Below are 275558 nucleotides of genomic sequence, written 5' to 3' on the forward strand. Positions count from 1 at the left end.
GGTTTTGTGGGGAAGGATCTGGGGTGCACGGTTTAAGCGTTCAGGATCTGGAGGTGCAGAGTTTTGGGGTGCAGGGTCCTGGTGTTCAGGGTTTGGGGGTGCAGGGTGTTGGGGAGAAGGATTTGGGGGTGCAGTGTTAAGGGCGTGGAGGATTAGGGGGTGCAGGGTGGGGGTGCAGCGTGTCCAGGAAGGATTTGGGGTACAGGGCTGGGGGTGCAGGATTTAGGGGGGCAGGCTTTTGGGGGGCAGGGTTTGGGGGGGCAGGGTTGGAAAGGATGATTTGGGGGTACAGGGGTTTAGGGCAGCAGGATCTTGGGGTGAAAGGGTTTGGGGTGAAGGGTTTGAGGAGGCAGAATTGGGGTTCAGGGTGTTGGGAGAAGGATCTGGGGGTGCAGGGTAGTGGGGAAGGATCTGGGGGTGAGATCTTTGTGGTGCCGGGTTTGGGGGTGCAGGGTTTGGGGACAAGGATCAGGGGGTTCAGGGTTGGGGGGTTCAGTTTGTGGGGGAGAGAATTTCCATATGCACCATTTGGGTGGGCGGGATTTGGGGGGTACAAGGTTTGGGGGGCAGGATCTGGGGGTGCAGGATTTCAGGGTGCAGGGTTTGGGGTGCAGGATTTGGGGGGCAGGGCTGGGTGGGATATGGGGCTGCAGGGTTCAGGGTGCAGGATTTTGGGGTGTAGGGGTTTGGGTTGCAGGGTTTCAGTAGCAGCATCTTGGGGTGCAGGGTTTGGGGGTGCAGGGTTTGGGAAGGAAGGATTTGGGGGGCGGGGTTTGGGGGGGGCAGGAGTTTGGTTTTCAGTGTTTGGGGGTGCAGGGTTTTGGGGTGCAGGATCTGGAGGTGCAGCGTTTGAGGTTGCAGGGTTTTGGGGTGCAGCGTGTCCAGGAAGGATTTGGGGTACAGGGCTGGGGGTGCAGGATTTAGGGGGGCAGGCTTTTGGGGGGCAGGGTTTGGGGGGGCAGGGTTGGGGGGGATGATTTGGGGGTACAGGGGTTTAGGGCAGCAGGATCTTGGGGTGAAAGGGTTTGGGGTGAAGGGTTTGAGGAGGCAGAATTGGGGTTCGGGGTGTTGGGAGAAGGATCTGGGGGTGCACGATTCGGGGGTGCAGGGTTTGAATGTCCAGGGTTTGGGGTGCGGGGTTTAGGGGGGTTCGAGACGTGGGGCTGGAAGATTTGGGGGTGCAGGGCTGAGGGGTTTAGAATTTGGGGTGCAGGGTTCTGGGGTGCAGAGTTTGGGGGGACAGGGTTTTGGGAGGCAGGGGCTGAAGCGTTTGGGGGTGCAGGGGGTTAAGGTGCAGGGTCTGGGGGTGCAGAGTTTGTGGGTGCAGCGCTCTAGGGTGCAGGGTTTGTGGGTGCAGTGCTCTGGGGTGCAGGGTATTGGGGTGCAGGGTCTGGGGTGCAGGGTGTTGGGGTGCAGGGTTTAGGGCTGTAGGAGGCAGGATCTGGGGCGCAGCTTTTGAAGTTGCAGGTTTTGGGGGTGCAGGATCTGGAGAGTCAGGATTTGGGGGTGCAGGGTTTGGGGGGGCAGGTGGCCCATGGTTCTGGGGTGCCGGGTTTTGGAGTGAAGGATTTGGAAGTGCAGGATTTGGGGTGCAGGATTTTGGGGTGCAGGAATTGGGGGTGCAGGAATTGGGGGTGTAGGGTCCATGGGTGCAGGATCTGGGGATGCAGGATTTGGGGGTGCAGCATATTGAATGCAATTTTGGGGGGCACTTGATTTTGGGGAGGGGAAGCATTTGGGGTGCAGTGTTATCAGGGTGCAGGATTTGGGGTGCAGGGTTTTGGGTGCATTGGTTTTGTGGGGAAGGATCTGGGGGTGCAGGGTTTAAGCGTTCAGGATCTGGAGGTGCAGAGTTTTGGGGTGCAGGGTCCTGGTGTTCAGGTTGTCGGGGTGCAGGGGTTTGGGGGGAAGGATCTGGGGTGCACTGGTTTGGGTGCAGGATTTGGGGGTGCAGGCTTTGGGGGGCAAGATTTAGGGGTTCAGGGTTTGGGCGTGCAGGGTGCTGGGGAGAAGTATTTGGGGGTGCAGTGTTAAGGGGGTGGAGGATCAGGAGGTGGAGGATTAGGGGGTGCAGGGTTGGGGGTGCAGGGTTGGGGGTGCAGGGTTTTGGGGGGCCTGATTTGGGGGTGCAGGGTTGGGGTGCAAGATCCTGGAGTTCAGGATTTGGTGATGGAGGGTTTGGGGGGGAAGGATTTGGAGAGTCAGGATTTGGGGTGCAGTGCTTGGGGGTGAATGGTTTGGGGGTGCACGGTTCTTGGGGGTGCAAGATTTGAGAGTGGGGGGTTTTGGGGTGAGGGACTTTGGGGTGCCAATGTGGGGGCACAGGGTCTGGGGGTGCACAGTTTGGGGGTGCAGGGCTTAGGGCAGCAGGATCTTGGGGTGAAGGGGTTGGGGTGAAGGGCTGGGTGGGACAGGGTTTGGGGGTGCATGGGTTTGGGGTGCAGGGTTTTGGGATGCCTGATTTGTGGAGGAAGGGACTTAGGGTGCAGGATTTGGGGGTGCAGTGTTCGTGTGTTTGGGACCTCAGGGTGCAGGACTTGGGGGTGCAGAGTTTGGGGGTGCAGGGCTAGTCGGGATTTGGGGGTGCAGGGTTTAGGGTAGCGTGATCTTGGGGTGAAGGGATTTGGGGTGAAGGGTTGAGTATGGCAGTATTTGGGGGTTCAGGGCTTTGGGCTGAGGGTTTGGGGTGCAGCATTTGCATGTTCAGGAACTGGGGGTGCAGGGGTTTGGGGTGCAGAGTTTGTGGGACAGAATTTGGGTGTGCAATATTTGGGGGTGCATGGGTTTGGGGTGCAGGGTTTTGAGGTGCCTGATTTGTGGGGGAAGGGATTTAGGTTGCAGGATTTGGTGGTGCAGAGTTGGGGGAAGTTTTGGGGTACAGGATTTGGGTTCAGGGTTTGGGGGTGCAGTGGTTTGAAGTGCAGGGTTTGGAGGGGGGGAGCTTTGGGGGTGCAAGATTTGGTGGTGCAGGTTTTGGGGGTGCAGTGATAAGGGGCTGGAGGATTAGGTGGTGCAAGGCTGGGGGTGCAGGGTTTTGGGGGTGCAGGATTTGGGGCTCCAGGGTCTGGGGGTTCAGGATTTGGGGGTTTGGGGATTAGGGCAGTAGGATCGTTGGGTGCAGGAGTTTGGGGTGCAGGGTTTGGGGTGCAGGGTTCTGGGGTGCAGGGTGTGGGGCTGCAGGGTGTGGGGCTGCAGGGTGTGGGGCAGCAGGATCTGGGGGTGCAGCCTTGGGGGGTGCATTGTGTTTTGGGGGAGGATTTGGGGCTGGGAGGGAAGGATCTGGGGGTACCATATTTGGGGTGCAGGGTTTGGGGTGCAGGGTTTGGGGGGCCAAGGTTAGACAGATTTGGGGCTGCAGGGATTTAGGGTGCAGGGTTTAGGGGTGCAGCGTTTTGGGGGCAGGATTTGGGTACAGGGGTTTGGGGGTGCAGGGTTTGGGAAGGAAGGATTTGGGGGGCGGGGTTTGGGGGGGGTAGGAGTTTGGTTTTCAGTGTTTGGGGGTGCAGGGTTTTGGGGTGCAGGATCTGGAGGTGCAGCGTTTGGGGTTGCAGGGTTTTGGGGTGCAACGTGTCCAGGAAGGATTTGGGGTACAGGACTGGGGGTGCAGGATTTAGGGGGGCAGGCTTTTGGGGGGCAGGGTTTGGGAGGGCAGGGTTGGGGGGGATGATTTGGGGGTACAGGGGTTTAGGGCAGCAGGATCTTGGGGTGAAGGGGTTTGGGGTGAAGGGTTTGAGGAGGCAGAATTGGGGTTCGGGGTGTTGGGAGAAGGATCTGGGGGTGCACGATTCGGGGGTGCAGGGTTTGAATGTGCAAGGTTTGGGGGGGCAGGATTTGGGGTGCTGGGTTTAGGGGGGTTCGAGACGTGGGGCTGGAGGATTTGGGGGCGCAGGGTTAAGGGGTTTAGAATTTGGGGTGCAGGGTTCTGGGGTGCAGAGTTTGGGGGGACAGGGTTTTGGGAGGCAGGGGCTGAAGCGTTTGGGGGTGCAGGGTGTTAAGGTGCAGGGTCTGGGGTGCAGGGTATTGGGGTGCAGGGTATTGGGGTGCAGGGTATTGGGGTGCACGGTTTGGGGCTGTAGGAGGCAGGATCTGGGGCGCAGCTTTTGAAGTTGCAGGTTTTGGGGGTGCAGGATCTGGAGAGTCAGGATTTGGGGGTGCAGGGTTTGGGGGGGCAGGTGGCCCATGGTTCTGGGGTGCCGGGTTTTGGAGTGAAGGATTTGGAAGTGCAGGATATGGGGTGCAGGATTTTGGGGTGCAGGAATTGGGGTGCAGGGTTTGGGGTGTAGGGTCCATGGGTGCAGGATCTGAGGATGCAGGATTTGGGGGTGCAGCATATTGAGTGCAATTTTGGGGGGCACTTGATTTTGGGGAGGGGAAGCATTTGGGGTGCAGTGTTATCAGGGTGCAGGATTTGGGGTGCAGGGTTTTGGGTGCATTGGTTTTGTGGGGAAGGATCTGGGGGTGCAGGGTTTAAGGGTTCAGGGTCTGCAGGTGTAGAGTTTTGGGGTGCAGGGTCCTGGTGTTCAGGTTTTGGGGTTGCAGGGTGTTGGGGAGAAGGATTTGGGGGTGCAATGTTAAGGGGGTGTAGGATCAGGAGGTGGAGGATTAGGGGGTGCAGGGTTGGGGGTGCAGGGTTGGGGGTGCAGGGTTTTGAGGGGCCTGATTTGGGGGTGCAGGGTTGGGGTGCAAGATCCTGGAGTTCAGGATTTGGTGATGGAGGGTTTGGGGGGGAAGGATTTGGAGAGTCAGGATTTGGGGTGCAGTGCTTGGGGGTGAATGGTTTGGGGGTGCACGGTTCTTGGGGGTGCAAGATTTGAGAGTGGGGGGTTTTGGGGTGAGGGACTTTGGGGTGCCAATGTGGGGGCACAGGGTCTGGGGGTGCACGGTTTGGGGGTGTAGGGGTCAGGGCAGCAGGATCTTGGGGTGAAGGGGTTTGGGGTGAAGGGCTGGGTGGGACAGGATTTGGGGTGCAGGTTTGGGGGTTCAGGGTTGAATGCAGCAGGATCTTGAAGTGCAGGGTTTGGGGTGAAGGGTTTGAGAGGGAAGGATCTGGGGTTCAGGGATTGGGGTGCAGGGTTTGGGGTGAGGGTTTGGGGGTGCAGGTTCAAGTCTTTAGGAACTGGGGGTGCAGGGTTACAGGGAGCAGGGTTATGGGGGGCAAGGCTCTGGGGTGCTGGGTTTCGGGGGCAGGGTTTTGGGGGTTCCAGGGTTTTGGGGTGCAGTGTCAGGGGATGGAGTATTAGTGGGTGCAGAGTTTAGGGGTACAGGGTCTGGGGGTGCAGGATTTGGGTGTTCATGACGTGGGGGTGCAGGATTTAGGGGTGCAGGTTTGGTGGGGGGCAGGTTTTGGGGTGAGGGATCCTGGGGTTCAGGATTTGGGGGTGCAGGGTTTTGGGGCAGAAGGGTTTGGGGAGCAGGATTTGGGGGTTTAGAGGTGCAGGATCTAGGAGGGCAGGACCTGGGGGTGCAGGGTTTGGGGTGCAGTGTTCGGGGGGCAGGATCTGGGGGGGCGGGATTTAGGGGTGCAGGGTTGGGGGGTGAAGGGTTCAGGGGACAGAATTTCACAGTATCGCAGTGAGGTGAAGGGTTTGGGGTGCAGGGTTTGCGGTGAATGTTTTGGGGTGCAGGACCTGGGGGTGCAGGATTTGGACGTTCAAGATTTAGGGTAGCAAGATCTTGGGGTGCAGGGTTTGGGGGTGCAGGGTTGAGGGGTCAAGATTTGGGGTGCAGGGCTGGGGGTGAAGGGGCTTGGGGTTCAGGGTTGGGTAGGGCAGGATTTGGGGGTGCAGGGTTTGGGGGTGCAGGTTTGGGAGGGCAGGACTTGGGGTGCAATATCTTGGGGGGTATGAACTTTGGGTGTGGGATTGGATGGAAAATGATTTGGGGTGCAGGATTTGGATGCAGGTTTTGGGGTGCAGGGTTTGGGTGAGGGATTTGGGGTGCAGGGTTAGGCGGGATTTGGGAGTGCAGGGTTTGAAGGTGCAGGGTTTATGGGACAAGGTTCTGGGGGGCAGGATTTGGGGTGCAGGGTTTAAGGGTGCAGGGTTGGTGGGTTCAGGACATGGAGAAGGAGATTTGTGGTGCAGGGTTATGGGGTGCAGGCTTTTGGGGGACAGAGTTTGCAGGTGCAGGATCTGGGGGTGCAGGGTCCTGGGGTGAGGGGGTTTGGGGTGAAGGGTTGGGTAGGGCAGGATTTGGGGGTGCAGGGTTGGGGGTCCAAGGTTTTGGGGTGCAGGGTTTGGTGGGGCAGGATTTGGGGGTGCAGGGTTGGGGGTCCAAGGTTTTGGGGTGCAGGGTTTGGTGGGGCAGGATTTGGGGGTGCAGGGGTTGGGGGTCCAAGGTTTTGGGGTGCAGGGTTTGGTGGGGCAGGATTTGGGGGTGCAGGGTTGGGGGATGGATTTGCTGGTGCAGGTTTTTGGGTGCAGGTTTTGGGGTGCAGGGTTTCCGGGTGCAGGATTTGGGGGCAGAGGGTTGGGGTGCAGTGTTCGGGGGGCAGGATGTGGGGTGCGGGATTTCGGGGCGCAGGGCTGGGGGTGCAGGTTTGCGGGCAGAAGGTGGCGGTGAAGGGCTCGGGGTGCGGGTTCGGGAGTGTTTGCGGGGCCGTTCGGCGCCGGCCCGGGGCGGGTCCGGGCGCTGCTGCTGCTCCGCACCCCCCGCTCTCTCTCCAGCCCCTTCGCTCCGGCCGCTCCCGCTCCCCCCGTTCTCCGCTCTCCTCGTTCCATCCGCTCCCGGCACAGCCCCGGCGCTGAGAATGTTCCAGAACACGCTGCTGCAGAGCCCGGGGCGCCCCTGGGGCTCCGTGACAGCGCCCGGACCCCCCGAGCCCGTTGGGCGGCGAAGCGCTCGGAGCCGAGCGAGTCCCCGCACCCCCGCCCCGCGTCCCCGGGAGCGGCTGCGGAAACCCCCCCGGGGCGGCGGCTCCAGCGCTGCCCCGGGCAGCCCGCTCGGCGCCCTCAGCCCCTGCGGGAGGAAGCGCTTCCCGCAGCAGGCGGAGCCTCCCCCGGGCGCGGCGGGGCCGCTCCCTCCGCTCCCGGCCCGTGGCTGCGGGCGCTGTGCGGCGGCTCCGCTCCGGCCGCTCCCGCTCCCGCTCCGGCCCCGCCCGCGGGCTCCGGCGGGAACGGCCGCTGCGTCTCCACGGCGACCGGGCGGCCAATCGCAGCTCGCCGCCTCCGCCCCGCGCGCCGCCGCTCCCCCCAGAATAGACGGAGCAGCTCCGCACATTCGCTCATCAGACCCGGAGCAGCCGGGAGTTGGTGACTGACCGGCCTGGGTGGGTGTTGAACGGCAGCGTTCTGCCGCCAGGGCTCGCTGCGCCTGCTGGGCGCCTTTCGGGGGAGAGAAAGATGTTGCACACCCTGCTCTGCGCGTTTTGGCGGGAAAGAAAGATGTTGCACACCCTGCTCTGCACGTTTTGGGGGGAAAGAAAGATGTTGCACCCCCTACTTTGTATTTTTGGCGGGAAAGAAAGATGTTGCACACCCTGTTTTGCACATTTTGGCGGGAAAGAAAGATATTGCACACCCTGCTTTGCATTTTTGGCGGGAAAGAAAGATGTTGCACAGCCTGCTTTGCATTTTTGGCGGGAAAGAAAGATGTTGCACACCCTGCCGTGCACGTTTTGGCGGGAAAGACCTCATGTGCTTATAGAGGGGGGGGGGATGTCGCCGCGGTGCGGGGCAGACTGGCTGACAGCATAGCAACCCGTCTGACCAATCAGGAAGAAGATGGGGGGCGGGCACTCCCAGACGGTGCATGAGCACTGGATAACAAAAGGTTTTATATAGTAATATATAAGAACATTTATATAATATTTAATGTTTCTGTAATAAGGATATAAACTTTCTCCCCACACATTTTTGGTCTGGAGTTCATAAATGTTCCTGTTTGATCTTCATATGAGGTTTGAGCTTTGGATAATAGTCAATATTTCCATAACAAGTACATACACTTTTTTCCGCTAATTTTCATTTGCAGTTAATATATTTTAATAATGGATCTTTAAATAATATTTGATTAATATTTGAGATTTATAGAATATTTAGTATTATATAATATTAATATAATAATTTAATATTAATATTAATATATACTCTTAATATAACATTAAATATTTCTATATCAATTATATATACTTTTTACAACAAATTTAGTGTGGAGCGAATATGTTTTAACATTAGATCATAATATCATCTTTGATTAGTATTTGATGTTAATATCGTATTTGAGCTTTCTATAATATTTAATATGTATACAGTAAGAATAGAAAATTTTCCAACCATCTTTTTTTTTTCTGGATTTAATGTGTTTTCTCATTTGACTTTATACCCTGTTTAGTCTTTAGATAATATTTATTATTTCTATCAAAGTATATGAACTTTTGCACTAATCTTCGTCTGGAGTTAATAGATTTTCATATTAGATCTTTATATCCCCTTTAATCTTTATATTTGATATTTCTATAGAAGTACATTAACCTTGCCTCTAATTTTTGTCTGGATCAATATATTTTAATTGTTGATCTTTATGTCATGTTTGATTAGTATTTGAGCTTTATATAATATTTATATAATAATATAGAAACTTTACCCAATGGTTTTTGTCTGGAGTTCAAATGATGTGATCTTTGTATCCGATTTAATCTGTATATAACATTTGCTATTTATACAATAAGCACATACATTTCTCCCATGATGTTTTGCCTGCAGTGACTGTGTTTTGGTAGCTGATCTCTGTATCGTATTTGATGATTTGGACGAGGGAACAGAGTGACTGTCACAAGTTTGCTGGTGACACCGAGCTGGAGCAGCGGTGACACTGGAGGCTGCGCTGCCATCAGAGACCTGGACAGGCTGAGAGCTGGGCAGGGAAATGGAATGAAATAGAACAAGGGCAAGTGTAGAGTCTTGAACCTGGGCAGGAACAACCCCAGGTTCAGTGTAAGTTGGGGAATGAGCTATTAGAGAGCAGCGTAGGGGAAAGGGACCTGGGGGTCCTGGGGACAGCAGGGTGAGCATGAGCCAGCACTGGGCCCTTGTGGCCAGGAAGCCAATGGGACCTGGGGTGGGTTAGAAGGGGGTGGTCAGTAGGTCAGAGAGGTTCTCCTGCCCCTCTGCTCTGCCCTGGGGAGACCACACCTGGAATCTTGTGTCCAGCTGTGGCCCCTCAGTTCCAGCAGGACAGGGAACTGCTGCAGAGAGTCCAGCGCAGGGCAACAAAGATGCTGCAGGGAGTGGAGCATCTCCCGTGTGAGGAAAGGCTGAGGGAGCTGGGGCTCTGGAGCTGGACAAGAGGACACTGAGGGGGGACTCATTCATGTTCACAGATATCTAAAGGGGCAGTGTCAGGAGGATGGAGCCAGGCTCTTCTGGTGACAACCAGTGACAGGACAAGGGGCAATGGGTGCAAACTGGAACACAGGAGGTTCCACTTAAAGATGAGAAGCAACTTGTTGGGGTGAGGGTGGCAGAGCCTGGCCCAGGCTGCCCAGGGGGTTGTGGAGTCTCCTTCTGTACAGACATTCCAACCCGCCTGGACACCTTCCTGTGTAACCTCATCTGGGTGTTCCTGCTCCATGGGGGTTGCACTGGATGAGCTTTCCAGGTCCTTCAGCCCCTCACATCCTGGGATTCTGTGTCCTCAGGGGCTGGAAGGGCTGTTGGCTCCATCTCTCCAACGCGACCCATGGCCCCTGCAGGGCCAGCAGCTCATCCCCAGCCGTCCAGGCCGTCACAGCTGCAGGAGCTCGGGCAGAGCTGCAGGCAAAGGGCGCTGAGGCAGAACCGCCCCAGCGCCCCAGTCGCGCACATCGAGCTGCTGGTGCTGTGGAGCAGGTTCTGCTCTGCTTCACTCTTCCCGTGTCAGGATTTCTCTTGTACCTGCGCCACTCAGACACAGACTTTACAGCTGCTTCTTCGCGCCGTCCTTCTCTCCTGGGCCACTGATTTCTGCAGCAAGTCGCTGCCAAAGAAAACAGCTGCGAGCGTTTCCATCGTTTTGCCATTGTCTGTCTCTCGGCATTTTCCCTCCTGGCCTCCCAAGCGGTACCTGGTTGGGCTCTGAGCACCCTGCGCTGGTGCCGCTGTCCCTGCTCACGGCAGGGGTGACGCTGCGCTGGGGTGACGCGCAGGAACAACTTTACAACCTGGAAAGTCATAGAACGTGACAACTCGCACGGTTATAAAGCAGGAATGTTTATTTGACGTCGGGCGCAAGGGGGATCGTTCCACCATTCATGCGCAACTTCTAACAGTGTGAGGTGTGTTTAAACACAGACAGGTGTTACACATCCATAGTGACCCCAGGAACACCTGTACATGTTCATACCCTTTCCCGCTTCTTATTTCCCTCCTCTGCCCTTGAGGAGGGGTCTTTGGGGTCTGTGGATGAAGCTCCTTCAGCTTCGGCACAGGGACATTTTACCTTTGGCTCATTACGTTGAATTGACTGGAGCCCAAGCTGCAAGTCGATTGAAACCACTGGCGCCCCCTTTGCTGTAAATCTCCGTCATCTCGTCTGCTCAAGTTCACAGCTGGTGCTGTTAAACTTCTTATCTCGGCATTCGATGAGGTTCTGTTTCTCTCGGCATCGTTGGTTCCATACAGCTCTAAACTGGGCACCCTCAGTGTTATTAGTGAGCTCCCTCTATCAGAAGGGGCTGGAAACAATTCACTGAGCGGAGCCGATGGCAGCAGGAGCAGCGCCCGTGGCTCGTGGGATCCATGGGCTCCAGTTCCCCAGCAGCGCGTCCCCAGCTCCCTGGCGGCAGGGCCGTGTGTGCCAGAGCAGCCCTGGTGCGCAGGAAGAGCTCAGCAGCAGCTGCAGCGCGGGCTGGACCAGCTGGGCTGCCAGGAGAACATGAGCTGCGTCCCAGCCACGAGCAGCAGAGACGGCGCTGGAGGGTCCTGCCCCCACAGACCCGCAGTCCCGCGTCTGCCACCTGCCCCACACAGCAGAGCCCGAACCCAACGCCCCAACACGCTGGGAGCAGCAGCGACACGCGGGAGCAGGGCCAGACGGGATCTCTGCAGAAGGGCTGGCGAGAAAGGGGATGAGTGTTTCCCGGCTCCAGAGGGGACACGTCTGTGCCCAGCTGCGCCGTCTCCTGCTGCTGTCACAATGCAGCCTGCAATGACGCGGGCTGGTGTCACAAGGGACCCCACGTCACAGGGAGGTCTCCCCAGCGCTGCGGCGGTGCGGGCACTTGGCAGCGAGCTCTGGGTGCTGCTGGGCGCTGCTCAGGGGCTGCACTGCTGCCTTCGGAGCTGCTGCACGGCCAGGAGCGGGGTCGGGGCAGCGGGGCTGCGCTGGGGACTCTTGTGACGGGCAGGAGCCTTCCCGAGTGACAGGACCCTTGTTGAGTGACAGGACCTTCCTGACTGACAGACAGGACCTTCCTGACAGACAGACAGGGCTCTGTCTGACAGACAGGACCTTCCTGACAGACAGACAGGGCTCTTGCTGGCAGGCAGAGCAGCAGGGGCACATTGCAGAGCGGTTTGGCGCGCGGGGCGGCACAGAGCATCCCTTGCACTGAGCGGAGGGCGAGCGGCAGGCGCCATGGAGGGCTGCTGCCCCGTGGCCGTCAGCCTGGAGCTGAGATGCTTGTTCCCCAGGCTGCTGCAGCTCTCTCCCACGGGTGAGGGTTTTGGGAGCTCCTTCCCAGAGGGACACAGCAGCACGGGCACTGGCAGAAGCTGCGGCTGCTGGGCTGTGGGGCGGCTGAACAGGGCATTGGGGATCTGGCTCTGGGGTGAAAAGGGTCCTGCGTGTGTCCCCCGGGTGAGCAGCACGCTGAGAGGCGCTGAGCTGGCTGGCCTGGAGCCTGACGCCTCCTGCCCTCGCCTTGCAGAGGTTGTGGCCATCTGGGATGCTGTGTCTGCGTACATCCTGGGACAGCTGAAGCTGGACAAGGTGGGCAGCGCCTTGGTCCCGTTACCCCGCAGAGCCTTTGGGAGGGCAAGAGAAGAGATGGGGAACACGAGCTTTGCCCAAGCTTTGCCTTTCCCCAGCTCTGCAGTCCCCGTCAGCCTTTCTGTCTTGTTCCTGGACAGGGTGTCCTGCTCCCGGGACTCGGCACCTTCGCCATGGTCCACGAGCAGTTCCACGGCGCAGACGAGGTGTATGTGGTTCGCAGACCCGTCTTCCGCCTGGAGATGGACAACTCGCTGCTGCCGGAGCTCGTGTTCCCCACAGTGGTTCTCCCTGGTGAGACGGCAGCGGCTCCCTCCCCTCTCCCCTCCCTGTCGGGGCTGGTGCCGCTCTCTGCTCTTTGGGAAGCGCTGCCAGGAGCAGAGTTGCCTCCAAAGGCCGGAGGTGGCTGGAGCTGCCCAGACAACGCGCTCCCCAAAAGCTCTTTGTGCGAGCGCCCTTTGCTCCGGCCTTTGGTTCCGAACGTCACGGGAAACGCGGCTGCTGTGGCACCGCCCGTGTTCCTCCTCCTTGCAGGCGACGCCAAGGTCCATCCGCTCAACTACAAGTGGCTGTCGCGAGCCACCTCCTTCCCCCCACACGTGCTGGAGGACTGTGTGCAAGAGACCATCCTGCTGTACAGCTTCCAGCTGAGGAACAGGCAGCGCCTCGCCTTCTCCTTCAAGGACATCGGCGTTCTGTGCTGCAAAGACGACGTCCTGTGCATGCGCTTCTATTACGAGTGCGTGGCAGGGCTGGCGAGCGCGGCCAGCCGCATGGCGCTGCTGCACACGGTGAGCCGCTGGGGTCTGAGGGCTGTTCAGCGGCCGGGCAGCCCAGGGAAGGCTGAGCAGCCCCGGCGCGCTGCCAAACGCCTTTCGCCGCGCTCGCCCCGGCCTCATCGGCACAGAAAGTTCCTGCCGCTCTCTGTCCCTGCCCCGCACACAGCCCGTCAGCGGCACTGCGCAGCGTCAGTGCTGCTGCTGCTGCCGCAGAGCAGAGCGAGGGCTGATGCGCACGGGGCAGCTCGGGGAGGCAGGTTTGCAGCAGTGGCCTCTGTTGGAGCGGGAGGCGGGTGCGCGGCCTTTGGGAGCCGGAGCCAACGGTCCCGGGCCCCCTCCCAGAGCTCCGTGTCCCTTTGCAGAGGCTCTGGACGCCGGCGGCAGCTGTTGGTGCGGGAGCGGCCGCTGCTCAGGGGACGCAGGCTGCTCCTGCCCACGCGTTCCCCAGGTGGGTGCGTTTCCTCTGCAGCCCCGGGCAGAGCGGGCGGCGGCTCCGCAGACGGAGAGGACTCGGGGCTGGGTTTTCCCCCTTCTTCACGCGCGTGTCCCCTGTGCTCGGCAGGTTTCAGCTCACGGTGCAGAGCAGAAGAGCGGTGGCCAGGGCTTTCTCCGCCTGGCACAGCAAGGCTGCAGAGCGGCAGGCGCTGGGAGGAGGTCGGGGAGCGCGTTCCTGCTGTCCCGCGGGCCCTGCCCCGCGCTGCGCGAGCACAGCCGGGCCCAGCGCTGCGCACGGGCTGCTCTGAAGAGCTTCCTCCCGTCCCAGGTGCAGAGGGCTGTCCTGGCGAGCTGCTGCAGCGCCGGGGAAAGCGTTCCCTGCCCGCGCTGCCAGCCCAGGGGCCAGGAGCCGGGCAGCAGGACACGGGGAAGGAGCCTTCTGCCCAGTGAGACCTGCTGGGAAGGGCTGGGAGGGAACCTCGCGCCCCTGGAGCGGAGACATCCCCAGCCGCGGGGCTGCGGCAGCTCCTGGCGCACGCCGGGTGCCGACGGGAGAGCGCAGCGCCCGTGCTGGCGCTGACGCCTCCTGCCGTGTCTGCGCAGGGCGCTCCCGCCACGGCCAGGCAGTTCCAGCGGGACGGAGGAGGCGGGCGGGCAGGAGCCAGCTCCTCCAGCCAGGCCGGCCGCTGCGCTGCCCTCCTCTGCAGCCTGCGAGAGAGCGCTGCGGGTACGTGCTCTGCCGCTGCAGCCGCCGCCTCCCGGACGCTCGGCATCGCTGCTCTGCGCACGCTGGGCTGTGGGCAGGGGCTGTTGAATGGCCGAGTCCCTCCCAGGGCTCTGCAGGGAGGTCTTTGGGCACTCGCCGTGCCTGTCGGGAGCCGAGGAGCCCGGCGGGACCCCACGGCCCCCGATCCGCCGGGGCCGAGCGCCGCGACTGAGCGGCTGAGGCGCGGGGCAGCAGCGCGGGGCAGAGCCCGTGAAGCCCCTCCAGGAGCCCGGCCTGATCCTGCCCGCCGCTGCGCTCGCGTCCCCTGCAGGAGGTGCGGCAGCTGTCTGCAGAGTGGGAGCGAGGGAAGACGCGGTGCCGAGAGCAGCTGCAGCAAGCCAAGGCGGAACGGGCGGCGTGGGAAGCCTGGTCTGCAGGGGAGGAGCGGCAGCTGCCCCAGGTGCGGGCGCTGATGGGCAGCGCAGAGCGCGGCAGCGCCGCTCCCTGTGGGGCACCGGGGCGGCAGCTCTGCAGGGCTGCGAGCAGCACGGACACCCGGCTGCAGGCCGGGGCTTCGCCTGCTCATCCTGCGCAGGAGAGAGCGGCAGCGGCGTCCCGGGGGAAAGAGCGACCGCCAGGGTGCCGGAGAGCGCGCGGTGCTGAGTGCGCCAGCTCCCGGCCCTGCCGCCGGCTCCTGCCCAGAGCTCCTCGGGAAACGGCGCCTGTTTGCCGCCTGGGTGCCGAGCGCGTCTCCTCCTTGCAGGCGCTGGGCGCTGGAGGCCCTTGGACTCCCCACCCTCCAGCGCAGCCCAGGAGAAAGGAGCTCAGCCAGAGGCGCAGGGCGGCGGAGAAGCCTCTGCCCGCAGAGCCCGTGGCAGCAGCAGCCCCGCTGCAGAGCCTGCAGCCTGAGTAAGTGTGCCCGCCCTGCACACAGCCGGGGCCTTGGAGCAGCCGGGACCCGGCAGAGACGGCCGGGACCCCCAGCCCCGTCCTGGGCTGGCTCAGGACCCCTCTGTGTCTGTGCCGTGGCCGTGACACGGTCACCCCGGAGCTGAGCCCCAGAGCAGCCCCGGCTGGAAGGGCGGGTGCGGGGCTGCCGCGGGCAGAGCAGACGGGGTCTCTGCACAGGCTGAGGGGTGACGTGTCCCTGTTGTTCAGCCGCCCTTCCCCACGAGCCGTCCAGGTCCTCAAAGCGCTGGAGCCGCATCGGGCACGGGGGTTCGTGTTCCAGCACGTGGCCGAGAACAACAGACGGCGCCGAGAGCAGCAGAGGCAGCTCCCCTGGTACCTCCCTGCGCTCCCGCCGCACCGGCCCCGCGAGGCTCTGTCCCAGCGCGGCCCTGCACAGCAGGCTGAGCTCGGCCGGCAGCATTGCTCTGCCTTCTCCCTGCCGCACGGTCACACTCTGCTCTCTCTCCCTCCCCAGCACTCGATGCTGGTCCCGCAGCAGAGGGGAAGGCGCCGGCAGCAGCAGCTGCAGCAGCGGCCGTGGGCAAAGGGGCCGGGAGGCTCCTGAGCTGCCACGAGCCGCCCCAGAGTAGAAAATAAAGAGCTCTGGGCTGTTCCCAGACGCACGGACGGGTCTGTGCCTGCTGATGGAGCGTCTGAGGGATCACACGCCCCATGGGGATCTCAGAGGTGCCTGTGGGGCGGGAGGGAACCAAGTCCCGGGGCTGACGCAGGAGCGGCTGGTGGGAGAGCAACGTGGAGCCGTGACAGCCGGTATCTGCCGGAGCTCCGGTGCAGGAGGGAGATGGAGACGAGGCCTTTGCAAATAGCGGGAGAAGCCTCTCGTTCACCCGCCCGGTTCTCCTGGAGGGCCTGAGCCAGCCTGGGACCTGCTGGGAGAACAACCCAGCGGGGCTGCAGCCGTCGGGGACAGGTCTGGAGGGCATTTCCTGGCGTGGGTGATGGAGGAGCCGCGGAGGAGAGCTGCTCTGCTGGGAACCCAGGAGCCCTGGGGAAGGATGAGGCTCCAGGAGCGCAGACTGACACCTGCCGGGAACCCCAGTTCTGCTCCCTGTCCCAGCCCGGCCTTGGGCAGCCGCCGATTGCAGCAGGACACGCAGCCACGGGGACGAGTGTGCGAGCGGCTCGGCCCTGCTCTGGCTGGGTCAGGACAGCCTGCCCGAAACAGACACGGAGCTGCCTCCCCGCAGCCTTCCCGCCATCCCTGCCTGCACCATCCCGCATCAGGCAGGCAGCCCCAGCTCCAGCTGTGCTCTACAGCTCCAGCTGTGCTCTACAGCTCCAGCTGTGCCCCTACAGCTTCAGCTGTCCTCTACAGCTCCACCTGTGCTCTACAGCTCCAGTTGTGCTCGTACATCTCCAGTTGTGCTCGTACATCTCCAGCTGTGCTCTACAGCTCCAGCTGTGCCCCTATAGCTCCAGCTGTGCCCCTACGGCTCCAGCTGTGCTCCTGCAGCTCCAGTCCTGCAACTGCATCTCCAGCTGTGCTCTACAGCTCCCCTTGAGCTCTACAGCTCCAGCTGTGCTCTACATCTCCAGCTGTGCCCTACAGCTCCAGCTGTGCCCTGCAGCTCCACCTCTGCTCCTACATCTTCAGCTGTGCTCTACAGCTCCAGCTGTGCTCTACAGCTCCAACTGTGCTCCTACAGCTCCAGCTGTGCTATGTAGCTCCAGCTGTGCTCTACAGCTCCAGCTGTGCCCTTACAGTTCCAACTGTGCTCCTGCAGCTCCAGCTGTGCTCTGCAGCTCCAGCTGTGCTCTGCCCCTCACCCTTGTCCTTGAGCTGCAGCAGCTGGGAACGCCCCGAGTGTCCCAGCGCCCTCAGCCCTTGGTGAGCAAACTCCTCCTCCCAGCGTCCGTCCGTGCTGGAAACCCGTCCCATCGCTGCTCCGGGGCCGGGCTGGGGGCCGGGGAACGTGGGCAGGCAGGAACCCGCCACAATGGCGCAGGACACTGCAGTGCGGGTGGGTGGTCCTGGCTCTGCTGGGATTGCTGCCCGAGCTTTTGGCAGCAGCCACAGGCACAGCCACAGTGAGCACGGCACTCACGGCGTCTGTTCTGCCCCCGGAGCAGGAACGTCCTGCAGCCCAATCGCTGGTTCCAGCGTCCCAAGAGCTTGTGTCCCCCCCACCCAGAGCTCCCTGCACAGGGGGCGCATGGGGACCCGTCACATCCCTGTGAAGCCCCTGGTGACAACCCACACGGGCTCAGAGCGCGGAGGGACCGGCCGAGGAAATAAAAGGAGCTGGTCAGAAACCTCAGGTGTGTGTGTTGGTGGGGCAGAGACGCCCCGCGCACCCAGCGCTGCTTGGTTGCCTCAATTCGCATATTGAATAACCCAGACTCCTGTTTGGCAAAGTATTGAAGTCTTGGTCATTTATCACAACTGGGGCTCGTGCAGGACAGCCTTGGCTCCCGAATTCTGGCCTGTTCCAGGAGGGGCGCCCCACCATTCGGTGGCTGCGGTTCAGGTTGGGTCGGAACCAAGGCTATCCTAAACCCAGAACAGGGGTTTAGGTTCTGTTTTGTAGCTCCCCGCCGGCTGCCACGGCAGATGTTGCCTGTAATTCTGTGCACGTGAAGGTCCGGGTGGAGACGACAGAGCCGTGAGTGTCTAAAAGGATATGATTCAGTTGAGACCCGAGCGGAGATGACGGAGCCGTGGGTAACTAGAGGAACACCGCTCGGCTGGGTGGATTCGGTGAGAGCGCGACTGAGACGGAACCTGGTTCCGAGCGAGTGCGAGCTCTGCTGACCGCGGTTCCGATCTCCCGCGAGGGCCTTGGCCGGTGAAGGACCGACGCGATCCCTATAGGATTCGTGCGTGGTTGATAGGTCCTAAACCCCCTGCAAGACGCTCTCATAAAGAGAACCAAGAGTGAACTGGGATGGGCCAGACGAGCTCAAGGACCCAGGACCACAGGAAGGGGAGTCAGTTACTAGATATCCCACCAGAAAGCCCTTTAGGAATTAGGATTAGGGACTGGACCGATTGGAGCCCCAGAAAAGAAAAGAGTAAATTAAAAATGATTCAATGTTGTATGAAGGAGTGGCCAAAAGAGCCCTTTTGGCCACATGTATTTTGGCCTGTTTTTGGATCCTATATGTTAACAGAAAAGCACCCTTTAGTCAGGAAGAGAGGGATCATGGATTAGGGCTTCACGTCATCCCTGACTCCGATATTTGCACTGAAGGCGGGTGAAGGGTCTGAAGGGGGAAAAGAGAAAGGGAGAGAACAGGAAGAAAAGAGGGAGGGTGGATGGGAACTGTTGGATAATCTGCCACCCCCGTACCGTAACAATTTGTGTCTGACGGCTCCCCCCCCGCAGTCACGGCACCCGCGGCAGCACCTTTGCCTTTAAACTCACCCCCCACGGCATCTACGAGGAGCGAGACAACTATACCCGAAGGGACCCTCTGTACCCCTCAGGGCAATCGAGGGGGCGCTGGATTTGTGGCCGTTCCCCCAAACACCTCGGATGTAAGGAATTCCAAAAAGGAAATGGGGACCTTATTAGATGATCCTCTCGGAGTAGCCAAAAAGCTGGATCGATTCTTAGGTCCCAACACTTATACATGGGGAGAAATACAGTCTATTTTAGGAATCCTGTTCACTGCTAAAGAAAAGGGAAGGATTAGGCAGGCTGGAATGAGAATTTGGGAAAGACGAATCAGGCCGGACCCCCAGCGGATCAAAAGTGGCCAAATACAGACCCCGACTGGGATCATCAGCAACCGCAAGGAAGGCAGAACATGAGGGATCTGAGCACGTTGATTATACAGGGAATAAGGGAAGCAGCTCCCAGGGGACAAAATATCAATGAGGCATTTAATGAGCAGTAGGGGAGGGAAGAATCTCCAACAGGGTGGTTGGAGAGATTAAGAAAAAGCTTACAGATGTACTCCAGAATTGATCCGAACACCCCAGCGGGGACTGCGCTTCTCAGGACGCAGTTTGTAGCGAAATCATGGGGAGATACGAGGAGGATGTTGGAGAAGTTGGAAGACTGGCAAGACAGGGTTTGGAAGAGTTGCTTGGGGAAGCACAAGACGTGTGTGTTAGGAGGGATGAGCAAAGACAGAAGGCAAAGCTGAGATCCTAGTGGCAGCAGTAACGGAAAGTCAAAAGAACAAGACCCCGTCCTGAGAGGGGATGGGAAACGGACCAGGGAGGGCACCGAGGGGACCTCCCCGAGGAAGAATTACCGGTCCTGTGTGTCACTGCTGCAATAAGAGGGGACACGTCCAAAGCAGCTGTTGTAAGCGAAAGCAGGATGGAAAAGTGTCTAAAGAAGAATAGAGGTGTCAGGGGCCGTACCTTCTGGGGACTCAACCATCAACAGAGCCCTTGATAAAACTACCAATAGGTCCCCATAAAGAAGAAGTTCTATTTTTAGTGGGCAGTGGGGCTGAAAAGTCCCCCGCTCAAAAACTCCCAAAAGGAGAAGAAAAAGGCAAAACCCATATATCAGTAATAGGGGCAAACGGGGAGCCTTTTAGGGTACCCGCTTTGAAAGATGTGGAGATTGAAGCGGAAGAAAGAATCTGCCTTCACGAGGCAGAATATCATTTATTGGGAAGGGATTTGATTTTGAAATTAAATTTGGGAATCCAGAGCCAGGGGAATACCTTGCAAGTCAGATTACATACTCTGACGCAAGAGGACGAAGAAGCTCTTGATCCTATAGTATGGTATAGAGAAGGGGAAACAGGAAAAATAGAAATGGACCCTATTAGTGTTCAGGTAGTAGACCCACATCGTCTGATTAGAGTTAGGCAATACCCTGTATCAATGGAGGGTCGGAGAGGATTAAAACCTATTGTTGACCAACTCATGGAACACAGAACCCTAGAACCATGCATGTCCCCTCATAATATTCCCATCCTCCCTGTAGAAAAGGCAGATGGGTCACACAGAATGGTACGGGATCTAAGAGCAGTGAATCAGTGGACTATCGCTAAATTTCCAGTGGTAGCGAACCCTCATACTCTATTGAGCCATATATCCCCCAAGCATACCTGGTGTAGTGCTGTAGACCTGAAGGATGCCTTTTGGAGGAGGGGTCCAGAGACTATTTCGCCTTCAAATGGGACGATCCTGAAACAGGGAGAAAACAACAATTAAGGTGAACCGTATTACCACAAGGATTTAGCGAATCACCCAACCTATTTGGAAAAAACACAACAACATTTCGCATTACCTCAGGAAGTGAAGTTATTACAGTATGTAGATGATTTATTACTAGCGGGTGAAACTAAAGAGGGGGCCCAAAGAACCACCATAAACCTGTTGAATTTTTTGGGAGAGAAGGGGTTGAAAGTATCTCGATTGAAGCTACAATTTGTGGAGCCAGAAGTAAAATACTTAGGTCATTGGCTGAGTAAGGGGAAAAAGAAACTAGACCCTGATGGAGTATTGGGAATCGTATCTCTGAGACCCCCTGGAACAAAGAAAGAGATTCGGCAACTCTTAGGGTTATTAGGACATTGTAGGCCTTGGCTTGAAAGTTACAGTGAGAAGGTTAAGTTTTTATATGAAAAATTGACCTATAACCAACTTAAGTGGTCTACAGAAGATAATGTGAGGTGTGAAGAAGTAAAGAAGTCAGGAAAATTACCTTTAGTGCCCCCTTAGTGTGTACACCACACAGCGTCAGGAGTGTCCTACAGCAGAAAGCCGAAAAGTGGTTAACAGCCATATTTTAGAGTATGAAGCAATATTGATTGACTCCCCCAACCTGGAGCTAAGAGCGACCAAAGTCCGGCCCAATTCCTGCTTGGAGAACCCTCAGAGGAATTGTTACACAATTGTTTAGAAGCAATTGAGACCCAGGCTAAAGTAAGGGCGGATCTGAGAGACACGGAGTTAGGGGAAGGAGAGACACTGTTCATAGATGGTTCTTCCCGAGTGGTAGAAGGGAAAAGAAAATCAGGATATGCTATAATTAATAAATATTTAGACTCTATAGAGGTGGGTCCCCTAAGCCCATCATGGTCCACCCAAGCTTGTGAACTACACGCTCTGTGTAGAGCCCTAGAGTCTTTGAAAGGAAAAACGGGAACTATATTCACGGATTCTAAGTATGACTATGGGGTGGTCCACAGCTTTGGCTAAATATGGGAAGAGAGCGGCTTAATCAACACCCAAGGAAGGAGTTTAATACATCAAGACTGATAGTGAGAACTCTGAAAGCGTTAAGGGCACCAAAGGAGTACACATGAGAGTGCACCAAAAAGGACTACATTACTAAATTAGAGGAAACAGCTTGGCGGACAAAAGGGCTCAGGAAGCGGCGTTAAAAACTCAGGTTGTTAAAATTAACGTGGTACAGGGAGCCGATAGCCGGGCAGAACAAGACAAGGGAGAAGCAGAAAAGAAGTTCAGCCCTGAAGAGGAGACAAAGCTGAAACAAATAGGGGCTGAACTGGAGCAGGAAGAATGGAACCTGATGGACCTGAGATGTTGCCAAAAGCTTATGCAAGGTGAATCTTAGAATGATTACATGCACAGACACACTGGGGTATAAAGCACTTAGTGATCATTTTCTGAGACAGTTCGGCTGCATTGGGGTATCTGAAATAGCGAAGCAGATCACACAGGGCTGCTTGACTGGTCAGAAAGTAAATAAAAAGGTGTGTGGGCAAGCAGCCACGGTGGAAGAAAAACAGCATACGGGCCTTTTGAAAAGGTGCAAATTGATTTCACTGAACTACCTAAAGTGGGGAGGATAAAGTATTTATTGGTAGTAGCAGATCATTTGGCCCAATGGGCGGAAGCTTATCCGGCAGCAAAAGCTATGGCACAAGCAGTGGTAAAGGTTTTACTGGAACACTTAGTACCTAGGGATGGGATTATCCAGTGTATCGGTTCCGACCAGGACACACACTTTACCTCCAAGGTAGTAAAGCTGTTCGGTCAATCATTAGGTATTCAATGGGAATACCACACTTCGTGGCATCCACAAAGCTCCAGGATCGTTGAAATGATGAATCAGACAATAAAACAGCAATTGGCAAAGTTAATGATCGAGACACAAATGCCTTGGACAAAACGCATGCCCCTGGCACTTCAAATATAAGAACTAAACCGCACAGTGAAACTGGATTATCACCATACGAGATGTTGTATGGCATGCCCTGTCTTCAGGAAATGCCTTTAAAGGACAATTTGATTGAAGATCACGATATCCAGAAACATATAACTACCCTGGGGAAAAGGTTAGAAGAACTAAGAAGAATCAGGGCGATGGCGCAAGCTCCACCTTTGGGGTTTGCAATCCAGCAGGTGAAACTGGGAGATGAAGTTTTAATTAAGGTGTGGAAAGAGGAAACCTCATCTCCTCTCTGGGAGGGACCTTTTCTTGTCTTATTAACTACAGAAACAGCCGTTCGGACCATGGAGAAAGGATGGACACACATCTCTTGAATTAAAGGACCACTGAGGGAAGAAAGAACCTGGAAAGTAACTCAAGAACCATGGGAATTGAAATTGAGATTGACACAGGATTGGTGATGTAACTACTATTAGTATTATTAACGTGAATGTCCAGTATAAATAAAAATAAGGATGGTTTAATAGTTAAATGTGTTAAACCAAGTTGTATATGTAATTCTTTTGTTGTGTTCGAAGTTTAGGTTGTGATGGACGGTGGTATAAGCATATCCACAAAGGGAACTTGCCAACAGGATTGGGTAATAAATGTCTAAGAATAGAAGATAAGGACACCAGAGCTAGGTTGAGGATTCTGGTCGTCAATGGAAGAATAGAAAGAGAATCGCAAAGAATGGTGGGAGGTATTTACTAAAGGGGTGAATGGGAATTTAGAGGGTCCAGCAGTGATGGGAAGAATAGAGTGTAGAAAGAGAAATCACATTCCGTGTTGTTCCTGTTGTTCCGGAGAAGTGAAGACCAAGAACTGGGAAATGATAAGAAGTCTCCACACTAACAGCAGAAATAGGAAAGGTGGGGACATGGCCCTTGTGCCGAGAAGATGAGGAACTCGGCTGCTGGGTGCAGCCGGGGGGACAGAGAGGGTGTAGGGACCTGGACCTGATCCTTCTGCTAGGAGTGGTGACTTATTGTTCCCAGCTTAGCCTGGCCAATCCCTGTACCAAGTGCTACGAGTGCGTGAGAATAGGAAGACTGACCCAATATGTTCTAAATTATCACAGTCATACTAATTCTGGATGTTACGATAGAACAAAACTGGAGAAGTGTGAAATCCAAGGGCAGAAGTTACGGGTGGCAACTAACCTAGGGACAGGTGGACTCGGTGTAAGCTCTGTCTCCTGCCCTAGGGGAGAACAGAGTATCTGTTTTTCACAAACTGGTATGTGGGGCTATTCAGATGGAGGGGAGCGCAGGATCAGTATAAGGAGGAGTTAGTTAAGAGTGCTACTCAGGAATTGAAAAGAAGGCAAGAGAAGCAGAAATTGGTACAGAAAAGCTGTGATTGGTATGAAGAAATAAGGCAAAAAGATAAGGAATTACGATTACCAACAGTAAGGAAAAAAATGTTTATAGATCTTATGGCAAAGATAGCCCAGGAATTAAATGTCACCTCGTGCTGGATATGTGGGGGGTCTCAAATGGCAGAACAGTGGCCTTGGAGAGGAGAGAGTGTAAGCCCAGAAGGATTACTGGTATGGAACAGAACTCATATAACTCGAGAAAAAGACCAGAAGGATGGGTATTAAGTCACTCAATAACGGAGCTGATGTGCATATCAGGGGATGATGGTAAACCAGGTTTTACTGAATACGTTGGACAAACCCCTTGTAAGTTGGTGCTGCGGGCAAGTCCGTCCAACAGCTGTATTCCTCCCACTGGGTGGCCAGGTCCACCTCGCGGATGTTGGTCTGGAAATTGTAGCCTGGGAAATGAAACGATATGCTGGAAGAATCGAAGCAAAGCAAACCCCTTTGAGGAAACCGGGGATTTTAGGAGATATTGGCAGAATCCTGGCTCTACCAATATAGACAAACGATGGAAAGCCCCATATGGATTATTCTGGATATGTGGGAATAGAGCTTATAATGAGTTAATGCCTAGGTGGAGAGGGTCCTGGACTATAGGGATAATTCAACCAGCATTTTTCCTTTTACCAAAGGAAAAAGGGAGTCATCTAGGAAACCCCTGTACGAAACTTTAAACAGAGAGAAGAGGGGTTTAATAAATGCCCCATAGGAGGAACGCAAACTTGGCAAGAGGATGAATGGCCTGCACAAAGAATAATTGAATACTATGATCCAGTGGAAGCTGGGGATGCCGTACCCCAATATATATGCTAAACCGGATTATTCGGATGCAAGCTGTGGTTGAAATAATAAGCAACCGGACAGCTGAGGCACTGAATCGTATAGCGAGACAATTGTCTCAGACCAGGGCTGCAGTGTACCAAAATCCGGTAGCCTTAGATTGTCTTTTAGCTGAAGAGGGGGGCGTCTGTGGGCAATGGAATACTTCTGAGTGTTGTTTGGAAATAGATGATAATGGGGAAGTGATAATGAAAACAGCAGAGGAGATAAAACGAGTTGCACGTGTACCAGTACAGAAATGGAATTCTATACGTACTAACCACTGGTGGGATAACTTATTTGGGGAGCCTGGTGGAAGAAAATAGGGTTTATGATAGTATGTGCATTTCTGGGTTTACTGTTTGTACCATGTATGATCCCGTGCTTTATTCGGTTAATACATTCAGTAGTCCAAGGCATGCAAATCTCAGCTATGCCTATAGATCCTGAAATGGCAACAGAAGGAACGGGGCATAAATTGATGATTTTAAAAGATAACACCAAAGTGGACCTAGCCGCTGCCAGGCAGGTGCTGGCCAACTTTGAGGCCAAAGCACGAATCGATGGTATTAAAAGGGGGAATTGTGAGAAATGCAGTTGAGATTCGTGCTGATGTTTACAGATATAACCAAATACAGCACGGGCTCTTATGGGAACCAAAAGACAGTTAAGTTTTATGTAAAAAGCTGTGGAACTTGTTCTGTATCACATGCACGTGTGTATAGGAAAGGTGGGGGTGACGTGCAGGACAAGGCGATGATCCCCGAGACGCCGCCATGGGGAAGGGGGAGCTGGGTATAAAGACCCCTCAGTGACAACCTGGAGTGTGCACAGGAAGAAACTGACACCGAGGAAGAAGGAACTTCAACCAAATGACAGAGAGAAGAGCCTGGAGACAACACACACGGGCTCAGAGCGCAGAGGGACCGGCCGAGGGAAGAGAAGGGGCTGCACAGAAACCTCAGGTGTGTGTGTTGGTGGAGCAGAGACGCCCCGCGCACCCAGCCCTGTTTGGTTGCCTCAATTCGCATACTAGAGAGCAGTGTAGGGGAAAGGGAGCTGGGGGTCCTGGGGACAGCAGGGTGACCATGAGCCAGCACTGGGCCCTTGTGGCCAGGAAGCCAATGGGACCTGGGGTGGATTAGAAGGGGGTGGTCAGTAGGTCAGAGAGGTTCTCCTGCCCCTCTGCTCTGCCCTGGGGAGACCACACCTGGAATCTTGTGTCCAGCTGTGGCCCCTCAGTTCCAGCAGGACAGGGAACTGCTGCAGAGAGTCCAGCGCAGCCACCAAGATGCTGCAGGGAGTGGAGCATCTCCCGTGTGAGGAAAGGCTGAGGGAGCTGGGGCTCTGGAGCTGGACAAGAGGACACTGAGGGGGGACTCATTCATGTTCACAGATATCTAAAGGGGCAGTGTCAGGAGGATGGAGCCAGGCTCTTCTCGGTGACAACCAGTGACAGGACAAGGGGCAATGGGTGCAAACTGGAACACAGGAGGTTCCACTTAAATATGAGAAGCAACTTGTTCCTGGTGAGGGTGGCAGAGCCTGGCCCAGGCTGCCCAGGGGGTTGTGGAGTCTCCTTCTCTGCAGACATTCCAACCCGCCTGGACACCTTCCTGTGTAACCTCATCTGGGTGTTCCTGCTCCATGGGGGGATTGCACTGGATGAGCTTTCCAGGGCCCTCCAACCCCTGACATTCTGGGATTCTGCGATACTGTGATTGAATAAGCCAGACTCCTGTTTGGCAAATTATCTGCGCCTTGGTCTCTTCTCACGCCGCGCTGCAGCTGCTGCTGAGCTCTTCCTGCGCACCAGGGCTGCTCTGGCACACACGGCCCTGCCGCCAGGGAGCTGGGGACGCGCTGCTGGGGAACTGGAGCCCATGGATCCCACGAGCCACGGGCGCTGCTCCTGCTCCCATCGGCTCCGCTCAGTGAATTGTTTCCAGCCCCTTCCACCTGTGAAAAATGTAATTACGATTTGTGCTAAAAGAGCGCAGCTATTCTACTTGCCTGGAAAGTTACAGAAAGGACGTGACAAATGTTACAAACAACATTGCGATTGCTAGTAAGACACCTCTTAACCAAATAAGGCCTGGAACTAAGACAAAGGAAATAACGGCTAAGCTTTGAGCAAAATGTGTGGCTAATTGTAAACCTGGCTCGCTTAAAACCAACTGTCAGACTAATTGTGAAACTAGAAGGTAACGAGGTAAGAAGAAGACATGGAGGACAAAGAGGAGCTTCCTCCAGAATGACCAACCGCAAGAGGCCTCCTGGAGAACACAAATAGAGGACAAGTAACATCAAAGAAAGGAAGATAGGCTGAAAATAACCGAAATCTGGGAATCAAGGACAATAAAAAGGGCCAGTTTGGAGATCTTGGTGTGCGTGTTGGTGGAGCGCAGAGTCCCCGCGCACCCAGAGCTGTTTTGATTATGCTTTATTGAACACATTATAATAAATTGCATTGAGTGCTGCTGTCCCCGACTGGAGGAGCTTGAGTGGTTTATGTCACCTCATCCAGCCCAGACGCTGCACGGGGGCCCAGGGCTGACTGGGGCTGGCGACGCTCGGGGCAGCAGCACAAAGGCAGATGTGTCAGTGCTGCAGCTGCACCCTGCGCAGCAGGAGCTGCGTGCTGAACGGCGCTGGTGTGGGCACAACGGCACCTGCAGGAGACAGCGCTGAGCACCCCTCACACTGCCCGTGCTGAGCCAGCAGCCGCGGCCTTCGTGCGGCTTTGCCGTCCCTGCGCTGAAGAGGAGAGACGCCCTGTCCTGCGTGGGCCCGGGCATCGTCCTGTGGCCAGAAGGCAGGACAGAGCCTGGTCACGCTGCCCACGGGGCTGGAACTCTCCTCACCTCCTGCCCCAGTGCTGGGTGCACCGGTGGGTGAAGAACCGCACCGAGCTGGCCCTGTGGCTGCTGAGATATGACCCTCCTGCAGCAAACACGAGGCAGCAGCTCCACGTTCCCGCGCTCCCGGGTGGGTGTGCGCTGCGGTCAGGACACGCTGTGCTGGACGGGCCACAGCTCCGCGCTCACAACAGCGTCAAACGATACCGCTCTGGTTGACTGTTGGAGCGAAATAAGGACTCAGCAAAACAAGTCGATTCAATGTGAATCACGCTAAGCCATTTATTACAGAAACAAGCCTCCTTATATATGTAACTATATTCTAATCACGCGTCCACGCTCCAAGCATGGATTCGCTAAATGAGTATCATGGGCTGTCCGTGCGCTGGAGTCCCACTGATGATACGTCCGATGATTCACGCCACGCCAGGACCCCACTGATTGAGGAACGCCCCTCTTTCTCACAGCAGATTCTGTTCTCAGCTTCTCGAAGAGGCCTTGAGGTTCCTTTGAGCCTGACTAATTCAGCAACAGATCTTTATCTATCAAAACCCCTCCACAGTTGACGGCACCACAACCTGTGTTTCTGACGGTGCCAGCGTCTGCGTCTCCTGCGGTAGCTGTAACTGCACCTGGAACTGCCTGTGTTGCTGGCGTATCTGCAAAGGTGGCTGCCATGCTCACTCGTTCTGCGTTGCCATCGGGAATAGTCTGTGCATCTGCAATGGTATCTGCATCTGCAAGGGCGTTTGTAACGCTAAGAGCGTCTGCAGTGGCCTCAGGGGCACGTGCATCTGCAGGGGCATCTGCTTTTCTGGTGTATCTGCACCCGACTTTGCATCAGCACAGTGAAGTGGAATCTGCAGTGGAATCTGCATCTGCAGCAGCATCTGCTTCTGCAGCGGCGTCTGCAAAGGTGTCTGCAGTGCTGTCTTGTATCTGCAATAGTATTGGCTTCTTCAGAGGTATTTGCACCCTCAAGGAGATCTGTGTCTGCAAAGGTATCTCCTGTGGCATCTGCAATGTTCATTCATTCTGCAGGGCCACCTGCAGGGGTGTTTGTGTCTGCAGGGGAAGCTGCAATGGTGTCTTCATCTGTGCGTGGATTCTGCATCTGCAATGACACCTGCGTCTGTAATGGTGTCTGTAAAGGTGTCTGCAATGGTGTCTCTCTGCAGGTGAATATTCTGCTGCTGTATCTGCATCTCCAGTGGCATCTGCAGCAGCAGCTGCGTCTGCACTGTTGTTGGGAACGGATCACCCATCTGGAAAGGTATCTGCAGCGGCGTCCGCATCTGCAGTGGTATCTCCACCCCCGGCAGTGTGTCCTGCTGCAGGGCTGTCCCTACTGGTGTCTGCGGCTGAGGGAAGGCGTGGGATTTTCCCTCGGATGGCCAAACCAAATGATCAGGAGACACACTCCAGGTTGCAATGCCCATCGTGTAATTATAATGAAGGAATTAAAGCTGTGTGGAGCGGGAAGGCTCCAGCAGGAAACATCTCAAAGGGGCTGAGCTCTGCTTGCCAGCCCGTCCGACTGGCTCTTGTGACAGTGGGAGCACCAGCAGCGCCTGGACCGGCTGTTGACAGCGCACAGTCTGCTGTGGGCAGAGAGAAGAACCTCCCTGGGACCGCGGCTCCCCCAGACAGCCCCTGTGCAGGGAGCTCTGGGGCGGGACACAAGCTCTTGGGGCGCTGGAACCAGCGATTGGGCTGCGGGACGTTCCTGCTCTGGGGGCAGAGCAGACGCCGTGGGTGCCGTGCTCACTGTGGCTGTGCCTGTGGCTGCTGCCAAAAGCTCGGGCAGCAATCCCAGCAGAGCCAGGACCACCCACCCGCACTGCAGCGTCCTGCCCCATTGTGGCGGGTTCCTGCCTGCCCACGTTCCCCGGCCCCCAGCCCGGACCCGGAGCAGCGATGGGACGGGTTTCCAGCACGGACGGACGCTGGGAGGAGGAGTTTGCTCACCAAGGGCTGAGGGCGCTGGGACACTCGGGGCGTAGAGCTGGAGCTGTAGAGCACAGTTGGAGCTGTAGGGGCACAGCTGGAGCTGTAGGGGCACAGCTGTAGCTGTAGAGCACAGCTGGAGCTGTAGCATTGCAACTGGAGCTGTAGAGGCACTGCTGGAGCTGTAGGGGCACAGCTGGAGCTGTAGAGCACAGCTGGAGCTGTAGAGCACAGCTGGAGCTGGGGCTGCCTGCCTGATGCGGGATGGTGCAGGCAGGGATGGCGGGAAGGCTGCGGGGAGGCAGCTCCGTGTCTGTTTCGGGCAGGCTGTCGTGACCCAGCCAGAGCAGGGCCGAGCCGCTCGCACACTCGTCCCGTGGCTGCGTGTCCTGCTGCCATCGGCGGCTGCCCAAGGCCGGGCTGGGACAGGGAGCAGAACTGGGGTTCCCGGCAGGTGTCAGTCTGCGCTCCTGGAGCCTCATCCTTCCCCAGGGCTCCTGGGTTCCCAGCAGAGCAGCTCTCCTCCGCGGCTCCTCCATCACCCACGCCAGGAAATGCCCTCCAGACCTGTCCCCGACGGCTGCAGCCCCGCTGGGTTGCTCTCCCAGCAGGTCCCAGGCTGGCTCAGGCCCTCCAGGAGAACCGGGCGGGTGAACGAGAGGCTTCTCCCGCTGTTTGCAAAGGCCTCGTCTCCATCTCCCTCCTGCAACGGAGCTCCGGCAGATACCGGCTGTCACGGCTCCACGTTGCTCTCCCACCAGCCGCTCCTGCGCCAGCCCCGGGACTTGGTTCCCTCCCGCCCCACGGGCACCTCTGGGATCCCCATGGGGCGTGTGATCCCTCAGACGGCTCCATCAGCAGGCACAGACCCGTCGGTGCGTCTGGGAACAGCCCAGAGCTCTTTATTTTCTACTCTGGGGCGGCTCGTGGCAGCTCAGGAGCCTCCCGGCCCCTTTGCCCACGGCCGCTGCTGCAGCTGCTGCTGCCGGCGCCTTCCCCTCTGCTGCGGGACCAGCATCGAGTGCTGGGGAGGGAGAGAGAGCAGAGTGTGACCGTGCGGCAGGGAGAAGGCAGAGCAATGCTGCCGGCCGAGCTCAGCCTGCTGTGCAGGGCCGCGCTGGGACAGAGCCTCGCGGGGCCGGTGCGGCGGGAGCGCAGGGAGGTACCAGGGGAGCTGCCTCTGCTGCTCTCGGCGCCGTCTGTTGTTCTCGGCCACGTGCTGGAACACGAACCCCCGTGCCCGATGCGGCTCCAGCGCTTTGAGGACCTGGACGGCTCGTGGGGAAGGGCGGCTGAACAACAGGGACACGTCACCCCTCAGCCTGTGCAGAGACCCCGTCTGCTCTGCCCGCGGCAGCCCCGCACCCGCCCTTCCAGCCGGGGCTGCTCTGGGGCTCAGCTCCGGGGTGACCGTGTCACGGCCACGGCACAGACACAGAGGGGTCCTGAGCCAGCCCAGGACGGGGCTGGGGGTCCCGGCCGTCTCTGCCGGGTCCCGGCTGCTCCAAGGCCCCGGCTGTGTGCAGGGCGGGCACACTTACTCAGGCTGCAGGCTCTGCAGCGGGGCTGCTGCTGCCACGGGCTCTGCGGGCAGAGGCTTCTCCGCCGCCCTGCGCCTCTGGCTGAGCTCCTTTCTCCTGGGCTGCGCTGGAGGGTGGGGAGTCCAAGGGCCTCCAGCGCCCAGCGCCTGCAAGGAGGAGACGCGCTCGGCACCCAGGCGGCAAACAGGCGCCGTTTCCCGAGGAGCTCTGGGCAGGAGCCGGCGGCAGGGCCGGGAGCTGGCGCACTCAGCACCGCGCGCTCTCCGGCACCCTGGCGGTCGCTCTTTCCCCCGGGACGCCGCTGCCGCTCTCTCCTGCGCAGGATGAGCAGGCGAAGCCCCGGCCTGCAGCCGGGTGTCCGTGCTGCTCGCAGCCCTGCAGAGCTGCCGCCCCGGTGCCCCACAGGGAGCGGCGCTGCCGCGCTCTGCGCTGCCCATCAGCGCCCGCACCTGGGGCAGCTGCCGCTCCTCCCCTGCAGACCAGGCTTCCCACGCCGCCCGTTCCGCCTTGGCTTGCTGCAGCTGCTCTCGGCACCGCGTCTTCCCTCGCTCCCACTCTGCAGACAGCTGCCGCACCTCCTGCAGGGGACGCGAGCGCAGCGGCGGGCAGGATCAGGCCGGGCTCCTGGAGGGGCTTCACGGGCTCTGCCCCGCGCTGCTGCCCCGCGCCTCAGCCGCTCAGTCGCGGCGCTCGGCCCCGGCGGATCGGGGGCCGTGGGGTCCCGCCGGGCTCCTCGGCTCCCGACAGGCACGGCGAGTGCCCAAAGACCTCCCTGCAGAGCCCTGGGAGGGACTCGGCCATTCAACAGCCCCTGCCCACAGCCCAGCGTGCGCAGAGCAGCGATGCCGAGCGTCCGGGAGGCGGCGGCTGCAGCGGCAGAGCACGTACCCGCAGCGCTCTCTCGCAGGCTGCAGAGCAGGGCAGCGCAGCGGCCGGCCTGGCTGGAGGAGCTGGCTCCTGCCCGCCCGCCTCCTCCGTCCCGCTGGAACTGCCTGGCCGTGGCGGGAGCGCCCTGCGCAGACACGGCAGGAGGCGTCAGCGCCAGCACGGGCGCTGCGCTCTCCCGTCGGCACCCGGCGTGCGCCAGGAGCTGCCGCAGCCCCGCGGCTGGGGATGTCTCCGCTCCAGGGGCGCGAGGTTCCCTCCCAGCCCTTCCCAGCAGGTCTCACCGGGCAGAAGGCTCCTTCCCCGTGTCCTGCTGCCCGGCTCCTGGCCCCTGGGCTGGCAGCGCGGGCAGGGAACGCTTTCCCCGGCGCTGCAGCAGCTCGCCAGGACAGCCCTCTGCACCTGGGACGGGAGGAAGCTCTTCAGAGCAGCCCGTGCGCAGCGCTGGGCCCGGCTGTGCTCGCGCAGCGCGGGGCAGGGCCCGCGGGACAGCAGGGACGCGCTCCCCGACCTCCTCCCAGCGCCTGCCGCTCTGCAGCCTTGCTGTGCCAGGCGGAGAAAGCCCTGGCCACCGCTCTTCTGCTCTGCACCGTGAGCTGAAACCTGCCGAGCACAGGGGACACGCGCGTGAAGAAGGGGGAAAACCCAGCCCCGAGTCCTCTCCGTCTGCGGAGCCGCCGCCCGCTCTGCCCGGGGCTGCAGAGGAAACGCACCCACCTGGGGAACGCGTGGGCAGGAGCAGCCTGCGTCCCCTGAGCAGCGGCCGCTCCCGCGCCAACAGCTGCCGCCGGCGTCCAGAGCCTCTGCAAAGGGACACGGAGCTCTGGGAGGGGGCCCGGGACCGTTGGCTCCGGCTCCCAAAGGCCGCGCACCCGCCTCCCGCTCCAACAGAGGCCACTGCTGCAAACCTGCCTCCCCGAGCTGCCCCGTGCGCATCAGCCCTCGCTCTGCTCTGCGGCAGCAGCAGCAGCACTGACGCTGCGCAGTGCCGCTGACGGGCTGTGTGCGGGGCAGGGACAGAGACCGGCAGGAACTTTCTGTGCCGATGAGGCCGGGGCGAGCGCGGCGAAAGGCGTTTGGCAGCGCGCCGGGGCTGCTCAGCCTTCCCTGGGCTGCCCGGCCGCTGAACAGCCCTCAGACCCGAGCGGCTCACCGTGTGCAGCAGCGCCATGCGGCTGGCCGCGCTCGCCAGCCCTGCCACGCACTCGTAATAGAAGCGCATGCACAGGACGTCGTCTTTGCAGCACAGAACGCCGATGTCCTTGAAGGAGAAGGCGAGGCGCTGCCTGTTCCTCAGCTGGAAGCTGTACAGCAGGATGGTCTCTTGCACACAGTCCTCCAGCACGTGTGGGGGGAAGGAGGTGGCTCGCGACAGCCACTTGTAGTTGAGCGGATGGACCTTGGCGTCGCCTGCAAGGAGGAGGAACACGGGCGGTGCCACAGCAGCCGCGTTTCCCGTGACGTTCGGAACCAAAGGCCGGAGCAAAGGGCGCTCGCACAAAGAGCTTTTGGGGAGCGCGTTGTCTGGGCAGCTCCAGCCACCTCCGGCCTTTGGAGGCAACTCTGCTCCTGCCAGCGCTTCCCAAAGAGCAGAGAGCGGCACCAGCCCCGACAGGGAGGGGAGAGGGGAGGGAGCCGCTGCCGTCTCACCAGGGAGAACCACTGTGGGGAACACGAGCTCCGGCAGCAGCGAGTTGTCCATCTCCAGGCGGAAGACGGGTCTGCGAACCACATACACCTCGTCTGCGCCGTGGAACTGCTCGTGGACCATGGCGAAGGTGCCGAGTCCCGGGAGCAGGACACCCTGTCCAGGAACAAGACAGAAAGGCTGACGGGGACTGCAGAGCTGGGGAAAGGCAAAGCTTGGGCAAAGCTCGTGTTCCCCATCTCTTCTCTTGCCCTCCCAAAGGCTCTGCGGGGTAACGGGACCAAGGCGCTGCCCACCTTGTCCAGCTTCAGCTGTCCCAGGATGTACGCAGACACAGCATCCCAGATGGCCACAACCTCTGCAAGGCGAGGGCAGGAGGCGTCAGGCTCCAGGCCAGCCAGCTCAGCGCCTCTCAGCGTGCTGCTCACCCGGGGGACACACGCAGGACCCTTTTCACCCCAGAGCCAGATCCCCAATGCCCTGTTCAGCCGCCCCACAGCCCAGCAGCCGCAGCTTCTGCCAGTGCCCGTGCTGCTGTGTCCCTCTGGGAAGGAGCTCCCCAAACCCTCACCCGTGGGAGAGAGCTGCAGCAGCCTGGGGAACAAGCATCTCAGCTCCAGGCTGACGGCCACGGGGCAGCAGCCCTCCATGGCGCCTGCCGCTCGCCCTCCGCTCAGTGCAAGGGATGCTCTGTGCCGCCCCGCGCGCCAAACCGCTCTGCAATGTGCCCCTGCTGCTCTGCCTGCCAGCAAGAGCCCTGTCTGTCTGTCAGGAAGGTCCTGTCTGTCAGACAGAGCCCTGTCTGTCACTCAGGAAGGTCCTGTCTGTCAGTCAGGAAGGTCCTGTCACTCAACAAGGGTGCTGTCACTCGGGAAGGCTCCTGCCCGTCACAAGAGTCCCCAGCGCAGCCCCGCTGCCCCGACCCCGCTCCTGGCCGTGCAGCAGCTCCGAAGGCAGCAGTGCAGCCCCTGAGCAGCGCCCAGCAGCACCCAGAGCTCGCTGCCAAGTGCCGGCACCGCCGCAGCGCTGGGGAGACCTCCCTGTGACGTGGGGTCCCTTGTGACACCAGCCCGCGTCATTGCAGGCTGCATTGTGACAGCAGCAGGAGACGGCGCAGCTGGGCACAGACGTGTCCCCTCTGGAGCCGGGAAACACTCATCCCCTTTCTCGCCAGCCCTTCTGCAGAGATCCCGTCTGGCCCTGCTCCCGCGTGTCTCTGCTGCTCCCAGCGTGTTGGGGCGTTGGGTTCGGGCTCTGCTGTGTGGGGCAGGTGGCAGACGCGGGACTGCGGGTCTGTGGGGGCAGGACCCTCCAGCGCCGTCTCTGCTGCTCGTGGCTGGGACGCAGCTCATGTTCTCCTGGCAGCCCAGCTGGTCCAGCCCGCGCTGCAGCTGCTGCTGAGCTCTTCCTGCGCACCAGGGCTGCTCTGGCACACACGGCCCTGCCGCCAGGGAGCTGGGGACGCGCTGCTGGGGAACTGGAGCCCATGGATCCCACGAGCCACGGGCGCTGCTCCTGCTGCCATCGGCTCCGCTCAGTGAATTGTTTCCAGCCCCTTCTGATAGAGGGAGCTCACTAATAACACTGAGGGTGCCCAGTTTAGAGCTGTATGTAACCAACGATGCCGAGAGAAACAGAACCTCATCGAATGCCGAGATAAGAAGTTTAACAGCACCAGCTGTGAACTTGAGCAGACGAGATAACGGAGATTTACAGCAAAGGGGGCGCCAGTGGTTTCAATCGACTTGCAGCTTGGGCTCCAGTCAATTCAACGTAATGAGCCAAAGGTAAAATGTCCCTGTGCCGAAGCTGAAGGAGCTTCATCCACAGACCCCACAGACCCCTCCTCAAGGGCAGAGGAGGGAAATAAGAAGCAGGAAAGGGTATGAACATGTACAGGTGTTCCTGGGGTCACTATGAATGTGTAACACCTGTCTGTGTTTAAACACACCTCACACTGTTAGAAGTTGCGCATGAATGGTGGAACGATCCCCCTTGCGCCCGACGTCAAATAAACATTCCTGCTTTATAACCGTGCGAGTTGTCACGTTCTATGACTTTCCAGGTTGTAAAGTTGTTCCTGCGCGTCACCCCAGCGCAGCGTCACCCCTGCCGTGAGCAGGGACAGCGGCACCAGCGCAGGGTGCTCAGAGCCCAACCAGGTACCGCTTGGGAGGCCAGGAGGGAAAATGCCGAGAGACAGACAATGGCAAAACGATGGAAACGCTCGCAGCTGTTTTCTTTGGCAGCGACTTGCTGCAGAAATCAGTGGCCCAGGAGAGAAGGACGGCGCGAAGAAGCAGCTGTAAAGTCTGTGTCTGAGTGGCGCAGGTACAAGAGAAATCCTGACACGGGAAGAGTGAAGCAGAGCAGAACCTGTTCCACAGCACCAGCAGCTCGATGTGCGCGACTGGGGCGCTGGGGCGGTTCTGCCTCAGCGCCCTTTGCCTGCAGCTCTGCCCGAGCTCCTGCAGCTGTGACGGCCTGGACGGCTGGGGATGAGCTGCCGGCCCTGCAGGGGCCATGGGTCGCGTTGGAGAGATGGAGCCAACAGCCCTTCCAGCCCCTGAGGACACAGAATCCCAGGATGTGAGGGGCTGAAGGACCTGGAAAGCTCATCCAGTGCAACCCCCATGGAGCAGGAACACCCAGCTGAGGTTACACAGGAAGGTGTCCAGGCGGGTTGGAATGTCTGCACAGAAGGAGACTCCACAACCCCCTGGGCAGCCTGGGCCAGGCTCTGACACCCTCACCCCCAACAAGTTTCTTCTCATCTTTAAGTGGAACCTCCTGTGTTCCAGTTTGCACCCATTGCCCCTTGTCCTGTCACTGGTTGTCACCGAGAAGAGCCTGGCTCCATCCTCCTGACACTGCCCCTTTAGATATCTGTGAACATGAATGAGTCCCCCCTCAGTGTCCTCTTGTCCAGCTCCAGAGCCCCAGCTCCCTCAGCCTTTCCTCACCCGGGAGATGCTCCACTCCCTTCAGCATCTTTGTTGCCCTGCGCTGGACTCTCTGCAGCAGTTCCCTGTCCTGCTGGAACTGAGGGGCCACAACTGGACACAATATTCCAGGTGTGGTCTCCCCAGGGCAGAGCAGAGGGGCAGGAGAACCTCTCTGACCTACTGACCACCCCCTTCTAACCCACCCCAGGTCCCATTGGCTTCCTGGCCACAAGGCCCAGTGCTGGCTCATGGTCACCCTGCTGTCCCCAGGACCCCCAGGTCCCTTTCCCCTACGCTGCTCTCTAATAGGTCATTCCCCAACTTACACTGAACCTGGGGTTGTTCCTGCCCAGATTCAAGACTCTACACTTGCCTTGTTCTATTTCATTCCATCTCCCTGCCCAGCTCTCAGCCTGTCCAGGTCTCTGATGGCAGCGCAGCCTCCAGTGTCACCGCTGCTCCAGCTCGGTGTCACCAGCAAACTTGTGACAGTCACTCTGTTCCCTCGTCCAAATCATCAAATACGATACAGAGATCAGCTACCAAAACACAGTCACTGCAGGCAAAACATCATGGGAGAAATGTATATGCTTATTGCATAAATAGCAAATGTTATATACAGATTAAATCGGATACAAAGATCACATCATTTGAACTCCAGACAAAAAACAGTGGGCTAAAGGTTCTATATTATTATATAAATATTATATAAAGCTCAAATACTAATCAAACATGATATAAAGATCAACAATTAAAATATATTGATCCAGACAAAAATTAGAGGCAAGGTTAATGTACTTCTATAGAAATATCAAATATAAAGATTAAAGGGGATATAAAGATCTAATATGAAAATCTATTCACTCCAGACAAAGATTAGTGCAAAAGTTTATATTCTTTGATAGAAATAATAAATATTATCTAAAGACTAAACAGGGTATAAAGTCAAATGAGAAAACACATTAAATCCAGAAAAAAAAATGGTTGGAAAATTTTCTATTCTTACTGTATACATATTAAATATTATAGAAAGCTCAAATACGATATTAACATCAAATACTAATCAAATATGATATTATGATCTAATGTTAAAACATATTCGCTCCACACTAAATTTGTTGTAAAAAGTATATATAATTGATATAGAAATATTTAATGTTATATTAAGAGTATATATTAATATTAATATTAAATTATTATATTAATATTAGATAATACTAAATATTCTATAAATCTCAAATATTAATCAAATATTATTTAAAGATCGATTATTAAAACATATTAACTCCAAATGAAAATTAGCGGAAAAAAGTGTATGTACTTGTTATGGAAATATTGACTATTATCCAAAGCTCAAACCTCATATGAAGATCAAACAGGAACATTTATGAACTCCAGACCAAAAATGTGTGGGGAGAAAGTTTATATGCTTATTACAGAAACATTAAATATTATATAAATATTCTTAAATATTATTATATAAAACCTTTTGTTATCCAGTGCTCATGCACCGCCTGGGAGTGCCCGCCCCCCATCTTCTTCCTGATTGGTCAGACGAGTTGCCATGCTGTCAGCCAGTCTGCCCCGCACCGCGGCGACATCCCCCCCCCTATAAGCACACGAGGTCTTTCCCGCCAAAACGTGCACGGCAGGGTGTGCAACATCTTTCTTTCCCGCCAAAAATGCAAAGCAGGCTGTGCAACATCTTTCTTTCCCGCCAAAACGTGCACAGCAGGGTGTGCAACATCTTTCTTTCCCGCCAAAAATGCAAAACAGGGTGTGCAACATCTTTCTTTCCCCCCAAAACGTGCAAAACAGGGAGTGCAACATCTTTCCTGCCAAAACGTGCAGAGCAGGCTGTGCAACATCTTTCTTTCCCGCCAAAACGTGCAGAGCAGGGTGTGCAACATCTTTCTCTCCCCCGAAAGGCGCCCAGCAGGCGCAGCGAGCCCTGGCGGCAGAACGCTGCCGTTCAACACCCACCCAGGCCGGTGAGTCACCAACTCCCGGCTGCTCCGGGTCTGATGAGCGAATGTGCGGAGCTGCTCCGTCTATTCTGGGGGGAGCGGCGGCGCGCGGGGCGGAGGCGGCGAGCTGCGATTGGCCGCCCGGTCGCCGTGGAGACGCAGCGGCCGTTCCCGCCGGAGCCCGCGGGCGGGGCCGGAGCGGGAGCGGGAGCGGCCGGAGCGGAGCCGCCGCACAGCGCCCGCAGCCACGGGCCGGGAGCGGAGGGAGCGGCCCCGCCGCGCCCGGGGGAGGCTCCGCCTGCTGCGGGAAGCGCTTCCTCCCGCAGGGGCTGAGGGCGCCGAGCGGGCTGCCCGGGGCAGCGCTGGAGCCGCCGCCCCGGGGGGGTTTCCGCAGCCGCTCCCGGGGACGCGGGGCGGGGGTGCGGGGACTCGCTCGGCTCCGAGCGCTTCGCCGCCCAACGGGCTCGGGGGGTCCGGGCGCTGTCACGGAGCCCCAGGGGCGCCCCGGGCTCTGCAGCAGCGTGTTCTGGAACATTCTCAGCGCCGGGGCTGTGCCGGGAGCGGATGGAACGAGGAGAGCGGAGAACGGGGGGAGCGGGAGCGGCCGGAGCGAAGGGGCTGGAGAGAGAGCGGGGGGTGCGGAGCAGCAGCAGCGCCCGGACCCGCCCCGGGCCGGCGCCGAACGGCCCCGCAAACACTCCCGAACCCGCACCCCGAGCCCGTCACCGCCACCTTCTGCCCGCAAACCTGCACCCCCAGCCCTGCGCCCCGAAATCCCGCACCCCACATCCTGCCCCCCGAACACTGCACCCCAAAACCTGCACCCAAAAACCTGCACCAGCAAATGCATCCCCCAACCCTGCACCCCCAAATCCTGCCCCACCAAACCCTGCACCCCAAAACCTTGGACCCCCAACCCCTGCACCCCCAAATCCTGCCCCACCAACCCCTGCACCCCCAAATCCTGCCCCACCAAACCCTGCACCCCGAACCTCTTCACCCCAGGACCCTGCACCCCCAGATCCTGCACCTGCAAACTCTGTCCCCCAAAAGCCTGCACCCCATAACCCTGCACCACAAATCTCCTTCTCCATGTCCTGAACCCACCAACCCTGCACCCTTAAACCCTGCACCCCAAATCCTGCTCCCCCAGATCCTTGTCCCATAAACCCTGCACCTTCAAACCCTGCACTCCCAAATCCCGCCTAACCCTGCACCCCAAATCCTGCACCCCCAAATCATTTTCCATCAAATCCCACACCCAAAGCTCGTACCCCCCAAGATATTGCACCCCAAGTCCTGCCCTCCCAAACCTGCACCCCCAAACCCTGCACCCCCAAATCCTGCCCTACCCAACCCTGAACCCCAAGCCCCTTCACCCCCAGCCCTGCACCCCAAATCTTGACCCCCCAACCCTGCACCCCCAAACCCTGCACCCCAGAACCTGCCCCCCCAACCCTGCACCCCCAGATCCTGTCTTCCTAGATCCTGCACCCCAAAACCTTGAACCCCAAAATCCTGCTTCTCAAACCCTTCTGCCCAAACCCTGCACCCCTCAAACCCTGCACCCCAAGATCTTGCTACCCTAAATCTTGAACGTCCAAGTCCTGCACCCCCAGGTCCTGCACCCCAAAACATTCACCGCAAACCCTGCACCCCAAACCCTTCACCTCACTGCGATACTGTGAAATTCTGTCCCCTGAACCCTTCACCCCCCAACCCTGCACCCCTAAATCCCGCCCCCCCAGATCCTGCCCCCCAAACCCTGCACCCCAAACCCTGCACCCCCAGGTCCTGCCCTCCTAGATCCTGCACCTCTAAACCCCCAAATCCTGCTCCTCAAACCCTTCTGCCCCAAAACCCTGCACCCCCAAATCCTGAACCCCAGGATCCCTCATCCCAAAAGCTTCCCCTCCCAAACCTGCACCCCTAAATCCTGCACCCCCACGTCATGAACACCCAAATCCTGCACCCCCAGACCCTGTACCCCTAAACTCTGCACCCACTAATACTCCATCCCCTGACACTGCACCCCAAAACCCTGGAACCCCCAAACCCTGTTCCCCGAAACCCAGCACCCCAGAGCCTTGCCCCCCATAACCCTGCTCCCTGTAACCCTGCACCCCCAGTTCCTAAAGACTTGAACCCTGCACCCCCAAACCCTCACCCCAAACCCTGCACCCCAATCCCTGAACCCCAGATCCTTCCCTCTCAAACCCTTCACCCCAAACCCTGCACTTCAAGATCCTGCTGCATTCAACCCTGAACCCCCAAACCTGCACCCCAAATCCTGTCCCACCCAGCCCTTCACCCCAACCCCTTCACCCCAAGATCCTGCTGCCCTGACCCCTACACCCCCAAACTGTGCACCCCCAGACCCTGTGCCCCCACATTGGCACCCCAAAGTCCCTCACCCCAAAACCCCCCACTCTCAAATCTTGCACCCCCAAGAGCCGTGCACCCCCAAACCATTCACCCCCAAGCACTGCACCCCAAATCCTGACTCCCCCAAATCCTTCCCCCCCAAACCCTCCATCACCAAATCCTGAACTCCAGGATCTTGCACCCCAACCCTGCACCCCCAAATCAGGCCCCTCAAAACCCTGCACCCCCAACCCTGCATCCCCAACCCTGCACCCCCTAATCCTCCACCTCCTGATCCTCCACCCCCTTAACACTGCACCCCCAAATCCTTCTCCCCAACACCCTGCAACCCCAAAACCTGAACACCAGGACCCTGCACCCCAAAACTCTACACCTGCAGACCCTGAACCCTTAAACCCTGCACCCCCAGATCCTTCCCCACAAAACCAATGCACCCAAAACCCTGCACCCCAAATCCTGCACCCTGATAACACTGCACCCCAAATGCTTCCCCTCCCCAAAATCAAGTGCCCCCCAAAATTGCACTCAATATGCTGCACCTCCAAATCCTGCATCCCCAGATCCTGCACCCATGGACCCTACACCCCAAACCCTGCACCCCAATTCCTGCACCCCAAAATCCTGCACCCCAAATCCTGCACTTCCAAATCCTTCACTCCAAAACCCGGCACCCCAGAACCATGGGCCACCTGCCCCCCAAACCCTGCACCCCCAAATCCTGACTCTCCAGATCCTGCACCCCCAAAACCTGCAACTTCAAAAGCTGCGCCCCAGATCCTGCCTCCTACAGCCCCAAACCGTGCACCCCAATACCCTGCACCCCAGAGCACTGCACCCACAAACCCTGCACCCCAGACCCTGCACCTTAACACCCTGCACCCCCAAATGCTTCAGCCCCTGCCTCCCAAAACCCTGTCCCCCCAAACTCTGCACCCCAGAACCCTGCACCCCAAATTCTAAACCCCTTAGCCCTGCACCCCCAAACCTTCCAGCCCCACGTCTCGAACCCCCCTAAACCCCGCACCCCAAACCCTGCCCCCCCAAACCCTGCACCCCCGAACTCGTGCACCCCTAGATCCTTCTCCCAACACCCCGAACCCCAATTCTGCCTCCTCAAACCCTTCACCCCAAACCCCTTCACCCCAAGATCCTGCTGCCCTAAACCCCTGTACCCCCAAATCCTCCCAAACCTCCCCCCCAAAAACCCTGCCCCCCAAAATCCTGCCCCCCTAAATCCTGCACCCCCAGCCCTGTACCCCAAATCCTTCCTGGACACGTTGCACCCCAAAACCCTGCAACCCCAAACGCTGCACCTCCAGATCCTGCACCCCAAAACCCTGCACCCCAAACACTGAAAACCAAACTCCTGCCCCCCCCAAACCCCGCCCCCCAAATCCTTCCTTCCCAAAGCCTGCAGCCCCAGACCCCTGTACCCAAATCCTGCCCCCAAAACGCTGCACCCCTAAACCCTGCACCCTAAATCCCTGCAGCCCCAAATCTGTCTAACCTTGGCCCCCCAAACCCTGCACCCCAAACCCTGCACCCCAAATATGGTACCCCCAGATCCTTCCCTCCCAGCCCCAAATCCTCCCCCAAAACACAATGCACCCCCCAAGGCTGCACCCCCAGATCCTGCTGCCCCACACCCTGCAGCCCCACACCCTGCAGCCCCACACCCTGCACCCCAGAACCCTGCACCCCAAACCCTGCACCCCAAACTCCTGCACCCAACGATCCTACTGCCCTAATCCCCAAACCCCCAAATCCTGAACCCCCAGACCCTGGAGCCCCAAATCCTGCACCCCCAAAACCCTGCACCCCCAGCCTTGCACCACCTAATCCTCCAGCCCCTTATCACTACACCCCCAAAACCTGCACCACCAAATCTTGCACCCCCAAAGCTCCCCCCCTCCAAACCCTGCACTTCAAACCACTGCACCCCCAAACCCTGAACCCAAATCCTGTACCCCAAAACTTCCCCCAACCCTGCACCCCCAAATCCTGCAACCTAAATCCCTTCCCCCACAAATCAGGCACCTCAAAACCCTGCACCCCAAACCCATGCACCCCCAAATATTGCACACCCAAATTCTGTCCCACAAACTCTGCACCCCAAACCCCTGCACCCCCAGTTCCTGAACATGCAAATGCTGCACCCCAAACCCTCAGCCCAAAGCCCTGAACCCCCAAATACTGCCATACTCAACCCTTCACCCCAAATCCCTTCACCCCAAGATCACGCTACCCTAAACCCTGCACCCCCAAATCCCGACTGGCCCTGCACCCCCAAACTCTGCACCCCCAAGTCCTGCACCCTGAGGTCCCAAACACACGAACACTGCACCCCCAAATCCTGCACCCTAAGTCCCTTCCTCCACAAATCAGGCATCCCAAAACCCTGCACCCCAAACCCATGCACCCCCAAACCCTGAACCCCAAACCCTGTCCCCCGAAATCCTGCCCTACCCAAACCCTTCACCCCAAGATCCTGTGCCCTAAACCCTGCACCCCCAAATCATCCCTCCCAACCCTGCCCCCCAAACCCTGCACCCCCAAACCCTGCATCACTAAACGCTGCACCCCCAAACCCTGGTGCCCTAATCCTTTTCCCCAAAACTCTTCACCCCAAAAGGCTGTACCCCAAAACACTGTCCCACACAAGTTGCTCCCTAAAAATCTGCACCCCCAAATCCTACACTCCCAAATCCTGCCCCTTAAACTGTGTCCCCCCAAACCCTGCACCCCAAAACCCTGCTCTCCAAGTTCTTGCACCCCAAAATCCTGCACCCCCAAACCCTGCACCCTAAATCCCTGCAGCCCCAAGTCCCGTCTAACCTTGGCCCCCCCAAACTCTGGTCCCTCAAACCCTGCTCCCCAAAACCTTGCACCCCCAAACCCTGCTCCTCAAGACTCTGCTGCCCTAAACCCTGCACCCCAGCGTCCCGAACAAACACTGCACCCCCAGTTCCTGAACATGCGAACCCTGCACCCCCAAACTGTCAGCCCAAAGCCCTGAACCCCAAATCCTGCCCTACCCAACCCTGCACCCCCAACACCTGCACCCCCAGTTTGCAAAGGAGTGAAAACTACAGCCCCTAAACCCTGTACCCCCAAAACATTCACCCCTAACACTGCCCCTCCAAACCCCCCACCCCCACATCCTGAACCGCCGATCCCTGCACACCCCGGGACTTTGTTCCCTCCCGCCCCACGGGCACCTCTGGGGTCCCCATGGGGCGTGTGATCCCTCAGACGCTCCATCAGCAGGCACAGACCCGTCCGTGCGTCTGGGAACAGCCCAGAGCTCTTTATTTTCTACTCTGGGGCGGCTCGTGGCAGCTCAGGAGCCTCCCGGCCCCTTTGCCCACGGCCGCTGCTGCAGCTGCTGCTGCCGGCGCCTTCCCCTCTGCTGCGGGACCAGCATCGAGTGCTGGGGAGGGAGAGAGAGCAGAGTGTGACCGTGCGGCAGGGAGAAGGCAGAGCAATGCTGCCGGCCGAGCTCAGCCTGCTGTGCAGGGCCGCGCTGGGACAGAGCCTCGCGGGGCCGGTGCGGCGGGAGCGCAGGGAGGTACCAGGGGAGCTGCCTCTGCTGCTCTCGGCGCCGTCTGTTGTTCTCGGCCACGTGCTGGAACACGAACCCCCGTGCCCGATGCGGCTCCAGCGCTTTGAGGACCTGGACGGCTCGTGGGGAAGGGCGGCTGAACAACAGGGACACGTCACCCCTCAGCCCGTGCAGAGACCCCGTCTGCTCTGCCCGCGGCAGCCCCGCACCCGCCCTTCCAGCCGGGGCTGCTCTGGGGCTCAGCTCCGGGGTGACCGTGTCACGGCCACGGCACAGACACAGAGGGGTCCTGAGCCAGCCCAGGACGGGGCTGGGGGTCCCGGCCGTCTCTGCCGGGTCCCGGCTGCTCCAAGGCCCCGGCTGTGTGCAGGGCGGGCACACTTACTCAGGCTGCAGGCTCTGCAGCGGGGCTGCTGCTGCCACGGGCTCTGCGGGCAGAGGCTTCTCCGCCGCCCTGCGCCTCTGGCTGAGCTCCTTTCTCCTGGGCTGCGCTGGAGGGTGGGGAGTCCAAGGGCCTCCAGCGCCCAGCGCCTGCAAGGAGGAGACGCGCTCGGCACCCAGGCGGCAAACAGGCGCCGTTTCCCGAGGAGCTCTGGGCAGGAGCCGGCGGCAGGGCCGGGAGCTGGCGCACTCAGCACCGCGCGCTCTCCGGCACCCTGGCGGTCGCTCTTTCCCCCGGGACGCCGCTGCCGCTCTCTCCTGCGCAGGATGAGCAGGCGAAGCCCCGGCCTGCAGCCGGGTGTCCGTGCTGCTCGCAGCCCTGCAGAGCTGCCGCCCCGGTGCCCCACAGGGAGCGGCGCTGCCGCGCTCTGCGCTGCCCATCAGCGCCCGCACCTGGGGCAGCTGCCGCTCCTCCCCTGCAGACCAGGCTTCCCACGCCGCCCGTTCCGCCTTGGCTTGCTGCAGCTGCTCTCGGCACCGCGTCTTCCCTCGCTCCCACTCTGCAGACAGCTGCCGCACCTCCTGCAGGGGACGCGAGCGCAGCGGCGGGCAGGATCAGGCCGGGCTCCTGGAGGGGCTTCACGGGCTCTGCCCCGCGCTGCTGCCCCGCGCCTCAGCCGCTCAGTCGCGGCGCTCGGCCCCGGCGGATCGGGGGCCGTGGGGTCCCGCCGGGCTCCTCGGCTCCCGACAGGCACGGCGAGTGCCCAAAGACCTCCCTGCAGAGCCCTGGGAGGGACTCGGCCATTCAACAGCCCCTGCCCACAGCCCAGCGTGCGCAGAGCAGCGATGCCGAGCGTCCGGGAGGCGGCGGCTGCAGCGGCAGAGCACGTACCCGCAGCGCTCTCTCGCAGGCTGCAGAGCAGGGCAGCGCAGCGGCCGGCCTGGCTGGAGGAGCTGGCTCCTGCCCGCCCGCCTCCTCCGTCCCGCTGGAACTGCCTGGCCGTGGCGGGAGCGCCCTGCGCAGACACGGCAGGAGGCGTCAGCGCCAGCACGGGCGCTGCGCTCTCCCGTCGGCACCCGGCGTGCGCCAGGAGCTGCCGCAGCCCCGCGGCTGGGGATGTCTCCACTCCAGGGGCGCGAGGTTCCCTCCCAGCCCTTCCCAGCAGGTCTCACCGGGCAGAAGGCTCCTTCCCCGTGTCCTGCTGCCCGGCTCCTGGCCCCTGGGCTGGCAGCGCGGGCAGGGAACGCTTTCCCCGGCGCTGCAGCAGCTCGCCAGGACAGCCCTCTGCACCTGGGACGGGAGGAAGCTCTTCAGAGCAGCCCGTGCGCAGCGCTGGGCCCGGCTGTGCTCGCGCAGCGCGGGGCAGGGCCCGCGGGACAGCAGGGACGCGCTCCCCGACCTCCTCCCAGCGCCTGCCGCTCTGCAGCCTTGCTGTGCCAGGCGGAGAAAGCCCTGGCCACCGCTCTTCTGCTCTGCACCGTGAGCTGAAACCTGCCGAGCACAGGGGACACGCGCGTGAAGAAGGGGGAAAACCCAGCCCCGAGTCCTCTCCGTCTGCGGAGCCGCCGCCCGCTCTGCCCGGGGCTGCAGAGGAAACGCACCCACCTGGGGAACGCGTGGGCAGGAGCAGCCTGCGTCCCCTGAGCAGCGGCCGCTCCCGCACCAACAGCTGCCGCCGGCGTCCAGAGCCTCTGCAAAGGGACACGGAGCTCTGGGAGGGGGCCCGGGACCGTTGGCTCCGGCTCCCAAAGGCCGCGCACCCGCCTCCCGCTCCAAAAGAGCCCACTGCTGCAAACCTGCCTCCCAGAGCTGCCCCGTGCACATCAGCCCTCGCTCTGCTCTGCGGCAGCAGCAGCACTGACGCTGCGCAGTGCCGCTGACGGGCTGTGTGCGGGGCAGGGACAGAGAGCGGCAGGAACTTTCTGTGCCGATGAGGCCGGGGCGAGCGCGGCGAAAGGCGTTTGGCAACGCGCCGGGGCTGCTCAGCCTTCCCTGGGCTGCCCGGCCGCTGAACAGCCCTCAGACCCCAGCGGCTCACCGTGTGCAGCAGCGCCATGCGGCTGGCCGCGCTCGCCAGCCCTGCCACGCACTCGTAATAGAAGCGCATGCACAGGACGTCGTCTTTGCAGCACAGAACGCCGATGTCCTTGAAGGAGAAGGCGAGGCGCTGCCTGTTCCTCAGCTGGAAGCTGTACAGCAGGATGGTCTCTTGCACACAGTCCTCCAGCACGTGTGGGGGGAAGGAGGTGGCTCGCGACAGCCACTTGTAGTTGAGCGGATGGACCTTGGCGTCGCCTGCAAGGAGGAGGAACACGGGCGGTGCCACAGCAGCCGCGTTTCCCGTGACGTTCGGAACCAAAGGCCGGAGCAAAGGGCGCTCGCACAAAGAGCTTTTGGGGAGCGCGTTGTCTGGGCAGCTCCAGCCACCTCCGGCCTTTGGAGGCAACTCTGCTCCTGCCAGCGCTTCCCAAAGAGCAGAGAGCGGCACCAGCCCCGACAGGGAGGGGAGAGGGGAGGGAGCCGCTGCCGTCTCACCAGGGAGAACCACTGTGGGGAACACGAGCTCCGGCAGCAGCGAGTTGTCCATCTCCAGGCGGAAGACGGGTCTGCGAACCACATACACCTCGTCTGCGCCGTGGAACTGCTCGTGGACCATGGCGAAGGTGCCGAGTCCCGGGAGCAGGACACCCTGTCCAGGAACAAGACAGAAAGGCTGACGGGGACTGCAGAGCTGGGGAAAGGCAAAGCTTGGGCAAAGCTCGTGTTCCCCATCTCTTCTCTTGCCCTCCCAAAGGCTCTGCGGGGTAAGGGGACCAAGGCGCTGCCCACCTTGTCCAGCTTCAGCTGTCCCAGGATGTACGCAGACACAGCATCCCAGATGGCCACAACCTCTGCAAGGCGAGGGCAGGAGGCGTCAGGCTCCAGGCCAGCCAGCTCAGCGCCTCTCAGCGTGCTGCTCACCCGGGGGACACACGCAGGACCCTTTTCACCCCAGAGCCAGATCCCCAATGCCCTGTTCAGCCGCCCCACAGCCCAGCAGCCGCAGCTTCTGCCAGTGCCCGTGCTGCTGTGTCCCTCTGGGAAGGAGCTCCCAAAACCCTCACCCGTGGGAGAGAGCTGCAGCAGCCTGGGGAACAAGCATCTCAGCTCCAGGCTGACAGCCACGGGGCAGCAGCCCTCCATGGCGCCTGCCGCTCGCCCTCCGCTCAGTGCAAGGGATGCTCTGTGCCGCCCCGCGCGCCAAACCGCTCTGCAATGTGCCCCTGCTGCTCTGCCTGCCAGCAAGAGCCCTGTCTGTCTGTCAGGAAGGTCCTGTCTGTCTGTCAGGAAGGTCCTGCCAGTCAGACAGAGCCCTGTCTGTCAGTCAGGAAGGTCCTGTCTGTCAGTCAGGAAGGTCCTGTCACTCAACAAGGGTGCTGTCACTCAGGAAGGCTCCTGCCCGTCACAAGAGTCCCCAGCGCAGCCCCGCTGCCCCGACCCCGCTCCTGGCCGTGCAGCAGCTCCGAAGGCAGCAGTGCAGCCCCTGAGCAGCGCCCAGCAGCACCCAGAGCTCGCTGCCAAGTGCCGGCACCGCCGCAGCGCTGGGGAGACCTCCCTGTGATGTGGAGTCCCTTGTGACACCAGCCCGCGTCATTGCAGGCTGCATTGTGACAGCAGCAGGAGACGGCGCAGCTGGGCACAGACGTGTCCCCTCTGGAGCCGGGAAACACTCATCCCCTTTCTCGCCAGCCCTTCTGCAGAGATCCCGTCTGGCCCTGCTCCCGCGTGTCTCTGCTGCTCCCAGCGTGTTGGGGCGTTGGGTTCGGGCTCTGCTGTGTGGGGCAGGTGGCAGACGCGGGACTGCGGGTCTGTGGGGGCAGGACCCTCCAGCGCCGTCTCTGCTGCTCGTGGCTGGGACGCAGCTCATGTTCTCCTGGCAGCCCAGCTGGTCCAGCCCGCGCTGCAGCTGCTGCTGAGCTCTTCCTGCGCACCAGGGCTGCTCTGGCACACACGGCCCTGCCGCCAGGGAGCTGGGGACGCGCTGCTGGGGAACTGGAGCCCATGGATCCCACGAGCCACGGGCGCTGCTCCTGCTGCCATCGGCTCCGCTCAGTGAATTGTTTCCAGCCCCTTCTGATAGAGGGAGCTCACTAATAACACTGAGGGTGCCCAGTTTAGAGCTGTATGTAACCAATGATGCCGAGAGAAACAGAACCTCATCGGATGCCGAGATAAGAAGTTTAACAGCACCAGCTGTGAACTTGAGCAGACGAGATGACGGAGATTTACAGCAAAGGGGGCGCCAGTGGTTTCAATCGACTTGCAGCTTGGGCTCCAGTCAATTCAACGTAATGAGCCAAAGGTAAAATGTCCCTGTGCCGAAGCTGAAGGAGCTTCATCCACAGACCCCACAGACCCCTCCTCAAGGGCAGAGGAGGGAAATAAGAAGCAGGAAAGGGTATGAACATGTACAGGTGTTCCTGGGGTCACTATGAATGTGTAACACCTGTCTGTGTTTAAACACACCTCACACTGTTAGAAGTTGCGCATGAATGGTGGAACGATCCCCCTTGCGCCCGACGTCAAATAAACATTCCTGCTTTATAACCGTGCGAGTTGTCACGTTTTATGACTTTACAGGTTGTAAAGTTGTTTCTGCGCGTCACCCCAGTGCAGCTCGCCCAGCTCTCAGCCTGTCCAGGTCTCTGATGGCAGCACAGCCTCCAGTGTCACCACTGCTCCAGCTCGGTGTCACCAGCAAACTTGCTGACAGTCACTCTATTCCCTCGTCTAAATCGTTAATGAATATATTGAATAATACTGGCCCCAGCACTGCCCCCTGAGGCACTGCACTAGATATTGGCCTCCAACTGGACTCCGCACCATTGACCACCACTCTCTGGCTTCTCTCCTAAAGCCAGTTTGTAACCCACCTCACTACTCTATTGTCTAGACCACCCCTCCTCAACTCAGCTGTGAGGATGCTGTGGAGACTGTGTCAAAGACTTTACTGAAGTCAAGGTGACCACATCCACCGCTCTGCCATCATCCATCCACCTTGTTACATTCTCATAAAAGGCTATGAGGTTGGTCAAGCATGACCTACCCTTGGTGAAGCCATGCTGACTGCCCCTAATGACCCTCTTATCCCTGATATGCCTTGAGATGGCACCAAGGAGAAGCTGTTCCATCAGTTTCCCAGGGATGGAGGTGCGGCTGACCGGTCTATAATTACCTGGGTCCTCCTTCTTGCCCTTTTTAAAGACTGCAGTGACATTTGCTTTCCTCCAGTCCTCAGGCACCTCTCCCATTTCCCAAGACTTGGCAAAGATGATGGAGAGCGGTCCAGCAATGGCCTCAGCCAGCTCCCTCAGCACCCACGGGTGCATCCCGTCCGGACCTGTGGATTTATGGATGTCCAGACTACTTAATTGCTCCTTAACCCAGTCCTCATCAACTAAAGCAAGCTCCTCCATTGACCTGGCTTCATTGGGGTCTCAGGGGTACAGGGCTCCCCAGGACAGCCTCGCAGAGTGGACAGAGACCAAGAAGGCATTCAGTAATTCTGCCTTCTCTGTATCTTCCGCCACCAGGGCACCCACCCCATTCCTCAGTGGGCCTACATTGCCTCTGGTATTAGTTTTATCCGCTATGTATTTGAAAAAGTTCTTTTTGCTGTCCTTGACCCCTCTCTCCAGCTGTAATTCTAAGGAGGCCTTGGCTATCCTAGCTGCCTTCCTACATCCTCTAACAGCAGCCTTATATTCCTCCCAAGTGGCCAGCCCCTGCTTCCATGACCTGTAAACTCTCCTCTTCTGCTTGAGCGTTCCCAACAGATCCCTATTCAACCACGCAAGTCTCCTGGCTCCCTTCCTTGACTTCCTACGTGTGGGGATGCTCTGATCCTGAGCGTGGAAGAAGCAATCTCTGAATGCAATCCAGCTCTCTTGGGCCCCTTTTCCTTCAAGCAGTTCTTGCCCATGGGATTTCCCCCAGCAGTTGGTTGAAAAGGCCAAAGTTGCCCTGCTAAAGTCCAGGGTTGCAATTCTACTTGCTATTCTGTTCCTGCCACACAAGATGCTGAACTCCACCATCTCGTGGTCACTGCAGCCTAGCCAGCCCTCAACCTTTACTGCTTCGACCAGACCCTCCTTGTTAGTGAGGATGAGATCCAGCAGTGCTCCTCTCCTGGTCGGCTCCTCCACCATCTGCATGAGGAAGTTCTCATCAGTGCACTGGAGGAACCTCCTGGCCTGTGGCTGGCTGGCTGAATGGTCCTTCCAGCAAACATCAGGGAAGTTAAAATCACCCACAACAAACAGGGCCTGTGACTGCGAGGCCACTCTCAGCTGCCCATAGAAAGCCTCATCAACTTCCTCAGCCTGATCTGGTGGCCTGTAATAGACACCTACAACAGTGTCACCCCTGCCAGCCTGCCTGACCCATACACTCTTAACTCGCTCCTCATCTGCTCCTGGGCAGAATTTCGTACACTGTAGTTGCTCTCTCACATAGAGAGCAACTCCACCACCACACCTGGCTGGCCTGTCTTTCCTGAAAAGGGCGTAGCCATCCATGACCACATTCCAGTCATGTGAACTGTCCCACCATGTTTCTGAAATTGCCACCAGATCATCATCTCCCGACCGAACACAGGATTCTAACTCCTCCTGCTTATTCCCCATGCTGCACGCATTGGTGTACAGGCATTTCAGGGAGCGAGCAGAGCACACCAATTTCTCCCTAGGGGCACAGGAAGCGACCTGGTCCTCATCAGTTTTAGAAGGCTGCCCCACTGGGACAAGCCCAGCTACAACCCCATCCCCCTTCGAGCCTAGTTTAAAGCTCTCCAAATGAGCCCAGCTAATTCCTGTCCCAGCCTCCTTTTGCCCCTGGGAGATAAACCTTCCCCGCGTAACACTGTCCGGACTGGAGTCTTATAAAACCAACCATTATCAAAAAATCCAAAGCCCTGCCTGTAGCACCACTCTTGGAGCCAACCATTTAGAGACTGAATTTTCCTATTCCATCCCACATCATCACTTGAAGATGGAAGGAGTGAAGAGAACTGTGATACTGTGATACTGTGAGGAGATGTGGCTTTACAGGAACCCGTACGTGGAAGCGGATCGCGTGCCCACCGTGCCCATGTTTGTAAGTTCAGCCATTTCTTTCACTTCCTTGTTGGTTTTCTTTAATTATAAACCGTTGCTGTGAAGCTACCGGCAAAGAGACCGCGCAGGACGGCAGGTTGGAGGCGGCACAGGAGCCCCTGCTCCAGCCTTTCCCAGCAGCGCAGCCCAGCTTAAAACGTGGGGAGAACAGCAGAATAGCAGCAAACGAACAGCTGCGGTTCTCAGTGCCGCTGCAAGCGCCACCCGCTGTCGCAAATAAGGCAACTTGTACAGTCGTTTTGTCTTTGGAGTTTTAACTAAGTTTGTAAAAACTAGTGAGGGCTTTTCACGGTTCACCATCAGTCTCTCACTCGGATGAGCAGAACCGCGGGTCTCCCTGTTTTGCTTGCAAGCCGCTATTTTTGGCAAAGTTAAATTATAATTTTATCATGAAAATATTTTCCCTGGGTCTCCAGTGAAAAGGGTCGAATATAAAACAGGAAAGCGTTGGATCTGAGGAGGGAGCAGAGCGCAGGGCGGGTGCTGCGTCCCGCTGGCGCTGTCGGGGCGGGCGCTGCGTCCCGCTGGCGCTGTCAGGGCAGGCGCTGCGTCCCGCTGGCGCTGTCGGGGCGGGCGCGGGGGCTCCGGGCCGCTGGCTCAGCAGCCACGCTTGGGGCTTTCTGCAAGGGGCGAGCGCTGAATGCTCAGGGACAAAACCTCATTTCAGCCTTGATTTGGGGTGTAAAGCCTGGGGTGTGCCGAACAGAGGCGTCGGGTGTCCCGGGGCAACGTCCCCGAGATGTTGTGAATAAGCGGTTTTCTCTGCGTCAGCCATTCCTGTGGTTTCTGCTGATCGGCTGAAAAAGGTTATTAGGAAGGCGCTGGAGAGAGACTCGAACTCTCGTGGGTTACTCTGAGCAGTATTTATTGTAGAAGATTCGCAGGAACAGCAGGGTTGGATCACCTCCTCAGAGAGTGACAATCATACAGCCATACAGCTAGTCATTATATAGGGTTCTAACAGGTATTATGCAACTAAGCAAAATTTATCACTGTCTATCACTGTCAATGTCTTCAGGTTCCTTCCGTCCCAGTGGTCTGCAGGTTTCACTTCTTTCTTCGTGTTCCACTTGGCAAGTACCGAACGAAAAGTCCTTGGGTTGCATGGCTAGCTTGGAAGTTCTACTTGTCTCATTTGTCATCCATAGTTCATCAGCCTAGTACAGAAATCAGCGAACCTAAGAATAGCATTTATCAATGTCTAAGGGTACAAAGCAAGCATAAGGTAACCACGCTTGTGGTTCTGGGCAAGGGCTACACAGGGGACAAGCTGAGGCTTGCAGCTTTAGCAGCACAGCTTATAACACTGATACAGGCCTAAAATCCAAATTTCCTATTTTCCTACAACACCGGCGGCAGCGCTGCCGGCAGAGCTGATCCCCGCACACGCAGCAGCGCCGGGACAGGGCGGGAGGGCGCCCCGGGGCGCTGCTTGAGGGCTGGGGGTTGCTGGGCGTTGGGAAGGGAAGGCGCTGGTGTGTGCACCCACCGGGTAGAGCGGGAAGAACAGGAGCCGAGAGGAGCCCTTTAGTGCCCTGCCTGCTGCGTTTGGCTTCCTCGTGCTCGGGCGGAGGCAGCACCCGGCTGCTGCGCGTGGGGCAGGGGAGCGCGTGCCCTCTGCCCCGCGTTCTGCTGGGAGCGCCCGCAGCTGCCTCGCTCACACCTGACACGTGCTCCTTTCCGGCAGCTCATCTCGTTCCTGTCGCCCCTGCTGCTCATCGTCCTGGCGAGGGTGCTGATGGGCGCCGGCCAAGAGGACACGCGGGAAGGCTGCCGGGGTGAGCCCGGACCCGCCGCGGGCCGGGGGCCTGCACACGAGCCCTTTGCTCGTGCTGGCGGCGCCCGAGCCGAGCTGTGCAGCTCCAGCGCTTGGGGCGCCGGCCGCGGCCGGGGCTGCGCGTGGCGGTGGGGACGGCGCTGTGACCCCTCTGCTCTCTCCCAGCTGCCAGCCTGGCTCTCGCCCTCAACGGGGTTTTTACCAATGCCCTGAAACTTGTTGTGGGGAGGTGAGGACCCGGCCGGTGTGCGGGGGGCGGCGCGGGGACGGCGCTGCAGCTGCACCAGCAGGAGCTGGAGTTGGTCATAGCCTGCAAAAAATGCGTTTTTTCTAGCTGTAAAACCAAATAAATATGAGACCAAACGCTGCCGGGGACCTGCGGCCTCCGGGCGTGGGGTGGGTGGGTTCATTCAGGCCTGTGCTGGGGATGGTGTCGAGGTCTCCGGCGCTGAGCGCAGGCTGCGCCATGCGGTGCGTTTGTGCTCTGCCCCAGGCTGCGCCCACACTTCTAACGCTGCTTCCCCGACGGCCGAGCCAACGCGGAGCTGGCGTGCACAGGCGACCCCGGCACAATGACCGAGGGACGCAAGAGCTTCCCCAGCGGACACGCTTCGTGTAAATTTTCCACGTCCCCATCCCACCGCAGCCCCGGCAGCCCCACGGGAGCAGCAGCCGTGCGCAGGGCAGCTCACGTTTGCTTCCATGCACTCCACAACTTCGGCTGTTGCACGTTCCTTGGGCTGCCTGGGGCCTCAGCTTTCCCTGCACAGAGCGACAGGGTGACAAACGTGTCCTGCGGCTCCGGGAGCAGCGGGAGCTGTTTCTGATGCCACCACGCGCTTCTCTTGCAGTCGCCTTCGCTGGTCTCGCCTTCTCCGCGTTCTGCGTGGCCGGGAAGCTGCGCTGCTTCGCGCCCGGCCGGGGCTGCAGGGCCCTGCGCCTCTGCGCCTTCCTCCTCCCGCTCTTCCTCGCCGCCCTCATCGCCGCGTCCCGCACCTGCGACTACAAACACCACTGGCAAGGTGGGTCAGATCTGCCTGGGGACCCGCTCGGGGACGCTCTGGGCACAGAGGGTCCGGAGTTGGGAGCCTGGGACGGCCGCGTGGGGCTGGGGATTACCCTCCAGCTGTGATTGTTCTGCGGGTGCCGATGCCTTTCTCCCTGTTTTGGAAATAGATGCCAAGCTCAGTTGTACCACCAAGGGCCGAGTGGCCGGCGCAGCTCGGCTCGGGGCAGCCGACAGGCGGAGGATTCACTGCCCAGGGCTGTGGGGTGAACCGGAGGGTTAACTCTGCTCTTGCCCGCAGATGTGGTGGTTGGCTCAGGGATGGGCTTGGCGCTCGCCTACCTGTGCTGCCAGCAGTATTACCCTCCCCTGACCGCGGCCGCGTGCCACCAGCCGCTCCTGTCCACATCCCAGCAGGAGAAGCCCGCGGCCACCAGCTTTCCCCTGCACATCTAGCGCGGCGGCCCCTCCTGCTGCTCGGGGCCGTTGTGCGGGCGGGGGCTCGATGAGGACGACCCCGCGCAGCCGTTCCCTGCCCCGCTGCTGCTGCTCCGTAACCGAACGGTGCGGGCGGAGCGAGGGGGCGCTGGGTGTGCAGTGCTGGAGCAGCAGCGGGGAGAACGGGACAGCCCGGTGCGTCCCGCCGGGCGCTCTGGTGTCGCCAGCCGCCGCCCCTGGAGCCAGCCGAGCTGTCCCTGCCGGGGAGCGAACGGCGGAACGAAGCGCAGGACCCGCTCCTGGGCCAGGATTAAGTCCATCTTTTCAATCAGTGATGAGCTAATTTGGAGTAACAGGCGCGAGGTTGCAGCCTATAACCACGGATTAAGAGGAAAGATGAAGGTAACGTGATTGTAATTTGTATTATTGTGCTAGTTCTGATTTTTTCTAATTTGCCAAATAAAGGAGTTTCACTTTTCTAAGGAGCTGTGGCAGCGGAGGCTTCACTTCACAGGCCGGGTTTATTGCTGGATAAACCATTGCCCTGTGTCCGGGGGTCTCGGGTGGGTGTTGGTTTTGTACCGCTTGCCCTGCGGCTCTGAGGCGGTTGTACAGAGGTGACAAGCAGCAGAACGGGGTGTCCGGCAGCACCGCGGGGGCCGCTGTCCCTGCAGGGTGCGCTCCCGGCACCGGGGGGCAGCCATGGAAACGCCGCCTGGCATCGTCGGTTCGGGCCACATAGCCCCCCGGTGACCCTGGTGGCTTCATCTCCCCTGGAAATGGGAAGGATTCAACCCCTTCCCCTCCCGCTCCCCCAAACACGGACACGCCACAGTCATCTACTTATTTATTTTGGCTTTTACTGGAAAAGACATTAAATAACACTTAAAATGTATTTAACTCTTCCTTTTTTTTACAAAGTGCTCAACTTAAAAAGCTGATCATGAGAGTGTCCCACGTTAAGACTTGTTCCTTCTCCTGCTCCCATGGGACACACCTGAGCAGCCGGTGGCTCAGGTGCGGAGGAGCAGCGGGTCTGACCCTGCGGTCGGTAAAACCAGCTCCGGTTCCCCTGGGACGGGCGCGGGGACGAACCTGCAACAAAACCTTCCCCGTAGTGCAAATAACGTGGTGGGATGGAGGAGAAACAGGCAGGCTGCGGAACAAAGGCTCCTCGCCCCACGCGGGGCGACAGTCACGGGGGTTTCGGGAAAGCCACCTGGCTCTTCCCAAGGTTGGCGCTGCCGGGACCTCGCGCGCCGGGGACGCGTCTCCCGGTCCCTTGGCGCGGGGCTCCAGCCTCGGCTGGGCGGTTTGGGCACAGGGAGGATGTCCCTGTGTCCCCGTCCCGCTTGAGGCAGAGCTGGGGTCACCGGGACACAGTGTCCGGACTCCCCGGCTCTGGCCTCCAGCGTCACTGGCTGGATGTTGAGTATTTCAAACCCAAGTATCTGAGGTCCTCGCAGCCCCTGCCAGCCAGGCTGCCCGCGGGGCGCAGGTGGGACTGTCCCCAGCCCGGCCGCGGGGGGGTCTGGGGTGACACGTCCCCGCACGGTCACACACGGAGCCGTGTCCTACGCGAGGTGCCCGAGCTGCGCTGGGGACGATGCTGAGGAGCCGCTCGACGTCCCATAGCACAAACCCGCCCTGCAGCTGTCTGACCGGGCGCAGCCCGGGGACACGCGGGCGCTGACGCGGGGCGGTGACAGCGGCTGCGGGGACACGTTCTGCCCAGCAGGTGTGCCCGGGGCTGCGCCCGCGGGACCGCGGTGCCGGGTCAGCGCAGGGAGGTGCCGCCATCTGGGGCTCCCAGCGTGTTTAAGGCTTTTGTTCCTCCAGGTCCCGCTGAGCCGGGAGCAGAGCCCGGCCCGGGGTCCCGGCAGCTCTGCCGCGGTGCTGGGGGGGCGACTGACGACTGACACGTGGAGGGCTGAACGTACGTGTTGCCACAGGGGCTCGCAGGGCACGCGCTGTGTGTGTTCCAGCAGAAATGTCCTCCCATTGATTTTTTTGTTGTTGTTTTCCACCCCCCATACGCAAAAATGGAGGAAAATGGTCCTTATCTCCAGGCAGCAGCAGCAAGTGCTGGGGAAGCAGCATGCGGGACACGGCAGCGGCGGAGGGAGGAAGGCAGAGAAGAGATCCGGACTTTCCTGGTGAGTACTCGGTTGAAGTGGATCTAAGAAAGCGATGGGAGAACATGGGGCAGACAAAACCCACCCGGCCCCCCATACCTCGCAATTAACAGTGTCGGGCTATGAGGGCAGGGAAGCACCAAGTTAAACCCCGGTGCGTCAGACACGGCGCTGTGAGTAAGGAACGTGGCTCCCTCCGTGGCCCAGGTGTCCTGAGGCGTCCTGGGTAGCGCGGGAGGCGCGGGACTCACCCCCAGCGCCGCAGAGCGCGTCACTGGCTCCCTGGCAAGGGCTGATCCGGCGTGATGCCCTGTGTCTGGTAGATCTCCTTCAGAACCAGCAGAACCGTGTCTTCCGACTCCCTGGGGGACGAGAGGGGACACGTGGCTCCGTGTGCCAGGAGAGCCGCGGTGGCCGCGGGTCGGTGCAGCGCTCAGCGGCTGAGCCGCGGGGCTGCTGCCCTGCCCGCCCCTGTGCTGGGACAGAGCGCTCCGGTTTCTTGGTTACGCTTTTCTCATCGCCGTGGCTTTAAAAGCGACGGCGTTCTGCTCACGCCAAATTGGGATTTTTGAAGTCGTGAGGGTGACGCAGAATCTTACCAATAGCACAGGTGCCCCTGCAGGGCGAACAGGTACTCGTTGAAGCTCTCGATGGGCTTCTCCTGCAGCACGTAGTCGATGCGGTTCCCCCCGTTCAGCCTGCCCACGTTGATGGGCGGGGGGGTCTCCTCCTTCGCCAAGGGGGGCTCCTCGGGCTTTGTGTCTGGGGGAGTGAACAAGAGCGATGTGGCTCAGCCAGGGCCACCGCGGCCGTGACAATGCAGCAGCACCGCCGTGCCCTCCCTTCACAGAATCATTTCGGTTGGAAATGACCTGAAAGACCATCGAGTCCAACCATCAACAATCCTGATACAGCTGTTAGAAGGAGGATGCCTGATCTCAACAGAGAATGCTGCCTTTGTCTGGAAAGCTTTTAAAAGCATGGCACAGAAATTGAAGTTCGATGCTAGCGTGTCCACTCGTATGGAATTCTAGAGCCCCTGTTATGCAGAACGTTTAAATTGTTTGTAACTTGATGATGCCGAGAACATTTAGAAGCAACTATATTCATTCATATGAGCTTCAGTAGGGGCGAAACAACTACATTTATCCACATTCACGCTGGAATCAAAGAAGGTGGTAGAAGAAAGGAGACTCCACGCTTCACCTCGTGCATCCCCGGCTCTGCACACACGCCACCCACCCACCTGGCTGCTTCTCGGCGCCGGCGTCGCTCTCGGCTTCGGCGTCGGCAGCGGGCGCCTCCACGGCGGGCAGGGGCCCACGCGTGAAGGACTGCCAGGCCACCCGCAGGGACCCCAGCAGGTTGTTCTTCAGGTCCACGCTCATGCGCGTCAGCCCTTCCTTCAGCTCTGCAACGCAGGGGGTGAGGACATGCTGCCCCGGGGGCACAGGGGCTGCCCTGGGGGAATGGGGCTGCCCCAGGGGCACAGGGGCTGCCCTGGGGGGACAGGGCTGCCCTGGGGTGATGGGGCTGCCCTGGGGTGATGGGGCTGCCCTGGGGGGCACAGGGGCTGCCCTGGGGGGACGGGGCTGCCCTGGGGGGCACAGGGGCTGCCCTGGGGTGATGGGGCTGCCCTGGGGGAATGGGGCTGCCCTGGGGGGCACAGGGGCTGCCCTGGGGGGACAGGGCTGCCCTGGGGTGATGGGGCTGCCCTGGGGGGACGGGGCTGCCCTGGGGGGACAGGGCTGCCCACACCCTTACCCAGGTGCATCCTCTTCCTGCCCTTGTGGTGCGGCAGCAGCATGGGCTCGAACTCCAGGTCCGGGACGATCATGGGCTCGATCCTGTACGCCACCGGGTCGAACTGCGCGGGGAGGGGGACACTGAGCCGGGGCTCGTGCCCCACGGGGTGGGGGCTCTGGCTCCGGTCCCTACCGGGTGGAAGATGTTGAAGAAGCCTTTGCAGGTGGGCAGGCTGTAGTTGGGGTCGATGCGCTTCACCCCTCGCACCGTGAGGAACATCCCAATGGGCGACCCGAAAGCGAAGAAGATGGTGGGCTTGTAGTTCAGCTGAGGGTAGTTGGCCGAGACCTGGGAGGGGAGGAGGGAAACGCGGTTTTGTTTCACGAGACAAACTCCATACTGGCTTCACCAGCACCTGGTTGCCGCGGTCAGAGCACAGAGCTGATCTCGGCCGTTACCTGTCCCAGGCCAACGTCGCGGTATTGGCAATCTCTGCCCGTGCCGTCTGGGTTGCGCTGTGACGGGGACACGGCCCCGGGAGCCGCTGTGTTCTGCTCCTGTGGGGACACAGCAGCGATCCCGCTGGCGGCTGTGGGATAGCGGCACAGCCCACCCGCCTGCGGTGTCACGGCCCACCCGCCCGCGGTGTCACGGCCCACCCACCCGCGGTGTCACAGCCCACCCGCCCACGGTGTCACAGCCCACCCGCCCGCGGTGTCACGGCCCACCCGCCCGCGGTGTCACGGCCCACCCACCCGCAGTGTCACAGCCCACCCGCCCACGGTGTCACGGCCCACCCGCCCGCAGTGTCACAGCCCACCCGCCCGCCGTGTCACGGCCCACCCACCCGCGGTGTCACGGCCCACCCACTCGCGGTGTCACGGCCCACCCGCCCGCGGTGTCAAACTGCCCGCACCCCCATCCTGCCGAACCGCGGCAGCCCCGTCCCGCTCCAGCCTCTCTCGCTGGCGTCTCTGATCAGGTCTCCACCACTTGTTAAGGAGCCCTCCTGCTCCGCCATCGCCCCTACAGGCCGCGGGTGACGTGTCCCCCAGCACGGTGACCCCCACGGACAGCAGCAGCTCTGAGGTGCTCAGCGTCCTCGTCTGAGAGCGATGGGACGTGACCGCCACGAACACAAACCTGCATCTCCGTCTTGGAGCTGATGTAATGAAGTATCTTCATTCTTGGTCCTAAGGGAATTCCCATTTCTTTGAGGTTTCGCTCCGTGCACAAGAACTGGGAAATAAGCAACGCGGTGCTCAGTACCGGAGCAGAGCGGTGTGCGCCGGCGAGGTGCTCCTGTCCTCTGTAACTCTGCTACGTGTGCGAGGGACGCGGTCCCAGGACGACGCGCAGAGGGTGGAAGGACGGGGGAGCAAAGTGAAGAGGAAAGGCGAGAGTCAGCCCGGGAGAGCCCTCACCAGCGCCTGCGGGTCCATCCTCTCCTTCTCAAACACGTCGCAGTATTCGGACAGCTCCAGCTTCTGCAGGATTTCCTTCACCTCCTCAGCACCCCCGCTGCTCGGAGTCGTCCTGGACCCCTGTGAACAGAGCCGGCGGGGACCAAGCTTTTCGCTCACCGATTCTCTCTCGTGTATTTTGGGGTCTGTGCCCCGTGTGCCGCGGGGAGCACGCACCCCTCGGCTGCGCTCGTCCTCCTCGGGCACGGCCTTCTGGTTCGTCAGCAGATCGAACAAGATGAGCGACCCTAGAAACCCGGCGCAGGAACAGACATCAGCGTCTCCCCGGGGAAAAGCCCCAACGCAGCATCTTTGGGTACAACAGCCCAGCGCCCCCCGCGCGCCGGGGCCGGCGGGGGGACCCTCACCCAGGCTGTGCCCCGCGATGGAGACGCCCCCAGTGAAGAGCGGGTTCCTCTGCAAGAACAGCTGGTACAGGCGGTTCATCTCGGACGCCACCGTGTCCACGATGGTTTGGCAATAGGTGGAGCTGTTGTAGAAGAAAACGTCCAGGATGGTGTCGTTGATGAAGTGACGCAGGCGGTTGATGCTGGGCAGGGTGATCCGCTCCAGGTCTCTGCGGGGGATGAGAGCACAGAAGGGACTGTAGTGAACCCCAGTGCCTTCCTGCAGCAGAACACACGTTGGGAGGAGGATTGCCAGCGCCACAGAGGACAAAGCGCTGTCACCCAGAGCCCTGGCTCGCGGCAGGACACGGCCTGTGCTCCTATGCAGCAGGAGTGAGGAGCTTGGCTGCCTCCCCCAGCGCCCCAGCCTGCTCTGCCCATCCCCAGGCTCTGCTGAGCAGCTTTTGGGTGCAGAAACCAGGTATTCGGTTTCCAGAGGCTTTTACCCACGTGGGGTGGCACAGGGTCCCTCCCGATCCAGCCAGGGCAAGGCAGACGCCGATCGGAGCAGGGACCCGCAAACCGGGCTGCAAAAGGACAGCAGGGCCGGGCATGGCACGGGGGTGCCCCCGGGACCCCGTCTGCCCCGGCACCCACAGCTCCCTCTGCGTGCAGGGCCGCCGGAACACGCAGGTTCGGCAGCGCGGGAGGCGGCGCTGCGGACACTCACACGTCCACGCCGGTGGAGTGCAGGGAGCTGTGCCAGTTGACAGGCAGGAACTCCACGCGCCCGATCTGCTGCTGCTCCTGCGCCCTCCTGAAGTGCGCCTGCAGCATCCCCAGCGACACCGTCCTGAAGTCGTTCACTGCAAGAGAGCAGCGGCCGTCACGCAGAGCCGAGGCAGCCCCGCTGTCCACGGCCTTAATGGGATCAAAGGAAAGATCATTACCGGGGGAAATCCCACCAGGGTCTTTAAGCTGCTGCTGCTGCTACCCTAAGACGTTGAATCTTTAACTACGAGATCAGGGGAGGGCTCCGTGTCCTTACATGTGTGTTGAGGGGATTTTGCTGCCCCACATGTAACCAGCCGCCTTTCTGCAGGGCAGGGCTCTAATGCAGCGGTCGGGATAAGAAAGGGACTTTTAGGAGTTAAAAAGATAGAAATATGTTGTGAAGATGCATGTGGTAGAAAGGGAATCCTAAAGGAGGAGATGAACCTGCAGTTACTCAGTTCTGAGGGAGAGAGGCTGATTTCCATCCCTCCAAATGACCAGCAGCCTTGAAAAGAGTTTCATCAGATGAACATATAGAGAGAAGAGCAGACCGCATTAAAGCGGAGGTGCATTTTATAGGAACTAGAGACAGTTGGCTGTGAAAAGCGTCGGCTGATTTCTACAGGCAGAGGGCATTTGGCTGCCCGGCAGCGTCAGTGACGGGCTCTCCTGCAGCATGGAGCGAACGCTAACGAACAGGTCGGACCAGAGGCCTGGGTTTGGTCCTTGTCTGCGATGAGCGCCAGCCCGGCCATGCTGCTCGCGGCTCCCCAGCACCCGCGGCCTGGGCCGCCCTGCACAGCACCGCACCGCTGGTCCAAACCCTCCCCAGGCTGCGCGATGGAGGCGCCTGTTCGCCTTCCCCGCTGAGACTGACCCACAGCAACAGACGGAGCAGGTTACTGAGATCTGGGGAACCATCCTGAGCAGCAGCAGAACGCGGTGACAAAAGGTGGCTGCCCAAAGCTTTCAGGTGGTGGGATTCAACGGGTCAGTGAGCGCGGCGTTCGCGCTGCTCTCAGCAAACGCGGCCGTGCAGCTCGCCAGCGCAAGCGCCGGGGGCTGGAGCGGCTCCCCTTGTCCCATTGCCCACGCAGACGGGGGTTTATGGCTCCACTATGGGCAGCGGGGGGAGGGAGCGTCCCGGCCGCGCTCCGCACCTACCGCACTGCACGATGCTCCTGAACCGAATGTCGCAGGCCGGGCCGATCCCATGCACCACGAACACCAGGTGATCGATCTGCAGCGGCTCCCCTGGGAGGAAGAAGAGTTCAGAGCGGGTGTGACTGCAGGGGGTCCGCGCCGGCGCCCGGTGCCCGTCCTGCTCCTCCAGATCCCGGCGCCCGGTGCCCATCCTGCTGCGCGAGCCCCAGCGCCCGGTGCCCGTCCTGTTCCCCCGGCGCCCGGTGCCCGTCCTGCTGCATGAGCACCCGGCACCCGGTGCCCGTCCTGCTCCACCAGCCCCCGCGCCCGGGTGAAGTTACGGCTCATGCCCTGTCACGCTGCCCACGCACTAGTGTGCATGTGTACTTTCCCGAGGGTGTGCAGGGAAAATGAAGGGGTTCTATGGGAGTAGCTGCCTGTCCTCAGCACGGGGACGAGTCCCGGGGCCTGACTGGGAGCGCTGGGACAGCGGGGAGGGGACGGAGCTGACACAGCTTAGGGACAGCAAAGGCACGTGCCCCAGAAAGTCACCGATGTGTCAGGAAGCGATGAACCCGTGTCCCTGCCAGGGAAGGAGACTCCTGCTTCACCGACACCCCCGCCAAGACCTCAGCGGTGATTTGGGGCTGTGCTCTGGTGCAGGAGCTGGAGCTCACTCCTGCTCCCCACATGCACCTTCATTGACACCGCGGGCACTCTGCCGCTGCGAAGGTTTCTGAAAACCACTCGGTTCCTTCTGGCACAAAACGTTTAGATGTGCCCTTCATTTAAAGGATCTTGAAAGCTTCTGTTGGTCTTATTTGAGAAGAGAGGTTGGAACGCAGCCCCGGCAGCTGCAGGCGGGAGAGCGAGCTCACCGCTGGGGATCTCGGCAGCGATGTTTTCCACCCCTCTCTTCACCGTCCGAGGCCGACCTTGTTCCGTGGGAGTCGAGCCCCAGTCGTCGGAGGCGGCCGTGGGGTGGTAGTGCACCATGAGCTGCGGACGAGAGAGCCCGTCACCCGGCTGCTGGGCGGGAGAGGAGAAGCCCTGCTCGACCGCCGGCCGGGACACGGGGGGACCCGACGCGCCGAGAACCAACGCGAGGCGCGAGGCAGAGTCTCTGCGGGCATCGCCCTCCGCTCGGCACGGGGGACGGGAATGCGGGTGGATAGAGCTGGTTTCTCAGCAGCCGTGGTTCACAGGAACAGCGTAAAGCCAGGCGCTCACAAGGACGGCAGGGCTGTCCTCGCCGGGCAGCACAGCGGCCCCTCCTCACCTTCGGGTTATGCAGGATGATGATCTCCCTGCTGGGGGACTCCAGTTTCTTCTTCCACTCATCCAGGGTCACAGCGACCATGTACGCTTCCTGAGGACGAGAACACGCTCCGTGAGTCAGTCGCGAACGTTCAGCCACCCAGGACACTCCCACCCATTTCATGGTATCTTATCAACACACTTTGCGCAAGAGGCAAAGGAATCAGTCGGGTCGGGCTGGGGGAGCAGTGGGGTCACCGGGGTATCGCCTGCTAAAGAATGGTGTCTTTTGGTGAAGCTATTGAGGGTGATTGTCATGAGAGTCAAACTGAAGCTGGAGCAGATGGGTGAGGAGGAAACAAGCCAGGCTGCTGCGGCAAGGCCAAGGGCGAGCACAGAGCAGCGGGCACGGGGCAGGGGACGGGGCGGCCGCCCAGCTCCGGCCGCCTGGGAGGGAAACGGTGCCAGTGCTGAGAGTTACGGTAATCAGCTGCAAAAACACCATGCCAAAGCCTCTTTCGAGTTCATGTCCTCAGGCGCGACTCTGGTGGCAGTTGCCCCATACGGATTTTGGGACATTGGGGCCAGTATTTGACAATGCAAAGCCAAGCTGGACGCTGCCAGGAAAAGCGTCTTTACCTCCAGCTCTTCGCTGAAGGTCTCCGAGTAGGGAATATACTTATTGTCCTTGTCTCCCTTGTAAAACCAGGTGCAGCGGCGCACTTCGGACACCTCCTCGTCCCAGTACACGGCCACGCGCTGCCGCTTCTTCAGGTGCACGTCGTACCTGCCCCCCGACGTCGGGACAACCAGGTCCTCATCGTCTCTCCCTGCAGGAACCAAGGCCTGGGATTAATCGTGGGAGGACCAGAAAGGCAGAGAGCCGAGGGATGACACAAGATATGAGCATCTTCCGCGGGCAGCACACAGGAGCACGTGGACACCAATGCTCTCTGTACCCGAGCGCAGAGAACGGCGTCGCGGGCGTCCCAGGACCGATGCCCCAAGTCCAGCTTCACCAGAGGCAGAAGGTAAGATGAAGGCGTTAAGCTACAACTACCTTCCTCTCTAGTTCAGGCTTACATGGACTCTTCCTGCCTCACTTAGATGATACAATGCGAATTTGTGGCACGGGGAAAAGCATTGTGTAATGGTGGAGGTGCGCGTCCCCGGGTCTCTGAGCCGCTCCCCTCTAACAGGGAGAATTCTGCATAGATCCCGGGACAGGCTTCACATTCTGCTCATTCAGCTGCCTTTGGGCTTTGCTGGCGGAGCACCGTGCGGGTTCTGGGGAGAGCCCCGGCGGCAGCGGTGATTTCGGCACCGTCCTGGCCGCGGGCTGCAGGGACGGGCGGTTTTCGGCAGCCAAAGGGCCTCATCGCGCGTGGTGCCGCTCGGAGCAGAGCGCAACCCATGGTGTCCACACAGAGGAAATCTCCCCAGTGGAATTTCTGCCCTCCCACCCACGCTAGATGCGGTATGATTATATATAATTTAGAGCGTATATCAAATGAATGAGGTCAGACCATTCAATGCATCCGGACAGCTTAGTTATTCATGTGTTTACAGCTCCAGGAGCGGGGGCATCGCTAAGAGAAGTCACTTTAACATTCCCAAAGGAAAATCCTGCATCCCAGGCGGCCGCCGCGGACGTGCCCGGGGAATTTCCTCGGAGGCGCAGCCAGCGCTGCCCCGAGCGCACACCTGATGCTGCCCCCTCGCCCCACCAGCCGCTCCCTCGCAGCGATTTTAAGAGCAGAGAAGAGGTATTTAGAACCAAAGGGCAGTTTAAAAACAGCAGCGGCAGGAGCCGCGGGGCGCGGTGCCGGAGGGGGTGCCCGGGGTCTCCCCGCGGCTCGGGGGGGTTTCTCCCTACCTGAGCCGTGCGCCTCTTCCAGCCGCTCCGAGTCCTGGGCGCTGAAGGGGACCCAGCGCTCCCGGGTGTCCGTGACCTTGCGGTAGAACCAGTGCGGAGCCACCGCCTCGTATCTGCCGGCGGCGTCGGGCTCGGCGGGGGCCGGGGGGGGCGGCGGCGGCTCCCGCGCAGCCATGGTGCCGCAGGGACCGGCGGATCGAACCGGCCTCGGAAACGCCGATTCCGCCTCAAACGCAAAACGCGCTCCCGGGGGGCCGGGCGCCCCCGCCGCCCGTCGCGCACACGCGTGGCCGCGGCTGTGACCCCCCCCCCCCCAGCCCCGGTGCTGCCTCCGCGACTGAGGCGGCTGCTCCGGCGGCAGCGCAGGCCCCGGAGACCGCCCAGCCCGGGGCGGTGCTGCCCGGCCCGCTGCCGTCACGCGTGGGGGCGGGCGGGGACGGAGCGGAGCCCTGCCCGCCGCCCTGCCTGCAGCCTGCCTGCAGCCTGCCTGCGACTGCTGCAACTGCTGCCTGCAGCCTGCCTGCGACTGCTGCCTGCAACCTGCCTGCAGCCCCTGGTGCACAAACCCCTGCCTGCAGCCTGCCTGCAACTGCTGCCTGCAGCTTGCCCGCGACTGCTGCAACTGCTGCCTGCAGCCTGCCTGCGACTGCTGCCTGCAATCTGCCTGCAGCCCCTGGTGCATAAACCCCTGCCTGCAGCCTGCCTGCGACTGCTGCAACTGCTGCCTGCAACCTGCCTGTGACTGCTGCCTGCAGCCCTGCCTGCAGCCGCTGCTGCACAAAGCTCTGCTTGCAAGCCCCGCCGGCAGCCCTGCCCGCTGCCCCGCCGCACAGAGCTCCTGCCTGCAGCCCTCAGGAGGGCTGTGCAGCCCAAGGGGGCCCATGCCCAGATGCCACTGCAGGCAGGTGATGCCAGCGCTAATTAGGACTCTCCAGCCCAAGTCTTGACCTCAGCCGGTTGCTGTGCCCCTAGGATGGGCACGGGCAGGCAGGGCTGCGCGGTGCTGATGTGGCCGGGAAGCACATGCCTTTGTGCCGGTTGCTCCCCATGTGTGCCATGGGCAAACACTTGAGCATAGGCCGTTCTGCAGCAGAAACCACGAGGCACTGACCTAATGTTTGTTTTTCAGTCCTCCTGTGCCCCTTTCGCCTCAGCGGAGGTTGAGAAACCCTCCTGTGGCAGCGGGTGCTGCTTGTCGGAGCGACAGGAAACCCCGGAATGAGAGTTTGGTTTCTGTAGAGATGAGCCCTGCGATAAATCCAGAGGCGCGCTTTCTAATTTGGGGTTTTGTAATGTGGGTGGATGCTCTCAGATAAACCAGTCGCCAGGAATTCTCATCCCAGCGCTCACCGCGGTTACCGGCTGGGGAGGCCGAACGGCCGGGAGAGCTGAAACCCGCGCACGGCGAACGGGGGAACCGTGGCCGCGCAGGCTCAGCTCCGCGCCGCGGCTGCCGCGGCTGCGCTCGCCGGCCCGGCCGTGACCCGCTTTGCTCCTGCCGTGCAGATGGGAGGTGACGGGCACAGACGCGGGTCCGTCAGCGGGAGGTTTCTGTAGATGTGGAAGGGATGCCCAGACCCCCACCCCGGGCTCAGCTTTGGGGGTACACGCACAAACCCCCCGTCTGCCCCGGGGATGCAGCGACGTCACCCGCAGCCACGTCCTCTCACAGAGCCGGTCGAGCAACCAGCCCGCTGAACCAGAACCTGCCATCCCAGCCCACTTTCTGTGCTCTTCCATGCGTGTTAACCGTAGGTTTACATAACCCTCTCCACGTCCTGCCCGCGCGAGGACTTCGACTCTGGAATCTTGCAAAGGAACGCGCTTCCTTGGCAGATTCGGCACTGAAGGAGAAGCCCATCTCCTTCCTCCCAGACTTTGGCTCGTGTGGCATGCACACACGCTCGCTGTTTCTGATGGACAGATAACGATATTGCTCTCACCACGTCTCCGCAGCGGGAAACCTTTGTCCCAGGCGGCGCAGCGCGGGCGGCACAGCGGCCGAGCGCACGGGGCGTCCTCGGCACCCGCAGCCAGCGCCCGCGGCTCCGGCGCGGCTCCGGCCTCCTCACCGGGAGGGAAACGAGCCGCGGAGCAAACAGGATGTGACAAACAATGCGGGTTTGTTCCTGATGCGACTCCACTGAAGCGAATGAAGGGCTGATTCAGCAAAGCAGGGCATATGCAGCCCATACGCACCCACTGGGGCCGAACGGTCCTGCTTGCTGTGCCGAAGCGTGACTTGCGCCATCTCTTGCAGCAACAGATGTCAGACTTCGGCCAAATCCTGCGCAAAGGGAACCCAGGCCTTTGTTTCAACAGCTGTACCGACCAAATGGAAAAAAACTAATGTGGGAACGGAGGAAGAAATGAGCTCTTTGGTGACTCCCTACAGAGCACAAGCGGCTGAGACCGTGTCCGGGACGCGGGCAGGACCCGGAGCGGCTGCGGAACAGAGCAGGGCGGCCACGGGTGTCACCAGCGCTGCCTCCAGCCCCCAGTATGAGATTCATCGCTCTTGACTTTTGTAGAACGTGACAACTAAGGTCTCTTTGGGTACTTACAGCCCTGCTCTACTTTTCCATCTCCTTCACAGCCAAACCTTGCGGGAAATGCTGAAGGATCAGAACAGGACTCTGTAAATCTGGAACTGAGTGTGCTAGGACCCCGCAGCACGAGGACCGGGCTCTGCCCCTGCAGTACACATTTCTTCAGAGCAGGTGATGGTTTTCTTGCCCATATTCCCATTCAAAAAAACCTAAATGACGTTATTACTGTACCAGGCTAATTCAGTGAACCCGCAGCAGTGTCTCGGGAAAGATCTTGGGGCACTAGAGGCAACAGGACTTCCAACTGTAAGATAAAACAAAAGGAGTGCAGAGGCACCACGGTGCTGCTCTTCATCCTCTGGGTTTAAAGAGCCGCTGGTACCGAGGCCCGTTGTGTGGAAATGGTCCCCACGGGACACCGACCCCTGGGACACCCCCAGACGAGCATTCCCGGAGGTGACGCGCTGCGTTTTTCTGCCGAGACAGCCTGTCCAGCCATGGGTTATGGGCCGAGCTACACACCCTGCCCAGAACCTCTTTTTTAAAGAAAAGAGACTTTGAGATGCCCTAATTACAAAATAACATTTATAAGTTGTGAGGGTTTATTATCTGGTCACACAGAGCGACGATTCACACCGCGCGCTGCAACCGGCCGGTGCACAGCGGCGGAGCCGGCCCGTCCCCGCGCCACCCGGCGCCACCGGTGCGGCCTCACGGAACACACAACTCGCACTGTTGCGATTAGAAAGCGGATCTTCGTCCAAGTGAGCTGGGAAGTGTTTCCAGCGTGCGGCTGTTCCGGCTGCTCTGCCCGGACATCGCTCCTCTGCTCGTGTCTTTCCAGCGGCAGAACCGCGACTGGCCCGGGGGACACTGGGGACCGGCTCTTCACGGCAGGAGCAGCAGACGACGCGACACCGGTTTGCACCGACCTGGTCCCGTTCTGCAGCACTCGGGTGTCGCCACTCGGGCGCACTACAACCCGACAAACGCCCAGGACGACAGGAGTTTCACGGCGAGAAGCTGAAGCTGAAGCTGCAGGCGGTGACGGGCGGGCTCTGGGTTCGTGGCCGCACGTTGCGCGGCTGTGACCACGTGCTGCCAGCGTTGGGGCTGTGACCACGTGCGGCCAGCGTTGGGGCTGTGACCACGTGCGGCCAGCGTTGCGGCTGTGACCACGTGCGGCCAGCGTTGCGGCTGTGACCACGTGCGGCCAGCGTTGGGGCTGTGACCACGTGCGGCCAGCGTTGGGGCTGTGACCACGTGCGGCCAGCGTTGGGGCTGTGACCACGTGCGGCCAGCGTTGCGGCTGTGACCACGTGCGGCCAGCGTTGCGGCTGTGACCACGTGCGGCCAGCGTTGCGGCTGTGACCACGTGTGGCCAGCGTTGCGGCTGTTTGCAGAGCTGCCGCGGCTGCGGAGCCGCCTGCACACCGCGGCTCCTTTGGGGCACTTTGTACAGTGATTTTCCTCCTGCTGGTGCCGGGGACTCGGATCCCCAGCGACGCCACCCGTGCGTACCTGCGGTGCTGCTGCTCTCCCAGAGCCTGGAACAAACGAACGACTCAGTCTGCTGCTTCAGACCTCCCTTAATTTGTCCATTGCCGAGTGCTTTGTTGGGGCTGGGCATCTGTTTTGTTTGGGGCTTTTTTTGTGGCTTTGTTTTTTTAACTCGGGGCTTATTGCTATTCCATTGTCAATAGTGCGGAGCAGAAAGAGCTGATTTAACAGAGCTAGAACTCTCTGGAACCGCGACAAGGGGCTGTGTGTTGTGGCTGACGTGATTTCACAATCCCTTTCTCTCCAGTTGTTCCAGTATGGACTGAATTCTGTGGACGGACTCTTTCCTGGCCTGCCGGACACTGTCCTGGCCCCCGGTCTCCACGGAATCCAGCTCCAGCAGCAGCTTGGTCAACATCTCCTCCAGAAGCCGGTAGGATTTATCTGTCTTTTTCCCTACAAACTCATCCACCTCCTGCTCCAGCCGCTCGGCCGCCCCCATCACGTGGAGGATCCTCTGGATCTCCGGCTGGGCGGCTGCGGGATTTGCAGAGGGCTGGTCAGTGGGTTTCAAAGCAGCCTCCCGGCTCCCAGCCCGCGGTTTCCGCCGCGCAGCGTCGTACATCTGGGGCTGGGCGCTGTACTGCACTTTGGGGCTCGGGGCGTGCGCCCTGTGCTCATTCATTGTCCCCGAGTGCTGGTGGTTGACATCAGAATAGTAGCTGTGTTGGTCTGCGCTCTGCTCGGCTTGGTCGTAACCTGCATCCTGCAGTCAGACGGAAAAAAGACAGATCTTTAAGTGCATCTCCCTTAAAGCCGGGTTTAATCTTGCTCTCGAAAGGCAGCCAGAGCAGGGTGGGATCGGGTGCGGGTGACACGGTCACTGCCCTGAGGTGTGCGTGCCCGCGGGGGGCAGAGCGGCTCAGCGCGGGGTCACCGGGGATCCGGGCGGCATTTCTGAGACCGTCACACACCGTGATGTCACAACACGTCACGGCCCCGCGGGCTGGCACCCCGGGGGCTGCTCCTACCTAAACTGACCGTGCCTGGACTAAGGGGCATCCCCAGGGGAGCGAGGCTTGGAGGAAAGCTCTATCATCTATAGTAATAATAATAGTCATAGTAATAGCAATAGCAATAGCAATAATAGTAGTAATAATAATAATAATAATAATAATAATAATAACAACAATAATACACGGTTAGCGGCAGCAGGGAAGGCGCTGCAGAAGCATCGGTTGTACCTTTGTGTCCCAGGCCGGGGGGTGGGCAGGGGCTGCGCTGCCGGCCCAGGGCGGGTGCGAGTCGGAGCTGAAGGGGTTCCCGTGCCCGGGGGCCGCGGGCCAGGCGTAACGCGCCCCATAGACGCTGGGGAGGCCCCACGTGTCCTCCGGGGCTCGCAGCTGCGGCCCCTGCAGCGTGACCCCCGGGTTGTCTCCGTACGGATACTGCGGGATGGGCATTCCCGGGGTCTGCAAGAAAAGGGGGGGACAGGCGTTACCCCCGGAGTCACCCCAAGCACCGTTCCCTCCGGACAGCCCTGGGAACGGCCACAGCATCACCTTTGCTGCCCAATTCCTGCTTTCCTGACCCACAGGCTTGGAGTCTCTGGAGAACAGGGTGACCATCAGTTTTCATAAGAATAAAAACCATAATAATAAATATAAGAATAAAACATTTATAGGAATAAAAAGTACAAGCTGCGCAAGGCACAGCAGCCACACGGAGCCGTGGATCGCCTAGAGGACACACTGGGGGTGCTCCCTCTGCTGGGGCCCCCACAAAACCACTTCTTGTGCCCCGGGAAGCGCCATGGCCGCTGTGGCCATAGCTGTGGCCACTGCCCGGCCTCCTACCTGCGGGGGGGAGTAGCCGGGAACCTGCTGCCTCCGGAGCGAGGAGCCTTCGGCGGCGCTGTCCAGCGGGACGTAGTTCCAGGGGGGAGCGGGCGACGGGGGCCGGTACATCCCCGCTGAGTCCATGGGGTAGGGGGCGCGCGGGGGCCCGGAGCAGTAGTACCCCTGTGTCTGTGGCAGCCCCGCATAGGGGGTGACAGAGCCAGGAACCGGGGGGTACGGGGAGCCGTAGGCTCCATTCATGTAGGGAGAATCCATCGCCTACGGAAGAGCAGAGGAGAGGTGACGGGACATGGGGCAGAGGGGATGCGACAGGGGGCAGAGGTGATGGGACACAGGGATGGGACATGGGGCAGAGGGGATGGGACACAGGGATGGGACACAGGGCAGAGGGGATGGGACACGGAGCAGAGGGTATGGGACACGGAGCAGAGGGGATGGGACATGGGACATAGGGATGGGACACGGAGCAGAGAGGATGGGACACAGGGCAGAGGGGATGGGACATAGGGCAGAGGGGATGGGACATGGGGCAGAGGGGATGGGACATGGGACATAGGGATGGGACACGGGGCAGAGGGGATGGGACACGGAGCAGAGAGGATGGGACATGGGACATAGGGATGGGACACGGGGCAGAGGGGATGGGACATGGGACATAGGGATGGGACACGGGGCAGAGGGGATGGGACACGGAGCAGAGAGGATGGGACATGGGACATAGGGATGGGACAGGGGGCAGAGGGGATGGGACACAGGGCAGAGGGGATGGGACATAGGGCAGAGGGGATGGGACATGGGACATAGGGATGGGACATGGGGCAGAGGGGATGGGACACAGGGCAGAGGGGATGAGACATGGGACATAGGGATGGGACACGGAGCAGAGGGGATGGGACACGGGGCAGAGGGGATGGGACACGAGGCAGAGGGGATGGGACATGGGACACGGGGATGGGACACGGGGCAGAGGGGATGGGACATGGGACATAGGGATGGGACACGGGGCAGAGGGGATGGGACATGGGACACAGGGATGGGACACGGGGCAGAGGGGATAGGACACAGGGCAGGGGGGATGGGACACGGGGCAGAGGGGATGGGACACGGGGCAGAGGGGATGGGACATGGGACATAGGGATGGGACATGGGGCAGAGGGAATGGGACACAGGGCAGAGGGGATGAGACATGGGACATAGGGATGGGACACGGAGCAGAGGGGATGGGACACGGGGCAGAGGGGATGGGACACGAGGCAGAGGGGATGGGACATGGGACACGGGGATGGGACACGGGGCAGAGGGGATGGGACATGGGACATAGGGATGGGACACGGGGCAGAGGGGATGGGACACAGGGCAGAGGGGATGGGACACGGGGCAGAGGGGATGGGACATGGGACATAGGGATGGGACACGGGGCAGAGGGGATGGGACATGGGACACAGGGATGGGACACGGGGCAGAGGGGATAGGACACAGGGCAGAGGGGATGGGACACGGGGCAGAGGGGATGGGACATGGGACATAGGGATGGGACACGGGGCAGAGGGGATGGGACATGGGACACAGGGATGGGACACGGGGCAGAGGGGATAGGACACAGGGCAGGGGGGATGGGACACGGGGCAGGGGGCTCTGATCCACCCAGCAACAGCCCGGGGACAGGACTGGCCCTTCCCGCAGTGTCTAACTAAGGGGTTCCTTTGTCCCTGGGCCGATTTGCCCCAGTTTTAGGTTTTTCTGCTCTAACGTGGCTTTCTGTCAGCACTGACTGCCCATGGGCTGCTCCCACCGCCCCCGCAGCACGCTCGGGGACACCGGCAGAGCACTCCAGATTTGTCTGCAGGGCGGGAAGAGGAGGGGATACCCCAAGCTCAAGCATGCTTCGCTTAGCTAAGCCTTGCTCAGAAATACACATACAATTCCTCGCAGCAAGAGGCTCTTGGGAGGTTCAACCAAGTCAGTTTAGTCACCGACTGGGGGATGAAAAGGAAAACACTCCGGGAAAAGCGCATTTCCTCGCTCGATCAAGACCAACCGGTTCTGGGCCCCAGGGTGCTGGGGTCACCCAGCCCCAGGTCGCACTGCGGCCCTGGGATCCCAGAGCTTGTGTGTGCAACGTCTGTACGTCCGTCTGCGAGAACTTATCTGAGAGCATCCAAACAATTGATGTGTATGGAACGTTTCCATCCGCCCATAGCGGAGATAATTAAGCATCGGGGTTCCGGGATGAGTCCCCGTAGCTTTGGGCAAAGCATTTTTTCGCACGTGAGCTGTTCCACGGGTGACGGTGTCACCCGCGTGCCGGGGTTTACGGCAGGACCGCACAGACCTACACACCCCATAGATCCCAACGAACCGCAGCACAAGCGGCAGCGAACGGGGACGGCGCCGTTCCCGCGGGGAGCTCCCCGTTAAAATCCCCGCCCTGGAAATGTCACCTTGAACTGGATACGACGGTAAAACTTCCCCGCGTTCGCCGGTTGGTGTGGTTTTCTGCCGTTAACATCCGCCCAAGCCCCGGGGAAACGGGGGGAGCGGATTTTTCATGCGAAACGGCTCCTTTTGGCAACCGAGCGGGGAAAAGCACCCCATGGGCCGCGGGGAAAGGCAGGGACGGGCTGAAGGATCCGGGCGGCGCGTCCCGGCTCGGTGCCGCCGTCCCGGGGGTGCTCTAGGGGGGCCGGTACCGGCCGCGCAGCGCTGCCCGGTGCAGCCGGGGGACGGACCCGCGCCTGCCCCCGCCCCGGCCACGGCGTGGGCTGCAGCCCCGGTGGTTCGGCTCAACGGCCGGGATCGGGGCGGCCGCCTCCCCGCCGCCCGCCCGGTCCCCGCCGCCCCCGCCGTTACCTGCGCGGCCGCCGGCGGGCGGCAGGACCCGGGGGGCCACGGCGGGCCCGGCTCGGCGGCACGGCCGCGGGGCTCCATGGCCGCCGCCCCGCCCCGCCCCGCCCCGCCGCCAATGGCCGCTGCCCGGCCCCACCGCCAATCGACGGCCGCGCCTCGCCGGCGCCGACCAATCAGCGTCCGCCCCGGGCGCACGGCCGGCGCGTCTTAAAAGGGCGGGCCAATGTGGGGCCCACCCGGCAGCGGGGCGGTTCCGGGGCGGCGGCGGCTCCGGCGCATGGCGGCGCTTCCGCTGGGGGCGGCGCGGCGGCACCATGAACTACATGCCCGGCACGGCCAGTCTCATCCAGGACATCGACAGTGAGTGCAGCGTGCGGCCGGGCCGGGCCCTGCCCGCGCCGGGAGCCCCGGCCCCGGGGGCACCGTCCCCGCCGGGCGGCCGGTCCCCGGCGGTGCTGCCCTCCGGGGGGGCTGGACCTCCCGTTGTCTGCGGGTCCCGCTCCCCGTGGGGCGGTCGGACCCCTCCTTTCCCAGGGGAACCGCCCCGCTGTGCGCACCGGTCACGCGTGGGGCGTCCGCGCTCCCCGGGGCCGGTTAACCGGCCATCCCCGGTGTCCCCCCGGTGCGTGCGGAGGGCGGGGGGCGGCCGTGGCTGACCCCTCCCGCGCTCCCTGTCCCGCAGAGAAGCACCTGGTCCTGCTGCGGGACGGCCGGACGCTCATCGGGTACCTGCGCAGCATCGACCAGTTCGGTAGGTCCGCACCGGGGGGGGTTTAGGCCGGGATTTGGATGCAATCCGGTGCCAGCCGAGTGCGGGGGCTGCGGGGAGGAGGAGCAGAGCCCGGCGGGGCCGTTTGCATGAGCCGGGGAACGTTCCCGTGTCTGGAGAGGCCGCGCTTACCGGAGCAGCTCCCGTCCCAAACGGTGCTGCAATGGTAACGAGGGTTTGGATTTGGGGGGAGTTCGGATTTGGAGGGGAGTTCCCTGTTTCATGGTCCCTGCTCAGCTGCACCAACTGCCCGCAGCAACGACCCCGTCGTGTGCTGGTCCGGTGCATTTTCTTAGCTGAAATCAACATGAGTTTAAATCAGTTTCATAGTGCGTAAAGTGATGTGGTTGCAGGTTGTGTTTTTGGAGTGTGTTTGCATTGTGGGTTAAACCCCCACCTGTGTGTCCACTGCAATTGGTGTTTCACGGAGATTTCTCCCAGAACCAGCTGCTCTTTCCCCCGGTTACATCCAGCACTGGTGCTCTGACATCTCCTTTTGAGCCATTGCTGCTGTGGGTTTTCCGCCTGGGTGGGATGCAATGTTCTTCACAGCTAGAAAATGTAGCAAAACATGGATTATTTTCTCTCTGCCTCTCGATCGCTGCAGCAAACTTGGTGTTGCACCAGACGGTGGAGCGCATCCACGTGGGCAAGAAGTATGGGGACATCCCTCGAGGCATCTTTGTTGTGAGAGGCGAGAACGTCGTTCTGCTGGGGGAAATAGTAAGTAGGCGGCTCGCTCTGCCTGCTCTCACCGCAGCTGCGTGTCCGTGCGTCTGTCTGCTGTGAAATACGGTCGCTGCCGTCCCCGCTGGCTTTTTGCCCCTCCAGACCGAGCTGCCCCACGGATGCTGGAGCGTCCCACGAGCGGCGCTGCGCGGGCTGCTGCCGAGGGGCTGAGCGGCTGTTCCTCTTGCAGGACCTGGAGAAGGAGAGCGACACGCCTCTGCAGCAAGTGTCCATCGAGGAGATCCTGGAGGAGCAGCGCGTGGAGCAGCAGGCCAAGCAGGAGTCGGAGAAGCTCAAGGTGCAGGCGCTGAAGGAGCGAGGCCTCTGCGTCCCACGGGCGGACACCCTGGACGAGTACTAGACGTGCCAGCGCGCGGACCTTTCCCCCGCGGCAGAGCGAGGGGCGCGCTGTGACCCGCCGCGGGCGGGGGGATCTCCTCGGGAAGGCGGTTTTTATTTTCAGGTTGTGTTTTCTGTGGCGCGAATAACTGTAAAACAAAATCACGCCATCGGTTTCTCCTTGCGGAGAAGGAGAGAAAGGCATCGGGCTGCCCTTCGAGGCGGGCAGGGGCACTGGGGAGCGCCAGCGGTTTTGTTCAGGAGGCAAATGGCTTGGTCCTCTGGGTTTGTTTGCGTTTTCCTCCTCTCATGACTCTGGGCAAGAGTTTTCCTTGATGTGTAAATAAATCCTTGATCTCACCAAGACTGCTTTGCCCGTGTCTGGGGCCGGACGCCTTCCCCTCTCTTGGGACGAACATCCTTGTGCCAACTCTGGTCCCTGCACAGGGGGAAATGGGCCCTTGGTCCTGCTGTGAGAAGCTGAAGGATGTGGCGAGATCCCTCCCTCTGGGGTGAAGAGCAGGACCTGGGGATTCCCTGCACCCCAACAGGGGCTGCTGGCTCCCCCAAGCTGGGCTGAGCAGCTCTCCAGCAGCTGAGCCCACTAATTACCCACTAACGAAGAGCTGCCACAGGGCTGGTTTCTCGGTGCTGGAGGAGCTGGTGTGGCTGCAGCAGGTACAGGGACCTTCATATCCCAGGGCTGTTGGGTGCATGCAGTGACGGGTGCACCTTTGTGGGGCTCACAGGGGGGCTCGGGGTGTCCTTGCGAGAGGGTTGTCTCTTGTGAAGCGGCTCGTTCCTTTGCAGGAGGAGCCCAGCTCTGCACCGGCTACGAACAGGTCTGGCTGCTGCGCTCCTGGAAAGTAAACAGCCGGGTTGCCCCCCCGCACTGACCGGCTCGGAAACGTGTTTCCCCGCACCCCGGGGGCTGGGCTGCTTGCTTCGAGGGGGGAAAAAGCGTTTTCCCTGTTGTATTTACTCGTGTAGGCTCGGGGGGGAGGTCGTGAGTTTGGTGGCAAAACAGGAGTAAACAAGGAAACGCGATTTCTTGCTCTACCACAAGCAGCGGCTGGATGGAGCCGGCGGCGGCTGCAGGATCTCCGCCGGGAGGAAGCGGCTCCTTCGCCTTCGTTGTTCGGCCGCCGCTGCTGCTCCGGGGGGCAGCGGGGGTGGTGGGGTGCGGGGTGGATGAAGCGGGGGGGTCCCGTGCTGGGCTCAGCCCCGCAGCGTGGGGGGGACGGGGCTCCCTCCCTGCCGGCCCGGGGTCCCGTTTCGGAGGAGGAGGAGGAGGAGGAAGGCTGCTGTGCCGCAGCCGCTGCCGGGGGCTGCAAGGGGCTGGTGCTGCCCGACCGCGAACCGGGAGGGGGGATCCCCAAGGCGGGGTGGGCGCTCCCGCGCGCTGCCCCTTACATAAGGCCGTGACGCCAGGGGGCGGCCCGTGACGTCACGGCGGTGACGCAGCCCCGGAGGCGGCCGGACCGCCCCGCGCCGCCGGGCCGGGCATGGTGAGCGGCGGCGGGGCTGCTCCCCGGCCCCGCCATGGAGCTGGAGAACATCGTGGCCAACACCGTCCTGCTGAAGGCCCGCGAAGGTACCGCCGCGTCCCCCGCCCGTTCCCACGCTGCGTCCCGGATCCACCCCGGTCCCGTTCCCACGCTGCATTCCCGGTCCCATCCCGGTCCCGTTCCCACGCTGCATCCCCCACGCCCCCTCCCTGTATCCCCCTCCCCACGAGCACCCCGGGACCCCTCCGCCCGGGGTGGTGGGTGGCCGGGGGGGCTCATGCCGGTTGGCTTCGTGCAGTCCCTGCAAGGGGACGGCTGCCCAGGTGCTGCGGGACATATCTGTCTGTGTGTCCCACCCACCCTGTGGACCCAGGGACACAAAGCAGAGAATTTTAGAAGCGATTTAGGTGCAGTTTCCCCAAGCGGTGCATGTGCTGAGACACCACGGGCTCAGGGCGACCGAGAGCCGCTCTGTCCGTCTGTCCCTCTGCGCCAGCAGGACGTGTCAGGCGTGGATGAGGCTCGCGCGAGCAAAACTTTGCTCGGTGCAGGCCTGTGCGACAGGCGCTTCCAGGAAAAGCACGGCCGCGCCGGTGGAGCCGGGCTGGTGCCGGTGCCACCGCACTGGTTTGAGCCCCACCGGCAGCTGCAGTGAGGGCTGGGGAGGCACAAGTCTTGGGCGTTTATGCCCCTTCAGACACGGGGCTTGGCACGGGCTCCCGGGGCAGCGCGGGAGCCTTTGTTTGCTTTTGGTTTCCTTTGGAAAACCGGCGCCCTGGTCGCTGAACCTTTGTGACCGAAGAGCAAACGGCCCCAAGATCCGCTGGGGCAGCCCTGGGGACGGGGCAGCTTGGAGATGGTCCCACTTTTGGTTTTGGAAATCCAGGTTTTCTAAAGGTTTCCTTACCCCCAACGTGGTTGCTTCCAGCAGCACTGGAGACACCGTGGGGATGGAGCTGGAGAGGTGCCGGTGCCTTCGCCGGGGAGGGAGGTTTGGCATGGGGAGCTCGGGGCAGCCGGACCGTTGGCACCGATGCTCTGCGCCCAGGGCTGGACGCTGCTCCCGTCCCACGGGATGCAGGGCAGACACCTGCCCAGTGAGCTGCAGCCCGGGGAAAGGAGGTTTTGGCCCCGGGGCTGGCGGGGGCTCCGCACCGCGGGGCCACACGGGTTAACGTCGGCGTGCGAGGGCTACGAGAGGCGCCGGAAGCCGGAGCGGAGCGGGACGGGGCTGGGTCCCGGCTGGGCGGCCGCTTCCCTCCCCGGCGCCGTGGGGAGGACCGGAGCCGTCTCAGCAGAAAGCTGACACCCCCGGCCGTGCCCAGGGGTCCCCACGTTTGAGGGTCACGGCCAGCCTTGCTTTGGAAGGTGCAGGGGGCTCAGTGAGGTGTCAGACCCGGCGTTTGGATGTGGCGTGTAAGTTGGAGGGCTCTGTGGTTTGAGGGGCTCCCCGAGCTGCTGCCGCCCGCTGTGCACCTCGAAAGGACCTTGCTCTGCTGCGGGACCCCTCGCTTTGGCCTCGTGACCCTTCCAGGGGCTTTGTGCCCCAAAAGGTGGTCTGGGGGGTGCCCCATGTGGGCTGCGGGGGTCTCTGTCTGGCCAGTCTCCCTGGGCTTCGTGTCTGGCTCTGCTGGAGCTTTCAAGGAGCTGGTGTCCGCGGGGGCTCCTGAAGCTCGGGGAGCCAGGAGGGTTTGTCCGCCCACAGAAGTGCCCAGGATAAACCCCCGGGAGCGTGCGGGCGCGGGGCAGGTAACCGGCGGTGAGTAAGGCCCTACGGCTGCTGCGGCGGGGGCAGCCACATCCGCACCTCGCTGGGCATTGGTGCCACCTCACCGCAAACCAGCCGGGCACAGGGCACCCCGGGGACCACGCTGCCGCCCGCCGCAGGGCTTTGGCGACTGTGCTGGTGTGACACACCTCCCTGCGTGTGCCGTGCGGTACGTGGGCTCCTTGCCGCCGAGGAACAGTTTGATTTTGCTTTCAGCAGTTTGTCTGGTTGCCGCGGTTGGTGCAGCAGCATCCTCGAGGGCTTTCCCGGTGTGGTTCGCTTAAGGGGAGCGGAGTCCTGCTGCTGGCTCTGGCTTGTGCCGGCAGGGACAGGAGTGGGGACGTGGTGCTGTCTGTGCTCGCCCTGGCTGTGCTGTGCTGTGCCGGGCATGCTGCGGGGGCACCGGGCCGGGGCAGGAGGATGCTGCAGCAGGAGCCTGCGTGGGGGCAAAACCCTTCTGATGTGAACCTCCCTATATGCTCAGCTCCCCTTCTTCCCACCCAGCCGCAGCCCTTCCGCAGCGCCACCGTCCCCGCTGAGAGCACATCCCCAGGGCTCAGCCGGGGAGACGTGTTGGGATGCGGGTGATGAGCGTTAATTTAGTTTTTATCATTGCAGCAAACAAGTTGAAATTTGGAAGGATCGCTGTAAAGGGCCGGGCAGTGCTGGGGCTGGTACCTGCAGGAGGAGAGGCAGGGAGGGGATGGCGTGGGCAGCGTCCAGCCGCAGCCTCCGAGCATCCCCGCGAGGTCGATGGCTCCTGGTGCGGGCAGAGGGTCCTGGGCATCCCGCTCGTGCCAGCCGCCCGGGGCTCCAGCCTGAGCACCGCGGGGCGAGGGGAGCGGCTGCTCCTCTTCCTTCAGCACCGGGTGCCCAGGACCCCGTGTTGCTGGTCTTGGGGTGCCCGGGGACCTGTCGCCGCCGAGGCCGCTGCGCTGGCCGGTGGGGCTGTTCCTGCCGGAGGAAGGAGCCGATGACGGCAGGAAGCTCTGCCCGGCCGAAGCACCAGCCGTGCTGGAGCCCAGCACCGTGGTGTCCCTTGGGCTGGCCACGGCGTCACCGGGCGGTGCTGGCCGGCCACCAGCTCGGAGCCGCGCTGATGTCAGGTCCCTGCAGGGATGACTTCACGCGCCAAGCATCCGCCAGCGGCGGCTGTGGGGCCATCGCTCTGCCCCCTCCATGTCCCTGGGGAGTCCCTGTCCCTGAGGAGGCAGGGGCTGCTGCGGGCAGGATGAGGGCTTGGTGGGGAGCGAAGGAAACTGGACGTTTTTGAGAGGGAACGACACGGAGCTGCGGCATCATTTGGGGTGAAGTGATGTCAAGGGGGGGTCCCCTTGCGGCCCTGGGAGCCGCAACCGGGTGGGGATCCCCTCGGCTGTCTGCGGCAATGGTCCCTTGGGGGCTCAGAGCCCTCTCCACACTCAGGGTGGGTTTTGCCCCATGGTTTTAGAGCTGCCCAAAGCCCCGGTGCTGGTGGTGGCGGGTACGCGTGTGAGCGATGGGTTTTGGGGACCAGCAGTAATGGGATGGGGGGAAAGCCCAAACCAGGCGACTCTGCAGCGCTGGGCTGGGGCTCTGCTGCCCCGTTGTCCCCGTCGCCACCGGGCCGGGGCAGCACCGCCCGTCCTGCCGACCTGACCTCTTCTCCCACTGCTGCAGGGGGCGGCGGCAAGCGGAAAGGCAGGAGCAAGAAGTGGAGGGAGATCCTGCGGTTCCCGCACATCAGCCAGTGCGACGAGCTGCGGAAGGGCCTGGGTGAGATGGGGAGGGTGCTGGGAAGCGGCAGGACCGGCTCCCAGGTCCCGGCTTGGGGACACGGTGGGCGCAGGGCTGCGGCACACGTCCCGTGGCACGTCCCGCCTTCCCTTGCAGAGCAGGACTACGGCAGCCTGTGCCAGAAGCAGCCCATCGGCCGGCTGCTCTTCCGGCAGTTCTGCCAGACGCGGCCGGAGCTCCAGCGCTGCATCCGCTTCCTGGACGCCGTGGTGAGGGACGCGCTCGATGCCACCGGCGCTGCTGGGGACGGGGACGTGCAGGCGCGTTTGCCCGGGGTGGGGCTGGCGGGGGGCGCGCAGAGCCCCGAGGTTGCGGCTGGAGCTGGTGCAGCGGTACCGGGGGCTGCGGGGGGCAGAGACCACCCCGTCCCGGCGCCCCGCGGGTGCATCTCTGGGTTGCACTGCGGGATGGGGCTCTCCAGCCCAGCAACCTCCGAATGCCGTGAGGCTGATCCCGCTGCCGCGAGGCTTCAGCTGCGCCACAGACCTCCCAAAATGACCTGATGTCCCCTTACCACACGGTTGGTGGATGTGGGGGGACACAGGGCAGAGCCTGCAGCCCCCTCCTCTCCCACGCATCCCAGGCGGATTATGAGCTCTCCCCGGATGAGAAGCGGAAGGAGATGGGGGAGGAGATCATCCGCCGGTTCCTCCGGCAGGAGGTGAGTCCCGGGGGGCTCTGTGCCCCCAGGCAGCTGGAGCAAGACGGGGTGAGAATGGGATGGGAGCAGCGGGGTGCGAGGGGTCCCTTGCTGGCCAAGGAGCTGCCTCCCCTCTCTCTGAGCATCCCAGTGGCACCCGCCGCCAGCCGGGCAACGGGTGGGCTGCGAGGGCGACGTAGCGGGGCGGGGGGCACATCCATCTGCTCCCCTGGTAGTCCCGGGATTTCCTGCCCGAGGTGGGGCAGCCCCACGCCAGCCGCTGCCTGCAGGACCTGCAGAAGAGCCCCTGCAAGGACCTGTTCAGCAGCTGCCTGCGGTGAGTGTCCTGCCCGGGGACGAGCGCCCTGGGGGCTGTGGGTGATACCGACTGTCCCCTGTCCCCCCGCAGCCCCCTGCACCAGTACCTGAGCGGGGACCCCTTTGCTGACTACCGGGACAGCATGTATTTTGACCGGTTCCTGCAGTGGAAGTACCTGGAGAGGTGAGTGGGGGTCTGAAGGGTCTTTGGGGGGCTCTGGGGGGCAGCGGGGCTGATGTGCCCGGGGCTGTGTGCTTCAGGCAGCCGGTCACCAAGGACACGTTTCGGCAGTACCGGATCCTGGGCAAGGGCGGTTTCGGAGAGGTACGGCCATGGGGGGACGATGGGGGGCAGATTTAGGGCTGGTGGGGGCGCACCCCACCGCCGTCCCCCCCGCAAGGTGTGCGCCTGCCAGGTGCGGGCCACGGGGAAGATGTACGCCTGCAAGAAGCTGGAGAAGAAGCGGATCAAGAAGCGGAAAGGGGAGGCGATGGCCCTGAACGAGAAGCAGATCCTGGAGAAGGTCAACAGCCGGTTCGTGGTGCGTGTGGGGCTGTCCGGGGGGGCCGGGGGGCCCGGGACCGGTGCTGACGGCCGGGTGGCGCAGGTGAGCCTGGCGTACGCCTACGAGACGAAGGATGCGCTCTGCCTGGTGCTGACCATCATGAACGGCGGCGACCTCAAGTTCCACATCTACAACATGGGCAACCCCGGCTTCAAGGACGAGCGGGTGGTTTTCTACGCGGCGGAGATCTGCTGCGGGCTGCAGCACCTGCACCAGGAGGGCATCGCCTACCGGTGAGCGGGGCCACGGGGGGCGGCTGGGTGGGACCGCGCCGTGCTGAGCCGTCCGTCTGTCTGTCCCTGCAGGGACCTGAAGCCGGAGAACATCCTGCTGGATGATGATGGTGAGGAGGGAGCTGCTGGCGCTGACGCTGCCCGTACTCTGGGCTCCGGGTTGGGGCTCCATGTGCTTCCAGGGGGGATCTGGTGGTGGTCTGGGGGGGACATGCAGGGATGTGGGGGGGCCCTTTCCTGCTGCCCTCCATGCAGAGCTGGATCTGGGGAACAATTTCTTCCCCAAAGGGCTGTGGGGCATTGAACAGGCTGCCCAGGGCAGTGCTGGAGTCACCATCCCTGGAGGGTTGGACAGACGGACATGAGGTTCTCAGGACACGGGGCAGTGCCGGGGTGGGTTATGGGTGGACTCCGTGATCCTGAGGGTCTCTTCAACCAAAACGATTCTATGATGCCCCCAACCCCCTCCCTGCCCCAGGCCACATCAGGATCTCTGACCTGGGGCTGGCGATCAAGATCCCCGAGGGCGAGACGATCCGCGGCCGCGTGGGCACCGTGGGCTACATGGGTGAGTGTGGGGGCTGCACCGGTGGGGGTCCCGGTGCCGCGGTGCCCCCGGGCGCTGACGGGTGCGGGGCCGTTGCCGCAGCCCCGGAGGTGATCAGCAACGAGCGCTACAGCTTCAGCCCCGACTGGTGGGGCCTGGGCTGCCTGGTGTACGAGATGATCGAGGGGCAGTCGCCGTTCCGCGCCCGCAAGGAGCGCGTGAAGCGGGAGGAGGTGGAGAAGCGGGTGCAGGAGGAGCAGGAGCCCTACTCGGAGAAATTCGGCGAGGACGCTCGGGCCATCTGCAAGATGGTGAGTCCGGAGCGGCTGGTCCCTGTGCGGGGGACAGGGTGGGCTCTGACCCCCCCCATGACCCCCTGTCCCCTGCGCAGCTCCTGGCCAAGGACCCCCGGCAGCGGCTGGGCTGCGGGGCCGAGGGGGCGGCCGAGGTGAAGCGTCACCCCTTCTTCAGGAGCATCAACTTCAAGCGCCTGGAGGCCGGCATCATGACGCCCCCCTTCGTGCCCGATGTAAGGGACCGGGGGTGGGCGCCCCGGGGCGTGATGCCCGTGCCCCTTGTGACGGTTCTGCTCCCGCAGCCCCGGGCGGTTTATTGCAAGGACGTGCTGGACATCGAGCAGTTCTCCACGGTGAAGGGCGTCAACCTGGACCAAACCGACAGCGATTTCTACGCCAAGTTCGCCACCGGCAGCGTCTCCATCCCCTGGCAGAATGAGGTACCGGGGGCACGGGGGGTCCTGCCCCATGGCAGCGCTGCCAGAGCTGCCCGTGCCCACCCCCACGGGGTCCTGCCCCCCCAGATGATTGAGACCGAGTGCTTCAATGACCTCAATGTGTTCGGCCCCGGCGGGACCCGCTCCCCCGACCTGGACTGGTGGCAGCTGCCCGAGCCCCCCAAGCGCAGCCTCCTGCAGAGGCTCTTCCGACGCCACGTAAGAGACAGGGGGGATTTTTGGAACACGGGTGTCCCGGGGTCTCCCCGCGCCCCCCAGCTGACTGCCTGCTGTCTTTCTGTCCCCCGCAGCCGTCCGACTACCCCATCGGCACCGCCATCCACCCCCCCGACCCGGCCGCCAGCAACTCGCACCCCCCCGCAGCCAACGCCGCCTGCCAAACTCCGGCCCCGTCCTGACCCCTCTCACCACCCCGGGGGAGCCCCCAGCCCCCCGTGCCCTCCCAGGCTTCCCTGGGGCCAGGGTCTCGGGGTGCTGACATGCGTGGGGTGATGGGGCAGAGTCCGCTTGACCCCAGCCCTGGCAGCCCTGCGGCCCTTCCAGCTGTTCTCAGGGGTCCTGCTGCAGCCCCCCCAGCCACTGCCAGGGGAAGGGGCCAGGGCAGGGACCTATTTTTGCTGCATTTGAGCCCGTTATCTTATCGCCGCTCGGTGCGTGACCTCTGCGGGCACGGGGGGGCTGCGGCTTTATTTGCGCTCTCCAAATAGAAACAAAGGCAGCCTTGGAGCTGGGGGGACGCCCCCGGCTCCCCCCGCCATGCTGCAGCGGGAGGGACGGGGTCACCCCAACAGAGCCCCCGCTCGGGGAAACACCGGCTGCCCCCTCCTGCTGCGGCCGCCACAATGCGAAATGGGCTCAGGAAAGGGAATTTTCTCGAACGTGGGGGGTCTGGGGGGCTCCCTTTGTCACTTTGTCCTCCTGGGGCTGGTGGCAGCATGCGGGTGTGCAAGGGGAAGCGTGCGGGTGTGCAAAAGACAGCACATGGGTGTGCAAGGGACAGCGCATGCGGGTGGGGGGGCTGTGCTGCCCCCCGCTTCGGGCCCCGGTGCATCTCTGCCTCTGGCACCTTTGGTTTACATTCGATCCGGTTTTGTACATTTATAAACAGTTGTAAATATTTGTACGTTGAGCGCCCGGATGTACATTTTTAAGGTAAAAGCTGCAAACGGAGCCGCGTGTTGACTTTGCATGGGGAGGTTTTGGGGAGGCATTTTTGGGGATGGGGGCTCGGTAGGGGCTGCTGTGGCTGTTTTGCCTTGGCCAGTGTTTGCTCCCCAGGAAAGGGTGGGAGGGTGCTGGGCGCCCGTCCTGGTGCGGGCTGTGCTGTGTCCCCAGGCGTCCCCGCACTGGACCGGCCGTGCTCCCCCTGTGCCCCCTGCACCCCCAGCTCGGGGGTCCCGGCTCAACATCCCCAGCTGAGGGTCGGGGGGGTCCGGGAAGCTCTGAGCAGGCGAGCGGTGCCAGAGCACACGTGGGAGCAGCCAGAGGGACGGTCCTGGTGCCCGAGGTAGGTGCTGGGACCCCAACCCTGTCCCAGCTGCCTGTGGCACCGCACAGCACTGCTGCTCACTGGTGCCGCGGTGCCATCCTGGTGGCATCCCCGGTGCCATCCTGGTGCCACAGTGCCATCCTGGTGTCATCTCTGGTGCCACAGTGGGGCTGCTGGCCCTTCTCCTCGCAGGCTCAGCAGACTCGGTGACAGCGAGGGACCCCGCGGGACATCCAGAGGAGATGCTGAGGTGGCACCGGGAGCTGGTGAGTGTTGGGGTCGGTCCCAGTTAACCAAACGGGGGGTCCCAGAGCTGCTTTGGCACAGCTCCCTGGCTGTGGGTCTCTGTGCCGCTCTGGGGACCGGCCGCCCGGAGCGGTTGCTGCGTGTGCCCCAGTGCAGCGTGACTGTCCCTGCGTGTCCCCTCCCGCGGGCACAGAGGGACTCGTGCCCTTCCAGCCCCAGCCCAGCGCCGGAGGGGCGGCTCTGCCCCGGCTCTCTTGTGGTTCTTCTCACAAACAACTGTGTGTCCTTGTGCCGAGGCCTTGCGCCCGGCTGCGGCTGCTCCGGCACGGATAACAGCGGTTTGCAGCTGGGGGTCTCCGTGTCACCCTAGTGCTGCGTCCCCCAGCGCGGAGAGGGGCTCGGTCACCTCTGTGCTCGTTGTGCATTTGGCACGAGCTCCATGCTGTGGGGCTGGGGACTCCCAGCAATGGCTCAGGGATTTCAAACGCTCCGGATTTCCCCCCGGTGCCGGGGGTGCAGGGCCGGTCAGCGAGTGGGAGCGCGGCTGTGGCAGAGGTTCCCCAGTACACGTTTGGGAAGGGGATGGTGCAGCTTCTGGCTTCCTCCTGGTCCCACCAGCCCCTCCGCGGACCTGCACGTTGCTGATGTGAACACAAGGTGAATTTTCTCACGGGGGATGGAGAGGAGCCGTCCTGGGGATGGAGGAGCCGTCCTGGGGATGGAGGAGCTATCACGGGATGAAGAGGAGCCGTGTGGGGATGGAGGAGCCGTTCTGGGGATGGAGGAGCCGTCCTGGGGATGGAGGAGTCGTTCTGGGGATGGAGGAGCCGTTCTGGGGATGGAGGAGCTATCGCGGGATGAAGAGGAGCCGTCTGGGGATAGAGGAGCTGTCCTGGTGATGGAGAGGAGCTGTCCTGGGGATGGAGAGGAGCCGTTCTGGGGATGGAGGAGCCGTCCTGGGGATGGAGCAGCCGTTCTGGGGATGGAGGAGCTATCACGGGATGAAGAGGAGCTGTCTGGGGATAGAGGAGCTGTCCTGGGGATGGAGAGGAGCTGTCCTGGGGATGGAGAGGAGCCGTTCTGGGGATGGAGGAGCCATCCGGGGAGCAGCAGGACCTTTATGCAAACGTCGGGTAGGACCCAGCGGGAGTGCCGGGGCTGGCGGGGGGCTCTGCGCTGACCTCCCCCCGGCCGGCTGTTGCGCCAGCGGGAAGGTCAGGTCCCCGCGGGAGGGTGCCGGGCTGACGTCAAAGGAAGCAGCTGGTGATTCACGGGTTCTTGGGAGCGCTGCTCTCCGGGGCCGTAACTCATCCCAGAAATGTCATTTCATCCTTGAGCCTTATCGCTGCTCTGCCGTTGCCCACCCCTCCCAGCCCCGTGGCAGATAAACCGGCCTCTGGGGGGGCACGGGGGCTGCCCCACACTCAGCACCTTCATGCACCTACTAATCAGCTTTACAGAGGCTGGGAGCCAGGCTGCGGTAGCGGGGGCGCTGCGGGGTGCGCTGCACACCCTCCAAACACTCTTGTCCATGTGAAGTGTCCCCGGTGCTGCCCTCCCAGGCACATCGGTCCTGGTCAGTGTCCCCCATCCTGCGCACTGTCACCTGTTGTTACCTGTCAGAACTGATTGTTAGCCATCATTATTCACTGTCACCTGTTGTTACCTGTCAGAACTGATTGTTAGCCATCATTATTGATGGCTGAGGATCCATGTGGGGACAGCTGTGCTGTGGACCCCCGTTTTGGGCCCCTCAGACCAAGAAAGCCCTTGAGGTGCTGGAGCGAGTGGAGAGAAGGGAACGGAGCTGCTGAGGGGCTGGAGCACAATGTGATGGAGCAGCTGAGGGACCTGGGGGTTCAGCTGGAGAACAGGAGCTGAGGGGAGACCTCCTCAGCTCAATTTACGCCAGGGGAGGCTGAGGTTGGATCTGGGGAACAATTTCTTCCCGAAGGGCTGTGGGGCGTTGGAACAGGCTGCCCAGGGCAGTGCTGGAGTCACCATCGCGCGGGGCAGAACACGCGTCCGCCCATGTGCCAGCGCCCGCTCGCCGGACGCGACCCGTGGCCTCCGGCAGCTGCGCGAGGAGCCGGCTCCGGCCTTGGCCCCGCCGTGAGCGATGGCTCTTATCTCGGCGCTGACAAGCCAGCATCCTTCAGCGCCGCTACTTAAGGGCGGGCGCTGGAGGGCTGGGGCAGAGCAGCGATCGCCGCGCCCGCAGCCCCGTCCTGCCGCAGAGATGCTGCCCGCCACCTTCAAGCTCTGCGCCGCCACCTCCTACCGGCACCTGCGCAACATGACGGGTGAGGGGCCGGGGGCTGGGGGGGAGGCTGGGGGCTCCGGGCTTGTTCTCCCCACCCACAACTGCTGCTCCCTGGGGTTTGTGTTTGACCGTCTCCACGCCCCGTTGTGCCCGCAGCCGTGTTTGCGGGAGCGGGGAGGGCCGGGTGCCGCTGCTGGACGCGGGGCGCAGCGGGGGGTGACGCTCCTGCTGCGTTTGCTTCCCTGCGCTCCCTCCCTGCGCCTTCCCGGGCGCTGCAGATGCTCCTCGGTATTTTCACGGCTGTTTTCTGCCGGCTGCCCGGCGCCGAGGGTGTGCGGGACAGGCTCTGTCCCAGCGCTGCCAATGGCACCCACCTGTCTCTGCGCCCAGAGGGAACACAGTGAAGCAAGCAGAGGTTTTTTCAGCGCAAAAAGAAACCCCCAAAGCCAGCAAACCTCTGCGGCACAGCGCTGGTGCTGGTGCTGGTGCTGGTGCTGGTGAGTGATGCGCTCTCTGCTCCCAGGTCTGAGACGGCAAGCGGCCGTTGCCATCAGCCAGGAGCTGAGCAGGCTCGCCCGCCGCGGCGCCGGCCCCGGCGCCTGGATTCACCAGGTCCGCAGGAGAAGCTCCTTGCTCGGTAAGTGATGGGCAGACGGGTCCATGCTGCCCATGGTGCCTGTCACAGGTCAGCGCTTGGGGGACAACCGGCTCCTGGGTCATCCGTGCCTTTGCTAAACACACGGCAAAGGCAGGCGGGTGGTGGGAATTGGGTTTATTTCCCCTGGGCACGGAGAGGTGTGTTTGATGTAGATAGGGTTTATCTGGCGTTAGGATGAGTTAGTGAACCGTGCAGCCCTCTGACGGTCCCGGTGTGTCCGGCCCTGCACAGGCTCGAGGCTGGAGGAGTCGCCCTTCAGCGAGATGGAGATGTCGTACGTCAGGCAAGGGGAGGAAGCCCTCCAGAAATCGCTCAGCATCCTCGGGGACCAGGACGGCTGGAAGACGGAGACGGTGGTGGTGGGTGCTCTGCTTTGCGGCAGAACGGCACGGCCCTCCTGGAACAGCGGTGTTAGCTCTGACCTTCCCTTCTCCAGGACAACGGGGACAAAGTGCTGAGCAAGGTGCTCCCGGACGTGGGCAAGGTGTTCCGGCTGGAGGTGGTGGTGGACCAGCCCCTGGACACGGTGTACGGGGAGCTGGTGGACAACATGGAGCAGATGGGAGACTGGAACCCCAGCGTCAAAGAGATCAAGGTAGGACCCGGCTGGGGTTCGCGCAGGCGCTCTGCCCCCAGGGCAAAGAGCCGCTGTGGCTGTCACAGCGGGGACACGGACGCTGTCCCACCCGTTCTTCGGGGACGGAGGCGCTGAGCGTTCTCTTGTCCCGGGACAGAGCCTGTAACCGCGGTGCTGCTGCAGATCCGAGGCTGAACCGCGTGTCTGCGGGTTTGTGTGCTGCTGGTTCCACCTGCGAGGCGTTGGGGCAGCTCTGTTAGATTGGTGTTGTTACCGGAGGAGAAATAGCACCACAACCCAGGGTATTTTGCTATTCCGCAGCTTGTCTGGAGTAAGAGAAACACCTCCCCTTTTGAGGCCTTAAAAACTAAAGTTGTGTATTCTGGGATGAAGCGCATATTTGCTATTTTTCTCACTATGAGCACTGAGTTGTTGTAAGAGTGTGTATTGAACACACAGTAACCTAAGCCAGCTTTTAGCTGTGTTTGCGGTCAATACCCCAAATTAACCCTTCCATTCTAAACGGTGCAGATTCTCCAGAAGATCGGGAAGGACACGGTGATCACGCACGAGAAGGCGGCCGCCACCCCCGGGAACATCGTGGGGCCGCGGGACTTCGTGAGCGTGCGCTGCTCCAAGAGACGCGGCTCCACCTGCGTCCTGGCCGGCATGGCCACCCAGTACGGAGCCATGCCGGAGCAGGAGGGCTTTATAAGGTAATAATCACCTGTTGCACTCACGAGCTCAGAGTTGCGAGGTGTCTCAGAGGCAGGAACTGAGGAAACGCTAATTCACCGCTGCTGTACCTTTTGGGATACAAGTCAGGTGTTGTGTTTTTATTCTAACACGCCCATTCCCATCTCACAGAGCTGAGAACGGCCCCACGTGCATGGTCCTGCGCCCGCTGCCCGGCAGCCCCTCGCAGACCCGGCTCACCTGGCTGCTCAGCATCGACCTGAAGGTGAGTTCTGAAGGTGCCCGGGGGGGCGCGGGACACATCCGGGACGCGGCCCTGAGCGCTGTCCCTGCTCCCCCAGGGCTGGCTGCCCAAGAGCATCATCAACCAGGTGCTGTCCCAGACGCAGGTCGACTTCGCCAACCACCTCCGGCAGCGCCTGGCGCGGACCGCGGCCCGCTGACGCGCGGGGAGAGCCGCACGGAGCCTGGGGCTGCCTTCGCTACAGCCTGGGCTAATTGGCCTCTAATAGTACACGCTGCTAATTAATAAAGCTTTATTTATTGAAACTAATCAGGGAGGTCGCAGGGGCCAGCACGTGCTCACTATGCAAATGTAGGACCAAAAATCTGAGGTTAACCAAGTCCAGCATTCGCTCCACTGGCCCAGTCAGGCCCCTGTGACCTCCCTAATTAGTTTCAATAAATAAATGAAAGCTTTATTAGTAGCATCTGCTATTAAATGCCTAATTAGCCACTCGGGAGGTCCCAGACAGCTGGCTGGAGAGGCAGGACCAGCACAGGCCCAGTGGGGCAAACACAGGACTTACTTACTTACTTAACCTCAAATTTTACTGCCCTCCTTCCCCAAAACACAACTTACCTAAAAAAATTCTATTCCGTTTCTCCCCCCGCGCAGCAGCTCTAATTTATTTTTCCTGTACAGACACACACAAAGTGTCACATTATTTATTCATGCAAAGCTCTGCAGCGGTTATCGGCAGAAGGCTGTGCAGAACTTGTCAATGCAGTACGCAGGAGAGCCTTAAAGCAGCTACTTTGAGTTTAAATCTCATTCATAACAAGGCAACAACAACAACAAATTAAGAGTTAAAGCCTTTATTTTCAAACTGGTTTCCAGTTTGTGGGGAAAAAAATACAGTTTGGCCAGAAACCCGCATTTCAGCCATACACGCAGCAGCCTCGTTACAGCACAAGCTGTTGTTCATTGTACAATCGGCCGCGGAGCAGCAGCGCCGCTTCTGCAGCCCCATGGAGCACAACAGCCCCCTGGAGCCCGCGCCGGCTGAACCGCCACCCGCACAGCAGCCGTTTCCTCAGCACAGCGCTCGCTGCTCACGCTGTCACCGTTACTGCCGGCCCCGAGGGCTGCACAACCCGCACAACGCGCTCCGGAACGGCATCACTGGCTCCGGCAGCGCGGGAATCGGGTAACAAACACAGAGCTGGCGCGGGCTGCAGCTTGTTTGCTCCTTGGCTGAGTGGTCTGAGTGATGCGTGTTCCTGTACAATAAAAACCGCCTGACTGGACACCCGCTGCACTGGTTCTTACGCTGCGCGGTTTACGGCTCCCAGGGCGGGCTGCGCCGCCCGTCCACCTCCGTCTCCACGTGGTACAGCACGTCTGCCAGCGTGTGCTCCACCACGGCCCCCCAGCCCATGTCGCTCATCTGCGAGGGAAGGAAAGACAAGCAGCTCATCATGAGGGACTTCTGCCCTCCCCAAAACATTAGCCAATTTTCCAAGTGTTTCCTTAAACAAGAAATCAGGCTCTTGCTGCTAAAAGCAGCTGCCACAGGGACTCGATAAACCATCAAAAGGAACATTTACATTTTAACTAAATAGTAGATGCTAAATTATTTTTCAGGCTATCTGTCCTCAAAGATTGTTAAATAAAATTCTCGTTACGCTCTCCATGCACACAGACCGACGGGAACAGACACAGGCCTGGCAGAAATCAGCTCCCACCACCACAATAAAACCTCAACCACTTTTGGTTTAAATACTGTGAGGCTGCCACAAAGCGGGGGGTAAAAAGCTTTGGTGATTACTTACCGGCCGGTAAGTGATATCTCGAGGGGGGTACTTGAAATATGGCCCGAAGTTTATAGAAACCTGTGGAAGATACATTTGTCGTGAGATCCAAAAGAAACAGGCAAAGTCCTTCATTCTTCACCCCCTCCCGCTCCTGGGGCTCCACGCAGAGCACATCGAACACCCCTGGCAGGACACAGAGCGGTCCTTTGGGGGTCTGACGAAGCCACATCACACAAGTGATGTAACGCGCACTCTGTGCGTTACTAAAGCTACAACAGATGTGGGAATTATCTTGCAAAGATACATGACTTACCGTGCAGCCCTTGTACAAAGAAATAGCAGGAAAATAAACTCCTTCGAAGATGTCTTTAAAGGCAACTCCTTGGCTGGCACCATTCTTGAAGAATATTATCTGCAAAGCAAAATGCAGAGGGTTTTTTCTGCAACATCATCACAAGCAGCCGTTTCATTCTGTTATTGTTGCTTTAGTAAGAGCATTCCGGTTTGCTGTTGTGGGGTTTTTTTGTTGTTGAAGAACTAATAATCAGCCTCCCTTTGCGCTCATTAAATGTGATGAGCACCTACCGGCCCTCCCCGAGGTCCCGCACCCTGCAGGGTTTAACTCACCTGGCTGCCGGGCGCTTGCTTCAGGCTCTTCTCTGCTTTGTCCACAAAGTCCTTCTCTTCGAAGTACAAGTAGCTTTTGAATTTGATCAGAGCCTGAAATATTAGAAAAAAAACACCCACTTCAGAAGTAATCCTGGAAACTGTTGTGTCTAGTGACATATTAAAAAGCGTCAGGCATGCAGGAGCCCTGCAGAACATCTGGGTGGCTCTGGGTGGTTTGTCTTCTTGAGATCAACGCTTTGGGCCCTTCTGATATCAACCACAGTGAACCCAGAGGTAGGATGGAAAGGACACACTCAACACTAGAGCAACCTGTTTTCCACCCCCCCAGCCTGTGCTCAGTCCTACAGCAAACACCTCACCTTGTCCTTGTAAGTGTCAGGCAGAGACCTGGCTGTCTCGGTGTCCTCTGGAAGGCTGATGTAAAACCCCAGCACGTCGCCCTGGCCGTAGCCAGACGAATAGTGCTTCCCTATCGACTGGTGGAACTTGGTTCCCTTCTTGCTGCGCCAGGAGTAACTGAACTTATCGTATCCCAGAGGTGCCTGGAGGTTCCCTGCAAAAATACAACTGTTTTGTGAACACACAGAGCGGCAAAGCACCTGTGTGTCCCGCTTCCACTTTTGGAATAGTAATTACATTCCGTAAACAATATATCTGCCCTTATACACAGGCACTGGCTACAGTGTTAAGCATGCAACAGCATAAAGGATCTGCCCGTGCTGCACAGTTTACATCACCTGCAGAGTTTCAGCAAAGCAGTGAAGAAGCTGGCAAGCCAAGTGTGACTCACCCTCCTGAGGTCTAAATTACTGGGCAAGAAATATAGGAACTAGTTGCAATCCACCACTAAGAAATACTTGGTAAAAGCCTCTACCTAGCGGCTGTGACCAGCCCAGTCTGGCAGCTGTGTCCGGCGGCATCTCGTCCATGGATATTTCAAAGTACCACGCTCCTTTCCGCACGCCGTGCGAGGCTCGTACCATGGAATAGCCCTTCTCGCCGATAACAGTCAGCCTGTCGTCAGAAATCTTTAACTGAGGAGCTGCGGTAGAGGAGAGAGGACGATATGAGAGGGACATTTGTGATTTTTAAAGTACAGCAATGCCAAAAGGCAAGTGAACATAGAGAAGGGGAACTAATATTTGCACCGCTTAAAGCAATTATGTCCGAAACATCAGTAACAGGCAATGTGAGGTTACAAGAAGATGCCCCGTGAGAAGAGCCTGTTGCACACTCGCAGACGATCAGCAAGCTCTGTACCTCGGTCGTGCAGCGCCAGGAGGACCCGTTCGTACAGGCAGGCTCTGTAGAGGTCCCCGGGAATGGGTTTTCCTGCCCAACAGTCCAGCTCCAGCTTCTCTGGGTCTGGCGCGTGGGGGTCGGGCTCAGCCAAGATGTACCGATACCCGTCTTTGTTGAAGGGGTGCTCCAAGGGGTAACCGTGGGGCGGCAAGCGCTGCGCAGAAAACAACGGGTCGCTGCAGGACACAAAAAAGACAGGTGGGCATCTCACGTCACAAGTTGACGCAGGACAATCTCTTGGAGCTGTATCTGCCGTGCTCACAGCCTGCACGGCGCTTCGCTGCCAAGCAGCTGCTGCAAAGCCAGCGTGTACTCAGCTACAAAATGAGCATACGCTCGGCTATTCCAAAGGATTTCTAGCGTGTGATCTATCAAAACCAGCCCAGAGTTATGGCACGATTCCCCACCAGTGTCCTAAGGGCAGAGACAGACGGGCGGCAGCGTAAGGGACGGGCGGAGAGCCGTCCCAACGCCTCATCACACATGGCGGTGCCACCGCATTGTCTCTCCTCTTACCTTCTGGTTTTCTTGGCTGTTCCCGTGGTTCCTCCGTCCTGCTGCTTGCGCTTGGCTCCCCGTCCCTTCCCGCTGCCGCTGGCGGCGATTCCCCCTGGAACACAAAGGGAACGTTGGGCGGCTGCCGAGCAGAGCGAGCCCTGAGCAGGAACCTCCACGAGCACAGGGGCAGCCAAACCCAAACCCACCGTGAGCTCGAGCACCTTCTCCCACAGTTAGTGGGAAACAGACTCTATCCAAAATGAGCACAGCAAAACACGGAATTTTTATGTTTGAAATGCCTGAATTTGGAGTGCAAGCTAAGTGAGATTTTATCACCCAAATGAGCTCAGCTCAAGCTTTTAAGGCGAGAATGAAGAATCTTTTCTGTCATCGAGACATCCACAGACAGCAGCACTGGGATCCGCTGCCAGAGCGCCGTGATTTGCTCTCGTGGAGATTCCAGTCACTGATCCGACTTAGTTCTGCAAGAGCAGCAGAAACCCAGGCGGCAGCACACACTGCCTGGCTTTAATCAGTCACCACGCACGGCACCGCGCTGGAGAGACGCTCTCACACTGATAAGCAATAAGCACTTAACGCTACATTTCCATCTATAAAAGAAAATATGCCTAAGCTGAGGGAAAATGAGAAGCAACAGAGGTGTTTCTCTTCAGTATCACGAAAATCCGCGATTGAACAGCAGATCATTTTGTATTACAGAACCCAATTTTTACCCATAAATCAAACCAGAGTACAGGAAAAGCTACACATCAAATGTAACCAAGCTAATATCAGTATTATGTTTAACAAATTAAATGTATATGCATTTTATCATTACGCTATTTCAAAAAAGATCACTGTTGATTTACTAAGCAAACTATAGAATTTTTATGTACTGCAGATAAACACCTTTACAAACCGCATACTGTGTCGTAACTAAAAATATAGTCAGCTTTTAAATTATCAGCATTCCCCTTGGGGTGTAAGGGAGTCACAGAATATTCTGCACAAACGTGACGTGATTTCAGTCACAATCACAAACTCGCACCAGCTCGTGGGTTCCCCGTATTTAGGCGTTCAGATTTAAAACCGCAACGACATCGGGGCAGATCATAAAAAGCGAGAATAGAACTGTAAACCAGTCAAGTGGGGCAGAATGTGACAACAAAAAACCAGCTGCTAAAGATTAAAAAGTGAAATTGTTGGTTTGTATTCAGGTATTATTGCAATCACATCAGGGCACGCTTTGGATTTTTAATTGACTTTAGCTTCTAAGACAATTGAGCAAAAAAGCTTTGCAAACAATAATACTTAAGTTTTAGAAGCTGAAAGGTAAATATTCACCTCCCAAAGGGGCTCCACCTGCAAGAACAGAAGTGGCACCATGTTTGCATCAATCTTCCAGAAATCACATGAAAAAGCAGCCTTAGCCACCTATAAATAATCCCCAGAAAGCCGCCAGCACCTCCTGTCAGGCGCTACTTGATGCGTTTTAGGGAAGGGTGTAGCCTCGCACACATTAAATCCCACCGGCAGGTAACGTGATTATTGGGAATAACAGACCGTCCCCAACCACTCTGAAATCTCGCAGTGAGGAAAACAGGAACTCTGAATAATACAAGTAGGTAAATTAAAATCGTTATGGAGGAAAACGGACCAGCTCAGCTCTCTTGCGAGCACCTTGGTTTAGCTGGACACCATGAACAAAGTTGAGGGTTTGCAATAAGGTAAAATGGAGCTCTCCCCACAGAAAGGCACAGCCATGCTGGCAGAACGTGTTTTGGAGAGAGTAATCTCAGTTCACACAACAGGTTTAACTGCAGCACCTCAACCGCTGTAACTGCACAAGGACTGGGAAAACACAGCTTAGCCCCAAATATTCAAAAAGTGCCTGATTCAAGGACTTGCCATTTAAGTTTCCGCTGGTGGACACGGCGTTGTTCTGTTTCTGGTTGTCATACGCAGGCCCGATATTGGCGAGATCCTGAAAGAGACGAAAAACGCGGTGTCTGGACTGGGTGCAAACTCACCCTCAAAGGCCAAGCAGCGCGGTGCCGCGGCCCCTCACGGGCTCACAGCGTGGTGCCGCATCCCAACGTGGGCTCACAGCGCGGCGCCGCGGCCCCTCACGGGCTCACAGCGCGGCGCCGCGGCCCCTCACGGGCTCACAGCGCAGTGCTGCATCCCAACGTTGGCTCAGAGCGCGGTGCCGCGGCCCAACACGGGCTCAGAGCGCGGTGCCGCGGCCCAACACGGGCTCACAGTGCGGTGCTGCATCCCAACATGGGCTCAGAGCGCAGTGCTGCATCCCAACGTGGGCTCAGAGCACGGTGCCACGGCTCCTCACGGGCTCACAGCGCGGTGCCGCGGCCCAACATGGGCTCACAGCGCGGTGCCGCATCCCAACATGGGCTCACAGCGCGGTGCCGCATCCCAACGTGGGCTCACAGCGCGGTGCTGCATCCCAACGTGGGCTCACAGCGCGGTGCTGCATCCCAACGTGGGCTCACAGCGCGGTGCCGCGGCCCCTCACGGGCTCACAGCGCGGTGCTGCATCCCAACGTGGGCTCACAGCACAGTGCTGCATCCCAACGTGGGCTCACAGCGCGGTGCCGCAGCTCCTCACGGGCTCACAGCACGGTGCTGCATCCCAACGTGGGCTCAGAGCGCGGTGCCGCGGCCCAACACGGGCTCACAGCGCGGCGCTGCATCCCAACTCGGGCTCACAGCGCGGCGCTGCATCCCAACTCGGGCTCACAGCGCGGCGCTGCATCCCAACTCGGGCTCACAGCGCGGCGCCGCATCCCAACTCGGGCTCACAGCGCAGTGCCGCATCCCAACGTGGGCTCAGAGCACGGTGCCGCGGCCCCTCACGGGCTCACAGCGCGGTGCTGCATCCCAACTCGGGCTCACAGCGCGGCCGAGTTCCGCTCGTGACCAAGCACAAACCACAGCAAAACCAACCTCCTGCCCTCCTCCCGGCTCCCACCCCACAACTTCCCCTCCCTCTCCCACTACCTACTTGATCTACAAGCCCAAACTTGGGGTAATCCTCCTCTGGGTCTTTGCTCCCTGGGTCCGGATGCTCCTTCACCAAGAATACATCTCTTTCTTTACACTAAAACAGAGCAGGAGTTCAAGTTACGCACGGTAAGATCACACCAAGATCATTAGCAAGTGTTTAAATCGTAATATTTATGAATAGAATGTATATGAGCTAAATAAGAAGCTTCAGACTCTTCACCATTCACCTCTAAGCCCAGACGTCGGCAAACACAAATGTCAGACAACTGTACCATGCGTGGAAAATCCACAGATTCAACTCCAAATACTCACCATAGTTTTGACAATGTTATTAGGCCAAGTCATCTTCCCGGGTCTCTGGCGCGTTGTCATGCACTCCCAGTATTTATCAATAAACGGGATAATATCCTGTAAGGAAAATAAAGTAAGAATTGCGTCAACACCGTGGGTCTGAAAGTTTCGCTGCCGCCATTTGTTTGAAGTTGCGTTTCACTGAACTCAGAGCCCACGTAAGTGCACGATGGTTTTGTAACAGCCGTACCTTATCTTTCGAGAACATGGTTTTCGGGTGCTCATCCTGTGTCCTTGACTGCCACGTTAAGTTGGCCAGAGCACTAAGGCACATTTCCTTGAGATCTTAACAAACAAAAATATTCCAGAGCTGGAATTACACTTGACAGGGGAAACTAAATGCAGCCGCGTGCGCAGAGCGATCCCTGACCACACAGCACCCGCAGCACCCCGAATAACAAACCCCTCGCAAGCTCTGTCCTCGCTCTGCAGCCCCAGCGAACAGGAGACCTTCACCCCCTCCATTAACTTAGTAGCAAAGGGCAAAACACTTTTAGAAAAAGCCGCACACGCTTGGTGCTAATATGGGATTTTTGGAGGCATTTTTGAAAAGTTTCAGCTGAACCTTCCCACCGACTTTAGACAAAATGAAGCCTCCAGGACCATCCCGCACAAAATTCCAAACAAGTGTGCTTTCACACTTACTTGCTTGTTTCCTTAAGAAATAGGTGTTCCCGCTGTGGTGGCAAACGTTGCAATGGAAACTGTAGTTGGTCATGAAGGGCAGACAGGATCTGGAAAGGCGCACGGTGATTTGTGAGTACCGGTGCACACCTCACCGCACCACGTTAGGAGATTAACTATTCGTCACTACATTGGGTTAAAAAATTCATGAATCCAGGTTCATAAATTAATTCTTCCCCCTTTCTCCAAACCCAGGAACATCTAATAGGTTTGATGATATTTTCATCACATTAGGTTTATCATGGGCACCAAGAAAAGGGAAAAAGTGAGAAAAACGTAAGCAAGCCAAGGGTCACCTTCTTGTTTTACAGAAGTCCTGCAATTCATTCAGCAAAATAACAAACAGCTCAGAAGCTCCAAAGAGCTCCATCCAAGTCAAGTCATGCTAACTGGAAATCTAGAGTGCTTTTTAGGGACAAAATACAACAGAAAAAAGCTGAGTTTTTAATAAGTCTGAGATCAGCCCCGTGTAGGTTCTAGAAATCAACTGAATTTACTTTTCACTTGCAGAAAGATTTTTTGTTCCCGTCAACTGAAAACGTCTGCTGAAGCCCCCCCTGCTTTTCCAATGGCACTCCGGGCATTTCCACTCCAAGCACCCCGGCTTTGCCGAGCGCTTTGGCGCCCGCGCCGCGCGGAGCTGACGCACGTGGTGTCAATGCCGAACGTGTCCGCCGTGAACCACTTGGTGCAGATCCCGCACTGCAGCTCGATCTCCCCCAGCTGCCGCCCGTTCTCCTCGTCCACCGAGCCGGCCTGGGCGTCCAGCGCCTCCGAGGTGTCCCCAGCACCCTCCTGCAACCAGAGCACAGCAGCAACCCGCAGTGACCACACCGGACGGGGCTTTGCGCAGTCACCTGGCAGAACGGGACGCTCGGAGGGAACAGGTTTTCTTCCCCCAGAGCAGCCGCGCTGTGAGCTGCAGCCGTTCTGCAGATTCAGTCAGTGAGAGCTGGTCAGACGGGTGAGGATTTGGTTTATAAAACAGCTCTTTAAAGAACTAAAACTGGGGTTAACAGGACGGCAAGCCCTTCTCGTCTGAACCACAGGAACATGTTTGTAGTTTGTTTTCCGAATAACCACCTGCCCACCTTCTACATCCTCGTCTCGCCCTGACTTGGTGATCCTGGCAAACCGAGGATGCTTATCAGGTCTATCATGTCAGGTGTCACCAAACATCTATTGGTTAAATGGAAATATCTCCTGCAAACCATCTGACACCTGTCCCTTCTGCACCCCACGTCCTCGTCACCCGCGTCACCTACCAGCGCGTCCTTCCCGCCGGCGGCCTCCGCGTCCAGCGCTGCGGTGACATCGGCCAGGGCGGCATCGCCCCTGCGGGAACAGACCCGAGAGCGGCCTCGGAACTGGCCTGGACTGGGGAGACTGGACTGGGGAGACTGGACTGGGGAGGCGGGGGAGAACTGGGGAGAACTGGGGAGACTGGGGAGAACTGGGGAGACTGGGGAGAACTGGGGAGACTGGGGGAACTGGACTGGGGAGACTGGACTGGGGAGACTGGACTGGGGAGACTGCGGAGAACTGGGGAGACTGGGGAGACTGGGGGGACTGGACTGGGGAGACTGGACTGGGGAGACTGGACTGGGGAGACTGCGGAGAACTGGGGAGAACGGACTGGGGAGAACTGGGGAGACTGGACTGGGGAGACTGGGGAGACTGGACTGGGGAGACTGGACTGGGGAGACTGGACTGGGGAGACTGGACTGGGGAGACTGGGGAGACTGGACTGGGGAGACTGGGGAGACTGGACTTGGGGAGACTGGGGAGACTGGACTTGGGGAGACTGGGGAGAACTGGAGAGATTGGGGAGAACCGGGGAAAACTGGGGAAAACTGGGGAGAACTGGACTGGGGAGACTGGACTGGGGAGACTGGACTGGGGAGAACTGGACTGGGGAGACTGGACTGGGGAGACTGGAGTGAATGGGAGTGACGGGTGAAGTGGGGAGACTGGGCCGGGGGCGGCTGGCGTGAACGGGGCAGCCGGGCCTCCGTGCAGCCGGCGCGGCGGAGGCAGAGCCCCCGCGGCCCAGCGGGGAGGGGCAGGACCCCGCGGTCCGCTCGCGGTTCCCCGGGCCGGGCGGTGCGGAGGGGCCGGCAGGGACTCACCCGCTCTCGGCGTCGGCAGCGCCCGGTTCCGGCGGGGCCGGAGGCTCCGGGGCGGGCGGGTCCGGGGCGGGTTCCGGCCCCTCGGCCGCTGGACCCGCAGCCCCGGCCGCGGCCGCCGCCGCCATCTTCCCGCGCCGCCTCCCGCCCGCCAGGCGGCGCCGCGCGCGGCTCTCGCGAGACTTCCCGCTTCAAAGGGCAACGGCTCCCGGTGGGCCCCACCGCAGGCGCGCGGCGGAGCGGCGCCACCTGCTGGCGGGCACTGGGAAGGACACGGCGGGGCGGGGGGAACCGTGACGTCACCCCACTCCGCCGTGACGTCACCCAGCCCACAGCTGAGACCCGGTGCGGGGGTGACAGAGGTCCCGGCGGGGGCAGCGCCGTGCCGGGCGGGGCCGCCGCCAGCAGTCCCGGAGGTCCCGCCTGAGGATCTGTCACGTTTGCCCCGGGAAGGAGCGGCGTCCCCCGCCGGCTCTGCCAACTCCTCTCACTGGGCGGGCTGGCGGAGGCGGGGACCCCCCGCCCGGCTCCTCACACCTCCGGGGCCCAGCTGTGCGGGGTGACGCGCAGCCATGTGTCCCCACGGCCGCTCTCACTCGCTCCGCAGTGCCACGGGCAGAAGGTTCACCCACCGCACCCCCGCCCCAGCCACATCGCGTCCCCAGGGCTGCTCCATGGGCCAGGACCACCCAAGGACGCTGCCGTCCCCCCGCACCCAGCGGTACGAGCCCGCTGTCCTGTCCCGCACCCTGTGCCATCAGCAGGGAGGGCAGTGGGTGCTCAGCACCCTCTCCCCAGGTCCTGCTCCGTGCCGCTCTCTGGGCCAGGGGAGCGACAGGGACGATATCCATCGGTACCGCAGGCCCTGCTCTGTTCTCCAAGGAGCGGGACAGAGTTGTTGTGGGAGGGTGCTGGGGCCGCCCCTCCGCGGGGGTCCCAGGTGCAGGGCGCTGGGGACAGCAGTGTCCCTGCACAGCGAGCGGGTGGCCGTGTCCCCCACGGCAGGACAGGGCTGGAGGGAGCTGGTGGTGGGGACAAGCCCAGGAGGGATGGATGGAGAGAAGGATGGGGAGGAGGAGGAGGGATGGGGAGCTGGAGAGGTGGAGGGATGAGATGGGGATGGACAGGGCTGGAGGCAGGGAGGGAAAAATGGGGAGAAGGAGCAAGGGAGAATGGGAGGAACAGGAGAGATGGAAATGGGACAGGATGCGGGGCAAATGGGGGGTGGAGGGGAGGGAGAGTGGAGATAGGGACGGGGAGAGGGACGGCGCTAGGGATGAAGGGATGGCAAGAGGGACGGGGAGATGAGGGGAGGGGGTGAGGTGGCGGGGAGGGGGCTGCGGGGGCCGCCCGGGGCGGCGCTCGGGGCTGCGGTACAAATACGGCGGCTGCGGGCGGCCGCTCCAGCCATGCGGGTCCCGCTGCGCTCCGCGCCCGCGCTGGCGCTCTGTGCCCTCGCCCTGCTCTGCCTGGGCTGCGCAACCACCCGCGCACCCACCCGCACACCCACCCGCGCACCCACCCGCGCCCCGCCGCGCTGCCCCCCGCTGATGCTGCAGCTGCTCCGCGCTCCGCCCGCCCCGCTCCGCGCCGCCGCCGCCGCCGCCTTCAGCCTCTCCCCGCACGGTGAGTGGGGCCGCGGCCCCGGGAACCCCTGTCCTGGCACCGGCACTGCCCCCGAGTATCCCTTTCCCTGGGACCGGCACCCGCAGCTTTCCCGAGCATCCCTGTCCTGGGACCGCCACTGTCCCCGGGACCGCACCATTCCCGAGCATCCCTGTCCTGGGACCGGCACTGTCCCCGGGACCGCACCGTTCCCGAGCATCCCTGTCCTGGGATCGCCACTGTCCCCGGGACCGCACCGTTCCCGAGCATCCCTGTCCTGGGACCGGCACAGCTCCCACACGCCCGTCCCCGAGCATCCCTGTCCCCAGCGGCCAGGGCACGATGCTGGGGGGCTCTCGCTGGCTCTTGGGGTGGATCCAGCTGCTTTCTCCACACCCTCGGGCTCCCGCGGCAGGGACCGTGTCCCGGCAGCGCGCAAGGACACGGTCCCGTCTGGCACCGGCGCTCCCAGCAGAGCAGGTGCCCTCACCGTGCCCCTTGGCTTCCAGGCTTGCTGCGGAACGGCTCCCGCTGGGCGCTTTCCTTCGACATGTCCTCCCTCTCCGGCAGCCAGGAGGTGAGTCTGGCTGAGCTCCGCGTCCGCCTGTCTGGCCTCTCCCCAGCCCACAGCGTCTCCCTGGACATCTACCACAGCCGGCGGTGCCAGGACAGCGGGACCTGCGCCCACCAGCTCTTCCTGGGCACCGTGGCTGGCAGCCCCTCGTCCACCCAGGCCTCCTGGACAGTGTTCGAGGTCACCAGCCTGCTCCGGTCCTGGCTCCACCAAACAGCAGCTCCTGGGCACCATGGTCTCATGGAACAGGAGCGATGGGAGGCAAATGGATCGGCCACCCTGACCACCACCGCGACACACTTGCCCACCTTGAGTGACGCTGGTCCCAGGGAGCCAGCCCTGCCCCAGGACATGATGGACAGAGTGCTGCTGCTCGTCTTCTCCAAGGACAAGTCTCCGGGAGACCACAGCCTCATCCGCACAGCAGAGACCTCCAAGCACGTCATGCGCGACAGCGGCTCCCAGGGCACGGGGACCCGGCGGCACCGCAGGAACAGGAAGGAGAAGCAAAGGATCAAAGTGAGTGACACCGCTGCCGTCCCCGGGGAGGAGGGCAGGACCTTGTGCAGGAGGGTGGACATGATGGTGGATTTCGAGCAGACCGGCTGGGGCAGCTGGATTGTCTATCCCAAGAAGTACAACGCGTACCGGTGCGAAGGGCAGTGCCCATCACCTGTGGACGAGACCTTCAAGCCCACCAACCACGCCTACATACAGGTAAGAGGGATCCGCTGCCCCCTGCACCCCCAGCCCTGTCAGCCCACGGCAGCGGGTGACACTTTTTCCTTCCCACAGAGTCTGCTGCAGCTCTACAAGCCCAACCAGGTGCCCTGTCCCGCCTGCTCCCCGGTCAGGATGAGTCCCCTCTCCATGCTCTACTATGAGAAGGGCGAAATCGTTGTCCGCCACCACGAGGACATGATCATCGAGGAGTGCGGCTGCAACTGAGGGCAGCTCCCAAGGGGCACATCTCTGCCCAAAAAGTGTCCCCGAGGACTGGCCACCCAACCCATGACCAACGCACAGACTGGGGCACCACTGAGGCCCCGTCAACTCTGAATCCCACGTGCCAGTGGGCCAGGGAAGCTCTGGCTGTGCCAGGGAAGAAGGAGCGGGGTGCCGGGTGCTGGCAGCTCTGCAGTGCAGTGCATGGACGGATCCAGGGTGCTGGGTGCCCGGCGGCTGTGTTTAGCCGGGAGCCGCGGCGCGGGCAGCCGGTATGTGCCGGGGCAGCGGGGCTGGTGCTGCTCCGCGGGGGCAGAGGCCGGGGCGCAGGGCTGGAGCGCGGCAGCATCTCTCTGTGCCACCACGTGCCACCTACGGTGACGCTCTTTTTGCGGCAACAGGTATTGCTGGCAGCTACAAGCGCTGCAGCAGCGGTGCATGGCCATGCTGAGCATCTGCACCACTGGGATTTTCAATCTCGCCCAGGGTTTTGACATTTCTCTTAAGATTTCTATTATATTTCTATTAAAATGCTACCAGATTTATATCACAATGAAGCCGAGTTAATGTGTCGGGCCAGTGTCTAGACCTCCCAGCCATGTGGGCAGCAGCAGATGGGGCCTCCATCTCTACACCCAGGACCATACTGGGAGTGATGCAAAAGATGGGGCTCCCGCATCCCTCCCCAAAGCATCCCTGGAGCCAGAGAGGGTTTGCATGGGCAGGCGAGGTGCCCCTGGAAATAAGGCACCCCAGGGTGGGTTTCGGTGGGTCTGAGCCCCCCAGCCCACCCTGAACACCTTGGCTCTGTAAAACACAGGTTTGCTCAAAGCTTTTCCACCGCTCGCTGGATGGGGCGGCAGCAAAAGGGTCGTGATTGTAATGCATGAATAAATTCTATATGTTAAAAACACCTGGTAGACTCTGCTGATTTCCACTGCCCGTTTGTGCCACGGCATCGGGGAGAGCTGCAGCCCCACGCGATGCCCACGGGTGACCGTGTCCCCAGGGTGACCGTGTCCCCAGGTGCCAGCCCTGTGGGGACAGACGCTCCCCCTGGGGCAGCGGGGGTGGCCGCCCGGGTCTGGCCGCTCTCAGCCCATGGCCGTGGGTCTGGGCTCCCCCGGGCTCGCCGCTGCCCGTGCGTGGGGACACGCACACGCGTGGGGACCCGCTGCTGTCCCCGGCTGCCCGCGGCGGGACGGGACATCCCCAGCCCTCCCCTCCTGGGACCAGCGGCCCCCAGTCCACATCCAGCCCGGCCCCATCATCCCAATCCACATCCCGGGCGGCGGGTAAACAAACCGCGTCTGGTTCCCCCCTCCCCTGCTCGCAGATTCACACGGGGACCGGCCCGTCATTAGAGGGTCATTTGCGGAGCTGTCAAGGGCGGGCAGGGGCCCGGGGTCACCCCGGCAGGACACGGACCCGCGCCGAACCTGCGCATCTGGGCTCCGCGAAATACAGTTGATGTTTCCCTGTTCCTCCGCAGGTTTGCTGCTCCCCCCAAACCCGCTGTCACCCCGGCCAGGACGCGTCACCCTCGCACACTCACCAGCTCCCCGTCCCCCATGGGCCGCCCCTCGCCCTCCCCAGCCCCCCGTGTCCACCAGCCGCGCTGGGAGCTGTATCTCGGCCATCTCTGCCCCTCCATCAAGCCTGTCTCAACGCCAGCAGCCGGTTCTAAAGTTGTCATGGGTGGAGGGGCAGCAGACGGCGGTTCCCTGGGAAGAGTGGGGTGGAAAAATAAAGTCTGAGATTCCAGGGCTGTAAGGAAAACATCAAAGTGCAGGCGGTGACAATAAAGCTGAACTGCCGTGCTTAGGCAAGGTATCTGCTAGCGAGCCAGGCTTTGCAAGGCTTGGGCTGCGAGCGGGGACCTAATGTGTGAGCAGAGCGAGCTCTGGCCCCTCTCCTGCCCCAATACACATCAGCTGCGGGACAGAGGGAGCCCAGACACGCAGGACAATAAAGCGGGGGGACAGCTCCAGCCTGGCGGGGGTCCTGCCCTCCTGCTGCCATCGCCAGGTCTCTGCTGGTCGCCTTCCCAGTGACCGGTGGGACCCTCCAGCACCCCGGGGCCAGCGGCTGCTCGGCAGGGGTGCTGTACGGGCGCTGGGATGGCAGGAACGGGACAGGGGTCATGGATGCTGGGATGGCAGGAGCGGGACACGGGGGTCGTGGGCACTGGGATGGTAGGAACAGGACACAGGGGTTGCAGGCTCTGGGATGGCCGGAATGGGACATTGGGGTTGCGGGCGCTGGGATGGCCGGAATGGGACATGGGGGTCGCGGGCGCTGGGATGGCCGGAATGGGACATGGGGGTCGCGGGCGCTGGGATGGCCGGAATGGGACAGGGGGTTCCGCCTGGTCCCACTGCACGGGCAGGAATGGCCTGGGTGGCACACATGGCCAGACCCCACTCTGGCCATCCCGGGTGCTCTCGTGAGCTTTGGCCGAGCAGGAGCGACCCAGTTTTGCCCCATTTTCTCAGCGGGGTGTTGGTGCAGAGCAGGAACTCTGCCCTGAGCACTTTGGGGAGGAACGCCTGGTGTTGGGGAGCTGGCACGGTCCCCGCTTTTGGAAGGGCTAGCTGGGCTGTAGCACCGCACACATTGGCACACATTGGAAGGACAGAGCCTTCCCGGGGCAGGGCAGGTTCTCTGGCACGGAAAGCACCCGGGGTTTACGGGAGCGCTGCCTGCGCACGGGCTTATCAAAGGCCCAGGGTAATATTTGCACAAACGGTGGATTAAGGCAGGAGCTGGGTCAGGTGGGTGTTGTTTGTCCTCTGACCAGGACGCGGAGCAGGACACGGGGACACTGTGAGCGCCGCTCGAGACAAAAAGGGGCAGGGACAGAGGATGCACCGACAAAGCCAACACTTGTCCCCCAGACCTCCCCGGAGCAGCGCGGCCGTGCGGCAGCCACCCACGCGCCAGGGCGGCCGCACCGCAGCCAGCACCACCGGGCTCGGCCCGCGGCAAAGCGGCTCCTCGGCCCCATGGCACCAACAGGAACAAACGCTGCTCCAGCAGGGACCACAGGGACACAGCACTGCGGGGCTGCCGGGACCTCCGATGATCATCCGGTCCAGCCCCTGCCAAAGCAGCGTCACCTGCGGCACGTCACACGGGATCACGTCCAGGCGGGTTTGAATATCCCAGAAATGCAGATATCCAACCACTGTCGTCAAGGCACAAAAACCCTATCCCAATAATGAGCCTCATGTCCATAATTTAGGCAAACAAAGCTCTCAAGATGAAATTAAATCATCCACACTATGTCTATGAATATTTCCTATTAAAACATCCGCTGTCAGAAAAAGGTGTTGTATTTGTGAAGCGGTAACTTGACCAGGACGGGCGAAGTGCAGGGGAGCGCGCCCAGGGTACAGTGGAAACCAAATATCCGCACTTTCCTTGGGCTCGGGTATGAATGTCTCACTCCGGGACACGTTTCTCCTGTCTCATCCACCGACTAACACTAAGCTGGCTCCCCTGGGAAGGCTGAGCCGCTCCTTACGTGGCTTAAGCGAGCTCGGAGCGCTGGAAATGCGAACGCACAAGGGAAAGGATCCAAAACCACGCGCTGAAGGATGCAGCACCGGGGGCGTGAGGAGCGGGGTGGAGACGGGAGAACAGGAGCAGGGGATGCTGAGACCACACAGCGACGCACCACGGGCGCAGGAGGGGCCCAAGGCTTGGGACAAATTGCACCAGAGCAAACCGAGCGTCACCGCGTCACCAGCGCGCCCGTGGCCCCGGGGCCCCGTTCCGGGAAGCCAGCGGGAGCCCGACCCTCCGCACCCCCACACCTGGCCGGTGCTTGGCGGGGTGTTCGCCCTCTCTCCGAATTATCGGCCAGGAATTGCTTGCAGAGGCACCTGGCGCTTTGATGCTCCCCGGATCTACATAAGCAGGCAGATACCGATGCAAAGCTGGCGCAGGCACGGACGAAATACTTAACACCTAAACACTTGTTACCCTCTAGCAGGGGGGCGGGAGGGAACGGAATTTAAAAGCAGCACTTGCAAGAGCTGACACCCAAAAAGGGGAAAAAAAACAGGCAGTAGCTTTTGTACCAACATAAAAACCCGTCACCACGAGGCTCCTGTTTGCGTCTGGGCCAGCAACTCACAGAAATAACAAGCAGCAAGGCTGAAATTGGCTTGTTTCTCCCCAGAGATGCGCCTGGATGTGCAGATGGGGACGGGGTCACCCCCAAACCTTCCCCGGCACGGGGCAAGTGCCAGATCGCAGGGTCCAGCGCTCAGCATCCACTGACACTGCAAACAGTGCACAGGGCTGTCGTGGCACTTCCAGTCCCCCCCAAAGCAACCGGCTTTGGGCAAATTCACACCAGAGTGAGTTTTCTTAAACCCGAGTCTTGTGCTGCCTCCCCAAAACGGAGCTGGGGGTGGCTGAGCAGAGCAGGACCGACAAAGTGACACCCCAGGGCAATAAATTCAAATTCATCCCCATTAAGGTTTCAGAGAAACGCTGTATCTTATCTTAAAAAAAATGCAAGTTTATCTGCAGCAATTGCTTTGTCTCTGTTCCTTCTGTTACTCATTATTAAAGGTTTGCATATCATAATGCTGCAATTTAGCTTAATTAGCAGATGTTCAAACGCTATCTACTAAGACGGGTTCAGACACTGATTGTCTTTTAGGAAGTCTGGGGTTTGGGCCGCGTCCTGATTCGCATTGTCCTTCTTGGAGATGCCACCACCACACGTGGGACACGCAGAGGGCTCGAGCACCTCAGCCGTTAATTTTGGGGGGAATCCCACAAGCGCGGTGTTAATCTCGAGCCTACACCCCATCCATTTTACCAGAACAAGCTGGTAGATTCTTGCTGGGAAGAATGAGGGACAGAAGCCACATTTATTGCATCGATCTCCATATCAGGAGACTCAAAACGATTTTTATTTCTCACTTATGTCGCATTTCTGTAACTTTTACAGTATTAAAATGATTAACAAAGGCATAAAACTGGAAACAAACGCAATGGTTGAGAGTGTCCGCTCCGGCACTCCCAGGCCCGTCATCGGCGGCGCGGGAGCCGCGCCGGCCCCGGGCAGGACGCGCTCTGCTCGCAGGACACGCCGCCTGCCCGGGACGCGGGAAGGCACTCTAGGCGCGGTTTAATCTTAGGCCTGGCTGGTGGGAATCCTCAAGACGAAGTCCTGGTTCTTCACTGGATGAGCACTCTCAGGGCACACGCTTTAGATGTCCATGTCAAACTGCTCCTCCTCGCCTGTTGAGAGGGACAAACGGCACGAGTGAGTCCTCAAAGTTTCACAAAAAACCCCCAGATGAGTCCTCAAAGTTTCATATTAAATATCAAATACTTCAGTGAAGAAACAACAGTTGCCTGTGCTTCAGAAACACAGGCGTTTGGACTTAATCTGCATTGAGGCACCAATGAAAACCACCTTGTCCAAGCAAAACGCGGTGGGGATCTTACTCACAGGTAGATGAGCAGTACAGAACACACCCTTTACAAAAATGTATGTTACAATGGATTTCCTTGTACTATAAAAAGGAATGTAAATAACAGGGATGGCAAGCACAGGTACAAACTCCTGTTGGCAGAGATACACACGCGTTTCGCAGCGTGTCGCGGGTCCAGCCGTCAGCGCAGCGTGACAGGATGGCCACACAGGCAGCGCGGAGCCGCCTCGGGACCGTCACAGCCGGGTCACACCCAGCCCGCCGCTACAGCTCAGCACACTCTGCGCCAAAAACACCAGGCAATGCTGACTCTGTAAAGATTTTGCTTAGAGTGAGCATGGGAACCAGCTCATAAGCACTTGGATCTTTAGTTTTAGAGGGAAGATAAATAATTGTGCTGGGTAGTTCCAGGTTTGCTTCAAGAAGTGATGCCACATTAATAAAATAAACCCGTGCAAGAGCGATAATTGCTCATTTTGCTCCTAGAGCACCTTTAATGAAATCACTTGTACAGAAGCCTCTGTGTCAAAAAAATAAAAAGTCAGAAGGAATTTAAAAGTCAGGCCGATATTAAAAAGCCCGTTGTAATCTAATCTTTGTCAGAAACGCAAAGCAGCCGCAGAACGGCCCGGGACGCAGAGAGGCAGCAACAGCTGCGCCCGTTCCCTCCCCACACACCAGCGATCCAAGAGCAGCTTTGCAAACGCTGCATTACCAAGAACAGAGTCACTGACAAATTACGCTTAGCTAACTGGAAAGCCCTCCGGTGAGGAGCCAGCCGAGCACCGCCCCGGCTTTCACGGGCCCTCACCTGCGCTCACTTTCTCCTCGCAGTTTTGGACGTGGTTGTTCTCGATCTTCAGCTCCTCCACACTTGGGCTGGTGACACCTGGAATGTCCGGAAGGTGGGAAGGTGGGGTTTTGGCAACCGGAGAGTTGCGGCACTCCATCAAGAATTTACGGTCATAAATAATCCTGGTACCTGGGGGGAGACCAGAACACCGTCAGGTTTTAGCGTTTTGACGCACGGAACACAGCAGGGCTGTCCTCACAGCTCCACGTGCAACGCGGCAGCAGGAGTCGCGTTCAAACCGATACCTGTTGTTCAGCACTCATTCTGCTCATTTTGTGCCGCCCCAAAGCCAGACACCACCAGCGCTATTTGCCAAAAAAGGTGCGAAAGCATCAGGTACCCATGTAAGAGCCAACGCCCCCGCTCTACTGCACGGGGAGAGCGCAAGGTCCCAAACCCAGACCGGTGCCGCACGCCACAGATCCAGCCCCTCCTGCCTCACTCAAGGGCACAACACCCCCCCAACGAAACAGATAATTGAATGTAGTTTCCACTTATGAACGTAACAGGCTCTTCTGAGCTGAGAACCGTGGACAGACAAGCTGACACATGCGGTGTGGGGCCTGGCAGCGCCTCCGTGTCCCCAAGCGCTGGCGGTTGCCTTTGCCAAGCACCCAGCGCGGTGACGTGCGCCTTACACACAGCTCGGCAGCCCAGAGCCGCGGGTGCCGCCTGCTCCAGCCGTTCGCAGGGCACGGCCCCGGGCGCGCACTTCTAGGAACACCGCTGGACTGAACAGCCTGTTCCTTATAAAGGAATTGTGTTGGAAAAGGCTCAAACACCACACAGAAAAGGAATCCCTCCAAACAGACCGCGGCCTTAACCCAGAAAGTACTGGAAAACACTTCTTCCTGCAAACCTCATCGGTTTCAGGCCCTTTCTGCTCTGTTCCTGCTCCAGCAAGAGGGAGACTCAACTCCTCCTTGTGTACTCCCTGAAAAAGTGTAGTTAAAGGTCACACGTGCAGGCAAACAAGCTCCGATTAGCATCTGTTCGGGAACATTAAACTCGGTTTATTTTGAAGCGTGGCTATAAAATAATGTAGCTGGGTGTCACGTTTCAATAACGTTCTGCTCACGAGTTCCCAAAACACTGGGGAGCTCTTCCTGGAAGGTTTGGGATCCGAGTCGTTCCCCCAGCTGCAAGGGGAGCCCCGGCGTCAGCCGCAGCCGCGCTGGCAGCTGGCGGGACGCGAGGAGGCGGGACAGGGCGGCAGCTCGCTGGGGCTCCAGCGCCGCATTCCTGGGAGGCTCCCGGGGGCGAGGACGGGGGTTCCTAGAACCGCAGCTCGTGTACCGAGTACCGGGAGCACAGTTCAGGGGGACAAGAGCTTCCCCACCCGGGTCACGTTCCTGGCGCGGTCACATGTCTGAGCTCAGAAAGCAAACACCCCGCGGCGGCCCGGCCATAAATGGGCTCCTCGGGAGCGTTACGCTGAGTTTTCCTCCTGTTTTGGGGAGGGTAATTAGCAGCAAAGCCCACACCCTCTCACGCTTGTGCCACGGCCCCAGCACCCCAGTGCCTCTGCTGTGCAGCTCGGGAAGTTGGCGTGAATTTGGCTCATCTGAATGAAATATGAATAGAGGGGTTTGAGGAAGCAACTGGTGCAACTCCTCTTCTCTTTCCTCCCAAAGACAGCCCCAAATTGGCCCCCAAAGGGGACCAGCCAGCAGCTCCGGGTCGCCAGCGCCCTGCGGGCTGTGCTGGGCGCGCACGCCCTGCGACAGCACCGGCTGTGCGGCTCCTGCGGCTCCAGACCTTCATTAACTCCCCAGAGACTGATGATAATCCCGGGAGGCTCATTAGGCTGAGCAGCGCTGCTAATTGTTCGTTTCTATTCTGTTACTCAGAGCTTTGAACACAGCTGAGAAAGTCATTCTATCTACCACAGCATAATTACTGCAAGTGCCGTTTAAGTGCTCCAGTTATTTGCTGCTTTCAGAGCAGAGAGAACATATGGCAAAAATAACAGGAGAACTTCAGTTCTCCAAGCAAAGCTTTTCTGTACAGACACACAAAAAAATGAGTGAGTCAGCAATGCTGACTTCCCTCTTCTCTCCAAATTTTAACCCACAAAACATGTTGTAAAGACGTGTAAAGCAACTCCCGCTTAGTTTGTTCTTTTGACTGGACTTCAAGTACAGTGTCATCACCCCTGCTGCTCACACTGATCTTTTATGTAGCAGAACAGGGGAAAAAACCTCTTAAAGTTACAGAAAAAATTATCTTGGCGTAGCGATGAGCAGGAGCTGCAGATACACACACGTGCCGGGGTCATCAGCTCCACAGCAGCCGCTTGTCCCAACAGCCAAACTCTCGAGATAAACAGACAGCGGGCAGGCGGCGGGGACACGGAACCTCTCGAGGGACGAGCGCTTGCTGGAGCTCTGCGCGCGGCGTCCCTGCCGTGGCACGCGGGGACACGGCGGGGACACGGCGCTGCGGCCCAGATAACCGCCTGCACCCCGATATCTGCGCTGAGCAGGCGGCGGGCGCAGCTGATCCCGCGCTCTATTCTGATCGCTGCAGCACCAAAGCCCCAGGGACAGCACAGCCCCCGGTCTGCAGGGAGAACCACGGAGCCAACACCGCCGGCTGCTGCTGCACTGCTCGCACAGACCCCCGGGCAGGGGCAGCCCCGGCACCGGCCAAGCTCGCAGAGCCCGGCCCGGGACCGCAGAACAGCAGCCCCCAATGCACCCCCAGGCAAAGCAGGAGCCCCCGGCCCAGCCCCGCTCAGGCAGGAGCCCCCAGCTCCCCGCGCTGCCCCGGGCACAGCGAGAGCCCGGCCTGCCGCTCCCTCCGGACAGCAGAGCCCCCCGCCGCCCCCTCCCGGGCAGCAGAGCCCCCCGCCGCTCCCCCCCGGACAGCAGAGCCCCCCGCCGCCCCCTCCCGGGCAGCAGAGCCCCCCGCCGCTCCCCCCCGGGCAGCAGAGCCCTCCGCCGCTCCCCCCCGGCAGCAGAGCCCCCCGCCGCTCCCCCTGGACAGCAGAGCCCCCCGCCGTTCCCCGCCCCCCCCGGGCAGCAGAGCCCCCGCCGCGAACGCGGGCCCGCCCGCTTCCCCCGCAAACCCGGAGCGGTGTCGCTCGCCCCGCTCAGGGAGCGGCCCAGTCCCAGTCCCAGTCCCAGTCCCAGCCCCAGCCCCAGCCCCGTCCGCCGCTCACCGCCCGGCGTGGTCCCGAAGACGGTGCCGCCCGGCGTGGTGCTGTAGTCGCCGGGCGGCAGCGGGGCGCCGTCGGGCAGGGCGAGGCGCTTGCCGGGGCCCGGGATGTCGCGACTCGGGGTCTGGCCCTGGCAGCAGCGGCCCGACATGGCAGCGGCTGCCGCGCTCCCGCCCTGCCCGCCACTTCCGCCGCACGCCACGCCCCTTCCGCCGCGCGGCGACACGGGAAATGCAGCGCGGGGCGGGGAGAAGGGCGGGGTTTGGCTGAGTAGGGGCGGGGCATAAGCGGGGCGGGGAGGGGGGCGGAGTTTTGTTGAGTAGGGGCGGGGCCTGAGGTGGGAGGGGCAGGGGGCGGGGCGTTCCCGGCACATGGCGGGTCCTTGTGCCCGCCGGCCGTGTCCCCAGCATGCTCCCCCTGTCCCGGCTATGTCGTGCGCCCTGCAGTGACCCCACGGGGTCCGCAGCGGGATGATGACTGCGCTGCCTCCTCCCGACGGAGATCGCAGCCCCGCTGCCCCCCCAGGGGTGTCTCGCACTTTTAGTGACCGCCACCTGCCCCATGGGTCGCCATGTCGCCCTGTGTCCCCCTCCCGGGGACTGCAGCCGGGGTGGCCGCGGTGGGAGGTCCCGAGTGGTCGCGGTGTGAACCCTGCGCGGACAGATGTCAGCCCGCCTGGGCGGCAGAGCCCCGTCCCAAATGGTTCTGTCACCTCCAGGTGACAGAGCAAACGGGGGGACCACACAGCGCCTGCACAGGTGTCCGGCATCCTGGGGGGTCTGGGGCGCACCCTGGGCAGGGCGGCTGTGCTTGGGCTTCCCGGGCCTCGGGACACTGACAGAAAATAGGGTTTTTCTTAGAACTTTAAAAAATAACACATTTGAAGAGAAGCTGAAGCCCCCAGTGGCCCCTGGGACCCCAGGCAGGATGCGGTGCCCCCAGTGACCCCTGGGACTCCGGACCCGCTGGTGCCAGCCAGGCAGCCCTCACTCCGCGCCGGCTGCTGGATCGATTACTGGGCTCTGGAGCAGGAAAATAACACATCCGGCCGTGCCGAGTGACATCAGCAGTGACCCCCAACCCAGCCAGGCGTCCTGCCACCGAATACCAAGGTCCACGGCCATTTCCTCCTCCTCCGCCCGGAGAATGGACCATTACGGGGTCAAGGAGCCGGGGGGAGGTCAGGGTTTAAGGGCACATCTTTGCGTGATAGAATCACATCACAGAATCGTATCACAGGATGGTTTGGGTTTGAGGGACCTTCCCAGCTCCCCCAGTCCCCCTGCCATGAGCAGGGACAGCGTCACCAGCTCAGGGTGCTCAGAGCCCCGTCCAGCCTGGCCTGGGATGTCTCCAGGGATGGTTCATCCACCACCTCTCTGGGAACCTGGGCCAGGCTCTCACCACCCTCAGTGTGATGTTAATCTCCTTATTGCCTCCTAAATGTGGAGCAGAAGTGTGTGGGTGTCTGTCCCTTCAGCCGCTCAGCAGCGCTGTGCCCTGTGGAACAGCCCCGTGGCGCTGCCCCCGGCCCCTGCGTGACAGCAGCCCCGGGACGGGCAGCGAGGGGCGGTTCCTGCCCAGCCCCGGGCACTTCCACCAATACTCCCCGGCTGCTCATTACCGGAGGGATTGCTGGAGACAGGAAGAAAATAAAGCGAGGGGGGGATAAACTTCTGCCCAGGGGCAGCGGGGACTGGCGGCTTTTGTCTTGCCCCATCCGTCAACTCTATCGTCCCTGTCTGTGCGATCCAGGGCGGGAGCTGCACCCTGGCTCTCCCGTGGGTGGGGAATCCATCTCCAGCCCCACGCAGGATGGGGTGATGGTGGCTCCCCGGGTGCTGCTGCCCACGGCAGTGACCCCCGGTGAAGATGTCCCTGTGCCGCGGCATTTCCACCCCATCCGTGTTTACATTCCACTCCGATCGCTGGGCGAGATAACGACAAACCCACATCCACGCTGCCCGCCCAAGGGCTGCTTGTGCAGATAAACGTTGCCCCCGTAAACAAGCCCATCCTGCCCGTGGGAAGCGCATCCTGCCCTGTCCGCAGCCAGCAAAGCCCTGGACGGGGTTGGGCAGGACCGTGGCCCCCGCTATCCCTGTCCCCTGGGCACAGGATGGGGCTGGCACTTGCTGGGGGTGCTCAGCACCCCACAATGCACCCCTGTGATGTGCTGCTGGGCTCACACTCTCGCACCCACCGTTCCCTCCCTGCCCTTCCTCCTGCTTCAGGTCACCCTGGCAGACAGAAGGTCCATGTGCCAGTCAGGAAAAGAAACAGTCATGGAACCTTTCCTGACCTCGGGGGGCTCGGTCCCCCTGCCACCCCGGCAGCTGGCAGGGACCCGCTCTTGCCACATGCTGCTCCCCGGCTGAGCCGCCACTGCCGTTCGGAGCCCCAGCAAAGGTTTGAGTTCCCTGCACCGGGGTCCCCTGCCCTGGGCAGCCCCGTGGCCGCATCCCGCGGGAAGCAGGATGGATGCTCAGGCGGCTGCCAGCACCGGTTCTGCTTTCCCCTGCACACCAGGGGCTGGGAACCAGCTCAGCCCCCTCCTCCGCCTCCTCCTGCCCGTTCAGTGGGACCTGGCACCCCCAGCCCCTCCAGCCCCGGGCTCCGGGTGAGGGACCGGGTCCTCCAGCACCGGACGGGAGCTCCGGGATGCAGCCGGCGAGGAGAAACCTTTTCCCCATTTGCTTCCCTCAAGAAGGAGGTTTTGGAGCAATACCGGGGTCAAGAGGAATGCACGGGGTAAAAATAACCTTCGTGGCATGGGAGCCACCGCGGAGCCCAAACCAGCCTTTTGTCCCCAAAGTGGGGCTGGACCCAAACCTGCGGCCGGGCAGAGCTGGGGAAGCACCGCCAGGTGCCCCGCTCCCCTCGGAACCTCTGGAAGCACAGCTGCTCTCAGAGGTTGTTTTTGTTGCTGACATTTTTCCCCTACAGTTTCTACACCGTTTTGTGAAATCTGTTATTGCAAACTTCTCCCTCCTTCCCCCCCACCCTGTTTTTCTTTAGCAACAGCAGCGGGAAAACCCGAAACAATGGAGAAGGGTTTGTGAAGATGTCCATAACGCCTTTGCAGATCTCGGCAGCAGCACAAGGGCTCTCGCTCCTCTGGGTACCTGCGGCTGGAGGGCGATGGGAAGTGTCCGAAACAAACCCCTGCTGCGAGGTGTGCTAAAAATGCCAGCAAAAGGGAATAACTGCCGCAGGCACCGCTGTCGCTGCTGCCGCAGGCTCCCCCTTGCAACGGGGGAAGGAAAACAGCTTTCTTATCGTCGTTATGATATTTTCTTTTTTTCAGATCTGAAAACATAATTGCACAGGGGTTTGGGGGCAGGAGAAGGACCCGAGGTTGCTTTAGTGCAGCCTTTGACACTGGCTGAGTTTCAGGATCTGCGTGTCCCTTTCCCTAATTCTCAGCAGGCTGGCGGAGCCGGGGGACGAGCCGCAGCCCCGCGGTGCTGAGAGCGCTGGGCAGGGCAGGATGGGTCCCGGCAGCCCACCCGTGCCCCTATCCCCGCTCCGATGGGACGCGATGCTGCTCGCCACCCTGGGGGTGACAAACCACATTCACCGTGCCGGGTTTCCCCCTCTCCAGCCCCGTCTGTCTCCCCAAAGCCACCCTGGGGTGCGCGGGCAAGGAGAAGCGACCCCAGCAGCCCTGCCCCGGGTGGCACCAGCGCTTCCCCCAGCAAAGCTGCGAGTCCGTAGGGCAAAGCTCGGTGGGAACGGACTAAAACCCCTGGGCTGGGTGACCTCAGCCCCGCCGGCGGCAGCCGCGGGCTCTGACCCCGGTGCCCGGGGTACACGCTGCCTCTTTCATCATCATCCACGCGTCTGCTCCCAGGAGCTTCGCTCGGAAAACAGGATGTCAGCGTGCGAGGCGGCCGCTCGCCCGCCCGAACCGTGGGAGCCCGCGGCCGGTCCCGGCCCCGCCGCCGCACCGGACCGGTGCTGAGCCACGGGCTGCCCGCCCAAAGGAGCCACGAGGCGTGGGGTGGGTTTTCAGCCGCACCAGATGCAAAGTACAAAGCGTCTGCTTACACGCCCGTGAAGATTTCCCTTTGTGGGTACGGTGGGATATTGAGCACGCCTCGACTAACTCACTCTCTGGAAACAGTAGCTTGCATGGGATTCAGTGAAACTGCACATTTTTGTGATTTTTTATTGTTCTGACACAAAGAGATTTTCCCATCCTGTGCCTCAGCTGACAATGCTGCTTCGGCTCCCAGAGCTGCACTTGCATTCGGAGCTTCTATAGAGCCAAGAGTTTATGTGCAGCTTCCTCCAGCCTGCCCGGGACAGGCAGTACCCTGCTGGGTAAAGCTCCATCACAGCCTGTTTATGTGCTGACGAGGAAACACGATGACAGATAATCCCAAACAACTTCAAAGCAAGATTTGCGAATCCGATATGGAAACTATTCCTCAAGTCTCAGTTCAGAGAGCCCCGGACTAATTACCGCTGCGGACATTAAAGGGAGGGCAGGACCCGCTGCCGAAAGCCCAGCGCCTGGCCTGGCTGAACCCTGAGCTCCCTCCTCACCCCACCGAGGTGATTTGGGGTGGAATGATGCTCTTTGAGTCCCACCAGCCCCCCACGGCACTGCAGGGAGTGGATGGGGATGCTGGGCGTCCTGGGCTGGCAGGATTTAGGTGACGTGGCTTGGTGGCTCTTGGCAAGGACAGTCCTGCCCGCAGACCCTGCTGCCTCAGCCCTGCCCGGGTGCTTCCCCAGAGAGTTTGCCTAAATAAATCACTTTTTGCAGCTCCTGAGGGCTTGAGAGGCCGCTCAGGTTGCCACAGGCTGGCTCACAGCGTGGGGTGAACCCCTCTGCCCACCCTTGCCCTTTGCTCTGGGCTGGGAACTTGCGCCAGCATGAATTGGCTCCGGATTCCACGGAGACGCAAAGCTTTGCGACACAAGCCTGGCTCCAGAGGGGCTCTGGCACCGGCTCTTAGTGGCGCAAAGCTGAACGGCACCTCCGCGGTCGACGCGGCGAGCAGGGACGGCAGCGAGGAGCGGCGCTGCCGTGGCTCCCGCTGCTTTGTGTCCCTTGCTCTGTAGGGGCGGGTACGCAAACAGCGTGCGAGGGAAGAGCGAGAGTTCCCAGCTATGAAAAGCCTCTGGATTACCCTGGTGTGGCATCAGCCCCGCTCAGCCTTGGCAGAGCCTGGACGTGCCGTGTTTAACGGTGCTGGAGGCCAAGCCGGTGTTTTCCCGCTGCTGCGCGGTGTCTCCTCTGCTCCCACTCAGCCTCGGCTCCTCCTCGGTGCTGGACACTCTGCACCCAGGCAGCTGCAGGGCTGGCTCTGGTCCCCGTGTGCAGGCAGAGAGCCCAGCCCAGCCCGTGGCAGGGACGGGAGGGCAGAGGACGCAGAGCGGGGCTCTGGGCACCGCGGGGGCTCCGGGGAGGCTCTGGAGCAGCGGGGATGGGGGCAGCGCTGTGCGAGACCCGGCGTCTCCGCGCTTCAGCTTTACAGCCGTAGAACTGGGACAAAGATACCGAGCCACGTTACTTCCCTGCTTGGAGGAACGAATGCCTGGGACTCCCCCTTCCTCCCCCGGCCGGTCAGATCCCGGGAAGGAGCCCAGCTACCCCGCCTGGGAGTGGGAGGGAAACCTCATGTGAGTGTCTGAAAGTGGCACTTCAATGAGCGTCATTGTCCAGGTACATCCCCACAGGTGCTCTCATTTAATCTTTCAGACACGAAACCCATCTGCAGCCTCGTATGCCGATGCACGCTGGCATTGCATGTGCAGTGACACAGAAAAGACGATGACTTTCCTGCGCACATCTTGCTTGTGCCCTGCACCGTTCTGCTGGAGGAAAAATAGCCCTGTAAATACAAGTCCAGGGCTTGGTCCAAGCCAGCAATTAATGCCAGAGCCGGGAGCTAAAAAGGGTTGCATCAAGCCTTCTTCTGACTGCTTTGAAAAACCAAAACAATCTTGTGAAGATCAAGCTTGTAAAAATGGGGCTCTGCTTTGCCAGCTCATGAATGGGAAGAAATTCCAGCTGGAATAATTTTTTACACATCTTATTTTCCTCTTTGTCAACATTCCCCCATTTGGCTGAAGCTTCAAAACGCCATATTTGGAGAGCACTTGTCTTAGAAGTCCCAGTATTTGTATAAATAGCTGATAGTAAAAAAACGAGCCGCTCGGGAGCCTGCGCAGGGGCCGCCAGGAGCAGTGGAGCTGGGGCAGAGCTGGGGCTGCCCAGTGCCCCCCAGTCTGATACGGCTCCGACTAGGAGCAGGAGTTCTGGGGCGTCTCTGGAACACCAGCAGCCCCCAACAGCAGGAGGGGGAGCAGCGGGGGTCTGACCATCCTCCTCCATCAGCTGGGAGAGGGGTTTGAGCAATGAATGTGGAATAGTGACTGTGGGATGCCCTGGATGTCATCTTCTGGAGCAGGGCTGTCATCTTGCCATCCCTCTGCTGATGTTGGGGTGGACAGGGGGGTCATTGTCCCCCCCCGAGACAGCTTGTCCTGCCCAGGGAGATCCTGAGCCCGAGGAGGGGTGTACGGAGAGGGCACAGAGCAAAGTCCTGGGGTGCAGGGTGAGGAGTTTGGAGCAGGGGGTGCAGGGTGAGGTGCTGGGTGTGTAGAGAAGGATTGGAGCACGTGGTGAGGGGTGCACGCTTTGAACGAGGGGTGAAGGGCGAGGGGTGCGCAGAGGACTGGGGTGCACAGAGAGAGCCTGGGAAGCAGAAGCACGGAATCGTTTCGGTTGGAAAATCCCCTCAAGCTCATCAAGTCCAACCGTTCCCCCACCCCTGGCACTGCCCCACGTCCTGAGAACCTCATCTCCGTCTGTCCAATCCTCCAGGGATGATGACTCCAGCACTGCCCCGGGCAGCCTGTTCCAATGCCCCACAGCCCTTCCCGGGGAGTAATTTTCCCAATATCCAACGTCAGTCTCCCCTGGAAGGCGCGGGTGCAGCGGGGATGCCGGGGATGCCGAGCCAGGGGAAGGCGGTTCCGCAGCCCCTTCTCCTTTCATTGATGTCCGGAGCGGGGCTGCCCGGGGCCGCCCCCCGCCTTTAAAGGCTCCTCCTCCGGCGACGGGGGGAGCCCGGCCCCGCTCGGCCCCGCCGGTCCGCCCGACGGCAGCTGCGGGCTCGGCGGGAGCGGGGACGCAGCGGGACGGCGGGACCCCCCGGCCCCGCGGAGATGAGTCCCCTGCCCGGGGGCAACGGCAGCGCCTGGGGGGCAGCGGCAGCGCTGGGCAACTGCAGCGGGGCCGGGAGCCTGGGCCGGCAGTGGGTGGTGGGGGCCGCCCTCAGCCTCACCGTGCTGGTCATTGTGGCCGGCAACTTGCTGGTGATCGTGGCCATCGCCAAGACGCCGCGGCTGCAGACCATGACCAATGTCTTCATCACCTCGCTGGCTTGTGCTGACCTCATCATGGGCTTGCTGGTGGTGCCGCCGGGGGCCACCATCCTGCTGAGCGGCCACTGGCCCTATGGCACCGTGGTGTGCGAGCTGTGGACCTCGCTGGACGTGCTGTGCGTCACGGCCAGCATCGAGACGCTGTGCGCCATCGCCGTGGACCGCTACCTGGCCATCACGTCACCGCTGCAGTACAAGGCGCTGGTGACCAAGGGCAGGGCGCGGGCCGTGGTGTGTCTGGTCTGGGCCATCTCCGCCTTCATCTCCTTCCTGCCCATCATGAATCACTGGTGGCGGGACAGGGGGGACGAGCAGGCCGTGCGCTGCTATGACGACCCGCGCTGCTGCGATTTTGTCACCAACATGACCTACGCCATCATCTCCTCCACCATCTCCTTCTATGTGCCCCTGCTCGTCATGATCTTTGTCTACGTCCGCGTCTTCACTGTGGCCACGCGGCACATCCGGCTCATTGGCAAGGACAAGGTGAGGTTCCTGCAGGAGTCTCACAGCTCCAGGAGCAGCCGGCGCAGGCGACCGTCCCGTCTGCTGGCCATCAAGGAGCACAAAGCGCTCAAGACCTTGGGCATCATCATAGGCATCTTCACGCTCTGCTGGCTGCCCTTCTTTGTGGCCAACATCATCAAAGTCTTCTGCCGGTCGCTGGTGCCGGATCAGCTTTTCCTCTTCCTCAACTGGCTGGGCTACATCAACTCAGCCTTCAACCCCATCATCTACTGCCGCAGCCCCGACTTCAGGAGCGCCTTCCGCAAGCTGCTGTGCTGCCCGCGCCGCGCCGACCGCCGGCTCCATGCGCTCCCGCGGGACCTGCAGCGCTGCCCCTGCGCCTTCAGCCCCCGGGGGGGACCCGCGCAGGACAGCAAGGCCACAGCCCCCGGCGGCCCCGGGGAGGACGGCGAGGCTCGGGGCAGCTGGACGGAGGAGACCAGCCTGTCGCAGGGCGGTGGCCACCGGCAGCGTCCCCTGGGCGAGTCCCGGATGCAGGGCACCCAGACCACGCTGTGCTCGCAGCTTGACGAGTAGGTACCCACGCTCGGGGGGGCTCCAGCCCTCTGGGATGTGACCGGGGGGCTATCAGTGGGGGGCTGTGGGCGCAGGCAGTGCCTGGGGTGCAGGGCAGAGGTGTTGGGGTGCGGGGCTGGGAGCCACTGCCCTCTGCCCTTGGGTTCCCCTAAAACCCCAGCCCCTCCCCTGGGCTGCCGAACTGACCTCCCAGCCCGGTCCCGCTACGTCCCTTCCCAGGGAACTCCCCAGTTGTTTATCAGTACCACAAAATCTGTGTTATTCTGGTTGCTGTGGGTTTTAACCGGCTTTCCCTGCTCTGAAACGCCTCCTGACGCCCGAAGGCAGCAGAGGTTCCTGCCAGCCCTAGCAGGCGGAGCTGCTGCCGGCAGAGACGCGCACAGAGAGGTGCTAGAAAGCGTTTTCTGAAGTTTTGTGTTCTGAGGAAGGATCTGTCCACCCCAGGAACTTGGGACGGTAAATCGTGGGAAAAATCTGGGCTGTTCACACGCTGTGCTCTCCTGTTGCAGGTTTGCCAGCAGAGAGATGCCAGCGGGTCCTTCCATCTGACAGCGAGCAGCCGTGATTTGGGAAGAGAGTGAGTGTGCGTGTCCCCGGCCGGTGCTGCGGCGGGCTCGGGCCATTGTCCCCTCGGCGTCCCCTCTGCCCACTTTGGCCGCTGCCTGCCCTTGGGGGAGCGCAGCCTTTGGCCGGCAGCATCCCGCTCTGCCCGGGCTGCTTTAACCCCTCTGCCGCCTCGGCTTTCGGGCCGCTGCAGCTCCAGAGCTGGTGCATGGTGCTTTTTGTTCAGCTGCAGCTCCGGATCCCCCCTGTGCGCGCTTCTCCCCTTCTCCTGGGGCGGTGCTTTGCGTCCCTGTCCCCGGCGCTACGAGGGCTGAGCCCGGTGGGTGATGCTGCGTCACCTCCCACCCTCTTCTTGCAGGGCTGGGCGTTGCCAAGGGGACAGAGGCTCGGCGCTGGGGATGACGGCGCTGGGAGGACCCTCTGGTGCGTGCACCGACCTGGAGAGGAGGGAGCGATCCCTCGGGAGCGCTGGCGGTCACAGCGGGGCCGAGGAGACGGCTCCCCCGAGCTGTCGGTGCTGGAGAGCTGGAGCCAGCCAGGAATAAGCCAAGAGGCAGCGCAGCCTTGGGGACGTCCCTGCGGTCCCCATGAGGACAGGGGATGAGCTCCCCTCCGGGGGTGCTTTCTGGCAGGTCTGGCATCAGGACGTGGTGTCCAGCAGCTCTGCTCTCCCAAAGGACCCGTTGTCCTGGGCTCGGCCGGGTTTTGGGCAGGCCGTCAGGAAGGGGAGAAGAGGCTCCTGCGGGCACCGAGCCCTTTTCGGGATCTCGGCTCCATCCCTGCCCCAGCGCGGTGTTCCCAGGGCTGTTGCGATCCCGGGAGCCGTAGCGATACCTTCAACAAAGGAAAAGCGCAGGGGAGCTCTGGGCAGGGGACACCGGGCAAAAAATGCCAACGATGCTCTTATCAAATCTCCTCCCATTTCTCCCCCTCCGTTCAGGGCAGATGTTGCTGTTTCCGTGCCGTTCTGGGCTGCGGCAGCAGCAGCGTGGGCAGGTGGGCAGGGCGTTGCAGGAGGGTGGTTTTCACGCTACGGCCCCTGCTCTGGGTACGTGGGGCAGCGGGGTGAGGGCAGGGGGGAATTTGCATCAGCTGTAAACCCCATTTCTGTTGCCAGCGCGGTGGGAAGCGCTGGCAGGGCCAGCCCTGCTCCCTCGTGCACGTCGCTCGGGGTGAGTAGACAGGCTGTGCGACTTTTGGGGATGATGTTGGTTGTAAATATGTCACAGTGACTGTAAAGTTTTTGTCCTGTTTTGTCTCCCCACACCCTCTATGTGAAATAAACCTCGGAAACCCTGCGGTGCCTTCGACTCTGTGCCGAGCAGGGGGATGTTTCTCCCAGGTGCTCTCCCCGAGGGGCTGCACGGGGCTCGGGGGGGCTGTGTCCCCTCCCGGCGGTGCATCCCCTCCCGGTGCTGCATCCCCTCCCGGTGCTGCGTCCCCTCCCGGTGCTGCATCCCCTCCCGGCGCTGCATCCCCTCCCGGTGCTGTGTCCCCTCCCAGTCCTGCGTCCCCTCCCGGTGCTGTGTCCCCTCCCGGTCCTGCGTCCCCTCCCGGTGCTGTGTCCCCTCCCGGTCCTGCGTTCCCTCCCGGTGCTGTGTCCCCTCCTGCTGCTGCGTTCCCTCCCAGGGGGGTTTCGGTGGGTCAGGATCCCGCTCCATGCATCCCTGCATCTCTTTGTCCTTTGCACACAGGACAGCCCCCGGCACAACAAAATCGCATTTGCTGCAGCTTTTCCCTGCAACCTGTACATACCACACACATCTGTACACACCTGTATGCACCTGTACATACACCTGTACATACACCTGTATATACCATACATACCTCTACACACACGTGTACATACAGCTGTACACACACCTGTAAACAGCTGTACATACCACACAGCCCTGTACACCCCTCTATACACCTGTCCATAGCATACACACCTCTACACACCCCTGTACATACACCTGTACCTACCACACGCCCCTCTAAGCCCCTGTATGCACCTGTACATACACCTGTACATACCATACAAACCTCTACACACACCTGTACACCCCTCTATACACCTGTCCATACACCTATCCATAGCATACACACCTCTACACACCCCTGTACATACACTTGTACCTACCACACGCCCCTCTAAGCCCCCGTATGCACCTGTACATACACCTATACATACCATACAAACCTCTACACACACCTGTACACATCACACACACCTGTACACCCCTCTATACACCTGTCCATAGCATACACACCTCTACACACCCCTGTACACACATCTGTACCTACCACACGCCCCTCTAAGCCCCTGTATGCACCTGTACATACACCTGTACATACCATACATACCTCTACACACACCTGTACACATCACACACACCTGTACACCCCTCTATACACCTGTCCATACACCTATCCATAGCAGACACACCTCTACACACCCCTGTACATACACCTGTACCTACCACACGTCCCTCTAAGCCCCCGTATGCACCTGTACATACACCTATACATACCATACAAACCTCTACACACACCTGTACACATCACACACACCTGTACACCCCTCTATACACCTGTCCATAGCATACACACCTCTACACACCCCTGTACATACACCTGTACCTACCACACGCCCCTCTAAGCCCCTGTATGCACCTGTACATGCACCTATACATACCATACAAACCTTTACACACACCTGTACACATCACACACACCTGTACACCCCTCTATACACCTGTCCATAGCATACACACCTCTACACACCCCTGTACATACATCTGTACGTACCACACACTCCTCTAAGCCCCTGTATGCACCTGTACATACACCTATACATACCATACAAACCTCTACACACACCTGTACACATCACACACACCTGTACACCCCTCTATACACCTGTACATACACCTGCCCACACCTGTACGCAACAGGCGCCCAGGCCCCGCCCCTCCCCGGCCCCGCCCCTTCCCCGGCCCCGCCCCGCGCTCTCGCGAGAGGGGCGGGGCTCTGGGTGGGACCGCACCGGGCGGCACCGGCGGCACCGGTCCGGTGATCGCGCCGCTCCCCTCGTTCGCTCCGCTCCGCTCCCCTTCCCTCCCCTCCCGCCGCCATGTCGGGCCTGGCCCCGGCCTGGGTGCCCACCCACGTGCAGGTGACGGTGCTGCGGGCGCGGGGGCTGCGGGCCAAGGCGGCGGCGGGCGGCGGCGGCAGCGATGCCTACACCGTGATGGCGCTGGGCCGCGACAAGTTCTCCACGTCGGTGGCGGAGCGGTGCCAGGGCCAGCCCGTGTGGCGGGAGGAGGCCACGTTCGAGCTGCCGCCGCCGGCGCGGCCCGCCGCCCTGCGCCTCACCGTGCTGCACCGCGCCCTCGTGGGGCTCGACAAGTTCCTGGGCCGCGCAGAGGTGGACCTGGCCGCCCTGAGGGCCGACGGCGGGCGGCGGCACTCCAGGTGCGGACGGCGGGCGGCGGACGGGCGGCTGAGCCCCGCGGGACGGGGCTGCGGGGATCTGTGCCCCTAAGGGGTTGAGGAGAGGGGTGGGGGGGCTCTGAGCTCCAGGAGGGGTGAGAAGAGGGATGGGGGGTCCTCTGTGCCCCACAGGGGTTGGGGAGAGGGGTGGGGGGGATTCTGAGCCCCAGAGGAGGTGAGGAGAGGGATGGGGGGTCCTCTGTGCCCCACAGGGGTTGGGGAGAGGGATGGGGGGCTCTGAGCCCCACAAGGGTTGGAGGGAGGAATGGGGGGTCCTCTGTGCCCCACAGGGGTTGGGGAGAGGGGTGGGGGGGATTCTGAGCCCCAAAGGAGGTGAGAAGAGGGATGGGGGGTCCTCTGTGCCCCACAGGGGTTGGGGAGAGGGATGGGGGGGGCTCTGAGCTCCAGGAGGGGTGAGAAGAGGGATGGGGGGTCTTCTGTGCCCCACAGGGGTTGGGGAGAGGGCTGGGGGGCATTCTGAGCCCCAAAGGAGGTGAGGAGAGGGATGGGGGGCTCTGAGCCCCACAAGGGTTGGAGGGAGGAATGGGGGGTCCTCTGTGCCCCACAGGGGTTGAGGAGAGGGATGGGGGGGCTCTAAGCCCCACAGGGACCTGGCATTCTAGTGGGGACCACAGTTCCCCCTGGGATGTCCCTGTTCCTCATCAGAATCTCTGTGCCCCATGGGGACCCCTCATGGGGGTGTGGGGCTCTGTGGGGGACCCTGTGGCCCATGGGGACCCCTCATGCTCCTGGAGGGCCCATGGGGTGACCCCTTGGGGCAGGGTCCCTCCCGCTGTGGGTCAGCCCCCTGTGGCTCTGGGGTGCCCGTCCCCTGGGAGAAGCCGGGAGTCCTTTTTCGGGTGCTTTTTCCACCAGTTCTGGGGTTTGATTTTGAAACTAACAACACACGCTGGGAACAGCCGGACTGTCCCCAGAAACTTAATGTGTTCACAGCGCCTTCTCCTCCCGACAGAGAAGGAAAGCAGGCTGAGGCCAGCTCATTACCCATTTTTCTTAATGAACACTTAGCAGAGCTTAAGCGCATGTAAGAGCAGGTAATGCAGTGTTTTATGGGCTGGCTTCACACCGAGCTGGGACACTGGCCTTTAATCCCGAGTGCCAGATCTGTGTCATCCTCGCGTAAACACCGGGACGGTGCTGGAATCCCAGGGCTGTTACTGGGAGGGTTTACTGGGAGTCAGCAGCCTTGTAATGTGGCTTTCGGTGGCCGGTGAGTCACCTTCCTCCTCCCGCTCACCTGAGCACATCCAGGTTGTGTTTCTTGACAAAGCCGTCACTGCTTCTGAAGCCTTAATTATAACGTGGCTGTCATTAAGGTTGTGTCAAGGCTAATGTGTTTACGCTGCGAGCGTGATGCGCCTTCGGTCAGCAAAGTTTCATAGTAAATGATATTAATAAGATTTTGTGTTCTGTAGTTCTGGGGGAGGTTGTCGGTGCGTTGTTGACTTTCACGGCTGTGTTTCAGCCTTTCGCTGAGCACGTAGTTTGTATTTTGGATGCAGTTGGAACAGAGCAGAGAGCGCAGGGTGAATTGTGGCGCTGCAGAGTGCAGGATGCTCCTAGAAATCACGGGGCTCAGAACAAAAGTGCCCAGCGCTGGCTTGTGTTACAGGATTCGCGATTCCCTTGGTGCTGCAGCTTTAGGGACCCGGCAAAACCTCCTATTTCCTTAAAGAATGCGTTCCGTGGTGCTGTGTCCCGTAACGTCAGGGCTGCAGCGTGGTGCTCGAGCGCTCCTGTCCCTCTAACGTGTTTCTCAGTGGCAGATTCTGAATTCACCTCCTTGGGTTGACACTCACTGGGTTTGAATTTTCTCTGGAGCAACTCGCCTTTTCCTGTTCTCTTCCGTTCTCCCAGCACACCTCCAAAGAAATGAAGTGCAGGTTGGTGGAGAGCAGATTTGCATGCTCTGTTTCCTTTATTTTCATGCACCAGCCGGTGAGAGGAAGAATTCCCAGGCGGTTTTTCCTCTCGGTTCTGTGGGGTCAGGAATTCCGCGGCTCCAGCCACAGACAAAACGAGTATCGGTGCGCGGTGCTGATAATTGCCTTTGCCAGCCCCGGTGTGGTTTGAACATCGTTGAGATGTAATTGGGCACATGTGATATAACGTGTAGATGGTGGTGTTGCAGTTCAAGATACCTCGAGCACTTATTTAATACGCAGTGGTTAATATTCTGGAGCCGCGTTTCGCAGCGGGTTTGAGGTTCGGGGTGAGCGGAATGTCCTTCCTGGTGCGCCGGGTGGGGAGCGGTGAGTGGAAATCCCCGTCGGGCTGTGCTCCGGCTCTCCGGGTGCTGATTAGGGGTTCTGGAGCTTTGTGGCCATTAAGATAGCGACAGAAGGAGCTGGAATGAAAGGTATGAGGGTGTGGGGCGTGTGTGCGGCTCCAGGTCCAGCTCTCCGAGGCTTTCGCACCCACTTCAAAGTCCTGACCTCTGCGAGCTTCTTTGGAAGCCAGATAAAGGCACAGAAGAGAGTGGCTGAGCTGAAATACAGGAATTCCATGTTGGGGGGGATTTTCTTCTTTTTTTTAACCTTTCCTGGTTTGGTTTAAAAAAAAACCCCAAGTAATAACTTTCTATTTATGATAAGAAATGTTTTCCTTGGCACCTGGGGCTGTGTGATTATGATGTAGCTATAAGATTAAAGGCACTTTTTTTTCCCCTACACTGTAGGCTTATTTGTTTTATGCAGCATAAATACTGTCTGTTGTTCTAAAATACCCTCTCAAGGACTTGTTTGTAAAAGGAAACGTCCTTGTTGCTGCAGGTGGTACAAGCTCCGCTCCAAGCCAGGGAAAAAAGAGAAGGAGAGAGGGGAGATCGAAGTGGACATCCAGTTCATGAGGAGCAACATGACCGCCAGCATGTTTGACCTGTCCGCCAAGGACAAGCCTCGCTCGCCCTTCGGGAAGCTCAAGGACAAGCTCAAGGGGAAGAGGAGCAGCGGCTTTTCCGACACGGCGTCGGAGATCGTCCCCAGCGCCACGCACTCCCCGGCCGACAGCGAGGACGAGGCGGCCGAGAAGGAGAAGAAGAAATCCAAGCTCAAAACGCTGTTCTCCAAGCCCGGGCTGCAGAAGACGTCGCTGTCGCAGTCCATGTCCGTCCTGCCCACGCTGCAGCCCGTCACCACCAGGGTCCGGCTGCATCCCCGCGACTTCCACCCGCACTGGGACGACGAGGAGCCCGAGGCCTCCCCGACCTCGGAACGTGAGTGGTGGCGCTCGCTGCGCTGAGCAGGCACAAAGGCTTTCCCCAAGGGTTTGCTCACACTTTGCATGCTTTTTGAGCACTGGTTAAATCCTTCTTGCTGAAGGAACCCGTAGGAGGTCACTTCTGTGGTGTGTGTGCACGTTACGCTCAGGGCTGAGCTCACCCTGGGACAGCACAGACACAGCCCCACGGTAATTAATCCGCGGTAGTTTTGGGTCATTAAATGGCGCACGTGGTCCGGTGTGCTGAGGGCTGGCAGGGCTGCGGGCGCGGAGGGTTTGGAAGCAGCTGGTACAGTCACACTTGCTGTGTTTCTGTTCCCACAACCCGTTAATGACTGTGAAGCGCTGCGGTTGTCGGCGGCGAGTGTCAGAGCAAAGGGTATTCTCGCATCTTGAATTTCTCCCTGTTTATTTTTCCAGAAGCCTTTGGAAATGCCCTGGAAGAGAAGTCCTCTCCTGCTCCATCTCCCGTGTTTAAATCTCGTAAAATGGCAACGTTGGACAGCAGGCAGCTGCACCAGGGAGCCGCCGGCCACCCCAAGAAAGAAGGGCTGTCTTTGTTCAGTGGCCTTAAATCCAAAGGCGATCCCGTTTCCAAGTCCAGTCTGTGCATCAATGGCAGCCACGTCTACATGGAGGAGAGCACGGCCAGGGACAGCACTCCAGCCTCTTCCCCCTCTCCTCGCAACCTGAGGAGGAAGCAGCTCTGTGTGTCAGAAGAGAACCTGTCTGCCAGAGCCACCAAAGCGCCCGAGGAGGCAGGGGGCGCGTCTCCCGGCCATGCCTTCTCCTTCTCTGGCTCTGCGTCCCTGGAGACCTTTAAATCCATGACTCTGCCGTCGTACAAGCTGCTCACCAGTGAAGAACACCTGGAAACCAGCGTTCCTCCCAGCGCCGAGCTTGTTAGAGAGCCCAGAAAAACGGACCACAAGAAGTCTGCCTTGCTCTCTCTGGTCACGGGGAAGAAGGAAGCAGCCAAGACCGCTGATGCTGAGAATAGTCCTGACAGCACCCTGCGGGATGAGGAAAACAAAGTTCCGGAAGAGGAGAGCGAGCAAGAGGCCGAACGTCTGGAACCTCCGGCAGGTTTAAGCAGCGGGGACCCTTCCGGAGCCGCGCACCACGCAGACGACGCCTTTGCAGAGAAGCAGCCGCTCAACCCTTTCGAGGAGGAACGGAAACCTGACCGAGCTGCTGCGCCCGCAAAGACCAGAGCTGTCAAGCCCAGGTCAGTGGCGTTTCCTCCCGCGGGTGACGGGGTGGCGGGTGCAGCGGCGGCTGTTAATGGGGCTGTTCCGCTGCAGAGCAGTATGTGTCGGCTTAGACCTCGTGTGCGGAACCTGCTGCTCTGCCCGGTGCCTGGGGGTCACTGCGCTTTTGGTGACAAATAATCATTCCGAGTTGTTCCTCGGTGCCAAAAAGAGGCTGGTACAGGGATGTTCCTTATAAGCGATGCTGAAATAGCGGTTGTCCAGGTGCAGGCGTCTTTGCAGGTGTTGTAGGGGTGATTTTTCCTGCTGGATCTTCTGCACAAACTAACAATTCTTCTGAGCTGTGTGGCTTGAACGTACCCAGGGGCTGAAACACCAGTTCTGTCGTCTCCTCTGTACTGGGCTGTGCTCTTCAGAAGCGTCCATCTCGGAGCCCTGCTGCTATTGCCGTTGTTCACAGCAACGTGAGGGACATTTGTGTGCATTTGTACACAGGCTTTTTCGGAAATTCTGCTCCTTTATCCTTCATATATATATAAAAAAACCTCTCCGTGTGTGTGTTTTTATATATATGAGGCTGTGTCCTACTAATGAGTCTACGTTTTGTGTCTGTCTAACTCCTTATTTTCAGTGCTTCTCCTGTTAAACATCTTCCTTACGAAGTGTCTTACGTACTAATGTGATTGCTTGAGGTGCAAAAGACAGGACAGTGCTTAAAGCAACCGCAGTAACCTGTGCAAGCTCTGCAGCTGGCATGTTCTGACCCAAACCGAGCACTTTGTGAAGGCACATTAGTGTGTGTGGAGTCTGGCAGGCGGGCTCTGAGGTCTCCTGCCAGTACAGTTCGTCCCCAGCGTTAGGAGCTGGTGGAGTCCGGTGCTGACGCTTTGTCTGTTGTGCCTCGTGTTGCATCTGCCAGTGACATGCGAGTTTTTTGTCCCTTTTTGCAGACCGGGCGTGACTTCAGAGGAGGAAACCCACGCCACGCTTCCTGCTCTTGCACCCGATTCCCTGCCTGCTTTTCTCTCTGTGCACCGCACCAGCGGTGACAATAATCCTTTCATTTCTAAAACGGGACGAAAGGTCCAAGTGCCAGGCTCTGAAAACATTACAGCTTCTCCCGCACCTGCTACTTCTCCTGCTCCTTTTGCTTCAGAGCTTTCGAATGGCAAGAACCCCTTTGCTCCCGAGCGGGTCAGGGCATTTGCAGCCCCAGATGCTGAAGGTTCTCCCCGTTTTCCTTCATCCCCCCATCCCGCAGCCTCCGTTCCCAAAGCGCTTTTCCCCTGGGAGCTCTCTGGTCGTGGCAATAACCCTTTTGCTGGTGAGTGGGGGCAGAGCCCGTGGGGCCAGGGTCCAGGCACGCAGCCCTCCCAGGGTCCTGCTCCCCGCTCCGAGCGCCACTTTGGTGACAATAACCCCTTTGTACCCAAGCCTGGGCAGGAGGCAGGTGCGCCGGGTTTCAAAGCTGTCACTGGTTCTTCCCCTCGGTGCCTCCCCGGTGGTCAAAGCTGTTCCTCGGCAGAGCTGGGACACGCTGGTCGCGATGCTTCGGGGAGCTCTGCAGATGCGGCTGTAACCCGTAATGTCATCGCCTTGTCGCACCCCCCGGGCAGCCCTTCCCGCAGCCCTGGGCTGGCGCCAGAGCAGCGCGACTCTGCTCGGCTCCGGGCCGAGGGCTCTTCAGTGAGAAGGGAGGCAGGTGACGGGCCCGTGTCCGGGGTGGGGGCGGCTGTCGGGGAGGACTCTGTCACCCCGCAGCCGCCACCACGGCTGGCTGTGACGCCGAATGAGCGCACACCGGGTTCCGGGGCTGCGCAGTTGGGTGCTGATGTTCCTCCTTCAGGCCACGGTGTCAAACCTGCGCCTGGGCTGCCGGTACCTGACGATAAAGCCCCTGATGCTCACGGGTACCTCCCCCAGAGCGGCTCAGCAGAGGCTGGCGCTCCACCGGTGATGCTCAGAGATGACAGCAATAAGAGGCTTTTAAAAAACAAAGGTGACGATGATTTATTTGACTATCTTACAAACCTAAAGTCTGCTGTTCCCGTTACTGCGGACCACGGCCCGAGACTGCTCGGTCTCCCGGTTATTCCGGAGGGCGGCTCCGATGACGAGCTGCTGGGCGACTGTCAGGAGAACCACGGCGATAAAAACCTTTCAAATACTGGCAAGGGGTCCCTGGATTTAATGCTGGAGCCCGCTGAGAGCTCTGCGGCAGCCCAGGCCGCCCCCGGGGGAGGAGGAGGAGGAGGAAGGGCTCCTGGTGCCGGCGAGCCGCCCACCAGGGTCGATGTTCATGGTGTCAGTGCAGCTGACTCAGGCCCAGGTGTGATGTCTCATTCCAGGGAGTGTAATAGTTACTTGGAGAAACAAGAACTGAACGTAGAGGCAGGTGCTGAGGAGCGTGCAGAGCGTGACTTCTTTGAGCCTTCTGCTTCCTCTTCCTCCTTGTCAAACCCTTCCCAGCCCTACTCTTCCTCTCGTCCTCTTCTCTCTGACACCCCGAGTCATAGAGCAGAGTCTCCGAAAAAGCCAACAGCCGAGGGCTTCGCAGATAAAGCAGGAAATTCTGGCGAGAAGAAGCTCCTTCAGGCGCGGGTTTCGCCCTCTGACGCGTCCCCGGCCCACGGGCAGCGGGGCGGCGAACCCGCGTCTCCCAAGCACAGGTGAGACAACGTGGGGGACGCACGGAGAGTTTCGGTGCTGCTCTGAGCCTCGTTTTCCTTGCGGGGAGCGCAGCTCTGGCTCTCCAGCTGCACTTTGGTGCCTTTGGTGGTGATGTGGCACCGTACGGCTGTCACCTCCCCGGCTTCATTGGCATCTGGGTCCTGTTGTGCCAGCGCAGGGTCATTGCTGGCACCAGGTACGTGTTTAGCGGTGCCCGGGGCACTGAGGGGACCTGCCCTGTGTCACCTCGTAGCAAAACCCCTGGGAGAGCTTGGTGGCAGTTTAAGAAATAGGGTCATTTCATCAAAGTGGGGAAGCGGGCTGGAATTGATCCATTTGTCAGAAACGGGGGAACGTCACAGGGAGCCTGATGACCTGGGGCGCATCGTTCCCCATGAACTGGGGTGCATCGTTCCCCATGAACTGGGGTGCATCGTTCCCTGGCCAAACGGGGCTCCTGAGCCCCAAAATGAAGGGGTGCAGCTGCAGCCTGTGCACAGGGCTGTTTCTGTCCACCCTGAGAGCTCCACCTGCAGAACCTGCTGCTGCCAGGCTGGCACTTACCGAGATACAAATACAATCTCCTTCCTATGCTAAAATTTGCAATATGAATCCTGCAGCTCATGGCGTAAGTTCAGCTTGGAAAAGACGTAATAAATGCTTGTCCCAGGACAGTAGAACTATTTGATGTGTTGCAAGAGCCACAAATGTGATCTCGTGAGGAAAGTCAGGCTCAAATACCAGTGTGTGAGAGATCAGTGTGCGCTGCCGTCCCGAGCACACGGACCTGCCTGGTCCTTCGTGTTTCCATTGTTGCTGCTTTGTTATCTCCAGTGCCTTAAGTCTGTAAAGACAGTAGAGAACTGGAGCGTATTTACATACCCTATAGCTTAGACAGAAATGCTCTGTCTTCCTGAAGCTGACCCGCTCATCTCTGGAGATAGAGAAGGGCAGGGATTTTTTCCAGTTCCTTGCTATGTTTTAGTCTGAAGACCCGTGTAGCGTTACGTGTGCTGCCTCAGTAACATGAACCTTCTTTGCTGTTGCAGACTCCATCCCGTGAAGCCGATGAACACCACAGCGAACAAGTCGCAAACTAAAAACCTGAACGTCATCAGCACGATGAGCGAAAAGCTGCTGGAGGTGAACGTGAAGGTACGGAGGAAAGCGGCGCTTTAAACCAAAGCTCAAGCACTCAGTTGAACAGAGTTCGTGTGTTCGTTTGCCTGGGCTCGCATCTCACATATCCTGGGCAGAAAAAGAACAGAGGTTATTAGGCCATGGGGGGTGTGAACTTTCCTTTGTCAGTCCCCAGAGGCAGGAACAGCCTTCCAATGTTTTCTTGCCAACGCCAGCGCTGGGCGGCTGTGGTGAGGCCGGCGCTGCCCTGGGAGGTCATGCCCGTGGTGACGTGCAGCAGCTGCGGAACTCGGACCAGCACTAATTACTCGCTGTTTGTTTTCAGATGCAATTAGTCCCCAGAGCTCGTTTTCACCCCGAAATAAGTGTGTGGCTCTTAAAGCCGGGGAGGTGGGAAGAGTCACCTGTGGGTGGCTGCTGCCTTGTGTGCTGCGGGAATATCCTGTGCAGGCTGAGAGTCAAAGCACGGCCGCTTCCCAGGAGCGTACCTGTGCACCGGCGTCAGCACTTGATTTAAAGCAGTTTTTGGCATAATCGTGGCCTCAAAAGAGACCCCCAGGCTTGAGGGGTTGTGTTGATCAGAATGGCTGGAACAGGCAACAGGGAACAGCCCTGGGCAGCGTTATTGTCTCAGGGATTTTTGGGGAAACAGGAGGTTGGTACCAAAGTGACTGTGGTGCCTCCTTCTGGTGTGAGTGGAAAAGCAGAAAATGCGAGTTAACTGATTCAAACTGGCCTGTTGCCGTTTCAAAAGAGCTGAAAACGTGTAATTATTGTCGTGGTGGTTCCACGTAGGGAATGACGCTTGCCGAAGCCACACAGCCGTGCGGTGCTTTCACAGTGACAACCGCAATACGAGGGCGGCGCCAGAGGCCCGGGTGTTTCTGGCTCTTCACCGTGGGTTTGGTTGGTGGTTGGTGTTTAAACCCCTGAGCCAGCTCCAGGTCATCCCATCGCTGTTTTGAAGCGCCCGTGTGTCCGCACTGACCCTGCCTTTCTCTCTCCCAGAAATACGACCCTTCGGATCCCGCCTACGCGTACGCGCAGCTGACACACGACGAGCTGATCCAGCTGGTGCTGAAGCAGAAGGACACGATCACCAGGAAGGACGTGCAGGTGCGGGAGCTGGAGGATTACATCGACAACCTGCTGGTGCGCGTCATGGAGGAGACCCCCAACATCCTACGCGTCTCCACGTCCGCCAACAAAAAAGCCGGGAAGATGTAGGAGCGCTGGTTGAGCAAAGGGCTGAATTTGCGCCGGTGGAGGTTGGTTAACGAGGAGACGACGCGGAGTCGGTGGGACTGGTCGTGCTGCCCGCAGAAAATGGGCTCTTTCCTGTTCCTGCCTTGAGCAACTCTGTCTGATTAGTAGTTACATCAGCTCTTGTCGATGGAGCCGGGAGCGGAGCCAACTTGCCATATTTGTTTTCTGGTGTCTTTCCATGATTTGGGAAGATTTGGTGAGGCATCTAATCTGAAGGCTGATGGCGCTAGGAAGGACGAAGGGTTTTTGATGTGTTTTGCCTGCCAGCAAGGCACTGATGATCCTCTATGAAGGTTTTTTTCCCATGGTTTTGTTCCGTAGCGGCTTTGATAGATGAATTACTCTCCTTTCTGTTTCAGTTGTAGTGCAATACAAAATCTTGTACAGTAGAGCTTGAGGATTTGATTGTTTTTAAAGAAGAAAATAACTCCAGAGAGAAGCCCAAAGATGTCTGCTTCGCACCAGGGCTCGATTTTAGAGCAGTTAATGCCCTGAAAGTTGAATGCAAGTTAAACTTTAGACTGAAAAGGAGGAAGCAAAGCTGAGTTAATGTCGTGACGTACGTGTTGTTCAGAGCGGTTCTCCAGGGGATTCTGGTGCAGGACACACGGAGGTGTCGTGGTGCGTTTGTCCACCGCAGGAATGGTGATGAACCTGGGCAGAGGTGCATGTGAAATCAGCGGCTGTTCTGTTACTGGCGCCACGTTCCTGACCGGAGGTTGTTCGTGGGGAGCGAAGGTCCGGCCGGTGCTGTGGTTCCCCGGCGTGGCCACGGCTGTCCCTGCCCGCGGGGACGGTGACAATTTGCCTCTGACACGTCGCAGTTCATTAAATGTAAATACCTGGGCTTTTGGAGCTGGGGCTTCCCTGGAACAACCTCCGCAGGTGATGAGTCTCACAACACTTCTGTGCGTTCCTTGTGTAGCCGGGGAGGAACCGAATCGCCCTCCCCTGGGGATCGAGGCTTCTTCCCCCAAAAAACTAAACGTGACTCTTGTCAAAGATCAAAAAGCTCAGACGCCTCTTTGCGGCTCTGGGACTTACCGGGTTGCCAGAGTCTGTAAAAGGCTTGTGAGAAAGCTGAAATACCAAAAGAGGGGGCAGCAGGGGACCAAAGCGGACGCTCCTGCCCTCAGGAGTTGGGTCACTCCTGGCTCAGCTCCAGTGGGCTGAGTTTCTACCACCACTTTTCTCCAGCAAAGCACTTTATCGCGGGACTAGACCAGCTGGGCCGGCTATCGACCTCTTAGCCGTCTTTTCATAGAACACTGGACACTACTGGACACTCCTCATACTGTATTTTTGTAGTGAAGAGTAGTTTAATATATTTGCCTAGAGATGTGAACATTTATTGGAAAAATCAAAAAATGCTGTTAATGACATTTATTACTGTAAACTGATTCCCAAAGCTGTTGTGGCTTTTGCGGGAAGCTGGAGCTGAAACAAACCTCAAGCATTACGAGTCTTCTAAGACTTCAGGTACTTTTTCCTGGTTTTATTTATATTGGAGCAGATGTGCTCAGTGAAGGGGCTGTTTGTTTCCTGCTTGGCCCTCCTGTGGGTGCAGGGTCTGAAACGCAGGAGGCGTTTGTAGCATCTGCAGCTCTTGGCTGGTGGTTTTGATTTCGAGTGGGACTGGTTGGCCTTGCTGAAAACCGCTGCTGCTTCTCGTGCCTTGTGGCAGGGAGGAAGATGAAGGATTGATTTGTTTCCTCCTCGTGCCTTCGGATCTCTGGAAAGAAGCGGCTGCCTGTACCTCACTAATAGATTTACCTTCTTAGACTTTCTGATGTTGTAGGTCAGAGAATCCGAGAAGCCGGTTGTGCCTTTGAACGGTGGCTTAATCAGTTGCTATTGGCAGTTGTAATGGGACATGTGGGAAGTGAGGGTGGACTCCCGCTTTTGCTCATTTTAGCGCAATGCGGGTGCTACTGGGTCGCTGGCAGCACCACGGCGCGGTGTGCGGTGCCTTTGGAGTGGGGAGGTGGTGAATTTGGGTAACGTGTGTTCGTTCCTGTTGGCCAGAGCAGCGGGGTGTCCTTTTAGCAGTTTCTCTGGAGACACAAAGCCTTAAAACTCGCAATATCCCCCCGCAGCTTGTTCTGCGGTGACAGCCGGTGGCCCCGGGTTGTGTCTGCTGTGCCACCGGTTGTTCTCTCCACACGCTGTACCTCAGTCTTGCATTGGCAATAACTCCTTAGAGCCTTTCTTTGGTGTTTCATTTCTGTCACGGTGCTTCACCTCGACTCTAAGGGCCTTAAGAATCAAATGTGGTTTTTGCTATTGAAGGATCCGAATGTATTTTTCCCCTGTTTATACTGTCTGCTTTTAGCCTGGGTACCTGTTTGTTTTTAAATGCCTTTTGGTTTCATGGAACACTAAAATAAAAATACCTTAATTCTGACCGCTCTGTCCCTTTTTCTGATCGAGCACCTTGCCAAGGGCGCCGTCCCCTCCTCGTGACCAGCTCTGCTGCCCGAAACTCCTCACCCGCCAGGTATTTTGGGGCTGGTTCCGTCCCCGTGCGGGTTGCGGAAGCACCTGGCGGGGTGGGGAAACCTGCCGGACCAGCTCCCCCACATCGCGAGAATCGAGAGTTTCTGTAAAGCAAAAGATGAATTACTGTGTGAAAGGTTCCTGGCCAGGAGCCGGTGCCGTCACCAGCACCAGCCCAAGTGTGATGCCCCTCCAGTTGTGGGCAGGGGATGAGAAAGGGGTGAAAAGCGAGGGCATCAGCCTCCTGCTGTCCTGAGGGCGTCCAGCCTGGAACGGGTCAGTGCTACCGGAGCGCCCGGTGCTGTCATTGTGCTCTTATCGTCCTTGTCCCGCGGGCAATGAGAGGCAGGTGGGGTGACCCAGAGCCCCCCCAACATTTTGGGGGCTACCCAGAGCCCCCAGCCCATCCCACAGCCCCCCAGCACTTTGGGGCTGCCTGGAGCCCCCAGCACATCCCAGAGCCCCCAGCACATGGGGCCTCTAGAGGGGGATGCAGCTCAGCCCTGACACCTCTAACGAGGGTGAGAACTACGAGCTGCGGCCGCTGCGTCCCCGGGCCCGTCTTGTCCCCCCGCGGAACCCGCGGGCCCCGGAACGCGGAGCGCGGGGGGGCGGCGCCCGCGCCGGGCGGCTGCTGGGCGGGGCACACAGAGCGACGCCGCGATTGGCTGTTCTGGATGCGTCGAGCTCCGCGATTGGCTGTTCGCGGTGCCTCGAGCTCCTCGGTCCCCCGGCGCCATGGCGGCCCCGGGCCGGCGCTGCCCGGGCTGCGGCTCGGCGGAGCTGCTGGAGGACGCGCTGTACGCGCAGCAGCAGCTGGTCTGCGCCGCCTGCGGCTGCGTGCTGGCCGAGGGGCTGCTCACCTCCACCTACAGCGACGAGGAGCACCGCAGGGGTGCGCGGGGCGGGCGGGGGCAGGACCGGCCGGGACGAGCTCGTTTGGGGTCCGGGTGACGGCCCCGCGCTGCCCGGGCAGCGGGTCCGGCACAGGCAGCGGGTCCGGCCAGACAGCGGGTCCGGCCGCACAGACAGCGGGTCCAGCACAGGCAGCGGGTCCGGCACGGACAGCGGGTCCGGCACAGGCAGCGGGTCCGGCACGGACAGCGGGTCCGGCACAGGCAGCGGGTCCGGCACAGGCAGCGGGTCCGGCACAGGCAGCGGGTCCGGCCGCGTAGACAGCGGGTCCGGCTGCACGGACAGCGAGTCCGGCACAGACAGCGGGTCCAGCCGCGTAGACAGTGGGTCCGGCTGCACGGACAGCGAGTCCGGCACAGACAGCGGGTCCGGCCGCGCAGACAGCGGGTCCGGCCGCCCAATAGCCGCTCCCAGGCGTGGTGTGTCCGTTGCAGGGTCAGACCGACCCCGCGCTGCCGGGTTTGGGGCTCAGAACACGGGCTGTGCTGCTTGGGGCAGTTTAAACACCGGGGCGGCAGGGCGGTAAAAGCTGCTTAGATGAGGGTATTATGGGCATGGGTTAGTGACAGTGTTGGGTTAATGGTTGCACCAGGGGAGGTTGAGGTTGGATCTGGGGAACAATTTCTCCCCCAAAGGGCTGTGGGGCATTGGAACAGGCTGCCCAGGGCAGTGCTGGAGTCACCAGCCCTGGAGGGCTGGACAGACGGACATGAGGCTCTCAGGACATGGGCCAGTGGTTGGACTCGATGAGCTTGAGGGTCCCTTCAACCAAAATGACTCTGTGATTCTATGATTTTAATCTCTGACGTGTCGGGGAGCAGCCTGGAGGCTGTTTGCTGGTTGTTTGCAGAGGAGCGATGGCTGGAGGGGCCCCGGCTCCTCAGTGGGACTCAGTCACTGGTTGTTTGCGAGGAGCGATGGCTGAAGGGGCCCCGGCTCCTCAGTGGGACTCAGTCACTGGTTGTTTGCAAGGAGCGATGGCTGGAGGGGCTCTGGCTCCTCAATGGGACTGAGTCAGTGCCCCCGCAAACCCGGCAGTTCTCAAAACTGAAATCCGGTGCTGTGGGCATTTCCCAAAATCTAAACGACACCGACCTCCAGGGTCACTGGTGTCACCTGGCTTGACACCGGCTGTTTTTCAGAGGTGGCGTATTCCCAGAGCACCGGCCAGAAGGAGCAGCTGAGCCGCTGCGTGCAGCGAGGTAAGAGCAAGCCCTACGTTCCCTTGTGCCCGATTCCCTCTCGCTGCTCTCTGCCCAGCTCTAGTTCCTTTAACGTGTTTCTGATGCTCTCTGAAGGGGTGAAAACCCTCGGAGCTGGTGGTAAAGCAGTTAGTCCTGCGTCCCACCAGCACCAGCCTTCAGCAAACCGCCTCACCTGCGCAGAGGGGCTCGGTAGGGCTTTTCGTGGTGTCTGCAGGAACCGGGCGGCTCTTGTGCCTTTCCCTGGGGCAGGGTGAAGGCTGCAGCACGATATCGAGAAGACGTGTGTATCGGGAGCTCCCTGAGCTGGTCTCTAAGGGCCGTGTCTTCTTGCAGGGATCAGGCGTGTCCAGGATCTCTGTAAAGTCCTGCAGCTCCCGACGGTGTTCGAGGAGACGGCCGTGTCCTACTTCCAGAGAGCCGTGCAGCACCCAGCCTTCCACCTGGTCAGCCTGGAGAAGAAGGAGCTCCTGGGCGGCTGCTGTGTCTTCGTGACTTGTCGGCAGCACAACTGGCCCCTGACGATGGGGACGATCTGCTCCCTCCTGTACGCGAAGCAGGAGCTGTTTGCCGGCGTCTTCCTCAGCCTGCAGAAGGAGCTGGGGCTGTCGGTGCCGGCGCTGAGCCTGGCCGATCTGGTGACGACGCACCTGAACAGGTAATGGGGCTCGTTTCAGTGTCCTGTGGGTGGAAAAGGTGGTGAGATGCAGGGCAGGAGTCACAAGCATGCGCAGGGTGACCCGTGCTGGGGCACCGAGGCGAAACCACGTCACCCAAACCCGCGTTCCCTGGTGCAGTTCACGGCCCCGCGTGCTGGGGGGCACGTTTACCCAGAGCCCACGGGGCTGGTGCAGCATCTAAAATCCGCTATCTGGGAGCACATTCTGTTGTCCCTTGGGTGACAAACCTCATGGAGTTCTTGCTCCAGCAGCAGTCGCAGCACAACAGAGCAGCCGGGGGTGGACGTGAGCGGCCGGTGGAGCAGGACTGGTGTTGGCTGGTGGGATAGGGGAACAGCCCGTGTATGCGCTGCATTTTTACAGACTGCAGTGCCTTTTTTGCCTCGTTTTTCACAGCCTGGGCTGTGATTTCTCTTCCTGCCCCTTTCTCCCCAGTTTGGAGAGCGGGCAGTGAGGTGACATGAGCAGAAGCCACTGCAGGAGCAGGGTGTGTTTGTCCCAAGGACATTCCTGCTGCCACATCAGTCGGGATGCGCGATGCGGCTTCCCGGTGCCCTGACGCTGATGATGGGCTCTTTGCTCCTGCAGTTTTCGGCTGTTCCAGCACTCGGCTGACGTCCCCGCCCCGTTCGTGGAGGACAAGGAGAAGATGGTGGCCCGGACGCTGCAGCTGGTGGAGCTGGCTGGTGAGACGTGGCTGGTGACCGGCCGCCACCCCGTCCCCATCGTCACGGCCGCGGCTTTCCTGGCGTGGCAGTCGCTGCGGCCGGGCGCCCGCCTGGCCTGCCCCTTGGCGCGGTTCTGCAGGGCGGCGGGGGTCGACCTGCCGCCCCCAGCGCACCTGCGGCTGAAGGAGCTTCTGGACATCCTGCTGCGAATGGCCTCGCAGCTCGCCTGGCTCAGGGTCTTCAACCTGGACAAGAAATCTGTGGTCAAGCACATCGGGGACCTGCTGCAGCACCGCATTTTCCTGCTGAAAAACGCCTTCTGTGTGGAGGAGGAAGAGGAGCAGCACGCTGCGGCCCCGGGCGAGGGCTCCCCCGGCTCTCCACGCGCCGTGGTGCTGGAGAAGGGCTGTCCTGAGGGGAATAAACGCCGGCGGGAGGGCGGCGCGAGGCCGCTGCTGCCGCCCTGCCTCATCCAGCCCAGGAAGCGGCTGCGGACGGCAGCCCCCGGCGCCGCGGGCTCGACCGTCAGCGGGGACGAGCCCATCTCCGACAGCGAGATCGAGCAGTACCTGCGCAGCCCCGAGGAGATCTGCGCCTTCAGCAAGGCCAAGGGCTGGCCCTGACGGCGGCGCCCGCGGGGTCTGGAAGACGCTGCTCCGCAGGGACCAGAGATGTGGCATCTGACGGTGATGGGGGACAGTCGCCCGCAGGAGCGGGGTGCGGGGAGGAGCGGGCGCTGTCCCCTGGGCTTCTGGACCAAAATGGGGCTTTTTGAGGAGGGACGGCCTGGGGTTGTGTTCTATTTCTGTTATAAATAGATGGAAGCGCAGGTGCCGGAGCTGGTTTGTGGCTTCTCTCTCATTGGTAAAAGGTGTTTTGGTGAGTCCCAGCCCTGCGGGGCGGGGGTGATGCCCAGGGGGATGTCTCCAGCACCTTCACGGTGCGGGATTTCCATAGCGCTGCTTTGCCAGAGATGGTCTCCCCTTCTCGTGCTTCACCTCCTTTGTCAGAATGAGTTTGTGAGGGTCTGGGAAACACCTTCGCCTGCCGAGGGAAAACTCCCCTGGTTTGGGTTAAATAAGGGACGTGCTGGAAATGGTGAAGACGTGGCTTTGGTTGGCGTGTGCAGAACGCAGCAATGCTGCTCTCAATAAGACAGCGCCCTCGCCATGCCCGGTGTATTTGGACACAAGGTCTGTGAGAAATAACAGTAGATCTTGGCAGATTGGCAAATCTTTAATATATTAAACAAAACATATCTGCTAGAAACGTTCTATTTATATAAAAATGCAAAAGAGACCCCTTTAAAGACATGTCTTTGGCATACGTTCCCCTCCCTCCCCCGGGTTATTGCCAGAAGCTCTCTGTTGATATGTCGTTCGCTTGTAATGTAAACAGACAAATAAAAAGTGTAATTAATAATACAAAGCTTTTTCTATAATACTGTCACAGTGCAGCAAGCAGATATAACAGCTCAGCATCAGCACGACCGCGTGGGCTGCGACACGGACACAGGGATTTGAAGTGGATTACACACTGGTTGGAGCCGCCGTGGCAGAACCGAGGTGAGCGGTTCCCAACGCGGGATGAATCCAGCGCTAAGTGCTTTTTCCTCCATGGCTTCGTGGTTCCCCTCGGCCCCGCCTGGCCCTCGGGAGGCAGCGCGATCATTCAACTCATTTGCACGCAGAAGCGTGAATTGGGGGGAGGCTGGGGAGGGCGGAGGAGGCAGCGGCTGCAGCGCAGGGCTGGGCGCTCCCCACCTCGGCTCCTCAGGAGCCGGGGGGGACGGCTCCGACACCTGCAGCATGGCTTTTTTGGTTTTAATCTGCATTCTAGGGGAAAAAAAAAAAAGGGAGGACTTGTTTTGAAATGGGGAAAAATAAGTGCTTGTCCAGTTCCAGCCCTTCGACTGAACTGGGTCCCTAATTAATCGGCATCATTCTCCCGCACTCCCAGGAACTGCCCCAGCGCTTTCAGCTCAGGGCTGGTACCTGGGGGGTTTCTCTGCCCTCCGAAGAGCCAACCCAAGGATTGTCTGTGCGTGCAGCCCGCGGGGCAGCTCAGGACCCGCTCCGGGCTCTGCCCCGGGCTCGGCTCTTTGGTGCTTTGGCAGAGGGTCGGTGTTGGCTCCGGCGGCAGCTCTGCCAGCCCGGCCCATTGCATAGCTGACGCCTCTGCCAGCTCAGAGGCCTTTTCTGGCCGAGATTGTAGTGTCTGGCGTTAAACCAGTGCAGACATCGCCTGAGGCTCCTCTCACCCTGTGCTTGCTTCGCAATATGGCTTTTCCTTCGGCAGCCGCATAACGCTGGCGTCTAACACTGACGGACCAAAACTGCAGCATCTCCACCGGTTTCGGGGGAGCAGCTGCTCTCCGCATGGCTCAGCAGCCGCTCGCTCAGGTGCCGGTGCTGGTGTGTGAAGGGCCCTTGGTCCAGTCCTGTTTTCGGGAATATTGCAGTCACGGCAGGAGCGGGCTCTTACCAAAGTGCCGGGGGCTCACCCGCTCCTGCAGAACACTGGTGGGTAACAAGGCACTCACATCACTCACTGATCTGTCTCTACATATATACATTCAATAATATAGCTTTGAAAAATAGACATTTGTTTCCTCTGTATATTATAAAATAGCATTTAGGATCAGTCTGAAGTGCCGTGCAGCAGTGACCGAAGCTCGGCTGCCGTTGGGGCTGCGCAGGAGCCAGGACACCCCGCACCCCTAGGATGCTCGGAGCCCCCCAGGGAGGAGGCTGGGCTCAGCACCACCCCAGCCCAGGGGAGCTGCAGCTGCCCATCCTGCTAGTGCATGTGGCGATTCCCGCAGCATCGCAGCCCCGAGGCACTGCGGCTGTGGCTCCCGGGGGGAAATTCTGCGGCGCTGCAGCCGTCTGGTCCTTCTCCGTCTTCACACGGTGGTTTCGCTCTTCCAGAGGCCGGTCTTCATGCCGGCCGCGCCGTCGGCGCCGCCCAGGTCCATGTCGTACTTGCTGCCCTTGAGGCCGCCGTTGTGGCTGCCCAGGTTGAGCGGGTAGGAGCGGCGCTTGGCCTCGCGCTCGGCAGCGCCGTGCCGCGGGTTGTCTCTCCTCCGGCGAGCCGCGGCCAGGTCGGGCGCCCGCCGGCCGCTGTCGCTGCCTTCCGAGGGGCTGGGACCCCCCTCCGTGTCCTGGGGGGGCCGCGGGGCCGTGCGGCCGCCGCTGCCAGGGCTGTTCCTGCCGCTGTGGTAGCTCTCGGAGTGGCTGTTGTGCAGGCTGCCGCTCTCGCTGGACGGATGCTCCGAGGACGGGCCCCGCAGTGTTTTCAAGCGGTGATGCTTCCCGTCGCGGCACGGCTTAGTTCTGCCGCGGTGGCCACGGCGGCCGGGGAGGTTGCCGGCGTGCCGGGCGCTGCCGGCGGTCCTGCCCTCGGCCGGGTCCAGCTCCAGGCTCTGGGCCAGCTGCAGGTTGGTGAGTTTGCAGCGGCCGCCGGCCGAGCCCGCGCTGCTGGGCGAGGAGGAGGAGGAGGCCGCGGAGCGAGCCAGCTCCGGGTCGCAGCCGATGAAGACCTGCGAGCCGTCCCCCGGCGCCAGCCCGGGGTGCACGTACGCCTGCATGGGCAGCGCGTTCCTGTAGGACGGGCAGCAGGAGAACCAGGAGTTGAGGACGTCCTGGCGCCGGACGCAGTGGTGGGTGAAGATGAAGAGCCCCAGAGCCACGGCGGTGACGCCGTAGAGGCAGCTGAAGATGATGTTCAGGTACCAGCGCTGGGACACGGCCAAGGCGCCAAATGTCCATAGGGCCACGTACAAGACGTGGGTGGTCACCAGCACCCAGAATTGCACCTGCAGAGAGTAGACGCCGTCCTGCTCAGGACAGGGTGGCCCCGAGTTCAGTGTCACTGAGATGGACCCGGAGTCCGTCAGGAGGTCCCCGGCAGTGCCGAGCCGCGGCGGTGGCTCCAGCGGCTCAGGGACATCTTTCCGGTGCGACGCCCGGCACTGGAGGCTGAGTGCAGCGCAGAGGAAGTAAATCCAGGTGACCAGCAAGATGAAAGCCACGGGGACGTAGAAAGCGCCCAGGCTGGGCCGCCACACCAGCCAGCAGCTGCATGGGGAAGGTTTGGTGAGCAGAACCGGGTTGTCACACAGCCAGCAGCCCCACGACGTGGCACCGCAATGCTCAGCATCCCCAACCCAAAGGGACGGGCTGGTGGCAGCCTGGCTGCTGCTTGCCCAACATATAGAATCATCAAATCATTCTGTTTGGAACAGACCCTCAATATCGTCGAGTCCAACTGTTCCCCACCCCGGCACTGCCCAACGTCCTGAGAACCTCATCCTGTCTGTCCAGCCCTCCAGGGATGGTGACTGCATCACTGCCCTGGGCAGCCTGTTCCAATGCCCCACAGCCCTTTGGGGAAGAACTGTTCCTACAGACAGCTCTTGGGCACGATCCCACCCACTCTTCCCCAGCCTGCCGGGGTTCCCAGCACCGCCGGTTCCCCCACTCGGGCAGGGGGTGCAGCATGTTCAGGGAGGAGCACACGGGGCACACGGACACTTACTAGGGGTTGTTGTCGTGGTAGTTGTGGATGTTGACGGCCGCGGTGATGCCACAGATGATGAGGGGGATCCCGCCAGCGATCAGGTAGAACCTGCATGGAGGGGACGGTGTCACCGTGTGCCCAGAGCGAGCCCTTGGGAAGCACGGACTTGTTTGGCAGAGCGAGTCCTGCGCCAGGCTGTGGACACGGGGCAGGGGATGCTGCCCTGGCTCCCCATGGGGCTGGGGAGGGAAGGGGTGTCCGTACCGCAGCATGGGGCTGGGGGCCGGCTGGGACGCGTCCCCGTCCGGCTGCCGCGGCACCTTCCAGGTCAGGTCCCTGTAGAGCACCCGGGCCGTCACCGCCATCCACAGCAGCGTGGAGAGCGAGGAGTAGTGCAGGATGATGCCGACCTGCGGAGGGAGGCGGCGGCTGGGACGGGGGTGCTCCAGCCGTGGGGGATGGCAGAGCAGCCCCGGGCAGCGGCGGGGCCCAACCCCCTCCCCGGTACCCACCGCCTGGCAGACGATCAGGTACCCGGTGAGGGTGATGCCTCCCGCGAAGACGGCGGCCGTCATGGCCATGTGGAAGCAGAGGTTGAGCAGCATGTGCCAGCCCTTGCGCGGGATAAGGATGGTGCTGGAAGAGACACACGGCGGGCGCCCGTCAGCGGGGATGATCTGCAGCATGTGGAGCCGCGGCTCCTGCTGCCCGCAGGGATGCTCGGCACAGCCCACCCGTCAGCGGGGATGATCTGCAGCATGTGGAGCCGCGGCTCCTGCTGCCCGCAGGGATGCTCGGCACAGCCCACCCGTCAGCGGGGATGATCTGCAGCGTGTGGAGCTGCGGCTCCTGCTGCCCGCAGGGATGCTCAGCACAGCCCAGCCTGGCAGTGGGGCGGGCAGGGAATCTGGGCACGCACATGGGCAAAGGACTTCGAATCACAGGATCATTCTGGTTGGAAGAGACGCTCAACCACAACCTAAATCTAGCACTAAACCATGTCCCTAAGAGCCTCATCTATAAGCTGTTCAAATCTCTCCAGGGATGGTGACTCCAGCACTGCCCTGGGCAGCCTGTTCCAATGCCCCACAGCCCTTTGGGGAAGAAATTGTTCCCCAGATCCAACCTCAGCCTCTCCAGGAGCAACTTGAGGCTGTTTCCTCTTGTCCTATCACTTGCTCCTCTGGCGAGGAGACCAACCCCCTCCATGCTACACCCTCCTTTCAGGTGGCTGCAGAGCCAGCGGGACACGTCCTGCCATCGCCCCGACACAGGAGCACTCACCCATGGTTGACAATGTAGGTGATGATGGTGGTGAAGAGGCAGAGCAGCAGCACGGCCGTGCAGGTGTACATGGCGGGGTGCAGCACCTCTCCCGCACCCCCCGCCTCGCTGGGGAAACCGCTCAGCTCCTGCACAGCACAGCACAGCCCGTCACCCCCATGTCACCCCCACGTCACCCCCATGACACCCCCATGTCACCTCCACCGCCCCCAGGCAGGGCTCCCGACCCCACCGCTCCCCACACCTACCATGAGCACGGCCACGTTGCTGAGGTGGCGGCAGTGCAGGGAGGTGACGTTGGGCTCCCGCGACGCCAGCTGGCAGCCCTCGGCGCTCCAGCCCCCCATGCCCCCCAGCACCTCAAAGTTCCAGTATGCGGCCACGGGGTCCGCGCCCTCCCCGGGGTGCCGCAGGGACACGGCCACCGGCTCCGAGAGGTTCCCCACTCCGCAGCCATCTGTGGTGACAGAGAAAAGGGGTGAGCGGGGCAAGAGAGCCCCTGCCTGCTCCCCGAAAGACGGGGGACCCCCCACTGCATCCCACGGGCACACTGCCCCTCCCAAGGATGGCTTCGCTCTGCAAGGAGCTCCACCAAATTGTGGAGGCTTGTGCTCCAGCCCCTTCCCCAGCTCCGTTCCCTTCTCTCAACCCGCTCCAGCACAGGGGGACGCTCACTGCCCTGGTCCATCCCCCAAGAGACCCCCCACATAGGACACCCCCAGTCCCAAATCCCCTTACAGGTCCCGGCGTAGATGACGGGGGTGGCCACGCTGCGGCGTTTGCCGTCGTCTGCCAGGCGGGAGGAGTTCCCGGTGCTGCAGAAGAGTTTCCCGTTGCGGAAAACCAGCAGCTGCAGTTTGCAGTCGGCCAGCGGCGCGGCCGGGACGGGGCTGGCGAAGAGGCTGGGGGGCAGCTGGATGGAGGCCAGGGCGATGCTGTTCTGCAGGGACACGGGGGACGGTGAGCAGGGGACACCCCCTCTGTACCCCCCCGTCCCCCGGTGTACCCGTACCTTGATGTGGAAGCTGGTCAGGGAGATGTTGGGCCGTCCTGTGGTGCAGCGCAGCCGCAGCTGCTGGTCGGGCGTGGGCTCAGCCCCCCGCTCAGCCAGGGGGGGACGCCCGCCCGGACCGCCGTCCCGTCGCTGGAAAGCCACACAGCTCAGCCCCACGTAGCTCTCAGGCTTCACCACGTACGCCTCGAACGCGATGTTGCGCGAGTTCTGCCAGGCACAGCACCGCGGGGTGGACATCAGCCCTGGCATGGGCAGAAACTCCACCCGGCATGGGCAGAGACCCCCCGGCATGGGCAGAAACCCCCTGGCATGGGCAGAGTGACCCCCCGGCATGGGCAGAGAGACCCCCTGGCATGGGCAGAGCCCCCTCACCAGCAGCCCACCCACCTCCTCGCCCCCACTCAGCCCCGTCTCCGTGCAGCCCCCTCACCACCGCCATGTGCTGGGTGTTGCTGCCGAGCGTGCGGGCGGCGATCCTCTCCAGGGAGCGGACGATGCTGGAACAAGCCTTCTCCTCTTTCTGCGACATCCACAGGATGTGGTCGTCCACCAGCATGATGTTGCTGGCCATCTCCACGATCACGTCCGGCAGCTGCAAGGACAGCAAGTGGGTCTAGTACAGTGGCAAACACCCCAATTCGTGCTTTTCCACCCCAAAAGCACCCGGCGGGGCTGGGGACAAAGCAGTGCTCATCACCTGCTTGATCTGGTCCACGTAGCCGATGAACTTCTCGATCATCTGGGCCACGTAGAGGACATCGACCATGTCCGAGAAGTTGGCCGCCTCGGCAGTGTAGACGCGGAGCTGGTGAGCCAGGGTCAGGGCGTTGGAGGCGTTGATGGGCATCTGCGGGGGGCACGGCCAGGGGGACGGTCACCGCCCGCACCGCCCCCCCGGCACAGCCGGCCCCCCGGTGCCCGGCTCACCAGCACGAAGGTGTAGAGGACGCGGGTGATGTCGTTGGTGTAGAGGCAGTGTGAGTAGTCGCCCTCCTCCCAGCGCCCGGCGCGGTCGCAGCGCCGCCACGCCTGCTTCTCCCCCCCGGCAGAGCCCCCCCCGGCTGGCCCCGCCGCGAACGGGTGCTGCAGGCACGGCTGGTACGCGGTGATGCCGGCCAGCGTGCGCGGCCACCTGCGGGGACAGAGAGCGGTGAGGGGGGGCACAGGGGCCAGCAGCACCCCCGCTGCACCCCCAGCGCCAGAGCCCTCACGGAATCACAGAACCGCTCGGGTTGGAAAAGCCCCTCAAGACCATCGAGTCCAACATCACCCAGCTCCATTCCCTTCCCTCAACTTGCTCCAGCACCTCGATATTAATAATAATGAGCCTCGTTGAGCTTTGAGAGACACCACAGCCCCCCAGCAAGTCCCTGTCCTTCCACAGCTCAGGGGGACTGGGGGTGATGCTCCCCAAAAAGCTGCTGCCCCTCCAATCCCAGCTCAGCAAAGTGGGAAGCAGCAGGAGGGGGTGGGCACCACTAATTTAAGCCAGATTGCCTATACCAGTAATTTATATTCCGTAGCGGCTCCGCTGGGGTTACGGAGCCGCCCGGAGCCTTTCGTCTCGTGCCAGAGAAATTCCAACACCTCTGCTGCCGGAGCCGCCGGCACGGGAAGCCCTTCAAAAGCCCCCGCGCCTCCCGTTAATCGCTCCCAGACCCCCGTCACCTGCCCCCGGCGCGCACCGCGCACCCTGTCCGCGTCCCCACCTGAAGTCCCCGCGGTTGTTGGTGACACGCTCGGCGGGGCAGTAGGACGCGGAGGTCTCCAGCACCACGATCTCCACCTTCTTGCTGACGTTGCCCTGGGCGGTGGAGACGGCACACTCCCACTCGCCGGTGGCCGAGACGTGGATGTTGGACAGGATGAGCTCGCTGCGGGCAGAGGGGACACGCTGGCACTGCCCCACAGAGAACCGCTGCAGCGGTCCCCCAAGCTTGGGGACATGGGGACACAGACCATGAAGCACAGGAGGTGCCCACACTTGGCAGCCCGCTCACTGCACTACCAGTAAGCCCCATGGCCATGAGTGTCTGCCCTGTCACATCTCCACCCTGTCCCCATCGCTGTCCCCAACTCCATCCCTATCCCCCTGTCTGTCTCTATCCCATTTCCATTACCTTTCCCATCCCATCTCCATCCCCATTCCCATCCCATTTCTGTCCTCATTCCCATCTCCATCCCCATTCCCATCTCAGCCCATCCCCATTCCCATCTCCATGCCCATCCCATTCCCATCTCCATCCCCATTCCCATCTCATCCCATCTCTATTCCCATTGCATCTCCCTCCCCATTCCCATCCCATCTCCATTCCCATTCCTATCCCATCTTTCTCTCCATCCTCATCCCACCTCCATTCCCATTCCCATGTCATCCCATTCCAACCCTATTCCCATCCCCATTCCATCTCCATCCCCATCTCCATCCCATATCCATCCCCATCTCCATCCCACATCCATCCCCATTGCCACCCCCCCTCTACCTCCATCCTCAGCCCACCTCCCTGCGCACCCCAGCCCAGACCTGGTGATGAAGGTGCAGTCATGGATGAGGCTCTCCTCCACGATGACCCCGGCCCGCTCGTCCTCCTCCACGGGCTGCCGGTTGTGGTACCAGCGGATCTGGGTGCTGTTGTCCAGGTAGGTGGCCGTGCACTGGAAGGGCAGCCGGTCGCCCTGGAAAACCACCTGGCGCAGCGACGGGATGAGGTGGTGGGTGTGCAGCTCCGGGGCACCCGCTGCGGGGGACACAGGCGTCCGGGTGAGCCCGCGTCCCCCCGCCGCCGCCGCCCCCGCCCCGGCCCCGGCTCACCGCAGCGGAGCTGGCCGTCCCGCGTGCCGCGCAGGGGCACGGCGCGGAGCTCCCGGGGGTACACGCACACCGTCCGCTCCGAAATCTGCGCCGAGCGGCCGCGAGCCCAGGGCAGCACCCAGCGCAGGTGGCAGTCGCACGTCAGGTACTCGGTGGCAAAGTCCCTGCAAGGGACAGCGTCACGGGGCGCCTGGGACACACCACCAGCCCCTAGACCCCCCACACGGACCCCTCCGGGTGCCCAGATCTGAGGGCACACTCACACGACTTTGAGGGAGGGGAGCTCATCGAAGACGCCAGGCGGGAGGCTGGAGAAGATGTTCCTGGACACGTTCCTGTGGGATGGGAGAGAAGTGGTGTGGGAGGACCTAGGAGGGGGGAACACCTCCCAGGGGCACCGGCGAGGGTGGGCATGGGGATGGTCAAATTCTCCTTAGTTAGATGTTCTGTTTCTTAGGTGAAAGTAGAGACAACGTTTAGTGTAGCTAAACACTCTTAGAAACAAACCTATCTACATTTGCCACAACAAAGAAAGATGCGAAGTTGCTGGCTGTAGACTCCTGTTTCAGTAACAGGTGACACTAAGCCTCTTTTTGTACTATTTGACATATCGCTGTCTCTAGTTTTGCTTTACTAACCCACCTTTGTATTAATTTAGTTTTTTAATCACCTTGTGATTTTATGCCATGCATTACCCACTTCTTTCTGCCATCAGCTGCACCACCTCACTACCCTTCCACTCTCCCTCACGTCTTTTCCATTTTGCACTCACTTCCATGTGGCTTTAATCTATTTTGCTCTTCTTTCCTCCTCTAAATGGCAACTTTCAGCTGGTAGCTGTGACGCTCACGAGCCGTGGGTGCTCCAACACCCATCCTGCAAACACTCATCCCACAAACACCCATCCTGCAAACACCAGTCCCACAAACACCTGTTCTGCAAACACCTGCCCAGGAAGAACACCCACGCCAGTCCCTGTCCCACTGGGGGACAGGCAGAGGTCCCCAGGGATCCCCACCCACGGGCCATGGGGAGAGGGGTGGCAACGGCTGAGCCCACGGCCACAGCAGAGCTCCCGCGCACAGCAGCGCCCACCGCAGCCCGGTGCAGACGGACAGACGGACAGACTCCATCCCCATCACTGCTGTCACCCGCAGAGCCCCCTCGCAGCCCCACGAGCCGCGGGCCGGAGCTGGCACCGCCACAGCCCCGAGGGGCGAAACCAGTGGCGGTGCCGCGGGCAGGGGGTGGGGGCTCCGCGCGGGGGGACGGGGGTTCCCGAGGGTCCCCAGGGAGCTACTCACAGCCGGAGGAGGTTGGGCAGCCCCTGGAATACACTGGCGCTCAGGCAGCCGATGCGGTTGTTGGAGAGGTCCCTGCAAAGCAACGGGGGGGCTGTCAGGGCTGAGGGGTCCCCGATGTCCCCACTTCCCCCTGGACCAACCCCGGGGGTCCCCAAGGGGCTTCACCAGCACTTACAGGCGCTTCAGCTCAGGAAGGCCGAGGAAGGCGCCCGGCTGGACTGTGCTGATGAGGTTGTTCTTCAGGTCCCTGTGGACAGACACAGACCTCAGGGTGTGCAAGAGCCTCACTAGCAGCTTTTCATCCCGTTTCCCCCTCGTTATCTCTGCAAAGGGTGCAGGGAAGGCACAAAGCTTCCCAATGCTTATGGGGGGGGACGCCAGCCCCCCTGCACCGTGGAGCCTTGTGCACCATGGAGCATCGCACCCTGTGCACACCAAGGGGCTGCTGTCCCCTACGCTGCTCCCCAGGCAGCCGTGTCCCAATGGGTTATTTCCTGCTCGTGGGATAAGAGCGCATCCCAAGTGCCAGCACAGCCCTGGGAGGGTTTTGTGTCCCGTAGGAAGCTCATTTGGGTTATTAACCTGACTGGGGGACATATCTAATCAGAGGCTCACTGGGCGTGTGGCCTGCACAGGGTGCTAGTGGCACCAGCTGCCCCATCCAGCCCTGGGGACCAGCGAGACAGCTCCTGCCGAGCTCTGGCGCTGGCCCGGGAAGGACATGGGATCCATATGGCAACGGCATGTTTATTATAGCGGTCTGCACGGGGCTCACCCGCTGCTCCACGGCCCTGGGGACACCCCCGAGCTGCAGCCCCTGCTCCAAGTCTTGCCTTCCCCATGGGCAGAGACACGGCCTGCCGGCTGCGGTGGCCGGGGCTGCAGGCAGCGGTGCAGGCAGCGGTGCAGGCAGGGACGCACAGGGCCAGGTGAGCGGCAGTGCTGAAGGAACAGCTCCGGTCACCTGCACTGTCACTGTCACTGTCACTGCCACCACCCACTGCTCCAACACCCATCCTGCAAACACTCGTCCCACAAACACCCATCCTGCAAACACCCGTCCCACAAACACCTGTTCTGCAAACACCTGCCCAGGGAGAACACCCACGCCAGCCCCTGTCCCACCGGGGGACAGGCAGAGGTCCCCAGGGACCCCCACCCAGCCCCAGCACACGTGCTGCAGGCACGAGAAACGGCCACGGGGAGAGGGGTGGCGACAGCTGAGCCCACGGCCACAGCAGAGCTCCCGCGCACATCAGCGCCCACCGCAGCCTGGTGCAGACGGACAGACGGACAGACTCCATCCCCATCACCGCTGTCACCCGCAGAGCCCCCTCGCAGCCCCACGGGGGAAGCGCCGGCCCCGGCAAAGGGCAGGACGTTCCCAAGCAGGGCAGCGCTAATGAGCGCGGCCGCCTCGGCTGCATACCGGCCCCGCTCAGACTCATTAATCTCATTACGCCGCTACAAATCACCCGAGAGGCCAAGCTGCGAGCCTGGAGGGGTGGTGGCCCATAGGGACACCCTGCACACTGAAAACACCCCAGGAATGGCTCACCCCCAACATGGGGGGACACCGAAGCACCTATAGCGGGTGGCCAAGGGCCCCACGAGCCCCAGGAGGAGAAGCGAGGGGCCCCAACGCCCCTGCCATGTCCCTGCTGTGCCAGCGCGGTCCCTCCATGGGGCACATCTGCGCCGTGGCCCTGGACCAGCCCGATGAAAACAATTATGGCTCCTGTCGAAAGCAATCAGGCGCAGAGCGATGCTGCTGGCCTGGGATGGGGAGCGCTGCCCACGGCCCCCCCGGCCACGCTGGCACCCCAGCTCCGACCCACGTGGGGTTTCAGCACAGCAGAGGTGAGCGGAGGTGACACGGGACAGCCGCTCTTCCAGAGCACGGAGACTTTTAGGGGGACCCCGAGGCTGCAGAGCCACAGTCCCCCCGGGGACGCCGGCAGCCGGGTCACCGTCACACCAGGGGAGCGTCCGGTGGCGGGAGCTCCGTGCAAGAATGCGCGAGACCCTCGTGGGGCCGCGGTGGGGAACAAAACGCCCTCAGTGTGCCGGTCCCTGCTCCTGCATACCTACAGATCAAACCCATATGGGGGCCATAAATCTCCCCTTATTACAGCTCCCTCCATAGAGATGCCTTTCATGGAGAGATAAGAAAGTTGACTTTGTTCGGGGGGACAATGTCGCTTTTCATACCGGCCCCCACAGAGTGCGGCCCCCCCCGGTGCCTCCTGCCCCAGCGCCACTCCCGGGGTCCCTAAGACGCCCGCGGGTGCCGATGGCAAACTCTGCGCTCGGTGCCAATGGCAAACCCCATGCCCGGTGCCGACGGCAAACCCCATGCCCGGTGCTGATGGCAAACCCCATGCCCGGTGCCGATGGCAAACCCCGTGCCCGGTGCTGACGGCAAACCCCGTGCCCGGTGCCGACGGCAAACCCCGTGCCCGGTGCCGATGGCAAACTCTGCGCCCGGTGCCGATGGCAAACCCTGTGCCTGGTGCCGACGGCAAACCCCGTGCCTGGTGCCAACAGCAAACCCTGCACCTGGTGCCAGCCCCACCACAGCACCCGGGAGCGATGTCGGGAGCAGGACCGGCACCAGTCCTGCCTGCACCCCATGGAAACCCTGCCTGCTCCCCACTGCTGCCCACCCTGACCCCCAGTGAACCGATGGGCACTCACAGCTTCTCCAGAGCCTGCAGCCCGAAGAAAGAGCCGTTCTCCAGCACCGTGATCTTGTTGTTACTCAGCAGCCTGTGGGAAGAGCAGAGGGAGAGCAGCAGCCCCGTTAACGACCTGCCCGGCAGCCCCATTCACATCCCGGTGACCCGTGGGGCTGGAGCAGGAGTGGAGATGGTCAGACCGACCGCGACAAGCGGCAGCCTGGGCCGTGCCGCCGGGGTGGTGGTGTTGGCAAAGGCTTGGGGACAGGCTTGCGCGGCCAGGTGGGGACATGGGATGTGACGGCGTGTTGGGATGCCACATGTGGTCCACACATGTGACAGCGCCGGGCTGGAGGTGCCCAGGGCTGTGCCGGCTCTAAGGGCAACCCCGCTCCTGCACCCGGCCCTGGGGGCGAGGGTAATGTGGGCAATGAGACCCCCACCCCAGCACAGAGAAGGCCTCCCCAAGGATCTGCAGCTGGGAGGGGAGCCCATGGCACCCCCAGCTCTTGCCCCCCACCAGCCTGACCCCCCTCCAGTCACCGGCCATCCTGGGAACCTCCCAGCGCTGAGATTTCATCCCAAAGTAAACAGCTCCGCTGGCCAAAGGGGCCCTTGCGGGGTGACGGGGAGGGAGGGGGGGCGCACGCACCCGGCAATTGAGCCAGGAGCTCATTAGAGCGCGGCAGCGGCAATTAGCAGAGCCAGACCCAGCCTGGGGACAGGACGCGGCTCTCGGGGACCGGCGGAGCCACCGGCGATGCTCCCGCTGGCAAACGACGCCCAGGGCCGGGGGGGCAGCGGGAGCGCAGCCGGAGCCCTGCCCGGGGGGGCACCGGGAAAAAAGGCTCATTGAGGGCCGGGCGGGCTGTTTACACACGGGCGGCTCCGCAGCCGGGCTGAATGGCGGCTGTGTGCGGAGCCCCGGCCCCCCGGCCACGGACCGGCCCGGGGGCTGCGCTGCGGCGGGGGCGCTGCCGAACCCCCCAGGGGAGGGCTGGGAGACAGCCCCCCGCCCTGGGACACATCCTGTGCTGATGAGGAGCCACCACTGGGTACCGCGGGACCCTGCGACCCGGCCGGTGGCATCGCCAGCCTCCAATTGCTTCCACAAACCAGTGGCCAGCGCCATGTCTCACTCTGTCCTCCCTATGGGGACCCCGCTTTGGTGGGGGTCAGTGAGCCCCGGTGCTGGCAGAGACGGTCCCGGAGCAGCATCGGTCCTAGAGCATCCACAGTCCCGCAGCACTGCACCCCATGGCACACAGCAGCCCCACAACACATGGCAGCCACACGACACCCCACAATTCCCCATCATGGCATCGGACGTTGCTCAAGGCCATGTCGGCCCCAACAGCTCCAGAAGGTTTTCATTCCAGCGAATTTCACAACCCAGCAAAGCTCCCATAGGCCGCACGCGCATGGGGGGACATCAGTCCCATTTGGGGGCTGAGCTGGGGGGACGCTGCACCCTGCTCAAACGACGCTTTGGGATCACGGGAGCTGCAAACACAGAAACCAGACGGGTGCATGGGACTCTGGTCTCAGACCTCCCATCTTTGCTCCCATGCCCTGTCCCAGGTGGCAGGGGGGTCACGGCCAAGGACACGCGTGGTCTTTGGGCAGGGGGGAGCCAGGCACCCTGCGCAAACCAGACCCGGTCACATCAGAGCCTTCCAAGGCTTTGCAAGGGGTTACGACCACGGGTGTGCTGCCAGCACAGCAGGCAGAGAGCAGGCAGAGAGCAGGCAGCTGCCTGCACAAGCGGGGTCACTGCACCAGAGAGATCCCCCACCACCTCGGGGCGGACCCTGGGACGCTCGCTTTGTTCCCAGACCCCGGGGACCATCCGCGCCTCTGCCATAAAAAGACAACTTCCCGCCTTAAAAGGCAAAATGCTCCCGCGGCCCCCAGGGGATCGGCCCCCCTGTGATCCACCGGCCAGCGACCGCCCCACGGCGGGAAAGCAGCCGAGGGCAAAGCCACCCGTGGGGACCGCGGCCATCGGGAGGGACCGGCCATTGGGGAGGGAACGGCCATTGGGGAGGGAATGGCCATCGGGAGGGACCGGCCATTGGGGAGGGAATGGCCATCGGGAGGGAACGGCCATTGGGGAGGGACTGGCCATTGGGGAGGGAACGGCCATCGGGGAGGGAACGGCCATCAGGGAGGGAATGGCCATCGGGGAGGGACTGGCCATTGGGGAGGGAATGGCCATTGGGGAGGGAATGGCCATTGGGGAGGGACTGGCCATCGGGGAGCACAGGGCTGGCTGGGACTGGCCCAGCACAGTGGACACCCTGAGCTGTGGGCTCTGTCCCCTGCAGCCCCCGCTGCTCGGCGCCTGGTCTGCCCTTCACTAACTATAAGAGATCCTCGACTAAACCGAGCGTTTGGCACACAAAAAAAATGGCACCGAGAGTAACGATTTGGCCAGAAGTTTCTTCCCGATAAAGCTTTTTCTGGGTAGCGATCCTGGCTCTTCTTCTCCCCGTCCTGCAGGAGCCAGCTGGGTCGCACTTCCCTGTTACAACTCACATCCTCAGACACGGTTTTGTTTTGGTTTTGCTGTTTTTATGGATATTATGTTCCAAAATGTTTTCCTTTTGTTTTTCCCAGGAAGTTCCCATCAGGCTCCACAGGACTTCCCGGCCCCGCGCCCCAGAGCCGTGTGCGGGTCCCCGCACTATTCTCTTACAGGACGTTAATCAAGAAACCCCAAAATACGATGGAATAAGGGTGCTCAGGAGGCCACCCTGACATGGGGGTCACGGACGAGCAGCCCCCGGGCTGCACTGGGGCTGCAGGACCCTTAGCACACAGGACGGGGGTCAGACCCAAACCCCTTGGCTGGATTTCAAACCCCAAGAGCTGCCCCTGTTCTCACACCGGGGTTGGGGAGGGCAGCGGATGTGGGGCTGGAAGCACACCCCATTGCCCCTGGTTCCCGTGGCTCGCCATGGCCAAGGTGGCCATTGCCACCGGCGGGCAGGGGTTGCGGTGGTTCCCCATATGCTCGTGGGGTCCGCGCAGGGCTGGGGGTGCAGAGGGGCTGCGGTGCCTCCAGGTCCCAGCCGTCCGCAGGGCTTGGCAGCCCATGAAAGCGCAGCTGTGCTCCTCAGAGCCGCCGCTCCGCTGTGCCTTGGAACCAGCCCAGCCTGGGACCGCGCACCTCGGCAGCGCCGCAACCGCCGCGGCAAGAGGTGCCCCCAACAGTGCCAGGAATCGCCATGGTAAGAGGTGACCCCAGCCCGGGCTGGGGGCAAAACGATGGGCACAGGGCGATGCAAAGAGCTGGGGACCCCGCAGACACCCCCAGCCCTCGACACCGACCACCCTCGTGCTCCAGCATCCTCCCGCCTGAGCTGGAGCTGCAGCCGCCCCGAGACCCCCGGGCACCGCGCAGCGTGGGCGGGCGGCTCCCGTCGCCACCGGGAAAATAATCGGCTAATTGAGCGATGGCTGGCAAAGTCTCTCTGGACAATGTGGGGATTAAGGACCAGAGCATCGAGTCAAACGGAAACGACGGGGGGATGCACAGCAGCAGGGATGGGGGCGGCCGGGCAGCTGGAGGGACCCCCCGAAGGAGCATCCTCCTGTCCTGGGGGGATTCAGCTTTGGAAGGGGCTCAGCATCCTCACTCCATTCCGCCCGCACTGGAGCTCTCAGGGCTTGGACCCCGCGAAGCTGCAGGTGGGGAGATAGAGAGATCCCTTCTTCTTGTTTGGGGTTTTTTTGGGTGTTTTTTTCATCTCAAAAAGAGGAGCCAAAAGCGCAAAAAACAAGTTTGTTTTTTCAAGCGTGCTGGAATCCACTTGGATAAATAACAGCTCCAGAAACTGGGCTGCTGAAACAATAAACTTCCTCTGGACCCAACCAAAAAAGGACGCGGGGAGACGACGGCTCCCCGGCCCGGGTGAGCGGCACAAGCAGCGGCGCGGAGGTTAATAAGGGGGGGCCGCGGTGGGGGCGGGGAGGCGGCTCCGCTTTGCTCTCCAAGTGCATTAATTCAAAGCATATGCTCGCGGCAGATACGGCGCAGGCTGCGCCCCAGCAGAGCCGCTGCTCCGCACGGGGATCCAGGAAGAGGAGAGGGGCCCTGGCGCTGGCGAGGCGCTGGCGAGGCGTGCCGAGGGCTCGGGCGCCCCGAAGGGCTCTGGGGGCAGCAGCGTCCCCAGGGGGGCCCGCAGCTCCCAGCCCAGCGGCGCTGGGGACCCCCCGACATGGCTGGTGCCCCCTCCCCACTTTGTTTGGGCGCTCGGGGGCTCTTTCCCCGCCACGCCGTGCGCGGGCGTCGCTCCAGCCCTGCGTCACACCGGGCTGCTTCGGATGGTGGAGATTATTGTTCCAGCCCTCGGCTTTTGTTAGCACAGGAAAAATCAGCCCCGGAGAGAGGGCGAAACCTCCAGAGCCGGGATGCACTGGGCAGCACCGCAGCCCACAGCCCTCGGGGAAACCAAACCTGCCGGAGTCACAGCCCAATAGACACCAAAAAGCCGAAAAAGGTTTGAGAAAGACACGATCTGCAGGGCACAGGACAAACTGGCCTTGGAGAGGGGAGTTCAAGTAGAACTGGAAATTGGTCATAAGTCAAAGCCCTCTATTCCCTGCAGACAATCTGTAATTTCAGTGCAATCAAGCTGTGCACATAAATGAGGCCTGTGCTGGGATTCCACATCTGGAAGAGGTTTGGGCTCCCGCCCGTGTGACAGCGGGGCTGGGGCGGCCGGCGAGCTGCGCCTCGTTAGGGCCACGGTGCTTTTCCATTAGGCGATTAGCAGAGGGGTCAGCTGGAGGGGGAGGGAATTAAAGCCCTGTTAATACACGTGTGCAGAGCCCTGGCACCTCGCAGTGCGCTGGAGGGGCGTCCCCAAGAGGTGCCAAAGCCCCAGCCCCAAACCACAGGGACATGGTGGTCCTGGGCGAAGCGCTTTGCCCCGGGCTGTGTCGGTGCCGGCTCTGCCCAGAGCCGCAGCCGGCAAGCCGTGCAGGTCTGCCAGTCACCCGGGGTGACAACGCGATCTATAGGGCTGGCACCCATCCCCTTTCTCCCTGCGATGTGCTGGGGGCAAGAATGAACCTCCAGGTATAAAACAGGGTGGGTGCCAGCAAGCACGCGCCTTGCAACATCTGTGGGCATTGCACGGGAATATCGCACCCCTGGGAGCATCGTCCTGCTCGCCAGCCCCCACACATGTCCCCACATGTGTCCCCACACTGGCTCCCTGCACCTTCTGTTCCCCATATCAGCCCTTCAGCTCCACATCTGTGGGTGCTGCTGTGCTCCCTACCAGAGCTCCAGTCCCTGGAGGGGCCGAGGGAGAAGCCACTGTGGCTCCGCTCGGCAGACGGCTCCCGGTGAGAAGCCACTACAGCCCCTGGGACGTGGGGACACGGTGGCTGAGCCCAGCGCTGGCTGCAGGACAGGTCCTCAGGGCCACGCGCGTCCCTCGTCCCCTGCTCTGCCCATCCGCTGGCTGCGATGCCAGTGAGCATTCCTCGGGTGCGGGGGGAAAATAAGCAGCAGCTGCCACGGGGGCAGCCCTGGATTCCTCAGCACGGGCCTAATAATTAAAGATAAATAAAGAAGTAAACTGAGAGGGTGGGAAAAACCCAAATGAGAGCCAGGGTGAGGGACCAGCAGGGTGGCAGACACCTCCGGCCACCCGGCCTCCTCGGGCCACCCGAGTGTCCCCAGCCCCGCCAGGGACAGCAGCCGCTGGGAAGAGCCTTGTCCCGCACAGCTCATCGCCGCTGACACATGCACCCGCTGCCAGGCCAGGCCGGACACAACCGAGCGGGGCTTTGCTTTCCAGTGTTATCCCGCACACAACACACCCCACGCTGCCTGCGACCGGGGCAGCGCTGATGCTGAGCACCCCTGGGGCACGGAGGGGACCGGAGCATCCCTGGGGTACGGAGGGGACTGGAGCATCCCCAGAGCACAGAGATGACCAGAGCATCCCCGGGGCACGAGCAGGAGTCCTGCTCAGACCTGGAACACCCACAAGGCTCCGAATTTGGCCATCCCCAGCAGGGTGTCCCCATAGGCACGTGCAGCCCTTGCCACGTGCCCGGGCTCCGCTGCCTCCTCCGCTCCCTGCCCGCACCCCAGCGGCTCCAGGAGATGCTCCCAAAGCCAGAGCCTCTGGTTTTGATTGTTCCATCTGGAAAGGGTTTAGAATAAATCATGTTTACTGCACGAGAGCAGAGCCCAGGGTCACCGCATATTTGTAGGTTCCTGCCTACGCCTGTAGGTTTCATGTCACGTTTTAGTGGGATCGTGTAATGCCCTAAACGCTTCTGCACGGTCATCCCGGCCCCTCGGAGGGAGCCGGCCCGGCACAGACAGCTCCAAACACCATCCCACCAGCACATCCCATCAGCACATCCCACTGTGGCCACTTGGCCAACACAGGGCTCAGCTCCCGCTCAGCATCGTGGTCACACTCGCCCAGGCTGGAGAAAGCACCAGAGCAGGCAACTAATCAGGCGCTTTTCCCAAATACAAATTGGCGAAGGACTCAGAAGACCCTGGAGGTATTTGCAAGGAACCGACACGTAAGAAAAAGCCATTGGAAGAAAGAAATAAAGAGCAAAGCCGCCCGAGGGAGAGTGCGAGCCCGGAGCTCTCCCTGCCTCGCAGCCTCCCCTGTCCTGCACCGAGGGGAAGCTCAGGACAAACTCTGTGTTGTTGCTCCGGGATGATTTACACTTTCATTACAGCCACTGTGCTCCAGCCCCTGCCAATGGCACCTACGCACAGGCACGTCTCATGGCCACACTCAACATGGGGACGGTGGCATCAGCTGGGTCCCCTTTGCAGCCACCCTGTTGTGCTCCAGCCCCTGCCAATGGCACCTACGCACAGGCACGTCTCATGGCCACACTCAACGTGGGGACAGTGGCATCAGCTGGGTCCCCTTTGCAGCCACCTCGTTTTCACAAAACAAACATCATCGCCCCAAAGCGAAGCCCCTTGGCAGCCAACGGCACACGGGAACCAAGACGTGCTTAGAAATAGCAGTGACTTGGGCGCATGAGCAGCAACGCGGCCAAGCGGGTTCAAGCACGAGAGCGGACGGGACAAGGAGCACAGCAGCCCCCAGCCCAGCTGCACAGCACCCAAAAAACACACCCAGGAGCAGAAGGCAGGGGCTGAGGCCGTGAGCACGCTCGTGGGCACGGCCACCCTCGTGGGACAGCGCGGGGCGAACGCGACGCTCCTTCCAGCAACGGCGCTGCCGGCCCTGCCCTCCAAACCAGATTTTAATTCAAACGTCTCCTCTGGAGTTATAAATAAACCCAGCAATTCGCTGCTGCAGCGAGCAGGCACGCCAGCTGCCCGCGCAGCCCAGCCCTCCCAGCAGCCAGCGCAGGGGCGGCTTTTGGGGGAAAAACGGCGGCTTTGGACCCTTTGCACAAACCCCAAACCCACTTACCGCCCCTAATCTCTTTTCAGCAAATATTTTCAGCAAGAGCCGTCACTTTCAAACAAAAACATCCTCCCCCGGCGCTCAGGCAGCGGAGGGAAGCGCGGAGGAGCCGTTTCCTGGATTTCCAGCTCCTGTCCAAGCTTCAAACCCGGGCGCACCGGGGGGACAGCGGGTCCGTCCCGTTATCCCGCCCCGCCCCGCCACGGTGCCGTTTACACGCAGTTAACGCACAACCGAACGACGCTTTCCGTGGGACGGATTCACTCATTAAGTGAAAAAATAAGTGGAAAAAAAGTCGCAGTTGGCGCGGCGCTCCCCGACACGGGGGGACTGCATCCCCATCGTCCCCCTTGTCCCCGCCAGCACCTGCCTGGCCCCGGGGGCACGGAGCGGGCACGGAGGGGGCTCAGCGCGACCCACGCGTGGGCGCTCGCTCTCCTCGGGGCCGCGGGGCGCAGGGAGAGCGATGCTCGGCGCAGGGGGGCGATGCCCGGGGCCGGGGGTGGCGGGGGGATGCCCGGACGCGGTACTCACAGCGTGGCGGTGCCGTCGGGCAGCAGGCGCGGCTCGGGCGGCGCGGGGAGCCCCCCGCCGCTGCAGACCACCCTCCGGCGGGGCGCGGCGGGGCCGCCGGGGGCTTTGGGCCGCTCGGTCCCGCACTTGCAGCCCAGGCTCTGTGCGGGGCAGCTCCGCGCCGCTCCCCCCCCGCTCAGCGCCGCCGCCAGCAGCACCAGCGCCGCCGCCCGCCGCATGGCCCCGGCCGCGGGCCACGGGCTCCGGGCTCCGGCTCCACGCCCGCCGCCGCCCCGCTCCCCGGGGCGGCTCCGGCGGCGCCGCCTCCCCCGCTCCGCCGCGCTCCGCAGCCGGCCCTGGCGCCTCCCCCGGCCCGCCCCGCCCCGCCCCGCCCCGGCCACGGCCCCGCCGAGGGCATCGGCTCCGCTCCCCCTCCCCGGCACCGGAGCCTGCGTGGGGGAGCGAGGCAGCCCCCGCGGGCCGGGGCCGGCGTTCGGAGGGGTCCTGGGGAGCCGGAGCCTGCGTGGGACAGAGCTGGAGCCTCCGCGGAGCTCCGTGGGGTCCCACGGGACCAAAAGCCGCAGCTCTGCGCCCACCCAAAGGACAGAAGCTCCAGCCCCACAGTCCCGAGCTGGAGCGCCGGGCATTGCCGGGGAGGATTGGAGTCCTGCGCGGTCCGTACGGGCCGCGATGTGCCACCTCGAGTGGCATCCCGGCGGCGACAAGCACAGGGTGCCGGGCCCAGGGTGGTGGCACAGACAGGACCCCACCACGGCTCCTGCAGGCGGGGGCTCTGTGGCCTCCCAGCGCCTGCCGGGACCCCCTGTGCAAACTCACAGGGTTCACTTCATGGTCGCGCCGCCCTGTCCCTCCCGGCCTCCACTCCGCAGTCAACGCTCTTCCCTTCTCGCCTTCCCTGTTTGCTTCACTGGTTTTCACTCTAAGTTCAATATTTTTCTTCCCACCCCCCCGCCATGTCCCCACTGCCTCCTGCGCTGCCCCCGGCCCTCCCTGCCCCGGACTCAGCTTCTCCGCGGCCACAGCTCACTGCAGCCTCCAATCAAAAGGGATCAGCCGCCAGCAATGAAGTCTCTGGGACCCCGTGCCAGGGAGCGGAGGACGAGGGTCACGGAGGGACGGCAAGAGGCGACTCTGGGAATGCGGTTTCTCTCCAGGACCAATAGTTCCTGGAGGGGAAAAGAAATTTACTCCTTTCTCCAAATAAATACAACTCGCTGTGGCCGTGGGCGTTGGAAAGAGGAGACGCTCATCAGCACACACTCCCCAGCTGTTTCCACATGCGCTTTTGTTTGGGAGCATAAGCGGCCCCGTTCCCGCACAGCTCGTTCACCAGCGCTCACCTCGCTCCTCCAGCTCTGCCCGGCCCAGGCAGTGAAAACCCAAACATTGCACCCACATCATCTTCCCCACACCCCCCTTTTTATTCTTTCTTTTTTCCTTTTTTGCACAGAGCAAAGTTTCCAGCGCAGAACTGACCCCCCGTGCTCAGCGCCGCAGGATGCTGCTCCCATATCCTGCGGCTGAAGCTGGAAGAGCAACAGGAAACTGCTCGTGTCCAGTATCCGCTCCGAGATCCTGCGAGCATCTGCACAGCGTGAAACCCCTCCCCAGAAACACCGCGGTGAGCCGTGCCTCCCCCTTTGAACGCTGCAGAAAGGCGAGGGGGCTTCGGGCCCGCTGCTCTCCCCGAGGGGGAAGAGACGGCGTGTCTGGGGTCTGATTTAGACAACAGCACGCCCAGCACCAAACAGGGAAATCACTGCGGAGCACAGGGCTCAGGCGCCTCCTTTCGCTGCATCCAGCCCTAAATTAAGAAATTCTTAGCCCGTTTTGTTTCTCCTCTGTAGGAAGAGCCAGGGAGATGCTCACGCTCCTGCTCCTACCGCCTGAAGCTCCGACCTTAACCCAAACCACAGCTGCTGTCCCTCTTCTTCCCCTTGCTCGGGACAGCGGCTCCGCAGCCAGGCTGGAACGGGCCCTGGGAAACCCGGCACTAACCAAGAGCCTAAGACAGGAACGGGACTGGGCACCGATCTCAGGCCGTGGAGGACGTTGGTCAGTGCTGGCAGCACCCAAGGGCAACCGGAACTCTGGAGTTGTCTCCACAACACGTTGAAGCGATCAAGCCACTGTACGTGCTCTTGAGAGTTTCAATCTCCTACAAAATTACTTCTAAGAACAGTCAAAACCTTGTCCAAACTAGTAACAAATGTGCAACACCCAGCCCAGCCCCGCTACGACGAGCGGAGCTCAAATAACACTTCCCACACGCTTCGAGCCCAACGGAGTTTGGGTTCTTTCAAGTACTTCCAAGCTCCTCTCTGTGCTCTCCCGGCCTCGACCGCTCCTGCCCGGGACACAACGGGGCAACCTGTTTGAAACCCCATCGCCACGGACGTGCCGGTGCCGGCTGCCAAATCCCTCCCGTTCCAAAGGAAAAAGGCTCCTGAGCCGCTGCCGGCACAGGGAAGGACAACAAGCACAGGACTCTCTAAACCCCTTTCACTGGGATCCAATAAAAACCTTGGCAGTCGCCGGCCTTCCTGCCGGAAACCCGATATCCCAGAAATAAACACATCTCCCACTTTGAAGGGTGGCAGCGGGTTCTGCGCGGGGCCCGGTGGCTCCGGCCGCCCCCGGGGTCTCACCTGCCCGCGGCATCCCCGGCGGCAGCACAGAACGGGCCCCAGACGCGCGGTTTTCTCATGCAAACCGAGCAGACGTGATGCCGGGCACCGGGACCGGGCCTGGCTGTGCCCCCAGGTGCCGCACATCTGGAGCAGATGCTTTCACGCAGCAGAGCTGGGCTTGGCCCCCGCTGCCTCCCTGCACATGTGCTGCCGGCACCGCAGCCCAGCCCGCGCCGGATCCGGCGGGGAGGCCGAGCACAGGTCCTGGCGCTTTGGAACACAAAGGGTGTTATCTGATGAAAGATAAATCAAGCTTTGCACATGAAGGGGAGCGAACGGTGCCCGGACTCTCACCCAACGGGCATCGGAGCCTGCAGGGCTCAGCAATTTCAGCGAGAGCCTCTAACGGGAGAGGCTGCTGCTCCGGTACCGGCGCTTCCCGAGGATGAGGATGCTGGAGGCAGCCAGCCTGTCTTCCCGGGAGCCAGGACAGGAGAAGCAGCACCACATCACCCCACCCAGCATCTCCAACAGTTTGATTCCTTTCAGAGGCAGCCGAGTCTGCGCCAGATGCTCCCCAAGCCCCCGGGAAGAGTTCTTCTCCATGTCAAGCCCTGCTCTGTGTACCGGCACAGCCAGTCTCCACCCAGGGGACATTGTCACCCAGTGAAGACGAGTGTCACCTCAGGGGACTGCTGGGACACCCGGGGCTGTGCTTTTGCTCCTGGAGGTGATGGCGCCCACACCATCAGGCTGCGAGGCACGAGGGAGGAGGAGTCCCTGTGGCCGCAGAACGAGCCTTGGTCTGCGGACGTGTTCCTCCAAGGTAAATATTGACAGCGCCATTGCCCCCCGAGCGGGCAGCCAGAGCCCCGCTGCTTCCATCGACCCGCCAAGTGCTTTTAATAGATGTAAATAAAGCTCGTGGTGCAGGCGGCCGCGGTGCCGGAGCGGGGAGCGGTTCATTAAGGGGCTGGGGAGCCTTTCATCTCCCGCTCCTTGGCTGCACTCCAGTGACCAACAGCTCCCATCTGCCGGGTGACCTGTGCCGGAGGAGCGGGTGGTCGGTGCCCCGCGCCCCCCGGACAGGTGTCTGGCGTCACCGACACCGCGGCCCCGCACTGGGCGGGGGGAGCAGCTCGCGGAGGGCGCTGCCAGGAGGCTCAGCACGGGAGGAGCGCGGCAAAGCGCTCGGGGACAATGCGGTCAGGAGAGAAAACCCAGTTGGAAGCGGGATAGGTGAGAGCAAACAGCTGCGGAGCAGGGAGCAGCAGCTCGTGCTGTTCTCCTGTCGCAGCCCGCAGCTCAGAGGGTCCCCAGCCCAGAGCACCCCTGTGCCACAGCTCCAGCGGGACACGCCGGGCTCTGCCACGCAGGAGGCCACCACCAGAGCCCTGAATGCTTCAGTGGGCAGACCAGAAAACTGCGAGACCACACGCTCTCGTGTGTTAAATATCGCTGTGCCAACACGGAGCTGCAGGGCAGCGGGGCCTGGACGAGCCTCGTGCTGCCCCACAGCCACCCAAACACACACACCTCCCAGTTACACCAGTTACCGCTTCCTTCAGCTTGGCGAGCGCCTGGGTGCAGCTCAGGAAATAAGCACAAAACACCTGGGAGAGGAAAAGCAAGAGGGCAGGTGAACCGTAACGCCAGGTAAGTCCGCCCCGCTCTTCCGTAAAACAAACGCTGTGAAATGCCTACAGATGAGGATCCACGGTCAGTGCGCGGGGCTGGAGCGCTGGGGCGGTGGAGAGAGGGACTCGCTGCAGCCATCAGGTGGGAAACAGTTATTTCTGAGCCATTGTTGCTCCGTACCTGCGCACCAGGCACGGAGCCGCGGTGCGGGTGCAGGGGAGCAGTGCCGCCCAGAGGGCTCCTCCAGAAACAGCCCAGCACACCGGGTAACTGGGGCTTAGACCCTCCTGACCTCAGAAAGCTTCACTCTTTCTGCCACCTCCATTTCAGCGTCTTTCCAGCCACCCTCCTACCTCCCAAGTCTCACTCAATGGCAGCTCCAGGTTCAGGAAACACCTTCAGCAACAACTCAGGGCACTTATTCACAACGCTGGAACATAAAAATAACATCTTTATTAGCTTTATAGTTGGCACAGATGGTATTAAAATTCACCACTTTTTATGAATGGACTACGGAGCCGCACACGGCGCAGCCGGGGAGGGCGGCCCGGCCCGCGCGTCGCGTCTACACCGTTAGCTATGACAGGTCGGCTTTGCGTTGGCTCTTCATTTACATTCAGCATTTATAGTCAGAGAGTAAAACCAGCAGCGAGACTGAACCACGCGCACACAGAGAAAAGCCTGGGAAGGATGTTGCTGCTGCCAGCCCGTGTCTCCTCCTCTCAGCAGCACAAAAATGCCCAAAGATGTGGTTGTAACGCAGGTTACGAGGGACTTGCCGTAGCTACCGCTGGCCAAACAGCACGTGCCGTGACGCAGGAGCTTCTGCTCACGGCTGAGGAAACGGTACCGCAGGGAGCGGTCCCGTTGTGTCCTCCAGAAGCGAGAGCTGTGCTGGCCTTGCCATATCAGAGCAGCTCTGCCGGGGACACGAGGGTTTTCAGGAACCCAGAACGGGGTGGGATAACAACACCTCACTTTCTGACGTACTTTTCCCAAAGGGCCTCTGGCAAACCTCGCTGCTGCCCCGCGAGACAGGCGGGTATTGTTGGATTCATCCTCACACAGATGGAGACGGGGTGGTGGGGGCACCACGCGTGCAAGCGACCGCCTTGGGAAGAAGCAGAAGCTGGTGGTGGAACGAGGACCCCGCGGAAAAGCCCCAATCTGACCAAAAAGAACTTAGAGCAGCAAGAACTACTACGTAGGATGAAAATAACCCCTGACAACACTTCACAAGAGGGGAAGGGGAGGCTGACAACATCCCAGAAGACCTGAGCAGACACAGAACCCATGGGAAAAGTTGGCGGTGCCAGCCTGAAAAGAACAAGTGCCGACTCCAGCCCCAAAGTCTCTCCCCGGCGTGACCTGCATCCAAACTGCTGGCAACTGCACTTCTGGTCCATCCTCCCGGGCTTGTCCGTCCGCTGTTTGAATGATGGAGTCCCTCCGGTGTCACAGCACACCCCGTCATGGTTCCCGTGTCAGCATCCCTCACCAGTGACCCCCTCTGTGCAAACCTTTTATTTGGGGAAACATTTATAGGTCTCTGGCAATATTATAACTTGTTTAATGAAGAATTTAGTCCTCAGCAAGAACACAATCACCAACACTGCTGCAGATACCTCTTGCTCATTAGCAGCTCCATCCTGACAAATATCTAGTTTGTTCAGCTTCGTTATCCGAAGTCACTGTTCTTAATGACCTTGAAGGAGCCAAGATAGTACAGTCTCTTTCAACCACAAATTTTCTTACCATTGGTTGGTTATTAAAATGTCCAGTTTCTAGGGGTGCTCTATAATCACAACAAATTATGAGACATTTCTGGCCTCTGCTCTGTCACGAGGAATTTCCCCTCGGCGTCCCAGTGGGGTGCGGACACGGAGGGAGGTGAGGATGCATAGTGAGCTTTCCCATCAGCCGTCCCCTGGCGAGGCCACTGTTTTCTCTACCTAATGCCCCTGCGCTGCCGTGGTCTCCGTTTTGCCTTTAGTTTCAGCAGGGGCTTTGCCCCCAGCGGCTTTGTTTGAATAATCTCGCTCTCCAAAAATTGTGCTTCCGATCCTGACGTTGGTGGATCCAACCTCTATCTGCAGAGACAGAGAGGAGGAGCTGAGCCACTCGCCACGTGGCAGGACGGCTTCCCACGCCCTCGCCACCCGCAGCTCCAGCTCGGCTCTGTTCTGATGCCCAGAACTCCAGCCCTGGCCCAGGAGAGCTGTTTGTCACAGAACAGCACCATCAGCCTCCAAGGGGAGCCCCACGAGGCCCATGTGGACAACGCCTGGGCTGGAATTCGGGGTACCCACTGCTGGTGCCGCTACGTTTGGTTCCCAGTGGCAGAGGGAACCCGGACTCACCGCATGCTGGAAGTCTGTGGACATGCCCATGCTCAGCTCCACCTTCTCCAAGGGGAGATTCAGCTTTTCACACACCTCCTGCCGCAGGGACAGCAGCATCTACAAGGGAGGAGGGAAGACAAGAGGATCACACCCCGACAGCCACGCCGGCTCAGCCTCAGGGTCTCACAGGTCATGATTCCCGCCTTTTCTTGAAGGCTCCTTCACACGCAACAGATCCCCACACCTCCCACCGAAGCTTGTTCTGCAGCACCATAACAGCACTTGGAGATTTCCTGTTACAGGCTGCACTACTGACAACACACCTGCTTAAAAGTCTGCACACCTTCCAAAGACATCCAACTGTCACACCAGCATGACAGAGGAGGAACACAGACCCGGCTCCTCCGCCGGGTGCAGCCCCACGCTCGCCGTGCGCAGAGGAAGCCTGACCAAACCTCCTCTGCACGCACGACCAGAGGATTTTTCCATTTTCTTCCGGAAAATCTTACCTGGAAGTCAGGATTTGGGCCCTTGCTGAGGTCATGCCCAATGCTGCCGATCGTCATCAGCCCCACGAATTCCAGGCTCGGACACTTGTTGATGACGTGCTCCACGGCAGCCGCGGTGTCTGCGGGAGGAAGGCCGTGCTTACCTGCCAAAAAACAGGGAGGTTTGTGCCAAGCTCTGCCAGAGACCTCCCCGCACTCACCCCAGCTTAGAGAAATGCTTAAGAGCGCAAAGCAACCCATCCTGTTCACGTTGTTTCTGTCAAGTCAGCAGGAAAAACCTGCGTATCACCACTTACTGTCTTCTCCGCTCGTGTTCACTTGCACCATGACCTTCAGCCTCTGAGACGACCCTTTTTTCTGCCACGAGCTGTTGACTCTGTCTGCCAGTTTCACTGAATCCACCGTTTCCAGCATGAACAGGTTGGGGACAGCTGGGGAGAAACCACAGGCTGGGGACAATTCTCTGGCACAGAACATTTTGTACCTACAACTCTGCTCGTTCACAGAGATGGGCACTGGCGAGTTAATATACATGAGGCTGTTGTTATTTAATGCTGGAAGACTATTGCCCCCAGGGTCACTGCACATAAAATTAAATAGTTTACCGATCAGCTTGTTGACATTATTTTTCTGCAGATGGCCAATAAAATGCCACTTAATCTCCGGACAAGACGACAGAATCTGAAAGCAGAGAGGATCAGTCAGGTTTGAACGACAATTCCCTCTTCCCCCACACGGCATTTAGTCTCAGTTTGCCCACAAACACCACACCAGACCCCCAATCTTCCTGTGTTCACCCTGCGAGGCACAGCCCAGGCCGTGCCTGTGGTGTGTGCTGGGACTGCTTCAGTCTGCAGAGGAACACAACGCAACAAGGTGAACGAGGAAGGCAAAGCTCTTTTGTAACTGAACAGCCATAAAATGACATTTTCCCCAAACTGAGTGTTACCATTTTTTATAAAATGAGGACTGATGTTTCCTACAGCGGAAAAGACAAAAGGTAAAGCGCTGTTCAGATAAATACTTTATGACTAAGGCACACGTGTTCACAGAATCCTCTGGAGCCAGCAAGGTGAGGAGGGGGAATGGGGCAGAGAGCTAAGAATAACCCCATCATTCATCTGAAAAGACAAGGATTGGCCTCCGTCGCCAATTCCATAACAAAGACCAGGACTTCTGCTGAACAGCTCTCAGGACACAGCTACACAAGGAGACAGAATACATAAGGGACTCTGTACTTACCCTGGAGTCTGACGCTTTTTCTAGCAGCTCCTGAACCTAGAATTCACGGAAATCTCTTGTTATGACCACACCAGACGTGTCTGCACCCGAGAACAGTGTCTCTGGGACCAGCATCCGCGGAGGACACGGGGTCAGGGCGGCACCACTCACGTAGTTCTCGCCGAAGCTGCGCTGCCCGTGGCTGTAGGCGTCCAGCACCATCTCCGCCGGCTTCGTCTTGCTGACGGCCACCAGCCGCGGCTGCACCGCCGGGAGGCCCTGCGGAGGCACCCGGGCTGAGGGGACACCCGGGGGGGCTCCAAGCTGCCCCCGTGTCCCGCAGCGCCCAGCCCGGGGCTGCCGTGCGAGGGGGTTCAACGGGGATGGGGTCCCGTCCCCGGCCTGTCTCTAAGGACTGTGACAGGGGCCTGTCTCCATCGCTGGGGAACAGGCAGGCGGCTCCATGGCGGGCCCGGCCCTGCGGGGACGCGGGGCTGTTTCCATGGTGACGGGGCTGTTTCCATGGTGACTGCGGACCTGCCGCCATGGCGGAGCGGGCCTACCCCGGCCGGGTGAAGCGCTCCGTCCGTCTCCCCCGCCCCGCGACCCCGGTTCCCCTCTGCGCCCCGGCCCCGCCGCCCCTCACCTGCGGCCTCCGCGCTGCCGCCTGCTGCACCTGCTCGGTGACGGCCCGCAGCGCCGCGGCCACCCCGTCCCCGGCGGCCATGCCCGCTCTCCACATCCCCGCCCCGCCGCTTCCGCCACACACGCACGCACGCACGCTGCTCCTCCCCCATGCCCCGCGGCCAATGGCATCGCTCCGCCGCGCTCCACCCACCAATGGCAGGGGAGGGGCGGAGCCCGGGGCGCCGGCGCCATGTTGGGAAGGTCGGCGGCCGCCATGGGCGGGGGGCGCGGAGGGCAGCGCGGAAAGCGGGGCGAACCGCGAACCCCAATCCCCGGGCCGGCCCCGCGGGGTCCCGGTGGCCGAGGCGGCTCCGCAGGGCGGGCTGGGGCTGCCTGCGGCGGGCACTCCGCCCTTCCCTCGCAGCACTCGCACCTTCCACGCGTTTTGACCCAAACGGGTGACACAGCCCGTCACACCGACACCGCAGAACTCCTGACCCGCACACCTTGTGCCCTGCAGGGAAAAACACCCCAAAACCAAAACACCCACAGCGCACCCTCAGAAAACTACATTCTTCCCACCTGCACGAAGAGCGGGCTCCCCAGGGTGCGAATTTCCATTATAATTTCAGAATAAAACCTCCGTTAGAGCCGCGCAGGTGCCTCCGGACAACGCGGGTCTGTGTCCGGCCGGGCGGAAAGCGCAGCTGGAACGCATTAACTGGAATATTTGCCTCAATGTGCAGAACTCGCCCTCTCCTCCCCATATTCCGAGCAACGATGGTATTTACACAGCTGTTCAAAAACAACCAGAAGGCTCCGGCCCTTCGGTAAAATGCGACAATGATTTTCTGCAAACTTTACCAAATCCTTGATGTTTGCACTGAAGTCTTAATACTGTGGTTTTTTTCACCAATCTCACAAGCAAAACGAGGGAAAAAGACGCTTGTGGTGTTCCCGGGCTGGACCCTCTGCCCCTCATCTGCTCCCCACCCTCCTACCCCGAAAAATCCTCGTTATACACGCAAAAAAAGACCAGTATTAAAATTGAAGGCCATTTTATTGTCATAGCAAATACCAAAATAAAAAGGCTTCGAGTTGAATCGGTAAGGAGATCAAGGACTGCACCGGTGAAGCGTTACCGCGCTCCGCCGGTATCAGCAGTGCCACAAACCCGTGTTGCCTTTGTTACACAGAGTGGGTTTAAAACTCGGATCTGCGTCTCAGGATCTCAGGTTATAGAAATTAGGACAAAACTACACAGAGATAGATGGAATACAGATTTACATGTAGTGACGGATCTAGTCTGGAAAATTAAGGGAGTTACACATATCATGAAGAAAGCCAAATGAAATGCATCAATGGATTTGGGCTTGTGAAGGCTGGCAGGGTTTCAACTTTGTTTTTGCCTTTTTTTACTCTTATTATAATTTAAATTACAAGAATACTTTAGCAGTAATGTTTTCAATTTAAAAAAAGGATTAAGACCTATTTTTTCCAAACTATTGTCTTGCCATGAAGTCATACAAAAACATACTTTATAATACCACTTTGGCTTATCTGGGTCTTTTCATTAGTGAAAAATGCTGGCATAAAAAGTAGAGTTTAGTTACTAATGGAAATCTTTAACATGAACATAGAACAACCCCAATGAGATCATCCTCAAAGGCTGAGGTTCTGTTACCTCATTCCTAAATTTCTGCTAATCCCTGTTCATAATCTTCCTGCAGAGACCTATTTATAAAAGTTGGGAATATTACAGCCTACCTAGTGATGCATTTTTCTGACCGCTGTGTTGTCTAATAGGTCTGGAGAGGGAACTTCCCTTAGCTCCTATTTTCCAGCAAATACAAAGACGTAGGAGATGGGACTTTTCTCCAGCAGAAACTGATGCTTATCTTTCATTTTGCATTTTCAAGTCACTTTCCTAACAGGGAAAAGAAAACTCAAGTAAAAACACTGGAACCAGCAGCTGTAATTCATCAGATTTCTATCTTAGTGTGATTGCCTTATGGAAAACATTAATGCACATTTAAAACATTGAGGAGTGAAACCAAGGGTCGTAGGTAGCAAGCATTTGGGGCACAAGATTGTAAATGCAATAAATAGGCTGGTCTCTGACAACTAAGTCAGCACTTACACTCGCTTCATCTCCTATTACCATGTTGGCCGCAAATTATAACAGCAATTAATAAACAGGCTCTCCTGCCAAGTGCCAGATGGATTAGGGAGAGAAAAAACCAAGTTCTCTCTAGGCCTGAACTTTTGTCTCTAACACCCCTTCAAGCTCCGCATGTGCGTCAAACAAAACCTTATTACCTCTCTGCATCTGGTCTGTGAAGAATTAATCAGTTTTCTGAAATGAAAGGTACATTATGTTCTGAGCAAAAAAGGAAAAGTTGTCTTTGGACAGCCCAGAGGTTCTTTTGTTGACTCTGACTTCTCAGTAGGAAGTTGTGTGTCCTTTGCTACCAGGAAATCGTCCTCTCACAAGGTCTATTCAGAAAAAAAACACCAAACAAAATCGAAAACCCCAAACCAAAACCAACTGTGACTCGGTTCCATTCATTTCAGTTCACCTGAACATCCTCTTTCTAGTAAGACACTATCAACACTGAAATCCAGTTGGTCTTGCAGAGGCAGAAAACGTCCTGTAACGACCACGGGCTGGTCATTCACACAGACACTCGCCAATAAGGCTTTTTGCAAAGTCAGGGTCCCCGAGACAAAGATGCTTTTCTCCCTTGTTGCTCTGGCTATGACAACAGTGACAATATCATGCTTGCAGTCTGGTTTTGCCAAAAACCAAGCCCAGTTATCCACCAGCACGCCTGCGCCCGGCACCCAAACTGCTGGCAAAAGCCTCGGAACACCGACTCCCCTTTGCCCTCCCCAAACACAGCCAACAGAAACCAACCAAACCGGCATTAAGATGCAGAAAATGAAGTTTGGGCCCCCCACGTGACACCTGGTCTAAGGCTCAGTGCCCTGTGCGGGGACCAGGTCCGGGCCTCTGCAGACAAGCCAGCGTCAAAATCCAGCACCTCTGTTTAAAAAGGGGGTTGAAATAAAGTACTCGAAATTGCCAGCACGAAAAAAAAGTAGCAGCAATGCCCCTCCCTCCAAACTGCAACATTCCTTCACTTCCAACTGCTATGAACCATATCAACCCAAAATTAAGAAAGCACCCATGTAAGCTGGCTGCAGAACGCTCCGGCTGCCGCTCCGGAATGACTGGGTCTGCATGTCCGAGAGCAGGGAGAGGTGCACCTGGGACATACCTGCAGATGGCTGCCTGGAAATTACCAGAAAAACACCCCATCAATGCCTAAGTCTTTGCATCTAATTGTCATACAAAAGACTGAAAGGATTAAATCAGATCCATCTCTTTCAATAAAGAGGGAAAACAAAAACAAACTTCCCAGTTCATGTTTCTTTTGATATAAAACGGATAGAAATCTTTTCAGTTGATGTTATGAAGTAGTTTTGTGTCCTCGCTGGCTCCTGCCCCATCCTCTTCTCGGATCCCTTCTGCCAGTCCCTCTGCAAATTTGGTCTGGCTGCCCGCATAGTCCATGAACATGTTGGGAATATCTTTGCCAAAATAGATCTTGCTGTTCGCCGCGATGGCCTTGTATTTCATCAGCTGCAAGTACTCGGGAGTTAACTTCAGCTGCACAAGAAGAAAATAGATCAGCAACAGCTCAGATTCAGGCAAAAGCAAATTTCATGAGCGTACAAGGCATCTGCTTTTGCGCCCCAGCAGCAGGCACGCTCATCCTCCCCCTGGCGGGGAGCCGGCGTGCCCAGAAGAAGGCTCTCTTTCATCGGGGCAAGGAACGCTCTAAATCCCGGTGACTAAATGGCAAAATGAGAAAGTGATGGAAGCAGCTGGGGAATGTTGAGCCCAAACAGAGCCGAGACGGGGATGCTGGAAAGCACATCCCTCACTGAAAGCCCTCGCAATGCAAGCGGCTGCACAGAAAAACACAACGGGCTTTTCCCAGAGGGCAGATGGACGAGTCTGTTCCGGAGAGCAGAGCTCATCTGTTCAGGATAATGACATTATAACAGAGGGCAGAATAACTGGCACAAAACTTCTGCACAAACACCCAGACCTCTGTCCGTTCTCACTGACCCTTACAAGACAGAGAGTCTTCCTGCTAGGTCTTTTGGTGCCAGATCAGCTCTGTTTGCTCTAGGCCTGCCCGTCACTCCAGAGATCTCCCTGCTCGCATTGCTCGCCAGCTGGCAGCTCGGCGCGGATCGACATTTCCGACCACAGCAGCGCAAAAGGGCAGCACCGAGACCGACATCCTATCTGCAGAGGGAGCCACAGCCCCACGAGCAGCCAGCAGAGCCGGCCCCGGAGATGACCAGACATTTATCTTGACGTAAATTTATCTGCCTGGAGAAGAAAATGAATCTGCTAATAAGGATCTGGTTGTTGCAGTCTCAACGACAACTTCTCTGAGAGGAGATGGCTTTGTTTTGTTTTTTTACTTAAACAATGGGACCCAACAAACAAATGAGAACCACAGACTGCTCTTTCGCTGAGTATTTCTGCACAGCTGGATGTCAGGAGCCCTGTTTCCAGGCCCAGCGTAAGGAAATGACAATACCTTGTTAGCCTCGGCTATTTTCATAGCAGTGTAGCATTCAGCATCCGCTCTGGCCTTCTCTCTTGCAAGAAATGCAGCATCTGGAAGAAAACACATGCTCTCAGATTCAGATTTCTATTTCCAGCCATTTGCAGCTGGGAAGTTTTAGAAGCAGCCAGTGCCACATCTAAACTGTACGGGATACGAGGGGAAGAGGGAACAAAACGGGACACCCAGAAATGGGACCTCAATCCACATCCACAGGCCTGCAGGACAACAGCATTCAATAAGTAAAGCGCAGCTGCAGCCGAAGACCTCAAAGCGTTTTACAAACACAAGGTTCTCATTACTCCCGTCACGCAGGCTGAGCACGCTCTTTCTTCTCCAGCCAGCCACTAACCCCCGCGCTGAACACGCAGCGACTGTTCCGCCGCAGCGCGGTATTTACCCACAACGCTAGCGCGGGCTCCGAGCACGGCACAGGCTGCTCTGCACATGAGCATGAATCCCATTCCCCAGATGGGATTTTCTCCGCGATCCTGAGGTTTGTCTGGCACGCAGAGGCAGGCGGTTTTAACCTTTGCAGGCTCTGCCCTTTGGACAGATGTTGGAGAGCTGTTTCTCTGCAATATCAACAGTTGCGCAAAGTCTGATCCTGCCGCATACGGAAATTCCCGACTCCTTGCAGAGACATTTAAGGAAAGAAACACTTCCCCTTTACTGCACCCTTTTTTTATCCTCTGACTGTTTGTCTGTCCAGTGATAATGACGTGGTATTAGGCCACCACGCTGAGGCTCAGATGAGTTTAATCCGGCTGGTTCGATGTGGTCTCTCAACATTATCTCTGGGACAGGGAGACACACGATTGCAACACGGGCGGGAGAGTTGCACAGATGGATAAATCACTTGTTTACCTGTACCAGCAGGGAGCCCTGCGAGCTGTGACACTCAATCACGTCAGCGATGGCATGGTTTGGCCTGAAACTTCCTCTCTTTTGGCTAAAAAGAGTGGTCCCAGGCAGAGCCACCAGAAAGGATGAAGGAAACAGGAATCCTCGCCAGCACAGAGCTGAAGGCCTGACAGCCAGTGACACACGTTTATAAGAAATAACCTTTTAGGATGACACCAGCTTTGTCATTACCCAAGTATCCTGAATGCCTTTGACCATCCTGACTGATCTGCTCCCTGAAAACTCCACTGCAAAACAGGCTGTGAAATGGTGGGAGAATCCAAGTATTCAGACACATTTATTCAGACCTGCAGTGCGGTATGTAAGGTACCGCATATGTGGGCTTAAATGGAAAGACTTCAGACCAGGAACTTCATCCCCGTGTCAACCTGGATGGAAGGACACAGCCAGTACACACGTGCCAAGAACTACTGAACTCCACAGTGAACTGCTTCAGGATCTTCAGATAAAATCTGACACGGAACATTTACTTATTGGGAAGCTCACTACTCACCTTCAATCTCCGAAATTCGCTTCTCCGTCTCCTTTTCCATCACTTTCTGTCCATACGTTATTTCAGCAACTTGTGCAATTTTTTCTGCCTCTAAAATGAAAAAGAACAGACCCACGTTGTCACCGTGCAGTGTTCCCAACGCCAGGAGCAGCTTCGCCCATTGAAGTCCTCACCACCCCCTTGTGGTGGAAATAAATTGTGGGAAGTATTTCCAGCCTTGGAAGCTGTTAGTCTACGGTTGTGGGCAAAGCTGGGACCCACCTGAACAACTCTGGAGTTTCTCTGCAAGCTTCAGACCAGCAGTAGATGCAGCAGAGCCCCCCAGCAGTGACCCCGGTACACCCCTCCCTGCTGTCTGCGATTTTTGTCACCCACCCCCCCCGTCCCTGCCCTGGAGCGAAGCCGTACAGACCGATGAGGGCTTTCTTCCTTTCCGTCTCCGCTTCCTTCTCCACCACCTTCTGCTTCTGCGCTGCGATCAGCAGCTTCGTCTTCTCGCTCTCCCTAGTGAGGCAGAAGGGGAAGCTACAAACCAGCTCACTGGAGTGTGGTCAAGCACATCTCCAGGACGAGCGCCTGCTCGGTCCCTGCAGCTCGCGCCCACAGACCACACGTGTCTGAATGTTTTTTGGGCCACTGATAATGAGGAAATTACTGAAATAAAGTAGGAAATTAAAATCCTATAGAAGCCCCTCCAGCCACACAAATGGCTCTGTGCATTCTACATGCTAAGGCTATCTTACTGTTTTGTGCATACACAAGGAAGTTTTTAAAATGTGTATATGAATAAGGAAGTTTTTAAAGTGTGTATATGAATGAAAAGTGTGTATATGAATGAAAAACCCTGCTGCCAGCCAGGGAAGAGAGATTAGAGTGAAGAACAAGTGTCTCTCGACACACACCCTGCTGTATTCCTGGCAGCAGGTGCCAGGCTGGTTTGGGATCTGCCTGCCACAACCACACCGCACAAGTTACCCCGACACCAGAGGCTCAGCTGAAACGCGAGGGAAGGAAAATGGACAAGAGGGATTTTATTCTGGCCTGTGCAGGCTCTGCTGGTGGAGTGCTCAGAGAACATAAGCATTTCTGAACGAGCCAGCGCAAGGGAAGGCAGCTGGCCCAGAGCATTGAAAAGGGATCAGGATGTCAAGTGCTATTAAAGAAAAGTTGTTTCAAAGCTTTGCGAGTCCTCAGCCTGTTGAATCAACAGTTCCTCCATCCCAGTCAAACAAGAGGATTAGCGGGGGAATCCGTCCACCTGCCACTCACTCACACGCTCCGGGAGGCCCCTCTAAAACAGGACCAGTGTCAAGAACCTCCGGGCAAATAACTTCTGTGCTCGAGTGTTCAAGATAGAGAGACACCTCCTAGCTCGGCGGTGACCTGCCAGGCTCTCACAGCGACAGACACGCGCTGGTGCGACGCAGCCTCAGCAGCGCGAGGCCGAGGGGCCTGGCAGAGGCCACCGCGATCGCCGCGCGCCGTGAAAACACATTAATCTGGATGAGCGGTTCTTTTTTGGTAACACAAAGGTGCAAGTCTCAGGCACTTACATGAGCTCATAATTCCTCCGGATTGTTTCAGGGATGTTTGGCTTTGTAACTCGAACTGCCTGGAAAGAGAGAGCGAAGAAAACATGGGCAAGCAGCCAACTATAAAAAGCCAAAAGGCCCCCGAAGCTGCAGAGGACGAGGGGGCGAACGCTCGGGGCGTGCTCTGCCACACAAGTGTTCACACGCTGCAGAAACTGTGAGCGCTCCAGCCTCCCAGAGCGAAAGCAGCGCTGGGTGATCTCCTGAGCGCCAGGAGATGATGACCTGGGTAAATCGGTACCCAGAATAACACCAAAAACATCCAACCAAAGCTAAGAGGGGATGGAAAGGATACTGTTCTCATTCCTCACGTTAAACAAAGTCTGTATTATAAAGCAATTTACTACAAATGTTTCACAGCTTCCCGTATCCTTGTAGCCTTTACCCCTCCTTACGATCTGCACCTCGGAGATCTCAAAGCAGAATTACCTGTATAATTAATCCAGGGGCCATCGTAGTCAGGTCTTGCTGCAAGGCCAGTTTAAGGTTTTCATCAATCTGATCTGATTGGGGAAAAAAAGAAGAAGGTAAGTGAAAGGCCACAAGGCAGTTTGCTGTCAACACGTGCAGAATTAGCTGAGCAGCTCACATTACTTATTCCTGGAAAGTAAGTACAAATGAAGTTTGATGCAGAAGTGCTGGGCTGAGGAAAGCCATCCCCGATCCCAAGGCCGCTTCCCGTCTCCTCAGCACCGCCCAGCGCCAAACACCAGGCCAGACCGCAGGAACATGGCAGGAAAAACCTCATTCTTTCTAGTTTCCCATAACCTGCACTTTGGAATCTTTCTGAGCCAAAAGTAGCATTTTTACAATAAAGAATCTGCGCTCTAACCCACTACCCCATTGACATCTTCCCAACTAGATCCTAGAGTAACGTGATCCCGCTAAATTGTGACTTATTGGGAATTGCATCTGTGCCAGCAGGAGACAAAGTAAATGGAAAGGTGGGAATGTGAAATGGCTGCATTAGTTATTTTAATAGCCTGCAAAAATCCCAGAAACATCGCTCCTCTGTGTCTGGCTTGCTGGGTAACAGTCACTCCAGCGCAGCTAAGGAATTTCAGAAGAAACTACACAGCGAAGCCCTGCCGCGGTGCAAAGCTCAAAGGACAGCGCTGTTTCCAGTTGGGGCCTGCTGAGAAGTGCAAAGGGAAAATAAAAATGTAACGGCCTTGAAAGTGATCACATCGCACTCCTCGGTTATTTGCTTTGGTCCCGGTTTCGCCATCTGGAAGGCGCGCTCCCAGTGCGGCTCAGCCAGGAGCTCAGGAAACAGCCGCTATCAGTTTCCTGCACCTGCTCGCAGCTGCGGGGGCACAGAACGACCCCCGGCGGCTCGGGACGCCGGAGCTCCCGCGCCAGAAAACATCCCGCTCGCACAAAGGCTTCCAAAGTCCGTCCTGTGCAAATCAGCGGCTTTGAGCCCGTTTCCAGCCGTTGTCGTCAGCAGCTGCCGACATCTGGAGGCTCCATCGGCAGAGCTGGCGCAGGAGCTGCCGGGGACCCAAATCCCGTTCTGTGCCTCGTGCGGGGGCCTCTCGGACAGCAGAGAGCGGGTTTCCAGGAAATTCCGGTTTGAACAGAGGACGGCAGTTTGCAAACTCTCTGGGCTCTCTCAAGCACAAATTCTGTCCATTTAGGGTCAAAAACCTGTCACAGCAACACTTCTTGTAACAGCAGAGAGCACAAGACTGGCTCCTCCATCTCTGGCAAACCGCGCGACCGATTCAACAAGTGGCATTTGCTGAACGCACAAAGAACGGCGCAGAATTCCCGCTCCCTCCTCCCCTGGAGCCCCGCTGGCAGGTTTGGGGTTGGGTGCTTTTTTGTTATGGAAGCACTCAGCACCGAAAGATAACAAGGAGCAGCTCACCGAACAGCTCGATGTAGACCTCCTGCAGCGTGTGGACACTGCAGAACTGGTTCAGCTCGTGGTGGATCTTGTTGAAGATGAGAGCTTTGTCATAGTCAGCGGTGTAGTTCTTCACTATGTCGTACACTGCAAACGAAGAGAGCGGCGTTAGCGGCCAGAGGGATGTCGCGGGCTGGGCTGAGCGCTTGCACCGGCTCAGTCACAGCAGCAAGAGTCACGGTGTTGATCTAGAATAAGGAACCACCCACAAGAGAAGCCTGTGCCACAAACAAATAGTTTGTGCAGGGGCATTTTATTTATTGCTAGTACTACACAGCACCCTACCTGATATTATATTGTGTGCGTTATAAACAGAAAGACATCTAACAAACAACTGCAGGACACCTAATAACTGCCCTGCAGTTATACCACACTTGTAACCAACATGACACTAAAAATGAAAGAATTTGGGCAAAAGGCCGCACAGGTCACTCTCCCTGCGGCTCGAGGCAGCAGTTCTGCTGGCAGCCGCCCTGTCTGCTCCCCGGCTCACGCCTCGTTAGTCAGATCAGGGGAACACTCCAGGTAAAGCAACATGGAGCCACCCGCAGCCCCGCCAGCTCAGCTCGCAGGGCACAACCAGCTCCGGGTGGGTTGCGGGGGAAGAACTCACCTGCGCTCTGGATGAGGAAATTCACCACCTCGATCCTGTCGAAATAAATCATCACTCCTCCACTACAAGAGGAAGAAAAAGGAAGAGCTAAGGATGAGGTTTGCGGGAGGCCCAGTGCTCTGCAGCGCCGAGCGGAGGATTCTCCCCTCCAGCAACCAAAGATCAGATTATGAAACGTGGGCCCAGGTCGGAGGAGTCAGCGCAGCCCCCAGGGATGGCTGCACACAAACCACCCCAGCAGGACGTGTCAGACAGACGGACAGACACCCACCACCCCGTTCAGACAAACGCCCGTGAAAACAAACTTACGGGCTTAAAGCAGCTGGAGCAAACAGTGGGGAAAGGGAGAGGATTGAAAGGTTTCCAGCAAAAATGAAGGCCTGTGGGGGGTAATGGCTGAACATCTCACCTGGTACCACAAGGAACATTTTTCACCTCATCCGTCTGCAGCGTGGTCTGAAGGGAGATTTAAGAAAAGAGGCTTAGAGGACAGGCTTTTCCTTGCACAAAGCCTGCTTGCTGATAAGCACCTACAGCAGCCGCAGGTTTCTGCCCACATCTGCCCTTTGCAGCCCGCAGGGAAACCACAGAAAGCTGCAGCCAGACCTGTTCCCTGGGTCCCTCCCCAGCGGGACCGTCCTGAGAGCCGCCCCACCACAGAATCCCAGGATGTCAGGGACCTGGAAAGCTCACCCAGTGCAATCCCCCCATGGAGCAGGAACACCCAGATGAGGTTACACAGGAAGGTGTCCAGGCGGGTTGGAATGTCTGCACAGAAGGAGACTCCACAAACCCCCTGGGCAGCCTGGGCCAGGCTCTGACACCCTCACCCCCAACAAGTTTCTTCTCACATTTAAGTGGAACCTCCTGTGTTCCAGTTTGAACCCATTGCCCCTTGTCCTGTCCCTGGTTGTCACCAGAAGAGCCTGGCTCCATCCTCCTGACACTCCCCCTTTAGATATCTGTGAACATGAATGAGTCCCCCCTCAGTGTCCTCTTGTCCAGCTCCAGAGCCCCAGCTCCCTCAGCCTTTCCTCACACGGGAGATGCTCCACTCCCTTCAGCATCTTTGTTGCCCTGCGCTGGACTCTCTGCAGCAGTTTCCTGTCCTGCTGGAACTGAGGGGCCACAACTGGACACAAGATTCCAGGTGTGGTCTCCCCAGGGCAGAGCAGAGGGGCAGGAGAACCTCTCTGACCTACTGACCACCCCCTTCTAACCCACCCCAGGTCCCATTGGCTTCGTGGCCACAAGGGCCCAGTGCTGGGTCACGGTCACCCTGCTGTCCCCGGGTCCCTTTCCCCGCACTGCTCGCTCCGCCGCCGGGACCAACCCAGCCCGACCCCCCGGCCCAGCAGCACCTGCACTGACTTGTAGGACGTGATGAAGGGCAGCATGAGGTGGAAGCCGGGCCCGCTGGTGGAGGTCAGCAACGCGCCGCCGCTGCGGGAGGAACGACACACAGAGCGGCCGTGAGAGGCGGCCCGGCCCCCGCCGGGCCCGGGGCCAGCCCGCCCGCCCGGGGAGGCCGCGGGCCCCGCCTCACCGGTAGTAGACGCCGATGTGCCCCTCCTCGATCTTGTGGATGGCCGAGAGGAAGGCGGCGGCGAGGAAGCTGAGGGACAGCGCGGCGATGGCGCCCAGCTGGGCCATGCCCGCGGCTCGGCCCGCTCCGCCGCCCGGCGCCTCTCTGACGTCATCACCGCGCGACCGCGCCTTCCGCCGCCTCAGCGCCCGCCAGGGGGCGGTGGAGGCGCGGGAACAGCGGCTCCAAGGGTTCGAGACCCGGCCGCGCCGGTGCCGATCGCCCCGCAGGGCTGGGGGCTGCGCACCCCAAATTTCGGGGTCTCCGCTCTGAGAAATGGGGAAGGCGGCGTGGCGGGGGAATACACCGGGCCCTGTGGAGGCTTTGAAGAACCCACAGAAGGTTCTCCCCGGTTCTGACCCCCGGGTTGCGTGTGGGAACCGTCGCAGTGTCCCCATGTCCCTTGTGCAACTGCCCCCGGCCCCGCTCCCCGTCACCGTGGACCCCCCGTTCCCCTTTAGTCCTTGTTTGTGCAGACGGAGGGGCAATAACGGGAAAAGTGGCAGGCCAGGCAAAAACATATTAAATCTTCCACCTCGGTAATTGTTGAAGGGGACTTAAAAAACATGGGAGAGATGTATAAAATGTCAATAAAGGAGAATAATTTGATCTTTGCACTTGATAGATCTCCGAGGGTTATGTATAACAAACCTGTCAGGAGGATTCAGCGCCGTTTGGAAATAAGGAATGAAATATCCGTGATATTTGTCAATCCAAATTTTACAGCTCTTAAATAAACGCGAAAGGGCGCCAGAGATGAAATAGACCTTGTATTAGGCTTGCTTGTTTTTTTTTAAAACGCTTGCCCAGATTTAAGGCCTTGATAAAATGTATTAAATCTTTAAAGGTTTTAATGAATCTAGTATGTGTTTCATAAATCAAGAACCTCTGCTCAGCCCCCTCACAGTTTAATAAGGGTAAACTAGGAAATTGCTCTTAGCTGGAGCAAAATACATTCATATAATATTGAAAAGTAATAGATTTTTAAATGTGGGGTGTGCTGGCTCACAGGCGAGGTTTTGCTTCATAACATCGGCGCTATATCATTACCCTGAATGGGAAACCAGCTGCGTCCATGTGTTTAACAGCATCAAGATGTGAACTCGCACAAAGGTAAATATTATTTGTAATAATCCTGGAAAAAAGGGGAAAAAAAAATAAAAAGCCAAAAAAATCATTACTTCTGGACCCGGGGCCAGGACCATTCGGTGGGGTCTGCGCCGCGGCGCTCTGGTTTCTAACAGCACGGGCTTTTCTATATGAACAAATGGTTTATTGCACTCACTTCTCTCCAGCACTTGAAAACGTTTCACCCCCCCACTGCCCCCCACACCCGCTGCAGCGACGCCCGGATGGAAACAGCTGGTGGGTTTTAGTGCAAAGTTAATGGAGACGAGTTGGTCGGACTCTGAGCGCTGGTCCCATCCTGCCCGCTGCCCCCGCTCCCACGGGGGAAGGGACGGTACCGGCCCCCGGGATGCGGGGGGGTTTGGTGAGGGCTGGGGAGCCAGAGGGTCCCCCCGCCCCGAGCACCGACCCCCCGGGGCTGCTCCAGTGGGACGGGCGTAAAGCGCCGTGTAAAAGTCTGTCCAACCTCATTAGCTGTCACAAGTAACAATGCTGGGCTGGCAATAAAGGCAATTTCCAGCCTGTTGGCCATTAATCACCGCCTGACAGCTGTGAATAGGGGTGGAAAAACTCTGTCCCCATGGTTCCTGCTTCGGCGTTTAAGGTTACCCGTGTGCACGGCCGGAGCGGTGCTGGGGAGAGCTCTGGCTCGTCAGTCCCATTCCCATCCCGATCCCAATCTCCGTCCTCAACCCCATCCCCATCCCCATCCCAATCTCCGTCCTCATCCCCATCCCAATCTCCATCCCCATCCCCATCCCCATCCCCATCTCCATCCCCGTTCTCATCCCCATCCCCATTCCCATCCCCATCCCCATTCTCATCCCCATCCCCATCCACATCCCCATCTCCATCCCCATCCCCATCTCAATCTCCATTCCCATTCCCATTTCCATTCCATTCCCATTCCCACCTCACCCCATTCCCATCTCACCCCATTCTCATCCCATCCCATCTCATCCCATCCCATCCCATCTCATTTCATCCCCATGATGCCCAATAACTATTCAACAAGACGTTTGGAAAGCGCCCTGAGGCCGAATGGCGCTGGGGCTGCGGTGCCGCTGGGGCTGTGAGGCCCCTGCCCGCTCTGACGTGGCTTTGACAGGGAAAGGAGATGGGGAGGGGGACCATGCCGGGGGAAATACTTAACAAATTAAGTCTATCGAACGTTATTTGCAGATTAGGGTGCAGAATTGTGTTAAAGTATGTCCGGGCTCGTTCCATGTCAGGGCTAACAATGCAGCGCTTGGCAATCAAGGCGGTTCCGCGGCGTTGGCCATTAATCATCCGCTGACAGTCCCGAGCTGGGGAGGGGAAAACACCCACATGTGCTCGCTGCCCCCCGCACCTCGCTGCCATCGGGACACACTTGCCTGCACCTTCAGACGGATTTCGTGTCCCCACATCTCACGGGGCAAACAAGCTCAGGGGGCAATCCCCTTGGGGAAGCGGTTCTCTGAAACGGGTTAAAACTAGTGGTGTTTCAGCAGTGTTTTTCCCTCCATCCTCTTGCTCGCCCCCAATCTCGGGGCTGGGGGCTCATTCTCAGAGGGGACGGTCCCCGTGGGAGCCAACGCTGCCGTCCCAGAGCCCACCCCGCGGCTTCGCTCCGCGCGGCCCCGCGGACGCCAGCGCCATGGCCGGGCGCCAGCGTGCCAGGTCATCCTCCCGCAAAGAAAGGAGCAATGTTTCCAGCCCCCCGACGCCGTTCTCTAAAGGGAAATGATTAATGGTGCTTGGAAACCACAATTCATCCCGGGAAAAGAAAGTGGATTTACCCGAAACATGCGTGAGAATTAGCACTCGGATCAGCTCCGAGGGGCAGAGGAGGGAAGTTAATGGCAAACAGAGCCCGTCTGTGTGCAGGGAGGGAAAACACCCCGCGAAAAACACAGGCTGGGGATGCTGGGATGGAGCTGGGGTGCGAGGAGGAGGAGGAGGGCGGTCACCAGCATTGGTCCCCCCGGGCTGGAAAGCTCAGTCACTCCTGTTCTTCACCCGACACGGCACAGGGAGGACGGACGCTGCTGGTGGGACCCAAATGGGTCCTTCCCAAAGTCCCAGAGGAACCCGGGAGCAGGGAGAGGAAGGAGGAGTTTGCACCGAAACCCAGAGAGTTCCCGCCTGCAAGTGCCAAACGCTTTAGAAAAAGCCCTTTTTGGGGCTCGGGGAACAGCTCTTTGCTCTGGATCGAGGTCCCATCCCGTGAGCGGCACAGAGGCGCTTGGAAAGGGCTCCAGGAGGGTGATTTATTTGTGGGATTCCGGGAAGGGCTGGGGAAGCCGCGGCGAGGTGCTGAAGCCCAGGTCAGGAGTCAGCCCTGTCTCTGTGATATATTTAGAGTGGGATAATGTAAGCGACAGGAGGGGAAAAACCAAATCCGCGGAGGAGGTGCAGCCCTGGCCCCTTGGCCAGGGAGTTACTGGATGATCTGAGCCAGGGAACAGATAGTTGGATTTCCCTAGTTTCTCCCTTCAAATAAATCACAACTCCAGAGCCCTTTAAACTCTGCAATATGATCTGTTCCAATAAGGAAGGGAATGAAAGGCTGCGTCTCCCTGGAAGCCTCCAGAGCCATAAATCTACTATGTACAAACACATACCAGATTTCCAAGTGCATTTATTTTATTGTATTGTTTTAACAGAAAAATCAAACTGCAATAAACTCAGTCCCTCATTAGCTGTCTCTGTGCCCAGGCCAAACGCTGCTAATGAATAAAACCAGGACAAAGGAATGTGGCTGTCGTTCGAGAGCCCGGCCAGGGGCTGACCCCTCAAAAGGGGCTTCCCTGGGACCCCGCGGAGGCAGTGGGATGGGGGAGCCCAGGGGCCGGTCCTGTGTTGCCCAGCACTGCAGCTTTGCTGGGGTTTGGCACCCCAAATCCGGCATCCCCGCTGTGGGCATCCCTGCCTGCCCCACAGTTCGGTTCGGGGGGTTCTTGCCCTAGTTTGCTGTGGCCCCCGACATTGTGCTCCCCAAGCGAGCTGCTCCAGAGCAGCACGGAGCACAGGGCGGTTTGGATGGGGGACACGTGTGTGCCCCTGCCCCACGAGGCTGCGCAGGCGAAGCAGCTTGCTGCAGTACATCTGAACCCATCAAGCACCAGGTCAAACAACACCCAGCCCGGCAGTCGGGGCAGTTTCGGGCTTGTTGGTCATTAATCATCCGCTGACAGTCCTGAAGGCTCCGGCTGCTCCGCCGAGCGCCGCTCTGGGGGACGGGAGAGCCTGGGCACGGACGGGTGGCTGTGCTGGTGGCAGCGGGGACAGCGCAGTCCCCTGAGACCCACACGGAGCACCCATCGCTTCTCCGGAGCCCCCGGGGATGCACATGAGGGTCCGGGTGCCGTGCGGTGCTGCCACGTCCCGGGTGCTTGAGATGCAGCGACTCGCGCTGATCTGGGGAAAGAAATGAAAATGAAGCCCGAGCTGCCCGGGAAGGAAAAAGGAGCCTGTCCGCAGGATTTATGGCGCTGACACGGCCGAGCCCGAGAGCCCGGAGCAGCGCCCGCGCGGGTCCCGCCTCAGCCCACGGAGAAATTCCTGACTTATTGAATCACATTTGTCATCCCTAAATACATATGCAGGCCCGTGTTTCTGAATCCATAAACATCTTTAACTAACTCGGCTCAGCGAGGCCTCTTTCAGCAGTAATTTATATTTAACTTTTTCCATATGCGGGGCCTGTCGCGCTGGTGTCATTTCCGGGAAGGCCGGGGGGCCGGGGGGAGCGCGGCGTGTCTTGGCCACTGCGGCAGCCCGGCTGCTGGCACGGCGCGAGAAATCCACCCGCCAGAGCCAGGGCTCATTAATCATCTGAACTACTCAACTGCCAGCTCCTTTCAAGATCTTTCAAGAAGTGTTTTCACCCAAAATAGAGTTGAAAACGCGCCGGGCCCTACTTTCAGAGTCTCATCCATCTGGCCATTATGGGGAGTGTCAGGCAGCTCTGACAGACAAGGCTGCTCTGTTCGAGGGGCCCCGGCTCCCGCAACCTGTCATATCGCAGGGCTGATGGCATCTGACAGCTCCATTTGTGCCTCCCCGAGAGATGAAAGGGCCATTTGCGGTGGCGAGGGCACGGGGGAGAGGGATGAGCAGGGGCACGCCGGGCGGCGGGATGCGGGATGGGATGCTGCAGCATCCCTGGTACCCTGCTCTGCCCCGCGGAGAAAACCGGCCCCTCTCCTCAAAAAGCCACCGCTGAGCCCTGCTGGGGTGCAAGCGACGGGCATCGGCGTGCAGTGTGGGGTGCAAGCTGGAGCTGCTGTGCCCGTCACCCACCCTCTGGCTGTGCCACCGCTCGGTGCCGAGCACGGAGCGTCCCTTGCCAAGCTGGAGCCACCAGCCCCACGCTGGCTCTGCCCTGGCTGCTGTCTCCCCCAAACCATCTGTGAGCATGCCGGGTGCTGGATGCAACCCCTGGTGCTCAAGCAGTATGAGCCAGAGCCCAAAACAGCACCATAGACCCCAAAACCAGCACGGTAGACCCCAACACCATGGGAGCTCCTCCTGTGGTGGGAGCCTCTGCGCCGCACCAGGATGCACCTGAGGCAAGAGACACGACTGCTGGGGCTGGGACATGGGGAACCCTGGGGAGACCCCCCGAGCCTGGTCCCAGGGCTGCTCCCGGCTTTGTGCCCCCGAAAACCCAGGCCGGTTCATCAGCCAGCGGTGGGCGGGAGTTGAGCATTTGAGCTGTGGAAGTCGAGGGATTATCAGCGCAGCAGCCGGGGCAGAGCACATCCCCGCGGCTGGACGAGCCGGACGAGCACCCAGCGAGCGCCTTCCGAGGAGCTTTTCCCAGCACAAAACTCAGCCAGAGCCTGAGACACCTGCAGAAACCCCAGAAGGAACAAAGGGATGTTCAGCTCCAGTTCCCGGCAGCCGGCGCAGCGAATTCCCCTTCCAGCCCCGCCATGCAAGTGGTTGTTATCTGGGACAGGTTGAGCAATAATTCTCTCGCAAACCTCGGGTCGCTCCGTGCCTGTGAGAAATGAGCAGCCCCTTGTGAGCCCGGCTGGCGCTTTGCTTCACGTCAGAGACATTTTCCACAGATCGCAGCTCTTCCCAGCACAGAGGGAGGACCCGGCTACCGTCCCGCTCCAGCCCCATGAACGTCACCGAGACTGAGCGAGGATCTGGGACAAAACCCCACAACGGGAACCAGATTGAAACCCGCAAAGGGAACCGTCCGTCGCTCCAGCAGCAGCAGTTCGGCGCTCCTCCAGCAGCTCTGCCCGGCAAGCAGCACATCTGAAAATGCTTGTCTCCTCTGTCCCCGCCACCCCTCCTGCAGAAGCTGCTCATGGAGAGGAGGCACCGGTACCCCTGGGCTTCCACCAGCCCCTTTTTCTCGGGGGCAGCAGCATGTCCCTCTCCCAGTGAGGCACCAGTGCTGCTGGACATGTGCTGGGCACCGGCGCGGCACCGGGACCTGCCCTCTTGCAGACGTGGGAGACACAAAAAGGCCATTTCAGGTCCCTGATCCGGCGGGGTGTCCATGAGCAGGATGCTGGATTTCCAGGATTTACAGTCCCCAAAGACACCACATGCCTGCGATGCTGCACGTCCCTTGGCTGCCCCAGGTTCAGCTGGGCCAGGAGGGATGATCCCTGGTGTTCGGGCCCATGGGGCGCTGGCAAAGGTCACGTTGCCCCCGCACGGCGTCGAGTGCGTCACCCCGCTCCGCTCGGCCCATCCAGCCCAGCTCTGTCGTGCCACAGCCACATTCCACCATCTCGCCCTGCGAAGGCAGCTCCCGCGCGGGCCCGTCCTCACAGAGGTCGCGTTCCTCCGTCCCGACGCGTGCACCGCGGTGGAAGGTGGGTGAAGTCACGGGAAAGCTGCTCCGGGAAGTTTCCATAAACACTGTGTTAGAAAACATTACAGTCTGTGGAAATCTGTTTGTTATTGTGAGCTGAGCTAAAGGAAGATACTCTGTAAACTGAGGCATCAGCCGAGCGCCTCCCGCAGCGAGCGTTTAGCTGGAACATTTCTGTGTACAGAATTATGACTCTTCAGTTATTCATTGTGATAACAGAGATAACTATCAGCCGTGCATTACGGTGAGGAACAGGATCGCTTGCATGCACCAGGGCAGATCTGTGCAGATCAGCACGAGGACCGGGGGTTCCACAGCCCCGTGCCAGACGGCCACGCTGAGCTGGCACCAGCATCGGACATTGCAGGGGAAGGAGGGAGCCACGGCCACAGGTCACACTGGGCACCGGTAACTGGTCACCAGCCAAATCCGGCTGTCCTGGCGTGGTGGGAAGATGTCCGTTCAGCGCTGCTGCAAGATGCGCCGGTGCCGCTGGGAGGATCCGCACCTCACGCTGATTTATGGCCAGGGAGGTGACAGCGGTGGCTTTGAAGCCACATGCAAGTCCTCTGCCACCTGCCGTGTTCCTGGTCACCGCAGCACCCCAAGTGCTCGCCCACACTCTTCTGGCTTGGGGGTCCCCAAGCGCCTCGAGGTCTTTGCTCTTCTCCTCCAAGGCCTCCATCACCTGTGCTCTCGCTGGAGAAAACCCACAGGCCAGGGCAGCGCTGGGCTCCGGCGCAGGGCCACGGTCACGGCTGCAAACCGGGGGAGCAGCTTTGCACCCTGGTGTCCCCAGCTGCCCCCTCCGCCCCGTGTGGCCGCCGGCTGCTCCTTTCTCAGCTGCGGGCAGCAGGGGCTCCGTGGAGGCGGTGTCGGCTGCAGGGGCATCTCCAGGGCTCGGTCTGTCCCTCCGGGTCCGCTCTTGGCACACGCAGCACGAATCATCCCCTAAAGCAAAGCCCCGACCTCGTGCTGGCCGTGGGGATGCTGGCGGGGGACGGGACGTGGCCGCTCCGCTGCGGCTGGCAGGACAAACACAGAGCCCGTGTTCTCCGGGGCTTCCACCGCGGCTCTAGTGGAAAGAAAAGCTGCTTTATGCAGCTGAGGAACTTCTCATCCACCCACCATCGCTTCTGCTCTGGCCCCGGCATCCCGACCTGACCTCCTCTTGGCGGGTGCGCACCAGCCCTTGAAGACCTTGTGCTCCGAAACGCCTTGTCCGTCTGCGGGCAGACACCTCCGCATCACCTAAAAGACATCAGGGGGTTGCGCGCAGGAGAGGAAGGAAAGCAACAGCAACAACAAAATATGGCCTTGCTCTTTCATTCACATATTTATTAGGTGGATGGATCATTTGCGGTCAGATGGGCTCTGGGCCTTACAAACGGGGATATTTATAAGGCACGCGGCACGGTGGAGCTGTTCTGCATGTGCGTCCAAGTCATTCCTTCCCCGGCACAAGGGATAATGTTGCCTTTGTTCGGCTGCCTCCGACAGCCGGGCACAGCAAACCGTGCCGTGCCGCTTGGCCGGGCCCCTCTGCCGCGCACCCGCGCTCGCCGCCGCGGCAGCCCCGGCCCGGCTCCCTCCACACACACCACAGCCCCGGCAACGGCCGCAATAAATCAATAGGAAAATAGAGGCTGCCAGTTAGACTAAACAAGTGCATTTGCAAGGATTGCTAACCCTCATTAATCACTCTGACAGTCCTAAAAACACATTTCCCCTTTAATGACTGTATTTGGATAATCAGAGCCTTTTCCTCGCGGCGCGGGGTGACTGACGGCGGGTGCGATTGCGGCGAGCGCCGGCACCGGGGTCACCGGCGAGTCAAGCGCTGGAGGTCCCAGCAGCTCGGGGGGAGCTGCAGAAGTTGCAATAGGGAGGGGAGCCCCAAACCCGCCGTTCCCGTGCCCAGCACCCACCTGTGTTAACCCAGCCCTCCCTCCTCAAAACACCCCCCATGGCTGGGATTGAAAGGGCCTTTTTCTGTCACTCCACGTTCCTTTTGGTTGACTTCTGCCTCCCGGAGAGGTTTGAAACCTCACACATTTTTCTGTATAAATGATGCAACACATTAATGCACAGCACATTATGAAAATGGTAATTCAAACCCATACAACTCTAAATTAAGCCATACATTATCCGACCCACTCAGCTATATATTTTGCAGAAAGACAGGGTTGAATCAAATCAAACTGAAACTGTGGAGTGCAGGTTGTTAGACAGAATGATTAATAAAGTGCATCCTAGTGCTCTTATAAAATGAATTCCGCAGTAACCTGGGCATACATTAGATAGGGAGTTATTTAATATATTGGCACCACAATCATTCCCCGGCAGATAAAGCCTCCGAGTGTCGGCTGCGATCAGATGCTACTTTGCAGCATTCACACAGCCTGGCCCCAGTGCTGCAGTCTTTAGGGAGGGGAAAAATATTCCTCGGGGAGCCTTGTGCGCGGCAGGACGCGCCGAGCAGCATCCAGCTCCCGTCGCCGGCGCAGGGAGAGCGCGGGGGCGCGTTTTGGAGCTGGGAGCACCCTGGTGTGAGGAAGGGCCTGGGGGAGAGGGGAGATGGACCCTTGCACATGGCAGGGCCCCCAGGGCCGGCATGGTCTGCACTGTTCTATCGCCTCATGTGCATCCACCAGCACCGCGGCATCGCCCTCTCGCCTCGCGGCATGAGGGTCTCTGGTGATGGACGCCGGGCTATGGATGGGGATGGGCACGGTGGGATGAAACGCTGCACCGGGGACACGCGACAGGCACCGCGTTTTGGAGCTGCAGCCGAGGAGTCGTGATTTATCCCGGGGACCGGCGGTGCCCAAGCGAGGCCGACACCGAGCAGCATCAGCAGCAGGAGCGGGGGCCACAACCCCAGAGCAGCGATGCTCCCGAGGCCAGGGGTGCACACAACACCTTCAAATGCCACCGCATAGCTCCGTGGTAGCGCAGGAGCTGTCCCACCAGTGCTGTGCCCGCTGCCCCAACACGCTGCTCCGCGGTGAGCACCGGCTGCAACGGGTCTAGCATCCAGCTGGGACACGGGACGGGACACACCAGCACTGCCACCCGCCGCGCAGAGCAAACAGCCGCAGCAAAGCCCCTCTGCTCCCAGCCCAGCCCTGCAAATCGCAGGCCAAGGGGAGACTGGCCCCCAGCACCACCAAACGCCCCCATTTCCAGCAACCAGCAGGTTTGCAGCAGGAGACCCCGGCGGGGCGCCCCCAGCCCCATGCCCACGGCCACGCTCGCGGTAACGGGCAGGAAAATAAAATTCCCGTTGGCAAAACAAGCCCCTGTTCTAAGCACATTATTTTTCAGCTCAAAGGACACAAAGGAATTTAAACACAGGGCATAAGGCAACATAGAGAAGGCAATTAAGTGCGATTAATTGCATGACTCACCCAAAACGCAACAGGCATAAAGCACTCAACAGCAAGAAAAAAAGAAGTGATGTGGGGCAATAGGAGCACATGAGATCTAAAAGGGCAGTGGGGCACAGCCGTGGTCCTGCTGCTGGGAGAAAAGCCCCTTTTTTGGGGCCTGGGGGGCAGCACCCCTGCTGCCGCAGGCCTGGCGCGGGCAGCAGCGGTGGGAACCAGCCCCATCTCAGAGCCACAGACGGCCAAAATGTTAAATGGGGAGGGGGACTGTGATTCCACGCCAGCTCTTGGCTGCCCACGCACCCCTACGCGGGAGCGGGACCCCGGTTGTATCGCAATTCCGTCCCTAAAGCTGAATTCTCGCGGCGGGTGCAGGCAGGAGAGGGGCTGTCGGGGGGCACTGGGCGCTCTTTGCACCCATCTCAGCTCAAACGCCTTCTCGAACCTTCCCCGCTCCGCCACGCACGAGAAACCCGGCGCTTTCCTCCCGGGGAAACGCACACGCGAGGAAACGGACCCGAGGAGGCACCGCACGCCCCGTTTCTCCCACACGAGCCCCCCGGCCCGCAGCCGCCACCTGGCCCGGGGATGCGGCGATGCCCGGGGATGCGGCGGGACCGCGCTCGGGGCCGGGAGGGTCCCGCAGCCCCGGGGGTCGGGACCGGCCGCACCCGCCGCCGCTGCCGCTAGATGGTGCTGGGAGCCCGCGGGCCGGCACGGAGCCCCGGTGCGGAGCTCCCGGCCCGCTACGGAGCCCCAAGGCATGAAGCCCCCAGCTTCAGTACAGAGCCCCCCGCCCGGGTACGGAGCCCCCGGCCCGCTACGGAGTCCCCCAGTCCGGTACAGAGCTCCCAGTCCCAGTACAGAGCCCCCCAGTCCGGTACGGAGCCCCCTAGAACGCGGGTTCCCGGCAGCACAGGGAAGGGAGAGTGCAGGGAGGGACGAGAGAAGACACCACAGGGTGAATATAACCAAGAGTCATTTATTAACAAAATCAGACTTACCAAGCCGGAGCTCATCACCCGCCACGCTCGCCGCCCTCCCGCTGCTCCGGTCGAGGGACCCAGCGCCCTCCGCTGAGCCCGGTGCTGCCCGCTGGAGCCGCCGCTCTTCGCCCCCCGTGGGGGACACACATACGGTGCCGCTTCCCACGGCCGCGGTGGGAGCGGCGGTCACGGCGGCAGAGCCGTGGGACGGGGAGCTGCGCGGCCAGGCCTTCGCCCGGCCGGCCGTCACAGCCGCCCCGGCCCCGGCCACATCGCAAGAAATAAAGAGAAATTAAAAAAAATAAACATTACATGTGTTAAGTCGACAAATGAAGAGGAACAGAATCCTAACGATGGACGTGGGGGAGGAAAAGGCCTTTTCTTTCTCTCCTTGTGTGTCAGGAGTCATGCAAGAATTCCTCAGCGGGGAAAAGAAGAAAAGGGAGGAAAAAAAGATCAAAATAAACAGAAGAGGAAAACAAAAAGGAACCAAAAGGAACCAAAACCCCCACACCTGCAAAGGAAAGATTTTTTTCTTTTTTTTTTTCTCTTTCTCTTTTTTTTTGTTTGTTTGTTTTTTTTTTTTTGTTTTTTGTTTTTTTTGGGACACAGACTGTTTGCATACCATTGATTCATCGGTGTATTAATGCACTTATATTCCCAGCTTTAAGCTAACATACAGTAAATAAATACACAGTCCAAGGAGGGAGCGAGGGGCTGGGGCGAGGAGGAGGCTGAGCAGGGCGAGGGGCCGCCGCGGTTACTGATATCCCAGTGCAGAAGCTGAAGTTAGTCTTTGGCCGTAGAGCGCGTATGGAGAGTAGTAAGGTCCGGCGGCCGGCAAGGAGGGCACCGGCAGCGCGCCGGCCGTGGGCAAATGGCTCTTGCCGTAGGGGTGGTACCTGTTTAGTCCCAAAGTGTGTGGGCTCCTCAAGGAGAGGGAGGCAGGTAACGTGTTGGGGCTCCCGGGGGCGGCGGGCGGGAGGTGGAGGTGGCAGGAGGCTGCGGAGCCCAGCCCGGAGGTAGGGTAACCCGCCAAGAGTTTCTCCGCCCCTGGCAGGGCCGTGTGGGTCCGTAGGTGGGTGAGCAGCTCCTCCGAGGTGGCAAACCTCTTGTCGCAGGGTCCGCTGGCAGACACCCAGTTGCATATGTGGGGCAGGGGGTCGTTCTGCAGCATGAAGCCATAGGTGTAGAGGGGGTGGCCGGGCAGGCTGGGGGTGCCGCTGGAGGAAAGCGTGGTGTGCACCGAGTGCAGGGGGTGCGTGGGGTACACCAAGGGGTATCCGCTCTTCAGGCTGCCGGGGTCGTGCACGCAGCTGGAGCAGTTGCTGGAGCCCAGGTGCGAGGTGCTGTGGTAGCTCAGGCAATACGGGTCCCGGCATAATCCCTGCATGAAGGAGGGCGGCGAGGCCCCCGTGAGCGGGCTGGAGCTGGGCGGCTTGCCCGGCAGCCCCAGCGCCCCCGGCAGCTGGCTGCCCACCAGGCCCGGCTTGGTGGGGTCCAGCCCGGGCACGAACTGGGATGGGTAGCCGGCGTAGGCACCGACAATGGAGCCGTGGTAGCCGATGCTGGAAGGTGGCAGAGGGAAGACGGAGTGGCCCGGCTTGTAGGGTGAGACGGGGGCCACATGGCCGGCGGGCGGCAGGGCGGGGGGCTCCGACTTGCGGCCCGAGGGGGGTTCGCCGTGCGCCCCGGGCTCCGCCGCCCCACGCACCAGCCCCCCGCCGGTCCCCTCGGGGCTGGGCTTGCCCGCCTCGGGCTCCTTCTTCTCCTCGGTGCCCTTGGGGTCGGCGTGCTGCGGTGAGGCACCGCGGGAGCTGCCGGGCGAGGCGGCGGCGTGCGGGGGGAACGGCGGGCAAGCGGCGCTGGGCACCCGAAAGCCGGCCTTGTCTGCGCTGCCCTCCTTGCGCGGCTCCCCAGCGCCCTTCGAGTAGGGCTTGAAGCTGGACTTGTCCTCGGGCGGTGCGTCCACGCTGCCCGGGGGCTTCAGGGCGGCGGGGCGGGCGGCGGGCTCCTTCTCGGCGGCGGGCAGCCCGGCGGAGGCCACGGCGTTCAGCTTGGAGGAGGGCGGCGGGTCGGGCTTGCCGATCTGCGAGCAGGTCTGGGCCAGCAGCGCCAGCGGGCTCTTCTTGGCGTCCAGCTGCGGGCGGAGCGGAGCCGGTCAGGGGGGAACCCCGACGGTGCCCCCGTCCCGGCCCCCCCCCCATCCCACCCCCAAAATCCCGGGTGCAGCAGGGCCGAGCCCGGCGCGGAGCCAGGGCGCGGGGGATGGGGGGACGGGGGGATGCGCTTGGCCGGGGTGGGGTGGGGGGAGCCGGGCTGCGGCGGGAGAGCGGGGAAGGAGCGGATCGCGGGGAGCCGGGAGCGCCGGCAACGGATGAGCCCGGGAGGAGGCGGGAGCGCCGGACTGGGATGAGCCCCGGGCGGACCCCGGGGTAGCGGGCGGGGGCGGCGGGCACTGACCTCGATAGGGCTGACGGGCGTGGAGGAGAGCGGCTGGAGGTACTCGGGGTGCAGGAGGTGGCCGCCGTGGGCGCTGAGCATCTTCAGGACGCGGATGGGCAGCCGGCTGGCCTGGCGGAGCGGGTCGGCGGGGGGCGGCCGGGGCGACGGGGCGCCCGCGGTTCCGCGGCTCGGCGGGGTCCTCGGCCGGGGCCCGCCGGGGGCACCGCTCATTTGGGGCGGGGGAAAGGGGGGGGGGGCGCCGGGCTCCGCGGGGCCGGGCCGGGCCGGGCGGGCGGCGGAGCGGCGGCGGCGGCGGCCCCGGCGAGACGAAACCCTTCCCTGGCCCCACCGACACGTCAAATAGCCCCGATGGCGGCCGCGCTCCGAGGGGGCCGGCGCCGCGCACCAATCCGCGCCCGGCCGGGCCCCCGGGGCGGGGAGAGCCGCCGGTGGGGGGGGCGAGCCGCCGCCACCGCCCCGCGCTGCCGCTGCGTGGGGAGAACCGCCCACGGCCCGACACCGGCGGCGGGCACGGGCTGCGGCGGGCACGGCTCGGCTGGCACGGCACGGCACGGCATGGCATGGCGTTGTGCTCATGGCACAGTTGGGCACGGCGTGGCACAGCTCAGAAAGCACGGCATGGTAGAGCTCAGCCGTTATGGTATGGCACGGCAAGGGTCAGAAAGCTTGGCATGGTATATCTCAGCTGTTATGGCATGGCATGGCATGGCTCACAAAGCATGGCATGGTATATCTCAGCCGTTATGGAATGGCATGGCATGGCTCAGAAAGCATGGCATGTTATAGCTCAGCTGTTATGGCATGGCATGGTATAGCTCAGCCATTATGGCATGGCACAGCACGGCTCAGAAAGCACGGCATGGTATATCTCAGCTGTTATGGCATGGCATGGCTTGGCTCAGAAAGCTTGGCATGGTATATCTCAGCCATTATGGCATGGCACGGTATAGCTCAGCTGTTATGGCATGGCATGGCTCGGCTCAGAAAGCGTGGCATGGTATATCTCAGCCGTTATGGCATGGCACGGTATAGCTCAGCTGTTATGGCATGGCATGGTGTAGCTCAGCCGTTATGGCATGGCATGGCACAGCTCGATCAGTATGGCACGGCCTAGCATGGTGCTGCTAGCACACCTTGGCGTGGCATAGCGTGGCTCGCGTAGCATGGCTGGCACAGTTTGGCATGGTATGGCACAGCTCGGATGGCACGGTACAGCATGGTGCTGATAGCAGAGCTTGGCATGGCGTGGCACAGCTCAGCTGGCACGGCACTGCTGGCACAGCTTAGCATGGCACTGCGTGGCTCAGCTTGTCTTAGGTAAGATCAGCCTGGCACAGCTGAGCTGCGGTGGCTCCTGCACCCGGTCTGTGTCCTGCTGGCCCCAGACACAACCCGTGTGCCAACTGGGACGGCGCTGGGGCTGCTGGTGGGACAGCAGCGTCACCCAAACCTGAAGGGCCAACACAGTTTGCACACATACTGGTTTGTGTTGCGTGTGTTGCAGTCACCAGCCTTTATTTTAACAGCAGTGGCGGCCATTGCAGCGTTTTCTGCTCTTGGCGTGGTGACCAGTGACTGATCATTTCACACCATTGACAAATACGCAGCCATCAGGGATGTGTCCAGGACTTACCCGGAAAAAGTTCAGAACGGGGATCCTGGTGACCCGTCCCTCTGACCACACGGTGCCCTCGGCACGGTCCCGGCTCTGGATATTGGCCATTATGGTGTTTTCCTGCATGTCCCCGTGGCTGCGGGTGCATCTTTGCCAAGAGCAGGTTGCAGGGCAATGGTTGGCGGTGCAGCCGGGGCTGGCGGGATGAACCAGCTCTGCCCACCCGGCCTTGGGGTTCAGTCCCCCTGCCTGCCTGGCGAGGGGAAAGAGAGACAGACACCTGTCATTAATCATATTAACTCCTGACAGATGCTTTATGTTCGACAATGTTGCTATTATTAAGTTCATGTGGCCGCCCCTCACCAAGCCCGTCTGCTCCGGGCTGCTTGGCTGGATTTCCCCCGCGAGCGCCCTGGCACGGCCCGACGTCCAGTCCCGCTTCTCCAGCCGCTCTCAGTCACTCCGATGGTCAGACATGTCCATTCTCCCTCTTCGTGAAGCTTCCTCCTTCTTTTATTTCCCCTTTCCCAATGCTGACCGCGAGATGGATTCAGCCGGACAGGGGGACGTGGACGGAGAGGCGCTGCCGTTCAAAGGAGCCATTCAAGTCGGGAGGAAATAGAGAAAAGTCTTTCCTCAAAGTCCCGGAGTTGTGCGCCAACAACAACACGGCCCTGACAAAACATCGAGTGCGGTGGACAAGGGCCTGAGAGCAGCGGCGACGCATCTGCAGCGCACGAGGCACGAGGAAGAGAAGCCTCCGGGGCCGCGTTTATTGTTTCCCCCAAAACTCGGGTCATTGGGGAGGGCTGATCCTGCTCTGGTGCTGGAGCAACCACAGAACATCTCTGGATGCAGCTGGTGTGCGCTGGGTTACAATTCATCAAGGGGCTGTCACGGGTAATGGTGAATCCTGCTCAGTGCCGATGCCCGTCCCTGGCTATGGGCTTCATTCTGAAATCCATCTGGGTCCTGTTTTCATTAAGGGGAACAGTGACCAGAGGGAGGGAAAAACTTCCCTATTTCATGTTCCTTTCTGCTCCACAAGTCACCTGAGAGATCGCCCGCCACAAAGGGTATTCCAATAAAATACGCCAGACCGCTTGCCGAATCAAAATAACACAGGCACCAGATGAAAAGCAAAATATTTTGAAGAAAAGTAAAGCCAAAGAAGACAAAAAGCCTCCGTGAGCGCTTTCAGAAATGAGTAATGGTATTTTTGCTGCCTAATCAGGGCTCGCCCCACCTGGGCTGCTTCAGAGAGGCTTTATTTTCCCAAGGACGTATCCCAGCGCCCGTGCGCTCTGCTGGGTTTGCAGCCTGCGGAGCGCGGCCGTGCATGGGAACGGTGCAGGGGGACGGTGCAGGGGAACGGTGCAGGGGGACGGTGCAGGGGAACGGTGCATGGGGACGGTGCATGGGAATGGTGCACGGGAACGGTGCATGGGAACGGTGCATGGGAACGGTGCATGGGAACGGTGCAGGGGAACAGTGCAGGGGGACGGTGCAGGAGAACGGTGCAGAGGGGACAGTGCAGGAGGACGGTGCAGGGGAACGGTGCATGGGAACGGTGCATGGGAACGGTGCAGGGGGACGGTGCAGGGGAACGGTGCAGGGGGACGGTGCAGGGGAACGGTGCAGGGGGAATGGTGTTTTTCTGGAAGTTCTTCCAGCAGCTTGGGAAGAGCCCCAGGCAGGGTTTGGGGTGACACACACCGGGGGTGCCCCTCACTCCTGGGGCCTTCCAGCCTCATCCACAGCTCTGGGAGATGCACAGAGGTGCTTTGCAGCGCCGGCGCACATGGTGCCCCGGGGACTTTGAACGAGGGAGAGAAGCAGGAGCCGGGCCCGGAGCGACGCGCGGGCTGTGCCGGGCGGGACAGCCGGCCTGCCCGCGAGGACACCGCCGCAAACCACGGCATTCCATACACAAACAGTAAACTGCACCAAAAGAAAGCGTTTTTCCCAGAGGTCAAGGGCTTTCCTTCACCTGCCCGTGCTGGCTGCCACTTGGACAGCACACAGTCTAACGCTCAGCGCTTTTATTGTCTATTTTTGCTCTGCCCTTTAGCAGAAAACCCTTTCTGGTTCTGCCACACGCTCGTGTTGCTATAGTCAGAGGGTTGCTCTACCGTGGTGCTGTAGGTACCGCGGCACAGGCTGCCGGCGCGGGGAAACGGGGCTGGAGTGGGCAGGGGCTCTGGGCGCTGCGTCCCGCACACAAAACTGCCGGGATGAGACAAGACATGGATTTAAATCACTGCGACTCTCCCAGCATGTCCCTCTGAGCCGCACTCCGCAGGAAGCGCCATTCCCAGCTCGCTGCTGCTGGATGCGGTTTAAAGGAGACTGGGAAAGCGCTTTATTTGTGCGCCGCGTACCTGCTGCGTTACAGGTAAATCACCATCCAGCACCCCAGGGACGGCCCCGGCCCCTCCGGCTGAGCCGCCGAGTCAGCGTTTCCCCGTCCCCCCCGCGCCGCGGCCTCGCTCCGAGCTGCAGAACAAGTGCATAAAAATGATCTTATTTATTACAGGAGACATGTTTTAAAACAACTGACAAAATTGCAAGATGTAAAACGACAAGCAAGTGCTTTTTCTTTTTTAAAGCCATATAGACTTCTGGCAATGATAAAAATAGTGTTTTCTTTTTTAAAGTTGGAATTAATCTTTCTTTCCAAAGCAATCGTGTAGCAGGAAAGGCAGGAAGACACTTAGATATTAACTGATCCTCAGTGGGTGATGGTTACTTATTGAGCAGCCGGGCGCTCGCTCTCCTCGGCAGAGCGCTTGACATGAAAGAGCAGCGTGAACATTAAAGCAGAAAAAGGTGAAGGGTTTTTTCCCCTCCCCTGTTCCCTTGATGTGTGACTAACAGCTGCTTTTCTGTGTGACACATCAGTGGGGTCTTCCTGTTGTTGATGTAATGAAGCTGTTTCCTGGTGTGAAATTCTGCGGGGTGAATGGCAGGAGGGAGGAACCCTCGGCACATCCCGGCCCCGCACGGCCAGCGGGGCTCACGGCGCCGACGCTTCGGCATCCTTGCATGTGCCTTCCTGCTCGAGTTTTGTGCCGCTGCAAGCACAGTTGTTAGTATGGACACTTTGGGGTATTTCCCCACTACCCCGTCTCTCTCCGCACCAGCGCTGCACAAAGCGGCCCGTGGGGAGGTGACAGGGACCCCCGTCCATGGCAGTGGGAAGGGCCCCCGCGCGCGGTGGGGACGCGGCTGCCTCCCCGCGCTGGCACCAGCCCCAGCGCTTCGGGGGATCCCCCTGGGCTCCTTTAGTCCTCAGACACCTAAAAAAAAATCACTTTTCCCTCTGTTTTTCTTGCTTTCCTCGCCAGTGTTAGTTAATTAAACCATGCAAATTAAAATAACTTAATTTCTATAATATCAGGACCAGAGCCTCGAACCATTTGGTGTAGCTCATCTGGCACGTACATTACATAAAATGTTTGGAGCGGCTCTAATAAAAATGAAAAAGGCTGTAAATCAAGTTTAATTTATTCATTTTCTGTATGGTATGAAAGCATGCCAAAATCAGATTATTTATGAGCCCTTCATAACAATAGGCATTTTTATTGGTTGCAAATGACAAAAGGGGTTCTCAGAGGGATTTTTTTCTTCTTTTAAATTTTTTGAATGCCTTTTCAGAAACATTTATTTTTTTGGACTCTATGATCTCAAAGAAAAACATTTAATCATTGATACAGTAAAAATAATTTATATTTAGATACTGCGAAACACATCAGACTTTAGAACATAAATACACAGAGCTAATCCAGCCCAAGGGCTCAGGCGAACGCCGCAGCACAGGTTGGAGCAGAGCTGAGATTTATACCCGCTCCCCTAAATTTCCCATTAAGAGCATAATCTCCTGTAAGTCTTTCACAAAATGCCTCGGCCACTCGGGGTTTGTTTGCTTTTTCTTTTGCTTTTGCAGAGCCGCGCGGTGTGCGGGTGTTGCACAAGCGCTCGGTGCGCGCGGGTGTTCACACGCGTCACCTCTGTGCACCCACGGCCAGTTCACACCGTCTCGGCTCTGTACAAATGGGGCAGGTCAGCTGCCTCAACACACAGAATATCCCTGATAAACCACCCGTGGGTTGGCATCTGCCTCCTGCTTTTCGGCTCATTTCACCCACCTTGGTGCGCTACCTGGCACAGCGGAGCCAGCGGCGGGTTTGGCGGGTGCGGATGCCGATACCCACTGACCGTCCTGGGATGCTCTTGGGTATGAGCCACAGCAACCCCAAAGCCCGCAGACCTGAGTTTTGGGGGCAAGAGGAGATGGGGACCCCAAGATTCCTGGCAGAGGTGGGAAGCCTGGCTGGCTGTGCAGGGAGTGGCTGTGCTGGAGGGCCCTTGGTGGAGGAAGGGGACAGAGGTGTCCCCTCTCCCAGGGACAGGCCTCTGCACCCGGCCTGGCCATTCTGAGAGGGAAAAAGCCAAAGCAAGAAGAGAAAGAGAGGGAACCCCCTCCCCAGGAGAATTAGCATCCAGGATCTGTCAGTCACCCGGAGCTTTTGGTAAAAGGGGCCCCTTGTCAACCTCTGCCTTTGATGTGACTGGGATGGAGGTGCTCAATTAAAAGCCTATCAGTCTGTAAGTAAATCAACGCCTATCAGGCTTGTCACATCAAACAAACGATTATTGCAGGAACCCGCCCACCCCATTAATCTGGCTGTTCCCTCTTGACAGCTCAGGGTCAGGGCACTGTAAATCCTGCACTGGATCGCAGCCACCTGGAGCAGGATTAAAGCCACCCCGCAGTATGTGCTGCCGCTGCACCCGCCGGCTCCCCGGCTGCACCCAGGGGTGCCCACGGCCCCAGCAGCCGGGGGTGCCCAGCACGGGGCTGGGGGCTCTGCTGGAGCCGGGCTGTGCGGGGTCACGGTTGCTGGTGTGGGTGGTTCAGTGGTACTATGCGGTCATGGCAAACGGGGTTTGTGTGGGCACCAGGGATGCTCAGTGGCGTGGTACCCAGCACCCAGCGCTGGAACAGTGCTGCCAGTACCTGTCCGGCTGCCGAGATGATGCGGGAGCAGCTCCAGAGACGGCTCTTGGTGTCCCCAGGGAGTTCTTGTCAATGGGGACGGTCCCACCAAAACCCCACGTTTCCACACGGAGGGTGGGCAGCTGCGGTGGCCATGGTGAGCTGGGCCAAACCTCAGCAGCTGCTGGACAGGTCACGTTCGAGCCTGTGACCATCAGCAGGGGAGCATCTCCGCAGCTCACATGATAAAAGGAACCAAACAGGTTGAGCTTTCGGGTGCTCTTTGGGTCTGGATCAGCAGCAGCGGTCCCTGGGGACACCACGGTTGTCCCATCGGGTCACTCAAGGTGGAGACGACTGGGCAGCAACTGGGGCTCCTGCCCTTGTCCTCCCAGATGCTCCGTGTCCCCAGGGCCGGGCTGGCGGGGAGGAGGGTGCTGGACCATTGGATCCGAGAACAAGCAGCTCTATTCAGGGGAAGGCAGAAGCCAAACTCTGTTCAAGAGCCTCTGTGCCGTGGCGGGAGCGGCCTCGGGGCAGCCGGAGCTTGTGATTCCTGCACACGCACACAGAGGCTGTTTTAATAAAGGAAAACTGAATCCTGGATCACATGAGGGCTGGCAAAGACGGGCCCGGCGCGAGCAGAGGTGACACCAAATAGGAGACAGGCTGTCACTGCACCACGTCTCATGCGGCGACGCCGAATCTTATGCCGATAAGCGGTATCGCCTCCCTGGGGATGGCCATCACCGCTCGCCCTGCCCGGGCCGTGCTCTCCCACGCATGTCAAGCAACACCCGGCAGATAACGCCACCGTGCCCATGTCCCCACCACCTGTGTCGCCGCCACCCGTGTCCCTGCCGTGCCTGGCTGGCTCTGCCTGGCCCCAGCACCATGGTGGGAGATGCTGGTGTGGATGGTGGAAAGAAACTCCCCGTGGTCACCCGCTGCTCCCACCCGGGTGCATTTTGCACGGGGAGAAGTGCCGGGGGCGCAGGATCGAGGGGATCTGGCCCTGTGGAGTTTAACTCCCACACATGATCAATGCCGAGTTTAAGTAAGGTTTATTGGTATCTGTAATTTAACATGACATATTTCTAACACGAATTACTCTGAGATCATCGTGTGCATAAAATATGACAGGAATCTTTTAAGTGCAAGCATAGTTCTCAGTTAATTTAATAACTGAGATGGAAAATGGAATAGCATTAAATTTAATATTTTACATAATGCTCCTACACTTCCTTCACTTGCTGCTGGCATCATTTGTTTTCCCTTCTTCCTCCTCTCCAGCCCGAGCTGTCCTGGAGCCCGGCCCGGCAGGGCTGCAGCCAGAGCCGCCCCCACACCGCCCAGCCCATGCAAAGCGGGGGTGCTCCGGTGCCCCCTCGCCGCTGCTCTGCACAATAACGGCACTGCCGCCCTTCACGGCTTGGAAACCGAACTCACCCTTCATGAAGAAAGCGGTTTCCAAGTCTGCTGCTGGGCAAACAGCCGCCCACGTCCTGGGAACCCAGGCCTGAGGCAGATGAGGGGTTAATTCACATCACGCGGCCAAAGTCACCTTCTGCTCAGATCTGGAGGAGAGAAGGATGGGGTATAATTGCTCACCCACTTGACCCAGGGCCTGTCCCTGCGTCTCGCTCTCGCCTTCTGCTCTCGCTCAGGGCTGCTCTCAGCAGCTCCCGCTCTTCATCCTCCTCACCCTCACCCTGCTCCCGCTCTTCATCCTCCTCACCCTCACCCCACTCCTGCCATTCCTCACCCAGCACGGCTTTGGACAGAAAATCGCAACCGACCCATTTTACAGGGAAATCTCCCCAGGGCTGTTCCAGGCTCCCCATCCCACGCACGCCCGGACACGAACCATTCGTGGTGGGACCGACCCTGGATCGGGACGGGCCCGGGGGTGTGAAGCCCCCGGGATGCTCCACGCCAGGTTTAGTGCTCACAGCGGGATTTGGGAGCGCGGAGGACGCCGAGTGCTGCAGAAGGGACGGATGCAGCTCCCAGCCCTGTCCTGCCCACCCAGCCTCGGCGGGTGGGTCCAGGGGCTCCGGGAACGGCGTGTGAACACGAAGTTGCCGCAGTCGTGGCTGCAGAGGAGCCGGCGGGGCCCCGGCAGGATGGGACCCTCCAGCCCTTGTGTGCTGCGGTTCAAAGGGTCCCGTGGCCACGATGAAAGGAGGGATGTGGGAGAGATTCCAGCGGGGAGCAGGGCCAGTGCTGCTGGGAACCCAGCGGGCTCTTTATCGGAGAGTAGCAGAGCCTGACAGCGCCGTAACTCTCTCTTCTGAAGGAGATGAGCTTGCAATAAAGCAAGGAGCACATTAGAGGTAACGAGACAAAATGGCAGGTTTTGAAAGCCCAGCAGAAGCACTAATCCAGCCTGGAACAGAGAGACCACTCAGCTCACCTCGGCCCTTTGGAAACGCTGCCGGGTTTTGGCAGCGCTGCCAGAACAGCTCTTTACTGTAACTTGGAAAGTCTCGGACGCGGGTTTCAACACCTCGCTCTCACACCACATAATGCAAAAGTTAATTCTACTTTCAGGCTGATGTCAACATTCCCCTTTATTGCCAGGGCGAAATGTGAAGACTACATTAATTTGCATTTGCTGTGTGCAAGTAACGCGTTCCAGATAATCACAGTAACTCCTCTAAGGTATAGACGAGAATTTCCTGGATAACGTGCTGGATGGAAAAAGCCGCTGAGATCCAAGAGAAGGAAACTGCATTGTGTGTTTGCGCAGCTCCACCTGGACGCAGCACAGACCCCGGCTGCGGCCCCAGCGCGGGCACGGTGAGCTGGGGCGCTGGGGTGGCCACCAGCAGCAGCACCCGCGGGGTCCAGAGCATCGCGGGGTGAGCATCGGCCACCGAAAGCCGCGGGAAGGGACCTTCTCCTCCCCTGCAACTTCAACACCAGGCGGCCACTTCGCCATGAAGCGAACAACACATCACGGACTGGAAGCCAAACAATGATTACTCAAAGCAACGTGCTGAAAAACACAGAGGCTCCAGTCTGAGGCAGCGACGACCCTTTGTCTGCGGAGCCGAGAAATGTATTGAGCCCCGGGTGCCTGCACAGAAACTCACCCCGTGCCCCACAGTAAATTAACTCGGAGGATCCTGCACACGAGCGCTTTGGCCGGGAGGTGCGGGCCGAGGGAATGGATTTTCCATCTTCCCTGATATATCGCGTGGCCCGGACGGTGGCAATGACCACACATCACAGCTCAGGGCGTCCAAGGGGCTCTGCAAACCGAGAGCTGGACGCGGGGATGCTCGTCCCCAAGGTGCCAGGAGCAGATGTACAGGATGGGGTCCATCCCGTACCCGTCCCCATGGCCGCCTGCCCACCCACCCGCCACCAAACCACGTGCGGGAGCGATGAATTCATTTCCATTTATGATCTGTTATGATGATACCCCTGAAGGATAAAAGTCTATACATAATAATCTCTCTCTTCAGCTTTGTTAACAACTTCAATTAACAGAGAGCTGTGTAATGCTTCATCAGCCGTTTGGATTACAGATGAAATTAAGCCATCATATTTATGAACTACGCAGTGAGTTCGAGGAGGACTCCACATATTTTACATTTAATAACTTGCCCTCTCATTTTATTTATAACGTTAATAATGATTTGGTGGCTGCTTTGGGGGGAAAACATAAATGCCAAAGCGAGGGACGGGGCGAGCGGAGCGGTGCTTTATGGGAGCAGCGCCGCCGCTGCCCCGACGCGCCTCCCCGCCTCGGCTGCTTCTCTTCGGGTTTTGATTAAGGAGCCCTGTGAACATGGAGACTTGTGCCTCGTAATTGCTTTCCACTCAGCACTTTCGAAGCCCGGGCCGAGGGTTAATGATTAAATCCATGGCGGGGACACGTCGCACCCACCAGCTGGAGCATCGTGATCCGGGGGGCGTCGCATTTTGGGTGCATTTTGTAGGTCCTGACCCCAAAGGAGGACACCCCGTGCCTCGGGGAAGGGTCAGTGCCTTGCCATGGAAAACATAGAATAACCTGGTTCCCTGAAGCAGGGCCGGGCAGAGGGAGCGGGCGCAGGGACCGCATGCCCCGCGGGACCGGGGGGGTGCTTGGGGGTGCTTTTGGGTGCGGGTCCCGCTGCGGCGCTGGTGTCACCCCCCACCGATGAACCTGCAGGATGCAAACGCTGCGCAGCGCCCCGTCTGCAGCCCCGACACACCGAGAGCCCAGCAAGGTTAATGAATCTGAGCAAAGACCGAAGCCTAAAAGATGGGGAGCAGCACGCTGAAAGATGACGGCTGGCAAAAATCATTAGAAGCATCTTTCAACAATCTATATACTGTTATCGATCCTGTTATAGATCATGTTCCTTTCCCCTTTTTTGCAGGATCTTCTGGATCGATACAGCAAGTGCATTGAGACTGTAGCAACACATTTAAAACCTTATAAAAGGTTATTTAGTTGCTAACAGTGCAGCAGTTTCTGCAAAGCCTGCCAAAAGGTTACAGCTTTTTGGGCATCATAAATTACAGACGACAGGGAAAAAAAGTAAGTGCGGTTTTCTTTATTGTCTCCATGATGGATGGGCTCCTGAACAAGACACAAAATACATCATATCACCTTTAATGGGACCACATTTCTGTAGCCATAACTCACAATTTTAAAATAGAAAATGGTGAAATATGGCGTTGTATATTCCACTCCTGACATATTTATGAGTCCTTCCCTTCTTATAAATACAGTGATTGCTATTTCAAAGCAGCATGTCAGGTATGAGCAGAGCACAAACAGCTGGTGCGATTGAAAAATTATAGCCAGAGTTGGACGTTTTCAAAAACTCTCTCTAGCAGCAGTAAATTTACAATGTTTGCACTAACTGTTATTAAAACCAAATCCATATCTTGGCAACGGGAACGCAGCGCTTCAGCCCAGCTGGAGCACCCGGGGCTGCTCCTGGGGCAGCTCAAAGGGCATTGCGGGGTCCCCGGCTCCGGACGGGGTCCCGTGGGCAGCCCCCGTGTGTCCCGGGGGACGCGGAGCTGCCCGCGTGTCCCCAGGACCGCGCTGGCTCCCAGCACCTCGCTCCAGCTCCGGCCTCTCTCCAATTTATGCCTCAGTCCGTAATGGCAGCTTAATGTTACACTAATAGGGGCTTCGGGGCCGGTGCCATTTCTGTATCATTATTTCCATTCATTCCGTCAGAGGGTTTTACTGGTAAATACCTTGTGGAAGGAATAATCCCTGCAGGAGCCCTCCTGAGCATCTCCAGCCCCTGGGAGCCGGGGGAATTCTCTGGCCTCATTTAGGCACACAAAAGGCCTCTAATTAGCTTTTTGTTTAGTCCGATTATGAATGTGAGTTTTGACCTTCCGAAGTGATTAGCTTTTGAAGCTAACTGATTTGCATAACATCAGTTTCTGAACTACATGTACAACCTCGGACCAGGCTCTTTGTTTTTCGCTCCTTGTCCCTGTTCTTCCAAAGCGCGGCCTGAGGAGCTGCTGGGTTCCCTCCCTGCTCCCCAGTGAGGTCCAGCTCGGGGATTCGGGTGCACCCGTTACAGGGCACCCGTGCGTCCCCCATCCCCTTCCCAAAGCTCTGCTTGGGGTCCCTGCACAATCACATCACCCTGGACAATGATGTCCACTTGTCCTGCTGCCACCACCAACACGGGGCCCATCCCAGCTCCTTGGGACACCCCGAGTCCCCAGAAACACCGGGGGTCCTTCCAACTGCGAATTCACCACGGACATGGCCAAGGTCACTGCTGGAGGCTTGGAGAACAATGGGCTTTCACACATTCTTTGTGGGAGCTAAATTCAAAACTCTTTATCACCGATTTACACTCCTTTATCTGGGCAAAGCCCTCCAGAGGTGCATTTTATTACCCTGGATTATTAAACAAGAAAACTTAGCGATAATGAGGCGCGGGGCTCTCGGCGGCTGCCGGAGCAGGAGCCCGGCCGCTGGGACCCGCTCCCGCCGTTTATCAGCCGCTCGCGCTATCGCGATGGGCGGCTCTATCTGCCGCGATTACGGTCCTGCTGCAGAGCTCCGGTCTCCACGGCCCGTGAATAACACCAGATAAACCCTCGCTCTGGGTAAGTCTTCTCGGGGAGCGTCTCCTGGTGCAACAGCCTGGGGCCCGGGGGCTGCACGGGAAGGCGGGGAGGAATCCAAGTTTTTGGAGATAACAGCCCCCTCTTGCCTCCAGAGAGAAGGGGCTGAGGCTCAGTGCAGGATGCCAACTCGACACCCGCTTCTGCCATAAACCCCCTTGCAGCTGGAGGCGAAACCATGTCCTCCTCCCTCTGCACATCCCAGCCAGGTGCTGCACCCCCAAATCTGGCCACCCATCCTGCAGCACCCCCAAACCCACCCAATCCTGCAGCACCCCCAAACCCACCCATCCTGCAGCACCCCCAAACCCACCTATCCATCCTGCAGCACCCCAAACCCACCCAATCCTGCAGCATCCCCAAACCCATCCATCCTGCAGCACCCCCAAACCCACCCATCCATCCTGCAGCACCCCCAAACCCACCCATCCCGCATCACCCCAAACCCACCCATCCCGCAGCACCCCAAACCCACCCATCCTGCAGCACCCAAACCTGCCCATCCCGCAGCACCCCAAACCCGCCCATCCTGCAGCACCCAAACCCGCCCATCCCGCAGCACCCAAACCCATCCATTCCGCAGCACCCCAAACCCACCCAGTCCTGCAGCATCCCCAAACCCGCCCATCCCGCAGCACCCCAAACCCGCCCATCCCGCAGCACCCAAACCCCCCCATCCCGCAGCACCCCAAACCCACCCATCCCGCAGCACCCCCGGCAGCGGTTTCGGCGCCGAGCACCCCGATCCCCCCACGCACAGCCCTGCAGGACGCAGACTCGCCGCTCCCGCCCCGGCACACGCGGCCCCTTCCTCCCCGCGCCCCTCCCTCCCAAACCAGGTCTGTAATATTTTCTTTCCTGCACACATGCAAGGACCTCGGAGTTGACTGCTCTGTTTTATAACATCGCTGTTTCCTGGCCTGGCTTTATTACATCTGTTCTTTGGGGTATGGTGTTATAAATTGGGTATGTGATGACGTGTAATCACTAACTGCAAAGCCAATACATTTTCGCTGCAACAGCAGCAAGACAAATAAAGGAGAGCGGGAGAGGCTGGCGAGGCTCTGACAAAGGGAGATATATACACCGGCACAGCCACAGAGAATTTAAAAATCTGATTGGGGATTGAAAGCAATGTTATCCTAATGGAGCTGGCTTCGCTTTCTGCGAGAACGTCTTTAGCTTTTGGGCATGGATTTGGGTTTTGTTAAGAAGCGCAGCTGCGTTTCCAGCTCTTTTTGGGGACGTTTGAGGCCCGGCATGGCTGAGGATGCTCCCTGCCCGTCCTGCCCCAGTAGTGTGGGAATTGGGAGGTCCTGAGCCAAACCAAGGCTGTTTTAGGGCAGTATTGGGGATTTCTGCGGTGTCCTGGCTGGGTCGGGACCTGCGCAACCCTGCTCCTGCATCCCGAGGGCAAAACCGGCCCGAGCGTTGGCGCAGGCTGAGCTGGAACCGGCCCCAGCACCGCTGTCCTTAGTAGCAATAATCACGGGTGCAACTGTGCAAATGTGCCCGGCGAAGATGGGATGGGAGATAAATGGGAGAGAGTCAACCAGCTGCAACTTAAGATGTGCCTGTATGCTGCTGCACCGGTTTATCATGATAAATGTCATTGGAAAATCAATTCTCTGTGTACTTTTGGGAATTACAACTATCATTTTGGTGTGATTTATTTGCTGTATAACATGGACAAGGGCTCTTTGTTCATCATTCTGAAAGTTCATTTACAATTGCTCCGAGTTCTCGGTTTTCCGCCGCGCCACGGCCGATGGCGTCTGCTCTGCTGTGAAAGTGGGGGACTCTGCTCCCACTCACCCCGCTGCCCTGGCCGGGGGTCACCAAAAACCCTGCAAAACCCCACGCGGAAAGCGACGGCGGTGGGGACGTCCCCTCCGTGCACACAGCAAAGGGACGGCGCCGATCGCCCCAGCAGCCGTGTTTCACGGCAGGGGCAGCGCCGGGCTGGAACTTTCGGCGTGCCGGCACGGCACACCGGGCCAACCTTCCCTGTTTGCTTTGCCAGCCACCCACCAAACCCATCTGTCCTGCTGTGCTGCTTGCGGGAGGCTGGGAAGCCTCCCCTGCCCCGAGCACGGGGCGCCCGGCCACATCTCCCGCGGGTCCCGGCGCTGGAGGGGTCGGCACAGAGCGGGCAAAGAGCAGCCAAACCAGCAGAATTCAGCTTGTTTATCCGCAGAGGCTGAGCAGGGGAACCATCGCTCTTATAAACACACGGGGGGTGAACGCAGGCAGGGGGACGAGCTGTTTAAGGACAATGTTGGCGCAAGGACAGAGGGGATAAATAAGCCATGAAAAAGATGTAGGCTGGAAATGAAAAGAAAACTGCAATATCATCTGGAAGAGCCTCCTGAGCAGGGGACGGAGCAGCGAGGGGCTCTCGCTGCCTCCAAACGACGCTCTGCTTTAGAATTCACGCTGCCTTCGTCCCAGCGGATTTCAGTAAAGTTCAGGAAAACCGTTTCTATATAAATCTCCCAATCACTGGGCAGTTCAAACCCATCCGGTGCTAAACGTTTGTCTTTAAAGGCCAAGCTCAGGCCTGGAATTACACCATGGGAGGAGCAGAGCTCCCGGGACGTGCAGGAGTGACGGGTGAGGAAGGGACCCCTGGGGAAACCGCAGCTCCGCTGGGGGGGCCACACGAGACCTGACCCGGCCGGGCCCCCCGCACCGCTCTCACCGCCTCCTGGACAGGCACCCGGCGCCTAAAACCAGCGCTGGAGCTGCACACATGTATTTTTTATAGTTGTTTATACCAGGTGTGTGTTTCAGCGGTGGGGGCTTTAATTACAAGGAGGAAGAAATGCGCTCGGTGGTTTTGCGTTACAGATTGGAGCGTAAACCTCAGATAAATCACGCGGGAAGCAGCTGACGATGAGCAGAGGCTGCCGCGGTGGGAAAGCCGGGCCATGGTGGCTTTCCCACAGCCGGGACCGCCATCGGCGGGGAAGAGACGGGGACCCCCTGCCCGACCTGCTGCGTGAGGTGTTGATTCAGGCAGCAGCGTCCAGAGCCATGCAGCACCATGCAGACCCATGCAGACCCATGCAGAGCCATGCAGCGCCATGCAGAGCCATGCAGCGCCATGCAGTGCCATGCAGAGCCGTGCAGCACCATGCAGACCCATGCAGAGCCATGCAGTGCCATGCAGAGCCATGCAGACCCATGCAGAGCCATGCAGAGCCATGCAGTACCATGCAGTGCCATGCAGAGCCATGCAGACCCATGCAGAGCCATGCAGAGCCATGCAGCGCCATGCAGCGCCATGCAGAGCTGTGCAGAGCCGTGCAGAGCCGTGCAGCACTGTGCCACGTCCCTCTTGCAGGCCAGACCACGCCAGCACCAGGGCTGCCCACCTTGCTCAAGGATCAGGGTGCTGAGGCTGCCCTGTGCACCCCTGGGCCCCTCCAGCACCCCGTCCCCATCCCGGCTCCCACCGCAGCTCCCTTCTGGTTTTCATTACCCTCCCGCGAGCCCGACACCAACAGCCTAATTTGGAATAACAGCCGAGTGAGTGCGAAGGGGAAAAATCCTGCACTCGCTCTTTTGCTGGGCTAATCCCCTGACAAATTCTGCTCTGCTCTGGTTCCAGAGATGCCCCTGATTGAAATGGAAATACTCCCCGACCCTCTCCCTGAAAGGAGAAGCTTCCCTCTGTTTATAAAGCCTTCCAGAGGGAGTTTTACGATTGTATTTTAATGGCTGGCCTTTCCTAGGAATGTGGCAGCCAGCTCAATAGCTGCAGGAAACATCGCTGCCCATAAACCCCTTCAGTCAGAGCACTCGCTGACATTGTCATGAAACCAAAATATTCCTGATGCTTATCAGGGCCCCACATCAAAGGGGCTGGGGTCATAAATCTCCCGGGAACTGTGCCATGGAGCCCAAATAAAAGCAGCTCCCTGGGTTAATGGGCGTCCAGAGCGGGACCCGCAGCCCCTGCGGGGAGGGCAGGGGGGTCGGGCTGGACCAGACCCCAGCTGGACCCGTCCCCCAGCACAGACCTGCCCGTCCAGGCCGCCTCTGGGCTGCGGGTGTTCAGATGCTCCAGCGCCCCCCGCCCCAGTGACCGGTCTTGCAAAACCCCTCACTACTTCACCCCCAACCAGCGCAAAAAATCCAACTTTAAAAATAATAAAATCAGGGGATCATGTGAATGGGTGGAACAAATAAGCGTGAATGATGGGAAGGCTCAGACGCCGCGTCCCCGGGAGCCGCAGCCCGGACGGCGAGCGGGGAGCTGGAGCGGCCGGCTGGGGTGACCCTGCTGTCCCCAGGCCTGGGCAGGCTGACAGCGCATTATGCAGCTCGCCTGCCTTCTGCGGCGAGTCGGAGCCAGGAGTATTCCTGCAGATCATTTAGATTCAGGGAAATCAGCGTTTTCCAGTCCCGGGAGGATATTTCCCACCCGCTGAGCTGCAGGGTCACCTCCAGGAGCTTTCAGCGGGTATCGCTCGCTCCGTAAGGACCTTGAGTGATGGATACTCCATCTCACAGGTAAGTTGTTCCAAAAGTTAATTATCTCCCTGGTTGCTCACTTGGGAATTTAATCACGCTCTGCTGAACTGACGCCCTTACGAACAATTACACAAGTGCCCAAAGGGGAAGTTTCTATCTCGCCCTCATCAGCCTCGTTATGCCCTGACGACAGCAGGATTTACATCCTTCAGCGCGGCCAGGTGCCCGGGACAGGCACGGACCGTCCCTGCTGTCCACAGGCTGTCCCAGCCACCAAAGCCTCTCCCACGCGCGGGTTCTTTGTATGTGGCACCTTTTCCTCTCCGCCAAGCAGGGCAATGGAGCTGAAGCCTTGACGAGCAAGGTTTAAAACGCAGCAGCTCTCAGAGAGCCAGACGCTAATGTGACACCTCTCTCCAGCACTTGCCATTCCCTCCCTTCCACAGCTTTGATGTTAACTTCTTACAAGCTCCAAGACGGCTGTAGGATTTGATCAGTGAATCATGCATGTTAATGGGGAGAAGCAAGAGAAATGCAAGAGGTTCCTCTCCCCCTAGAAATACAAGGGGGTGAGCGCAGGCCATGCCCCGGGGCATCGGAGCCGCTCTCTGACTCCCCGGATGCCTCACTCGGGTCTTTCGGGGCGATGTGAACCTTTGCCCGTTTGCTGCGCCGGTTCAAGTGGGTTATTCCCTTGCCGGGAGTCCTCGACGGGAGCCAAAACCAGTTTGGCCACAATTTTAGCACGTGGCTCCTGTCTCTGTTCTCGGCCTCCTCCCAAACTGGGTTAGTTTTCCCTCGGCTCTCACGGAGCCTTGGCGATGCGCAGGCAGGTTTGATATTCAGTCACTGCACCTGTGTCGGATGGGTCTTAATTATTTATAGCTTTCCTATCCTGTTTTCTCGAGTCGGCTGGGAAGGGGTGACAGGTGAAGACTTCTTGTAGCAGATGCTTATGAGGCGGGTGAGGTGCCTGCCGCTCAGATGAGAAGAAAAAGTGCCTTCAGCAGGAGAGAAGTGACAAAGCTGCACAGGAGCTGCCTCATTTAATAGTCGAGAAAAGGAAAAGAAGAGAAACAAAACCCAACCTCCTCAGGTCTCCAGAAAAGAAACAGATTCCTCCAAAACCCACGGATGCTCCGGGGAGCAGATTCGCTCGGGGGATGCGCTGGGGTAACAGCAATGCCGAAAACACTGAGACACCCCAAAACACAGACACACCCTCTGTACAGGCGAGTGGGGGCTTGGCCGGAGCCTCTCGCTGGTGGCGGGAGGGTGGGCGAGACCTCTCCCACGGAACGTCCATCGTGGCACGTGGAACACGCGTCCCCTGCACACGCGTGTGTTCACCCGGCACGTGCTGCCGCGTGTCCCTGCGGGACGGGACAGAGATGAAGATTCTCGCGGTAACGTGATAATTGCACGAGCGTTAATAACGGGTGTGCTCGCCAGGGAGGACGGGACAGCAGGAGACCAGGCGAGGGGCTTCGCCACGCCGGTAATTTAGAGCCCCGCTCCTGCCACCACAAATGTCAAGTTGATTATTTTAACCACATTAGATCCCTGTTAATTAACATGAATTAACTACCTGAATATTCCTGGGTAAACAAGTTATTAGGTACAGAGAGGAGAGGAAAACCACCTTTAAACCATCACAAATTGATCCCTGCGGAGCTGGGGCTCCATGACGGCCTGTCAGACCGGGACAGCCCCCCCATTCGTTAGCACTGGGACAGCCCCCCCACTTCATTAGCACTGGGAGAGCCCCCCCTTTCATTAGCACTGTGCTCGTCATGAACCGCCGGTACCTCGCGGCTGCCGCCGGTCCCAGGTATGACACACACACAAAGGTACCTTTTTATAGGTAGGAAATTATAGGTGCCATGACTTCAAAGGCTTTTGCAACAAGAGCTTTCCCTTTGATAAATGACAGCACCATTAATGGCGATTTATTACCCGGGCTATTTCAACAAACAGAAATAACCAGTTTCTTTTCATTTGGCTTGGTGGGTTTTCTTGCTCTGGGCTACCCAGACATACAAGGTGGCTGGTAACAGCTGTTTTACTGCTGGTAAGACATCTCATTTATTAACTTGTCATCATGTGTCATAAAGTTTAGCAAAATGCTAGATGATTGTGTACTTAAGCTAGGTAATTACCCCATTATTAAAGCTGCCTTCTTTATTTATTTGCTTTTCTGGTGGTTTGTTCCTACCTTTGCTCCACATACGGCCTTAGTCAGAGGCACAGAGATGCGCTGCCTTGTTACTACCCGTGTGCTGACCCCCTGCTCTGAGAGGGCAGGAGAGCTGTCTGCAGGTGCCACCAGCACTGGTGACAGGGACCAAGCCCCGGAGAGGCGCTGGGACGGCGCTCGGAGGGGTCGTGTCCTGGGGACGCACCCGAGCGCCCTGAACGCGGCCATAACACCAGCAAAACCCCACTGGAGCGGGGAAAACCCCAGCGCTGCAGGTATTCCCACGCAGGATCTTCCACCCCAGGGGAGGAAGCACCCGGGGCAGCCCTGGGTGACCAACCCGGCCGGTGCTGACCGCTCGTACGAGGCATTTCTGCTGGAAATGCCGTGCCAAGCTTCTCATTAAACTCCCTGAGATGCGCTGCTAGCGCGGAGACAAAAGCAGATCCAGCCCTTGCTGAAGGAGCTGCCCAGACAGAGGAGAAAACCACGGTGAGCACACGGAGGGTAATTGCCCTGAGAACTCCCTGAGCCCAGGTGCAGCCGCCCAGGAATGTCTGCTGCCCTGCCCGGACACGTCCATCCCTGCGCGTTCCCAGGCACAGCCAGACGCTCTGGCCTCGCTCCATCTCGCTTCCCGTCCCAACTGGTGCTGACACCGAGCTGCCCAGAGAAATCTGGCTAACAAACGTTTTATAAGAGCTTAAACACTTGAAACCGCCCGATAACCGACTATTATCCGGGCCAACAGGAGCCGGAGCGCAGGGAGTGCCGGGCTGGCTCAGCGCTCAGCCCCGAGCCCTGCGGGAAAGGCCAGCGGCGGGCAAGGGGAGATGCAGAATCTACCACGGGGATGCCAGCGGGCTCGGAAATCAGAGATTTGACAGTGCTGCAAGTTCTGGGGCTCGCTCCCGCGCGGGTAACCCGCGTCTCAGGCCCCGCAGCCCGCACCCAGCCACACGCAACTCCAAAAGCCAGGATTGTCCCCCCTGGTTTCCTTTCACATTTTCCAGCATCAGCCAATATTAAAACAGAAAGAAATAATTACAAAAAGCAAAACTAAAATGCATTCCCTGCCACCCTGTTTCTTCCTGACGCTGCCGCAAACATTGATCAGGGAATTTCACCCATAAACCGGTCTCTCATACGATGAGAGGTTTTACATTGTAATTAACAAGCAGCTATTGCCCAGTAATTACAAATAGGTTAAGATTCAATTTCTAGAGCTGCCCACAGTACCGCAAGTGGCTTTTTTCAGCCCTTTGCAGGTGAGGACTTTGTCATCCCCTCGGTGCACCTCGTCTGTGGGGCCAGGACCCGCGTGGAGAGGAGAAGCTGGGGGTACAGACAGAATGAACCCCACCTGCACCACGGCCCAGAGCCTCCGCGTGGCACCGAGGACGCAGGTCGGTACCGCAGGGGTTCTGCACGGGGCCATTGCCCCGGAGCGCTGGGCAAAGGGCTCCGGCTGGGCTGGGACACAGTGACCAGAGCCTGCAGCTCAGGGCACGAGGACGAGCACAAAACGCAGCGTCTCAGCATCACCAGGCTGGTTTGCACTCGTGGAGCTCAGGGAACGGCGCCGGGGATGACAGAAGTCCAGCACTGCAGAAACCCCACAGCCCGGCAGTGAATCTCCCCATTTTCATTTATTAAAATAGCATTTTTATTACAAAGAGATGTTAAAAGTGAAAATGGACGCCATAGATTTTACATCCCCCATTGATTTCCTGGGATATTTACAGCTGCAGAGATATTGATCTCCGCGAAGTGCCGGATGTGCTTCCTCCTGACGCACGACGCTGGCAGTGAGAAAGTATCCTCAGCAAATGAACCACCCAAACCTGCCAGATAAATTGATGGCGGAGGGCTGGGGGTCAGTGGCAGCGCTGTCCCTGCCACCCCACCCTGGCTGCCATCGGCGCTTCTGTCCCCTTGCTCCGTGTGCCGCGGTGCCGGGGATGGCAGTGGGTACTGCAGGCTGCGGTGGCACCAGCCCTGTCCCTCTGTGGGGTGGGGATGGGGACGGAGACCTCAGCTCCGGTTCCTCACCCAGGGTGGAATTTCCTTGGAATAACCAACTATTCTATTTTCACATGGGACGGAACGCGCCGGGGTGCGTTGCGGTTGGGGCGACGGCGCAGCACGGCAGCACCTCCGCCCCCGTTTTGGCGCGTGCCGGGCAGAGCGTCGCCTCCCAACGCGCTTCCAGCAAGAGCCGGGAAACCGCACGGTGTAAAGTTTCCGGAGATCCCGTCTGCCGGCGTGTCAGCCCCGATTACAGCTGTCACATCGCGTTACCCGGCTGACGGGCGCTAACGAGAAGTGACAGACGTGACAGGGAGCGGGCAGGCTCTGGAGTGACACCGCGGTCCCCGAGGACGGGTCCTCCCCTCCCAGCGCTCCATCGATCCTTCGGTTTGCTGAGGCTTTGCCGGGGCCACAGGACCAGCACGGGGCCGGGGGCTCCGTGGCCGATGGCAGTGGGGACATAGCCTGCTGTTCTCCTCGGAGCTCCAAACCAAGGCCAAAGCCAGGAAATGCGCCCCGCCCGAGCCAAGGCTTCTCGCGGTGGAGAACGGCCCGGGGGTCCTGCCCGGGAAACCTCAAAGGGGCACGAAGCGGGAGGGGAGCGCTGAGCATCCCTGCCCGAAACACAGCGCAGCCCTGGGAACAGCTCGGCCCGGAGAGCGCAAAGAAAGGCACAGCGGGGGGACGCACCGAGCGGCCAAATTCGCCTCGAATGCCTTCGCTGCGGTCTGTGAAAACCCAGGGAATCTGCTCCTCCCCGGGCTGCTTTGCCCCAGAACCACGCTGGCTCTCGCGGTGATGCCGCCCCTGCCAGCTCCGTGTTGGGCTGGTGGGAAACGGTTTGTGCACCACCTGGGGAAGGTCCCCTGGTCCCCCCAGCCGGGGGTTGAACTGGAATCCATCTCCCCCAGCCTTCAAGTCTGCAGTTATTGGCATTTTGTTCCAACTGAGTCAATATCAACTTCTCAGGCCAATAGACAATAAATAGAAAATAATCAGCAATGCACAGTTAATATCGATTTATGATTATTTGGGTCTTTTGCGTGAGTTTCTCAGCCACGGAGCAGCTCTGTGTCCGCGAGGCTCACACCTGCGTTAGCACCGAGAGATGCGAACAGGAGCGAGAAGATTTGCTGCAAGGTCCAAAACGCCTCGGAAGGGTGTGAGGAGTGAGTTAGAGCAGTTACAGAGCCCTGGGATCATCTTGCAGCTCTGAAAACATGCTAAAAATGTTAAAATCAAATTAACTTCACTGCTTCCCCATGAGCAAGGCATTTAGGAAGAGCTTGGAAAATAGCATCAAATCAAGTTCACAGGTGGGGGGATTTTATATGTACTGGGAGTTTGAACCAACTTTGCAAGGCATTAAGAAGAATTGCAAAGAAAATGGTGGAAGAGGGTGAGAGGCACTGCTGCTTCTGAAAAACACCCAGAGACAAGGAACACATGGGACATTTTGAGGCCGGGGACCAGTGGCTTTGCTGGGACATGGAGGGGCCGGGAGACCCTTCACCGGGTGGGAAGGAACCCACTCCCCCTTCTCCCTTCCCAGCCTCATCATCAGGATATGTATAAAACTCCAAATCAATCTGAAGCCGGGAGACGTTCAGCCAGGGAAACACGGTGCTGAGAGGGTCAAGGGCCCGTCGCCAGCGCGGATCACGCACCCCGACGCGTTAATTCGGGCTGTCAGGACCGACGCGCTTGCAGGCGCAGGAGGAGACGCGGGCGACGCGTCCCAAAGCCCGCGGGCAGCGTCCCGCAGCCCCGCACGGCCACGGCCCCGGCGTCCCGCGCGCCCGCTGCACCGACAGATCTGAGGAGCTGCAGGAAGTACATTTGTTACTGGGAACGCTTTGATATTTCGCATGTGAAACGTCTGCGTGCTGGAGGAGCTCAGGCATCTGGCAGGAAATTACCATGAATCCTGTTTCTCCAGCAGTGACACACACGCCTCCTCCTCGCTCTTTTCCTTCCCCTTTCTCCCTGCTCGCCCGTCTCTTTGCCTTCCCCATCCCCACGGCAGGGCCTGATCCAGACCCCGGAGAAGGTCCCGCTGTCCCCAGGAAAGCCCCCATGGCTCCCCCTGCAGCAGCAGCGATCTCAGACGTGTGAAACATCCTTCTCCTGTTTGCTGTGGGGCTCCGTGGGGTCAGGCTGCCTGAGAGCACCCATCCATCCTCTGCTGTGTCAGACTGTGCTAACGGGGGGCAGGACGGGTGTTTGGGTGCTGGGCTGGCACCAGATCACCCTCAGCCACCAGCAAACCCATCCCTTCTGGATACCACCTTTGATCTGGCTAACTGAAGCGTGCACAGGCAGCAGGAGCCGCGTCCCCTGTGCCGGGCATGATGCTGATTTTGGGGCAGGGGTCCCCCAACATGTTCACTGGGGGCTGTGCACCAGCGGTCCCAGGCAGCATTGGGATCAAACCCAGGAGAACCGTCTCTCCATTCCCAATCCCGGCTCTCAAGAGTGGAGCCGCAGGCTCTCCCCACGGGATCCCCTGCCCCGTGGGAGCGGAGGAGGCTGATCCCTGCGATCCCACCCGGGGAGCTTGGCCGCGGATCAGAGGCGCCGCTGCCTCCCCGGCGAGCCTGAGCTCCAGGCTGGATTTTCGTGTTGCCTCCTGCTCGGCGCAGCCCGGGAGTTATCGGGTCCATCGCGCTGCTGTCAGCCAGCTCCGCTCCCCACCGCTCCTCCGCAGCGCAGCCCTCGCCAACAAAACCATCGCCGCATCAAATGATTTTATTACAGTAAACTGCAGACTGCGCAGTGTAAACACAGGTGCTGCGACACACCTCGCTGCTCGCCGCGCCTGGGCCAGCGGCAGTCAGGGAGCAGGATCCGGCCCATCTCTGCTCCGTGGGGTTCACAGAGCCCAGGGGTGCAGGAACCCGGTCGGGATGCCCCAGATGCTGAGACCTCGGGCAGGGGGCGCAGAGAGGGGACGTGCCCGGTTTGCCGCGGTGCCCGTGGCACGGCGCTGCCGGCACGGAGCAGCCCAGCGCCCACGCCGGCTGCAAACAGAGCAAAGAGCTCTTTGCCAACAGCTCCTCGGGTCGAACCGCGCAGGCACGGCAGCGCCGCGGCCGCACCGAGCGCAGGCTGCGTCCTCCCCCTCCCGCTTTCACAGGTTTCATTTTGGCCGCGATTCCAGCAAGTTTACTGACAGATTACTTCATTTTAACTCTATGGCTTTCCCGTCTTGTGGGAGGCATATTTCTAAGTATCATATTTATCAAAAGGCCTGTGCAAAAACAAGGGCCAGAATTACTCTTTTGATGGTTCCCCCAATAACTACAACCACAATAAATTTTTCAGGCAAGAAAACTCAAGCGGGGACCTTTAGTGCCGAAGTTTGGGAGCGAGGTCCAGGCCGGGCTGCCCCCCCGCCCCGCACATCTGGTCTCGCTTGCGAGCCTGGTCTTCCAGATCCCAGGGGTGACATATTTCCCCCGCCTATAACTCTAAATCAGAGCAGCATTTCAATAAATCACAGTGAACACTTATTTATTGGACATAGTTTTGGGGCTCTTAAAGTACGGAAAATAAATTTAATGGAGCGTTTGGAGCATTTCTCCAATCTTTTGAGGGATTACTTGGGGAATTTGTCAACGGAGCCAAGCACAGCAGCTTGATCCAGAGAGATGGGAAAGAAATTATGGGAGATACTCTACAAAGGCCCAGGTGTACCCTAAATCACATCAAAAAAGATTAATGTCAAAGGATCGCTTGCCAGCAGAGTTGATTGGCAGCGCCGCAGTTTATTTAATAAACTATCATTTTAGCCAGAGGGTGACTTTAATCTGAATTACATTTTGTTTTGTCGTACGCCATGCCAAGCGATTTATTGAATACTGTAGCACACTTCTTAACCTCAAACACCGAAAGAACAGGAGGAAAGCCTTGAGAGCCCCTGGAAAGCCCTGAGACGGCAGAAGCTGCTCCGCTAAGGGGGCAGGAGCTCCAGGTCGGGCTCAGGTCTGCGCGGGGTTTCAAACCCATCCTGACCCCCCGACCTGGCTGGGACGGGGCCGGGGGGGACGCCCCAGGACCAGAGTAGAGGGAAACGAGCCCGTCCGTGCGGGGCGGGAGTGGGGCCAGGGGCCCGCTGACCCGCGGGGCTCTTAAATCATGTGTTTGTGCAAACGGACACAGAAATCCTAACGAACAATAACCCCGGTTCCAAGATTGTGATTGAGTTTTTCCCCTGTTCTGCTTGATATTTCTGCCAAAGAAAGAAAAATCCGCGCTGAAGTCTAACAGGAAATCCAATAAAATTTCTTCAAAAGATGGGTCTGACATTGAAAAATAGCGAAATTATAAAAGTAGGCCTCAGAAAAGAAAAGGGGAGAGTTATTATATCTGGCACCTACCGAGGGCCCAAAGCTCCCTCTCCAAATGAGCCATCACAGATTGAAAGTGTTTAGCTTCCCGTTGATTAAATACGGTTGAAGGACCCGGGGCCTGCCAAGCCTTGGGGATCCGAAGTTTGTTTTCAGTCAGAATGTGTTTTCAGTCAATGGAAAAAATGGTTGGCCTGTGCCGGGTATGTAACTGAGAAGCCTCAGGTTCGGAGTGAGTAATGACTGCGATGCAGAAACGCGGGAGGGTTGTTAATCATCCGACCCCAACCCCGTAATTCAACTCAGCACTCGCATGACTTTGGAAGTCTTGCTTTTTTTCCTCCTGCTCTTTTTTATATATTAAAAAACCCAATTTTTTCCTCCTTTTTCCCCCCCCCCCCCGAAGGGACAGCGTCATCTGCGTGTGTCACCGTCACCTCCCTTTCCCAAGGTGGCTGGGGTAGCACGGCGGGTCTGCAGCACCGCGCTGCGTTGGGGCGGACGCTGTCGCTCGGGCTGCAGGACGAGATGGAGGGCAGCGGGACGGATGGACACGGGGATGGACAGCGAGGGCCGGCTTGGGAACTGCTGGCAATGGTGGTGGAGAGATCGCGCGTCCGGCGCGGAGGAGCCCACCGAAAACACGCGCACCTTGGGAGCTTGGTGGGGGAGCCGCTCCATGAGGCTGCGCGCTCAGAACCTGCGCAGAGCGGGGCCGTGTCCACAGCACCCCACGTGTCACTGGCCGTCACCGGTGGGTGGCAGCGGGGACAGGTCCCTCCTGCTCGCCTGGGTGACTTGTGACCACCACTTGCCCGCGGCTGCCCGAAAGAGCAAACATCCCCTTTCATAGGGAAAACGCAGGCAGATGGTGAGGATCAAACACACCTCGGGCTGAGCCCGAGTTCAGCGCTGGGTCAAGAGGCTGCGGGAGGGACGGGGACACGGGGTGGCTGCAGGGACGCGGCTCGGGCAGCACCTGATGCAGCAGGAGTCAGTGTCCCTACAGGTCCCTCCCCGGTCCCCTCTCACCTGCCCGCTCCCACCCACCCCTTCCTCACCCCCCGAGACGCCTGACTTTATTCATTAACCGCGTTCGCTGGGCTGCTTCTCATTAGATAGCCAACAAATTCCAGGAAGACAGGACACCCACTGGGCCTAAATGAAATTAGAGAACAGAGCACTGCTACAAGTGGTTTAATTCAAATTACAGCAAGATATTATTGCCAACTGCAAGCGCTCAGTATCATGAGTCAGACCCCCACAAGGAACGAGACGGGCTTAAAAAAATCATGACTTGTTAAGTATATAATTAACTTTGGGGTTATTTTTATTTACCTTCCAGTTTTTAGCCTTCAGGAGTCAAAGTTTTGGAGTTTGTCTCCATGAGAGTTGGAACCAGATTAAAATTAAAGAAGCAGGGAAAATAAAGGAGAGCAGAGGAATGCACCCGCGTTCCCGACGCCAGGAGCTGGGGGTTTAAAGTGACGCACGGGGAGGTGGCGGGTCCCACCGGCTCACGCAGCCACCTGCACCGCGTCACCACCGGAACCAGCCAGATGCGAAGGAGGGAAAGCCCCGCAACCTGGGGGCACAGCAGCATCCCCGTGTCCCACATAGCCCATCTACGGAGATGTTGAACTTCCCTGGGAGGCACAAAGCACAAGGCACTGGAAGGAGACGTTACGCACAACCTGCAGACGTGTCACCCCATGTCTTGGACACAAACCAGCGCAGCTTCATCCTCCTCTTGCGTCCCACCCCAAGCCCACAGCGCATCCTCAGACACCATAAATCAGAAGATCTGAGTCCAAGTTCCTACAAGTTCACCCATTTTTCTCTTCTGAGAGCTTGCCCAGCCAGGACCCCCCTTGCACACCAGTGTTAAGCACCACATAAAGAACAGCATTTGCTCCCCAACCGTCTCCTCCCGGGGCAGGAGACGGGTCTGCATGGGACACAACGAACAACTGGAGCAACATCACGGGACTCTCGAAGGGCACGTGACAGTGCACAATACGCGCTTGGGGAGCCTCACCGCATGATCCCAGCTCCTCCGAGCAAGTCAGAGGACAGAGCTGAGCAGTTTGCTGGGCGAGGGCTGAGCTTCTCGCAGTCCCCAAAACACTCGTGCAGCCCTGGAGCAACTGTCCTCAGCTGGTTCTGGAGCTGCACTGGCCAAGCCTCCCTGCTCCGGGTTCTGCCTGCCCCTGTTTCCACTGAGCAGATAGTACCCTGCTATCTTTCATTGAAACATCATGTCCAATTTCTCCCTTGATTAAACCCATATTTTGCTTGGCTATAAGTCAAATATAAGAGGGCCGCACTCAAGTGAACTAATCTCGGTTTACTTGCCAGTAGGTAATTTGATAGACAATTTGGCAGGCATCCACTCTAGAATTAAGCAAACCTGAGTAATAAAGATGTAGGAAAACAATCCTGAAAAGCCATAACGAGAAGTCTAGTTTCATTCAACAGTAACTTGTTCCACTTATGTTTCTGCTGCCACTCGGGACCGCAGTGCCGGTCAGCGCCGTGGGATGGGACACGCGGTGGGACGCCACCAGCACGGCACGGGAAGCGACACCGAGCAGCGCTCCCGGCTCTCCAATGGTCCTCAGTGGGGACTTGTTCTGGGTTTGGGAGGCCAAGCTCTGGGTCAGGGTCAGCTTTGTGGAGGCAGCAGCAGGAGGGTTTGCTGAAGACTCAGCTGTTGGCTCCTTGGAGGAAAGAACAACTCAAGTACCTACACAGCCCAGGGCCTTTCCTTTCAGTCTAAAAGCACCTTCATCACTGTATCTTGCTGTCAGAGCCTTCCTGCAGCAAGGCTGGTGCTGCTGAACTCCCCTTTATGGGCTCTGCCTCCCCATCACCTCCTGAGTGCAGACACTCGCAGCACCCACCTGTCCCTGCCCAGCTGTCCCTGTGACGGGGACACCAGAAGCTCCGTGGTCACCACCGTGGGCTCGGTCCCTGGGGCAAACGCTGCCCAGGCTGTGCCGTGCCCGGGGCGCTGGCCGGAGCAAAGGGCTGTCAGAGCCGCCGGCTCCATCCTGCCTAATGCCATTATGCATTGCTGGCATTAATCACGCCGCTAGGTAAGCATTATGGCACTTTTATGGTAGCTTTGAAGCTAATCTGTCACTAATGCCTTCTGGATTATCATGATTTCTTACAGTTGTGATTCATTAACTCAGATGCCTAATAGAATTAGTATTAAACATCTTCCATAGATTTCTGCCTCAACATGTTGAGTTTTGAAAGCCTTTTCAATATTTCATTGTGTTGTATTAAACGGCATGTCAGGCACATTGTGTGGTCTCCCGGAGAGGCTGGCGCGGCGGCGGGAGCTGCGGCCGGGGTCCCGGGGGCAGCGCGATGCTGCAGGATCCCGGGGACGCTCGGGGGGTCCCGAGGCCACGCGTGGTGCGGCGCGAGGGGTCCCGGCGCTGGGAGGGCTCTCCGGGCCCCGGGAAGCTCGGCGGCGCAGCTGCTCGCCTCCAACCATGCGAGGCCGGTGCCGGATAATTAAGCCAGTGCAGAAGAGGTTAATCTGCCGTGGGGATAGAAAGTGCAGTGCAGATACTAAATATGAGATTGTGCTTATTACCTGGCCCTGGAGGAATCCTTTCCCTAGATGTTGCAATGCCATTCCTAAGAGGACTATTATTCCTAATAATCAATATTAGTTTTCAATGCATTCTCTGGGGCTTAGAATTATTTTCTTGCTTAGGATAAGATCTGGATTTTCGAGCAGGCTAAAAAGAGGCATTATTACTACTATTATTATTAGCATTATCATTATTATCTTGGGTTAAAAAAACCCCTTATTTAGATAACCATCTCTCTCCAGCAGCACGTTGTGCAGCTCACAGGCCTTTATCCGGCTACGTCAATCTGCGTGTTGCGGGTAACAGAATTTTACAGTTATTATTATTAATAATGTAAGGCCAAGACCAGAACAACACCGCATTAGGCTGTGCACGTGCGTGTGAGCCCGGGTGGAGCGGTGCCATGGCGCTGGCTCGCTTTTCCCAGAGTTTTCAACAGCGAAGCCCCGCTGCCCCCATTTCCAAGAGCCTCTTTGGGGTGGGGAGGACGCTCGTGCGGGACCGGGAAGAGCCTGAACTCTCGGACGCTCCTCCAAACCCGACGGACAAACCCTGTTTGCATCCCGCCCCGCTGACCCCGGGAGCCCCGCGTCGAGGCCGCCGGCTGGAACAACACGGGGGGACTTCAAAGCGGGGATTAGCGGCAGCTGTGCAAAGTGACAAAGCGGCCGCAGAGCTGGGCGAGCGGGCTGAGGCCCCTGCGCGTCTGCCAGCGCCGTTCCCCTGGCACCGTTTGGGGAGGAAACGCTGCTTGGACAAAGGCTCCTCTGGAAGACACGTCAGGGACAAAAGGCACGGGCGAGAGTCCCCCCGCTCCCTCCTGGGGACGCGCGTGGGGCGCACAGCGATGAACCATGGGCAAAGGGGTGTTCTCACAGTGATGAACCATGGGCAAAGGGATGTTCTCACAGTGATGAACCATGGGCAAAGGGGTGTTCTCACAGTGATGAACCATGGGCAAAGGGATGTTCTCACAGTGATGAACCATGGGCAAAGGGGTGTTCTCACAGCGATGAGCCCCGGCCACAGGACTGTCCTAGCATTTCTGCCAACAAAATGGTTATTTCCCAACTGCAAGTGGCCTCTGAGTGAAATCCTGTGATTTTTTCTGCCCCCTGTGCGAGTGGAACAATGTTCACATTCAAGGGCAAGAGAAAACCTCAAAACTTCTTCATTCTGTGACATGTCTAAAACGTGCATTTAAACCCCTCCAGTTTTTGGTTACAGAAGCAGTTTGGTTCTCCTCTGGATTGTTTTTATCCCACCAAAGTGAAGCGTTGCCAGAGAGCAGCATTTCCTTTGCCTCCCCGTCGAACACTAGGGATATTGTGGCGAGATGAGAACCCCGGGAAGGAGGATGGAGCACAAGGGGGCTCCTCCGGGGTCCCACCGCTGCTCCAGCGCTTCTCTAAGTATTCCAAGTGATGCTTTTCAGCTGATTCTCCTGGTTTAGAAGGAGGAAATCGGGTAGCTGCAGGAGCAGAGCTCCTCACAGCAGCTTTTGTTTTAAGGAGTGAAAGGGGTGGTCATGGGACAGCAGTCAGCGGGCAAACACGGGGAGGCCGAGGGAGAACTTTAATGAGGGTCACTTGAAGGCAGCTTTAACCCCCCGCCGCGGGAGGCCGGGTTTGATCTCCTTGTGGGACAGAGCCTGTGATTAATGGTGGCCCTGTCGAGGGGGACGGACACCTGCCCGTCACATCCTTTGATTCCCAGCGCGGGCTTTGATCTGGCCCGGCTGCGTGGGAGGGTGTGAGAGCCACGGACGTGCCCAGGTCACTGCTGGGCCGCCCGCGGGGGGTCTGCGAGGCGGGGAGGGGGTCGCGCATGGAGGGGGGAGCTCTGGGGTCAGCGCAGGGGGTGCCGGGGCCAAGGGAAGTTCGGCCGAAGGGGAAAGTTCATCCCCGACCCCAGCAGCGGCGGGGGGGGGCGCTCTGTCCAGGGGAGCAGGGGGTGCTCGGGCCCGGCGCCGCGGGGGAGCAGAGCTGGCTCTGCACCAGGTCCCCAAAAGGCATGCTCCACGGGGACAAGCGCCCGAGTCCCCCAGCCCCTTCCCACCGGGTTTCCAAAGCACGGCTGCCATGCGGCACGCCGGGGACCGGCGCGGATTCGCCGCGGCGGGTCCCACCCCAGGGCTGCCCGTGGGCTGTGGCGACTCCCCGGCGGCTCTCCCCGCCGCGGTGATTGGCGTGGGCACCTTTGCGCCTGGGCCCAGGCCCGAGTTTATTCTCAGCCCTGACATTTGTGCCAAGCAGGCAGAGCACGTCGCGGTGGCTGCAGCGGGAGGGGGTCCTGCGTGGCGTGAAAGAGGATCCCCCCGTCTCCGCTTTCAGCGTGACCTTGAAAGCAGAGGAGGGAGGTGAGACCCCCCCCCCCGCCCCGCCCCGGATCACACGGATGGGGTGTGGGGGACACGGCGGTAAATCCTGGCACATCCCGGCACGAAGGGACAGCACCGGCGCTGGGGTGATGCTCGCACCGTGCCCCGCAGCACCGGGGCTTTGCCGGGCCAAGGACAAGGGGTGCAGGGTGCACCCACTTATTTATTGCTGCGGGCTGCCGGGGGCTCAGGGTCCCTGTGCGGGGTGTTTTCCCATTGCCCTTCCTCCCAGCTTCGGACACGGAGGGTTTTTGCGATGCCTTTGCAGACGGTTTGACTCCTACAAGCAGTGAAGATCCTGATTTTGGGGAGAGAAAAAGTCTAATGAAGGCAGAGACAAGTATGGGAAAGCCCTTCCCTGCTCTGCACGAATATCACAAAAACAAATCTCCAAAAGGCCCCGGACAAGCCCAGTAAGTCTGTAATGTGGTGTCCCGTTTCCTAATCTCTTCAGTAAGGAAGCAGTGTGTTGAATTTAAAATATCCCTCTGGTAAATGCTAACTATTTAAAGAGTGCTAGGGTCTTAGAAATGCAAAACAAAGATTTGTTGATTAAAAACACATGGTTTGTTCTGGAGGCATGAGTAGCCAGAAAAATCAGTTCTGACAGTATTTTGGCTTTTTCAATCCCACAAGACATGATGGTGATTTATTACAGTGATGTCAGCTGTGGTTGAAAAAAGTTCCCTGTGCTGTCTTAATAAAAGAGCTTTACCTTGAAATCATTAAACTCTCAGCCTGTTTATTTGAAGCGATGACTGTGAATGTGAATGGTCCCCTCTAAATCACCGGCCCTTCACAGAACATACGGGTGCGGTGACAGCGCCGAGCTCGTGGGCCGGGGCGCGGCTGTGATGGATGTGACCAGCCTGGCTTTGGGACCTGGGGGGACACGAGCACACCAGCGAGGGGGGAGCCAGCCCGGCAAAGGGAGCGGGAAGTAGAAAGATAAGGGGGTCGATCTGTCTTCTCCTGCCATCCGTGCAGATGTGCAGAGCTGCTGCCTGCAAGGATCTGCTCGCCTCCCCACGACCACAATCAGCCGGGCAGTTTGCCGTACCCCCTCTGCAAAGATAAAGCGCAACGTGTCTTTGTTGGAAGTGTCTGTGCGTGGGAGGCTGCGATGGCTGCTCACGAGGTCCCCGGCCGTGCCCTGTGCTACGGCAGCTGAGTAACACGCTCGGGAATTACGCAGGAGCGGTGGTGGACGTGGCGATTCCACCCGGTTTTTAAGCCAAAGGCTTTAGGGCAAAGTCGGGGGGACCGGCAGCTGAACATGCTAACTTTAACTTGTAGACATGTTAGAGTAAAATGCCCAGCTGGACATCAAACTGGTGCCACCCACAAGGCGTTGGTGGGGAGCAGAGGGGCCGGGATCTGCGGGATCGCTGCCGCGAACCCTTCCCCCGTGAGTCGGCAGCTGCTCAGCGCTGAGCAGTATTTACTCCTTGTGTAAACAGCCGTAATCTCACGAACCGGAGTTTATCACAGAGAATCGAGTTAAATTTTTCCTGGATAATCCCGGCGTGCTGCGGTTTTCTGAGCTAGAGGTTTTCAGATATAAACGGGCGGCTCGAGGCCAAACCGGGGTGCGGGCGCGGAGCCTCTCCATCCCGTCTGCATCGCAACAGAGCCCTTGACGCAGGAATCACATCAGAAATAATACAGATGTTGAAAACCCCACACACCTAGGCGGGTGGTTTCCACTAAAATCCCCGCATACGGCGGCTGGGAGAGGACGCAGCGCAAGCCGAACCCTGAGCCTGCTGGAGCACCTGAGGATGCCACCAGAGACGAGGCGCTCAGCAGGCACTCACGCATCATGCGTTATCTGTCTTAGCTACAAGAATTATATTTTCCCATCAGCATGATTATTTTAATTGACTTATAAGTTGAGCTGGAAGACAGCGCGGCTTACATCCATCATTGCTGTGGCTAGTAGAAAATTAAACAAGCTTAATAAACTTCCTGCATGGCTTGCTTCTGGCAGCTGTGGATCTAGAGGAAAACAAATATATTGACTGGCTCTCCATGGAAGCACATCTCTAAATGAGACTTGTTAGGAGTGAGCGGTGGCCCAGGATGAGCCCAACGTGGTTGTTACTGTCCAGGGTTTGCAGTCGGGGTTTTGGGATTGGGACTGACGGCCCCGGACCGGCAGGAGCCGCGTGTGCCAGGCAGGATCCGCTGCTCTGGGCGGGGAGCGCAGCTGTCCTCGCCTGCTCCCCAAGAGCCACCGGGGCTCCCCGGCCGGCCCCGCCGTGTCCTTTGCTCCTCGCAGCTGCTCCAGCTTTGCAGCCGCCGCGGAGCCGTGGTGAACATTCCCCGGCGGGTCCGCGGGGCCCCGGCGCTGCGGGCAGCGGGCGCTGGGCCAGGCGGCACCTGCGAGAGGCGTCCGGGAGCCTGGGGACCATGCCTCGGTCTGGGGGGTCTCTCCGTGGGCGATGTGCCCAGCCAGGGAGCCGCCTGCGCCTTCGCTAAACCTGCTGTCTCGGCAAACGAGCTCCCGTGTTCCTGCATGCGGCAAACGGTGCCGGCGCAGGCGCCCGTCTCTGCCGTGTGCTGCCGGACAGGTCACTGCTCTCTGCACCACATTGTGCTCGCGGGTGGAAGCTGCTTTGCTGGCAACACTCAGCGTTCACAGCCATCCTGACGTGACCAACAGCCAGACACTGTTACAAACACCCTGTCCCCGTGCAGGTCCACCGCAGCTGCCGCCGGGCCAGGACAGACCCGTTTGCACTGCTCCTGTCTCACCGGCGCGCCGGCACTCAGAAACGCCTCTTGTGATTAAAACTTCCAAGCTGTCACAAGGAGCAGAGAATCTGCAGGAAGCCGGGGCATCACCTCAAGTGGGATTTAAATGCCCTTTGGTAGGGTACGGACCCGCACATGGGTCTGCCCGGCGCTGTTCTGTGCCGAAGGGCAGCACCTCTTCGCTCTCCGTGCAGAGCCAGCGCATCCTCGCCGCGCGAGGCAGCGATCTTGCAGGGGGAACACAGGGAGTCTCTCGGCGTTTGGGATTCGAGTGGAAAGAGCTATCGCTCCAGTCTCCTCTGTAATGAAAGGAGATGGGCAAGTTATAACCAAAGTCGCTGTCATAAATCATCAGCTCAGAGGTTTCACTCAGTCGTTAGATACACCTGAAGACACTCTCAGCGCTGCAGACGTGGCTACAGGAGTTTCATGCAACGTGCGACTTTCAAATCAATCTCTTTCCAACAGGCGGAATGAACTGGCTGTTCACGTCTGTGTCTCAAACAGAAGATGCAATAAAAAAGGGAATTTGGCAGGGTATGCGACGGCATCTCCTTCCCTTGCCGCGCCTGATGCTTTTCTAACCTCCTCTTTGAACATCCAGACCCCTTTGTACCTCTGCACGAGCAAAACGCTTAAACTGCAGGCTCCAAGGCCCTGGGTGTGGGGTGGGGAATGGGAGGGGTTTGTGTCCGAGGTGGGGATTGGGGGTTTTAATGGGGGGTTGTGTCCCTCCTGCAGCCCTGCTGCCCCAACCGCGGGCACTGGGCTCCCCGCGCCGCCCCGCTCTGCTCCCCGAGCGGCCGCCCCGCTCTGCTCCCCGGCCTGGGCTCTCGGCACGGGAGATGCGAACAGCAGAGGTTCCAGCACAAACCAGAGAGCCGGGGGCGACAGGTTCACCGAGCGGGTTTTATGGCTGGGTCCAGCAGGACGGCACCGAGCCCGTGGCCTCATGAGCACCGGCAGCAGTGTCCCCACGTTGTCACAACAGCGAGGTGACAGCGAGTGCCCAGACCCACGCCGCGCTGTGCCGGAGCACCGGGGGTCGCTCCCTCCCTTGCCTGTCTGCAGGCAAATTAACAATCAAATAAATAATCGCACCAGTTTACAAATAGAACTGTTACTTGTTACTCACAGTATTAACAGTCTCCTTTTAGTTTTTTTTCCTTTTTCTTTTTTTTTTTTCCAGGCTGTGAAAGACGTTTGTTTCAGTTGCCAACATCTCTACAGAACTAATGTGGGTGGATTGTGACAGATATAATTTCTCCATCCTACAGTTTCATCAACTTGAGTTCTGTTAAACTATACCCGCTGGGCTTAGCTCCTTTTAAAGTTTCCGCTTTGACAGGTAGATTTATTAGTCTTGAAATTTGTACAAATCAGATGTCACTCGTGGCAACTTGTCAAAATGTCAGTCTGGTGAGGGAGGCATGAAAGGATTTTCTGGAGAGAGACGGGAGGCAGGCTTGAAAGAGCTGGAGCAGAGCAGAAGAAAGGAGCTGGGAGGGATTGCAGCGCCTTGATCCTGGGGGTTTGACTTTATTAAATATCTAGCGCCATACAGTGGGAGATGCTGCTGGATCCTGCCCACCGGGACATCAAGGCTGTCAACATGGGCTGACGGCTCCGCGCTCGCACCCAGCCGCCTTCTGCAGCTTGTTATGGATATTTAGGGCACGGCTGAGGCTTGGGGAGGGGAAAGTTCAGCTGGTTTTTAATGCTGCTGCATTTGAAACGTTCCATTATCGCCCTAACGAGCCGCGAGTGGTGCCACCGAGCTGTGCTGGGGAGAGAGCGGGGGCTCTGCCACCAGCTCCCGGCCCCGCGAAGCTCGGGGTGGACAATTCCATTGGTCTGCTTGTACTTCCCTTGCAGCACGGACACGTGCGGGTGTGATGTGCTGCCGCCCTGTCGGCCCCGCTCCAAGGGCCGGGGCGGCCGTGCTGTTTTCGTTCGGGTGTTGATGCCGGTCAGTTGGTACCAGGGCAGCGCTCTCCAGGAGCTCTGGGTGTGCAGAAACCTCCCGGCGTTAATCCTGCGAGTGCTGCTCCGCGTGCCCCGAGCCGGGGTGCGCAGTGAGACACGAGTGTGTGCGCACAGACGTGTCGCTCCATCAGCCCTGGAGAGCTGTAATTAAAAATACTGACCTCGCCAGCCATTGGCGCTCTGGCCGTGAGGACGGGACCCATGGGGAGCAGGTGCCTGTGACACACCACGTGCTGGAAGCGGGTCAAGAGCCAGCAGCCACCTCCTTTAACACACCGACTCGATGGTTTTGACTGAAGTTCTTCCATGGAATAAATTTAGGGTTGTTGAAATGAAAAAAAAGTTTAAAAAAAAAGCAGTTTAAAAAACATTATTTTGGTTACGAGTTCCAAGAAGATCAGGAAAATCTCTGCTGAAATCAACATTTTTACATGAATATTTAGAGTTTGTTTGAAAAATCTGTTTTGGCTGAAAAGCCATGATGTTGAAGTTTGCTTGGCGGGCGGTGTCGCAGCCCCAGTGACGCGGGGCACGATCCTGGGCACAGAACGGGCAATTTGGTCCAACCCCTTCCCTTCCCTTCCCTTCCCTTCCCCACGCACCCGATGGAGCTGGGACATGAAACACCATTTCAAACTGAACTGAAAAATTAAGCTGGGAGGCTTTGCTTAATTAATCAGTACATAAATGTTCCCACTCTTGGAGCGGCTCAGAGCGACCACCTCGTGAAATAAAGGGAAAACCCACTTTGCGCGAGAGGCTTTGCTGTAAAAGAAATCACTTGGTGTCACATCCAGCCTTGATTTCCTTTCATGTGGCAAGCGAATGGTGGCAGCTTGACTTCCACATTCAATATCGCGACAGCAGGTACGTGGGTCCTGGTGAGACCATCTCGGGTCCAACGTCCCCGGGCTGGGCAGAGGGTCCTGCTCTCAGGTGGGTTTTTCCACGGGCCGTGGGGCTGCAGAGCGATCCCAGCGCAGGCGGCGGGGACAGGGAGAGGAGAGGAAAAAGCGCCTGGCGCGAGTTCAGAAAGCTCTCCAGCTCACACATCTGGTTCTTATATTTCAAAGTTAATTAGTCATATTGAGGCTGTCTGAAGATAAATTTATCATCCAGAAAAAACACAAACAGTTTGAAAAATGAAAGGAAGTGAGGTGACATGGCTTGACGTTTAAATAAATCATTTTAACATGATTAAAAAACTTGTCCTCCCTGACACCCGGAGCTGGATAGTTTGTAAAGACTTTTTGACAAAGACAAGTCCCTGTTTGCTATACAAAGCCCCTGCCGTTCAGTTATACAGAATAATCTCTGCTCGATTGCTTTTGTGAGGGACAGCGGGGGCTGTGATGCCCCGTCCTGCCCGTCCCCCCGCGGTGTCACAGCACAGGGACCATCCGACACAACCCTAAAGTGTTCTCCCACTCAGCAGTTCCGTCCATGGGATAACTGAGGCCACCGGTTCTGCCGCAAAAGCCTCGTCACGCCGGTGATCGTCACCCCTGCTCCTGTAACACCGCACAAACGTCCGATGGGATCAGTGCCTTCAGTTTTACATCCACATTATCAGATTTCCTCCTCGCTGGCTGCGGCGATAGAGGGTTTGCGATGAAATGAAACACTCCCCCGAACACCAACTGGAAAACAGCCCCGTGTGTCTGCTTGACAATGTGTCTATAAGCTAAACATCAATCAATATTAGGGGAAAGCAGCATATCGGATGACCCAGAGGAAGAACTCAGCTGGTTTTCATTCCGATTCACCTGCTTTGTCAGATGCTTTCAAGGGATATTTAAGTTTGGCTGAATTATTGACACTTTTCATTTCCCAGATCCAGCCGCGTCCCTGGGAAGTCGCTCGGGATTCTGTTCCATGTCCCAGATCCAGCCCATCGCTCTGCGGACTCTGCAAAACGGGACCACGGGGTGTCCCCCCGTTCCACGGGCTCAGCGGACGGACAGACAGACAGACAGGGAGGCAGCGCAGCGCCCCCGCCGGAGTGCAGCTGAAAGAGTTCAAGAAGGTGGGAAGATTCACATCTCATAACAAGAAAAGAGCTCTCCCAGGCATGAAGGAAGAGAGATGACATTAAAAAAGCACAGAATAAAAATAAATAAATAAAAAGTGACGCTTAATGGATAAAATGAATATTCAAGTTGTTTCCACGGAAGACTCTTTGACTTTGGTGCTAGTTACACTTACAAGGTTTATGCATTTTCTTGCTGTCAAAGCCTTCACCGTAATTGTCCAAAAGTTCCTTGATTATCTCTAACAAAACTGTCAGCTGCCTTTGAAGTATCAGAACAGTCTCATCACATCTTATTAAATAGTAAACATCGTTTGCGAGCGCACAGGAGATACAGACACCGCGTCAAGCGGCTCGGCAGAGCGGGTTTGTGCACCATCCTGCACTGGCGCGGGGCTGAGCATCGCTCCTGGGCTGAGCATCGCTCCTGCTCCAGGATCCCAGAGAGGTGGTGGCAGAACCATCCCTGAGACACCCCAGGCCAGGCTAGATGGGGTCTGAGCAGCCTGAGCTGGTGACGCTGTCCCTGCTCATGGGTGGGACTCAATGACCCGACAAGGTCCCTTCAACCCAAACCCTGCTGTGATTCTGCTCCACGCGATGGGGAAGGTGGCTCACACAGACCCCCAGCTCTCCCCTTCGGAAATCACCCGAGAAACCATCCCTGTCAGCTCTGAGCATTTGGAAATATATTCAGAAGAAATTACTTAATTTGAAAAGAAAATAATGTTTTGGATCCCGCCTAATGTTTTCACGCTATTTTTTTCAAGCCAGTTTTGAAGAAACTTCATGCGTTGAAGTGTCTTTTGAGAGCTGAATCTTTCATAGAAGAGTAATTGTGCAATTAGCTAGGAATTAGTAAAAATGCATTCTAATTGCTTCCAGGTGTGACAGATTTTACGCCTGAAAACAAGGCCGGGACTGGCAGCGTTTGCTTTCGGGGCGGATAGAACAGAACTCAGCTCTCGGCCCAGCGTGTGCCCTGTGACGGCGCTTTTGGACACGGGAATTGTGGAGTCAACACAAAGAGACCCCGAGCAAACGCTCTGCCCGGCCGGGGTGTCCCATCCCCACCCTGCAAACTGGGGAGCCCCCAGGAACGCCCCCAGTGACGCCCCCAGGAATGCCCGGGGCCGCCCGCCAGCAAAGGCTGCGGCGCAGAGGGACCCGGGGCAGGTGACACGGGGAAGTCCCTCTTGTCACCCGCACGAGCAAACCGTGGGCAGGACCCGGGAGCAAAGCAGCAGGTTTGGGTAATTCTGTCCCCTCCTGGTCTCAGAAAGGGGCTCTGGGGAGCTGGAGCCCCTCGTGCCGCTGGGGAGCCGCAGCTCACACCAGGTCACTGCTCCTGGGGGGGAAAGCCGGGTGATCCCCTGCGCCTGGTGCGTCATTAGGGACCCTGGAAATCTCACCGTAAAGCCTGCAGGATTTCTAACTGTAATTCCAGATCAAAGAGGCTTTGGGAAGGAGCAGCCCAGGTTTGAACGCTTATCTCAGTCAGACCCCATCGGCTTTTGAAGTTGCCCCATCAGTCACTAATCAAAGATCTGCTTTTAGATGGGGAAATCAAATCCCTTTCAGCAGAACCCAGTGGTTATCAGTTTCTAAACATCGCTTGTCTTTCGAATGACCTTCTTTTTGTGCGCTGACCCTGCAGCCCTCGCCAGGGCAGGAAAACCTTGCAGGAACCGGCTCCTTGGTTTGCAGAGCACGGGCACATGCACAGCTCTGCTTTCAGGATGTTCAAATCAGCAAAGAATGTGTGTGTGTGGAAGTAATAAAACCCTTTAGAAGTAAATAAATACACGCTGTAGTCCCTGTTTAACACACAGCAATTGCCTTCAACTACAAGTCCTAACAAAGACCTGGCATTTCCAGTCAAAAGAGGAATTCACACAACTATTAGTCTCTGCTTTTGCTCATCATGTACAGACCATGCTGAGATGATACGGTTTCAGAGGACCAAGCTTTCACAGACAGAGCAATGTGGCTGAAGAACCCTCTGGCAGCACCAATAAAAGGTCCTGTCTCAAAGCTGTTTCAAACGGTGCGTTTGTAGCATCCTGGAGCGCAATTTAGGACTAAGATCCCACAAACTGGGCTGATGGGGAAGCGACGCGAGAAAACGTGTTTGCACGGAGAGCCCCGATCCCCACCAACGGCTCCAGAGAAGTTTCCCTTTTCGCACTGAACTTTCAGGGAACTGTCGGACGCTGCTGAATCCCTCTGGGATTTTGCGGAGCGAGCGCGCGGGGAGGATCGGTGCTCGGTCCTGTCAGCGCCACCAGGGACATTCTCTGCACTCAGTCCCGGTGACCCCAGCGTGCCTGCGCCATCCCTCCCTGCCAATTCCTCCTGCACAGATCGGGTAACGCGCTCCTCCCTCCGGCCCGTTTCTGGATGGGAATTCACCCCGGGACGCGGTGCGGAACACGAGCGGCCGCAGCGCGTCCCCGCCGTGTGCCGACCCCCCGCAGGGCACACGGACAGCGCGGCCCCCGCTGCGATGCTGGACCCGCTCTCTGCGTTTGAGATTCATGAGCCACTATTTTGGTCTTCCTCTCTATTTCTGGAAGTCGTCTCATGGTTCCACATCCTTCTCTGTCACTGGATGCTCCACGTCCCTTGGCTTAACAGCTCAACGCTCGGGGTTAACCCTCCGGGGACAGGACGGGCAGCGGCACAGGGGACAAACAAGGCAGAGGGACTCAGACACTGCCTGAGGTCCCCAGTAAACCACGGGGGACTCACAGCAAAACCGCAGTGGGTTGCAAGGTCTGTAGATCACCAAGCACCTTGACAGCACAGCTTTTATTGGGCTGTACCTGATTTCTTGCCCGCTCGCCTGGGTGACTTTGAATAATTAACAATAAACGTCTCTTATAAAGGCACCAAGCGGCGCGTGTCCCGCGCAGCCGCAGCCCCAGGGCAGCGCTTTCTGGCCGGGTGAAGCGCCCAACTCCCCAGACCCCTTTGAAAACTCTGAGCGCAGGAGACTCGGGGGCGGAACGTACCGGACCGGCGCTGCCAAAAACTGGAGGGGTTTTAATAAGGGCTCAAGCAAACTAATAAAAAGCCCCCATCAGCAGGGCAAATCTCATTCCAGCTGGGAGCTGGATTCCTGTTAAAGGAGGTGCCAGCAGGCCCTTTAGCTCCAATGGCACTGCCAGACACGGCTGTAATTACGAGCTTTCTGTTGCTGTGTGAAAGCTGTTATGAATTTCAGTGGGCAGAGGGGCACGGAGGAATAGTAAATCACCCAAACAAAAGGTACGGGCAGCAGGGAGCAGGCTCCGGTGTTAACCAAGCACCATTGTAAAGACCTGAAATTATGAACATGTGCCATAGTTAAAACAGGATCTGCAAGCTGGGAGCTAATTGTCCTCGGGGAGCCCAAGCGTCTCTGCGAGATGGGAGAAATCAGGCCATGGGTACTGCTGCGCTGTCCCTGGGAATCCCAGTGCTCCCAGTCCATTCTTTGAGTGGGAAGACTGTGGCTGTGGAGCCATTGGGGATGCTCAGCCCTTCATCTCCATCCCATGGGGAAACTCACCAAGGCAAAGCTCCCATTAGCGGTTCTTTTACTGACTACTGTCACCACCCCTCCAAGCACCTCTGAATAATCTGTTGTTGATTTGTACATGGATTTGTGGCGGAAAAGCTTTCCCCAAGACCCTGGCTTTACACAGCACCCTTTCTTAGTCCTGGACGGTGAGTCACTGGCCACTGCTCAAGGCCACAGCCCCACCAGGGGCACCTACATTGACTTTGGAGGGAAAGCCGGGCCCCCAGCAGGAGTTACAGCTGCGGGGCAGCTCTCCCAGGGCAAACCAGCACTCGCTGGTCAGCAACTTCTGGCCAAACGTAGCAAAGAAACGAGTTTGTCTGGCGACTTCGTGCTTCACCGCGTGTTGTCCGAGATGCCCTTCTCACCCTAAGAAGACAGGATCTCTTACCCCACTCACTTCTGGGGATACAAACTGCCTAACCCCTCACTCACATGGTGCTTTGCCATCCCCTAAATCGTGCCTTCCTTCCCTGGGCACCCGTGGAGACACCCCACGTTTCCAGGTAGGATTTTGAGCCGTTTCACTGAATCGAGTGGGTTGGAAAAGCCCTCAGAGACCATCCAGTCCAACCCTTGGTCCAACTCCAGTCCGTTTACTAGATCATGGCACTAAGTGCCATGTCCAATCTCCGTTTAACAACCTCCAGGGCGGTGAGTCCAGCACCTCCCTGGGCAGCCATTCCAATGCCTGACCACGCTCTCTGCACAGAATTGCTTTCTAATCTCCAGCCTCAATTTCCCCTGGCAGAGTTGAAGCCCATGGCCCCTTGTCCTATTGCTGATGCCTGGGAGAAGAGCCCAATCCCCCCCTGGCTAGAACTGCCCTTCAGGTAGTTCTAGACAGTGCTGAGCTCAGCTCTAAGCCTCCTCTTCTTTTCACCCCTTTCCAGCCTATGCAAGGAGCACCCAGCCCCTTGGTTTGCATGGGGAGGGTGCCCCACAGGTCTCCCCCATCCCATTCCGCAGGGATTACGTTTCTATTTAACCAGCCGCCTCCTCTGCCATTGTCCCCACGTCCCCGCGGCCACCCCGGGCAGCCTGAGCAAACAGCGGCGCTGCCGAGCAACGCGGGCAGAATGGCCGCGTTTGCCGAGACCGTGTTCTCCCCTCCCCTTGATGGATTCTTGTGCTGGGAGATTTGTCTGCAGAGCATAACTCCTCTGCACCTTGAGAACGTCAGCGCCGTGCCCCAGCCAGCCGCGGCATCAATATCCACCCGGCAGCCGGGGGGGAGAGCACGGGAGCGGAGGAGCGAGTCTGCACCAAACCACATCAGTAAAATGAGAAAGCCAAAGATTGCGCCATAAATAAGGACCAGTTGACACTTCTTAAATTCATAGCTTTAGCACACAGCAAAGTGTCTCCTTTTTATCAAGAATTTGTTGACAAGGGTTGCAAAAAGATCTACAAATAATACTGAGTGGGGCTATGAAAATGTATTTGTGGAACATTTCAGTATCAGGGATCACCATTATATCGGAAGAATTCATCTTCCTGGAACATTTTATTAGTATCTAGATTTTATAGCTGCTCCCTTTTAATTTTTTTAAAATTTATTACTTTTTTCATTCCTTCGGCAAATACAGCCCTGGCTGGAAGAGGGGAGACCATCAGCTCGCATCTCCCCGCACCCCACCCCCGATGTATCCCCCGCATTTCCCGCCCAGCAGACCCATCGGGAATTTGCCTTTCCAGGCTCCTTGGAGCCGCTTTTCCCCGGGATCTCTGGGTGACCTTGTGCCCCGTGTCCCCTCATCCCTCGGCTGCTCACACGGCCGCTCTGCTCCGCTTTCCCCGTCCAAACTCCCAGCGGCGGCACCGCAGACGGCTGTAAATAATGCCCCGCTCCGGGTGCCGGCACTTCCCATCAGGGCTGTCTGGGTGGGGCTGTTGATACCCCCGGTCTGCGCCGTAAAATTTATCAGCACACTTTCCTCACCCTGTAAATCACCCCAACTGGAAGCCATGTGGCAGATAAGGGCTCAAGAATGTACAAGCGGGAGCAGCGGCGGGTGGGCAGCTCTGGGGTCTGGCTGCACCCCTGCAGCCCCAGCTCTGCCTTCCGTGAGGGTCTGTGCTGGTATTTAAGGGTTTTCCAGACCCGCACAAGCAGCTCAGAAGCAGGAATCGCCCCCCTGAAAAGCAAAGCCCAGGCTGCACATCCCCAGGAGTGTCGCTCCTTAATCACACATCTGGAAAACACAGCCATGTTGGTGGGGAAACTGCGGCCAGCGTATCACGGGGGACCTGGGACCAGACACGGCCAGTACAGACCAGTTCATGACCAAAGAGCAAGCAGGTGCACCGGAGAGACCCCACATCAGAGGAGACCCTCGTTTACCTCCCCACGAACACCCCAGCTCCCGAGGGGGTGAATTGCTGGGCAGCAAACAGCAGCAGCTTCTCAAACAGTGTCCATTTGAAAACATCCACCTTGATAGAACAAGAACAAGGTTCACTTTTTAAACTTAAGAGATTTTTGAACTAAAAGAGCCTCCCAACAGAGGAACTCACAGTTCTTCCTCCTCCCGCTGTTGCAGCAGCACACCCCAAACAAGCACTTCCCCAAACCCTGCCCATCCTTACTTATTTCAACCCAGAATGAGGTGTAAATTGACAGCAAATCAGCCTGTTTACACTTCACACCCACTCTGCACTCAAGAGGATGTTCACAGTGATGAAGAATGAGGTCTGTTGTTGTGGGGTTTCATTAGAAAGCCCCATCTCCTGCCCTGCCCCTGCACTGGGGCAGCCCCGGGCTCTCCAACAAAGTATGTGAAGGGAAAAGCTCCCCAGTTTTTATATAGTGGGGATTTCCATGTGGATTTACCACCCTCTGCCATGAGTGAATGTCTAGATACAATAGACAGTATTTACATGGGGAGCAAACTAAGCTGGAGGTGACACCCATCCATCAGCTCAGGCCCTGGACTGTGCGCCCGGCAACTGGATAAATAGAAACCACGTTTGGGACAAGATCAGCATCTGCCGCTCCTGTCCCTCCTCACTTCCCATTCACCTTCACCGCAGCTCTTTCCCTCGCTGCCATTGCAATCCAAAGCAGGTTGCACTTCATTCCTCCCTCCTGGCTGCGGCTGCTCCCCGTGGCACAGCCGGCGCTGCCCCGCAGGGGTTAACCGCGGCGCTGAGCAACCGAGCCGCGGCCCCGGAGTCAGGAGCGATCCCGTAATCCTCTGCTACCAGACAGAGGCCTGTCTTGCAAAATCTGCCACACTGAACTCTTGGGAACACATTAAATTAAGTGTCCTAAATTCGCCTAACTATGCATTTAATTTGGCAGTAATAGGACACTCTGTATAATAGCAGAGTTGCTGTATAATAGAAGAGTAGCTGCATATTAATATTTTGATTATTAAGGACATGTGTATTGGAGGCTTGATAACTATGTAATATATTATTGCTTAATTGCTCAGACTCTTAAGTATGTTTTCATAATTAGCTGCTATTTAGTTAACGTAAATACCCAGCTTATTAAATATAGAAATGCATGTGTGCTTGCAGCAGTTATTTGCACGAGGAGAACCCGGCGGCGCGGAGCTGCCGCCGCTCCCTCCCGAGCAGCCGTGGGGGACTCGCCGGTGGCCAAACAGCCACTTAAACTGTCAGCACAAAAAGGCCATTTTGCCACCGAGCTGGGCCCAGGCACTCCAAGCTTCGCCCTCTTCATCGGCCGCGATGGGAAGCGGCTCTGAGCGGGAGCCACGGCTTTGTCTGGTTCCTCTCAAGCAGAGCTAATCCCCGTACCTGGGCCAGCCAGCTGATGTGCTTCCTCCTTCCTTAATTTGGCCATAAATCTGCCAAGCCGGGAGGCTTCTGAATGAGGCTTCTGCTCTTGTTTCTGCATGGAGGACCCATAAAAACCATATGGAAATGAAAGGCAGAAATGCATATTTCATAGTTTGCCTGAGCTGGGCCCGCAGCTCGGGGATCAGGAGCATTTATCTGCTCCAGCACCTGATCTCCCGCCCGCGCCTCGCACCGCCCCGGCGGCTGCGTGTGAGCAAGGCAAATGTTTTGGGTCAGGTTTTGGGACACTGGTGCTGAGCTTGCATGCACAGTGCTCCCTGCACCCAGGAGAAATGGGGGTGACCGTGGTGCGACGCCCTGGTCCCTGCACCCCGTGACGTGTGCGCTGCATTTGAGCAGCGAGCAAGTGCCCAGAATCCCAAAGCCGGGGTAGAAGAAAGAGCGATGCCTGAGGAAACCTGCAGCCGGGGCTCGCTGTGGAAACGCGTGCAGCCGAGCCCCGGGCGGCTCTGCGGGTTGGGGGCTATTTCGGGGCGTTCCTGTTGGCCGTGGCGTCCTGCGCGCGCTGCCCCACGCTCCGCCTGGCTCGCGGCACCACCGCGGCTTTGCAGGATCGGCAGAATCCCCTCGAGCGCTGGTGCTGCTGCGCTGAGCACCGCCCCGGCGCGGGTCCCGGCTGCAGGGGCACCCGTGGCCACCACAAACCTCCGACCCCCTCCTGCTCCCGGCCCAGGGGCTGCGCCTCCAGTTTGGGGGTGAAACACCCCAAAGGGGTCCGAGCTGCTGCTTCACGCTCACAGGTTTGGGGCAGGACTCTTGTTCTGGTTCCTAAATGCCACATTTCACCGTGTTTATTGTCCCACTGCCTACCAGGGGAGGGAGGCTGAATGAGATAATAACTCAGCCGCCGCCAACATGTTTATTTGATTTTTTTTTAAGAGCTTTAGCAAATACACGGGAACAGGGAAAGAAAAAACCCAAACTGGTGCCAGCGTGTGTAATTCCTCCAGGAGCAAGTCTGATAGCAACACAAAAGCATGCGTGCTTCCAAACTGTAACCAATATTTGCACATTGGAGTGACTAATTCTCCGCTCTGCACCACAGAACAATAGGCGTAATAGCAAGGTACATTAATGCAGCGCGGGATTGTCTGGTGCCTTGGTTATTTGACACATAAACAAGGAGAGGAGGAGGATTTTTATCTACCTGTATAACTATTCGCCGAACAGCAGGTTACAAATGCGCTCAGAAAACGCTGACCCAGGGCTGCTCCTGCACCTCCTGCGCCGGATTGGCACATGATTTGCAGCACTGCGGGAGTTCTATAGCTGACCTCATTAGCAGTGCATTTCCTGGCTTGTTAGCATCATATTTGTATAATTTACGGCACCTTCGTTTTTATGGAATGTGTTCCTTGTAGAGTGTAACGGCAGCAATATATTTAACCTCTCCTATTTAGGAATGCTGTTGCTGAAGGCAGCCTGGAGATATAAAAGGTATTTTTTTTCATCTCTTCTTTCTCTCTTGCATGCGTATTTTTTTTTCTGCTCGGTTGCTAGATACCCAAATATACGTGTAACCTGTGAAGTGTTCATAAAAGCACAGCGAAGCCGTGCTCAGGAAACCGCAGCTTCTGCAGGAGCATTCCCAAGGTCAAGCCCCTAAATCAGCGCAGTGTCATCTTCCCAAAGCCATTACTCAGCTGCTGGAGAGGAAGGAGAACTGCACCAGCACAAGCAAGGGCAGCTCTGCGGCGCTGGGCCGGCACTGGCTCAGCTCCTGCTCCACCGCCGCTCTCTGGGCCAACCTTGGGCGAGTCTCCGGTGATAAACATCTGGGTTCCACAGCTGGGGATGCTCCTTTTCTGCCCCTGTGGATGGGAACCTCGGCGCTGGTGTAAGAACCGCAAAGCGAAGGAATGTGCACGGTGGGGAGGGGGCAGAGGGGACCCGGCACTGCCCACTCAACTGAGGTTTAAGCGATGGGTTGGGATCCTGTTCTCCTCCAGCCTGGATTACCTGCCCTGAGCATGCAGTGGTTTCCCCAGGACCTGCGTGAGTCTGTGCCCCCAAACCCCCCAACCCGTGCGGGAGCCGGGCCTGCCCGAGGAAGCTCCATTACAGCAACTGACACCATTTTTAGCACAGAGGAACATGATCCAATTTCTGCGCCAGCCATCACTGTTGTTTTGTTGCACTCTGGCAAATGAGAGCATTGATTTTTGTGAGCGAGGAGGAGATGAGAAGGTGACCTGCAGAGAGCCCTGAGCAGCATCGCAGGGGCAGCCGGGGGCTGAGCCTCTGCCCAGCCCCTTTCCGGAACATCGAGCTCCAGGAACGGGGGCCGGGGAGCTGGCCACGGCTTGTCCACGTGGCTGGAAGCACAGCGGTCGCTGCCGCTGGGTGCACGTCCTCCCTTGCAGCAAATCTTCAAAACACGGCACCCGAGGCCGACCACACGTGGTCACCCACATCACCAACCCGCCTCAGTGCAACCCGCGGAGAAAGCAACATGTGGGCTCTGAGCCAGCCCAGCCCCACCAGCAGCGTCCGAAACAGGGCGGACAAACCCCTGGAACGCCTGTTCTCCTCCATCCGCACAGCGCCCGGTGGCGGTGCAGATGGAGATGTCTCCTGCTGACGGCTGCAGTCGAGCAAGCTGAACCCCATCTGCAGAGGTGTTTACTACGGATGGAGCGAAAGGAGCCGCAGTCTGGAGCGGGGTTCTCGGCTGGGGTGCTGCTCGTTAGCACAGGTTCCGACATGAACGAGTCGAGGAACACGGCACCAAACCGCTGGAACGCCCCGTGGGCCGTGAGTTAATGCCAGGGTGCTCCTGGGACTCACCCATCGCACCACCGAGCTGGCACCGCTTGAAAGCAAGTGTCTATGACTAACCAGGCCCTGTGCTAGATTAAAACTGTGCTTATTCCTGGCTTTGTCTGCAGATTCAAGCAGGCTGAGACGCAGAGTCAGCAAATGGGATAGAAAACGGCTCTCCCCGCGGTGCTGCAGTCAGGGGGGGCTCCAGGGTCTGTGCGTTGGGTTGTCCTACATCCCCCGTTCCTCCCATGGAGGCTGATTTGTCCTCCTAAAGCCCTGACTCCTTGAACTTGGAGGAGACACCAGACTAAGACCATTCCTGCTGTTCTCTGCTGGGCTGGCGTCATTTCTGGAGGCTCTGGGAAGAGGTTTCCTATGCACTCCCCAAGCAGAACATGCCGTCACACACACTGCGGATCTCCCAGAGCATCTCTCCTGGCGGGACGCGAAATGCACAAACCTGGGTCACACGGGTGACTGAGGAGACCCTGGCTTGTTTAAAGTAAATCTAGAGGAAATTCAGGCCAGCTCAGTTGGGGTTTGCTGCTTTCCGGCTGCATTTCCATCCGCTTTTCTCCAGTAAGGATTTCGAGCTGCCCGGGGTCGCTCGCGCCCGTGGCCGCAGCGTGCGGAGCCTCCTGTCTCCACCGGCTCGTGGTTTGCTTGTGCCTTAAAACAAGGCTCAGATCCCTTATAACCCGATTTAAATTGAACCTGTCTCCCATTTTCATGCTGCTCAGGTCGTCTGTGATATCTTGTAGTGATGAATTCCATGGGTTGGCTAACGGTTGCATAAAAATACATCTTTTTGTGATGCTTTTCAGGCTCTTTGCACCTGACATGGCTCCTTGTGCTGTGACAGCGGTTCCAGATTACCCGGCTGCTCCCTCCACCGGTGATCCCAGTGCACCCCGGGGCTCAGCACAGTAATCACTGTGCACCCCAGTGCTCCAGCACAGTGATCCCAGTGCACCCCAATGCTCCGGTGCAGTGATCCTGGCGCACCCCAGGGATCAGTGCAGTGATCCCAGTGCACCCCAGGGATCAATCAGCACAGTGATCCCGGTGCACCCCGGGGCTCAGCACAGTGATCCCAGTGCACCCCAATGTTCCTGTGCGGTGATCCCGGTGCACCCTAGGGATCAGCACAGTGATCCCAGTGCACCCCAATGCTCCTGTGCGGTGATCCCGGTGCAACCCAGGGCTCAGCACAGTTATCCCAGTGCACCCCAGGGATCAATCAGCACAGTGATCCCGGTGCACCCCGGGGCTCAGCACAGTGATCCCAGTGCACCCCAATGCTCCTGTGCGGTGATCCCGGTGCACCCCAGGGCTCAGCACAGTGATCCCAGTGCACCCCAATGCTCCTGTGCAGTGATCCCGGTGCACCCCAGGGCTCAGCACAGTGATCCCCGTGCACCCCAATGCTCCTGTGTGGTGATGCCAGTGCACCCCAGGGCTCAGCACAGTGATCCCAGTGCACCCCAATGCTCCTGTGCAGTGATCCCGGTGCACCCCAGGGCTCAGCACAGTGATCCCAGTGCACCCCAATGCGCTGGTGCGGTGATCCTGGTGCAGCCGGGGCTCAGCACAGTGATCCCAGTGCACCCCAATGTGCTGGTGCGGTGATCCCGGTGCAGCCGGGGCTCAGCGCAGTGGTCCCGGTGGTCCCACCCCGTCTGGGCGCGGTGCCGGCGGTCGCTGCTCCGCCAGCCCCCGTCGCCCGGCTCTGCAGCAGCCCCGGGAGTGAGCGGCAGCACCAGCAACGTCTCGGCGGCTTCTTGTTAGCTGCGCTCTAAGCAGGAAAGTGACTGGCCCTGACAATATAATTTACATTGCTGTATAAAACTATCTGTGGAAGCCAAGCTAATTTGTGCCAGATTAGGCTATTTGTCTCAGCCACTGTCTAACGGCACAATCTATCAGAGGGCTGTTTTCAAATATCGCTTTTCAAGCGTGCCCTTGAGAGGCGGGAATTGATTGGGATCTTAGAAAGCAAAATTACAGCAATAACTTAAAAGAAACAATAATTACTGAATCATACCAGTGTCAGCACTCTGCAAAACACGAAATAGCCATCAAACCCCAATCCAATATATTCTGAAGCAAATTTATTGAATGGAAAAAGCAGTTGAGTGAGGCTTTTTTCTCCCCTTTCCCTTCGCCCCCTCTCTCTGCCTGTACATATGGTTATCTCAAAACCGCAAGTGAATGAGTCGATAATTCTTGTCATTGACTGCTCCATTTTCAGAGAGTCAAGAAAAGATCCATTAGCTACCTCCCGACTCGGTGTCTTTCCCCTTCCCCTCCAGTCATTTGCTAGTCTGCGCTCCTCAGGCAAACAAACATATATAACTAATCATCTGTTAAAACGCCGAGTCCCCTAATAAATCTCTGCAACTGAAATACTTTAATGGGTAATTAATTGATCCTGTTCCAGAGGAGTAATAAGATAATAAATTAGACAATATTTCACTCAGTTGTGTCAGTGTACTGCTAATGGTGCTGTAGGGCTAAGCCGAAGGATAATAAATTAGCCAGAAATTAACTGCTAAGAGCTTTCTGCAGAGAAATTGGCTGACAGGCAAGGCTGGTGATTTAGGGCCCCGCTGCCGCGCTCTCCGTGCCGTCTGGTTGGGTTTTGGTGCTTGCAGACGCTGGCTCTGGTTGGACGGGCGGTGCCGGTCGGGGTGCGGGGCGCAGCACCGGGCTGGGGGCGCAGCACCGGCTTGGGGGCGCAGCACCGGGTGCGGGTCCCCCCACGCGCGGCAGCCCCGGCGTGAGCGGCAGATTTATGGCAATCTGGCTGCGCCGCGTGTAGGTAAATTACTTTTGTGCTGACTATAAAGACTGTCTCTAAGGCAAGTTATTACCCATCCGGCAAACAGAAAGGAAATGTTTTCTGGTGCGTCTGTCATATTTCACGGGAAGCTTTGGCAGAGACGTCGGGAAAGACGACACTGGGGGACCCATCCTGGTGTGGTGTAAAGCGGCGCAGCCCCGCGGAGGTCTGGCCGCTTGCTTGAGCCCAGTTAATGAGAAGTGTAAGGGGTTTTGAGCCTGGCCTGCGTTCCCAGCCCACACACACCGACGTCCGCACGGCGCCGCTCGCTTTGATCGTAGCAGGAGCGGGCAGGTCTGAGCGAGGCCACAGGGAGCGCAGGGGGCTCTGGGGAGCCCCGGGGTTCCCCAGCCCAGGGACACACACACAGACAAAAGGTGGCTTTACAAAGCCAGAAACCCACTCGCTGTCTCAGCGGCCCTGGATTTATTTCCTACCTACAGCTAAGTGGAAGAGGAAAACAACGCTTGGGCTGTGGTGGAAATCTGGCTTCCTAGAAAGGAGGAAACAGTTGAAGCTCGTTGTTTTGCAGGAGAAACCAAAATATAAGACATCTAATTCAAAGCTGCCATTCCGGAGGGTTCGTGTTACCCTTGGTCCAAGCCCAGGGTGTGTTTGGGACTAAAGGAATTGAAAATTCCTGCTGAGCACTGAGCTTGGAGTGCTGTGGACACAGCAGAGCGGATGGCAGCTCCCCAGGGGACAGCAGGAGGGTGTCCGTCTGTCCGGGAAGGACCGGGGTGCAAGGAGCCGCTCTGCCCTGTCACCCTGCCCACCCACAGGGCTCTGCCAGGGCCTTCCCAGCCCCATTTACAGCCACCCATCCCACCACTTGACAATTTTATAGCCCTTGATTACAGCCCAACCTGTAAGAGGCTCCTCAGATCCTCATCCCACCATCTGATCTTGCTCCTCAAAGGAAAGAAGATGAGGAACAGGCTGGTGAAAGCCCATGGGAGGCTCCCCAGTGCAAGGGATTCTGTGGATGCCCCACAGCATCCTGCATCCCACAGCACCCTGTATCCCGCAGCATCTTGCATCCCGCAGCATCTTGCATCCCACAGCATCCTGCATCCCACAGCATCCTGCATCCCACAGCATCTTGCATTCCACAGCACCCTGCATCCCACAGCATCCTGCATCCCGCAGCACCCTGCATCCTGCAGCACCCTGCATCGCAGCATGGCTCAGCCCCCAGCATCCCACAGCGTCCCGCATCCCCCACCGTGCGGTGAAGGCGAGCGGCTCAGCGCAGCCCCCTGGCCAAGCCCCTCTCCTTGGGTTCACCCTCTCCCATTCTCCTTCCCGCTGCCTTTGCCTCCCGAGAGGAGGTGAAGAGAGTGATCATCAGCCGGGGCACCGGGAGAGCTCATGGACGAGATTAAAAGCAAATCAAAGAAGAAAAATTGTGGCATGGTTTATGTCTTCCTAATTAAAACCCCGCCAGTCTCCCTTCTCTTCCCCCCCTTCTTTTCTAGCTAATGTTACACTAACGAGCTGAGTTTAGTGGCATTTATGTAGATAAAAGTCCTGATGATTGATCTCAATGGCTTGTTAAAATTAGTTTCAGTCCACCATATTGATTTAATTCCATTGCTTGAAAGTGCTAATTAATAATGATAATAAAAGTGTCTGGGCTCATTATTATCAGGAGCAGGTTGGGAAGGGGATGAGGGGCACGGCGGCTTGTGCATCACTCGCTCCATCTAAAAACGGCCTTAGAAAGGCGGCGTGGAGCGGGAAGGAGGGTGGCGGACGGGGTTTGCCCTCAGCCAGGGCCAGGGGACTCTGACGCGGGTTTTGCATGACGACGGTGACTTTGCAACACCACAGGAACCACAGACACCAAGGGCCATTCGCTGGGCGCTCCCCGGGCTGTGACACTCGGCTGCCCATCCGCAGGGCTCCCAACACCCCACCTCCGGGACACCAGCACTGGGCAGCAATGGGGACCACCGGGTATTGTGCATGTCACCCCCAGGGCTGTTCGTGGTGCCCACTCTGTGTCCCCAGGCAGTGCCGGGCTGGGGGCTCAGGCACCCGCCTCCAGAGCGCCCGTTAATGAGGCTCCTGTGAGACCTTTTTGTGTTTCCTAAAACGTTTCGCACTGAGATGTTCGTTCTGTTTTTCAAGACTCATCCCTGGACCCACCTCCAGGGGCAGAGAGCAGCCCTAATTAAGGAATTTGCTGAGAATGCCCTGCCTGCAAAATGATGCTCGTGCTCTCCTTCAGATACCTGCTGTCTCCAGCTACTGAAGCCTCTTTCCTGGGGAAATTAATTAGTGTAATTAATATATTTATGCAATCATTCAAAGTGCTGATTACAGACAACTGCAGAGAAAACTTTTTAACGGTGACAGCCTCCTCTTCCTCGGGCTCAGCGGTGTAATGTATTTGCATTTGTTTCTCTGCGCTCTCGGCCAGTTACTTTGGTACCATCAGCTGCGTGTTCCATCATCCCTGTTCTCCATCACCGCTCATCCTCTGCCGGTGCCTCCTCAGGACCGTTCTGGGGCTCCTGGCTCTCACTACCCTCATTTTTGGCAGCACCTGATGCTGACTGAGCTCCCTGGAACCCGCAGCGAAGGTGCTGGGCCGGAGCTGCTCCCCTCTCTGCCCCCACCGCTGCCTCTCATTGCTTTCCCTTTTATTTTTAAAAATTCCTTCTTCCTCATCCATCATTTTCTCATTCCCTCTCTCCCATACACTGCGAGCCGGCTAATGGAGTCTGCAGTAATTCAGTCCTCCTCGACAGGAGCTGTAATTTCAATAAATAATTACGGGACTCGATTTCATCTCCCTCCTTCCTGAGATGTGACTGCACAAACTCATCACGCGGGGCCGGGCGGTTAATTAGCAGCGGGACGCCAGAGTGGCCCCGCGGGGGTAGGACCGCAGGGTGCAGACTCGGCTTTTCGGGTTCGTAACACGGACCCGCTGCCCACGGGGACGGCGCCGCGGGACCGTGGAACCGGCACAACGCAACCGACCGCGGCCACGGCAAAGCCACGGCCACCGCTCCCCGGTGCTGCGCTGCGAGCCCATCGACAGCCATCGCCAGTGCCTTCGGTCCGGGCTGAAAACAAAGTGAAGGTCCCTGAGTTCTGCTATAAATGGTAATGATAACACAATTATCATGCAAAACAAAAATTAAGTTTAATGGTGCAAAGCCAGGGTGTACTGTGGAGGTAATTCATATTAATTATGTTTGGATTAAAAGCTTATTTCTTTTGTTAGCATCTGCAAGTAGGAACTTAGCAGTAAAAAAAGCCGCATATAATTACTGCATCTTATGGAGGAGCAGTGTCGAACTTAATGGAGCATCCCCATTCTCTCTGGGCACCGATGAGTAGTAATATTTCACATTTTATGAAATACAGAAGAAATAAATTACAGGTTTAATGATAAGCATTACTTGGGCTCGTAATGCAGTGAGATTGGCCATTCGACGTGCTCAGACCCAAGCGCTGCGGGGGGGCGGAGGCTCCCCCTGCTCGGCAGCACCTGGGGAATGGGGCGCACCCCAAAAGCCGGCGCAGCGCGGGGACGGGTGCAGTGACCCCCATGCTCCAGCCCCCGAGCCTGCGGCTGCTCCTGCCCTGCGGGGGGTCACAAGAGACCCCACTCTGAACAGGGGTGTCTTTCTGGAACACCCCGTTTCTGCCTGGATCGAAACGCACCATGCATGGTCTGCGGACGCCACGGGTGGGGCTGCAAACGCTTATTCTCACCTGAGGGTGCACCCGAGAGCCTGGGTGCCACAGCGCCATGTCACCTGTCACTGTGACCCCCACTGCAGTGCAATGTCACCTGTCACAGTGACCGCCACTGCAGTGATGTCACCCGTCACTGTGATCCCCACTGCAGTGCAATGTCACCCGTCGCTGTGACAGCCCACTGCAGTGCAATGTCACCTCTCACAGTGACCCCCACTGCAGTGCAATGTCACCCGTCGCTGTGACAGCCCACTGCAGTGCAATGTCACCTCTCACAGTGACCCCCACTGCAGTGCAATGTCACCCGTCGCTGTGACCGCCCACTGCAGTGCAATGTCACCTCTCACAGTGACCCCCACTGCAGTGCAATGTCACCCGTCACTGTGACCCCCCCACTGCAGTGCAATGTCACCCATCACTGTGAACCCCTCTGCCACAGTGCAATGTCACCTGTCACTGTGAGCCCCCCACTGCAGTGCAATGTCACCCGTCACTGTGATCCCCACTGCAGTGCAATGTCACCGGTCACTGTGACCCCCTCTGCCACAGTGCAATGTCACCTGTAAATGTGAGCCCCCCGTCACAGTGCAGTGCCACCCATCGCTGTGCCCCCGTGTCACAGCGCAGTGCCACTGTCGCTGTGCCCGTGTCACAGTGCAGTGCCACTGTCGCTGTGCCCATGTCACCAAACCTTTCCCGGGAGCGCAGCTGAGGGTTTGGTTTCAGGGGGTTCCTGTTTTGGTTTCCAGCGCCCCTGTCTGGGTGCCAGCGCCGTGGGGGCGGGTCGGGCTGACCCCTCGCAGCTGGCCGGGGGCGACGAGGTTAATCCCGCTGTCATCGCCACCCACAGACTATTCGCCCCGTAAACTCTCTGCTCCGCGCAGTCCGGAGCGTGACGCCAGACCCAGTGCCAGCTGCTATTTTAATCCATTTGCTGATGACACCACCAGCGAGCGTGTCTTCCTTTTAAGCACAAACCAGTTTGGGGCTGGGTGAGAACTGCTGCAGGGGCTTCAGCTTTCATTACACAAGTGGAAGGGCCACTTTTTAAAACGTGATCTTTCTTTTTTTACCCAGGAAAGCCTCCGGCGCTGCTCAAGCTGCCGGCTCTGGGGACAGCCGGGCTGGCCCCGCAGAGCACGGCGGAGGCTCAAAGCCAGGTCTGGGGAGGCTCAGCTCAGGGCTTAGGGTGCGTTCCAACCGAAGGCTGCGGCTGGTCCTGTGTTTTCCCCGTTTCCCAGCTATTCTGCGAGCTGTGAATTGCTGTGCCCAGCACACCACAGTTTTCTTAAGGGTTTCAGTTGCATTGACACCATCATCAGTGTTATCTGGCTATTGATGTACGCATTACAAATTCTATAGCTGGGCCCTAAGGTCCTGCTCTCACAGCCCGACATGACCCACAGGAGCTCGAGTGACAGGAGGGGTGACCTGGGTGATTTGTGCCCGCATCCATGGTCCTTGGGACATTCGCACGTGGTCCCTGCTCTGCCCCCCCAGCTCTGTCACACCTGGCTGGAAAATGGAGTCACTCCAGCTTCGCGCTGGTTTGAGACCCGTCTTCACAGGTGCTGCGGGCGCTGCCACTCACCTCTCGTGCCACGGGTGGGATGCTCGGAGCAGCCGCTGTCTCACCCGTGAAGGATGTGCCGTGGTCTTTAGTTACAGCCCAGGTGCCTGAACGCTTCAGTCAACTCCTTTGAGTCGGAATGTGGCTGAGGAGGAAAGAAAGATGTTCAGTAAATGGCCCCGTACAGGCAGGACTTGGCTGTTCGGTGGAGGGAGCGAGGGATTGCAGGGCAACGCACTGGACTTGGCTTCACAGTGAGTGTTTACCAGAACACCTGGTGTGAGATTGTCCCAGACCAAGCAGCACATGGTCCGGGACCAGCCTGGCCGGCAGCTGCAGGCTGCGCCAGCTCCATTTTTCACTGTTAGTGGGCACCGCTGGGGTGTCTGTTCACACACAACGTGCCAAGTGTCTTTGCGAGGCAGCTCTGGTCCCCGGCCAGCGGGTCACCCACACAGGGCCAGTCCCCCAGATCTTTCCTCTATTAGGCCACTCCGAGGGCTCTGGCTCCCGAAATAGCTGGCAGGACCAGCTGTGGCTTTGGAGAGGGATGGGGCACCCGGGGGGACTGAGGGCCAGCTCTGGGCACCTCAGTGCCGGGCATTTAGTGAAATTACTGCCTTCCTATCCCCATGTCAAGCACTGGCATCTCTGCCACAATTAACTCCTCACCACTAGGACCACGGGGACTCCCCAGGGAAGGGCTGGCTGCCTCCTGCACCATTTCCACCTTCGCCAGCTCTGCTCTGCCCACCACACTGAGCGCGGACACCTGCGGCTCCCGCTCCGTCCCACCAGCAGGACCCCGGTTCACCAGCTCTGCTCTGCCCACCACACTGAGCGAGGACACTGGTGGCTCCCGCTCTGTCCCACCAGCAGGACCCGGGTGAGTTCGTGTTCCCTCGTTACTACCCTGGTGCTCCAAAGCCCCCAGGACCCCCTGGAGAGCAGGAGCCGGGTCCCGAGCTGCCCCGGAGCAGGGAGGGACGGGGGATGCTGCGCGAACAGGGGACCAGCACACGCACATGTAGAAATCAGCGCTCTTCCTGCCTTTTTTTTTTTAAACAATAAATCTTTTTCTCTTTTTTCGCTTTAACCTCGTGGTGGCGATTGCATCATCTCCCGCTCGCTTCCCGCCCGCCCCTGGAACAGCGCAGATTAAGATAAAGTGATAGTGCTGTGTCAAAGAGTGCTTTACTGCCACACTCGGGATAGGAGAGGAGAGGTTAATTTATCATCGCTGGGGAGAAGTGACAGGAGAGAGATATACTACCGAAGGGGGATTTAGCACAGGGCCAAGAAACTTCACACTATTTTTACCATCTGTCACATGCTCTAATAAAGCAGGACAAAATATGAAGAAAGGAAAAATGAACTATCAAACACTGATGTAATGCAGCCCATAAATCTAATTTAATTACTTTGCATGGAGACAGGTCCTCGAGTCCGTGTGAATATACTGGATTTTCTTGGCAACTTAACAACTAAGTGTTTTAATAACATCACACTATAATTTATTCTGCTTGAAACACAAAACCCCTTTTGTGCAAGTTTCTTTTTTTTTTTGCGTGTGTGAGAACTGTTAATTTTTCCTGCTAATGTCAAAACTGGCATCAATTCACATGTGAACCCGCAGCCTGACTGCGAGCAGAGGCGGAGGTTAGCGAACGCCTTTTGATTGTTGGTGCTGCGCGCACGCGGGGCTGCGCCGCAGAAATAATTGGGGCTGCTGATGAGTCGGGTGAAGAGAGTTGTCTGGGTAATTAGATTTTAGTAGCGTGACAAGAGTGGGGGAGGGACAAGTGGGTGTTGGCCAAAAAGACGCAAAGCAGAGGAACTGGAAAGCCAAGGAAAGGCGGGTTTGTGGGGTGAAGGGGCTGCGGGGGCCGGACCCGCCGGCACCCAGGCGAAAGAGCGCAATTACTATTCAATGTGTGTTCCTGTGAATCCAGACGCAGCTACAGAAATTATTGCTAATAATGAAAGCTATATATCAAAGGTTATAAAACTCCTGTGTGCTGGGACACTATTTTTCTAGGCTTTGTTCTGAACCATTAAAGATGACATATTGAGTTTGTGTGCCTCTGTGTTTAGGAAGAGACATTTAAATCTGATTTTAACCTAAACTGGCAATTCTGACGTTTGTCTGTGGTGTTTAAAGCAGGAGCTGTGATGCCACCGAGCAGGGGGTGGGCTGAACCCGCTGGCCCCGCGACCTCACGCGGGAGGGAAGGAGCGAGCAGGTAATTAATTTGTTAGATCATCAGTGATTCATGTAAAATAAAACCATCACTCTCTGCACCATTCTCCCTGGGAGGAAAAAAACAATAGAAAAAAAAGGAAAAGAGGGAGGAAAAGAAGCGTTTAGCGTTGAAGAAGCTGCAGAAGCTGCACCGAGCAGAGGGAGCGCGGCCGGTGTGCGAAGCCAAACCAGGGGCAAATTTAGGTGCAGTTTGAATTCTTCTCCCGTGCAGATGGGTCGTTTCGGGGGAGGCGAGAGCAGGACGATGTCCCCGTGCCCCGGGGTTTGTGGATGCGGGGGTGTCGTGATTTAGCACCCGAGCCGCTGCCCAGAGCCGCTGTCCCACAGGCGCAGTCGAAGCGCTGGATGGTGGATGCGCCCGAGCGCTGCCCGGCCGAGCGGCCGCACCACCGAGAGGAGCCTCATCCTGCCTCGCGCTGCGGCCCCGCGCTCCCGCGGGACACGGGCGGCCGCCGTCCCTGTCCCTGTCCCCATCCCCATCCCCGGGTCCAGCCCTGCGCCCACACACACCACATTTTGCAAAACTGAGATTTTGCTTTGGCCCTGGGCAAGACTTCCTGGAACCTCACTCGAAACTTGCCTGAACTCAGAGCACCTTTTGTGCAATCGTTGGTTTTTCAACACTGGAAATATGAAATAAATGCAAAAGAGGTTTCCCCCTCTAGGCAGCAAATCCATTAGACTCTGTTGTGGAACCTCAGGGGAGGAAAGCGAGCGTTTAAAACCAGGCGAGTGCGGTACAAGATCCTGCTTTGGGGGTGTGCGAAGATACCACTTGCACATTATTTGCCCAAGGATCAGAGATCTACAAATGAGGAATCTGTAGGTGCTGTGACCCTCTGCATGTGTGAGCTCCGGAGGGACCCCCGGGCAGGTGCTGGACCCCCAGAACCTCTGGGGTCCCCGGCCCCGGTACCCGGCTCTGTCCCACAGCATCACCAGGGACCCGCCGTGAGAGATGCTGCACAGCTGTGCAACAAACCACACGTCAACTTTTAAGTCCAAATAGTCTCCAAAGCTGACATCCCACCAGCTCTATGGGTCTGGGGAGACGTCTCCATTTCAGAGCAGGATCCAGGTCTCTTTGGGGGTCTTTAAAGGGCAGTTGCAGTGCAAATCCTCAGAACTAGTTCCAGACGACTCAAATGCATCACAAGACAGGGGGAAGGATGGCAAGAATGGGACTCCGCAATCTACTTCCCAAATATATTCCTATTGCCAAAAAGGTTTTGTATAACAGACTAGGCATTATATGGTTGCAGAAATATGCACACCTTCAAAAATATTGTTCAAGAGATTGGAATTCATTTCCCTCTATTTCCGATGTCCCTCTCCCCTCTCTCCTATGTTGGAGATAATGAAAACCCTGGTATTTAAATTCAGCTGCAGCTCCTGGCCGCGCAGATAGATTGCTTAGGAAAAAAATATATGTATATAAAAAAAGCCCTCAGAGCATGTATGCATAAACTAGATGGCAGATTAGGTTACTGGGAGAGGAAGCGTCCCAGCGAACCGGGAGCGCACCTTCTGCACGGAGATTAACTGATGGCAGCAGCAAGTTGCTGATGAAGGCGGTTTGTGTAAGAGCAGCCCCTGACGACGAGACTCATCAGTCAGGGCTGTCGGCGGCCCCGGCACGGGCAGCGCCGCGATGGCACACGGCTGCACCGTGTTCCTGCTGCTCCCGGGCTGTGCGGATGTTTGGCGCTGTCTGGGTGAAGCCCACAGAAGGCTGCTGTGATTTGAGCCTGGCAAACGAAGGATTAAGCAAGACTAAAACAGGGCGTAAATCTCGGTTTCCCATCAAGCTTCGCAGCAACCTGGACTCAGCGTGAATTTCCCCACAGTCGCTGTTTGGGACATGGGAACATTGCAAAGGGAGCCCTCGAAGGTGGCTTTGGAATCCCTTCTCGTCCCCTCGCCTTCCCCATGGGCCCAGGGAACCGCGTGTCCGTCCTCCCGCGGCTCCTTCACCAGGGCCTCCCGAGACCGGCAAAAAGAAATGGGGCGTCTCCAGGTGCCGGGGAATGTGATGAAACCAGAGGAAAGTCAATTAATTTATGGGCTCACATAGAGCAGAGACGGAAAATGCCTCTGAGTAGAGATGGAAAATGCCTCTGAGCTCATGCCTGAGCCGAGGCCGACTTGTTGCTGTTGTGACAGCGCTGGCATCCGCGGCTGCGCAGCCTTTGAAGCAAAGACGCCCCCAGACGTTGCCAGGAAAGAGGAAGAGGAGGAATTTCCAGCGGCAGCTCCTCGCCCGGTGGGTAAAGCAGCGAGAGCCAGCGGCCAGAGCAGGGCACGGCAAACACGACGGAGCGACACTCGGGCACTGCAGCTGCAGCGAGCAGGACGGGGCGGACGGAGCCCAGAGCTGCCGAGAGGGGCTGGCAGCAGCAATGAGCTGTGATGGGACAGTGTCCCTCCTCCAGCAGCTCCCCTGCGCCCGGCCTGAGGCGTCTGTGAAGTGCTCAGGGACACATTTCTGCACACAAGACACTGTAAAACCACCCTGTAATTCCTGCGTGGGGTATTTCTGTGCCTGGGACCCCCCCGTACGCAGCTGTGCTGCCCTGAAGCGCATCCTGAAGCGCCAGCACCCGCTGGTGAGAGCGGGTCCTGCACGTGGCCGTGTCCCCTGTCCCTCCTTCCCCGCTGCCGACCCACTGCAAACTGGTCGGGCCCGTCCATCGCCTGCTCGTACTCGCTAACGTGCTCCCGTTCCTCCTCCTTCGACGGGCGAGACGTTCTGCTACACACACACAAGTTTTCACACGAGTTTCCTGAGTTCATGGATAAAGTCCAGAGCTGCCAAGCTCCCAGTGCTTTGCCATGTCACACTAATAGCTTCCAGATCCCATCACATATTAAATTCATGCGGTTTCAGCGAAGCCATCTATTTAATGCAATTTGCTAAATGCCTGCGTAGCTCCGCTGACAGTGACATATTAGGTTTGCAGTCTTTTGCAATCTGATATCTCTGAATTTGCCACTGTACTAAAGATTTGATTAATGTGGTTCCATTTCGGTGCAGTAATTGGCTGCGACTGTTGTAGAAAATAATCAGGCTTTCATTCCTTACAACTGCATGGACATGCTAATGAGAGAGTGGGTTAATTAAGCCCCAGGCAGAAAGCGACAGTTACTGATGACTGTTATGACAAACCACCGACTCGGCATTTGGGAGCAGGACAGCAAATTTGCACTTTATGAAATTACAGGAAAACTGGGACATAAGGAATAAATAGTTACATCTGTTTGGTGAAAGGAAAAGAGCGAGAGAAGAGCGAGCGAGCGAGAGTGTGTCGCTTCCTCAAGTCAGGGCGCAAACACGCAAGAAAAAGTTCAGAGCCCAGAAGCACGGGGAAGGGAATAAACTTTTCTTTTCTTTGCGTGCACTTCACAGCTTCCCCGTGGGTTTGATCCCCCGGCGGGTGCGGAACACGGAGACCCAGCGGCAGGATGTGCGTCGCTGCACTGCGCTGGGACACCAGCGCCGGCTGTGGGGCTGCAGCCACGGCCCCGAATAAACGGCATTTCGGTACCGCCGACCCGCGCCCTTTCCTGCAGCTGCGGCTCAGCTCGGGGCAGCTCCCCAGCCGGGGACGGCGGCACTTGGGGTAACGTGGGGGATGGCAGCACTTGGGGTAACATTGGGGATGGCAGCACTTGGGGTAACGTTGGGGACGGCAGCAGTTGGGGTAACGTTGGGGACGGCAGCAGTTGGGGTAACGTTGAGGACGGCAGCAGTTGGGGTAATGCTGGGGATGGCAGCAGTTGGGGTAACATTGGGGACGGCAGCACTTGGGGTAACGTGGGGGATGGCAGCACTTGGGGTAACATTGGGGATGGCAGCAGTTGGGGTAACGTGGGGGATGGCAGCACTTGGGGTAACATTGGGGATGGCAGCACTTGGGGTAACGTGGGGGATGGCAGCACTTGGGGTAATGCTGGGGATGGCAGCAGTTGGGGTAACGTGGGGGACGGCAGCACTTGGGTAATGTTGGGGACGGCAGCACTTGGGGTAACGTTTGGGCCACCCTGAGGCGGCTGGGAGGGGAGGGATGGGAGGGACAGAGGGACGCGGGGCCGTGACACCAGCGCTGACGCAACCTCTGGAACAGCATGAGTGCCCGTGGGGAGCGCAGCGGGTGCCAGGAGCCCCAGCGCTGCCCGTGGGGCCGAGCGCGGGCTGACCGACTGCACGGCCCTGCCTGCACGGCTCCTGCAGCCCCAGCCCCGCAATACCAATCAGTAATTTATAAGGATTAACTGGCAATTTTTTAAACTTCCCCTTTCATGCTGGGGATATTTTGCAACATAAGCACTGCCACCACATAACCAATGATTTAGCTGAGGGGTTTTATAGTCTGAAATGGCTTTAAAATTTGTTTGGAATTACCTTGAGTATATTTTAAACACTTAAATTGTCATCTTTGCATTTTGGACTATTCACGATGCACTATAGGGTATTTTTTTTTTTACTCCATTAGATTGCACAGTAACTCTTCCATTGTTCTACCGAGCCCTCTGGTAAACAAGCTGACAGCACATCCAAAGCACGCTCTGCTGCATGAGCCGCACTACGGGCACTGGGGACACAGGAGGGACCGTCCTCCACCCCATGGACACGGTCAGCGATGGGGACACAGGAGGGACCGTCCTCCACCCCACGGACACGGTCAGCAATGGGGACACAGGAGGGACCGTCCTCCACCCCATGGACACGGTCAGCAATGGGGACACAGGAGGGACCGTCCTCCACCCCATGGACACGGTCAGCAATGCGGACACAGGAGGGACCGTCCTCCACCCCATGGACATGGTCAGCAATGGGGACACAGGAGGGACCGTCCTCCACCCTATGGACACGGTCAGCGATGGGGACACAGGAGGGACCATCCTCCACCCCACGGACACGGTCAGCAATGGGGACACAGGAGGGACCGTCCTCCATCCCATGGACACGGTCAGCGATGGGGACACAGGAGGGACCGTCCTCCACCCCACGGACACAGTCAGCAATGGGGACACAGGAGGGACCGTCCTCTATCCCATTACAACCTCATGAGCGTCATTGAGATGTCCAGACAAATGGGTGGGATTTTGGGCACATCCAGGGCCGGGAAGGCAAATATAGTCAGGATTTACTCATGGGTTTGAGGATTACTTTGTGTTCTCTGCTGCCTTTTAGAGAATCATTGAATCATTCTGGTTGGAAGAGACCCTTAAGATCAACAAGTCCAACCATAACCCAACTCTAGCACTAAACCACGTCCCTAAAAACGAGCTGTAAGTTTGGAAAGCCACACGTTTCTCCTGGGGGATCTGTCTCCCGTCTTTCCAGCGCCACGTCTCACCTGAGCCGCTCTCCTGCTGCCGGGTCCCGGGGGTCCCTAGGGGTCCCCACTCCGTCCCGACGGCTCCCGCCGCTGCCAGGGGGTCCTGGGGCTCTTCTACCTGACGGGTCCTCACCAAGGAGTCCCTGGAGGAGAAGCCATAAAAATGTTTTATGTAGGAATAGGTTGGTTTCTGTGCAATAAAACCCGAAGCCATTGAAAAGCAAGCTCCTGTGTAATTACAAAGACAGAGGAGATCGCTTCCATATGTCTGAGTGGGTGTGAGGGGCCCCCGGCCCGCATCTGCTCTCTTTGTTCTGCAGGGGGAAAGGGAGAGAAAGAAAGAGAAACCAGAAGACGGAGAAGGGAACGCGGGGTCTGCTGGAGAAAATGACCTCTCGCTAAACCCAGCCAGGGCTGAGCGTGGGGGCAACATCTGGCCCCGGCCGAGAGCACGTCTGATCAATAAACTGTGCTACCAGGCACAGAATCACAGAGATCTGAGAGCCATTCATTAACGAGCTCGTTAAGTGATTGATATGCTTAATTTTCCTGTCAAATGCGGACTTCCCTTGTAAACATGTCAATTGAGAAAAGTTCAAGCTTGTCACTCGGATTTATGGCTGGAATAACATGTAGGTGGAAAAGAGCGACGCGTCCCCTGCGGCCGCTGTTGTTTCCCATTACGTGTAGGGCCAACAAACGCAGGTGCTGCCGCGTCCTCCTGCCCCTCCTGCCCACAGCTGAGATAACAACAACAGCCGCTGGAAACACCGCCACTCGGCCCCAGCAACAATTAGCCGGTTAATTTGTTCACCCCCATTGCGCGGAGCCCTTGAGCTCTGGGGTGCCTTTGATGGGCTGCTGTGGAAACCCAAATCCCAGCCGGTTCTCCTCGCCTGAAACAGCTGCATGTTGAACTGGGCGCAATATCCACCGTGAGATGCTTTTAGCCGGGATATTTAACACCAGACCCATGATGAGACGTTTTTAGCTGTTACAGCAAAGGCTGAGCTTTGTTCTTCCCCGCGTTCCGCCCTCTGTGCCTGCAGCTGAAGGTGAAGAGTCAGCAGCAGACCTGATTGAGACCCCCCAGAGAATGAGCCCCTCAGGCTGCTCCAGCGCAGTGACCCCATCATCGGGCTCCTCTGCACCCCCGGATCAGGGGTTTGGTCACAGCCCAGTTCAGAGTCGCCCCAGGGCCGGGTGTAAACACAGGCAACATCACAAGCTTCACTCAAAATATTTGGTTTTAGGCAGAGCACCGAAGTGTTTTGTTTTGTAAGCATCGTGCGAAAGGGTTTGGTTTGTGAGCATCGTGCGAAAGGGTTTGGTTTGTGAGCATTGTGCAAAGGGGTTTGGTTTGTATCTGCTCAGACATGGGGGTGCAGGAAGGTGTGAAACCCAGGGGATGTGCCCAGTTTTCTCTGCCGTTACCCCCTCGTCACACTCCGCTCACTCAAATCCTGCCCCTGGAACCCCAAAATCACATGTGATTTGAGCAGCACGGCCCTGCCCTTCTCAGGGATCCCTTCTGGGCCGGGCACAGCTATAAATAAGCTGTTTTGTGACCGGTTCATCTGTATTTCTGTTAACTTTTATCACGAAGTAGCAGTCATCGAATCGACGCCTCGTTCCCTTGAGCATGTTCCCTCCGGTGTCATGTTTTGACAAATGCCAAGAGCGGCGCGGCAGCAGGAGACCATTATCCCGCGACACGCTCCGCTCCGCTCGCATCATCTCTGGAATAACATGGATGTCGCCCCAGTCCCCGCGGCGCTGGTGACAGGGACCAGGACAGAGCCAGCCCGGCCGGGCCCAGCACTGCTGGCCCATGGAGGCAGAAAACGGCAACTCCTTCCTAGAAAATCCCAACATTTTAAAGTTCTGTATCTTCCATTTATGGCTTCTCTGAGGCAGATTCTGCCTCCCCGGGGACTGATGGAGCCTTGAGCATCGTGGGAGATGATCAACGTCTCCCTGCTCAAACCACGATCTAAACTTCTCCACATTTAGAGTTTCTCTCCTTCCCTTTTCCTTTCGCTCGTCTTGACACGTGCAGGTTTCTGGGCACAACCTGAGCGCCACGAGTGAACCCCCTGCACGGGGATTTGCCATCGGCTTGTGTCACCCTCTCACTAGATCAGTATTTATTTTTGCTAATATGACACAATTAAAGGGTAATTGTATCCGGCCCTTTCGTATCACGTCAGGCAGAACGAGTGGTGTGAGGAGGATGATACTAACGTGACACGATAGGACACAGCTAAGGCGATGAAACATTCAGATCGTGTTAATGTAAGAGAAGAAGGGGCTGAGCTTTGGTGTCTCACCCTGCGGGGACACGTCTCTGGAGCTCTGCTGCTCTGGCGGAGCCGCTGGCCCTGCAGACAGCGCGGCCGGTTGGAGGGACGTGCCCAGGGCTGGGACGGCCATGGGTGACAAGGAACAAACCTCCTGGGCCGCAGCTGCTGTGCCCACGTCCCCCTGGTGACCATGGTTCACACTTCGGCTGCCTCGCCCGTCCTCGGCACCTCCGGCGCTGCACCCCGAACAACCCTCTCCCACTACAACTTGCAGGCACGGTGGCAAAACTTGGAGGAAATAATTAACAATTATTTCACAGGAGAAGGTTCCAGCTGGAGCAGTATCTGGTGGTTGAACATATATCTAACAAAGGATTGTTATTTAAGCAATAACCCTTGAGAAATTGGTCGTTACCAGCATTAAACGACTCAGCCCATTGCCAAGGATGGTTAACGCTCTAATAAACTGGTCATTAACTGCAGTAACAATGAATTTCGAGGGGATTATTGCTATTATAAACCTTAATCAATGGTTTATAACAGCAATAATGTGGTCCTTTCTTTTAATGGTAAGTAGTGCGGCATGAGCAGCCTGCTTGGAAGTATTCTCAGTGAGGCTGGTAGGACAAAAGCAGGTGTGAGGAGCCCTCCAAACACTTCTGGGCAGGAAAAGGGCCCAGTGAGATCTGCAGCGAAGGGCGGCCGTGGCCTTTGCAAGGGGCGGTTGTGCCACGGAGGGCTCCGGGCTCGGCCAGCCTTGCTTCGTGCCCTCTACCCCTTAAATAATAATGTATGGCAATGGAACAGGGTGACAACCTGACAAGAGTGTCTCTCCAGGAGGCTTCAGGCAGCATCCCCTCCTCTCTGGAGCAGAGCAGAGGGAAGTACGCTGGCGATCCCTGCCCGCTCTGCACCTCCGTCCCCAGGCAGGGAAAGTCCCTCGCTGGGCTGGAACTCGTCTTGTCAGCCCCATCCAGGGAACCATCTCGGCCGCCGTGCCGCGCCGTCGGGGCTCAGGCGCCGTCGGGGCTCAGGCGCCTTCGCTCGGGCTCCGGTGCTCCCGGGGGAGGGCAGGACCGGCCTCAGCACTCGGCTGCAAAGCCCCAGCCAGCGAGTTCTCGTTATGCCCTGACTTTAACGGGGATTTTCTCTCTCCTGAGCCTGTGATTTTTACGGCTCTTCGGAGCTGGTTCTCAAGCCCTGCTCTTATCTCTGTGCTCTCCCAGCTAAGCTGCTGTGGCTGCAGAACGAGGCATCGTCCCGCGTTAACCAGGCTGGAACCACAAGCAGTTTGGGGGCTTTGCCTGGTTTTGGCCAGTCTGATACCTTTTCCGACAGGGTCCCGCTCCTCCATCCTCGCTTGCCGGCCGGTGTCCCTGGGGGCGGAGGGGTGCTCGGTGACTCCTCTCTGCCATTTCTTTTCAGAAGAAAGCTGCAACGGAATAAATTGGAAAGTTTACTTCATGTAGCATGGAAATAAAAAAGCTCATTCAGAAAGTTAATGATTTATTTTATAGTTTCATTATCAGGGTCACATTACTCAATAGCATTTCAAACATGTCATTTGTACAAACTATGGTAATTAAAATTTATAACGTACTTCATCAGCGGCATATGAATCTTTTAGCCAGCACTCTGCTGTCATATAAACAGTGTAATTTCAGCTGCAATTCACCCTTTATTGGCTCTCATTTGTGATTTAACAGCCATCAATGACTGTGCTATAAAGAATAAATTAACCATCCGTAAACCTTATGATGACAGGGACAGTCACACAGACTCGAAGTGCCTCCACCAGGCCCCGGTTCGCCAGCAGGGACTGGAGTGCAGGTCCGGAGGCTGGATTGTGGCTGTCACCATGGCGCTGGGCACGGGGACACCTCTGCGAGGTGCTGGTGTGAAGGTGCGATGCTGTGGTCGCCTGGGCGCCAGGATCCCTTCCCTCCCGCAGACAGGGTCCTTCTGCCGAGGACCAATCTCAGCCACTAGCAAACAGCTTTAGATCCTTGTGACTCCCGCTGTGCCCCCTTGGTCCCTGCGTCCCCTCGGTCCTTCTTCCCGTCCAGCACCCGGGGATCAGCTGGAACGTGGCAACCCTGTCCCAATGGCTGAACCCTCCTTGTCCCCAACAAGCAAATCTACACAAGCAGTTTCTTCACCAGGGGCTCCCCACAGCCAGCAATTATCCAGCGGCTGATTTGCGCCCATCTTTTGCAGAGCGACAGGTTTTAATGGGATCCCTCCTATGCTTGGAGCTGACACTGTACAAAGCTAATAAATGATATGGATTGGATTTGTTACTGAGACATCTCCAAGGAGCCTGGGTCATACAGGCCAATAAAATTGGCCTCATAAATTTACCCTGACACACAGGATTACTCCAGCATTGCTGAGGTCACCTTCTCACGCTGATTTATGGCCAGCCCATGGGTTAATAATACTGTTTACGGGGTTGTTGTTTTCCCCTACACGTAGCAGATATTAATCAGCACGTCTGTGCCTTTTCGGTGCTGCGGGGGCAGGCGCAGCGCGGGGGTGACGCCGGGTGAGGACGTGGTGGGGAGGGGACCCTGATTTATTTCCTAGGCAAGAGTTTTTGTGTTTAAAACATCTTCCAAGAGCCTCTGCGGGAGGAGGGAAACTTCTTCTTCCCTGAGTCCCGAGGGCGATGGTGGCACCAAAGTGTTTTTGGCAGATCCTGTTTCCGGGCAGCATCTTTGGCGCTTCGTGCTGTGCTTGCGCAGGGAACGTCTGATCCACGGCAGGGATTTCGACACTCGGAAAACTGCAATTCCCACCCAGCTCAGCATCCTCTGCACCGGGGGAGCTGCGGGGGACGGGGAGGAGGGCGAGCAGCCCGGGTGCTGAGCAGAGGCGCCCACGGTGCGGGCGCAGCGCCCGGCGGGGCTGCTGGGCAGGGAAGAGCTGCCGTCGTTCCAGGTCACTCCTTGCTTGGGTGCCTGAGGCTGCAGAAAACCCTGCAGACTTTTCCAAACCCCAATTAGGCCGGTGCGAAGAGTCAGCATGCTGAGGTGAAGCAGTGCTCAGCGAGCACTTGTTTTGCAGGATTTCACTGTTTTGCAGCCAAACCAGCGTTATTTGATGTCTCCGGGTGGGTGGCACGCAGCGGGTTCAGCGCCAGCGCAGGCTGGGGCGGCAGAACGTGTTGGCCCCAATTCCCGCTGCCTCCGGACGCAACGGCGGCGCTTCCAGCCCGGATGGGAGAAGCAAAACATCCTTTCCTTCACCAAACGCGCTTCAGAGCTGCGTGAAGAAACACGTCTGGAAACCACGCGGGCTGTGTGCCAGTATTTCCCTGGGGACACCCCTGTCCCCAAGCGGAGGGACGTTTGCTCCCCGGCTCCCCAGCCCAGCTCTCCCTGGGCAGGCCTGGGGTGGACCCAGCGCTCACAACCACAAAGCTCCCACTGCCCGTGGCCACACCGGCACGTCACGGGGATGTGCACGTGTATTCCACGAGAAAACACAAAAAACAGCCTAAAGACCTGTCTGCTCTGCCCCCGTTCCCTCTCTCGGCACTGCCGATGCCCTGTTTGTCAGTGCTTAAAACCCTGCAGCAGGAAGGCGGGTGGGGGTGTCTGTGTGTCTGTGTGTCAGTCTGTCCCTGCTCGGGCGATGGTTTTGGCAGCGCCGTCCGTCCCTTTCGCGGCTGGGAGAGCAGCACCACGTGTTCCCGTCCCGCGGCCTCGCTCCTGCTGCTTCCCGTTATTTTCATCCCGCCCTAATCGGAGGGGACAGGTGAGATGTGCTTCAAAACACTGTAATCATATTTTAAATGGAAATGAAATGTGTGAATTAAATGTAAATTACAGCAGAATGGAAGGACAATCACTATTAGTTAAGGTCTGACACCTATTTTTGCAGACCTTTCCTAAATGCCACAACTTGTTTCTCCGCACTTGTGACGAGCACTTGTAATTACGTGGCAGCTGCTCGGGCGGCCGGCGGGTGCCAAGGGGGCCCGTGTATCTTAAATAGCCACGGGCTGCTTGTTGGCTCCGTGAAGTTATGAAGCAGCAAGGATATTTTTATTCGGGAGCCAGGAAAACAAACCTTGGTGTTTTCCCCCTGAAAAGGCGAGGCAGTAATACAAAAGGACGTTTTTATAGAGTCGATTTATTTAAGGGTTCCCCGCATTTGCTTTTATATTGGAAAAATATGTGCCCTGCCAAGAAGCTGAAATTTCTTCTTTACCTCTAATCTCTACCCCACCTCCCGGAGCTGCTGGAGCCTCCCAACAGCATCTCCCGTTGTTGTGATTATCCCGCCATGGGAAGCAGCCCCGGGCCCTGGCTGGCCGGGGGGTGTCGGCCGCAGTCACAGAATCACAGAATCACAGGATCGACTGGGTTGGAAAAGCCCTCAGAGACCATCGAGTCCAACCCTTGGTCCAACCCCAGTCCATTGACTAGATCATGGCGCTAAGTGCCATGTCCAATCTCAGTTTAACAACCTCCAGGGCGGTGAGTCCAGCACCTCCCTGGGCAGCCATTCCAATGCCTGACCACGCTCTCTGCACAGAATTGCTTTCTAATCTCCAGCCTCAATTTCCCCTGGCAGAGTTGAAGCCCATGGCCCCTTGTCCTATTGCTGATGCCTGGGAGAAGAGCCCAATCCCCACCTGGCTGGAACTGCCCTTCAGGTAGTTCTAGAGAGTGCTGAGCTCACCTCTAAGCCTCCTCTTCTCCAGACTAAACAAGCCCAGCTCCCTCAGCCTCTCCCCATAGGGCTTGTGTTCCAGTCCCCTCCCCAGTCTTGTTGCTCTTCTCTGGACCCGCTCCAGCACTTCAATCTCTTTCCTGAGCTGAGGGGCCCAGAACTGAACACAACACTCCAGGTGTGGCCTCCCCAGTGCAGAGCACAGGGGAAGGATCACTGCCCTTGTCCCGCAGCCCCTGCGCTGGGGACGCTGCGAGGCAGCGCGGAGCCGCAGCAGCGTCATGAGTGGGGATGGGCCGAGTCCCAGTGAGGCCGGGACTGGGACACCCCTGAAGTGCCCCTGCCGGGGATGAGGTGACCGTGGTAACGAGACAACTTACCTGTGCCGAAACCGTGGCGCGGCGGGAGAAGCGGCGCGGGGCAGCGGCGGCCCGGGCTCCTCACCAACATCTCCGCTGTTCAGAGGCTCCTCCAGCGCCCGTGGCTCTGCAAGATAAAACATTTACAGTTCTCATTATCGCTGGGAACTCTTCAGCTGGGAAAGAGAGAACTCTTGTCCTGCGGACCTGAGAGCTAAGTGCTGATTTCATCTATTAGTAATATCTGGGGCTACTTGGCAGCCTTTTCATTTTCAAAGTGCTGGACAGTAAATAGTCAAGTGAAAACGGAGCTCGGAGGCCCTGATCGCATTGTCGTGTTGCTCTGGAGTGTCGGAGCTCAGGTGAGCAGGGCCACGAGCAGGACCAGCTTTGCTTTTCTTCATTTCTCAGATTTCCCTTCCCTGTTTCAAAGCACCAGGACATTTGGGCTTAATTGCTTGGAATATTGCGCTGGAGGAAATGTATCATCACATGTTGGCATAATCACAACATCTAACTCTGGTTTCAATGGTTCTTACAGATATATATATACAGAGAACATCGAAACAAAATGCTTTTTGAAATGGAAAAAAGCCCTATGCCATTTAATTCCTAAAAGGTCAAACTGAAATGCTTTGGCCTTATCGAAATGATTTTCTCCTTTGATTTTTCTTTCCAAATGCAATTTCATCAAAATCACCGCGTTTCCGCAAATGTTTCACCTTTGGCGAAATGGCATCTCCTGACAAAGAAGTGTTTTGTGGGCACATCTGCAGCAGCTCTTGCCGTGAACCAGCCACGCTGGGTGTCCGGAGCTGGGCCGGAGCTTGTGCAGACACGCTTGGGCTGGGCTTTGCGAACAGCCCTTAGGCTGGAGCTCAGACCGCCCCGGCCTGCGCTCAGCCCTCCGTCCTCCCTCCTCCGCGAGCGCCGCGAGGATCCGGAGCCTTCCTGCCTCTTCTCACAGAGCTTGCAGCATTGTCAGAAGGAAAGGGTACCATCTGGTTAGCCCTTGTTTACTGCACACCCTGCCAGTTTGAGCTTATTAATCATATTTACCCAAGTATCTTAATTACTCCCTGTCTAGCGACTTGCCTTGCACTCAGCTGTTGACCCGCTCCCCTCCCCTCTCCCTCGCTCTTTTTTTTCCTTCCCCCCTTCTTTTTAATTCCTTTCTGTCATTAATCACGGGAGCAGCGTGGGCAGAGGGACCCGCGGCTCGGCTGTCGCTGGCGATGCTCTCGCGGCAATGGGCTGCGGCTCACCGCCGGCCCTGCCAAACCGCACCGGGGTCAGCGGAGGACAAACGGACAGGGACAGCACCGGGGGACAGGCCTGGCCCTGCTGCAACTGTCCGTCCGTCCGGGACACGGCGGAGGGTGCGAGTTTGCACGAGGAGACACCATTAAAGACGGTAATTTGTTGATCCAGGCTCTCCCGGCGCTCCAGCGCGAGAGTGGCACCGTTTTCTTTACGACCTCATAAAGTCACAGCCGAGAGGCCGATTTGGAAAACAAACTGCCTCAGGTTGACAGATAATTAGATACAGGGGACATATTATACGCCTTTGCATATAAATGCGCTCTGAAGCGCGTTGGTTCATCAGAAGTTTAGGCTCCGGGAGAGCAGGTACCGCCGGCACATCGCGATATATGCGCCGGTGCAGACGACGGCTCCGTTTTATGGCCCTTCCATCTCCTGGCGGCGCTGAGCTGGCAGCGCGGCTGTGCCCCCGCCAAAGCTGCCCCGCTTGGCTTTGCTTTGCTTTAGTTTGGTGTAGTTTGGTTTGGTTTGGGGTTTTTCCCCAGCAGCCCCTCGAGCTTTCCTCTCCCCATGAGACAGGGAGGAGTGCCCGAACGGGGATTCATTACTATTATTACTGGTTTTGTGTTCCTATATCACGTCCAAACCTCACTCTTCCCGAGAGCAAGCCCGCAGAGGACAGCGGAGCAATTCTGAAACGACATGGCCCTTGTATTTATATGGCAATTCAGCATCCTGCTCTCGCAGCCCCCAAACCACGAGGTTTCAGATATTAAACCAAAACCAAACCGTCGGGTCTCTTTTTATACGCTCCAAGATTTAAGGTGTCGTCCAGCCGTGTTGTCAGGCTCCCAGGGTTTGCTTTTCAAGTGAAAGCCAAGATCCTGTAGGACCGTGGCTCCTGCTGGGGGCATTTCCACAGCATAACCCAGCTTGCAGGATTTGAGCAAATTCTGCACACACAGCTCCAACCTCTGCTCACCTTCCAGAGGTTCCCCCCAGTCAGACCCGCACCTCACTAAGATCACTTCTCTTTCCCAGCTCCCCCATATACCCTCTGTTTTGGGGGTGAGGCAGAAAACATCAATTAAATGGCCCTATTGCCAAGGAAAGCTTCACTTCCAGCCCTTCTCCCCCAGAAAGGGAAAATAAAGATGTGTGTGGGAAAGATAAAGCTGTCAGAAAACGAAAGGGAGAAAAAACCCCAACCCTAAATCTCCAGCAACCCCCATGCAAGGAGGTGATATGAACGGAGCTGCTGTCACTTTGATGAATTATATCTTCTGTTAATTGGGATACACTGATTTAAGGGTTGTCCAACCACACAGACCTCTTTCCTTCCCATTCCCCCAGCAGTGGCAGCCCGGGGTGGCGGCAGCGCTTGGTGCCCCCACCTTCCAGCGCCGCCTCCTCCAAACATCACGTTCCCACTTTCATGTCCAAAAGGAACCCGGGCAAAGGCACCGGGTGACGGGCAGAGCTGGCAACCCCAGCACTGCCACCTGCCACCTGGCGTTGGCCCCGGTGTCCGCCCTGCTCGTGCCCCGCGTCCCCGCGGGAGCGCCCCAGGCTCCGCAGGCTCCTCGCTGCCTCTTGTCATCTCTCGAGCACCAGCGAGTCGGAGGGAGGGAGAGAGCAGAGAAAAAGTGCTGTGCTGGGTGGATTATTGTGTGTTTGTCATGTGGAATGGGATAAGCTGTAGGTACAGCATCTCCCAGCGGTGATTTATGGCCCCTGTCAGGCGGCAGCAGCGCTTTGTCTGCCGTAGCGTGGAGGATGAATGCGGGGCTGTCAGCCCGGCGGGGCCGCCTTCCCCGCTCGGCTCCGCGCGCCCGCTCCCCATTTCACGCCACTGAACATAAACAATCTTTTGTAAACCTGACAGTCACACTTGCTTCTTTGGAAACATAAAGCAGGAATGTATGACTCGGCTTTCGTTACCCGATTTCCGAGTTGTGCAGAAAGCTCTGCGGGGAGAGCCCGGAGGACTGGAAACATCCGAAAATGATAAAGGGAAGGGATGTGCCTGTGTGCACGTGTGTGCCAGCACCGCTGTGCACACACACACGTGCTGCACGGTGATTTGCACACGTGTTTCCCAGCGCAGATGTGACACACGCACGTGTCGCTCCCAGGCAGAGTGAGCCGGGCCCTGCGCCTGCCAGAGCTGCTCCTAACTGAGCACGCAGGCCTAAGGAGCTCTGAGAACGGAGCACTTGGGCGGGATAAATGGCACATCTCATCTGGAGTGCTAACGGGACACGCACCCGCGGCTCAGCCCGCAGGAACCCGCCCGCTGTTACGGTTACTGGTGAGACTCAGCCGCCGGTGTAAACACCATGAATTTAAAACCTGCCAAGGGGCAGAATAAATGCTGTTGATCTTGTGGATGCTGTAAAAGGCGTGAGGAGCAGGTCCATCTTGGTCCCACTGCGATTTACTGCTCTGACGTTGAGAGCGCAGCAGACAGGCTGTTTGTCCCTCTGTCCCTCCGACAGCTCACGGGAAACCAGAGACGTCCCAGCCCCGCGGGACCTGCAGGGGCAGCAACACCTCCACCACAACCTACAACCTACAACCTACAACCGCAAACAACACACGGGCTTCCCAGGCCGGGGCTGGAGCTACCGGCCCCTCTCTAAGGCAGGAGGGAGCCAGGGTTAAAAGCAAAGAGAAGCTCCAGTCCCCTCGTGTCCTCCTGTCCTCGTTGTCCCCAGCACCTCACCTGTCACCTCGTTGGATGCGCTCAGCCCTGGGGGTGCCCGGACCCAAGCTGAACCCGGCCTAGCTGAGCCCAGCTGAGCCAAGCTGAGCTGAGGTGTTGCTTGGTCATACTGCACACCAACAGCTGCAGGCTCGCTGGGAACATTTCTTCCCTGACACGCTCCTTCCGCTCCTCGCTCCGTCCTCCCAAATCCTTCCCCGTGACTGTGACACCGGGGGGGCACGGCGGAGGAGGGAAATAGCTTGCAAATAGTTTTGCTGTTTTCTTTTCCAGATGGTTTGTTTTGGAAGTTTCTCCGTGTAAGCTCGAGTGCCGAGTCCTGAACATCTGCTGAGGAGGAGCCAGCTCGAGCGGACGCGCTGAGCCTGCTGGGCGGGCACGTTTCGGGAGGCTCGGCCCCGCGGCAAAGGCTGTTTGTGCGTCCCGGGGTTGCTCCCCGTGTCCCCGTTTGTGCCTCCTCTCTGTTGAACTCCGCAGCTTCACTTTGGGTAGGATCCGTGATGTGTTTCCATGCGTGCCAAGGACACCCAGAGCTTAGGAAACACACCCTTTTAACAAATAGGCACAAGTCTGAATAAGCAAACAAGCTGGTGTCTTACACTGTGGCCCTTTCAATGGCTTTAAAAACAATTATTTACCCTTGTGAGCACAATCAAATGGGTATTTCAGTGACAGCGCTGCCTTCTGGCCGGCGGCTGGGCTGGCGGGGTGACCATGCCGGAGGCTGCCGGAACCACAGAAAATATGAGTAACCGGTTCAAGGGACCAGTGGCAGGAAAGGAAACTTTCCTGGCAGGTTCTGTTTCAGTCGGCCGGGTCGGGAGTGACTCGTTGTTGCCACGACCTCATGGAGAGTCTCTGTGTTTGTGCCGGTGCCGCGGGGTTTGCCGGGTCCTTCCCGTGCCAGAATTGACACCGAATCACTCATTCACAAGTGAGGATAATTGCGACAACAGATGATCCGTTAAAAATAAAGGATGAAAAGCTGGTGAAGCCCGAGTGGTGCTGTGAGCAGTGCTGTGAGCGGTGCCTGGGTGAGCTGTGGGGCGTGGGGACAGCGCATGGGGTGGTGTCCCCTCCATGTCCCTCCTGTGCCAGCCTTGGTCCCCAGCTGCAAAGCCACAAGCAAGACCCATTGCTGTCACTCTTCCTCTGCACACTCCTCCTCAAATGTCCACAGGATTCCTCCGCAACGCTCCCAAAAAGCCCTTCCCGGACTCTAACCCGATACTGATAATGCATACATGTACAACTATGAGCACATGTATATGTACATACATGTTTTCTTTGGACACGAGCAGCACCCAGGCCGGCCAAGGATCTGAATCAGAGGCACCTTCCCCAGCCGCGGCTCCACTGTCACCGATCAGGCAGGATTTTAATTGTAATGAAGCCTCGGTGGCTGCAAGGTTACACCTTGAATCCATTGCACCCTCCTCCATCAGATCATCGTCACAAACAGCGCTGGCTTTAGAGGGGTTGCGTTTAATTGAAAGTTCATTTGTAGCTTCCATCAATTCGCTTTCCTGTCCCCTACAAACAGCCTGTCATTTTACTTAAGAACAAAACCAGAAATTTAATGGAAAACAAGCTGTTTGTAGAGAAATTATAATTAGGTGACCGGTTTGTAGGGCAGTGTACTAAACAACAATTCAATTATGCTGTTGTTTGATGTTTTTTCACAATAAAATAATTGGTTGCTGTATGGCAACTTCTAAAATAAACTGGGAGCAGCCGGTCCTTGCGGTAAGAGGTGCAGCTGGGAGTGGATCCCAGCCCTGCTGAACACCGCTTGTACTCCCCTGGTGCTCTGCAGAAATCTCAGAGGAAAAATACACATTGCGGGGGAAAAAAAGTATTAAGCAGCCCTGTCCACATACTCGGACCTCCTTCCTCCTTCCCAGAGACCAGAGGAACCAGACAGGGTTTGGTAAAGCTGAGGGAAGGGGAAAAAGGCAGATTTTCCCTGCAAGGAACACCCTGGTGTGCTGTGTGTGCACACGGATGCAGCGCCGTGTGCCTTGGCCGGGCACCAGCGCCCGGCTCGGCCGGTGCGAACGCCAGAGCAAAGCCTCGGCTTCCAGAGCCCGGGGCCCAGGGCCAGGCCCAGACTGAGCCGCTGGCCCAGACTGAGCCGCTGGCCCAGAGCCGCCGTCTCGAGGCGCTGCAGAGGCGGCAGGGCCGAGCTGCGGGCACTGCGCGCCATGCTGCCAGCCTTCGCTGCTCACCCCTTTACCCTTGAGCTTGTCCTCTGAATTTCTGCTGAAAAACCCAACCCCTGCCTGCAGCGGGAGGGCAGCTTGCAGCTGTTGAGTTTGCAGGTGGTGTTTGTCACACAGACAGGTCACAACACCGCGCAGCGTCCTCAGGCTCCGAGGGGACCCACGACGCTTTGGGAGGGTGAGGAGGGATCACGCTGCCCCGCGGCCCCTTCTGCCGGGAGAGCGGGGCCGAGTCCCGTTCTGCAGCAAGCAGGGGCTGCGTTTCTCACCCAGCA

At 58.9% G+C, this 275558-nt stretch overlaps 16 protein-coding genes and 1 long non-coding RNA gene across 27 annotated transcripts; 9 read left to right on the top strand and 8 right to left on the bottom strand.

The window, feature by feature from the left end:
* Positions 1-48467: 48467 nt before the first annotated feature.
* PLPP5 (phospholipid phosphatase 5) lies at positions 48468-54606 on the top strand (the record flags this gene model as incomplete). The annotated part of the gene is given in 8 exon segments (XM_080360247.1): positions 48468-48530; positions 51288-51347; positions 53055-53145; positions 53310-53373; positions 53638-53653; positions 53657-53759; positions 53996-54166; positions 54452-54606. Coding segments are annotated over 8 exon segments (723 nt in total).
* A 2388-nt stretch (positions 54607-56994) lies between these two features.
* Positions 56995-65504, bottom strand: DDHD2 (DDHD domain containing 2; the record flags this gene model as incomplete). The annotated part of the gene is made up of 15 exons (XM_080360167.1): positions 56995-57085; positions 57323-57485; positions 57970-58134; positions 58488-58590; positions 58662-58817; positions 58928-59026; positions 59613-59708; positions 59894-60180; positions 60301-60509; positions 61010-61145; positions 62218-62307; positions 63075-63195; positions 63476-63565; positions 64093-64283; positions 65330-65504. The coding sequence occupies 15 exons, from the start codon at positions 65502-65504 to the stop codon at positions 56995-56997; spliced, it is 2172 nt and encodes a 723-aa protein (XP_080216293.1).
* A 4151-nt stretch (positions 65505-69655) lies between these two features.
* BAG4 (BAG cochaperone 4) lies at positions 69656-74192 on the bottom strand. Of its 4 annotated transcripts, XM_080360198.1 has the most exons (5): positions 74088-74180; positions 73158-73385; positions 71235-71495; positions 70623-70850; positions 69656-70144 (listed from the first exon to the last, which is right to left on the bottom strand). In XM_080360198.1, the coding sequence occupies exons 3-5, from the start codon at positions 71490-71492 to the stop codon at positions 69665-69667; spliced, it is 966 nt and encodes a 321-aa protein (XP_080216324.1). In that variant the 5' UTR covers positions 71493-71495; positions 73158-73385; positions 74088-74180; the 3' UTR covers positions 69656-69664. The 4 variants fall into 4 exon arrangements, with proteins under 4 accessions (XP_080216324.1, XP_080216323.1, XP_080216322.1 ...); XM_080360197.1 differs by lacking the exon at positions 73158-73385 and having other exon boundaries at positions 73679-74192; XM_080360196.1 differs by having other exon boundaries at positions 73158-74192.
* Positions 74193-74199: 7 nt separating this feature from the next.
* LSM1 (LSM1 homolog, mRNA degradation associated) lies at positions 74200-76337 on the top strand. The gene is made up of 4 exons (XM_080360199.1): positions 74200-74444; positions 74767-74835; positions 75461-75576; positions 75773-76337. Exons 1-4 carry the CDS (start codon positions 74399-74401, stop codon positions 75941-75943), a joined length of 402 nt encoding a protein of 133 aa, XP_080216325.1. The 5' UTR covers positions 74200-74398; the 3' UTR covers positions 75944-76337.
* A 1126-nt stretch (positions 76338-77463) lies between these two features.
* LOC308050208 (G protein-coupled receptor kinase 5-like) lies at positions 77464-84810 on the top strand (the record flags this gene model as incomplete). Its single annotated transcript, XM_080360216.1, has 16 exons — positions 77464-77515; positions 80857-80952; positions 81070-81182; positions 81557-81634; positions 81850-81950; positions 82023-82115; positions 82193-82256; positions 82333-82473; positions 82540-82730; positions 82803-82840; positions 83209-83298; positions 83380-83588; positions 83669-83806; positions 83876-84013; positions 84098-84229; positions 84322-84810. The coding sequence occupies 16 exons, from the start codon at positions 77464-77466 to the stop codon at positions 84427-84429; spliced, it is 1782 nt and encodes a 593-aa protein (XP_080216342.1). The 3' UTR covers positions 84430-84810.
* A 705-nt stretch (positions 84811-85515) lies between these two features.
* LOC308050189 lies at positions 85516-86670 on the top strand. The gene is made up of 3 exons (XR_013923378.1): positions 85516-85538; positions 85713-85786; positions 86385-86670. It is a non-coding gene; the product is annotated as an uncharacterized lncRNA (long non-coding RNA).
* Positions 86671-88005: 1335 nt separating this feature from the next.
* On the top strand, positions 88006-90431 carry STAR (steroidogenic acute regulatory protein; the record flags this gene model as incomplete). Its single annotated transcript, XM_080360313.1, has 7 exons — positions 88006-88069; positions 88553-88666; positions 88919-89046; positions 89124-89282; positions 89796-89980; positions 90132-90225; positions 90302-90431. The coding sequence occupies 7 exons, from the start codon at positions 88006-88008 to the stop codon at positions 90401-90403; spliced, it is 846 nt and encodes a 281-aa protein (XP_080216439.1). The 3' UTR covers positions 90404-90431.
* A 611-nt stretch (positions 90432-91042) lies between these two features.
* ASH2L (ASH2 like, histone lysine methyltransferase complex subunit) lies at positions 91043-100753 on the bottom strand. The gene is made up of 16 exons (XM_080360345.1): positions 100616-100753; positions 99752-99821; positions 99136-99281; positions 98448-98536; positions 97993-98087; positions 97764-97859; positions 97450-97545; positions 96291-96411; positions 94446-94539; positions 93888-94105; positions 93502-93669; positions 92987-93180; positions 92625-92717; positions 92311-92409; positions 92016-92075; positions 91043-91630 (listed from the first exon to the last, which is right to left on the bottom strand). The coding sequence occupies exons 1-16, from the start codon at positions 100738-100740 to the stop codon at positions 91523-91525; spliced, it is 1872 nt and encodes a 623-aa protein (XP_080216471.1). The 5' UTR covers positions 100741-100753; the 3' UTR covers positions 91043-91522.
* Positions 100754-102021: 1268 nt separating this feature from the next.
* On the top strand, positions 102022-103739 carry NODAL (nodal growth differentiation factor; the record flags this gene model as incomplete). Its single annotated transcript, XM_080360360.1, has 3 exons — positions 102022-102238; positions 102727-103508; positions 103587-103739. The coding sequence occupies 3 exons, from the start codon at positions 102022-102024 to the stop codon at positions 103737-103739; spliced, it is 1152 nt and encodes a 383-aa protein (XP_080216486.1).
* A 4906-nt stretch (positions 103740-108645) lies between these two features.
* EIF4EBP1 (eukaryotic translation initiation factor 4E binding protein 1) lies at positions 108646-113427 on the bottom strand. The gene is made up of 3 exons (XM_080360399.1): positions 113212-113427; positions 110007-110177; positions 108646-108998 (listed from the first exon to the last, which is right to left on the bottom strand). Exons 1-3 carry the CDS (start codon positions 113357-113359, stop codon positions 108967-108969), a joined length of 351 nt encoding a protein of 116 aa, XP_080216525.1. The 5' UTR covers positions 113360-113427; the 3' UTR covers positions 108646-108966.
* Positions 113428-120393: 6966 nt separating this feature from the next.
* On the top strand, positions 120394-121656 carry ADRB3 (adrenoceptor beta 3; the record flags this gene model as incomplete). Its single annotated transcript, XM_080360178.1, has 1 exon — positions 120394-121656. One exon carries the CDS (start codon positions 120394-120396, stop codon positions 121654-121656), a length of 1263 nt encoding a protein of 420 aa, XP_080216304.1.
* A 3679-nt stretch (positions 121657-125335) lies between these two features.
* RAB11FIP1 (RAB11 family interacting protein 1) lies at positions 125336-135182 on the top strand (the record flags this gene model as incomplete). Its single annotated transcript, XM_080360248.1, has 6 exons — positions 125336-125676; positions 128487-128929; positions 129355-130162; positions 131096-132814; positions 133865-133970; positions 134964-135182. 6 exons carry the CDS (start codon positions 125336-125338, stop codon positions 135180-135182), a joined length of 3636 nt encoding a protein of 1211 aa, XP_080216374.1.
* Positions 135183-138455: 3273 nt separating this feature from the next.
* BRF2 (BRF2 general transcription factor IIIB subunit) lies at positions 138456-143723 on the top strand (the record flags this gene model as incomplete). 5 transcript variants are annotated; one of them, XR_013923380.1, is made up of 6 exons in its annotated part: positions 138456-138612; positions 139775-139834; positions 140171-140492; positions 141103-142375; positions 142635-142747; positions 143481-143723. XR_013923380.1 is itself a non-coding variant. In XM_080360200.1 (4 exons), the coding sequence occupies 4 exons, from the start codon at positions 138456-138458 to the stop codon at positions 141803-141805; spliced, it is 1242 nt and encodes a 413-aa protein (XP_080216326.1). In that variant the 3' UTR covers positions 141806-143723. The 5 variants fall into 5 exon arrangements, 1 of the variants encoding a protein (XP_080216326.1); XR_013923382.1 differs by having other exon boundaries at positions 141103-141868; XR_013923379.1 differs by having other exon boundaries at positions 141103-142747.
* A 235-nt stretch (positions 143724-143958) lies between these two features.
* Positions 143959-162984, bottom strand: ADGRA2 (adhesion G protein-coupled receptor A2; the record flags this gene model as incomplete). The annotated part of the gene is made up of 19 exons (XM_080360217.1): positions 143959-145261; positions 145722-145811; positions 145968-146113; positions 146216-146339; positions 146988-147115; positions 147236-147444; positions 147726-147927; positions 148000-148209; positions 148433-148594; positions 148700-148849; positions 148930-149134; positions 149712-149876; positions 150527-150740; positions 150815-150978; positions 151078-151149; positions 152119-152190; positions 152294-152365; positions 154816-154887; positions 162767-162984. 19 exons carry the CDS (start codon positions 162982-162984, stop codon positions 144088-144090), a joined length of 3849 nt encoding a protein of 1282 aa, XP_080216343.1. The 3' UTR covers positions 143959-144087.
* A 4483-nt stretch (positions 162985-167467) lies between these two features.
* PLPBP (pyridoxal phosphate binding protein) lies at positions 167468-171874 on the bottom strand. Its single transcript, XM_080360230.1, has 8 exons — positions 171753-171874; positions 171278-171385; positions 171128-171163; positions 170491-170566; positions 170182-170316; positions 169886-170028; positions 169395-169493; positions 167468-169124 (listed from the first exon to the last, which is right to left on the bottom strand). Exons 1-8 carry the CDS (start codon positions 171846-171848, stop codon positions 168987-168989), a joined length of 831 nt encoding a protein of 276 aa, XP_080216356.1. The 5' UTR covers positions 171849-171874; the 3' UTR covers positions 167468-168986.
* Positions 171875-172765: 891 nt separating this feature from the next.
* On the bottom strand, positions 172766-183590 carry ERLIN2 (ER lipid raft associated 2). 4 transcript variants are annotated; one of them, XM_080360315.1, is made up of 11 exons: positions 183463-183590; positions 183278-183359; positions 182326-182372; positions 181917-181978; positions 181265-181390; positions 179821-179894; positions 179353-179411; positions 178212-178303; positions 177800-177889; positions 176356-176435; positions 172766-173660 (listed from the first exon to the last, which is right to left on the bottom strand). In XM_080360315.1, the coding sequence occupies exons 1-11, from the start codon at positions 183567-183569 to the stop codon at positions 173628-173630; spliced, it is 852 nt and encodes a 283-aa protein (XP_080216441.1). In that variant the 5' UTR covers positions 183570-183590; the 3' UTR covers positions 172766-173627. The 4 variants fall into 4 exon arrangements, 3 of the variants coding, with proteins under 3 accessions (XP_080216441.1, XP_080216442.1, XP_080216440.1); XM_080360316.1 differs by having other exon boundaries at positions 172767-175406; positions 183288-183359; XM_080360314.1 differs by having other exon boundaries at positions 172767-175406.
* Positions 183591-194806: 11216 nt separating this feature from the next.
* On the bottom strand, positions 194807-197507 carry ZNF703 (zinc finger protein 703; the record flags this gene model as incomplete). The annotated part of the gene is made up of 2 exons (XM_080360346.1): positions 194807-196971; positions 197295-197507. 2 exons carry the CDS (start codon positions 197505-197507, stop codon positions 195592-195594), a joined length of 1593 nt encoding a protein of 530 aa, XP_080216472.1. The 3' UTR covers positions 194807-195591.
* Positions 197508-275558: the final 78051 nt, after the last annotated feature.

This window comes from Nesoenas mayeri, assembly GCF_963082525.1.
Source record: "Nesoenas mayeri genome assembly, chromosome: 27".
Lineage (NCBI taxonomy): Eukaryota > Metazoa > Chordata > Aves > Columbiformes > Columbidae > Nesoenas > Nesoenas mayeri.

Excerpts from the sequence above, each read along its gene's own strand:
- EIF4EBP1 (XM_080360399.1), bottom strand. The coding sequence starts at position 113,359 with ATGTCGGGCCGCTGCTGCCAGGGCCAGACCCCGAGTCGCGACATCCCG. Across the intron at positions 110,178-113,211 it reads CTTCGGGACCACGCCGGGCG|GTACCAGGATTATTTATGAC; the intron begins GTGAGCGGCGGA and ends GTCTCCCCCCAG. Across the intron at positions 108,999-110,006 it reads CGAGGAGAAAGTGAGCGCAG|GCGAGGAGGAGCAGTTTGAC; the intron begins GTGAGGGCCCGT and ends CCCTCTCAACAG.
- PLPBP (XM_080360230.1), bottom strand. The coding sequence starts at position 171,848 with ATGTGGAGAGCGGGCATGGCCGCCGGGGACGGGGTGGCCGCGGCGCTG. Across the intron at positions 171,386-171,752 it reads CGGCAGCGCGGAGGCCGCAG|GGCCTCCCGGCGGTGCAGCC; the intron begins GTGAGGGGCGGC and ends GTGCCTCCGCAG. Across the intron at positions 170,029-170,181 it reads GAACACGAGCGGAGAAGACA|GTAAGCACGGCCTTCCTCCC; the intron begins GTAAGTGGTGAT and ends GTTTTTTGGCAG.
- BAG4 (XM_080360195.1), bottom strand. The coding sequence starts at position 74,165 with ATGGAGCCCCGCGGCCGTGCCGCCGAGCCGGGCCCGCCGTGGCCCCCC. Across the intron at positions 70,851-71,234 it reads CCGGCTACTCCCCCCCGCAG|ACCCCGGGAATGCCCATCCC; the intron begins GTAGGAGGCCGG and ends CTTTTCTTGCAG. Across the intron at positions 70,145-70,622 it reads CCCCGGCCTGGGACACAAAG|GATGCAGGTTACGACCAAGC; the intron begins GTACAACCGATG and ends GTCTGACTGCAG.
- LSM1 (XM_080360199.1), top strand. The coding sequence starts at position 74,399 with ATGAACTACATGCCCGGCACGGCCAGTCTCATCCAGGACATCGACA. Across the intron at positions 74,445-74,766 it reads TCTCATCCAGGACATCGACA|AGAAGCACCTGGTCCTGCTG; the intron begins GTGAGTGCAGCG and ends CCTGTCCCGCAG. Across the intron at positions 75,577-75,772 it reads TCGTTCTGCTGGGGGAAATA|GACCTGGAGAAGGAGAGCGA; the intron begins GTAAGTAGGCGG and ends TTCCTCTTGCAG.
- ASH2L (XM_080360345.1), bottom strand. The coding sequence starts at position 100,740 with ATGGCGGCGGCGGCCGCGGCCGGGGCTGCGGGTCCAGCGGCCGAGGGG. Across the intron at positions 97,860-97,992 it reads CCATGTTCTCGAAAGATAAG|GATATTATCCCGTTTATTGA; the intron begins GTACGGCTGTTA and ends TTTTCCTTACAG. Across the intron at positions 94,540-96,290 it reads TGAATATTTGGGGCTAAGCT|GGGGAATCGCCGCCAGCGGC; the intron begins GTGTTTTCCCAG and ends TTTGTGTTCCAG.
- ERLIN2 (XM_080360314.1), bottom strand. The coding sequence starts at position 183,569 with ATGGCCCAGCTGGGCGCCATCGCCGCGCTGTCCCTCAGCTTCCTCGCC. Across the intron at positions 183,360-183,462 it reads CACATCGGCGTCTACTACCG|CGGCGGCGCGTTGCTGACCT; the intron begins GTGAGGCGGGGC and ends TTCCTCCCGCAG. Across the intron at positions 177,890-178,211 it reads AAGGAAGAAAGCCCTCATCG|AGGCAGAAAAAATTGCACAA; the intron begins GTCTGTACGGCT and ends TTTTCATTTTAG.